This window comes from Phyllobates terribilis, unplaced genomic scaffold (assembly GCF_046119375.1).
Source record: "Phyllobates terribilis strain yellow unplaced genomic scaffold, ASM4611937v1 Scaffold_4__5_contigs__length_816908805, whole genome shotgun sequence".
NCBI classification, from domain to species: domain Eukaryota; kingdom Metazoa; phylum Chordata; class Amphibia; order Anura; family Dendrobatidae; genus Phyllobates; species Phyllobates terribilis.
Window position 1 is genome coordinate 113,199,676 of NW_027362764.1, and position 243,940 is coordinate 113,443,615.

Genomic DNA, 243,940 nt, shown 5'->3' on the forward strand with positions numbered 1-243,940 from the left:
ATGTCTACATTTCTGTGTTTTTTTCAGTCAAGATGGGGTGCAGAGTGTACTTTAATGTGAAAAAATGAACTTTTTAGAATTTACCAAATGGCTACAATAAAACAAAGATTGAAAAATGTAAAGGGGTCTGAATACTTTCCGTACCCACTGTATGTCTTTCAAGCCCTAATGTGTCAATGTTTAAATGGCAGTGATTAACCACAACAACCAGGAGAGGTGGTGAAACCTTCACGGTTAGGTGCTGGTTCTGATTCCTAGACATTTATCTACCTCCTGCTATACTTCCTCCATATCCTCCTCAATGGTAATCACCACATCACCAAAAGCAACATAGCAGAACAAATACACTACCCGCTCTCAGTGTTTTCGATCTTCTATGCTGAAGCACTGCAAAGTTGTTTAACAGCCTGTGATAATTGGTGACAAAAGCCATTCAGTAGACATGTTGCTCCACTCCATCAAGCAGCAAATCTCCCACTGGACGGCTCCCTGTCAACTTCAATGGTGGTCAAAAGTTTTGAGACTGATACAAATTTTGGTGTTCACCCAGTTTGGTGCCTCAGTGATTTTAGAACTTTTACCCATATGTTTCCATGGTTACCGAAGTACAATTATAAACATTTTATAAGTTTTTAAACTTTTATTTGACAAAGAAATTAAGATTATACAAAGACTCACTTCATACAGCATTTACCCTTATTTTGCATGAGCTCTGCAATTTTCTCTGGCATGCTGGATATCAGCTTCTGGGCCAAATCCTGACTGATGACAGCCCATTCTTGCCTAATCAGTGCATGGAGTTTATCACAATTTTTGTGTTTTTGAGGAGTGACCACGGGTTCTCTATTGGTTTAAGACCTGGGGAATTTCCCAGATCCAAAATTTCAAGGTTTTGTTCACCAAACCACTTAGCTATCAGTTTTTCCTTGTTACACGGTGCTCCATCATGCTGGAAAAAGCATTGTTCTTCAACAAATTGCTCCTGGATGGTTGGGAGATGTTGCTCTTGGTGGATGTTTAGATCCCATTCGTTATTTATCCCAGCATTTGTAGGCAACATTGTGAGTATGCTCACTGCCTTGGATTAAAAGCAACCTCACACATGAATGGATTCAGGACGCTTACTATAGCCAAAACACAGGACTCATGGTAGCACTCACCTTTTCTTCTCTGGACAATCATTCTTCCAGAGGTCCCAAACAGCCTGAAGTGGGTGGGGGAGGCTTTTTCAGAAAAAGTAACTTTACCCTAGTCCCCTACAGTCTACTCTTTGTATTTTCTCCATAATGTAAGTCTGTCTCTGATGTTTTTTGCTTGGAGACAAGTGGCTTCTTTGCTGCCCTTCTTGACACTAGGCTAGCCGTCAAAAGCCTCCGCCTCACTGTGTGTACAGATACACTGACTTCTGCCTGCTGCCAGTCCTGAGCAAGTTCTGCACTGATGTTGAACCAGTCCCATAACTGAATCCTTAATAGGAGACTGTAATGGCAATTGCTGGACTTTCGTGGGTGCCCTGAAGCCTTAGTCACAGCAATTGAACCTCTCTATGTGATGTTCTTGATAATCCGATTAAATGATTGATTTAGGGGCAATCTTACAAGAAGCAATGTTATTGTCTCTAAAGTCCTTTTGTTGCAATGAAACGATGACTACACGTGTTTCCTAGAAAGTAACTGTCACCACTCACGGTGTTCTAAGGATGCAGTGAGTGACAGCTCAGCCGTCCTATAGAATTAGGGGTGTGCTGGGCTGTCAGTATTGTTAGTGAAAGCCCAGTTGCCCAATCAGAGATAGAAACGTGCTGGGCTGTCAGTATTGTTAGTGACAACCCAGCCGCCCAATCTGGCTGGGCATGCTGGGTTTCCTCCAGGTGTCGTACTTTCTGGGTGACTGCCTGGCTAGTGGGTGTGCTTTGCTAGGTGGTTTGTGTTCCAAGTGCTCTGTGTTCAGCTATTCAGATCTTCAGCTATTCAGATCTTTGTTGCCTGACCATGGACTTTGCCTTTGGACTATTGTTTTGCATTACTCTTTTGCCTTTGACGTGCTCTCCTGGTATTTGACCCTGGACTCCTTGACTTCCTTGTCTCACAGCTTGTCCATGAGAAGTGACTCAGCATCACAGTATGGCTATGTGCACACAAAGCTATTTTAATGCGTATTTGCGGCATATTATCGCTGCGAAAATGCATTAAAATCGCTAGTAATAGGTCTGCCATTTACTGCAATGCAAATCCAAATGTGCTGTGCACATCATGCGGAAATTTCTGCTACGAATTCGCATTACGGTAAAATCCGCAGAAAGACCAATTCTAGTGCGATTTCACTGCGAAATCGCCGCCATTGTCTTGATTTGGATCGCATAAGATCCGCATGACTAAATGTAGTCATACGGATCTTATGCGATTAATGCGTGGATGGTACCCAGGTCTGGAGAAGAGGAGACTCTCATCCAGACCCGGGTACCATAGTACCTGTAAGTAAAAAAATAATTAAAATAAAAAATAACCTTATACTCACCTTCTGATGGGCCCCGCTCTGCTCCCGGCGTCGCTGCTGGCTCCATGGTGGGTACCGGTAATGTAAAAGGACCTTCCATGACGTCAGCGGTCATGTGACAGGTCACACGACCGCTGACGTTGGTGGTCGTGAGACCTGTCACATGACCGCTGACGTCATGGAAGGTCCTTTTACATTACCGGTACCTGCCACGGAGTCAGCAGTGACGCCGGGAGCAGACCGAGGCCACCGACGGAAAAGTGAGTATAAAGTTATTTTTTACGTTCAAATTCTTTTTTTTTACATTATGTTGGTTATACAATATAAATTCATGCCGGTTGCATGGATTTATATTGTGTGACCAACTTTCAAGCACTTTTCCAAGTGATGCTAAAATCACTTGGAAAAGCGCTTGATAAACGCATGCGAAAAACGCTTGACAAACGCTTGTCCCTGGCAGAAAAAACGCATGTAAAATCCGCATGTGTTTTTTCTGCCGGGGAGATGCAGAAACGCACAGGAAAAATCCGGAGCATTTCTGCATCATGGGCACTTAGCCTAACCATGGTTAACGAAAAAAGGCAATGAGTTCAAGCACTAGCTGTCTTTTAAAGCAATCAAGTCTGCACTTAAAATTCAATCAGCATGACAAGGTGATATCAGCTGCCTTGTCCTCATTAACACTTTCTCCTGAGCTAATGAGAAGATCACTGAAATTATATAAGCAGGTAATTTTGTGGCATGGCTGAATTTGAATGGAAACTTGTTTGTGTGATTCATTTTCATCACAAGAAATGACTTTGCAATTTTTTTGCAATTCATATGATCACTCTTTATAACAATCTAGCGTATTTGCAAATTTCCATTATAAGGCCACGGACGGGCCCACTATCAGTATTTGGTCAGTATTTTTTCTCAGGAGTGGGTGATAAATGCAGAATTGGTGACTTGTTTCTATTATACCTTTCTCTGGTTGTTCCTCAACTGGTTTTGGCTCCCACTCCTTTTTGTGAGTAAAATATTTCCCTGCCTGTTTTTAAACAATATTTTACTTCAAAGAAAGAATCAGCTGTGATCCCCTGCTGTCCTGTCTGTATACTCTTTTGCTTCCTCCCCTGCCCAGGAGATGTGGTATGATCAGACCATCTTCCTGCATGGTCAGACACGACCATTACACAGTATACAACAGGGGCACATTTATAAGATTATCTCAGCACAGGAACATTTTATTTAAACACATCCAATTGTGGAACTTATCATTATTCCAAGATCTATTTATTAAAATCAACTTTCGTTCGTGGGAAAACCCCTTTAAATATATTCACTTGAAGAAGGTGATGCCAATGGCCAGGAGAGTATCTGGGCATTTCAACTATTCTTTGTGATGAAGTATGCCCTCCAGACTTGCCTGAGCACAGTCTGTTATGCGGTGTTGCAAGGCAATGAAATTTAACATTGCATATGTTGGAGTGTCTCTTCGAGCAGCAAAAAAATGGTTACTGATTATACCATGGAGGCTACTAAATTTGTCAGAAAGTTCCACTGTGGCATCAACGATGTCATCTACCTCATAATTACATTAGAATTAAAAAGCACTCACTAGGATGCAAAAAAAGATGGAGGAAGCACAGCAACTTCTACATATTCATCGCCCACCTGGGGCTATTGGGAACATTCAAAGAGAGACAACGTCACATGCAGAAGCATGTGGATGAGGATGAGCAAAAGCAGATGCAGTAGGTGGATTTGGAGGGGGACATTTAGTTATCCCTGCACAGGTAAGGGACGAGACTGACAGTCAATGTGAAATTTATGATGGCAATGACGATGCTGTCTATAATGACCAACCGTCACAGCAGTAGGTGGAAAGTGAATCAACAGGGTCTTCGGTCATCCTACATGCTCAATTGTTTGTGGGCTGACAGGTGTATTGCTAGCATCATGTAAAGGGCTGACTATTGGATAGTCATGCTTTTAAATCAACGCTATACAAGCAAAATGGTGTTTTTTCTGGTTTCTCCTCCCTAGAGTGTACAGCCACAGAGAGTTTTCAGCATGTCAGTGGGATTTGGATTTGTCACACCCAATAGATCCAGATTGTCCTCCATAAGTGTGGAAAACCTTACATTTGTCAAATTGAGCCAGGTATGGATCGTTGAGGATTTTCATTCATTTATAACTGATGCCCAATGATTACATTGGCCATAGCATCTGCTCGACTGTCCATTTTGTTCTATACCATTCTGCTCTGCCTGTTTTCTCACCCTGCTCCTCACTCCTCCCCACCCTTCCCCATAGAATATAATAGGCTGTGTAACATGATACCTCACTGTGCTGGGAGTCCATCTTGTCTTTAGAACAAGGGATTTGAACTGTTTTTTTTTTTTTCAGAGAGGATAGGGAGTTCAAGATTCAGGATGGAGGGTAAAATGTATTTCACAAGTGGAGAAAGAAACAGATTTCTCTGATAAGATATAATACAACATTTCTTATATTTGCTTTTTCTATTTATTTATGTAAAGTTTGTTGAAACTTCAGTTCTTATTGTAATGGTCATTTATTGTGGCCAAATGTTCATTCTTTGGTCAGGTCATTAGCTAATCAAAATACTGGCTTTTTTGCCGACTTCACGCATCCGACATCCATGGTGGTCCAAGTATGGACTGTCCGCTGGTCTCCTGAAATGTACTTGACAGCCTCACATATGTCTATGAGGCTATTGAGTTTGGGTCAGGAGACCTCCAGATGTCACATACTCAGACTGTAAATGTTGCAAGTGTGAAGTCGGCCCACTGTTCACTTATTAATTTATTAGGAATTTAAAAAAAAATTATATTCTAGTATTCATTATCGGGGATCCATGGTCATCTTTCACTTTAGCATCATTGCTGAAAAAGCACTAGTAGGAAGAAAGAGAGAGAGAAATAATTCACCCAACTATCTCATATTCTTTGTATCACATTTAATCAATTCTTGTTGCAAGAATACATTTTATAGTTTGGATGACAGATGTTTCCATGCAGCATGCTTTATACCACTCCGTCCAATTTTTGGCATTGTCATTGGTGATGTAAGGCTGCATGTAGCTACTCGGTTATGGAAACCTATGCTAAGAAGCTCTCAGCGCGCAGTTTTTGTGCTGTTGATAATGCCATAAGAGGTTTGGACTCTCTCATAATGGAGTCAACAGAGTATTCGTAACTTTCATGCTCTTTGCTCCTAACTCTCACTCGGACACTGCGCAACTTTTTGTGGTCAGCCACTTTGTGTATCGTTGCTGTGGTTCCTAAATGCTTCAATTTTTTGATAACACCAATCCCAGTTGATCATGGAATATTTAGGAGGGAAGACATTTCATGAACTGACTTTTTAAAATGGTGGCATCCTAATACAGGAAAGCGCTGGTATCAGTGAAATCTTTAGAACAGCCAATTCTTCCACAAAGACAGATTGCACGTTGAGTGACTGGATTTTATACACCTTTGGCAATAGGACTGAATGAAAAAAAAAATTAATTCAATTATTAAAAGTATGTCCTTATAGGATGATAGCTAAAAATAAGAAAAAAAAAAAGTAGCACCTGTTATATATGAAAAAAGCAAATGAGGTGCAAAGTTTCGCAGGTATAAGCCTAACCAGAATATTAGAGCAAAAAAATGGAAGCAGCACTCTAAAAATAGTGCAAATTATAGGACCTTACTTACCCAATCGGCCATTGAAGTCCTATAATTTGCACTATTTTTGGAGTGTTGCTTTCTTTTCTTTGTTCTAGATAGATAGATAGATAACAGAGAGATAGATAGATAGATAGATAGATAGATAGATAGATAATAGAGTCACTACAAGTTACCATCGACATACGTCATTGTGTTTCAGGCAGTACCTTACTCTATGGACATGCTTGTATATTGCAATGATCTTCATACAATGTCTGTGTCTACTTCATTTTATTAAGGAAAAAAGCCACATATTAGATTTACACTAAGAATCTTGGCACTTTGTATAAAAAGTGCCATAAATGTCAGGTGCATAACGTTTGTCATTTACAAGAGGTTGGAAGGAAAACTGCAGGATCCACGTGATGATAGAAAAAACATTTGTTGAGCATTATTGGATAATGTCAACCGATAAAGGCTGAAATTTCATCTGTACACCCTAAAATAGGCAAACAGAGCCAGCTCAGACTTTATACTGGGGTAAGAATGATCTGACAATCCAGATGTTACTAAACTACAATGCCCCCTATGCATTACCAACCAGTATGTTGCACTTATTTAAAGTATCTTATTAAGCTTATATGCTAATTGTGTTAGTTGTTCATGTGATAAATATGAAAATGAGGTTTACTTATAATGAGATCTCTTAAAATGTCCCCAATGCATCCGTTTTATAGCCTTCACATTTTCAGTCACATTTCGATGAGAGCCGCTAAAGCCACATAAAGCGGGATAGGTGCTTTTACGGTATTCTTATATAAAGTGTGAATTTAAAGGTTATGTTTAAGAGGGGACAAAATCCCAATAGCAGATCTGTGGAACATGTTTGGCTGAAAGGGTTGATGAAAAGTATCCGGTTATCCACCATTAACATGAGCTAATGTGATCTCAGTCTAGGTACAGAGGCTTCTTCATTGATGGCTTGGTATAAAAAACCTTTTACCACCTTTATTTCTCAAAAACCTACCGATGTCCCAGCACTTTCGCGAAGCACTGCCCGTGTCCCCCATGAGTCTACTTGCTTCTTTGGATGGGTTTCAGTTAAACGGACATGTGAACGCTGCTATCAATCATACGTTGACCACTACTTTGGTCACTGATTACCAGAAGTGATTACATGCCAAGAGAGGAGGCAAGAAGACCAATGGGGGTTCTGGGTTGAGCGACAAGACAATAACGGGGAATCGGTAGGTGTGTATACATATTTTTTTAATTCTTAGATCATGCTGGGTGGTCATACCCTTTCATACTATGTATTTTCTTTATTTTCCTGGACGTTTGTAAGTATAACTTGAAGGAGAAGCAGAGATCATCAACAGAAAGAAGTCAAAATCTCATCCATAAATTGTGCCCCCCCTCAATGCTGCCATAGGGCAACCCATTAGGCTCTCCTTTAATTCTGGCCCACTAAGCAGCCCCCTCGATTAGTCAGAACCGGGGGGTTGTCCTCTACTGTAAAACCCCTACTTAATAAATTTGGGACCCCAGCTAATCTAAAAACAATGGACAAAAACTTTGCATAGCAGCGACGTTATGTGCCGCTTTTCCCAGAGGGTGACATGACATTGGCTGCAGTTGATGGAATATCGATGAGCTGCCGCTAATTTAGCGGCCACTCATTGGCAACGGGCACATGATACAACAGTGTCACCTTACCCTCCAGGAACAGGGTCACTGCAGGAGGTAAGCATCCACTGTTTTTATTTTAAATGGGGTCCTGATTTCATTAAGTTGGGGTTGTCCAGTCAATGACAAGGACTGGGGACTCCGACGGTCTATGAATGGATATATTATACATTTCTGCAATTGGTTTTCATTAAAGACTGTGCCCATTTTTCTTCTAATAAAAAAAAATAATCCAGCTCACCCTTTCCAAAATTAATCAAGTTAGTGGGGAAGCCCGGAAAGCACATCACTGCATGGCGTTTTGGGAAAATATGTCTAAGAAAGTAAAGGATCTAACTTCCAGTATATAGATATAAAAAATCACATTTTATTTACTCCATTAAAAGAGTGTAAAAGTATACATATTTTGCAAAAGGTTGAAGTGAATACCGTCCATAAAAACCAACGCGTTTCAATCTCTACAGCGTTCTTAGTCCCGGTATATCATATTTAGGTCTAAGAACCCTGTAGCATTTGAAATGTGTTGTTTTTTATGGAGGGTATTCACTTCAACCTTTTGCAAAATATGTATACTTTTACACTTTTCTAATGGATTAAATAAAATTTGATGTTTTTATATATATATACTGGAAGCTGGATCCTTTACCCTTATTAGACATATTTACCCGTTTTTCTTCTGCAGCTTTCATGTATTACAAAAGCTGGGGAACCATTGGCCACGCTGGCATTGTCTCAGGACTGTGTTAAAATCAATGAGGACTTATAAAACAGTAGTTAGTTTATTTTGTAATTTCATTTGCCTTTTCATTTTCTTCCAGACTCAACTTTGCTACTTACTTTTTACAATGAAAAATAATTTGCTATTAAAAACCACAAGTCACCAAAGTTGAGGAAAATCGATATTATCTTGTTCTTTCTGCTAAATAAAAAGTCGCCCACCCTCCCCCTCCTTATCCATTGAATATAAATGCAATATAAGATCTCTGGTTACTTGCTAGAAAGTGACTTTTGTCCCTGGTCATAACTGCAAGGATGTTTTTCAGATACAGAATTTTATGGTTGGATTAAACTTTATTTTCCATAATAGGCCACCTAATAAAAACTCTGAAGCCATGTCTTTCCTCCAGCTGGGGGCCACGGTTAACACTTTCACTTCATAAATCATTATAGAACGGCCAGATGTTCCAGAAGTAAAAGCAAAAAGGAAAAAAAAATGGAATATATTGGATTGTAGGTGATTGAAAGAAAATGTGCTACAAATTGCCGGCCATGCAGATGTATAAACAGATTAAAGAAAGGTGTTAGTCAAAGGAACGTGAAAATCCCACTGACAAGACTTCACTTGTATAGATGCATTGAGTGTAAGGCATAGAAATCACAATTGTCCATTTTATTCTAGTTAAGGCCTCATTCACACATCTCGGTTTTTTTTTCATGAGAAAAACGCACTGAGTTTCATAAGAGTTATTGATCAGAATTTCATTATAGTTTGATCCGAATTTCATCAGTTTTTATTGGATGAGGGAAAAAAAAAAGTTTCTCCAGCTACTCCTATCAACCATTCTATGAAAACCAGACAGCACATGCACGGCCTTTTCTCTATAACCTGCTTCCCCAGCCGACATCTTGTGCAAGCACCGTCATTCCCAGGGGGGCAGCACATTCGCAGATCGATAGTTGGTCAATGATGGCAGGCCTGCAGCAGATGGAGAAAGAGGGAAAGAGGCCGGAGAGCTGTAAGTGCAGGCCAAGATCCTTGTTCTTGCAACCTTATTTGCAAAAATGTTCATTGATGGTTTTGTAGAAAATGGAGAAATGGACTTGGAATGGTTAAAAGAGTATTAACACAGATAAATATGTACATGAACAATCATAATAAAGTGTTCAATGGTACCAGTCCCCGGAAGAAAGGTTTGATCTCACTCAATTCTTCCTAGTTGCGCACCGTCTTATGTTGGACCAGGAGAAAAAGGTCATAAAAGGAATAAACCATTAGCCTATAGTCTCTGCCCAGGATAGCTCCCACCCTTTCAAGGGCAGTACCCAAGTGTATAGCCTAATATATTATGGAATATACCCCTCCCGATGCGTTTCTGCCTCAGTCACGAGGTCTCATTAGGGGAGTGCAATTGCAAGAGGGGATAAAAAAGAATGAAAGGGGATTGCTAAAATCCACCTACAAAACAAAACCTTTGATTTGGGAAGTGATGAAGGTTTATATTGCTACTGCAGGCTTTGATGAGACCTCGTGACGGAGGCAGAAATGCGTCGGGAAGGATTTTTAGTTGGAGTATATTCCATAATATTATAGGCTATACACTTGGGTACTGCCCTTGTAAGGGTGAGAGCTACGCTGGGCACGTCAGGGGCTATAGGCTAATGATTTATTCTTTTTCTGGCCTTTTTCTCCTGGTCCAACATAGGACGGTGCGCAACTAAGAAGAATTAGGTGAGATCAAACCTTTCTTCGGGGCACTGGTGCCACTGAGCATTTTATGATTATTCATGTACAAATTTGTGTGTTAATATATGGTGTATGTCTTGAGCTCAGCTCTTTTAATCATTGCAAGATAGATTTTAACTATATATATATTAAAAGTTATATTTTATGAATATCGAAGAGACCAGTCTGCTGTATATTTGTTCCAATACACACAAAGGAAATAAACATGTGTATAACAAAACATGTGTAATTGCAATAATTTTCTGGGATAAATACTTCATCTTCTGGGACAATTTCAAGGGTGCCAACACTTTCTGCCATGACTGTACATATTATCATCATTTCAGATGCTTTACATAGATAATGATAGTATAGGGTCTAAAAACCTGCTGACAGCAGGGCTGTGGAGTCGGAATCGTGGAGTCGGAGTCGGTGTCCATTTTGGTGGAGTCGGAATCAGAGTCGTTATAAAATGGACCAACTCCAACTCCTAAAATATATAATAAATTGGGCACAGTAGTTCAATGCAGTTTATGGGGAATATTTTTTCATAAGAATTTGGGAAAGTTATGAAATGTCCTATAAATGTCTGTCCTATTCCTGATCTAAGGGTCTAGACCAGGGGTCTCAAACACGCGGCCCGCGGGCCGCATGCGGCCCCTGAGGCTGCTTTATGCGGCCCGCAGGCACAGACCCCTTGACGATCCCGACCTGGTCCAGGAGGAGCCGCCGACAGCAGCGCTGAATTGCCACACAGAGACTGTTTCCCAGCACTGCATTTCCAATGCCAGCCGCTGGCCAATCAGAGGCCAGCAGCTGATATCTGCGTGTCGGCGCAGCGAGTATGACGTCATTGCCATATGCAGATGTCAGCTGCTGGCCTCTGATTGGCCGGCGGCTGACATTGAAAATGCTGTGCTGGGAGACAGTCTCTGTGCGGCAATGCAGCGCTGCTGTCGGCGGCTCCTCCTGGACCAGGTCGGGATCGTCAAGGGGTCGGACTCTGTGGTGCCTGCGGGCCACATCTGCAGGAAGGCCGCCGAGGGAACGGAGGACAGGTGAGAATCATCTTTTTTTTTTTCTATTTTATATGTGTGAAGAACAGCACAGGGGGCACAGAGCCACAACATGGGGACCGGGATGGGGCACAGAGCCACAAGAGGGGACCTGGATGGGGCACATAGCCACAAGAGGGGACCTGGATGGGGCACATAGCCACAAGAGGGGACCTGGATGGGGCACATAGCCACAGGATGGGGACCTGGATGGGGCACAGAGCCACAAGATGTGGACCTGGATGGGGCACATAATGGGGACCTGGATGGGGCACAGAGCCACAAGATGGGGACCAGAGCCACAAGATGGGGACCAGAGCCACAAGATGGGGACCTGGATGGGGAACATTGCCACAGGATGGGGACCTGGATGGGGCACATAGCCCCAAGATGGGGACCTGGATGAGGCACATTAGTACAAGATGGGCGCCAGGATGGGGAACGTTGCCACAGGATGGGGACCTGGATGGGGCACATAGCCACAAGATGGGGACCTGGATGGGGCACAGAGCCACAAGATGGGGACCTGGATGGGGCACAGAGCCACAAGATGGGGACCAGAGCCACAAGATGGGGACCAGAGCCACAAGATGGGGACCTGGATGGGGAACATTGCCACAGGATGGGGACCTGGATGGGGCACATAGCCCCAAGATGGGGACCTGGATGAGGCACATTAGTACAAGATGGGCGCCAGGATGGGGAACGTTGCCACAGGATGGGGACCTGGATGGGGCACATAGCCACAGGATGGGGACCTGGATGGGGCACATAGCCCCAAGATGGGGACCTGGATGAGGCACATTAGTACAAGATGGGCACCAGGATGGGGAACGTTGCCACAGGATGGGGACCTGGATGGGGCACATAGCCACAAGATGGGGACCTGGATGGGGCACAGAGCCACAAGATGGGGACCTGGATGGGGCACAGAGCCACAAGATGGGGACCAGAGCCACAAGATGGGGACCAGAGCCACAAGATGGGGACCTGGATGGGGAACATTGCCACAGGATGGGGACCTGGATGGGGCACATAGCCCCAAGATGGGGACCTGGATGAGGCACATTAGTACAAGATGGGCGCCAGGATGGGGAACGTTGCCACAGGATGGGGACCTGGATGGGGCACATAGCCACAGGATGGGGACCTGGATGGGGCACATTAGTACAAGATGGGGACTTGGATGGGGAACATTACTACAAGATGTTTTCCATTATTACTATATGATGCTAATTGTAAGACAATATTACTGTATGTGGCCAATTGGGGGAAATAAAATTGTAAAAAAAATAAAAAATAAAATAAAGCATGAAAAAATATTGGGCACTAAAAATGCTGTTTTATATGTAAACTAAAGTAAACACAAAAAAGTGCACGTTTATTATCGCCACATCCATAACGACCCAAGCCATAAAAAAATAAACACGGCAAAAATGTTCAAAAGGTGTATACAAAAAAAATGGTATCACTAAAAATGTCACATTGAACAAAGAATGCGGCCCCCCAAATTCAAATTTTTTCCATGTGCGGCCCATATACCCAGCCGAGTTTGAGACCCCTGGTCTAGACTTTTAGCCGAGATGAATCTGCGCTACAGTAAATTTATCACTTAAACATGAGCCATGTATGAGGGAGTCGGAGTCGTGGAGACGGAGTCAGAGTTGGAGTCGGTGTCATGGAAATTGAGGAGTCGGGAGGTTTACAGGCTGACAGGTTTCCACTAAGCAATCTATTACCTATTTATGGGATAGGTGATAATGGTTAGATCACTGTGGATCCAACAGCACTCTTCTACTTCTCCTGGCCAAAGTCTTGTGGCTGGGCAAGGTGCTATGGGGTATATGAGACCCCTATTTTTGTAACCTGTGGGATCCTCAGCAGTCAGACTTAGGGCTCATGCAGACATGCGTGGATCTCGTTCCAATCACAGACCGCAATGCAGGGAGTTATTTCAGCTTTTGGATATGTTCTGGGATCATAAAAACAGAAACAAAACATTCCAGTACAAGACCCATACATTTGAACATGAACAGAAGTGTCAAAATGTCTTCCATGTGCCTCCTTTCCAGCTGCTAGCAATTTTTCACCTGCAACAAAAATTTAGTCCACAATATTTTTGGGGGTCTGGTCAAAAAAATAGCAAACAGATCAGTCCCAGTCTGTAGGAAATGTATCAACATGAAAATTGATCCGTTAAAGGATCCATTTTATAAGCGTTGTGCATTCCCAGAACACTAGAGGTGTCCCAAGACAAACGGAATAAAAATGGATGCACATTTTTAAACTAATGCTGTATTTTAAGACGGAGCCATTCAAAAATAGAAACTTTGGCTTCCATTTTGCATCCTTTTTTTTACTCAGTTTTTAATGGATCCCTCTTTTTTTAACTACTTGATCAGTTAGAAATTTATGACAACTGGACATATGAACAGAACTTAACCGTTATCACTTACCCACTAGCTTGCATTAAGGAGGTAATGCGCTATATGCCATGCCAATCAAATCTCATTAAGATTTTCTTAAACAATGCCTTGGCCTAAAGTTTTGTTTGGCAAAGGTTTTTCTGACTACAAAGACTAGGATCAAATTCCATCCTTGGTTCTCAATATACAGGTGCATCTCAATAATTAGAATATCATAAAAAAGTTAATTTATTTCAGTTCTTCAATACAAAAAGTGAAACTCATAAATTATATAGAGTCATTACAAACAGAGTGATCTATTTCAAGTGATTATTTCTGTTAATGTTGATGATTATGGCTTACAGCCAATGAAAACACAACAGTCATTATCTCAGTAAATTAGAATACTTTATAACAACAGCTAGAAAAATGTTTTCTAAAATCCAAAATGTTGGCCTACTGAAATGTATGTTCAGTAAATGCACTCAATACTTGGTTGGGGCTTCTTTTCCATCAATTACTGCATCAATGCGGTGTGGCATGGAGGCGATCAGCCTGTGGCACTGCTGAGGTGTTATGGAAGCCCAGGTTGCTTTGATAGCAGCCTTCAGCTCGTCTGCATTGTTGGGTCTGGTGTCTCTCATCTTCCTCTTGACAATACCCCATAGATTCTCTATAATAGATTCTCTATGGGGTTAAGGTCAGGCGAGTTTGCTGGCCAGTCAAGAACAGTGATACTGTTGTTTTTAAACCAGGTATTGGTACTTTTGGCAGTGTGGACAGGTGCCAAGTCCTGCTGGAGAATGACATTTCCATCTCCAAAAAGCTTGTCGGCAGAGGGAAGCATGAAGTGCTCTAAAATGTCCTGGCAGACGGCTGCGCTGACTTTGGTCTTGATAAAACACAGTGGACCTACACCAGCAGATGACATGGCTCCCCAAACCATCACTGATTGTGGAAACTTCACACTAGACCTCAAGCAGCTTGGATTGTGGCCTCTCCACTCTTCCTCCAGACACTGGGACCTTGATTTCCAAATGAAAATTGGAACCCTGGGACCTTGTGGAGTGTGTCAATGACTGCCTTCTGGACATCTGTCAAGTCAGCAGTCTTCCCTGTGATTGTGGAGCCTACTGAAACAGACTAAGGGACCTTTTTAAAAGCTTAGGAATCCTTTGCAGGTGTTTTTTGTTAATTATTGTAATTTACTGAGATAATGACTTTTGTGTTTTCATTGGCTGTAAGTCATAATCATCATTAACAGAAATAAACACTTGAAATAGATCACTCTGTTTGTAATGACTCTATATAATATATGAGTTTCAGTTTTTGTATTGCAGAAATGAAATAAATTAACTTTTTGATGATATTCTAATTTAGTGAGATGCACCTGTATATACTGTACTCCTACACAAGTATGACGATGTACATGAGCTCCAAAGTTTTTATTTCCACTACTAAAAAAAACAATCACCCTTTTTTTTTTTATTTGGGCTATAAGCAAACAACATGCAGGAAGATGGCAACATTCTGATGCCCTCGGTTCATTGACTCATTAGTAACATTTACTTGTTTGAATAGTTCAAACTATATAATAAATTGCATAAACCACGTCCAGTCTGTTATAATAATTTCCTTTATGATTATATTTCAATCTTTTACATTAACTTCAGAATGTGTTCATAGAGTCAACATTCAAATTCAGGAAATCAATATTCATCATAATCACCATAGTGAGTAAAGGACTCAAACTTCGATGCAAATAGTCCAATTGCTCCAAGAAACAGCAGGCATGTGGAAGCAGAGAGCTAGAGATGCTAAAAATCCGAGGTCTGCACCCGTGGCGACCTTTCTGGGGCAAGCCCCCTTCTTCAAGCACCAAGAGGAACGACTGCACTTTGACATAAGTCTTTATATGATAAAGTACAATTTGGTCAGTTTGCTGCAATGTTTGTCTTGTTTAGATACTTTACAGCCATATTTTGCTAGCTTGTAATATTATTATTATTTTTTTTAAATATTATACTTTGCATTTTTTGGGGGGATCTTACTGAAGGATAGATTTTCTCTACAAGTGTCCTTATAAATGTTCTGTTCTATTGAGGCAACAACACAAAAAAGACCAAGATATTGACTGCTGCCAGGTACGACGGCGACGAACTGGAATTTGTAAAGGGCTTCACCTACTCAGATCGATGATAACGCAAGATGCAGCCATTACACAGGAAGTCAATAGAAAAATAGCTATGGGTAAATCAACAATGAAGTCACTGAACAAGGTCTTCAAATTGAAGAACATTTCACTGGTGACAAAGACACGGCTCATACATAGTCTGGTCTTTCCTGTGTTAACATATGGATGCAAAACAAGACAGAAGAATTGACACCTTCGAAATGTGGTGGTGAAGATGGTTAAGAAGAACAAACAAATCAATTTTGGAACAAATCAAGCCAGATATGTCACTTAAAGCAAGGATCACCAAGCTATGACTTGCCTACTTTAGACACATCATAAGAAGAGAGCAATCAGTGGAGAAGAACATCATGGTCGGAAGAATAGAATACAATCTGAAGGCTGAAATGGGTATTCTGAACAAAAATGAAAATAATTCCTGGATGTATGCGCTTCCCTAATCCTTTGGCAACCACTGGAGCCAGTGTATAACTGTAGTGATTCAAGGTGCTAGAGTTCTATTCTCCATATTATGATGTTTCATGCTCTATGGAGCATGAGTTAGAGAAAGACCAGTTATGTTGCAGTAATGAGTACAGGATGGTCATGGTTTGGTAGTAGTATATGTAGCGTCAGCGTCCCTGCCTCCTGTTAGGCAGGGACGCTGTTCCCCTCACCTCTCTGCTCCGTGCCCGGCGGCTTCCTCCCGCTCTGCTTGCAGCGCCCGCTCTCCCCTGGTCACTGTGCTTAGGGCGCGCGCGCTCCCCCTCTCTTAAAGGGGCCGCGCGCGTCGCCCTAAGGAGTCCCCGGCCAATGGCCGGAGGATCCCTCCATATATAAGGCACCTCCTCCAAAATGGAGGTGCCCGAGCAATGTTGTTGCACTGTTCACTAGTCTGCTTCAGCCCTCAGGTCCCGTTGCCAGTTACCTGCCCGTTACCTGCCAGTCTCCTGCCAGTTTGCTGCCTGATTCCTGCCTGTCATCCGCTTTCCTGCTTGCTAGCCTGAGGTCCGACGGTCTGCCTTCCGACACCTGTCAGTCTGTCTATGGACCAGCTTGCCCGCTCACCTGGGAGCGCTCACCTGCTACCTGCCTGATAGCCTACCTGGAGGCTCCGCCGTCACGTGCTGTGACCACCTGCCAGTCCAGAGACTCTTGCCCGCTCACCTGGGAGCGCTCACCTGCTACCTGCCTGATAGCCTACCTGGAGGCTCCGCCGTCACGTGCTGTGACCACCTGCCAGTCCAGAGACTTTTGCCCGCTCACCTGGGAGCGCTCATCTGCTACCTGCCTGTTAGCCTACCTAGAGGCTCCGCCGTCACGTGCTGTGACCACCTGCCAGTCCAGAGACTCTTGCTCGCTCACCTGGGAGCGCTCATCTGCTACCTGCCTGTTAGCCTACCTAGAGGCTCCGCCGTCACGTGCTGTGACCACCTGCCAGTTCAGAGACTCTTGCCCGCTCACCTGGGAGCGCTCATCTGCTACCTGACTGTTAGCCTACCTGGAGGCTCCGCCGTCACATGCTGTGACCACCTGCTTATCCTGAGACTCTCGCCTGCTCACCTGGGAGCACTCATCTGCCATCTGCCTGCTAGCCTACCTGGAGGCTCAGCCGTCACAGGTCGTACCTGCCCGTTTACCCAGAGACTGCCCCGGTCACTTGCCGTGACCTCCTGCCCGTTTACCCAGAGACTGCCCCGGTCACTTGCCGTGACCTCTTGCCCGTTTACCCAGAGACTGCCCCGGTCACTTGCCGTGACCTCCTGCCCGTTTACCCAGAGACTGTCCCGGTCACTTGCTGTGACCTCCTGCCCGTTTACCCAGAGACTGTCCCGGTCACTTGCTGTGACCTCCTGCCCGTTTACCCAGAGACTGTCCCGGTCACCTGCTGTGACCGCCTGCCTGTCTTCCCTGGTCGCCACCCGCTTCCTTACAAGGACTGCCCCCTTGTATAAGTTGCTCAGAGGTTCTGCCTCCCAGACCCGTTACAGTTTGCTCGGGCCATGGAACCCGGTGGCACCCAAGCTCCCTCGCTCTCGGACCTTTGTCATGAACTGTCCCGACAGAGGTCCCAACAGGAGTCCATCCTGGGTCACCTGCGGAAAGTCAATACTCGCCTGGACACTTTGACTGCCCCACCAGCAACCACCAATACCATAGTATCCTGCTCTGGAATCCGGCTTTCTGCACCTCCTCGCTTCGGACGTGACTCCGCTCAAGCTCGGGGCTTCATTAACCAGTGCACCCTGCACTTTGAACACCAGTCCCACCAGTTTAATTCCGACCGGGCCAAAGTAGCCTTCATCATGTCCCATCTCACGGGAGAGGCACTGGCTTGGCTAAATCCTCTATGGGAGAGAGGAGACCCTCTGGTGTCCGACCTGCCAGCCTTTCTCACGGCTTTCCGGAAGGTCTTCGACGAACCTGGACGGAGGACCTCATCCGCCTCATCTCTGCTACGCCTCCGTCAAGGGAGTCTCACCGTGGGCCAATATGCCATACGGTTCCGTACCCTTGCTTCGGAGCTGGCCTGGGATAACGACGCCCTGGTGTCCGTCTTCTGGGAGGGTCTGTCCGGCCGTATTAAAGATGAACTCGCTGGTCGGGACATTCCTACCACTCTCGACGACTTGATTACACTTGCCACCTGGATTGACATCCGGTTCCAGGAGCGCGCTAGGGAGGTCACCCGTGAGAGGAGGATTCCACGTCTAGTCCCTACCTCTCAGAGACCCGTCACTCTCCAGTCACACTCACCTGGGCCTATACGGGTCGACCAGACCAAGATGGTCAAGACCCGTCAAGACTTACGTCATGCCGAGGGGAGCTGTTTCTAATGTGGCAGTAAGGAGCACCGGATTCGTTCCTGTCCTGAGAGGTCGGGAAACGCCTGTGTCTAGGATCGCTCGGAGAGGTCGCCCTAGACAAAAGTAAACCCTCTCCATCCCTGATGCTGTCTGTTTCTATCTTCTGCGGAGAGAACCGCTATTTTGAACTGGCTCAACTTGACTCTGGAGCTGCTGGAAATCTCATCTCTCAATCCCTGGTAGAAAAATACCACATTCCCACCAAACCTCTGGCGGTACCTTTATCTGTCGCCGCCGTGGATGGGGGCCTCTTACCACATCCCATCCAACTCATCACCGAATCTCTGACTCTACAGGTGGGAATGCTGCATTCTGAGAGCATCTCCTTTCATGTTCTGCCTGGACTCTCTCACGCACTATTGCTTGGCCTGCCTTGGCTCCAGAAACATGCACCCGTGCTTCATTGGCAGACCGGAGAGGTCCTTCGCTGGGGACAGGTCTGCCATAAGACTTGTCTAGTTCCCGTTCGTCCTGCCCGTCCTTCTCCTACCCCAGCCAATCTGCCCGGTCTTCCGGTTCCCTATTGGTCTTATGTGGATGTCTTCAATAAAAAAGAGGCAGAGACTTTACCTCCTCATAGACCATACGACTGCCCAATCGACCTGATGCCCGGCTCTACTCCTCCCTGTGGGCGAATCTACCCTTTGTCCGCTGCTGAAACCCGGTCCATGTCTGAATATATTGAGGAGAACCTGGCCCGGGGATTTATCCGGAAATCTACCTCCCCGGCGGGAGCAGGCTTCTTCTTTGTCAAAAAGAAGGACGGCTCACTCCGTCCATGTATAGACTATAGAGGCCTAAACCAGATTACTGTGAAGAATAAATACCCCCTTCCGCTTATTCCTGAATTATTTGACCGTCTGAGGGGGGCTAGAATCTTCACCAAACTGGATCTCCGTGGGGAGTATAACCTGGTCCGTATCCGTCAGGGGGATGAGTGGAAGACGGCATTCAATACCCGGGACGGCCACTATGAGTACCTTGTGATGCCCTTCGGTCTCTGTAACGCTCCTGCCGTCTTTCAAGAGTTGGTCAATGACATTTTCCGTGATCTTCTCTACTCCTGCGTGGTGATGTACCTGGATGATATCTTGGTCTTCTCTCCGGATCTTCCTACTCAACGGAGGGACGTTCGTCAGGTCCTGCTCAGGCTCAGGCAGAACCACCTCTACGCTAAATATGAGAAGTGCATCTTTGAGCAGACCTCTCTTCCATTTCTGGGCTACATAATCTCTCAGACAGGTCTACAAATGGATCCTGAGAAACTGTCTGCCATCCAGAAGTGGCCCCGACCAGAGGGGTTGAAGGCTATTCAGCGGTTCCTGGGCTTCGCCAACTATTACCGCCTGTTCATACCGCACTTCTCTTCCCGGACCGCCCCTATCTCTGCTCTCAACCGTAAAGGTACGAACCCCAGAGAATGGCCGCCCGAAGCAGAGGAGGCATTTCTTTCCTTAAAACAGGCCTTCCTCTCCGCCTCGGTGCTGCATCGTCCGGACGGCAACAAACAATTCTTCCTAGAAGTTGACGCTTCCTCCTCCGGAGCTGGGGCGGTACTTATCCAAAAATCTTCTTCCGGAAGAAAGGTAACCTGCGGCTTTTTCTCCAAACTTTTCTCCTCTTCTGAGCGCAATTATTCTATAGGAGACCGAGAATTGTTGGCCATTAAGATGGCACTGGAGGAGTGGCGTTACCTGCTCGAGGGGGCTCTCCACCCGGTAATAATTTACACTGACCACAAGAACTTGGCATATCTCCAGAGCGCCCAGAGACTTAACCTGCGCCAAGCCCGGTGGTCTTTGTTTTTTGCCCGCTTTGATTTCATTCTTCATTTTCGTCCGGCTGACAAGAACATCAAAGCTGACGCCCTGTCCCGATCCTTTCTGGTGTCTGATCTTGAGGAGGAGCCTAAACAAATCATCGATCCCGCCAGATTAATGCAGGTAGCCCCCGTGGGCCTAAATCGTCTCCCTCCCGGTAAGACGTTCGTAACGGAGTCCGATCGGGAGAAGATTCTACCCTGGGGTCACTCGTCTAAGCTAGCTGGGCACGCCGGTCAGAAAAAGACCCTCCAGCTTATTACCCGGCACTACTGGTGGCCTACCCTGCACAAGGATGTAATTGACTTTGTTTCTGCCTGTGTGTCCTGCGCCCGCAACAAAGTTCCGAGACACCTGCCTACCGTCCGCCTTCTTCCTCTGCCTGTGCCTGCTGCCCCGTGGCAACATATAGCTATGGACTTCATAACAGATCTCCCAGTCTCTGCCAGTTGTACGGTCATTTGGGTGGTCGCTGACCGCTTTTCTAAAATGGCTCATTTTATTCCCCTGCCAGGCCTCCCGTCTGCTACCGAGCTAGCTAAAGACTTTATCCGCCACATCTTCCGTCTCCATGGTCTGCCTCTCCACATCGTGTCGGATCGTGGGGTTCAGTTCACCTCACGCTTCTGGAGAGCCACATGTAAACTGCTCGACGTCACCCTGGACTTCTCCTCCGCTTACCACCCACAGTCCAATGGTCAAGTGGATCGGATCAATCAGAATTTGACCAGTTACCTCCGGCACTTCGTTAATGCCCACCATTCAGACTGGGTGGATCTCCTACCATGGGCCGAGTTCTCTTACAACAATCACGAGAGCGAATCTTCTTCTAAATCCCCGTTTTTTGTAGTCTTCAGTCAGCATCCTCGGATCCCTTTTCCTGTCTCCACCTCTGTGGACAACCCGGCTGCGGAATCTCTCGTTAGCAAATTTTCCTCCATTTGGGAGAGTACCCGATCCGCACTCCTTCAGTCGTCCGAGCGGATGAAGAGACACGCCGACAAAAAAAGCCTGGATTCTCCACAATTTCGTCCCGGAGATAAAGTCTGGCTCTCATCCAAATATGTCCGGCTCAAGATTCCTTCCTATAAGTTAGGGCCTCGGTTCATCGGCCCACTGGAGGTTATCAAACAGATCAACCCGGTGGCCTATAAATTGAAACTCCCGGCCAACTTAAGGATCCCTAACTCCTTCCATGTATCTCTTCTCAAACCCGTGGTACTTAACTCCTTTTCCAAGTCTACAGGTACGCCTCCTGCTCCGGTTTCTGCTGAAGACGAGTTTGAGGTAGAGAACATTCTGGCCACCAAAAGGGTAAGAGGAAAGACCTTTTTTCTAGTGGATTGGAAGGGGTTTGGTCCTGAGGAGAGAACATGGGAGCCCCGGGAGAACATCCATGCCCCTCTCATCCTTGCTAAATTTTTGTCTGGCCTAAAAAAGGGGGGGCCTAAAGGGGGGGGTACTGTAGCGTCGACGTCCCTGCCTCCTGCTAGGCAGGGACGCTGTTCCCCTCACCTCTCTGCTCCGTGCCCGGCGGCTTCCTCCCGCTCTGCTTGCAGCGCCCGCTCTCCCCCGGTCACTGTGCTTAGGGCGCGCGCGCGCTCCCCCTCTCTTAAAGGGGCCGCGCGCATCACCCTAAGGAGTCCCCGGCCAATGGCCAGAGGATCCCTCCATATATAAGGCACCTCCTCCAAAATGGAGGTGCCCGAGCAATGTTGTTGCACTGTTCACTACTCTGCTTCAGCCCTCAGGTCCCGTTGCCAGTTACCTGCCCGTTACCTGCCAGTTACCTGCCAGTCTCCTGCCAGTTTGCTGCCTGATTCCTGCCTGTCATCCGCTTTCCTGCTTGCTAGCCTGAGGTTCGACGGTCTGCCTTCCGACACCTGTCAGTCTGTCTATGGACCAGCTTGCCCGCTCACCTGGGAGCGCTCACCTGCTACCTGCCTGATAGCCTACCTGGAGGCTCCGCCGTCACGTGCTGTGACCACCTGCCAGTCCAGAGACTCTTGCCCGCTCACCTGGGAGCGCTCACCTGCTACCTGCCTGATAGCCTACCTGGAGGCTCCGCCGTCACGTGCTGTGACCACCTGCCAGTCCAGAGACTTTTGCCCGCTCACCTGGGAGCGCTCATCTGCTACCTGCCTGTTAGCCTACCTAGAGGCTCCGCCGTCACGTGCTGTGACCACCTGCCAGTCCAGAGACTCTTGCTCGCTCACCTGGGAGCGCTCATCTGCTACCTGCCTGTTAGCCTACCTAGAGGCTCCGCCGTCACGTGCTGTGACCACCTGCCAGTCCAGAGACTCTTGCCCGCTCACCTGGGAGCGCTCATCTGCTACCTGCCTGTTAGCCTACCTGGAGGCTCCGCCGTCACATGCTGTGACCACCTGCTTATCCTGAGACTCTCGCCTGCTCACCTGGGAGCACTCATCTGCCATCTGCCTGCTAGCCTACCTGGAGGCTCAGCCGTCACAGGTCGTACCTGCCCGTTTACCCAGAGACTGCCCCGGTCACTTGCCGTGACCTCCTGCCCGTTTACCCAGAGACTGCCCCGGTCACTTGCCGTGACCTCTTGCCCGTTTACCCAGAGACTGCCCCGGTCACTTGCCGTGACCTCCTGCCCGTTTACCCAGAGACTGTCCCGGTCACTTGCTGTGACCTCCTGCCCGTTTACCCAGAGACTGTCCCGGTCACTTGCTGTGACCTCCTGCCCGTTTACCCAGAGACTGTCCCGGTGACCTGCTGTGACCGCCTGCCTGTCTTCCCTGGTCGCCACCCGCTTCCTTACAAGGACTGCCCCCTTGTATAAGTTGCTCAGAGGTTCCGCCTCCCAGACCCGTTATAGTATACATAGTGAATCAGGTACTAGTCCACTTACTGTAGCAATCCAGAGCAATATTTCACAGTTAGGATCTATTCCTGCTGTCTGGATCTACTTGTTGCAGTCTTCATTCAAAGGCCACGGACCCACTATCAGTATTTGGTCAGTATTCGGTCAGAGTAGGTAATAAATGCAGAATTGGTGACTTGTTTCTATTATATCTTTTCTCTGATTGTTCCTCACCTGGTTTTGGCTCCCACTCCTGAGAAAAAATACTGACCGAATACTGACCAAATACTGATAGTGGGGCTGTGGCCTAATAGTAATGATGGCCTTAAAATTGCCTTTTTTTCTATGATTAAACTGAGTACCTCCTCCAACTGGTGCTGCTCCACTGACTCTGGAACAGTTTTTTTTTTTTTTTTACTGTGCCCCACTATAGCAAAGTTATTTTGACTGGTAATAATAGTACAATGTTTCCCTTCAATCAACAGGGCGTATACTGCAAAACTTCTCTGTGGGCGAAGACATGCTTTATTTGGCAAGCCTCAGAGGAGATAAAGCAAAGGTCCACAGAGGCGTTCTTACGTATACGCCCATTTGGTTGAAGGGGAATTTGCACTATTATTACCAGGACACAACTTTGGAACAGAGAGGCGCAGAAAAGAAAGAAAAACTGTTACAGAGTCAATGGAGCAGCAGCAACTGATGGAGCTTCAAAAGGGGCATGTTCTCCAGCACCAAAGGAAAGTAGTTAAAACTTAGCCTTTAAGCTTATAGGATAAAAAATTGGCAGAATGGGCACATATTAAAAAATAAATAATGCTTACACAAATTGGGTATAAAAATCCGTAATTATAACTATTAAGGGTTTTTCTACCAAGTTGTTTTTTTTTAATATGTGCATATTCTGCCAATTTTTCTATCCTATATGATTAAAGGCTAAGTTTTAACTACTTTCCTTTAGTGCTGGAGATCATCCCCTTTTTGGACCATTAAGAGCTATATGACCTGGAAGTCAGACCAGTTCATACTCCGTGCATCACACCCAGACCACAGATGGTCTATCCTGGAAGTTTTTGGGATACTTATCTCTAACACATAAGTGGTGAATTGACACTTTATTTTTTGTAATTGAAGGAGGTACTCAGTTTAAATTAAAAATCCAGTATAAGGTTCTCTTTAAACACTAGACTAAAGTCTAGGAAAATGGACAATTTCCATAATAACAAATGTTCGTAGGACAACCGTTTTAGCCGACCAATGACACACTCTCATTGACTGGAGTCAACCCCGTTTGAATTTTTCATCCAGTAGTCAGACAAAATATAGTTTTTAACCTTTTTAAAGCTCTTTGGCCCATGAACAATAATTCTTTGAAAGTACATTTCCAGAAAGATCTGTAGTCCTTCATTGTAAATTTATTGGCAATTTGATCTTTGCGAAGAGGAAGCAAAAGGGACATCCAAGGTACAGAATTCCAACACGACTTTTGTAGAGAACAGGTTTTTTTTTAGTCCAAAGTCTAAAACATGACGAGTTTCGGAACTGTATGCTCTTTTCTCAAATACTATGCTGAACGAGTGTAACCAATATGGACTAAAAGTGACATGATCATTCCAATAATTAGCTCAATGGGTGCTCAATCATTGATCTACTTCTGTTAATTGTGTGGCCACCATAACACTTGTTGACTGTGGACCTCCAAGTAGGTATTTTACATCTCAGTAGAAGAAAGGAATTGTTTCACTTTAGAGTCGGATTAAGAAATATCAATTATTGATTGGGGTTTAATTTGGCCAACTGCAGTTTACCCAGCTGTGCAGAAACAAAGGTCTCTTGGTATATTATCTACCCGGAAGACGGGGCTCATTTCAGAGCAAGTGAATTGCCTTTATGCCTCAATGAGGATTTGTCAACAAGACCCAAGTGTTAATCTAAGGATTCACCTGGTCTATTCTCCAGGATTACAAGGTCACCCTTCCTAGCAATGCTCTGTGGGAAACTTTCCGCTCCAAGGTCAGAGGAGCAGTCAATCAATTATAAAGACATCTCTTTATTTAAACAGGAATGTAATTGGAAGTGCAATACCAGAGGTATCAGGACCTACAGGATAAAGTGTCAGAGGGTGTACAATATACAACAATTACTTGTTAAACACCTCTGAGGTCGTCTAGAATTGCCAGGACTGTTTGAAGACATTGTTGCTCGACGTTGACACATTGATTTTACCCTGCCACTTTTTCTAATTTAAGTTCCAATGTGTGAATTCCTTTATCTCAGATCAACACAGATCAATGCGTCCCATTATCTACTGTACTGTAATCACTGATAGCCAAGCTGTCAAGTTACCACCAAGTTGGTAATGCCACTCAGGTGGTCAATAGTGTACTGCTCTTAAGCAAAAGACAGAAAGCTGGCTATTCACTAGTCATGGCACCGCAAGTTAGATCCCAGATTAATGTCTGCTATGATTTGTGCCATGGTCTAGACTTTTATTGATGGGACGGAGATCAGTTTGTTTAAGATAAGTGGTTTTCTAATGACGGCACAAGACGATGACTGGAAAGATGACAGATCGACTTTTCAGACTTCTCTACCTTGGTATGACGTCTATTCAAAAATTCAGATCACAAAGAGAAACAGGTCTAAATCTCTAGTCAAATTACTATGTTCCCTGTAATTTCAGCCAAAACTAAAATAAAAATATGGTCTTACTGCACTCAACGGCCACATTATGTTAAAACTGCTTTGGTTCACATTCCAATCTATGTTCAGAAAATGTCCCAATTCTCAAGCTCTTTAACGTGCCATCTACTTTTTTGGAGTGAGCGGTTTCTCTTCATCTTACATTCTGCCAGCACTATAGGGTGTTGGAACTTCCTTTCTCCTCACTGTCCAGCATGCATTACTCATGCCAGTATCTACTGGCTTTCCGGCTCACACTGAAAGTCTTTTATCTCTTATGGCTGCTTGTATTTTGATAAGACAGGTGAGCAAAAGAAGAGACATAATTACAAGCACCAACTTCTTAAAATTCACCTTGGCGCCTCTGCTGCTAGTCATCATAATAGATTATAAGACCGTTAGTAGAGTGGTAAAAAAAATACAGTATGCTCTTGTCAAGGGACTTGCTGTATCAGTAAAATTATTGTTTCTTTCTACATCCTAGAGGTCTCTCTTTGGCCTCATTAACACACAGGTAAAAAAAAGTAATAGCTTTTTTGTTTGTTTTGCTGCAAAAGACGTAGTTACTTACCGGTAACGGGATTTCTCAGAGCCCATGACAGCACCACGGAGAGAGAAGATCTGCCCTTCAAGGACATGAAACCTACAGATAAAAGGGCGGTACCTCTCTCCCGCATCAGTTGTTTACAGAGCATGAGAGGACCACCAGGTTAGTAACACAAAATTTTACAATTTAAGAACTCGTCAGAGACACCACGTGGCTACAACAAGTAACTAATAAGTGTGCGCACCCACACGTGAAGGGAGGGAAGGTACGGGTGCCGTCATGGGCTCTGAGAAATCCCGTTACCGGTAAGTAACTACGTCTTTCTCCTTCCCCCATGGCGGCACCACAGAGAGAATTACAGAGAAGTGACTCATTAAGGGGGGACCACAGCTTCCAGAACCCTTCTCCCGAAAGTAAGGTCTGCAGAAGAGGTTAAGTCTAGCCGGTAGTGATTGAAGAAGGTAGAGGGGGAAAACCAGGTTGCCGCTCTACATATCTGCTCTATCGTAGCACCAGCCTTCTCCGCCCAGGAGGCTGCCACCGTTCTTGTTGAGTGGGCCTTCAGTTTCTCCGGGGCAGCTTCCCCGCGTTAGGAGTACGATAGTGAGATGGCCTCCCTTATCCATCTGGCTAGCGTGCCCTTAGAAGCTTTCTTCCCCTTACGAGGGCCCTGAAAGCAAACAAAGAGAGAACTATCCTCCCTACACTCTTGTGTCACCTCTAGGTATTGGATAAGGCACCTTCTGACATCCATTGTATGCAAGACCTTCTCTTTCATGTTACTAGGGTTGGGGCAGAAAGAAGGGAGGGTAATTTCCTGGGACCTGTGAAATCTTGACGCCACTTTAGGCAGATAGGCTGGGTCGGTTTTCAGAGTAACCCTATCCTCCAAGATTTGTGTGAAGGGTGGGCCTGCCGATAGGGCCTGAATATCACTAACGCTACGTGCGGATGTGAAAGCTACTAAGAGTGCTCTTTTGAGGGACAGAATTTTTAGGGGCGCTTCTGACAGAGGTTCAAAAGAGGCCTCCGTTAAAGCTGAAAGGACCAAGTTTAAATCCAAGGGTGTAGTATTTCGGGATGGGATGGATCGGGATCTAGATGATGCTTTAATGAACCTAGATACCCATCTATCCCTAGCCAGATCAAAATTGTACAGCGCTCCCAGGGCCGCAACTTGAACTTTTAAGGTACTTGTGGCCAGACCCTGCTCCAAACTCTTCTGTAAGAATTCCAGGATAGCTGACAATGGAACCTCCCCACCCAGCCTGGAACCTGAGACTGAAAGGAATTTCTTCCAGGTTTTCCCATACAGTTTGGTGGTCACAGGTTTCCTACTTTGAAGTAGCGTGGTGATAAGATTTGGGGAGAAACCTTTGTCCTTCAGAAGAGCCCTTTCAAATTCTAGGCTGTCAAGTGTAAGTCTGAAGCCCGAGGATGGAGAACCGGACCCTGAGAAAGAAGGTCCGGAAGCTCCGGAAGAACCCATGGGTTGGAGATTGATAACATCCTCAGCCACGAAAACCACGCCCTCTTTGGCCAAAAGGGGGCTATCAAGATTACCCTCGCTTTCTCTTCCCTGATTTTCCTCAGAACAGCTGGAATCAGAGCGGTCGGAGGAAAAGCGTAAGCTAGAGGGTAACTCCACGGGATCATGAAGGCATCCACGGCTACGGGGTTCCCTTTGGGGTCTAGGGAGCAAAAAGAGTGTGTTTTCTTGTTCAGATTGTTGGCGAACAGATCTGTGGAGGGACGTCCCCACATTTGTACAATCTTCAAAAAAACTGACTGATTTAACTCCCATTCGCCCTGCTTTAGCTGTGTCCGACTCAAAGTCCGTGGTGCGATTTTCTATCCCTTTTATGTGTAGGGCTGACAGGGATTGTAAGTTTTCCTCGGCTAAGTGAAAGATGACCTCTGTCGCCTGCATTAGGGAATGGGACCGTGTACCCCCCTGGTGGTTCAGGTATGCCACTACTACCCGGTTGTCTGAAAAGACCCTCATGTGGTGTCCTTGTAGTGTGTGCATGAATTCCTGGGGTGCCCGCTCTACTGCTAGGAGCTCCTTCATGTTTGAGGATACTAGCTTTAGGCATTCTGTCCAGACCCCCTGAGCTACAAGGTTGTTGAGGTGAGCCCCCCAGCCCCCGGGACTTGCATCTGTGGTCAGGATTTGAGGTGTCGGGATTGTCCAAGGAATCCCCCGGGCTAGATTGTCTATGTTCCCCCACCACTCTAGGGAAAGTGTGGTTTCTGCAGATAGCGTTAGCTGCCCTTCTAAATGCCCTCTTAGGGATTTTTCTGCCTCTAAGATTTCCCACTGTAGGGTCCTGATATGTATTTGAGCCCATTGGACGGTCGGGAAACATGCTGTCAGGGAGCCTAGAAGGGACATGGCTTTCCGTAGGGACATGGCTTTCTGTAGGGACATAGACGGGTGGGACTTTGCCCGTGATAGCTGGCCTATGATTTTGTGAATTTTTTCTGTGGGGAGACGACACTCCTGTCTTTTTGAATCCAGCACGATGCCTAGGTATTCCTGTATCTGGCATGGTTCTATTTTGGATTTTTCTAGATTCAAAAGCCATCCTAAGCGAGTCAAAGAATCCATGACCTTTCCCAGATGGGATTTGCAGTTTAGGAAGGAGCTGCCTATTACCAGGAAGTCGTCTAGGTATGGGACGACCAGGGTGTTCTGTTCCCTTAGATGAGCCATTACCTCTGCAACAACTTTGGTGAAAACCCTTGGGGCTATGGCGATGCCGAATGGGAGGGCCGTATATTGATAGTGTTTGACCACTCCACCCATAGGAACTGCTACTCTGAGGAACTTCCGGTAGTCTTTGTGTATCGGGACGTGATAATAAGTGTCTTTTAAATCCAGGACGGCCATGAAACAATCGGGAAACAGCATTTTTACTGATGATTTTATTGTTTCTATTTTGAAGGCTTCCACCTTCAAAAGTTTGTTCAGCTTTTTTAGATTTACAATCGTCCTGTAAATCCCATCTGTTTTTTCCCTCAGAAATAACGGAGAATAGAAGCCCTTGCCTTCCTCCCCCCCGGGACCTCCTGAAGGACTGCCTTCTCTACCAGTCCCCGGATTTCCTGCTCCAAGGCCAGCTGCTCCTCGCTTGAGGACCTTTCGGGGGTCACGACAAAGTTTTGCTGAGGGAATGTGAGGAACTGGAGTTTCAGGCCCAATTGTATTAGGCTCAGAATCCATGAGCTGTTGGATATTAACTTCCAGGCCGGGAGAAAGCCTGATAGCCTTCCCCCCACCAGGGGCAAATCCTCATTGGGGAGGCTTTCTGCTATCGTTGGGGGATTTGTTAAATAGGAACCCTTTGGTCTTCCTTCTCCTGTCTTCCCACCTATTCTGTTCTTTAAGGGGTTTTCTACGGATAAACCTTTCACTCCGAAAAGGTTTTCTGTAAGCAGTGTTAGACAGGATAGGGAACCGCTTCTTATTGTCCTCTGCTTTTTCCAAGATGTCATCAAGGGCGGGCCCAAATAGAAACTCGTCCTCACAGGGGATGGAGCACAATCTTGATTTAGTCTGTAGATCCCCGGGCCAACATTTGAGCCAGAGGGCTCGTCTGGCCGCGTTAGCGAGCCCTGTCGCCCTGGCACCTAATTTGACGGAGTCCGCCGAGGCGTCAGCTAGAAAGGCCGCTGCCCCTTTCATTACAGGGATAGGTTCAAGAATTGTGTCTCTAGATATTTTCTGCCTCAGTTGTGTTTCAAGCTGATCCAGTAAGACCATTAATGACCTGGCCGTACATGTGGTTTTAACCCCCCCCCCCACCGGCTTCCCAGGAACCGTTTAGGAAGGTGTCTGCTTTTTTATCCATGGGGTCTTTTAAGACGCCCATGTCTTCAAATGGAAGGGAGTATTTCCTACTGACAGCGTGCCAGAGCTTTAAGAAGCAGCTTCTGGCATCCTCCGCTGTCTTTTAAGGCACTGGGAGTCCCTCCCATAGTGCCTATGAGGACGCCCACGCCTGCGCAGACTGGCTACTCAGTCATGCATTGCGGCGCTGCGTCATCTGGAAGTCCAAAAGAACGCCGCCGGGCCGTGCCGCGCTCCCACCTGCCGCAACCAGGGGGTCCAGCACAACATCTCGGCGGGCCTCGACAGGCCCTGTCCTCTTCGTCTGGACCACCCCCCCCCGCACACCCTAAAGGCCCACTGACCCCAGCGGTGGCGCATCAGGGCACCGCACCAGCCGAGGCAGGGAACCCCCGCTGCCTGGATCAGACTGGCTGGGCCTGGCATCCCACGACGCTGAACATTACGTCTTGGATAGATTTTTTGGGCCGGGGATCTGCCAATCCCGTGGTAGACGTCCATCTTCTGGCACCCCGCAGGTATGCCTCGGGAACTGTAGGATCCCGTCAAAGACAGGAAACCAACTGATGCGGGAGAGGTACCGCCCTTTTATCTGTAGGTTTCCTGTCCTTGAAGGGCAGATCCCCTCTCTCTCCATGGTGCCGTCATGGGGGAAGGAGAAAATGTGACACCAAACTCTAACATGTCCGTGTTTCCAGTACGTGTGGTGTCTGTTTTTTTTTTCATGGATACCATTATATATAACCAATGGTGATACCCACATGGCCATGATTTTTTACAGACCGTGTGTCCGTGTAAACCACATGGAGATGTGTCCGTTTTTTTCCGGCAGCATGCATGACAAGGGCCAATACAAGTCTATGGGAACGTGAAAAACACTACAGTACGCGGATGTCATCCATGTGCTGTCCATGTTTAACGTTGCAAAGTATAAGAGAAGCTTTGTAATTTCTCGCTCTTTTTCCATACCAGGAAAATACTGAGGACACACTGAGGGTAAAAATGGACACACGAATGACACACTGATTAAAATCACTGACACAGGTACCGATTCTTCAGATACATGCTTTATACATATGTGTGAAGGAGGCCTTTGACATAATATTTTCTCATATGCTCACAACCAGTATGAAGTCAAAAGGACTTTGAGATTTAAAGGAGATCTCTGGGTTTAGTATGGTGGTGATATAAAAACATGTAAAATCTAAAATGTTCAAAAAATTAAAAAAGTGTGTATACATTTGTGCTCAAAAGTTTACAGACCCGGGCAGAATTTTTCCTTTCTTGGCCTTGTTTCACAGAATATGAATGATAACAAAAAAACTTTTTCTCCACTCATGGTTATTGGTTGGGTGAAGCCATTTATTGACAAACTACTGTGTTTTCTCTTTTTAAATGGCTGCAATGAAACAAAGAGTGAAAAATTTAAAGGGGTCCGAATACTTTCCGTACCCACTGTATGTTCAAAGAAGTAAATTAGCATGTTGATTATTCATGCGGAGGCTAATTCTCCAGCAGGATCCACGGCACATCCATGTGAGGTGTGGATACACCCTTGTGTGGAAAAGTTGCAGAATTTAACCAGATTTCACCTTTTGCAATTTATAGGGTGAAATTAGCAGCACAAACTGGAATCACTATAGATTCTCTGTGGATTTGTGCGGACATTGTCTTGCCACAGTATCTGAACATTCCCTACACTTCTTCAGTTCTATGTGGAGCCGAGACCATAAAGTAGGTTCCCCTTTGAACATAGTAAAGTTGAGTAACTTTGTACATTGCAGTACTTATGAAGGACTGTATTCTTTTTCCTTGATTTGACTCCAAAAATCAGGGAAATGAGTCAAAACTTTAAGCAAAATTTTTTGTTAATTTTTCTAACTGGTTTCCCTAATTTTTTAATTGCTCATGTGCTATTACTATTAGAGTGATCTGGACTGTATTCTAATTAATCCATAACATACTTTATTGTATATATCTATTTATGATGTGAACCGTCCCTGCTTTGGAAGATATTCATAGGAATATATGATCATTTCACCACATGTTTCTTGACATGATTTAATCCTCTTATTCCTCCCTATAAAGGCTGTCTTACTTCCTCACAGAATGTGCAGCTGTGCCTTATAAAAGAGTCACCATATAAACAAAAACACGTCTTGTTCTTGAAATCGCCTTATAACTACAGATATACATTTCAGTAGCTGGGCGTCTGGAAGGTTTCGTCATTGTAATTACTCCATAATTTGTAATGGTCTCGTTATGTAGGGTGAAATGTAGAGAATTACTGAAAAAATGCACATGAGTTCTTCTCCTTTTCTTAGATTGTCTTCAGTTTTCTCTGAACATGTTCATAGAAATAAAAGTTCTCAGCTTCATAGGCATAAGTATACGGGTGTAGAGATTGTGGTCTGAAGACAAAGGGTTACTTGACCCCGTACGAGAAGGCCGGTAATATCTAGACCCTGTCACAAAGCCGGATATAGGTGGGGGTACAAGGGTATATACCCTTGCTAACCACGATGCCTACATCATCTCCTCTTTTTGCTCAGGTCATTTCTATCTTGTATATTCCCTTTAAATATTTACAATGAATGGCCACTTTATTAGAGACCCATCTCCTAGACCTAGGGCACTGGATCTCCACTGGCCTTCAAACTACAGCTATTCAACATTGATTCCGTGAGGTGTCAAAAAGGTTCTCCCAGAATATTGGCCCATTTGGATAGGACGCCTTTCATAAATCTTGAATTACAACCAAGGTTTGGGCACGCTGCTTTCCAACATGGCCAATATTTTTTGTTCTATTTCACCACCTACTGTATGCGCACAACATCTTTGGCAGGAGTATTCCACTCCAAAATCCACCTGAAAAAGCGCTAACCACTCAAAAGAATGACCATTTGGATTTTTATATAAAAACTACTCACTGTTCATATGCTCAGACTTTTGTGCATCTTTTAACAGCATCACGTTTCCCAAGATGCCAAGCAGTTAAAAGAAGTGAGTTGACCATTTTTCAGGCTTTTTCTGCTCTGAAGACATTCTATATTTTTTAACTGGGATCTAAGAGGTAACGTTTCTCCTTGTGGAGAGTGACAAGGCAAGCCTGGCATGTCAGAGTGAGGAGACTTATAAGCCCCACACATGCTCCTCTGGGAAATTAAATATGCAAAATTACCTCTTCATGGAGGACAAGGACTAGAACTCTAGTGCCACCTATTGGAAGCAAATGAGAAGGAACTGGAAAGCAAATAAAAGCGCAAATAGGGCTTCAACTGGTTAAAAACAAGTAGGAAATAGCAGATGCTCGCTCACCTTGAAAAGTTGCAATTGCAACAATCTTTAGGCATATATTACCTGCTGCAAACAGCAGGTCATCAGATCGGAAAGAATTGTTGTGCAGATTCAAAGCGGTTTTCTTTGCGCTGCTAGCAAACTCAGGTGGAAACTTTGGTTATGTCCTGAAGAAGTTAATTAACTTGAAACGAGGCAACTGTACAATCATTTAATAAAGATCCTTTCCTGGACTTCTTCATCTCGTGATTTCATCCTTCCACGTGAGGTTGCCAGCAGCGCAAAGAAAACCACTTTGAATCCGCACAACCTATTTTAAGTAGGTTTCCTAAAAATCTATTTTGTCCCTTTAACGAGCCTCGCCATATGACTTAGGATAAAAGCCAAACCAGAATATCAATGCAAGCTGAGATTCTGATTTGGCTTTTGTCCTAAGTCATACGGCAAGGCTCTTTAAAGGGTCGATATTGACTTTTAGGATTGCTACTTCCAATAGGTGGCACTAGAATTCTAGTCCTCTTCCTTTCAGAAAAGGCAATTTATATACACTGCTTAAAAAAATAAAGGGAACACTCAAATAACACATCCTACATCTGAATGAATGAAATAGTCTCATTGAATACTTTGTTCTGTACAAAGTTGAATGTGCTGACAACAAAATCACACAAAAATCAATGGAAATCAAATTTATTAACCAATGGAAGCCTGGATTTGGAGTCACCCCCAAAATTAAAGTGGAAAAACGCACTACAGGCTGATCCAACTTTGATGTAATGTCCTTAAAACAAGTCAAAATGAGGCTCAGTATTGTGTGTGGCCTCCACGTGCCTGTATGACCTCCCTACAATGCCTGGGCATGCTCCTGATGAGGTTGCGGATGGTCTCCTGTGTGATCTCCTCCCAGACCTGGACTAAAGCATCCGCCAACTCCTGGACAGTCTGTGGTGCAACGTGACGTTGGTGGATGGAGCGAGACATGATGTCCCAGATGTGCTCAATTGGATTCAGGTCGGGGGAATGGGCGGGCCAGTCCATAGCTTCAATGCCTTCATCTTGCAGGAACTGCTGACACACTCCAGCCACATGAGGTCTGGCATTGTCCTGCATTAGGAGGAACCCAAGGCCAACCGCACCAGCATATGGTCTCACAAGGGGTCTGAGGATCTCATCTCGGTACCTAATGGCAGTCAGTCTACCTTTGGCGATCACATGGAGGGCTGTGCGGCCCTCCAAATAAATGCCACCCCACACCATTACTGACCCACTGCCAAACCGGTCATGCTGAAGGATGTTGCAGGCAGCAGATCGCTCTCCACGGCGTCTCCAGACTGTGTCACGTCTGTCACATGTGATCAGTGTGAACCTGCTTTCATCTGTGAAGAGCACAGGGCGCCAGTGGCGACTTTGCCAATCCTGGTGTTCTGTGGCAAATACCAAGCGTCCTGCACGGTGTTTGGCTGTGAGCACAACCCCCATCTGTGGACGTAAGGCCCTCATACCACCCTCATGGAGTCGGTTTCTAACTGTTTGTGCAGACACATGCACATTTGTGGCCTGCTGGAGGTCATTTTGCAGGGCTCTGGCAGTGCTCCTCCTGTTTCTCCTTGCACAAAGGAGGAGGTAACGGTCCTGCTGCTGGGTTGTTGCCCTCCTATGGCTCCCTCCACATCTCCTGGTATCTGCTCCATGCTCTGGACACTGTGCTGACAGACAGTTACCCTTCTTGCCACAGTTCGTACTGATGTGCCATCCTGGATGAACTGCAATGCCTGAGCAACTTCTGTGGGTTGTACTGTAGACACCGCCTCATGCTACTGCACCTCTAGGGGTGAGAGCAATGGCAAAATGAAAAAGTGACCAAAACAACAGCCAAAAAGGATAACAGAGAAATGGTCTGTGGTCACCGCCTGCAGAACCACTCCTTTTTGGGTGTATCTTTCTAATTGACTATCATTTCTACCAGTTGTCTGTGCCATTTGCACAACAGCAGGAGAAATTGATTCACAATCAGTGTTGCTTCATAACTGGACAGGTAGATTTCACAGAAGTGTTATTGACTTGGAGTTACATTTAAGTGTTCCCTTTATTTTTTTGAGCAGTGTATTTTATAACAGAAGTCAATGGGAAAGCTGAAAAAAAGCCCGGGTGTCTTTTGGAGCCTTTTGAAAGCATATTTGCTTTAAAAAAAATGCTAGAGGTTTCTTCATTGTTGAAAGAACTTTAAAAAAAAATATATGGAAAATGCTAGCAAAAAAAATAGAAAAGAGAAACAAAACAGACCTTGAAAATCGATGAAGAAAAAAAAAAAAAAAGCTGAAAAAAAATCCACTGGCCAAAAATGTCAAAAAAGTGCTAAGAAAATGACAAAGAAAAAAAAATCTGGCTACTTTAAAGTCAAAGTAAAAACAATATTTAGTAAGATATGTAAATCTCACCCACTAGGGGAGTTTGTACTGTCATTATTGAGTTCAATGGAAGAACAGTGTGGAGCCAGCTGCCATTAGTGATGCCTGGAAATAACCAAGGCTTTATCATTTATCATAATGTCTATGCAGAGGGTTTGGAGCAGTGTATCAGAAAAATTATTTTTTCTCCTCTGCAATTCTAAAGATATATTGAGAAAAAATGTTACTAAAAATGATATGGTGTTAAAGTATAGCCATGATGGCCCTTTATTTTCGGCTATTCTCCATTCAGGGCACAAGATCCAAAGGCCCTTTATCCGCTTTCACATAGAGGACCGTTCCTAAACATTAATAATTTCCAGAAAGTAGAAAAGATGTCTTCCTTTTTTTTTTTTTTTTTTTTGGAAGTGTCCCACTGTAAAGTCTGGAAAAGTAATGCTTTCATTCTCCTAATCCAGGCATTTTACCGCATTCCTCCATCACTGGCTCGCTGTTTTACAAACTGAAAGAAAGCACACCTGACACTTGTGAGAGCGCTGAAGTGTCTGAGCGCAGAATCACGGGCAGTATTTACTAAGTGCTGCTAATCCATAAGGTGCCTGATGTCTCGGCAGAGTTTAATGAACGCAGATGGAAGACGATTCATTGCTCCCTGCTGGAAGGATATGTGCTGATATCGCTATAAACGTGGTCAGTAACGTTACGTGGAAGCCGATATTCTGTTATAAGGGGGAGACATCGCTTGTTCTGGGAGTGCAGGAAATTCTGCTGTGTCTGTGACACAATGCTACAAAATTTCCTACGTGACCATCAATCTTTCCTACAATACTTGGGAATATGCCTATATGAGTTTCTGAAACTTTCATGAAGCTGATGCAGACATGTTAAAGGGACTGTCAGCTCAGCACAGAATGACTGGTTAAACCAAGCACAAGCGCTCGGTGCACCACAGCGGGACCAAGTATTTAAGTGCACTTTCCCAATTACTTGTTTTCCATCTATCGCTGCCTTTCTCTAGTTTTTTAAAGCCGGAGCTGTCAATCAATAAAGGGGGGAGGGGGAGTGGAGATAGGTGGGAAAATGCACTTAAAAGATACATAGAATTCTGCACTAAATCTGATAATCTGTAATCTTACATTTCTGTTGTATATCTGTCCAGTAAAAAAATATATGCAACTAATGCAATGCAAAGGGTGATATTCACTGCTGCAAAGGCAAGCCTTATGGGTGAGTAACAACATGATTACTAAAGAGGACAGAACTGGTACTACTATCCTGGGCATCTGGAGCTTGCGCCCCAAATATTTACTTACAATGTTATCTGGGCACATTGCAGTAATATTATTTTAGCACTGTATGATTATATTATGTTGGCACTATGTGGTAAGGCACTATGGGAACATCAATAATAAAGTATTGCAAAGGGAGATAATGAACCTAGGTGAGACATTCACATGGCCGAAAGTGTTGGCACCCTTTAAATTGTTCCAGAAAATGAAGTTTTTCTCCCAGAAAATTATTGCAATTACACGTTTATTTCTTTTGTGTCTATTGGAACAACACAAAAAAAACACAGAGAAAAAAAAAAAAAAAAAAAAGCCAAATTGGGCATAATTTCACACAAAATCCCCAAAAATGGGCCGGACAAAATTGTTAGCATCTTTCCAAAATTGTGGGTAAACAATGTTGTTTCAAGCATGTGATGTTCGTTCAAACTCACCTGTGGTAAGTAACAGGTGTGGGCAATATGAAAATCACACCTGAAACCAGACAAAAAAGGGGAGAAGTTGACTCAATCTTTGCACTGTGAGTGCCACACTAAGCATGGAGAACAGAAAGATAAGAGAACTGTCTGAGGACTTGACAACCAAAATAGTTGGAAAATATCAACAATCTCAAGGTTACATGTCCATCTCCAGAGATCTTGATATTCCTTTATCCACAGTGCGCAACATAATCAGTGTCAGCGCAAACTATACGTCGACATTTGAATGAAATTAAACGCTAATGTAGAAGACCCAGGAGTACCCCACTGCTGACTCAGACATAAAAAGGCTAGACTGCAGTTTGCCAAAATTCTTCTGCGAAAGCGTCTTGTGGACAGAGGAGACCAGGACAGAGCTTTTTGTTAAAGCATATCATTCCACTATTTACTGAAAATGGAATGAAGCCTACAAAGAAAAGAACACAGTACCTACAGTCAAATATGGTGGAAGTTCAAAGATGTTTTGGGTTTGTTTTGCTGCTCTGGCAGTGTGTGCAAGGCATCATGAAATCTGGAGATTACCAAAAGACTTTGGGTCACACAGTAGTGCAATGACCCCAAATATACTTCAAGAAGCTCCCAGAAATGAATGGGAAAAAAAGTGCTGGAGAGTTCTGAAGTGGCAGCAATGAGCCGGATCTAAATCCCATTGAACACGTGTGGAGAGATCTTAAAATTGCTGTTGGTAGACGGCGCCTTTAATTATGAGAGACCTGGAGCAGTTTGCAAAAGAAGAGTGGTCCAAAATGCCAGTTGAGAGGTGTAAGAAGCTTATTGATGGATACAGGAAGAGATTGATTGCAGTTATTTATTCCAAAGGGTGTGCAACCAAATATTAACTTGAGGGTGCCAACAATTTTGTCCTACCCATTTTTGGGGTTTTGTGTGAAATTATGTCCAATATGCCTTTGTTGTTTTTGCGTTGTTCCAATGCACACATATCCAAATAAACATGTGTATAACAAAACATGTGTAATTGCAATAATTTTCTGGGAGAAATACTTCATTTTCTAGAACAATATCAAGGCTGCCAACACTTTCGGCCATGACTGTATCCTTTCTTGCTCCAATTTGCGTACACAACTCACCTAGTCAAGTGAGTGGTCCAGTGAAATAGACAGCACACTTATACCATCCAAATCCTGGTGCTGTCCATTTTTCACTGGCTGCTTGCTAGAGGTTTGTAAAACCTACATCAGATTTGTTTTGCATAGGAAAAATAAATGGATGATGCACAGATATCAAAACCTGGTAGCTGGTCCAATTTGCTGAAAATATTTTTTATTTTTTTTTTTTGCAGAAAAAAAAAAAAAGGATGTGTGAATGTGACCTAGTATGGTGCATAAAGCAGATAATACAAATTATCTGGCGTCACAGGTAGCAGGTTTGTAAGTGGATAACTTGGGAGATTTTGGTTTTCTTCGACTCTGGTGAATATGTGATTGTTAATACAGGCATAGAATGTGTTATTTATTTTTACATCATGCTTATTTATTCTGTTCTAGTGATTTTATTTCTTTGCTGTGCCATCTCCTGCACCCTGGGGACCTGGACATCTAAATCTCACAAAAATGACTATCTGCATCCTGGCGCTGTTTATGGTGCTTAAAGAATAGCAAAAGATGGACTTATGGCTATACCTGAGATTGCATCGTCAATTTCTATCTGGGATGAGTTTCCCCCTCGGTGCCATTTTTGTGACCAAGAAGGTCCGTGTGGGGATTGCCCCTTCATCTGGTTCTTCCTCTACCATCCCCCTCTGCACATCTGTCCTGGTAAGAGCTTTCCGTGTCCACACCTTTGTTATTGACCACTTGGTCCTTTTACGCTTGATACATTCTATTTGACTGGGCTTTGCTCTCTGTAGCCACAGACACATCGTTTGGTACCTAAGTGCTCTCCTTTTTGCTGCGGAGATATTTATCCTATATATGACTGTACTGTAGCACGTTAAGGATTATTCTCAAGCACTGAAGTCACTTTATTTTGGTGTGCAGAGCCAACATGCTTGTATCTCTTACTGTCCTAGTAACATTTTAGTATTATGTTTGTTAAGTTTAATTTTCAATAAATGTTCATACTTTTTTTTGCATAAATCATATACTCCCTTTTCTTTGTGTGCATTCAAATATTATGGAGTGATTCTTGATATACCTTGGGGCCTGACCGTGGCCCTAGAGGTATATCTTTAAGTTATGGGACTTGTGCATAATATAGAATGAACCCTGCAAATCTTGTACTTTTATCTTATTACTTTTTTTTTTTTTTTTGTTTTACAAAATGTTACTCTTTGCTGCAAAATTGTTTAAAGGGTATGAAATGCTGGGTAGCATTATCCTATCACTGTGTCATGTCTACCTTTAGAAAATATACAATGAAATTCCACATCTGAACATACCTTTACAATTTTGCATGGATTCCTGATGTACTACTCCTTCAAGATTGCCATGATATCACATGTAGCGATGTCACCTAGGACGACATGGCGGGGAGCCATGACTGACCAGCCGAAAAAGGGGCACTTACTAGCACAAGAGTGTGAACAGAACACAGAAGCAGGGAGGAAAAATTAGCAATTACAAATTTTTCTCTTTTTAGTTATAATCCTTATAACATCTCTGCTTGCAGCCATTCAATAGAAATCTATTTTATTTCCAGTAGATAAAAAGCTGTCCAGCTCATGTACTGATCCCCATAAGTACTCAGCTTCTTAAAAGACACAGCTCTGATAACTGGGCATTATATCACCACCTGACCAGGATAGATACTGACCTAACTTGTAAGGGCCATCATAAAAGGAAAAACTGTGACTGTTCTTTTTTTACTTTTAAGGAATAAGGACCCCCATTTCGCAGGGCTGTGGAGTCGGTAAGCCAAACCTCCGACTCCCTCATACATGGCTCATGTTTAAGTGATAGATTTACTGTAGCACAGATTCATCTCAGCTAAAAGTCTGGACCCTTAGATCAGGAATAGGACAGACATTTATAGGACATCTCATAACTTTACCAAATTATTATGAAAAAATATTCCCCACAAACTGCATTGAACTACTGTACCCAATTTATTATATATTTTAGGAGTCGGTCCATTTTATACCGACTCCACAGCCCTGCAATTTAGCACTGCCCCCCCCCCCCCCCCCTACCCGTCTCCTCTTTACCTCTTTACAGAAGACAAAACAAGTATATAGCAAATGTTTTATTGACAGATCACCATCTAGTGGTCAGTTGGAAAAATACATCAGCTTACCATATTATGGTAAAGTATACACGTTTCCTATCCAAGAGACAGAAAATGTTGCAATGGCCAAAAGATATTTTAGGGCAAGTAAATATTACGAGTGTGCTAATATCATACATTATTACAGGACAAATACGTCCAGATGATTTATCCCTGGAAACTTGTAGCGTGACAAATAAATGGCTGCAGTTTGGAATCTGCAATGTTTTAACAATCTTTTAAGTCATAGTGAAAATATTATGAGTATCAGGTCATGTTCACACCCGGTTTCAACTATGTCTAGAGTCCTAGACATGTCCATGGACTTCTATGGCCAGAATAGGCTTCTTTCAGGCTGGCTAATGTCATAGGGACGCTATTCCATCTCATGGAGTCCAGTTAAAAAAAAAAAAAAATTTAATGAAATGTCATAATAAGCTTATGGAGAATATCCAGCAGTCTCCAGTGTCACAGTCCATGTGCAGGCAATTATCACTGGAGCTTTCACCGGTGACCATACAGGAACACAAAGCCGTGGGATACTGAGGACAGAGAGGACCCAGGATTTAGCCGTAAGTCCTCCCAAATTTACTCTAGCTTGTTTGGACACTTTCGTCCGGTGACTCCCCATGCCTCATCCCTGGGATCGCCCTCTGATGTCCTGTACAACAGACAGGTCAAAGAATAAAGAAAACCCATGCGGGTACGCCCTGCTCTGTGTCAGCGAATTTTATGGGACGCTTCTCCTGTCATCTAGTGAAGGATGGGGGACTTGCGAGTGTCAGACGCTGGGTTATTCTGCACAATTTTTTGCTATTGTCGGAGTCCCCTGCACCAGGGCTGTAGAGTAGGTAAGCCGAACCTCCGACTCCTCAATTTCCATGACTCCGACTCCCTCATACATGGCTCATGTATAAGTTATAAATTTACTGTAGTACAGATTCATCTCAGCTAAAAGTCTAGACCCTTAGATCAGGAATAGGACAGACATTTATAGGACATTTCAGAACTTTCCCAAATTCTTATGAAAAAAACATTCCCCACAAACTGCATTGCACTACTGTACCCAATTTATTATATATTTTAGGAGTTGGAGTCCGTCCATTTTATACAGACTCCAATTCCACCAAAATATACACCGACTCCACAGCCCTGCCCTGCACACTTCCAGTAAAAGCAGGACTGTGTACCAACTGTGCAGAGAAGGAGGGTGGTGTATAAGCACACAACGCAGCCTTCCTCCGGAGGTGTGTGCTGGGAGTCCTCCTGACAAATGCCTCGGACACAGGCTACATAAAGTGATGTGACCTTGTCCTTATGTGTTCATCAAACCTTTACAGTATGAGCACAGCTACACTTGGCGTAACACCAAGGATGCGGACCAATGTGATGTCCTCATTGCCTCTTCACTTCTACAGACGCAGCTTGCCCTCCTTCGCCTGTAGGGCTTTGACTGCTAAGTCTGCTTTCTGAGCGAGCAGTTCAGCCTCTTGTGCTGTCCTCTTTGCATGGTCGTTCTTTAGCAGAAAATGTGAAATGAAGAGTTTCAGGCCCTCTCGGAGCATTCCCAGTTTAGGGTTGTCAGAGATCCTAATAAGAAAAACAGGACATGGACAGGTTATTAGTTGTTAAACCCACAGAACTTCTCCACCGCAAGATGTTTATAAAACCATGGACGCATGAAAGACCCGGAGTACGTTCAGACACCACAGACAATAGCAAACATGTCTGCTGTTGTGAATAAGCAACTAACACAAGCCAAATCCTACATATTACAGGCACTGCAAAATATCAAATCTGCAGTACAAATGCAACGTAAATCAGCAACTTTATAGGCTGCATATCTGTAAATCTGCCATGTGAGGATGGGGTTTTGTTATGATCTCACTCCCCATCACTGATCTATAAATTTACAATTTAATTTTGTCATTTGTCAGAGCAGATTTCGTTATCATAGCCGTACAGGTCATCCAAATACACACGACGAGGACGGGAGAGCCCGACAATGACAGATCCGCTCTCCTGTTAACCAAAACAGCACAAAAAAAACCTCATTTTGTGCCCTTTGTTTTCGCATAGGGATCACTTTCTTTGCTTCTCTCAGCTGTGACTGACTGGTGTAAAACACAGATACACAGCAGCCTGTCTGTCACTGGTGAGAGGGGCTGGGGATTACTGAGATTCCTAAATCATATTTGCCAATTTGTCAACATGCAAGCAATACTAGTCCTATTATGGACCAAAATCCCCCAAAATTCCAGTTTGATGTGAGACCACAGACAACTCCTATTGAAGGGATTAGTAGCTGATCTGTAGTACCCGGCAGCGACTGCTACACATGGCATAGAGTTGTGCAGGGCGGTTTGGTTAAACAGCTAATCGGTGGAGGTACCGGGTGTCTGATCCCTCCCGATCTGATATTGATGACCTACCCTGACAATGAATCATCAGTCTTACATGCCCCGGAGAACCCCCTGTAAGTTAGGTGTAACCAGATTATGACACCACTTACTTTCCAAATATGACAGCGAGATCATCAGCTTCAGTGTCCATCAGCAACTTGTTGAGAACTTGACGCAAGAAGGAAACTTTAATCTTATCCAATTCACTGAACTCCATCACCTGGATAAAGATTTATACAAGAGATTTCAGGAAGAAGCTAATTTTTATGCTCAGTCCTGTTGAGAAGTGACAGCCATTTTTGTACAGACATTTATAAAGAAAGCTGAGCGAGTCTGCCCACTGGACAAAATTAGCAAAAAATGCTGACTTATGGTGTTACTTATGTTCGGTATTACTGAATTTCTGTTCTCAGCCAGCTATGCCCAATACTTACTTTAAATATCGAGAGAGGTAGAGATTTGCTTTTTATCAGGTGACTCACAAAATGTGTGAGGTTTGAGAATGTGGTCGCCGACAAACTTCCCAAATCACGGAATTTATCCCACATACTGAACTGAAATGTCATCTGAAAAAAAAATAAGAAAAATATATTCAGATACCACATCTCTGTACAGAAGGCATACTGTCCTAATACTAACCGTACCGGCAAGCTACTGATGTAATACTGCCCTTCACGTTTTGCACTAAATTTGCATGAAAATATCTGAAAATGGGAATAAGCAGTGAACGGAAACCAGTCAGCGAGATCACGTTCCCTATTCATCTGCAACGTGACGTATATAAAATCTGTATATAAAAATTGTATAACTTTTCAGTTATAAAATTACGTCTCTATTTGCTGAAACTGGAATGCCCTTTGCAAAACTGAAAAGCATTTGAGAAAATCTAGCTTTAAAGCAAACCTGTCAACAGATTTCACAATAGAAAACATGCAGATTATTCAATCTTATATTCTTGTTGATGTTGCGGTCTTTACCATGGAGATTCATATATAAACGTTTGTATATTCCTAGTATTAAAATGGAGTCCAGCTAATGACTGACAGCTGCAGCTTGTACTTAGTGTGAGATCTCAGCAGGGAGGAGGTACACTAGTCAGCCTAGGTAGGTGGAAATAAACTTTCATATAGGATTTTACAGCCATTCTGACATGGATTTTCAAAGTAAACACAGCATCCTCATCAGGTCCAAGAGATCTATACAATAAGATGGGCACTTTGTATTGGGAAATCTGGTGACAGATTCACTTTAGTGTATGTGCACAAGTTAAGTACTTGCAGCAGAAATCTCTGCATCTCTTAGCAAGAAAAATGCTGTATAAAAGAGGCGTGTTTTTGTTGTAGATTTTTGCCCACTCCTTAGTATGGGTGAAATCTGCAGGAAAAACACAAAGAATTGACATGCTGCAGATTGAAATCTGCAAGAAAAAAAATAAGCAACGAGTTAATGAGACTCCAGCATTCTTATTCACTTTGCTTTTGTCAATAGGAAACCCTTCAGGTTTTGCGACAAATCTGCAGAGAAAAAATATGCGACAAAACTGCAACATGGAACAGAAGCTTGCAGCCAGCGTTATTATGTGCCGGGCTCAGGAAAGTGTATAATGGACATCTATTAAATTATTTTCACCCGGAATTGCTTAAAAAAACAAACACAAAGTTGGGCCGGTAAAACCACGTCATGCTATCCACTGTTAGGACAGCAAAACATTGCTGGAAAGTTTCCTTTAAAAGTTATGTACATATTTATAAGCAGTTATTCTGTAAGGTAATTTTGTATTTTGTGGTCCTGCTAGGTATTTTTTAGTATGTTACCATGGACTGACAAGAATAGAAGCTGTAGACACAAAATAGTCAACAAACTTTTACTTAAAAAACAATTAGAGCCGGTCGCTTCATCTTTTCCCTTTCGGGTGCATTTAAGCAGTAAGAAGTTGTACACGGTCCATATGGAAATGATATCGTGGTGGATTATTACCTGGAAGCGCCGATCATATTCGCAGAACTTGCTGGACAGGAAGGCATAGAAAGGGTTATAGGCTTTTTCCTGCACACAACAGTCAATGAGAACATGGACTATCTCTCGTTCTTGATGATCTTTCAGGCCCAACCTGACACAAACAATTAAAGAGAATACAGAAGCCATTAATCCCTGATAAATATAGAATACCAACACCCCGTGCAGAACAGAGGCCAAAAGGTAATCATCCACATCAGTCCCTATAAAACTCCTTTGTGGAAAGAGACATATACGTTATATATACAAGTCTCCACCATAGTGTGTATATGTGTCTGTTCTGAAGATAGGACCCATCCAGTACCATAAAACCTTACCGACATGTATGGTGCGGTAATATGGAGGGGGCTCAAGAGCTGAGCCTGCCCCATACCAAGCAGGCATCATGGTGTATTATAAAGGTAAAATACAGCCAGCATCAACCTCTAAGAGCAGTGATCAGAGCTTGCTCTGATTGCTGCTGTTAACCTTTTAAATGCTGCTGTCTTCAGCATTAAAAGCTCACAGTTCGGGGAAGGTGGGGGGACGCCATTGCACAATGATGGATTGACCAGCTAAACTTCATAAGCGACTATGATTTTATCTACCTAATGCAATACAGAGATTAGATGATCGCAGACTCAAATCCATAAGGGGTCTTAAAAGGAAATGAATAATATTAAATAATGTAAAAGCTTAAAAATCATCGCTATTTTCCCCCATTAAAAAGAAGTATATTTAATAAAATAAACATATTCAGTATCACTGTGTGAGTAAAAGTCAGATCAAAATATGAAATTAATTAACACAACAACAAAAAAAAATAGAATTGACAGAATTGTCATTTTTTGCCTTGGTTGCCACACTAAAATTGATCATTTACCCCAAACTGTATTAATAAAAACATCAGGTGGCGCTGTAAAAAGCAAGACCTAACATAAGGTCTATTGACAGAAAAAAAAAAAAAGTTATGGATCTCAGAAACCCAATTTTTGTTTTACAAATTTCAGAATTTTTTTCTGTTGCATAGAAATACATGCTGTCACGCTCGTGTCGGGAGAGACGACGGCCAGTCCGAGCATTGCGCTGCGATCCTTGTCAGAGTCTGACTATGCCCCAAGACTGCAAGGTGAGCAAACATACCCACAAGGGTAATTTTTTTTTTAACCAATCTTTGCTACCAATTGTAGAATAGCCGAGTTGCCCTATGAAACATGTTTTTTCCTCTTTTCTCTCCTGTCATACTGTAAAAGGAAATTATTAAAGAAAATCCTATGGGCATAATTAATCTAAGTGAGACCCTTATAGATCATTAGTGCATATAATATATAACTACATACTCCAACAGAGAAATATATGTCAAACAGGAGAAACAAAGGAGTATCTCTTTTTTATAAAAATATACACATTTTTATTAGAGAAAATAGATTAAAAATCACATAGAAATCACATAAAAATAGACATGATAGACAGAAATGGTAATAAACATTCCGGGTACAAGCCACAATGACCAAAAGTTTGACTGTCACATTAATAGTAAATCTAGGATAAGGAGCAGAGGTAACATATAGAAATTTATATGAAGAGTTTTTTATAGTATAGAAATTATGCCCCAAGTAATCCTAAGATCTACATGAATAAGTAACCTTACCCATTATTAGGAAACAAATCTGGCCCAGCCCAGAGTGCAAAAGGCTGAAAAATGCTGCGCCCCAACGCACGTTTTGCGTGCCACCCGCACGCTTTCTCAAGGGGAAGTCATAAGAAATTAATAGGCGTCTGCAGCGAGGGTTTCACAGTCTCTGATTGCTTTACTTACTTCACTAGCTTCTCAAAAGCATCCAAATAATCTTCACTGGTCATGATCACGCAGAAGATATTTCTCCTGATGTCGGTGTTCATCCGCTGCTTGCGAGCCAGATCCATGATCTTTGCACTGACCTTCAAAAATAAAAAAGGGAAAGGTACACAATCAAAGGTGTTCAATATTAAAACTGTATGTTACGGTGCATAGCTGGTTCTTCTAAAGGAGAAACTCAAGTTAATTTGCAGCACTTGGCTCATTTGGGTTTTATGGGGTAAATAACTTTGATAGTGGGGGGAAAAAAAAGAAAAACAAAAAGGGGAAAATTTAACAAGCACTTTACAACAGAAAACTGTTCTTAAAAATTTTTCTGCATTTAGCTAAAAAAATGATCAGAAACGTATTCCAGTGCATAACTGGAATACATCATCTGTCTCTGGCACCCAGCAGCTGAGTGATGCACCAAATTCATTAAGGGGCGAAAACCTCTTAATGAATTTGGCGCAAATTACTCTAGAGGACTCTATCTGTATAAAAAAAATATTTTTGATTAATTCAACCCAAAGTTCTCAAGCAGCAAATCAAACACGAGGGTGGGGTATTTGTTACCCTGCAAACTATTAGTGACCAATCCTGAGATCTGACATGTCATTATTCGGATGCGTTTCTCTATAGAATAAGTGGCACCACTCAGTGCCCATTGGTCATTACTGCAAGTCTGTAGGGTAGTATAAGTAATCCGCAATTTTTTTTTCTTTTGCAGCTTTTTTTTTTAACTGCGCTTTAACAAAATGATGAAAAAACCTGCAGTAGGAAAGCATCGGGTAAGCATGGTCTGAAAGGGATTTTCGGGGCTTCACAAATGTTCTCACCATCAGGATTCCACTCTTACGTCAGCTTGAGGAGTTGTCGTGTGACTATTTGGTTTGCAGACTTATGATCACCAACTCGATTCTTATCCGCTTTTCTGAACAGAATTATTGAGAGAAGCAGGAAAAGTTGCTAGTGGGCATGTATCAGGGTGCATGCTGCACACCGTCAAAACTCAGCAATCTGCAGTCATACAGTGACTGTAGAAATCTATGTGGAGCCTGGAAAATCGATTTAACAGGAACCATTCGGCACCTCACTGCTGGCTCTATCAGCTGGGCGCACTGTGCAAAACCTAGTAATGAGGCTTTCCGTGCTGGTGCCTTTCACACAGACATGAACTGTGGAAGAGGCGCCAGCAGTAACCAATGAGAACTCTCCTCAAAAGGGAAACAATCATCAGGTTCGCACTATAAAAGCCGTTGCCACCACATTCTCCTGCCTTTTAATAGTTCTAACAAATGACATCCGAAAAAACAAACAAACCAACCTTGATGTTGTTTAACGATGCATTCTAATGGGTCCGGACTGTGCTTGGCGCCCCCCCCCCACCTGCCTTGTAATGCCAAAATGAATGAAGTCTCCCTACTTAATCCACACAGATGGACAAGCCTCACATCGGAGAACATCAAGCCTCACATCATAAGTGGAGGGTGGCGTTGAAAGGCATAGAGGGGGGTTCGAGCATGGTCCGGAGATGCCCATCGGACAACTCCAGGCACATTAGAATGCAGCGCTGGACTTCAAAGTTTGTTTTTCTTTTAAAGTATATGGTGCTGCTTGGGGGGAATGTAGGGGGCTTGTTACAAATGTATTAAAAGGCTGGAGAACGTGGTGGCAACCGCTTTTATAGGGGAAACCTGATGAGAGGTTCCTTTTAAAATCAAATAGAAATGCTCATGGACAGAGTCTCATCAACAGGACTTGGACACATAATTGCCTTTTGTACTACACAAGGTTCAATCATAGGTTTGCTGTTCATTTAATTTGTTAGGGAGGTCTGGACTGGTAGAAGGGATCCTCCCCGTCCACACTACAAGCTTTGGAAACAGGATAAATCATCTGTTTTTAGGATTTTAGGAAAGAAGTTTAATCTGTCAACATCACATAGCAGGGATTACAAAGAATAAAAACATTTGTGAATTAAAATAAAAAAACTAAAACAATAGGTAAGAAAGACCTTTCCAACTGCTGGCGCCGATGTCTTTGCTGTCGACTGTCCTATCATTGGTGCTCCGCTCCAGGATGATCCAACGATCCACCAGCGGCCAATCTTGTCGGCTTCCAGAATATTCTCCAGAGATACACGGAGACGAGTGTCACTGCCGGACACGTTGTTGTGAACCTGCATAAAACACAACAAAACTTTACCGACAAACATATAGAAATCCTCAGTAATATTTTTAATACATTTCTTAAAATTATCATCAGCACTCTCTATTGCAACTAATTTTTATTGCTCAATAAATAAAATAAAGATATAAAATGATGCAACTGTATTTAATAAGAAAAAAATCAGACATATGTACACAGCTCCAAAGCAGGACTATGCGCTCCTGTAGTTACAGGCTAGGAACAAGCCCAATGTGTTTTAATTAAAAACTCTCCTACCAATGAGCGTTGAAGTTTTCGTAGTTTCTCCACTGGTTCTGGGTCGTAACCTGGGATTTTGCGCATATCATTGTTCTTTAGTGCTAACATGATCTCCAACATAAAGCGGACCTAGAATAAAGAAGAAGCAAATGTATTATGCTGGGTCTCTTGCTCCCGATGTGCGTTTTTGTTTGCACAGCACTGTAGCCAATAAATGAGCGCAGCAGCTCTGAGCAGTTCGTGCTGTGAACTCTGGTAGAGCCGCTGAACTGTTATTGGAAGAGCAGAGTAGACTCAGCGCTGGACGTAAGGAACATTATAAGCGTGCTTGTCAGGATTATACAGGCGTGCAATGCAATAACTAATTATTTTATTGCAATCATCAACTAGCCTTTAGAGATTCCGCTCTAGTGCCCTTCCAGTCAGTGCAGACAAGCAAATAAAGCGAGATAGAGAAAATCTCATTGTATTGGCTTGTGGGAATATTCAGGAAAAAGAGCGGCTGCTGGTCGGGTCTCTGGAGAGTGAGCTGCCATTGCTTTCATGCATTAAGGTCTTTAGCTGGCATAGTGTAATACGGTAAAATAAACAGCTTTTCACTATGACTGAGAGCAGACCCAACTATGGCACGTAGACATATATCCTGAGAATAAAAAAAATACATTGTGGATTGGTTCTCACACGAGATTGATCCTGGAGTTTCTTATCCACAGCGCCGGCTTTGTTCTGAGCCTCGCAGATCAGATCCTTTAGTGCCAGAGCATCGTCTTTTCGCAGAGAAAAGCCGACGTTTTTCAAAAGCAGCAGGACCAGCTCTATGTTCCGCTCTGTAAATGTGGACACCAGCTTCTTTAAAATATCAAACACCAGGCAGGAGTCGATGACGTGGAAGTTGTACAAGTGTCCGATGAAAGTGAGCAGGTTATCACACTCTTTACTGTCTGTGACGTCTCCATGTTGGTCATGGAACTGCTTCACCACCGTTTCCAAGATGTGCGCCCCCACCTGGAAAAAGAAATAAAAATAGAAATAAAAAATAGATTTTCCTAAGGATTCTTTACACATACATTTATAGCCCATTCACATGATGTGATTATCGCTTGGATCAAACCACTGGGACCCCACTGATCCCTACACGGAGGTCCTAAAGTCCCTTGTGAGTGAAGAGATACTGCATTGACTTCTATGGATCTTATGGAGAAAGCAGTTTTATCAATTTCAATGAAAGATGGAGTGGAGGTCAAGCTCCATTGTCACAGGACACTTAGGAACTTCCATTCTTGGTTGGATCCCTAGCAAATACTGTATATTTATCACCTCTCCTGTGAATAAGTGATAAATGTACTTATTAAAAAAATACCCACATTTAGCAAATAGAAGTGTGATTCAATTTGGCTTAGCAAATGCTGGACTACTGGAACTTCTCTGTCTATACCATACGTAGCAAGATGGGTCTTGTTACCTCGATCCCTACAGTATGGTGCAAGATACTGATGAGAAGTACGTGCTCCATCATAAGTCGGTCAGGCATTTTCGCTGAGGTGATACAGGCATTGAGGGTGATATCGGATAAGGTGTCGCTCATGTCTTTCCTGCTGTTGCTCATGTAGAGTTCTTCAAGTTGCCCGCTTATGGACGCCATATTGGGTTCACTCAATCTACGACAATACAGAAGACGTTAGCTGCTGCTACGAGCAGAAATTATTGTAGGTGTTATATTATGCACATTTCCTGTACTCTAATGAACGTCCACATTTGATCACAGGAGTTCTTACATCAACGTCTCTCTCCCCGTATCCCTCTCAATCAGAGGGCAGTAATAATATCACATGCCGCCTACTGGATTATGAAATACAATTACTAGTATGATGTAAGTATTAAAAGATTTAAAATATTTTTGGAATTGGGTTTCATTAAAAATTTTGCACTATTTGCTTTCTATAGACTCTGTGCTGCACTAACTATTGCTGGCTGTAGAATGGGTTAACCAAGAATCTATCAGTGAGCTCATTCTGTATAATGGGAGAGTTTCTAACCCTTTATCTGCCTTTTATTTTTATCTTAACCTTTTCTCAGCTGATTTATGACCACATCAATGTTAAATGTGCATGGAAACAAAGCCTGTAAAAGCCAAACAGTACAAAATTTGTAATGAAACTAAGTTGCAAAAAAGCATTTTGCTCTAAGTACATGCATTTAAGTAAAATTATATATATATATATATATATATATATATATATATATATATATATATATATATACACATACACACACACACACTGTGGGTATGGAAAGTATGCAGACCCCTTTCAATTTTTCACTTTGTTTCATTGCAGCCATTTGGTAAATTCTAAAAAGTTCATTTTTTTTCTCATTAAAGTTCACTCTGCACCCCATCTTGACTGAAAAAAACAGAAATGTAGAAATTTTTGCAAATTTATTAAAAAAGAAAAACTGAAATATTACATGGTCATAAGTATTCAGACCCTTTGCTCAGTATTGAGTAGAAGCACCCTTTTGAGCTAGTACAGCCTTGAGTCTTCTTGGGAATTATGCAACAAGTTTTTCACACCTGGATTTGGGGATCCTCTGCCATTCTTCCTTGCAGATCCTCTCCAGTTCCGTCAGGTTGGATTGTGAACGTTGGTGGACAGACATTTTCAGGTCTCTCTAGAGATGCTCAATTGGGTTTAGGTCAGGGCTCTGGCTGGGCCAGTCAAGAATGGTCACAGAGTTATTCTGAAGCCACTCCTTTGTTATTTTAGCTGTGTGCTTAGTGTCATTGTCTTGTTGGAAGGTGAACCTCCGGCCAAGTCTGAGGTCCAGAGCACTCTGGAAGAGGTTTTCATCCAGGATATCTCTGTACTTTGTATGCATTCATGTTTCCTTCAATTGCAACCAGTCGTCCTGTCCCTGCAGCTGAAAAACACCCCCATAGCATGATGCTGCCACCACCATGTTTCACTGTTGGGATTGTATTGGGCAGGTGATGAGCAGTGCCTGGTTTTCTCCACACATACCGCTTAGAATTATCACCAAAAAGTTTTATCTTCGTCTCATCAGACTAGAGAATGTTATTTCTCATAGTCTGGTAGTCCTTCATGTGTTTTTGGGCAAACTATATGCAGGCTTTCATATGTCTTGCACTGAGGAGAGGCTTCTGTCGGGACACTCGTCTATAAAGGCCCGACTGATGGATAGTGATAGTTGATTTTGTGGAACTTTCTCCCATCTCCCTACTGCATCTCTGGAGCTCAGCCACAGTGATCTTGGGGTTCTTCTTTACCTCTCTCACCAAGGCTCTTCTCCCACGATTGCTCGGTTTGGCTGGACGGCCAGGTCTAGGAAGACTTTTGGTGGTTCCAAACTTCTTCCATTGAAGGATTATGGAGGCCACGGTGCTCTTGGGAATCTTGAGTAATGCAGAAATTCTTTTGTAACCTTGGCCAGATCTGTGCCTTGCCACAATTCTGTCTCTGAGCTCCTTGGGCAGTTCCTTTGAGCTCATGATGCTCATTTGGTCGGACATGCACTGTGAGCTGTGAGGTCTTATATAGACAGGTGTGTGCCTTTCCAAATCAAGTCCTATCAGTTTAATTAAACACAGCTGGCCTCCAATGAAGGAGTAGAACCATCACAAGGAAATGGACAGCATGTGACTTAAATATGAGTGTCTGAGCAAAGGATCTGAATACTTATGACCATGTGATCTCAGTTTTTCTTTAATAAATTTGCAAAATTTCTACATTTCTGTTTTTTTCAGTCAAGATGGGGTGCAGAGTGTACTTTAATGAGAAAAAAAATGAACTTTTTAGAATTTACCAAATGGCTGCAATGAAACAGAGTGAAAAATATAAAGGGATCTGAATACTTTCCGTATCCACTGTATATATCAGAGGTGGACGACGCCTTTAAATCTATAATCTGAATTTCAAAGGATATTTCCATTCGATAAATTGACGTCATTTCACTCAGATCACTAGAGTTCGTATTCCCACAAAACCTGAAAAGGAAGGAAATATTGCACAGGCTTGGGGTGCCGTGGCCTCTTAATGTTGTTTTTCCAGCTCCGCAGACTCCTGACCACCAACTGTGCAGGAAACTGCAGGACACCGCCCATTCAATTTGGATTCTGCTATGCACTGTGGCTCCTTCATTGTCAAGACTGGTATGGTAAAGTGGTGACTTTATTTTACAAGACAACGTGCACTCGGCATTCAGCCAATCCTTCTGTCTGTTCCATTTTTAGGGACAGACAAATTGAATTATAGGGGTTATCCGGGACTCTTCTATTTCTTTCTTATGGGGCTAAGATCTTACAGGCAGGTAGCTGATAACTACCTTCCTGTTCTGCCCGGAACCGATCTCTGTTGGCTCACAGTGGTCACTGACTGCTCCTACAAGCGTTTTTATGGTTTCCTTTGACGTCACATCGACAGAATAGCTTCTCTCCCGCTCTGCTCTGATGATGGGGCGTCTCTGCTGATGTTAAAATGACTTGACAGCCGACTCTCCGCTGCCTAACTGCGGGGAGCCGGCTATCAATTAGCATGATGTCGGCAGTGACGCCCCGTCGACAGAAGAGGAAGAGCTACTCTGTTGACGTGAAGTCCAATAAAGCAGCAGGGGGGTGTTCAGCAATGCCAGGCTGAAGCAAGCTCCGGGCTGTCACAATTTTAATGTCAGCGGGGTCCCTGCACTTCGCATAGTTTTCACTGTGGGGGACTTCGGGGAAAATCGCCTCTGGAGGCGGCGCATGCGCAGATTGAGATCTCGGCACCGGAGATTTCAATCTGCACATGCACCACCTCTGACAACCATTTTCTCGAAGTCCACCGCAGTTAAAGTGATGGGAAGTGCAGGGACTCCCCTGGCATTTACTGAAAATTCGCTGCAGCTTCACAACGCCTCCTCCCAGCCCGGGGGCCCACAGCATCACCCCACTTCTGCCGCTGCCAGCTTCCTGCAGCAGCGACCCTGCCTCCTGGGACCCCACTCCATCGCAGTTGGCCACCCTTCTGCCCTGGTAAGCTACAGTAAAATCGGACTATAAGACGCACCACCATTTTATTAAAAAAAAAAAAGTGATTTTCATCCCCAGAATTTGGGGTACGTTTTATGGTCCAGTGTGTCTTATGATTCGCAAAATATGGGTATAAGCAGTATATAGGAAAGGCTAAAACAATTATGGGGAGTTACAGGTCATACGGCTTTCTTGGCCGCTCTGATGATAAATGGACCTGGGTATGCAATGATATATCCTATGAGATCTCATAATTTCACAGCTTTTCCATTCAGCAGTCTGGGAAAGTGTGGTAGCTCTAATGAGTATCATTCAGCTATCCCATATATGGACATAACTCATTTTTCCCGTGACTTTGTAGGAGTCTTCTGTAATTCTACATCTGCAGTCTGATGGGGAATATGAAGCTAATCAATCACTCCCCAATTAACATTCAATCCAAATCATAAATCGATGAACATTTGTGAAACTATAATTGAGAGGTCTCCGCTTTGAGGTGCGCTAATCAGGAAAATATCAACCAGCAGTGATAAAGGGTAAACTGCATCCATCACTGAGAGACCCGCCGCCTCCACTCACAACAAGGGAGTACATTAATTAGCTGAAGCTCATCAGTGATTTACAGATGACGGAGTTTCATCCTGTCAATTAAAAATATGAACTATAAAGCAGAAGATGCACTCCAGGCCCAGAGCCAAGAGCGAGCATCCGGCTCAGGATCAAGGACGCCATTATTTAGGCGGCTGCGGCATGTGATACCTGTTCATCAGTCCCTTCACGCTCTTCCTGAGCCGCTCCAGCTCTTCTCTCCTCTTAGCATCCGCAGCATCTGCCGATCGTCTCAGGTGGGGAGGAACGTATTTGTTGTCCAGGCCTGGGGCTGTCTAAGAGAAAAAAGAAAAGGGAAAATGTCATCATTGCTTCCCATTTGGTACAATAAACACCTGTTCCTAAATACAACCACTCTCACTTACGGCAAATATTGAGAGGATTCTCCAGGAAAAAATATAGACTTTTTTTTGCAATGCAAAAGGATTAAATCAACATGTCTGAATATACCTGAATCTATAGCAATGTAATGCAAATTTACGCTGACTGTAAATGGGCAACAGATAAGGTGCAAACGAGCAAAACAACCAAACAAAAAGGTAAGTATTTACTGGGTTTTTTGACACGTTTTTTCCATGCAGTTTTGTAACAAACACTGAAGGATTTCTTAATATTAGCAAAGTGAATGAGATTCATGAAGTCTCATGCACATGTTGCTTATTTTTTTTCTTGCACGTTGGAAGCAATTTTAGATCTGCAGCATGTCAATTCTTTCAGAATTTTTCACCAATTCAAATGAATAGAGAAAAATAAAGCATCAAAACGCGCTTATTTTATGTTGTACTTTTCTGGCAACACTTCAGTGTTTGCAACAGAAATGTCTGCAGCAAATAATTAATGTGATAAATATATAAATGGGATAATTGCAACAGCAATGACAAGTATGAATTAGGCTCCATTCACATTACTGTTCTCTTTTAACTACAGGAGTCAGCACTTTTTTTTCCCTGTTTTTGGGATTACCATATTCAACCTGTCAATCACAGACAGATGCCCACTGTGCATTCATCTTGACATAACTGTAGTGCTAGAGTCCATGCATAAAACAATTTGTTATAGATACTCATATTAGGTTGATTGAAGGGGTAAAAAAAAAAAAAAAAAAGCGCATCTCTAACTCAAAATGCCAAACTTTTAGTCAGTATGAAAAGCAATGACAGAATATAGTGAGATTTATAAAAGTGGTGCAAGGGAGTACAGATTTGTTGTCGCCTGTTTACTGACACACTGTATAACAATACTCCGCTCTTGATACATATGGCACTTACTATATATCTACACCACATTCCTGACCATTGTACGCTAGAAGCGAATCCACAATTAATTTACTTCTACACTAGCAAAGAAAAATGTAACGACTAAGTTAATTTAATTATTGAAACCCCTTAAGGATCGAGCAATTTTTTATTTTTGCGCTTCCGTTTTTCCATCCTCCCCCTTTTTTTTTTTCGGCCGACATAGCTGTATGAGGACTTGGCATCTTGCAGAGCAAATTGTACATTATTTTTCAATGATATCATTTAAGTTTACCATACAATGTGCTCAAAATGAGAATAAAACTCCAAGTGCTGAGAATTGGTGAAAACATTTTTACGATATTCAGTGTGCAGCAAAAGTGATCAACATGATTCTCCGGGTCAGTGTGATTACGGCAGTACAAAACATTTTTTTTTTGTTTTTCCGCCCACATTTTAGTAATTAAAAATAATCACCTCTCACCCCCGCTAATCAGCTATTACCTGACTGGCACTTCCAAACATAAAAAGACAAATGTGAACTGGTACATGCTAATTAAGCCACTCTATATACACTGCTCAAAAAAATAAAGGGAACACTCGAATAACACATCCTAGATCTGAATGAATGAAATATTCTCATTGAATACTTTGTTCTGTACAAAGTTGAATGTGCTGACAACAAAATCACACAAAAATCATCAATGGAAAACAAATTTATTAACCAATGGAGGCCTGGATTTGGAGTCACCCCCAAAATTAAAGTGGAAAAACACACTACAGGCTGATCCAACTTTGATGTAATGTCCTTAAAACAAGTCAAAATGAGGCTCAGTATTGTGTGTGGCCTCCACGTGCCTGTATGACCTCCCTACAACGCCTGGGCATGCTCCTGATGAGGTTGCGGATGGTCTCCTGTGGGATCTCCTCCCAGACCTGGACTAAAGCATCCGCCAACTCCTGGACAGTCTGTGATGCAACGTGACGTTGGTGGATGGAGCGAGACATGATGTCCCAGATGTGCTCAATCGGATTCAGGTCTAGGGAATGGGCGGGCCAGTCCATAGCTTCAATGCCTTTATCTTGCAGGAACTGCTGACACACTCCAGCCACATGAGGTCTGGCATTGTCCTGCATTAGGAGGAACCCAGGGCCAACCGCACCAGCATATGGTCTCACAAGGGGTCTGAGGATCTCATCTCGTTACCTAATGGCAGTCAGGCTACCTCTGGCGAGCACATGGAGGGCTGTGCGGCCCTCCAAAGAAATGCCACCCCACAACATTACTGACCCACTGCCAAACCGGTCATGCTGAAGGATGTTGCAGGCAGCAGATCGCTCTCCACGGCGTCTCCAGACTCTGTCACGTCGGTCACATGTGCTCAGTGTGAACCTGCTTTCATCTGTGAAGAGCACAGGGCGCCAGTGGCAACTTTGCCAATCCTGGTGTTCTGTGGCAAATGCCAAGCGTCCTGCACGGTGTTGGGCTGTGAGCACAATCCCCATCTGTGGAGGTCGGGCCCTCATACCACCTTTATGGAGTCGGTTTCTAACCATTTGTGCAGACACATGCACATTTGTGCCCTGTTGGAGGTCATTTTGCAGGGCTCCTCCTTGGTAGCGGTCCTGCTGCTGGGTTGTTGCCCTCCTACGGCCCCCCTCCACGTCTCCTGGTGTACTGGCCTGTCTCCTGGTAGCGCCTCCAGCCTCTGGACACTACGCTGACAGACACAGCAAACCTTCTTGCCACAGCTCGCATTGATGTGCCATCCTGGATGAGCTGCACTACCTGAGCAACTTCTGTGGATTGAGTCCATCTCATGCTACCACAAGTGTGAAAGCACAACCAACATTCAAAAGTGACCAAAACATCAGCCAGAAAGCATTGGTACTGAGATGTGGTCTGTGGTCCCCACCTGCAGAACGACTCCTTTATTGATGGTGTCTTGATAATTGCCAATAATTTCCATCTATTGTCTATTCCATTTGCACAACAGCATGTGAAATTGATTGTCAATCAGTGTTGCTTCCTAAGTGGACAGTTTGATTTCACAGAAGTTTGATTTACTTGGAGTTATATTCTGTTGTTTAAGTGTTCCCTTTATTTTTTTTTGAGCAGTGTATAACTAACAAATGACATAACTAATTTTTAAATAGAGCTGGATCCTACCTGCCCATATAATTGTAGGCTTTTAGCTCGGAAAAGGCGTCATGTTAGGTTTCGGGTCCGAACAAAGGGGTACGCCTTGTCGCTGGCAATTGGGCTCACACAAATTGCCCTATTTGTGCGCCTTTATTTTTTTAACATGTTTTCTATAGCAGTAATGCAATTTCATATATTCGATGTTTACACATTATAGCGTTACACAGTGCAGCTCTAGTTTGTTAATCAGCTGTTACTGAATGGACGTTCTCGGTTGCTGCCTCATTCTGCCGAGCGTTCCTGTGTTCTTTATTAGAAAGCCGCCGAATGACTGGAAAATAATGTGATCGGCAGTCAGAAACTGGACATGCCTGATTGACATCTTCCCCGACCATATGTTGGCTGGCGCCCCCATACACATTAGGTTGTCGGCCGTACCCATTGATATCGGCCGAAAATAATCTAATGTGTACGGAGCTTTTAGCATCATGGCAGCTTCCATGACAGCTGGGCCAGATGTGTTATTTTTAGAAAGTAATGTGGGATTTATTTTTTAAGTTGGCTAAGAGCTGGAAATATGGTATAATAAATATTACTTAATTATTCAACTCCCCGTCACTTCAGCAGCACTGATCCAGTGAGTGCAGCCGGCCTGTGTTTACCTGCTGTAGATCATTCATGTGACCACTGCAGCCAATCACTAGAATTACCACAGAGACCAGGGATAGACTGTAGCAGTCATGTGAAGTCACAGGAACAGAATCAACAGGGACCACCGAAGCAGCAAGTAACCCAGACAATCCCCGGGAAATCCCTAGGCGCACTCTACGACAAAGTGGTCCATCAGGTTTCCATTAAGGTTCTAGCAATTTTCAAATCAAGAATAATGTTACAGGCAATTTTATTGAACACAAGAGGAAACCATAAAAGCTATAATAGGACCAAAGCACCCTCCCCCTCCCCCCAAAAAAAAATACCTTGGTAATGACGACTGGTTCATCCACATCTTCAGCATTAGGAACCTCTTCTGGTTGATCATCATCCTCCTCTGCAATTTCTTCTTCGGAGTCCTCTGGTTCTCGCTCGACAGCCTCATCCTCTTCAGACAGTTCTTCCTCAGAATCCCCTCCTTTATCAACATAATTTTCCATAATTTCCCCTTCTCCATCAGTGTCATCACCCATCTCAGACCCTTCCTCATCACTCCCCTCGTCCTTCCCTGTCTCTTCCTCATCTACACCCTTATACAGTTTGTGCAGTTTTTCTGCGGTGTTGGCCTCCTCTTCCTCATCATCATAGAGGCCAAAGTTCGCCCCCCCGGGTTCCAGGACCCCCAGGATGTAGTCCAGGCCGTCTTGTGTGAAGGCCTGGGGCAGGGAGCTCTTGTTCCTCCTCCTGTTCATCCTCAGGCTCCTCTCCAGCCTCTTGATCTCCTTGTCCTCCTTCTCGTTGGCCTCCAGCAGATGCTTCTTCCTGGCCTCCTCTTTGCTGAGCTTCTTCTTTTTCTTCCTCTTCTTGGAGTCTGGCCTCTTGGCAGTGACTGTTGCTTTCTTCACGGGTGGCTCCTTTCTGCCCTCCTGCCTGGGTGCAGGTGGCTTCTTTGCAGTGGGGTGACTGGCTGTGGATGCCCCCTGCTCATTCTCAGCGACCCCCTGTTTTCCGGGGAACTTCCTCTCGTAGTAGGCTTTCCTCCTGATCTTCTTGGAGAGCCGCTTCTCCTTCCTCAGCTGCTTACGGCTCTTTGCTCTGCCGGGACGGGCCGGGAATCCCGCAGCACCTCGAGTCTCGGCATCCGGAGCCTCAGCTTTCTCCACAAACTGCTGCACGGAGAGCTGCAGCTTCTTTATCTGCTCGGGGCCGCCCCGGGCCGAGCTCTTACGCTTCATTCCCGTTACTCACACACACCGACACATCACCCACGTTGTAGCCTGGGCGCCGCCATACTGCCGGAAACCAGTCACTTCCGGTGGATAGAGCGAGTCGCCTCGTACAGGCGACTCTGTAGTGCACAGCGCCACCATGTGGACAAAAGTGGAGTTGCCTTCCTTCTCAAGTTTTGAAGGTTCACAAATCGCCCTTTCCTCTATCAATAATGGGAACAATTATTGGTCGGAAGCAGAAGGTAAATATAAAAAAAAAATCTCACTGTCCCAGGAAAGAAAAAAACCTCCCCCCAAAATTTTAAGACTAAATGCTCAATCAAGTTGCATATTAAAGGGGTTGACCACTGAAAAGAAGTAATCACATATTCTAAAAGTGATAACTTGTTGATTAGTGGGGGTCCGATCCCCATTAGAATGGACTTTTAGCCCCTTGAGAATGGACCGTCGCTCCATTCATTCTCTATGGGGATGCTGAGCTCTGCGCTAAGCCTTTTCCCATAGAGAATGAATGGAGCAGCGTTCCGACATCCAACCAGCTGCTTTATTCTGTATGGAGGATAAAGGTTTCCCGTCAGGGATAAACATTCCCTGTTCAGAGGTGAGACTCCCACTGATCGGTAAATTATCACTTGCTCTATGCACAGGCGATAACTTGTTTTAACCAGACAACCACTTTAACTATGGATTTGTCACATGAATTTCCCAGTGTCAAAGTGTCAAATTCACAGCACAATACAGTAACAACAAAGTAGGTTTAACAAATCTCATCTACACTGATATTTTCGGTATGTAAATTGACATGCGGTGCATCTTTTTAGAACTGCAGCATGGCAATTGTTTTTGCAGAATTAATTGCAAACTTTACTCTTATACATCCCTGGAAAAAGATGGGAGAGCCAAACCATGGTTTGGCCAACACTTCAGATATGCTACTAGACTATCTTTAAAGGGGTTATCCGGCCTTGGGGTACAAGTCTGCAGTTACTCTATATGACTGCAAACTTGTGAATCCTCACATTGCGTACACTGCGCACTGTGAGGATTCTCCGGTGTCGGGAGGGGGCGGTCATGTGACTGCACGTATGCAAATTGTATACTTCTGGCCACATTCTAACACTTGCATTGAGCGTAACCGCACAAGTCTAGTCAGCACATGATTGCATGTATGCAAATCATATACTTGTGGTCATGTACCTAACACAGGAGAATCTGCATAGTGAGCAGTGCACACGATATGAGGATTCACAAATCTGCAGTCACAGAGTGTCTGCAGACTTGTACCCCTAGGCCGGATAACCCTTTTAACATTTAAATATGGGATTGTTACCCCACTTTTCTTGTGAGTGAGATTACTATTTGTGGCAAAAAAGGGGCAAATTCTAGTTGTGTAAAATTTTGCGACTTTTGGAGTTTTTATGTCACTCTTGCCAACTTTTTGAAAAGCAGAGCTTAATGGGGAGTGGACATTGCTAACAAATTCATCATAATTTCTGCCAGTCTTGCGGAATCAGCCCCAAAGTGTTTTGTATGATTTCCATTTGCAAAGACAAATTGTACCAACTAAAGGGAACCTGACAACTGATACACGGTGTCTGAACCTCCGGCAGCACAAATCAGAGTCCACCTCCGTCATTTCGGCCAGGTATGTTTTACTTTCAGAGTTTTAGAGAAAAACATACATTTAAAAGTCATCCGTAACCATGCGGCTTGGGTGATTAGTCCAAGAGGCTGCTCCCCTGCAGATTCTCCATGCCCTCCTGCATTGAGTGAGAGTTCTCTCTTTACATGTGTTTATCCGGAGATAACTGTAAGTTAAGGGGAGCAGGTAGGAAAGAAACTGCTGTGGACCGGCCTCTAGGACCAGTGAGCCAAAACGCATAGTTCCTGAACAGCTTTTAAATATATGTTTACCTCTGAAACACAGCAGCACTTTAGAGTAAAATATTCCTGGCTGAATTGGTGGAGCTGTACTCTGATTTATGCTGCAGGCAGCATTGTAGTCAATTTCTAAGCAAATGCATTCATGCTTAAAGGAGTTTTCTAGTCTATACATACAGTTGAAACCATAAGTTTACATACACTATATAAAAAGACACATATGCATGTTTTTCTCAATATCTGACATCAAATCAGAATAAGCCTTTCCCGTTTTAGGTCAATTAGGATTACCATCATTTTTAATATTTGCCAAATGCCAGAATAATGACAGAGAGAGAATGTTTTAAGGCGTTTTTATTACTTACTGCAAAGTCAAAAGTTTACATACATTTCATTAGTATTTGGTACCATTGCCCTTAAACTGAATGACTTGGGTCAAAATTTAGGCCCATTCCTCCTGACAAAACTGGTGTAACTGATCTAGGTTTGTAGGTCGTCTTGCTCGCACCTGCTTTTTCAGCTTTGCCCATACATTTTCAATAAGATTGAGATCAGGGCTTTGTGATGGCCACTCCAAAACATTGACTTTGTTATCCTTAAGCCACTTTGTTACCATTTTGGCAGTATGCTTCGGGTCATTGTCCATTTGGAAGACCAATTTGCACCCAAGCTTTAACTTCCTGGCTGATGTCTTGAGATGTTGCTTCAGTATAGCCACATATTTTTCTTTTCTCATGATGCCATCTATTTTGTGAGGTTCACCAGTCCCTCCTGCAGAAAACAACCCCACAACATGATGCTGCCACCCCCGTGTTTCACAGTTGGGATGGTGTTCTTAGGCTTACAAGCTTCTCCTTTTTTCCTCCAAACGTAACGGTGGTCATTATGCCCAAAAAGTTCAATTTTTAGTTTCATCAGACCACAGGACATGTCTCCAAAAATTAAGGTCTTTGTTCCTGTGTGCATTTGCAAATATTAATCTGGCTTTTTTATGTTTCTTTTGGAGTAATGGCTTCTTCCTGGCAGAGTGGCCTTTCAGCCCATGTTTATACAGTACTCGTTTCACTGTAGTTATTGACACAATCTTACCAGCTTCCGCCATCATTTTCACAGGGTCTTTTGCTTTTGTCCTTGGGTTGATATGCACATGATGGGCCAAAGCACGTTCATCTCTGGGACACAGAACCCGTCTCCTTCCTGAGCGGTATGATGGCTAGACATTCCCATCTTGTTTGTACTTGCGTATAATTGTTTGTATAGATGAACGAGGCACCTTCAGGTATCTTGAAATTGTACCCAAGGATGAGCCAGACTAGTGCAAGTCCATAATTCTCTTCCTGATATCTTGGCTGATTTCTTTAGAATTTCCCATGATGTTACATAAAGCAGTGTGTTTCAGGTGTGCATTAAAATACATCCACAGGTGTGTCTCTAATTAACTCAGATGTTGTCAAAAAACCTATCACAAGCTTCCAAACACATGGCATCATCATATGGGCCATCCAGAATTATTCAAAGGCATAGTAATCTTAGTGTATGTAAACTTTTGACTTTGCAGTAAGTAATAAAATACCTTAAAACATTCTCTCTCTGTCTCATTATTCTGGCATTTAGCAAATATTAAAAATGATGGTAATCCTAAAACGGGAAAGGTTTATTCTGATTTCATGTCAGATATTGAGAAAAACATGCATATGTGTCTTTTTATATAGTGTATGTAAACTTCTGATTTCAACTGTATTATTGCTTTTAAATTGGTATAGGTACAACTGTAGGGACCCCTAACAATCACCAGGACGGGGGATGTTCTGTTCTTCCCTAGCCACAAGGACAGGGCCAGGAGCACCCATTCATAGTCTATGGCCCAGACAAAATGGCCGGGTGCATTGGACAGGTAATAATTTGTGAAGACTAGTATACACCTTTAAGGAGGACCTATCCTCTCTCCTGACATGCCTACTTTAGCAAACAAATGTATTTCATATGAAATAACAATTCTAAAGCATCCCTTCTTTCCACTTTTAGACCAAATTCAGATGTCCATATATCAGGATCCGATTACACACACAACTTCTGGCCTGACCGTGGGTCTCCTTATGCAGTAGCCTCACCTATGCCTATGAGGAACTTGAGTTCAAGTCAGAAGACCAATAACCAGTTTAGAAGGCATGGCCCATACTTGGACGTTGATATACGGACATCTGAATATAGCCTTACATTGCGTCTTTTCTCTATTCTTCTTCTTGGAAGTATATAAATATATTGACAAACATGTGCTAGTGTTGTCATTGAGATGTGTCACTACACAATTGTACTGTACGACGAGGACAGCAGTGTCAGTCAATCCAACGTTGAAAGGCTGAAATTTGTAGTTTTCCTGAACCTAAATGAAGAACATTTCACAAAACAATACAATATAGCAATGACTAAATCTAAAAGGTGGAAAGGGAGGACGTTAGCCGTTTAGCTGGATGGTATCATAAATAAGCCATGCAATGCGGATCTGACAGTGAGAATGTTAAAAAAGCCACAGGCAATGTCGAAAAAAGATCAGAAACTTTATTTTGCGTGTCCTTGATTAACATTGAGCCTTTCAGCTGATTCCGCACAGGGAGCCAATCCATTCATTATAGTTAATGAGACAGCATAAGAATGTATAGATTAAAAAATGCTGGTCATCAGACTTTATTAGTCACCCACTATAATTATTGACAGGGATCAAGGATATTAAGCTCCAAAGAGGATCACTTATTATATTAAGACTCCGATGAGGTATAAAATACATTTAAATTTAATTAGAACGGAGCATCCATAATTTAAGAATAAATCTTGGCATTTGTGTTTTTTTTTAATATTACCTTGATTTATGTCCTTTGGCATTTCTCACAATTCTGGTGAGAAGACCTTCACAAATCTCTATAATTGGGAGGTAAATGAAACATACATGCTCCCGGCAAGACAGATACATTACTTGTACTTGCATAGCAGACCCCACACATTCAGGCAAGTGCTAGGACCCACTGTGTATGACGGACCAACTCCACCCAGCTTTCCATTATAGTTTTTAATATAGGCCATGGGCTCTTCCTCTCACGATCATCACCTACCTGTCACTCAGCCTTAGGGCTCGTTCACAGAACAGCATTTTCGGTCCGATTGCTGTCCATAAAAAACACTTATTCAATGGCGCAGTGCAGATGAACGATTTTTTTAAAATTTTCACTAATCAAATCTGTGTATAAAGAATGTATGAGCCTCCTTTTTTAAATTCTACTGCAGGGCCACCTGTCAACGTGGCCCTGCAGCTGTTGCAAAACTACGATGGGAGCTGTAGTTTGGCAACAGCTGCAGAACCACACAGGTTGTGCAAAACTGCTGTCTCCATACAAGAGTGTTGTACAACCTGTGGCCCTCCAGCAGCAGATCTCCCCCATAATAGTGTCAGCAGACATGTTATTAAATATTTTACCACATTTTTTGCTTCAATTTTTTTTCCCTGTTTTCCTCCTCTAAAAGCTAGGTGTCTTATGGTCCGATGCGTCTTATTGTCTGAAAAATACGGTAAATCAAATCAATGTTTGATGTGACCGCCCTTTACCTTTAAAACAGCATCAATTCATCTAGCTACACTTGCACACAGTTTTGACAGAACTAAGGCAGGGAAGTTATTCCAACCTTCTTGGAGAAACAACCACAGATCTTCTTCTGTCTCTTCATGTAATTCAAGACCGACTCAATAATGTTGAGACCAGAACACTGTAGGGTTCAATTTCATCACTTCCAGGACTCCTTGTTCTTGCTTATGCTAAAGATCTTAAAATGGACTTTTTAAACAAATTTTCTAGTTTAAATGGACACAGCATGTAATAGTGGCTGCAGAGTGGAATAAAAGGTTTTTTTTTATTTCACTTCTCCATTGCAGAGATATTAGCAATCAAAATATTAGGGACCTAATGAGTTAAGTTTCAGTAAGTTTCAGTGGGTGTTATCAGATAGTTTTCACTGAGGGCTTGAACTTCTACCTGTATGAGTTGCCCAATCATAAGCAGCAACACACGAGAAAGAACACGCCCCCAACATAGCTTAGGTTTCTCAGTGTGTGAGATACAGCCCTGATGTGCCCTCCTGCCAGTATATTTTTGGCTATAGTGAAGGACCGCAATCTGTGCACTGCTATTTTCTTTAGCATTTTTCCTCTAACAGGCGAACACACCATCAGGGGTGATGCCACCACTGAAGAGATATATGGCGTTCCACAAAATTCTATAATAATACTCCCATATACAGTACAGACCAAAAGTTTGGACACACCTTCTCATTTAAAGATGTTTCTGTATTTTCATGACTATGAAAACTGTACATTGACACTGAAGGCATCAAAACTATGAATTAACATATGTGGAATTATATACTTAACAAAAAAGTGTGAAACAACTGAAAATATGTCTTATATTCTAGGTTCTTCAAAGTAGCCACCTTTTGCTTTGATGACTGCTTTGCACACTCTTGGCATTCTCTTGATGAGCTTCAAGAGGTAGTCACCGGAAATGGTCTTCCAACAATCTTGAAGGAGTTCCCAGAGATGCTTAGCACTTGTTGGTGCTCTTGCCTTCACTCTGCGGTCCAGCTCACCCCAAACCATCTAGATTGGGTTCAGGTCTGGTGACTGTGGAGGCCAGGTCATCTGGCGTAGCACCCCATCACTCTCCTTCTTGGTCAAATAGCCCTTACACAGCCTGGAGGTGTGTTTGGGGTCATTGTCCTGTTGAAAAATAAATGATGGTCCAACTAAGCGCAAACCGGATGGAATAGCATGCCGCTGCAAGAGGCTGTGGTAGCCATGCTGGTTCAGTATGCCTTCAATTTTGAATAAATCCCCAACAGTGTCACCAGCAACGCACCCCCACACCATCACACCTCCTCCTCCATGCTTCACGGTGGGAACCAGGCAAGTAGAGTCCATCCGTTCACCTTTTCTGCGTCGCACAAAGACATGGTGGTTGGAACCAAAGATCTCAAATTTGGACTCATCAGACCAAAGCACAGATTTCCACTGGTCTAATGTCCATTTCTTGTGTTCTTTATCCCAAACAAGTCTCTTCTGCTTGTTGCCTGTCCTTAGCAGTGGTTTCCTAGCAGTTATTTTACCATGAAGGCCTGCTGCACAAAGTCTCCTCTTAACAGTTGTTGTAGAGATGTGTCTGCTGCTAGTACTCTGTGTGGCATTGACCTGGTCTCTAATCTGAGCTGCTGTTAACCTGCGATTTCTGAGGCTGGTGACTCGAATAAACTTATCCTCAGAAGCAGAGGTGACTCTTGGTCTTCCTTTCTTGGGGTGGTCCTCATGTGAGCCAGTTTCTTTGTAGCGCTTGATGGTTTTTGCAACTGCACTTGGGGACACTTTCAAAGTTTTCCCAATTTTTCGGACTGACTGACCTTCATTTCTTAATTTCTTAACACTTAATGTGTTAGCAATAAAGATTATTGAATTTTAAACCACTGCGTGCTGGACTTCAACCTACCATTGGAATTTATCAGTTAATGTATGCTTCTTTTTCTCAACACATTTTTTTTGGCACATTTTCCTTGAGGAAAACAAGCTGCCTTATAATTCTGTACACCATAAAGGGGTTGTCCACTTCTAGGACAACCTCTTCTTGAACTAAATGTTTGCACCATGTAAAATAAAAAACTTCTGACGCCGCTGGAATGGCACAAGAACGGGAGGGGAGTATAGGCTTTTTTTTTTATTTTACAGGGTGCAAACATTTAGTTCAATAAGGGGTTGTCCAAGCATTTCTTGATTGAAATGTTTGGCGCCGATAAAATAAAAAAGCTTATACTCACCTCCCGTGTTGGCGCCGTTCCAGGGGTTTCAGCACTTGTGTGCCTGGGGCTCAAAAGTGGATATTATGACACGTGAGCCTGGCGCCCAATCAGCGCTGGCGTCACTGTCCCCACTTTGTACGGTTAAGTAATTAAGGGGAAGTGAGCGGTAGTGGCAGCCCTGACTTCCTGTTAGTCATTTAACCATACAAAGGTGGGGACAGTGACGCCAGCGCTGATTGGGCACCAGGCTCATGTGTCATAACAGCACCAGTGCCCCGGGAACGCAAGTGCCGACACCATGGGGCCAAGCATGGAGTATGAGAAGGGGTTGACCAAGTAGACAACTTCTTTAATAAAGGGTGTTGTATCCTTAGGTCTCACCCTCCTCGTTACACAAATTCACATTATCTGATCTGCTTCATCCAATCAGCATTCAAGTTTATAAAGCTTGGTGTTGGAAAATCTTGATAAAAATGATATGGTCAAAATACTCACTAGCCTAATAATTGTGCACACAGTGTATATATTCTGGCCCTTCTAGAACAGAACCTGTGTGGAGCAACACTCCAGACACTGCTCACATACACAACAACCATAAAGGCCCTATAAATGCAAAGAACTATAGATACATTATAAGGATGCAGATAAAATTATGTTAAACAGCAAACATCCATTGTATGATACATAACAATGCAAGAACACATTATGTCGTAAGGGGGTGGTCCAGTGCTCTGATGTTCTTCATCGGTGTGCCCACTAAGAGCATTGCTAATGTTTTGGCTATTTTGTTAACAATAAGGGCATTGGTTTAAACAAAATTAAGCATCATCCTTTAAGTCAGTGATCCCCAACCTTTCTTATCTTGAGAGCCACATTCAGCACTGAGAGGTGGTCGCGATCCACATCCAGAGCCATCATTCCCCAGCTGGGACACCCAGGGTCCCCCATTACTTGTATAATGACAACCAAAGCTTTCCCACAGAAGGCACATCAAAACCTCCTCCCTTACAGGAAGCATACTTACATCTAGGAATTCCTACTTGACCCTATATTTGGTACACGATGTACCACACTGTTGCATCCAGCTTCACGCACCTCTGTAACCGGCAGTATCATTCTTTCTGTGTAGGGATACTTGAAAAAAAGTCACCATTTGGAGACCTTCTTCTCCTTGCTGTTTGCTAGACCTGGTGTTAATGCAGCAAGTTGGCAGACAGCTGACAGGCACACATCAAGGGCCCGTAGTCCACATGTGGCTCCTGAGCTTCAGGTTGGGGGCTACTGCTCTAAGTAGTGAAGATGTGGAGTTGGCGGCTTACACTTGAGCGGAGCAACAGCACCAGGGTCAGAACCAAAGAGCTGGACACATGGCATCTTCTCCACTGAAGCGTCTCACTTGATACCAGTTCTGTGATGACTGCCAGGTCAGTGGGGATCCTACAGCTGAGAACCACGCCGATCAGAATAGGGGCCCCGAGTCCAATGTACACATGGAGCTGTAGTCACACACGTGCGCTGTGACACCTATCGCCAATTCATTATATGGCCGTAAATTTACCAGCAGTCCCGATTTTTCAGGAACAGTCCCACATACTTGACCCCAATGGCGCAGGGCGTATCAAAGCCATGCCCCAATGTGTGCATGCCCAGAGCAGGGCGTCCTTCATTCTGCATGGTAAATGGTAAGTACATTTATATGAAAAAGTTTGGGCACCCCTATTAATCTTAAGCTTATTGTTTTATAAAAATTGGTGTTTTTGCAACAGCTATTTCAGTTTGATATATGTAATAACTGTTGGACACAGTAATGTTTCTGCCTTGAAATGAGGTTTATTGTACTAACAGAAAATGTGCAATCTGCATTCAAACAAAATTTGACAGGTGCATAAGTATGGGCACCCTTATTATTTTCTTGTTTTAAATACTCCTACCTACTTTTTACTGACTTACTAAAGCACTTTTTTTGGTTTTGTAACCTCATTGAGCTTTGAACTTCATAGCCAGGTGTATGCAATCATGAGAAAAGCTACTTAAAGTGGCCACTTGGAAGTTGTTCTCCTGTTTGAATCTCCTCTGAAGAGTGGCATCATGGGCTCCTCAAAACAACTGTCAAATGATCTGAAAACAAAGATTATTCAACATAGTTGTTCAGGGGAAGGATACAAAAAGCTGTCTCAGAGATTTAACCTGTCAGTTTCCACTGTGAGGAACATAGTAAGGAAATGGAAGAACACAGGGACAGTTCTTGTTAAGGCCAGAAGTGGCAGGCCAAGAATAACATCAGAAAGGCAGAGAAGAAGAATGGTGAGATCAGTCAAGGACAATCCTCAGACCACCTCCAGAGAGCTGCAGCATCAACTTGCTGCAGATGGTGTCACTGTGCATCGGTCAACTATACAATGCACTTTGCACAAGGAGAAGCTGTATGGGAGAGTGATGCGAAAGAAGCCGTTTCTGCAAGCACGCCACAAACAGAGTCGGCTGAGGTATGCAAAAGCACATTTGGAGAAGCCAATTTCTTTTTGGAAGAAGGTCCTGTGGACTGATGAAACCAATATTGAGTTGTTTGGTCATACAAAAAGGCGTTATGCATGGCGGCAAAAAAACACAGCATTCCAAGAAAAACACTTGCTACCCACAGTAAAATTTGGTGGAGGTTCCATCATGCTTTGGGGCTGTGTGGCCAATGCCGGCACCGAGAATCTTGTTAAAGTTGAGGGACACATGGATTCCACTCAGTATCAGCAGATTCTTGACAATAATGTTCAAGAATCAGTGACAAAGTTGAAGTTACGCAGGGGATGGATCTTTCAGCAAGACAATGATCCAAAACACCGCTCCAAATCTACTCAGGCATTCATGCAGAGGAACAATTACAATGTTCTGGAATGGCCATCCCAGTCCCCAGACCTGAATATCATTGAACATCTGTGGGATAATTTGAAGAGGGCTGTCCATGCTCGGCGACCATCAAACTTAACTGAACTGGAATTGTTTTGTAAAGAGGAATGGTCAAAAATACCTTCATCCAGGATCCAGGAACTCATTAAAAGCTACAGGAAGCGACTAGAGGCTGTTATTTTTGCAAAAGGAGGATCTACTAAATATTAATGTCACTTTTCTGGTGAGGTGCCCATACTTATGCACCTGTCAAATTTTGTTTGAATGCAGATTGCACATTTTCTGTTAGTACAATAAACCTCATTTCAAGGCAGAAACATTACTGTGTCCAACAGTTATTACATATATCAAACTGAAATAGCTGTTGCAAAAACACCAATTTTTATAAAACAATAAGCTTAAGATTAATAGGGGTGCCCAAAATTTTTCATATAACTGTATATAGCACTGGCGGTGAGAGCGTGTAGTCTAGTGCTGGTAATCTACAGCTTTCCACCAGAGATGAGCGAATTGCTTTATAACAAATCAAATTCATTACGAAATTCTAGAAAAAATTGGATTTACCAGAATCCAAATATTGGAGATTAAATTGGCAAAAACTCAACAAAATGGCAGCCAGCTGGCCACCAATTTTGCTGGATTTGAGGGCGCTATGTAGGCCCCACGTCATGCCTCAGCAATATGGCTGAAGGACGGGTGAGGTACGAGGCCTAGGACCTGGGGGAATCTGATTATTTTTTAACCCCTTCCCATTAAGCTCTGTGTTATTTTGGGCGAGAGACGCAGAATAAATGTTTTTTTTTTTCGTTTAAATTTGATTTAACCATAATAGAATTTGCCGGCGAAAGCGAGCGAACCTGTGTGAAACGACATGTAAGGAGGCTGCTCGTCTCTAGTCATCACGTCCTCTACGGATGGTGGCGAAAAAAAAACCAAGGAGACGAAAAAATATAGCACTTTGTTAAAGCCAAAATGGCTGCCTCTCCAGAGAGCAGGGGGATTATTTATAGTATTTATTTTTAAAATTTTGGCTGAGTATCAGATTTATCATTTTTTAGATAATAAATATCCAAATATTTATTAGATAATTAGATAATAAACGTATATTCATTTAGTAGAGATGCACATGTACAAGAAGGAGGGAATAGCCGCGCACTGCGCCCGCCTCCAGTCCCTGTCATCCACCTGCCTCCACTAATAACACTGCAGCACTCCCTGACAGGAAGACAGGAGGCGGGAAAATAAGCACGCGGCTCCACCAATCAGAGGAGGCGATACGAGTGGCTTCTCGGGCTCTGCACCAATCACAGGGCGTGTTAGTTGGGAGCCGCGCGTGCTCCAGTGTTTTGGGGGCAGAGCGGCGGCTGTGGAGCAGGAGTGGGTTGTACCACGTCCTGAGCAGAGGGGGAGGCGGCGAGCTTTGTTATTGTTCTATAGGGGATGATTTTCCGGCTCAGCAGCGCTCCGTCCTGGGCTCCAGCAATATGAAGGATGGAAGAAGACGACGTGACCATCAGAGAGCAGAACTTTTACAGCCAAGTTAGAGAATGTATAGTAAGTTGTCTCCCGAGCACTTGTGCAGTGTTGTGATCACTGTCACGCCGTGATCCCTGTGCTGCGGTCACTGTCACGCCGTGATCCCTGTGCTGCTGCGGTCGCTGTCACGCCGTGATCCCTGTGCTGCTGCGGTCGCTGTCACGCCGTGATCCCTGTGCTGCTGCGGTCGCTGTCACGCCGTGATCCCTGTGCTGCTGCGGTCGCTGTCACGCCGTGATCCCTGTGCTGCTGCGGCCGCTGTCACGCCGTGATCCCTGTGCTGCTGCGGCCGCTGTCACGCCGTGATCCCTGTGCTGCGGTCACTGTCACGCCGTGATCCCTGTGCTGCGGTCACTGTCACGCCGTGATCCCTGTGCTGCTGCGGTCACTGTCACGCCGTGATCCCTGTGCTGCTGCGGTCGCTGTCACGCCGTGATCCCTGTGCTGCTGCGGTCGCTGTCACGCCGTGATCCCTGTGCTGCTGCGGCCGCTGTCACGCCGTGATCCCTGTGCTGCTGCGGTCGCTGTCACGCCGTGATCCCTGTGCTGCTGCGGTCGCTGTCACGCCGTGATCCCTGTGCTGCTGCGGCCGCTGTCACGCCGTGATCCCTGTGCTGCTGCGGCCGCTGTCACGCCGTGATCCCTGTGCTGCTGCGGCCGCTGTCACGCCGTGATCCCTGTGCTGCTGCGGCCGCTGTCACGCCGTGATCCCTGTGCTGCTGCGGCCGCTGTCACGCCGTGATCCCTGTGCTGCTGCGGCCGCTGTCACGCCGTGATCCCTGTGCTGCTGCGGCCGCTGTCACGCCGTGATCCCTGTGCTGCTGCGGCCGCTGTCACGCCGTGATCCCTGTGCTGCTGCGGCCGCTGTCACGCCGTGATCCCTGTGCTGCTGCGGCCGCTGTCACGCCGTGATCCCTGTGCTGCTGCGGCCGCTGTCACGCCGTGATCCCTGTGCTGCTGCGGCCGCTGTCACGCCGTGATCCCTGTGCTGCTGCGGCCGCTGTCCCCATGACCACACATTTATTACCTATTCTGAGGATGGTGGGACCATTGATTGCTTCTAAATGAATTTCTGGTGTGAGATACACCACTCTTGTGGCATAAATGACAATGAATTTGTCTGCTGCGTTTGGCCACGATCTCTCCCGGCTAAGCTGTACCCACTTTTTAAAAGTTGACAGAGCTGTCTGGAAAGTTTTGGCACACTGTTTAACGAATAAGGACCTAGATCTTTTGGCTTAGACAGAACGTCAAGGCGGTAGCCTACCAGTGGTCACTGATTGGCTGCAGTGGTCATGTGATGTACCTTTTAGGAAAAGAGGAAATCGGGGACACTGGAACAGGAGAGGTATGCAGAACCTGAGGGGTCCGGTAGGTGTGTGCTTGCAGTACAGTAATTGAAGATGTGTCTGGCAGGCTGGTATAGAGTGACTGCAAGCAGAGATCTTTACCAGCAGGAGAAATACTTCTGAGTATGTTTCAGGTGAGGAATATCCTTAGGTGCTCTCACCTCGGTGACCAATTCCGCTCTTCTGTCATAGAAGCAGAACAACGAAATTGTTGTAGTACCAGATAAATCACATGCAATGGAGCCCAGTGCAAGTGACCGAGTTCCTATATGATTACATCCTAGTGTTCTGCTTGTTGGTAAATGCGCCCCAGTGTGTCGGTAAAGATCTATCAAACCATAGCCATGCATCACCATAAACTTCCATGGGCCTATAGACTTTCTTGTTATACTTTTTTGTAGGTTTATACTCTGCGAGACCTATGCCGGCTTAACGTAGCCAATGGCTTATTTTTGAGGCCTGGGTCCAAGCCCTTTCCTTTCGTGGGAAAACGTGTGGCCTTACATGTAGGATCCAGTTCTCATCTGAGGTTTGATGCGACATTTTCCATCTCGCCACAGATTAAACCGCATATTATTTTTAGCGAATTCACAGACAACTTCACCTTCCGGATTCTCAATTGCCAAAACAAGTACCAGCCCGGACATGTCTCCTCTACGTTCTGTTTCCCGCTCTGTTTGGCAGATGAATGTTATATTAATTTGTAGGTTGTTTTCATGTTGAAAATTCTGTGTAAGGAGTTAAGCGGAAACCTTCATCAGGAAAAGGAGCCTGTGATTATTAGGGAAAAGGTGCGACTGTTTGCCCAGGTCAGGGCATGTCACAATGCCTGATATCAAGCTGCTCTTTCTTTTCTTCGATACACTTATTTCTATAGTTTGCTTCCTTTGTGGCTCCTGTGTGTATATGCGAGGCGCTGTCCTGGCAAACTAAACTGTATTTATGTAATACAATGTGCAACTATATAAAGGGACCTCCGCACCATGCTTACTTGACGCCGTGCAGTTACCTCTCTGTACTATGTGCAATTGACCAATAAAGTAACACTTTAAATGACTGCTACATTTCAGGCCACATTCAGTATTTGGAACAATCAGAGGAAAAATATAATAGAAACACGTCACCACGTCTGTATTTTTCGCCCGCTCCTGGTTGTGGCTTACAAATACTGATGTGAAATACTGAACGTGTGAACATGGCCTCTTAGATGATCTAATAGGCACAGAATGGTGCTTAAATAAATAACATACTCGCCTACCAGACTGTTGCCAGTCTTCCGTATGCCATACTTTTGTGCCCCTTTGGGTCTCTTGGCTTCCTCTTCAGCTAGGGCTTGTCAGGTGGCCACTGAGTGACAGCAGTCGTCACGTTTGGTCCGTGCCAAAGTTATAGCGAAATTTTGTCACCTGAACACCCCTGCCAGAAGAGTAAGCCAGGATATTGTCAGGGACATGGAATATGGAGGAGCAGCAACTGTATGGTAGGTGAGTATATGTTATGTGTTTTTTTTTTTTTTTTTTTTTTTTTTTTTTTATAAATAAATCTCCAGCACCCTGGGCCCACAGCTATAATCGAATGTGTCTGAGTGTAGCCCAGCAATCCTCCTAGAGCGGAGGTCAGATAGAAGAAAGAAAGGGCATGTTGGATTTTTCTTTATGATGACGGTGTTAGTTGCCCATGCTTAGTGCCCCTCTCCTCCTAAAATAGTGTCATCTGCATGGAGTTTGTATGTTCTCATTGTGTTAGTAAGGGTTTCCTCAAGGGGCTTCTGTTTCCTCCCACTGATGAGTGATACCGAAAACTGTTCAGCAGTGCACAGTACACAGTGTTACATAAGCACCGGAAACAAAGTCTTGTTACTTTTGTATTTGTTTATACAAATGCAGAAATAAATCTTAGGTTTTAGAGGATCAGTACATTTTTCAAAAAGTTCTAGCCACTTTTTAGTAGTTTTGATCTGTGGGGGTCAGTGTTCTGAGACCTCCACTGATCATTCAAAGAAAAAGGCAGAAGTGTTCATCTCATTACCAGAGCAAGATCAAAGAAGTGTACGGACACATACTTTCTATGGAGCTTGTACTCCTGTTGCTCACAAATATAAGGGGGGTGCTTTTGATCCTTCCTTTGAACTATCTTTGGGGGTCCCAGAAGTGGGACCCCAAAACTACTAAATTGTGACTTAAACAAATCAGAGCCTTTTTTTTTTTTTTACATATTTATTTACCCTTTAAATAGTGTAAATTTGCTAATTGTGCAAAAAGAAATAGTAGAGACATGTCAGCATCCACTGAATTTTCATGGCTCTGCGACCCCTGCCCCCTGCTAGAATTAAAGGGAATCTGTCAGCAGGTTTTTGCTACCTCGCCTGAAATCAGCATAATGTAGGAAAAGAGACCCTGAATCCAATGATGTATCACTTAGTTAACTGTGTGCAGAAGTTGTGACACAATTAGTTTTTATATGTAGCATGAGGCAAAGCTGAAAAAGCTGACTCCGCCCACACCACAGTTCTCTAGGTACATAGTGTATTGACAATGAGTGGCTTATCAAGGAGGGGACGGAGTCAGACTAGCAGTCATGTGCTCATCAGTCCTGGCTGTGACAATCTCCTAGTGATAAAACATTCAGTGTAAGTAAACAGCACACAGCTTAATAAATGACACATCCTTGAATTCAGTGTTTCAACCACAACCTCATTCTGTCCTCAGATTACATAGCAAAAACCTGCTCACAGATTCCCTTTAACCCCTTTACGACCTTTTGATACATGACTTTGATAAGTGACTTTTACAGCATAATTTACCAAAAAAAAAGTTCTTCTGCTCCTGGTATGTGAGCCTGAAAATTTACCATTCAGCCATAGGGCCAAGTGATAGTGACTGGTAGCTTTTTTTTTTTTTTTTTTGTCCTATGGGATCAACCATGAAAATGCTCAGGTTGGCTAAAAATCATTGTGATTCTGATGTTTGAAGAAAGTCACATATCAGTCTCACATGTCAGTCACACATCATTTGAATTTGACTTGGAGGAGGTATTTGAGAAAGTCCCAATAAGTTTCAGACAGGTTTGCACTGAAAAGCACTTAACCAAATAGTATGGCTAGATTGCTTCAACTGAGTTTATAGCTCAATGGTTAGTGCACTGCCTTCTAGACATACAGTCATGGCCAAAAGTTTTGAGAATGACACCAAAATTATATTTTCACATGATCTGCTGGCCTCTGGTTTTTATTAGTGTTTGTCTGATGTTTATATCACATACAGAAATATAATTGCAATCATATTATGAGTACCAATAGGTTATATTGACAGTTAGAATGAGTTAATGCAGCAAGTCAATATTTGCAGTGTTGCCCCTTCTTCTTCAAGACCTCTGTAATTCTCCCTGGCATGCTCTCAATCAACTTTTGGACCAAATCCTGACTGATAGCAGTCCATTCTTGCATAATCAATGCTTGCATTTTGCCAGAATTTGTTGGTTTTTGTTTGTCAACCCGTCTCTTGATGATTGACCACAAGTTCTCAATGGGATTAAGATCTGGGGAGTTTCCAGGCCATGGACCCAAAATCTCTGTTTTGTTCCATGAGCCATTTAGTTATCACCTTTGCTTTATGGCAAGGTGCTCCATCATGCTGGAAAAGGCATTGTTGGGCACCAAACTGCTCTTGGACGGTTGGGAGAAGTTGCTCTTGGAGGACATTCTGGTACCATTCTTTATTCATGGCTGTGTTTTTAGGCAAGACTGTGAGTGAGCCGATTCCCTTGGCTGAGAAGCAACCCCACACATGAATGGTTTCAGGATGCTTTACAGTTGGCATGAGACAAGACTGGTGGTAGCGCTCACCTCTTCTTCTCTGAATAAGCTGTTTTCCAGATGTCCCAAACAATCGAAAAGGGGATTCATCAGAGAAAATGACTTTGCCCCAGTCCTCAGCAGTCCACTCCCTGTACCTTTTGCAGAATATCAGTCGGTCCCTGATGTTTTTTCTGGAGAGAAGTGGCTTCTTTGCTGCCCTCCTTGAAACCAGCCCTTGCTCAAAGAGTCTCCGCCTCACAGTGCGTGCAGAAGGACTCACACCAGCCTGCTGCCATTCCTGAGCAAGCTCGGCACTGCTGGTAGTCCGATCCTGCAGCTGAAACAGTTTTAAGATACGGTCCTGGCGCTTGCTGGTCTTTCTTGGGCGCCCTGGAGCCTTTTTGACAACAATGGAAGCTCTCTCCTTGAAGTTCTTGATGATGCGATAGATTGTTGACTGAGGTGCAGTCTTTGTAGCTGCGATACTCTTCCCTGTTAGGCCATTTTTGTGCAGTGCAATGATGGCTGCACGTGTTTCTTTAGAGATAACCATGGTTAACTGAAGAGAAACAATGATACCAAGTACCAGCCTCCTTTTAAAGTGTCCAGTGATGTCATTCTTACTTAATCATGACTGATTGATCGCCAGCCCTGTGCTCAACACCCACACCTGTGTTAATGGATCAATCACTAAAACGATGTTAACTGCTCCTTTTAAGGTAGGACTGCAATGATGTTGAAATGTGTTTTGGGGGTTAAAGTTCATTTTCTGGGCAAATATTGACTTTGCAAGTACAGTAATTGCTGTTAAACTGATCAGTCTTTGACATTCAGGAGTATATGCAAATTGCCATTACAAAAAAAGAAGCAGTAAACTTGGGAAAAATTACTATTTGTCTCATTCTCAATACTTTTGGCCATGACTGTAGAGTTTTGGTTCAAGTCCCATCAGCGAACAGCGACTTTTTTTTGATTATTATTATCATCGTCAGATGTCAGTCACTTATCAAAATCAGTTCTCAGACGGTATTTAGCCTCAAACTGAGATCATTCTGATGTCTGACTTTGATATCTGATCATGTCCTAAAATGGACACTGTACTAAATACGTCGCATAGGCCGCGCGCCGAGAGGCTGCTCTGCAAACCAGCGTTGGACCTAATCCAGCCTTGTACGCACCGTGATGGTGATCAGTACTGAAGTCTGTGTGCATGCACGCGCTCTGTGCTTTTCTGCAGAGAAATTGGGTCCAACGGCAGGAAAAGTCAGTGCTGCAGCCCAGTATGCTGTTGAGCAAGCCCACTGGGAATCTACCTGGTCAGACAGATGGCCAGTCCAGACCTGTTTGAGGTTTTCCACGGCCCTCTCGGCCACTAATGTAGGGCGAGCCGGAGAGCCAATTGTAAAATACGGTGGTTGATGTGTGAGATGCCGCCAAGGAGTGGAAATGTCTGTAATAATCCTTTTAGAATGCTTACCTCACTTCTAATCAACATTAAACGCCTAACATTCCAATGGTAGGTTGAAATAATATTTAATTTGTGCTTTGCCAAGTCTCCACGAGCAGAGGTAATATTTGTTGTTAATTCCACTGTCTGTTCTTGGAAGATGACACGCTGGTTGCCGCACACTTCCATAAAACTGAAGCCATCCATGCATAGAAATAGTGAGTGCATGCATACGTTTTTATGTAACATTGCAACATGTTATCAAAAAATAAATCTCATGGCTTACGGTTTTGTTTTTGGCTGCATTTATAGCTGTCACAATATGCATGTTGGACACCCCTGCTGTAAAGGCATTGTCCAGTGTAGAAAATATATATACAGACACTTTCTGTAACCCCTATCCACTCTGACTAAGAAATGAGGATCTCGACAAAGAACCAGCTATTAACTCAAATTCCCTAATTTGGTATATAAAAAAAAAAAATTATATATATATTGTGAGGTAGCGCTATTCATCATGCTGGGGACACTCGCTTCACCGGATCAATTAAAGCACACATGCAACATCTTTCCGGTATTTCACAGTCCAGCAGTTTATTACAGATCATAAACTGCACATAACATAGTCCATCTCAGTGGCTCACTGACATGTTACACACATAATATCCAAGAGCCTTTCCAGTGACAGATACGCCCACTTGGCTCCTGATACAGCCTTCAGCAAGGTAACAATATCCATGTCCACATCCAGCAGCGTTTTTACCTTTGCCGGGTTTTAGCTGCTTCTCTCAGCTCAGTTCTGCCACAGCAGGGGCTTTAAGGCTTCCCAGATGTAGTCTCCAAGCCACATGCCTTCAAAAGGCTACTGGTATCCTAGATCCAGCCTCTGCCTTCCAGGCCTCACCAGGCCTCTCTCTTCCAGCCTCTCCAGGCTAATGGTGTCCCACACACAGGGATCAGGCCTCACGCCTTTCACCCTGTTTCCAAACCACCAGGATTTATATATCCTTTAGTGCACACAGGACCTGCGATGATGTCAGTCATGTGATCAGTCACCTGAGGGAGAGGTAAATGGTCAGCTAGAGCACACCCCCTGGACCATTACAGTAATGCCGCAAGCCGCTACAATAGAATATATACACTGTGTGCAGAATTATTAGGCAAGTTGTATTTTAGAGGATTATTTTTATTATTGATCAACAACTATGTTCTCAATCAACCCAAAAGACTCATAAATATCCGAGCTTAATATTCTTGGAAGTTGGAGTGTTTTTTTTTTTTAGATTTGGCTATCTTAGGAGGATATCTGTTTGTGCAGGTAACTATTACTGTGCAGAATTATTAGGCAACTTAATAAAAACCAAATATAATCCCATCTCACTTGTTTATTTTCACCAGGTAAACCAATATCAGTGCACAAAATTTAGAAATAAACATTTCTGACATGCAAAAACCAAAACCAAAAAAATTAGTGATCAGTATAGCCACCTTTCTTTATGATGACACTCAACAGCCTTCCATCCATAGATTCTGTCAGTTGCTTGATCTGTTTTCGATCAACATTGCGTGCAGCAGTCACCACAGCCTCCCAGACACTGTTCCGAGAGGTGTACTGTTTTCCCTCCCTGTAGATCTCACATTTTATGATGGACCACAGGTTCTATATGGGGTTCAGATCAGGTGAACAAGGGGGCCATGTAATTATTTTTTCTTCTTTTAGACCTTCACTGGCCAGCCACGCTGTGGAGTAGTTGGATGCATGTGATGGAGCCTTATCCTGCATGAAAATCATGTTTTTCTTGAACGATACCGACTTCTTCCTGTACCACTGCTTGAAGAAGCTGTCTTCTAGAAACTGGCAGTAGGTCTGGGAGTTGAGCTTCACTCCATCCTCAACCCGAAAAGGTCCCACAACTTCATCTTTGATGATACCAGCTCATACCAGTACCCCACCTCCACCTTGCTGGCGTCTGAGTCGGAGTGGAGCTCTCTGCCCTTTACTGATCCAGCCTCTGGCCCATGCATCTGGCCCATCAAGAGTCACGCTCATTTCATCAGTCCATAAAACCTTTGAAAAATCAGTCTTAAGATATTTCTTGGCCCATTCTTGACTTTTTATCTTTTGTTTCTTGTTCAAAGGTGGTCGTTTTTCAGCCTTCCTTACCTTGGCCATGTCCCTGAGTATCGCACACCTTGTGATTTTTGATACTCCAGTAACGTTGCAGCTCTGAAATATGGCAAAACTGGTGGCGAATGGCATCTTCGCAGCTTCACGCTTGATTTTCCTCAATTCATGGGCAGTTATTTTGTGCCTTTTTTGGCCAACACGCTTCTTGCGATCCTGTTGGCTATTTGCCATGAAACGCTTGATTGTTCGGTGATCACGCTTCAAAAGTTTTGAAATTTCAAGACTGCTGCATCCCTCTGCAAGACATCTCACAATTTTGGACTTTTCAGAGCCCGTCAAATCTCTCTTCTGACCCATTTTGCCAAAGGAAAGGAAGTTGCCTAATAATTAAGCACACCTTATACAGGGTGTTAATGTCATTAGACAACACCCCTCCTCATTACAGAGATGCACATCACCAGATTTACTTAATTGGTAGTTGTCCTACTCCAAGCTGCATAGGCTTGGGAGCCAACATGTATAAAAAGTATCAAAGTGATCAAAATACTCATTTGCCTAATAATTCTGCATGCGGTGTGTGTGTGTAAAATATATATATATATATATATATATATATATATATATATATATATATATATATAATATACCAAATTGGGGAATTTGAGTTAATAGCTCGTTCTTTGTCGAGATCCTCATTTCTTAGTCAGTGGATAGGGGTTACAGAAAGTGTCTCCCTCTTGTGACATGGCACTGTGTATTGCATAATGCGTCGTCAGATTGGCGAGGTGGCTGCGCCTTCTCATTACTGACCCGTTCTTTCTCTGGGGGTCTGCCAGACATTGCCGATAATGACACAGACGTCTATAACTAATTATCCATTCTGTCGTGGCATTTCAGAGCCCTGTTCTCAGGATCAGTGGTGCTCCTGGTGATAACTTTTAATATGGGAATAACCCTTTAAACATTTGTCAAAAGAATTTTCCTCAGGGTTTGTGTTATTTTAGACTGTTGGATGGAATGAGAGAGGGAATAAGATGAGAAAAGCCTTATATGTGAAAGTGATAGGAAGTTATTAGACCGATGGAGAGAACGTGGTGTGTGGGGTATTATCTGTAAATATGAGAGGTAGTCTAAGACTGCTCTAAAACTATCGTGCTTTGGATGTTGTGCGGAGTTTGGATAGCGCTCTGTGTGCTGGACAGACACCGGTCCTGGTTAGCCAAGTGGCCTCAGGAAAATAGTACAGGGGTGATGAGCCCTCAAATACCCCTCAGTTACATGGCTTTGGTAAGAAGTTGGTTGTATGTGGAGACAGGGGGTTAAGTATGCGTCCTGCCCCTCCATAAACATTTCTCACTGTTGTTTTGTGGGTCAGGGATGTGGAGTCAGAGCAGGTAGGAATGTCATGACTCCGGCCTCAATACATGTCTGTGTACAGTCCTTTAAAAATTAAGCAAGTTGATCCCTTTATTACCACAAAGTGATGCACCAGCGGCTAGAAATCACATTTTGAAGTTCTGTATATATGTATCTTGGAAGTGCACTGGGGCGTGACGATGCACTTACAGCTCCTCAGTCTGGCGCTGTGTTCCCTGCCTAGCACCGCCCTCCTCTGGTGGATGGACAAATCATTGACTCCAAATACACTAACTTTCCTTTATTCCCCTATATCCAATCACTCACTCGCTCTTGTCACCTGCATCTGCCATCCACCAGAGGAGAGCTGTGCTAGGCAGGGAACACAGCGCCAGGCTGAGAAGTTGTCACGCCCCAATGCACTTCTAAGATACATATATACAGAACTTCAAAATATGATTTCTCGCTGCTGGTGCATCACTGTGGTCATAAAGGGATCAACTTGCTTATCTTTTAAAGTGCTACACAGGCATATAAATGGTTTGGAGCTGTAGAAGTTTGACAAGTTTCCTTTTAATATACACTGCTCAAAAAAATAAAGGGAACACTTAAACAACAGAATATAACTCCAAGTAAATCAAACGTCTGTGAAATCAAACTGTCCACTTAGGAAGCAACACTGACAATCAATTTCACATGCTGTTGTGCAAATGGAATAGACAATAGATGGAAATTATTGGCAATTATCAAGACACACTTAATATAAAGGAGTGGTTCTGCAGGTGGGGACCACAGACCACATCTCAGTACCAATGCTTTCTGGCTGATGTTTTGGTCACTTTTGAATGTTGGTTGTGCTTTCACACTCGTGGTAGCATGAGATGGACTCTACAACCCACAGAAGTTGCTCAGGTAGTGCAGCTCATCCAGGATGGCGCATCAATGCGAGCTATGGCAAGAAGGTTTGCTGTGTCTGTCAGCGTAGTGTCCAGAGGCTGGAGGTGCTACCAGGAGACAGGCTAGTACACCAGGAGACATGGAGGGGGGCCGTAGGAGGGCAGCAACCCAGCAGCAGGACCTCTACCTCTGCCTTTGTGCAAGGAGGAACAGGAGGAGCACTGCCAGAGCCCTGCAAAATGACCTCCAGCAGGCCACAAATGTGCATGTGTCTGCACAAACAGTTAGAAACCGACTCCATGAGGGTGGTATGATGGCCCGACGTCCACAGATGGGGGTTGTGCTCACAGCCCAACACCGTGCATTTGCCACAGAACACCAGGATTGGCAAAGTCACCACTGGCGCCCTGTGCTCTTCACAGATGAAAGCAGGTTCACACTGAGCACATGTGACAGACGTGACAGAGTCTGGAGACGCTGTGGAGAGCGATCTGCTGCCTGCAACATCCTTCAGCATGACTGGTTTGGCAGTGGGTCAGTAATGGTGTGGGGTGGCATTTCTTTGGAGGGCCGCACAGCCCTCCATGTGCTCGCCAGAGGTAGCCTGACTGCCATTAGGTACCGAGATGAGATCCTCAGACTCCTTGTGAGACCATATGCTGGTGGGGTTGGCCTTGGGTTCCTCCTAATGCAGGACAATGCCAGACCTCATGTGGCTGGAGTGTGTCAGCAGTTCCTGCAAGATGAAGGCATCGAAGCTATGGACTTGCCCGTCTGTTCCCCAGACCTGAATCCGATTGAGCACATCTGGGACATCATTCTCCATCCACCAACATTACGTTGCACCACAGACTGTCCAGGAGTTGGCGGATGCTTTAGTCCAGGTCTGGGAGGAGATCCCACAGGAGACCATCCGCAACCTCATCAGAAGCATGCCCAGACGTTGTAGGGAGGTCATACAGGCACATGGAGGCCACACACAATACTGCGCCTCATTGTAACTTGTTTTAAGGATATTACCGTTTTTTTCGGGCTATAAGACGCACTTTTTTCCTCCAAAATTTTGGAGGAAAATGGGGGATGCGTTTTATAGTCCGAATGTTGGGGGGGTGTATATATATATATATATGTGTGTGTGTGTGGAGCCGTGGAGGTTGGGGCACAGGAGGCAGCAGCCGCCCGCTGCAGCCTACACTGTCCCCGCTGCTAAAGAAAATGAATATTCACTGCTCCCCACGCCCATGGAACGTGGGGAGCACTGAATATTCATGCTCCTTAATAGCAGCACACAGTGTAGCCACGCTGCGGCTCCTGCTGCTGCCGGCTATCTCGTGTGCCCGCTGTTAAAGGCTATGAATACTCAACCTCTCTCCACGCCCATGGGCGTGGAGAGGGGGTGAATATTCATGCCCTTTAATGAGCGAGCACACGAGATAGCTGGCAGCAGCAGGAGCCGCAGCGCAGCTACACTTTGTGCCGGCTATGAAGGAGAGTGAAGTCACTGCTCCCCACGCGCACAGTCCCGGCGTGGGGAGCAGTGACTTCCGGCAGCTGATCTGTCCTTGTGAGCCGCGCATGGCAGTGACGTCATGCGTGGCTCACATGGAGAGATAAGTGCAGGCAGACAGGACGCAGCGCTGGAGGAGAGAAGAAAGGTGAGTAGGAGTGTTTATTTTTTAATGTGCAGCATGATGGGGATTAGGGGGACCATGCATACCAGGACAGGGATGAGGGGTGCCATGCATACCAGGACAGGGATGAGGGGTGCCATGCATACCAGGACAGGGATGAGGGGTGCCATGCATACCAGGATAGGGATGAGGGATGCCATGCATACCAGGATGGAGGGGTTCCATGCATACCAGAATGGAGGGATGCCAGGCATATCAGGATAGGGACCATGTATAAAAGGAAGGGGGGGGGGGTGCATATATACCAGGATGGGGGATATTATCAGAATTGTCAGCAGAAGACCCCCCCCCCCCCCCTCCCCCTTTTTTTTTTTTTTCCTCCTCTAAAACCTATGTGCTTCTTATAGTCCGGTGCTTCTTATAGTCAGAAAAATACGGTACATCAAAGTTGGATCAGCCTGTAGTGTGTTTTTCCACTTTAATTTTGGGGGTGACTCCAAATCCAGGCCTCCATTGGTTAATAAATTTGATTTCCATTGATGATTTTTGTGTGATTTTGTTGTCAGCACATTCATCTTTGTACAGAACAAAGTATTCAATGAGAATATTTCATTCATTCAGATCTAGGATGTGTTATTTGAGTGTTCCCTTTATTTTTTTGAGCAGTGTATTTAACTAGTATAGAACTTTAGAATAGTTTTACATTAATATATGAATACCGTTGTTATTGTTTTACCTACCATTGTACTACAGTGTTTTTACATTTTACTATGTAACTAGCTGTACCCGGCCACGTGTTGCTGTGGCTCAGTCTGGTTAAATGAAAAGGAAAAAAAAGAGAGAATGCAGGTTTCTAAAATATTTAGTTTCACAATGCTTGTGGGTGTACAATATTTTTTTTTGCTGTTCCATTGTCTATGTAGATATAGAGATTGTCTGTCTGTTTTTCCGACTCTAGAACACGCAATCCGTGTTTAGATTTAAACTGCATAATTCTAAAGATTGGCCCTGAGCTGTGTTGATGGTGATACATATTATATAATCTTTGTATGTATGTATATACAGTGCCTACAAGTAGTATTCAACCCCCTGCAGATTTAGCTGGTTTGATAAGATGCAAATAAGTTAGAGCCTTCAAACTGCAAACGAGAGTAGGTTTTATGAACAGAAGCATAAATCTTACAAACCAAAAAGTTATGTTGCTCAGTTGAATTTTATTAAATTTTAAACCTAAAAGTGTGGGTCAATTATTATACAACCCCTATGTTTAATATTTTGTGGAATAACCCTTGTTTGCAATTACAGCTAATAATCGTCTTTTATAAGACCTGATCAGGCCGGCACAGGTCTGTGGAGTTATCTTGGCCCACTCCTCCATGCAGATCTTCTCCAAGTTATCTAGGTTCTTTGGGTGTCTCATGTGGACTTTATTCTTGAGCTCCTTCCACAAGTTTTCAATTGGGTTAAGGTCAGGAGACTGACTAGGCCACTCCAACACCTTGACTTTTTCCCTCTTGAACCAGGCCTTGGTTTTCTTGGCTGTGTGCTTTGGGTCGTTGTCTTGTTGGAAGATGAAATTACAACCCATCTTAAGATCCTTGATGGAGGAGCGGAGGTTCTTGGCCAAAATCTCCAGGTAGGCCGTGCTATCCATCTTCCCATGGATGCGGACCAGATAGCCAGGCCCCTTGGCTGAGAAACAGCCCCACAGCATGATGCTGACACCACCATGCTTGACTGTAGGGATGGTATTCTTGGGGCCGTATGCAGTGCCATCCAGTCTCCAAACGTCATGTGTGTGGTTGGCACCAAAGATCTCGATCTTGGTCTCATCAGACCATAGAACCTTGAACCAGTCTGTCTCAGAGTCCTCCAAGTGATCATGAGCAAACTGTAGACGAGCCTTGACATGACGCTTTGAAAGTAAAGGTACCTTACGGGCTCGTCTGGAACGGAGACCATTGCGGTGGAGTACGTTACTTACGGTATTGACTGAAACCAATGTCCCCACTGCCATGAGATCTTCCCGGAGCTCCTTCCTTGTTGTCCTTAGGTTAGCCTTGACTCTTCGGACAAGCCTGGCCTCGGCACGGGAGGACACTTTCAAAGGCTGTCCAGGCCGTGGAAGGCTAACAGTAGTTCCATAAGCCTTCCACTTACGGATGATGCTCCCAACAGTGGAGACAGGTAGGCCCAACTCCTTGGAAAGGGTTTTGTACCCCTTGCCAGCCTTGTGACCCTCCACAATCTTGTCTCTGATGGCCTTGGAATGCTCCTTTGTCTTTCCCATGTTGACCATGTCTGAGTGCTGTTCACAAGTTTGGGGAGGGTCTTAAATAGTCAGAAAAGGCTGGCAAAAGAGATCTTTAATCCACACATGTGAAGCTCATTATTCTTGGTGCCTGAACTACTTCTTAATACTTTAGGGGAACCAAACAGAATTCTTGTGGTTTGAGGGGTTGAATAATAAATGACACTCTGAATTAACTTTTAACGTTTAAAAAAAAAAAAAAAAAAAATTTGCTGCAGTGCATTTCCCACTTCCAGGCTGATCTACAGTACAAATGTCACAATGCCAAGTTAATTCCGCATGTGTCAACCAGCTAAATCTGCAGGGGGTTGAATACTACTTGTAGGCACTGTACATATTATCCAGAAATTATAGAAGCAGCACTCCAGTTCAGTGAAAAAAGTTGATTTTAATGGCCCATATGGCGACATTTCGGTCCACGGTGGGGAGTGTTGCTTCTATAATTTCTGCATATATTGTGGACTGGTATGTGCCTGGAGAGCTTTGCACCAAATCCTTTTGCTGGTGCTGTTCATGATTTTATATATATAATATACAGTACAGACCAAAAGTTTGGACACACCTTCTCATTTAAAGATTTTTCATGACTTTGAAAATTGTACATTCACACTGAAGGCATCAAAACTATGAATTAACACATGAGGAATTATATACTTAGCAAAAAAGTGTGAAACAACTGAAAATATGTCTTATATTCTAGGTTCTTCAAAGTAGCCACCTTTTGCTTTGACTGCTTTGCACACTCTTGGCATTCTCTTGATGAGCTTCAAGAGGTAGTCACCGGAAATGGTTTTCACTTCACAGGTGTGCCCTGTCAGGTTTAATAAGTGGGATTTCTTGCCTTATAAATGGGGTTGGGACCATCAGTTGTGTTGTGCAGAAGTCAGGTGGATACACAGCTGATAGTCCTACTGAATAGACTGTTAGCTGTTTTTTTTCATTGCCATAATACAAATTCTAAGTTAAGAAAAACGAGTGGCCATCATTACTTTAAGAAATGAAGGTCAGTCAGTGCGAAAAATTGGGAAAACTTTGAAAGTGTCCCCAAGTGCAGTTGCAAAAACCATCAAGCGCTACAAAGAAACTGGCTCACATGAGGACCGCCCCAGGAAAGGAAGATCAAGAGTCACCTCTGCTTCTGAGGATTAGTTTATCCGAGTCACCAGCCTCAGAAATCGCAGGTTAACAGCAGCTCAGATTAGAGACAAGGTCAATGCCACACAGAGTTCTAGCAGCAGACACATCTCTTCAACAACTGTTAAGAGGAGACTTTGTGCAGCAGGCGTTCATGGTAAAATAGCTGCTAGGAAACCACTGCTAAGGACAGGCAACAAGCAGAAGAGACTTGTTTGGGATAAAGAACACAAGGAATGGACATTAGACCAGTGGAAATCTGTGCTTTGGTCTGAGGAGTCCAAATTTGAGATCTGTGGTTCCAACCACCGTGTCTTTGTGCGACGCAGAAAAGGTGAACGGATGGACTCTACATGCCTGATTCCCACCGTGAAGCATGGAGGAGGAGGAGGTGTGATGGTGTGGGGGTGCTTTGCTGGTGACACTGTTGGGGATTTATTCAAAATTGAAGGCATACTGAACCAGCATGGCTACCACAGCATCTTGCAGCGGCATGCTATTCCATCCGGTTTGCGTTTTGTTGGACCATCATTTATTTTTCAACAGGACAATGACCCCAAACACACCTCCAGGCTGTGTAAGGGCTATTTGACCAAGAAGGAGAGTGATGGGGTGCTATGCCAGATGACCAGGCCTCCACAGTCACCAGACCTGAACCCAATCGAGATGGTTTGGGCTGAGCTGGACCGCAGAGTGAAAGCAAAAGGGCCAACAAGTGCTAAGCATCTCTGGGAACTCCTTCAAGATTGTTGGAAGACCATTTCCGGTGACTACCTCTTGAAGCTCATCAAGAGAATGCCAAGAGTGTGCAAAGCAGTCATCAAAGCAAAAGGTGGCTACTTTGAAGAACCTAGAATATAAGACATATTTTCAGTTGTTTCACACTTTTTTGTTAAGTATATAATTCCACATGTGTTAATTCATAGTTTTGATGCCTTCAGTGTGAATGTACAATTTTCATAGTCAAGAAAATACAGAAAAATCTTAAAATGAGAAGGTGTGTCCAAACTTTTGGTCTGTACTGTGTGTGTGTGTGTGTGTGTGTGTGTGTGTGTGTGTGTGTGTGTGTGTGTATCTCTATATCTCTACCAATTAAGTAAATCTGGTGATGTGCATCTCTGTAATGAGGAGGGGTGTTGACTAATGACATCAACACCCTATATAAGGTGTGCTTAATTATTAGGCAACTCCCTTTCCTTTGGCAAAATGGGTCAGAAGAGAGATATGACAGGCTCTGAAAAATCCAAAATTGTGAGATGTCTTGCAGAGGGATGCAGCAGTCTTGAAATTTCCAAACTTTTGAAGCGTGATCACCGAACAATCAAGCGTTTCATGGCAAATAGCCAACAGGGTCGCAAGAAGCGTGTTGGTCAAAAAAGGCGCAAAATAACTGTTTTGCCATATTTCAGACCTGCAACGTTACTCCAATATCAAAAAGCACAAGGTGTGCAATACTCAGGGACATGGCCAAGGTGAGGAAGGCTGAAATACGACCCCCTTTGAACAAGAAACATAAGATAAAACATCAAGAATGGGTCAAGAAATATCTTAAGACTGATTTTTCAAAGGTTTTATGGACTGATGAAATGAGAGTGACTCTGGATGGGCCAGATGCATTGGCCAGAGGCTGGATCAGTAAAGGGCAGAGAGCTCCACTCCGACTCAGACGCCAGCAAGGTGGAGGTGGGGTACTGGTATGGGCTGGTATCATCAAAGATGAACTTGTGGGACCTTTTCGGGTTGAGGATGGAGTGAAGCTCTACTGCCAGTTTCTGGAAGACAACTTCTTTAAGCAGTGGTACAGGAAGAAGTTGGTATTGTTCAAGAAAAACATGATTTTCATGCAGGACAATGCTCCATCACATGCATCCAACTACTCCACAGCGTGGCTGGCCAGTAAAGGTTTAAAAGAAGAAAAGATAGTGACATGGCCCCCTTGTTCACCTGATCTGAACCCCATAGAGAACCTGTGGTCCATCATAAAATGTGAGATCTACAGGGAGGGAAAACAGTACACCTCTCGGAACAGTGTCTGGGAGGCTGTGGTGGCTACTGCACGCAATGTTGATCGAAAACAGATCTAGCAACTGACAGAATCTATGGATGGAAGGCTGTTGAATGTCATCATAAAGAAAGGTGACTATATTGATCATTAATTTTTTTTGTTTTTGCATGTCAGAAATGTTTATTTCTAAATTTTGTGCACTTATATTGGTTTACCTGGTGAAAATAAACAAGTGAGATGGGATTATATTTGGTTTTTATTAAGTTGCCTAATAATTCTGCACAGTAATAGTTACCTGCACAAACAGATATCCTCCTAAGATAGCCAAATCTAAAAAAAAAAACCACTCCAACTTCCAAAAATATTAAGCTTGGATATTTGAGTCTTTTGGGTTGATTGAGAACATAGTTGTTGATTAAAAATAATCCTCTAAAATACTACTTGCCTAATAATTCTGCAGTGTGTGTGTGTGTGTATATATAATTATATTATATGCCGGGTGGCCGGGGAGAGTCAGCCTGGCACGGAGGTCGTAACATCCCCCTCTCGCTGTTGCTTTTATGTCCAACTGCTGGTATATAAAAACATGCGTGTATTCGAATGCAACGTTGTCAAAAGTTCAAAGCAATCAGTGAAGAACTTTCAGAGATTTAAGATTTTGAACAAACGAACATTTACATTTTTATTTATATAGATAGATTGCTATTATACCTGACCCATTTATGAAGTATTTTCAGCAGGAGAAGTTTGTACTCCTGACTTTACAGTCCTGGTGTGTGTGAGGAGCAATGGGGACTTGAAGACCCCGCTAATATTGGTTAGTAGGGTGCCAAGTGATCAAACCGTTATCCATCCATTGGAAAAACCCTTTAGTGTGTGGACTATCAAGCTTTATGCCAGGCAACAAATAATTTTTCTCAATGTTGCTTCTGATATTTCACTGGCAGCCCATTGATTCTGGAGGACCATATGTTTTATCTGACATAATTTGGTTTTCATGTGTAGTTTTTTTTTTTTTTCTGTCGTCTGCTCTTTGTTCCACTGTATATATCTTTTTTTTTTTTTTTTTTTTGTATTAATTATAAGTGGCCAGCTTGTTCTAGATTGGAAATTGATGGAGCTTGTAAGGCCTGTCAGAAACGTTATCTTTAGGGATTCATGTCGCTTGTCGTCGTAGCTCCATTATGGGGGGTAATACCCTGACAGCTGTCACCAGCAAAGTGCTGTCATGCCGGCGAGTAAAACCACATTATTATGTAGATGTAGCAATCGCTCACTTGCTTCCGTCAAATTAATCTCCACTTGTTCTTAGCAGCAGAAAAAAATTCTGTGTGATCTGTAAACGCTTTAATTGGCTTTTAAAGTGGATCTTCACTCATCTCTTATGCGGATATTTCATGTGTTAATTGATAACCTGAATGCATGCCCGGATTCTGAATTTATAGCCTGATCATCTCATTAGTGTTACGAGCATCACCTTCTCTCTTCTGCCTTTTTAATATTCTATTATTATAAAGGACAGTGATGGTGGCAGTCTGATCTCCGCTTTACTTCTTAACCTGATGACTTAGCATATTAATAATTTCTTATTAATAATGGCAGATGGATAAATCACCTCCTCTATGTAGATGGTCAACAGATCAGTAACTTATAATTTTAATGCGACCGAAAGTTACCACTCTGCCTCAATCCGGGACAATTTCCACATAAAAAGTTCGCACGCTAAAGTACAAAGTATTTAATGAGATTTTTTTTTTTTTTAATTGAATCTACTAAGCAGGAGCTGTATTACACTGTAGATCTTTTGTGTGGAAAATCATCTGCAATAAGGCAACAAGTAAATATATATTCACACAGGACCACTAGGTCATCTGCAGCCAAATTATCAGGCAGGAAAACTCATGTTCTTACTTCAGATATCTGGGGAATTATGCAGATTTGCCACAAATTTCACTCTTTGGATTGCAAACAGTAAAAATCCACAGTATCTGTCAAAAGTTTGCACACTTCTGTGGTTCTTATCAGAATGTGCTCATTGTAGGTTCAGACTAAAATCTCCAATCACTCTTGCCCAAGACCAGACCTACTGCAAGCACAGTGAGGTGTCTGGTTACATCACCTATGGAGTAGGGAAGGGACGGGACAGGTTAGTGAGAACACATGCATAGAAAGAAAGCTCAGCATTATATAACAAGTCTATTGCTTCCCCTCAGTGCTGGATTCGCATCTACACTGCTCAGCACAGATGTATAATCTCTTCCATGCTGCACATGAATCCTTTTCTGCGTTCTCTCTACGGGAGACTTCATAGCTGCTAGTCTCTTCCCAATCATTCAGTTAGATGCAAATTAAGTGACAGAGGCTGTAGAGGGGAAAACTGGTGAAAATGCAGGATACAACGGTCAGACATAGTGTTATTCTGCATGTACACGCACACAGGACAGCTTATTCTGAAAGGTTACTTAAAGGGACTCTGTCAGCACTGAACGACTGTTCAAACTAAGTCTTGTCGCTCACTGCACCATGGCGAGGCCAGTCATTTAAATGCACATTCCCACCTGATTGTTTTCCCTCTATCTCCTCCCTTCTTCTTCTTTGACAGCTCTGGCTTCATATGGCCAGAGAAGGGTGAAGATAGATGCAAGTTGGGATGGGAAGTTGTATATAAATGATTGGCCCCGCCATGAAGCACCGAGCCCTTGTGCTTGGTTTGAACAGTCATTCTGTGCTGTCAGAGTCCCTTTAAGGCTAGGTTCAAACAGCTGTACTAAAATTTGGGACAGTCATGTCTGCAGCTCTGTGGGCTCATTCTCATAGCGGACAGGTGCAGAAACTACCTGCCTTGGACAATATATATAAGCAGGTAGCCTTTGAGCACACGGACGGGCCACTGACCGAATTTACAATTTATCTGTAAAAGAGCCTTACTTGTTCTGTCTAGAGCAAAAAACGAACCAAATACAGAGTATATGGCAGAGTAAAAAAAACTTTATTGTACACAATATACAGAAAAGACATAATGATTAAAAAGGACGACACGCAAACAACCAAGCTGGGTGACACATACACAACATATTGATAATTGATTTTCTGTATCTATTTTTTACCAGCGAATAAATTACTTGAATACGAGCACTTTTTGCACTTTGTCCCAATAGATACTGAACGTCCATTATCAATATGGAAATGGTGTCTGCTCCAGAGGTTGTCACCTTTTTATCTATACTTCCGCTTGGTTTCACGTTTTTTTGTTTGTTTTTTTGCTTGCTTATTTAGCAGTACAGTACTTGTCAGTTTGCATTTTAGTAGCCTGATACAAATTAATGCTAACCCTAATAGGAGCTGCTGTGGCTTCATTTCTTGTCACTTTCAGAAAAAAAAGACTTCATGAGCTCTCTAAGCGCTCTTATCCAATATTCTATAAAAAAAAAAGTAATAAATTGGTAACTAAAAAAAGATAAAAAAAAAAATTGCAACAGAAGGTTGAATCTAAATTTGCAGTGAAATATTAATAAAAGGGCACATACTGTACATATAAATGTGTATAAAGAATAGCCTAAGTAGGCACCAGGTAACTCGTGATTTTCTGCTAATAACTCCATGCATCAATCCATCATCTCTTGTGTAGTGCAGTTATCGAGGCCTCGCAATAGTCTCATTATGGTGCCCTCTAGTGGAAGATTATAGGATTGTGGTTGTAGTAGTAGTAGGATACCTGACAACCTTATCTGTGTGCGTTTCACATAATGGTTAATAAAAAAGCAATACTTGGTCTAAGCGTTTTTGCTTCCACTGAATTTACCATTATATATGTTACAGCATTACACTAATCTCTTATTGAACCAAAGCATAAATCATTAATTTCTCCTGAAATATTTATTTTATTTACGGTATTTATTTTTATTAATACATACATACATACATACATACATACATACATACATACAGTGCTTGAAAGAGTATTTATACCCTGTGAACTTTTCCATGTTTTTTTCACGTTAGACCATCGAACTTGAATTTTATTGGGATTTAATGTAAGTTCTTTATCAGTCATAACGTTTTTTTTTTCTTCTTTTTTTATCCTTTAGATTTGCTTTCTTTTGTTCGCCATTTTATATATCGTGTCTTATTTCATCATCAAAAGATACAAAAGGAAAGCGGGTAAGAATTTGCTTAAAAGTTTAATATTGAACTTTTTACTAATATTTTACGTACGTCATCACCTTGCTATCTGTATAGAGCCCTGAAGTCAGTTTTCTATGTACTTGAACACAGTCCTGCCTGCAGAATTCTTCTGTAGGTGTCCGGATAGGCAGCATGTATGTACGCCCATAGCAGCCTTATCATGGCAGCATACAGAATGGAGCTGTGCATAGGCCCTTCAAAAAAAAGCTTTTATTTTTTTGTTTCTTTTAATAATATTTAGTGTGTTATTTGTTAAACGTAAAGTCAGACGATTGAATTGTCCTTTTAATCAGTAAGCTTAAAGGGATATTCCCATCTCCAATCCAAGTACTCCAATTAGAATGTAGTATATGGTATTTGGGTGAAGGAGGCGCTGTAAGGCTCGTCACTACCAGTGGCAGCGAATTTGTGAACAGGGAACCAGGGGTGTCCGAGGTTGTGTTAATCTGGTTTAGGAAGTGTAAATTCGCGCTGGTGGTAGTGAGCAGAGAGAAGGCACGAGAGAGTTAAAAGTAAAAGGAATAATTTTATTGGTACAAACAGGTGATTAGAATAGCTGATTAAAAATAGATAAAAGGGCTTCAACCCAGTGATGTCACTGGGTGGGATACGTAAATAAGTATTAAAATAGATTGGTACACACTAGATAAAAAGTACATAAAAAAATAGATTAATTGATAACAAATTGGTTGCTCCTCAGAGTCTTGTGATGTTCGGTTGGAGTTGATGGTTGAAGAGACAGAGGTTCGTGGACCTAGTGGGACAGATAGGGATGTGTTAAATTGGTATATTAGTAAACAATGGGGAGGGTGGGTAGGTTTTCGTCTGTAGTTACCTGTTAATGGGTCCTTGTAGTGGGTACGGTGGTTCGCTGGCGGCACGTGGTGGTACCTGTGGTGGAGGACAGGAGGTGCCTAGGATAGGGCACAAGAGGGTTGGATGAGTGGGGATAGTATTCAACGGTAAGTGTCTATGGCTAACTTGGAGGTGGGTCGTGAATTACCCGCTATTGGTATGACAATCAGCAGGCTGTGGACTTGGTTGTTGGCTGCTGCTCCCAAGTAGCTCTGTAGGGAGGGAGAAAAGATGTACACCTATTAGGGTGTAATGTAATCAGGTTAGGGTGCAAGACCCAGTCTTAATAGTGACAGACTTAGAATTACCTGCTATTTGTGTGACAATCAGCAGGCTGTGTAGACTGTTCTGGTTGCTGTTCCAGAGTAGCTCTATAGGGAGGGGAAGGAGCTAAAGATTGAGGATAGGGTATGGTACCCAGTCTTTATAGCGGTTTGAACTTTAGTTACCTGCTAGAGGGTTGCAGGGGGTGTCCAGACTTTGGGGTGACTAGGAGGTAGGGGTCCTTGTCCCCCTTAGATAGAGATTGGAGGTATGCAGCAGAGGGCTGCTTGCTGCTGGTCCAGAGTGTATTTGTAGGGAGGGAGAGGAGATAGAGATAGATGATTAATTCTAGTAGGGTATTTGCTGATTGTAGCTGTGGTGCACAATCTTAGTGGCAAGAGGTCTTGAGTTACCTGCTTGGTAAGTACAGGGGGTGTCCAGGGGTGTCTCAGGGTGAGTTGTAGGTAATAGTCCTGGTCTCCGTTGGGTGGAGGCAGCAGGAGGCTCTGGTTCTGTTAGAGATGACCAGAGGTAGGGTGCAGCAGGAGGCTCAGGCTGACAAGTGGTGTCTCTGTTAGCTGCTAGTAGATCTGTAGGGAGGGGGAGGAGGTAAGCATATATATATATCTACTAGGGTATTGCCTGGTTATGGCTGTGGTATACAGTCTCCGTGGCAGGAGGTCTTGATTTACCTGCTTGGTAGGGGCAGGGGGTGTCCAGGGGTGTCTCAGGGTGAGTAGTGGGTACTTGTTCTGGTCTCCGTTGTGTGGATGCAGCAGGAGGCTGTAGTAGGAGACTCTGGTTTGGTCAGAGGTGACCAGAGGTAGGGTGCAACAGGAGGCTCAGGCTGACAAGTCGTGTCTTTGTATGGTGCATCAGGAGGCTCTGGCTGGCTGTTTAGTTTTAGGTTACCAGATTCAGCGGTATGGGTGGCTATGGGTGCGGAGCCAGGTTGTGGATACTGGCTGCAAGTGCTGTGGGGATAAGGGGAATGAGGTCAGCTAGATCTAGTCAGCTGGATCTAGTGTGGAATCGGTGGGGCTGAGGCCCGTTCTTACTTACGGTCTGTTGACAGCTGTAACGTCGGGAGATAGTAGGGATCCGGAGCGAGTACGGAGTCTCGGCCGGTGACTGCCGCGTGCTCGCTTGCTTCCGGGTAGGGTGAGGGAGAGCGAGAGGATGCGCGTCTCCAGGGAAGCGCGCGAGAAGAGCAGAGTGACGCGAGGTCACGTGGTGTTCAGGGTGCACGAGGTATGGAGGCCTGTGGGCGCCTCCTCAGCTGGGTTAGGGGTCAATCCAACGCGTTTCGACAGCTGCGGCTGTCTTCATCAGGAATGTAGTATAGTTCTTCTGATTTGCTATGTCGCTTACCCCATGTGCAGGGCATTGCAGCAGCTTAGGTATCACAATTAAGTGGCATATGCTCTTCAACTAAAATTTTAAAGATTTTTTAAGACAAAAAAAAAACTCCTTTTAAGCAAATATAACCTGTTATAAGGATTTGCATCTAAATAGAGATTCAACATTTTATCTTACAGATGAACAAGAGGATGAAGATGTCACTGTCAATCGAGTTTCGTAAGTATTCTTCACCTTCTGTTAGTGCCAATTTGTTAATTAATCTTTTAATTTACTTTTTTTTAAATATACACACAGTTGAAACCAGAAGTTTACATACACTATATATAAAAGACACATATGCATGTTTTTCTCAATATCTGACATGAAATCAGAATAAACCTTTCCCGTTTTAGGTCAATTAGGATTACCATCATTTTTAATATTTGCCAAATGCCAGAATAATGAGAGAAAGTGAGAATGTTTTAAGGCATTTTTATTACTTACTGCAAAGTCAAAAAGTTTACATACATTTCATTAGTATTTGGTACCATTTCCCTTAAACTGAATGACTTGGGTCAGACGTTTAGGATATTCTTCCACAAGCTTCTCACAATAGTTGGTCGGAATTTGGGCCCATTCCTCCTGACAAAACTGGTGTAACTGATCCAGGTTTGTAGGTCGTCTTGCTCGCAGCCTTTTCAGCTTTGCCCATAAATTTTCAATAGGATTGAGATCAGGGCTTTGTGATGGCCACTCCAGAACATTGACTTTGTTATCCTTAAGCCACTTTGTTACCATTTTGGCAGTATGCTTCGGGTCATTGTCCATTTGGAAGACCCATTTCTGCACAAGCTTTAACTTCCTGGCTGATGTCTTGAGATGTTGCTTCAGTATTGCCGCATAATCTTCTTTTCTCATGATTCCATCTGTTTTGTGAAGTGCACCAGTCCCTCCTGCAGAAAACAACCCCAGAACATGATGCTGCTGTCACGCTGTCTCTGTATACTGGAGGTAGGGGGCCTAAGCTGACCCTAAGCTGGGGCCCTGACTAATCCTTCAACCTGGAGGTACTGTTAAAGGTACAGAGGTCCAGGCCGCCAGCGTAACCCCCTACCTCCTGAAGATCCCTGCACCTCAGTAATCTAGTCCTGAGAAGGACCCCGATCACAACCAAAGGGAACAAGAAATAATATGCCCAAACACAGTATTTAGACGAACGAGACAGTACAAGGGAAAAATCAAAACCACCTTGCATACAAACAACTTCTCAACTACAACAGAGGGAAAACCAACGGGAAAGGAGATAAATGATAAAGCGAGGAAAGGGAAAAAACACTTCCAAATACACTTATCTCAGCAACTCCAAACACCACGATCCGCTCTGTCAGTCTGAATGAAATGCTTTCACCGACACCTCCCAAACAGACCAGCAGGTATATGAAGGAGTCTCACTACAGAAGTATTGATTGCAGCTGGGCGAGGCTGGACCTCATCTAGCCCAGAGAGAGAGAGAGAATTAACTCCCTCACTGCCGAGAAACACAAAGCACCAACAAGTCAGCTGCGAGAAGTCAGGCTGTGTACTCGTGACGATCTTCGTGGCAACACACCCGTGACAGTACCCCCCCTTCTACGAGGGGCCTCCGGACCCTCAGGGCCAGGTTTATCCGGGTGAGTCGTGTGGAAGGCCCGAACTAATCGGTCTGCGTTAATATCCGACGCAGGAACCCACATCCTCTCCTCAGGACCATACCCCTTCCAATGAACCAGGTACTGAAGGGACCGGCGATTAAAGCGTGAATCAATGACCCTCGATACCTGGAACTCCAAGTTACCATTGACAACCACTGGAGGGGGAGGTAAAAGTGACGGTACCACCGGCGCCACATACCTCTTAAGCAATGATCTGTGAAACACGTTGTGAATTTTAAACGTAGGAGGGAGGTCAAGACGGAATGCCACCGGATTAATAATAGAACTGATTCTGTACGGCCCGATGAACCTGGGACCCAGTTTCCAGGAGGGAACCTTAAGTTTTATATTCCTGGTAGACAACCATACCCGATCGTTCACACTTAGGTCCGGACCAGACACTCTCCTCCTATCAGCCATACGTTTGTATCGGTTCCCCATAGTATTCAGATTCTTCAGCACCCCTCTCCATACTGAAGCGAGTGATGAGGAAAATCGTTCCTCCTCAGGAACCCCCGAAGAGCCCCCCCCACTGAAAGTACAAAACTGGGGGTGAAAACCATATGCCCCAAAAAACGGGGACTTACCAGTGGACTCGCTCCGCCTATTATTAAGAGCAAACTCTGCCAGAGGTAAGAAAGAAGCCCAGTCCTCCTGGTTCTCTGACACAAAACACCGGAGATATGTCTCCAAGCTCTGGTTCATACGTTCCGTCTGACCATTGGTCTGAGGATGAAAAGCCGATGAGAATGACAACTGCATCCCCCGCAGTGCACAAAACGCCTTCCAGAACTTAGACACAAACTGAGACCCCCGATCAGACACCACCTCGGAGGGTACCCCGTGAAGCCTCACAATCTCCCCAATGAACACCTGCGCAAGAGTTTTAGCATTAGGGAGAGCCGGAAGAGCGATAAAATGTGCCATCTTGCTGAACCTGTCCACTACAACGAGTATGACCGTTTTACCCGAAGACGGAGGGAGGTCCGTAATAAAGTCCATAGACAGATGAGTCCAAGGACGCTCCGGGATCTTCAAAGGTAAGAGGGCCCCAGACGGACGGGTATGTGAGGTCTTAGAGCGCGCACAAACCCCACAGGACGCGACAAAAGTTACCACCTCCTTATGTAAATTAGGCCACCAAAACCGACGCGAGAGGAGATCCACAGTTGCTTTACTCCCCGGGTGTCCTGCAAAAACTGAGTTATGGTGTGCCTCGATCACCTTTTGTCGCAACTGATCTGGAACAAACAATCTCCCTGGAGGTCCAACAGGGGCGTCCCCCTGAGCCTCCAATACCTCCTCCTCCAGCTCAGAGCATACTGCCGAAACCACCACCCCCTCCTGAAGGATAGGAATCGGGTCGTCCGTATTCCCGGCCCCCGGGAAACTACGAGATAAGGCATCCGCCTTTACATTTTTTGACCCAGGACGATATGTAACGACAAAATTAAACCTGGTAAAAAACAATGACCACCTAGCTTGTCTGGGATTCAGACGTTTCGCGGACTCCAGATATAGCAGGTTCTTGTGATCGGTGATGACGGTGACCGGATGAACTGCCCCCTCCAGAAAATGGCGCCACTCCTCAAAAGCTAACTTAATGGCCAAGAGTTCCCTATTGCCGACATCGTAATTCCTCTCAGCGGACGACAATTTTTTAGAGAAAAAGGCGCACGGATGCCACTTACCAGGGGATGAACCCTGTGACAATACTGCTCCCACCCCTACCTCGGAAGCGTCTACCTCTACAATGAATGGCTGAGACGCATCAGGTTGAATGAGTATGGGCGCCGAGGCAAAACATTTTTTCAAAGAGGAGAATGCTTGACAAGCCTTGTCAGACCACCTAGAAAAATCCGTCCCCTTTTTAGTCATGTCAGTGAGAGGCTTAACCATGGACGAGAAATTACGAATGAACTTCCGGTAATAATTAGCAAACCCCAGGAAACGTTGTAGTGCCTTAAGATTCTCTGGCCGATCCCACTCAAGAACTGCCCGCACTTTCCCAGGGTCCATACGAAAACCGGACGCTGAAACCAGGAAGCCTAAAAACTGGAGTTCCTGTACGGCGAACACACACTTTTCCCACTTGGCATACAGTTTATTATCCCGCAAGATCTGTAACACCTGCCTAACGTGCTCCTGATGAGACACCAGATCCGGCGAGTAAATTAGGATATCATCCAGATATATGACAACAAACTGTCCCACCAAGCGGCGAAAAATGTCATTAACAAAGTGTTGGAACACCGCCGGGGCATTAGTCAGACCGAATGGCATGACAAGGTTCTCATAATGCCCCTCCGGAGTGTTAAAAACGCCGTCTTCCACTCATCCCCCTCCTTCATCCTAATCAGATTGTACGCCCCCCTGAGATCCAACTTAGAAAACCATTTGGCGCCCACTATCTGATTAAAGAGATCGGGAATAAGTGGGAGCGGATACGGATCTCGGACCGTAATCCGATTAAGTTCACGGAAATCCAGGCAAGGGCGTAGGCCTCCATCTTTCTTCTTAACAAAGCAGAACCCCGCAGCCACCGGTGAAGATGAAGGTCTAATATGCCCCTTAGCCAGACTTTCTGAGATATAATCCTTCATGGCCTGCCTCTCAGGACCAGAAAGGTTATACAACCTAGCTTTAGGTAACTTGGCCTCAGGGAGCAGTTTTACAGAACAGTCATACACGCGATGAGGAGGTAGTTCCTGACACCCTTTCTCCGAGAATACATCCTCAAAGTCCGCCAGAAATGGAGGTAAGACCCAAGGAGTAACCGCACCAATGACCGTGTTCATGCAGTTTTTATTACAGAATTTACTCCATTGGCTTATCTCCCTGGTTTGCCAATTAATAACCGGGTTATGCTTAGCTAACCAAGGAAGGCCCAACACAATAGGAGTGGGAAGACCCTCCAACACGTAGCAAGACAACAGTTCTTTATGTATTGCCCCCACTTGAAGTTTTACGTCATGCACAACTTGCAAAAAACTTCCCTGCCCGAGAGGCCTGGCATCGATCGAGAATATGGGGATGGGTTTAGCCAACTCACTCAACCGCATACCTTGAACCCGGGCAAACCGAGCATCAACCAGATTAGCCCCGGCCCCACTATCCAGAAGAACAGATATCCTCTCAGTTCTCGTACCCACCACCACCTCCGCCGGTACGAGAAACTGAGACGAACCTAGGGACGAAATACCTACTCCCAGATTGCCGTCCACCACACAACCTGGGATCAACAGTTTTCCGACGACTCTTCACTCTGCAAGGGACGGGATGGACACCCCCCAATAAAATGTCCCTTTCTGCCGCAGAAGAAACACCTTCCTGCCTTATGGCGCACCACCGGTCCCCTCCCCCGAAATGATGTCCCTCCTAATTGCATAGGCTCCTCTGGACTGACCAGGGGAACCACCATATGAGGGGACCTTGTAGGAGGTGGAGTCATCACAGGGGGTAGAGTTATCCCGCACCTCTCCCGAAGCCGTCTGTCCACGCGAATAGCGAGGGCCATAGCGGCTTCCAGAGACACAGGAGAGTCATACTGTGCCAACACATCCTGTAATTTGTCGGATAAACCATGACAAAACTGGCTCCTAAGAGCCGGGTCATTCCACTGGGTGTCCGTGGCCCACCTACGGAACTCCGAACAGAGTTCCTCCGCCGGACGATCTCCCTGCTGGATCCTACGTAACTTAGACTCAGCAAGGGAGATCCGATCTGGGTCATCATATACGAGTCCCAGGGCAGCGAAAAACCTATCCACTGACTGGAGAGCCGGGGAACCCGGGGGAAGAGAGAACGCCCAAGATTGTGGGTCCCCTTGTAGGAGCGAGATGACAATTCCCACCCTTTGTTCTTCACTCCCCGATGACCGAGGCCGCAGCCGAAAGTACAATTTACATGCCTCCCGGAAAACAAAAAACTTGTCCCGCCCCCCAGTGAACCTATCAGGGAGAGCTACTTTAGGTTCTGGTCCGGCTTGCTCCTGAGGATGCCAAACCTTGGACCTAACGTCCGCCAGCTCCATGGACAAACTCTGCAATTGCCGAGCTAGACCGGCTACTGGATCCATAGTAGCTGGAGAAAAACTAAGTGGGTCGGTGAAAATGTCACGCTGTCTCTGTATACTGGAGGTAGGGGGCCTAAGCTGACCCTAAGCTGGGGCCCTGACTAATCCCTCAACCTGGAGGTACTGTTAAAGGTACAGAGGTCCAGGCCGCCAGCGTAACCCCTACCTCCTGAAGATCCCTGCACCTCAGTAATCTAGTCCTGAGAAGGACCCCGATCACAACCAAAGGGAACAAGAAATAATATGCCCAAACACAGTATTTAGACGAACGAGACAGTACAAGGGAAAAACCAAAACCACCTTGCATACAAACAACTTCTCAACTACAACAGAGGGAAAACCAACGGGAAAGGAGATAAATGATAAAGCGAGGAAAGGGAAAAAACACTTCCAAATACACTTATCTCAGCAACTCCAAACACCACGATCCGCTCTCAGTCTGAATGAAATGCTTTCACCGACACCTCCCAAACAGACCAGCAGGTATATGAAGGAGTCTCACTACAGAAGTATTGATTGCAGCTGGGCGAGGCTGGACCTCATCTAGCCCAGAGAGAGAGAGAGAATTAACTCCCTCACTGCCGAGAAACACAAAGCACCAACAAGTCAGCTGCGAGAAGTCAGGCTGTGTACTCGTGACGATCTTCGTGGCAACACACCCGTGACAGCTGCCACCCCAATGTTTCACAGTTGGGATGGTGTTCTTAGGCTTCCAAGCTTCTCCCTATTTTCTCCAAACATAACGATGGTCATTATCCCAAAAAGTAAAATTTTAGTTTCCAGACCACAGGACATGTCTCCAAAAATGAAGGTCTTTGATCCTGTGTCCATTTGCAAACATTAATCTGGCTTTTTTATGTTTCTTTTGGAGTAATGGTTTCTTCCTGGCTCACTCTTTTCTTTCTTTCCTTTCTTTTCTTTCTTTCCTTTCTTTCCTTTCTTTCCTTTCTTTCCTTTCTTCTTTCCTTTCTTTCCTTTCTTCTTTCCTTTCTTTCCTTTCTTCTTTCCTTTCTTTCCTTTCTTCTTTCCTTTCTTTCCTTTCTTCTTTCCTTTCTTCTTTCCTTTCTTTCCTTTCTTCTTTCCTTTCTTTCCTTTCTTCTTTCCTTTCTTTCCTTTCTTCTTTCCTTTCTTTCCTTTCTTTCCTTCTCCTAAAACGGGAAATGATATAGAGAGAGAGAGATTTTATATATATATATATATATATAATATATATTAGTACAGAGCAAAAGTTTGGACACACCTTCTCATTTAAAGATTTTTCTGTATTTACATGACTATGAAAATTGTACATTCACACTGAAGGCATCAAAACTATGAATTAACACATGTGGCATTATATACTTAACAAAAAAGTGTGAAACAACTGAAAATATGTCTTACATTCTAGGTTCTTCAAAGTAGCCCCCTTTTGCTTTGATGACTGCTTTACACACTCTTGGCATTCTCTTGATGAGCTTCAAGAGGTAGTCACCGGAAATGGTCTTCCAACAATCTTGAAGGAGTTCCCAGAGATGCTTAGCACTTGTTGGCCCTTTTGCCTTCACTCTGCCGTCCAGCTCACCCCAAACCATCTCGATTGGGTTGAGGTCTGGTGACTATGGAGGCCAGGTCATCTGGCGTAGCACCCAATCACTCCTCTTCTTGGTCAAATAGCCCTTACACAGCCTGGAGGTGTGTTTGGGGCCATTGTCCTGTTGAAAAATAAATGATGGTCCTACTAAATGCAAACCGGATGGAATAGCATGCCGCTGCAAGATGCTGTGGTAGCCATGCTGGTTCAGTATGCCTTCAATTTTGAATAAATCCCCAACAGTGTCACCAGCAAAGCACCCCCACACCATCACACCTCCTCCTCCATGCTTCACGGTGGGAACCAGGCATGTAGAGTCCATCCATTCACCTTTTCTGCGTCGCACAAAGACACGGTGGTTGGAACCAAAGATCTCAAATTTGGACTCATCAGACCAAAGCACAGATTTCCACTGGTCTAATGTCCATTCCTTGTGTTCTTTAGCCCAAACAAGTCTCTTCTGCTTGTTGCCTGTCCTTAGCAGTGGTTTCCTAGCAGCTATTTTACCATGAAGGCCTGCTGCACAAAGTCTCCTCTTAACAGTTGTTGTAGAGATGTGTCTGCAGCTAGAACTCTGTGTGGCATTGACCTGGTCTCTAATCTGAGCTGCTGTTAACCTGCGATTTCTGAGGCTGGTGACTCGGATAAACTTATCCTCAGAAGCATAGGTGACTCTTGGTCTTCCTTTCCTGGGGCGGTCCTCATGTGAGCCAGTTTCTTTGTAGCGCTTGATGGTTTTTGCAACTGCACTTGCGGACACTTTCAAAGTTTTCACAATTTTTTGAACTGACCTTCATTTCTTAAAGTAATGATGGCCACTCGTTTTTCTTTACTTAGCTGTTTTTTTCTTGCCATAATACAAATTCTAACAGTCTATTCAGTAGGACTATCAGCTGTGTATCCACCAGACTTCTGCACAACACAACTGATGGTCCCAACCCCATTTATAAGGCAAGAAATCCCACTTATTAAACCTGACAGGGCACACCTGTGAAGTGAAAACCATTTCCGGTGACTACCTCTTGAAGCTCATCAAGAGAATGCCAAGAGTGTGCAAAGCAGTCATCAAAGCAAAAGGTGGCTACTTTGAAGAACCTAAAATATAAGACATATTTTCAGTTGTTTCACACTTTTTTGTTAAGTATATAATTCCACATGTGTTAATTCATAGTTTTGATGCCTTCAGTGTGAATGTACAATTTTCATAGTCATGAAAATACAGAAAAATCTTTAAATGAGAAGGTGTGTCCAAACTTTTGGCCTGTACTGTATATACATGCAATATATGAACACTCATATATACATAAGCACTGAGGGCACAATACCACAGCATTTACTGATGTATGTTTGTTTGGACGGTCTGAATAATTTGACACTATAATAAGACATATTATTATTTATACCCACATGTTTTGTAATTTATGAATTTTCAAAGAACGCTGGAATCATATTTTTTTCCATAGGAAGGTTGAGTTTCTGCATTTTTACCATATTTATTGGGTTATTGCCTCTTGATGAAGCTGTTACCACTTACTTCTAATTTTGCAGTACAGATTTCTGCTGGCTAAAGCCACCACATTGTAGCCGGTGTTAACCATTTATTTCTCTTCCAGGCTGTTCCTGAGTACATTCACTCTGGCAGTTTCAGCTGGCGCTGTGCTGCTCCTTCCTTTTTCTATCATCAGCAATGAGATCCTATTATCATTCCCTAAAAGCTACTATATCCAGTGGCTGAACGGCTCTCTGATCCATGGTCAGTACTGGGCAGAAAATTTGCATTTCTACCTTCCACACTTGTAATAAATGCTTTACTTGCTGCACTCCTAAAATATAGTTGCTTGCGAAAGTATTCACCTCCCACCCCCTTTGTCATTTTTTGTGTTTTGCTGCCTCACAACCTGGAATTTCACTATTTTTTAGGGTTTGCATCAGTTCATGTAAAGATCATGCCTACAACTGTGAACATTTTGTTTTTCTTTTTATTGTGAAGCAAACAACAAATAGGACAAAATAACTGAAAACTTCAGTGTGCATAACTATTCACCCCCCTAAAGTCAGTACTTTGCAGAGCCTCCTTTTGTGTCAATTAGAGCTGCAGGTCGCTTTGGATAAGTCTCTATGAGCTTTCCACATCTGGCCACTTGGATTTGTGCCCATTCCTCACAGCAAAACTGCTCCAGCCCCTTCAAGTTAGTTGGTTTCCTCTGGTGAGCAGCAATCTTCAGGTCTTACCACAGATTCTCAATTGAATTAAGGTCGGGGCTGTGACTAGGCCACTCCAAAACATTTACACGTTTCCCCTTAAACCACTCGAGTGTTGCTTTAGCAGTATGCTTTGGGTCATTGTCTTGTTGGAAGGTGAACCTCCGTCACAGTCTCAAATCACTGACAGACTGAAACAGGTTTTCCTCAACAATATCCCTGTATTCCGCACCATACATCTTCACCTGGACACAAACCATTTTTGTTGTCCTTGCTGCCGAAAAACGTCCCCACAGCATGATGCTGCCACCACCATGCTTCACTGTGGAGAGGGTGTTCTTGGGGTGATGAGCTGTGTTGGTTTGGGGCCAGACATAGCGTTTACCGTAGTGCCCAAAAAGTTTAATATTGGTCTCATCTGACCATAGCTCCTTCCTCCATACATTTGGGGAGTCTCCCACGTGTTTTTTTGGCAAACTCAAAATGAGCCTTACGAATTTTGTGTGTAAGTAAAGGCTTTTTTCTGCCCACTGTTCCATAAAGGCCACCTCTGTGGAGTGTATGGCTGATTGTGGACGTATGAACAGATGCTTCAGTCTCTGCTTGGGAGCTCTGCAGCTCCTTCATGGTTACCTTCGGTCTCTGTGCTGCCTCTCTGATTAATGCCCTCCTTGCCCGGGCTGAGAGTTTTGGTGGGCAGCAATCTCTTGGTAGGTTTATTGTGGTACCATGTTCTTTCCATTTGATGATAATTGATTTGATGGTGCTCCATGGGTCTTCAGAGAGTGGGATATTTTTTTTATAACCCAGCCCTGACTTACACTTCTCAACAACTTTGCCCCGGATTTATTTGAAGATCTCCTTGGTCTTCATGGTGTTCTTTGGTTAGTGGTGCCTCTTGCTTAATGGTGTTACAGCCTCTGTGGCCTTTCAGAAAAGGTAAAGTGTATATACTGACAGATATGTGACACTTAGATTGCACACAGGTGGGCTTCCAGTCACTAAGCATGTGAATTATGAAGGTAATTACTTGCACCAGAAATTTTTAGGGGCTTCATCGCAAAAGGGGTGAATACATAGCCACATGCCAATTTTTAGTTATTTGATCCCATAAATTTAATTTATGTCTATATTTTTCTCACTTCACCAACTTAGACTATTTAGTGCTGATGCATCACACACAAATCTGATTACAAAAAAATATTTAACCCCTTTTTGATGTGGGGCGTATTAGTACGCCCCACGTCATAACCCCATGAGATATACAGCTGACATGTGCTTGCAACAGCCGGGGGTGGAATCGTGATCCACCTGCGGCTGTTAACTAGTTAAATGCCGCTGTTAATCTCTGACAGTGCCATTTAACTCGCGCTTACAGGAATCGCGTAATAAACCCCGCCCATCGGCGACCCCGTCACATGATCACGGGTCACCAATAGGTCGGCATGACAACCCCAGGTCTCCAGGAGACCCCTGTGGTTGTCACTGCCAGATTGCTATGAGCGCCACTCACCGGTCGGCTCTTGTAGACAGTGAGCAAATGACGCACCCCCTGGGCCATGTTCAAGGGATACCCGGAGCCGGATCTCGATGGGGGTAGTAGTCCTTGTGGCGGTGACCCGGTCCGTGCCCAGGGTGTCAAACTAAGTGGCAGTCTATGGCAGTAGATGTTAACTTGATCGACTACGCCACCCGTTGAGTGCGGCTTTGAAGCCGCCGCTGCAGAACAGTCCGCTGAGGCCGGTGGTATATGTGCAGCAGTGATGGTATAACCCCCAACGGGAGGGGTATGGCCTCAGGGCAGCAGGTGTGGATGATGGGTGTAGTTATGTTGTAGAAAGGAGAGTCAGAGACTTGAGGTGCAGTTTCAGGGTTTTTACTCACGGTTGTTCTCTCAGTCACTCTGGCCTTGAGTGACCACCCGAGCCGTGCTGCGTCCACCAGGTCCTGGACTCGGCTAACCCCCAGGCAGTTCTGGAGTGTGGTCCTGAGCTCCCTTCTCTCTCTCTGTCTCTGGCCGTTCCCACCAGGGATCCACCTTTGGCCGGCTCCCTCGGGTCTCTTAGTGGTCAAACCTCCTCTGGGTTCCCTGACCCTATGCTTGGTGTGCCTTTCTGGTGGATTTGGTGAGGGTCGTGGCAAATCTTGACCACGACCTCCGGTTCCTGGCTGAGGATAAGTGGCCTCCACCAGTTCGGGTTCCGGTACCCGTGTCCGCCAACCCTTCACCCTTTCTGGTCGGTTTCTGGGTTCTTAGGGTTCCCTCTGTCTTTCTCTCTGGGTCCTTCTTACTCCTCTCTCTGCAGGCCTTGCTCTGGAGCTGGGCCCAGCCGGAGCCACAGCTCCCTGTCAGCCCTCCTGGCTGAACTCTTCTCCTCTTCTCCTCCTGCCTGAACTGAACCCTGATCTAAGATGGTGCCCACCTTATATACCTCCCCCTATCTGCCCCTACACTACTGGGATGTTCCACCCCCCTCCCACTCCAGCCAGGAACAGACACTGTCGTACCTGCACATTTCTCTAGTGGGAGTACCATCGGTCTGTCCCTCGGAAATGGGATGTATGTAGTGCATGCAGACTACTGAGCTCAGTCCCACACTCCATCCTTACCCGGGAGTGGAATATCACACCTCTGGAGTGAGGTGCAATACCCCTGTAGCAGCCGAATCCTCAGGGTGCTACACAAATCTGCTAGATACATGCAATCTGCTGATCGCCTGTGTGTAACAGAGACAATGAGATAATTGCAGCTTCAACCATGAAGACTATTGAAGCATGCAAAAAAAATAATTTTTTTTATCCCCGAGGGTGTTTTGAATGTTAATGACCGGGCCAATTTTTACATTTCTGACCACTGTCACTTTATGAGGTAATTACTCTGGAACGCTTCAACGGATCCCCCTGATTCTGAGATTTTTTTCGTGACATATTGTACTTCATGACAGTGGTAACATTTCTTCGATATCACTTGCGTTTATTTGTGAAAAAAAAAAAATGGAAATTTGGCGAAAATTTAGCAATTTTCAAAATTTTAGTTTTTATGCCCTTAAATCAGAGAAATGTCACACAACATAGTTAATTAAAAACGTTTCCCACATGTCTACTTTACATCAGCACAATTTTGGAACCAAAGATTTTTTTTGATAGGGAGCTATAAGGGTTAAAAGTTAACCAGCAAAACCTTTTTTTAGGGACCACATCATATTTGAAGTGACTTTGAGGGGCCTTTATGACAGAAAATACCCAAAAGTGACACCATTCTAAAAACTGCACCCTTCAAGGTGCTCAAAACCACATTCAAGAAGTGTATTAACCCTTCAGGTGCTTCCCAGGAATTTTTGGAATGTGGAATTAAAAAATGAACATTTAATTTTTTTTCACAAAAATGTTACTTTAGACCCAATTTTTTTTATTTTTGCAAGGGTAAAAGGAAAAAATGGACCCCAAAATTGTTGCAATTTGTTGTGGAATTTCTCCTGAGCACGCAGATACCCCATAAGTGGGGAAAAAACACTGTTTGGGGACATGGCAGGGCTTGGAAGGGAAGGAGCGCCATTTGACTTTTTGAATGTAAAATTTGCTTGAATAATTAGCGGACGCCATGTTGTGTTTGGAGAACCCCTGATGTGCCTAAACAGTGGAAACCCCCCACAAGTGACCCCATTTTGGAAACTAGACCCCTGAAGGGGTATAGTGAACATTTTGAACCCAGAGGTATGACACAGAATTTGATAACTTATTCAATATGATGACCTAATGTTGTCATTAGTCTTGAGCTAAAGTGCTCGCTACTTGAGTTTGCATCGGGTACTCAGGTATGCACCAAGTATCGGGGGGTGCTCGAGTCACATGCTCGAGTCCCCGCCTGCATGTTTCACAGTTATTAGACTCCCCCCAAAAAATCAATATGCAGGGATCGCTCGTGCATGGCCGGCAATCCCCGCAAGGTTTTTTTGGCTGTATAACAGCTGCAAAACATATGGGGAGGAGACTCAAGCATGTCACTCCAGCTCCCGCTATACTCGCTGCATACCCGTGCACCTGATGCAAACTCATGTAGCGAGCACTTACGCTCACTAGTCGCCATATCGGCGTCATTTTTTTTTCTTTACTTTTAAAAAAATCCCAATCCTAACACTAGCACAACCCTAACCCTAGAGTTGATTTTTTACGCCGTTCCTCGTGCAGTATAAGTGATTAGACCGTTTTATTCTTCGGGTCAGTGCGATTACAGCGATACCAGAATCATATCGGGTATTTATGATTGACAGCTGTCACACACTAAAAGACGCTTTTTTTTGCAAAGACTAGTTTTTGCATCGCCATATTTTGAGAGCTATAATTTTTCCGTATTTTGGCCGACCGAGTCATGTGATGGCTTGTTATTTGCGGGACAAGTTGATGTTTTTATTGGTACCATTTTTGTGCATGTGACATTTTTTGATCTTTTTCTATTCAGATTTTTGGGAGGGAGAATAAACAAAAACCCAGGAATTATTTATTTAATACCGTTCCGTTTGTGGTAAAATTGATAAGCTAGCTTTATTCTTCGGGTCAGTATGATTACAGCGGTACCACATTTATATATTTTTTTATGTTTTGGCGCTTTTACACAATAAAAACTATTTTATAAAAAATATTTTTTTTGTATCGCTTTATTCTGAGAGGTATAACTTTTATTTTTCGGCCGATGGAGCTGTATGGCGTCTTGTTTTTTGTGGGACAAGATGACGTTTTTTTAGCGGTACCATTTTTATTTGCATTCATCTTTTTGATCGCGTTTTATTGCATTTTTTGTTTGGCGGTATGATGATAAAGCATTTTTTTTTTTTTTGCTTCGTTGTTTTTATTTTTTTTACCGTGTTCACTAAAGGGGTTAACTAGTGGGACAGTTTTATAGGACAGGGCGTTCTGGACGCGGCGATACCATATATGGGTACTTCCATTGTTTCTTTTTTTTTTCTTCCCACAATAATATTTATTTATAGGTACAATATATTTTTATTCTTTTGGATTATTTTTTTTTTACAATTTTTTAATTTATTTTTATTTAGTTTTTCCACATTCTGATTCTTTTTTTACTTTTACACCTTGTCCCACTATGGGACTTTCACATTTTATTTTCAGATCGCCTGTATAGCATAGAGAGCAGCAGCAGCTCCCTGTGCTATATACAGGCGGTCACTGCTGCAGAGGGAAAATATACTTTGGTCATGCACTGCACATGACCAAAGTATCTTCCTGCTGTCTTGTGCCCCGGATGTTGCCATGACGACACCGGGTCGTTATGGCAACATCCCGTACCCGCGGCAGACAGCTTTGGATGCCGGCAGGAGAGGGGAGTATCTGCGATCACCTCCCCTTGCCCCCGCAATGCTGCGATCGACTTCGATCTCAGCATAGAGGGGGTTAATGTGCAGGGAGCGGAGCAGAACCGCTCCCTGCACATAGTACAGGGTGTCAGCTGTGACTATCAGCTGACACCCGACGACGATCGCCCCGCACCGCTTGTGTGCGGGCGCGATGGCCATATGACTTAATAGTACGTCATTGGTCCAATCGGCCCAAGTCACCATGAAGTACTATTAGGTCACATGTCAGAAAGGGGTTAAAAATATAAAAGAATATATAAAAGTTTACATCACCCCCTTTCGCCCCATTCAAAATAAAACGGTAAAAAAAAAATCCCACATACCCATATTTGGTATCTCCACGTTCAGAATCGCCCGATCTATCAATATAAAAAAAAAAGTAATCCGATTGTTGTAACGAGAAAAAAATTCTAAACGCCAGAATTAAGTTTTTTTTGGTTGCCGCAACATTGCAATAAAATGCAATAACGGGCAATCAAAACATCGTATCTACCCCAAAATGGTATCAATAAAAACGTCCGCTCTGCGCAAAAAATAATCCCTCAACCAGCCCCAGGTCACCAAAAGAGGAGATGCTACGGATCTCGGAAGATGGCTCCATTTTTTTTTAATTTTATTTATTTTTTGTTTTTAGCAAACTTTGGATTTTTTTTTCACCACTTAAATAAAAGTGAACCTAATACATGTTTGGTGTCTACGAACTCATAATAACCTGGAGAATTATGACGGCAGGTCAGAGTTTGCATTCAATGAATGTGGTAAAAAAAAACAACCCACAAATCAACTGTGGAATTGCACTTTTATTGCAATTTCACCGCACTTGGAATTTTTTCTCCGTTTTCCAGTACACGATATGGTAAAACCAGTGATGTCGTTCAAAAGTACAACTCGTCCCGCAAAAAATAAGCCCTCACATGGCCATATTGACTGAAAAATAAAAAAGATGTGGCTCTGGGAAGAAGGGAAGCAAATTAAAAAAAGACAAAAAAAACAAACCTAAAACTGAAAATGCTCCGGTCATTAAGGGGTTAAACACAGGTTGTAATGTAGCAAAATAGGTAAAAAGCCAAGAGGGATAAGGGGAGGTGAGAACTTTTGCAAGCCACTGTACATGGGTTATCTGATTACTCATAGATTTATTATATCCGGGACATGGCAAAGCCCTGTGCGTGGAGCCTGTATGGCTCCCTAGTAATGGGTGCCGCATATACGGATGTATTCTCTGCTGGTGGCAGTGCGTCTAGTGGAGAATACCAATGAACTCGGTCATATGCAGCGTGTCGCCAGTTTTTTTTGTCTCAGTAGTATTGAGTATTGGATGTCCTTGGCTGCTCATTTACAGCTGCTAACAAAATTGAGCCTTTAAGCTGACCATGCACTTGCAAATTTTTTTTTGGGCAGATCTTGTAAATACCAGGCAAATTAGACAAAATTCCCAGGATGGATTTTAACCCATGAAATCCTTTTTTTTTTCAGTGGTGTCCGACAGCTGCTTATTCCATGATTTTTATTGAAATAGGCATGTAATGAGTTAATCGTAGCCTGCAAGTATATGGGAGTGTCTTAGTTAGAAGGAGCAACTTTGCTCCGCTTTCTTTAAGAAATTTTTCAGGACTAATACATTGGTGACCTTATTATTATTTATTTAGCTCACTTATATAGCGCCATTAATTCCACAGCGCTTTACAGATGTCATCACTGTCCCCATTGGGGCTCACAATCTAGATTCCCTATCAGTATGTCTTTGGAGTGTGGGAGGAAACCGGAGAACCCAGAGGAAACCCACACAAACACGGGGAGAACATAAAAACTCCTTACAGATGTTGTCCTTGGTGGGATTTGAACCCAGGACCCCAGCGCTGCAAGACTGCAATTTCTAACCACTGAGCCACCGTGCTGCTCAACATGTAGGATGGGTTATCCGTATGAAGTTTTGGGGGGAGGAAGTCCGAATCCTGGGACCCCCAGTGGTCAGCTGATAACTGCTCCAGCCGTACCTGGATGTACATATTTTAAGGTGCCAGAATACTGTTTAGCGGCTGCTGCCAAGTGAATGGAATATAAATTGCCGGACTCGCCAGCGACCATTACAATGAACAGAGCTGAGAATTTCTGCTTTGTACATTGCTTACATCCGACCACTGCTGGAGCAGATATCACCTGATTGGTGGAGCGGTGTTGTAAAGGTCTCATTTGTTTAAAGTGGTCGTACAGTCTATTGTCCATTAAAGTGTTAAACGACCACTCACTGATATGGAAATCTGTATTCCAAGCTAAGCAGATGGTATTCACCGCTGATTTTTAATAAAATGTAAAATTTTATTTGGTGTAAAAGTTACAATTTAAAGAGATTAAGATCTAAAAGATGTATACAGGACCCCTATGAATAGGAGAGGGGGATCTGCCATGGCTCAAAAGAGTGCAGTGTTTAAATCAAAATTCTGTCTCCCAGCCATGGAGCTTCTACACATGCCCGGACTGAATTATTAAGCAATTCAAGTAAGACCTCAATCATTATTAGTCCTTAAGGATAATTCTGGTGCAGGAGACCTTCAGGTGTCTCATTTATGTGAGAACATCTAATCTATAGTACAACGCCTTACAGACCGTTCTAACAATACTGCAGGCTCAGCCTTGGCTTCACTTAACTGCAACAACACAATGATTGTATAAAGTTGGCATAGAACAAGTAATATAACATTGGCAAATTATGGATTATAATAGCTGTATTAACTATTTTCTTTATCCCCGGCAATATGTTTGTCGGTTGTTTAGTTGCCTGATTACACAGGCCGACCTCTCTTCCGATCCGCACAGTTTGCTTGTTACTCGGGTGATGGCAGTGGGCACTTGTTTTGCCGGCACTTGAATGCCAACATCGTGATTGTCTTTTGCATTTACAATGCCCCCCGTAATATGCTTAAAAAATTATATTTTTGGCATTTTGACCAGTGACTGCTACTAACCACAAGACATTTATCCATTCTCCTCAAACCAAAACAATTAAGCAAGACCGACACAGAAAAGCAAAATAAATATGCCAGAAAGAAGATGATGGGGCACAAGTGGGGGTTTTGGGGTTGAAATCTGTTCTGGCAGTCACCTCCTCAGAGATAGGTCATGGCTTTTAAAAGATATGGACATCTTTGAGGTCCTGTAATGACCGACAGTCTGCTTTCCTGGCCTACATGTCTCACACTGGTAAAACCTCCTTTTATTTATAATAATCTCTGGAGGCAGATTCTCAGGGAGATTTAAGACCCGCCCATAGATCTTAAAAGCTCATTTACATATTATTATTATTATTAGATATTAAGAAAAATGTGGATTTCTCTGGAATAAGAAATCAGATCACAGATATGAAGGTATCATTTTATTCATCTTCCTATGACCTGCATGGCCATGTAGATGGCTTAGGAGGGTTGATCCTACTGACAGATTCCCTTTTAAGGATGGGTTCAAATGAGAATAGTTCAGCATCCATATACGGACTGTTATGCGGAGACTGATCGTGGGTTTCTCTACCAGAAATACAGCGTCACAGACACACATGAGGGTATAATAGTTCAGGTCGGGCATTGCTGAAAATAGTCCCAATTAAACCAGCTAAAATAAATAAATAATGCTCCAAAATGGCCTCATGGTTGATCACAGTATGTGCAAGTCCTGCCTGAGAATCAGAAGCTCTGTGCAACTTAGGATCTCTCTGCTTTGGCTTTTGTCATTTCTTTTTGTCAGTACAAGGCTTATATTATTTTTGTGGTTAAATTCCCTGTAATCCAAAATATGTCAATCTGGAAAGCCTTCTAGTTCAGCCTGATGGAAACCCGAGAGAGAACTGAAGAGGAATTTGAAACCAATTTTGAAATTTCCCTAGTTAAAAATTAGATATTTTGAGGTTTTATTTTGGGCACTATTCCTACTCTACTCTTAGATATTCAAGATTATGAGAAAGAAAGCTATAAAACATTTAAGGGTTTGTGGACACAGTTTTTTGTTCGAGGAGTAAAAAATGAAGAGTTTTTCTTCTCTTTCTATGTGTTGTTTAAAGTAAGAAAGATGCTAATGTGCTGAATGTGTTCTCCCTGTTTATCAAATGCTATAGCTAAGCAGGGCTGTGGAGTCGGTAAGCCAAACCTCCGACTCCTCAAATTCCATGACACCAACTCCAACTCCGACTCCCTCATACATGGCTCATGTGTAAGTGATAAATTTACTGTAGCACAGATTCATCTCAGCTAAAAGTCTAGACCCTTAGATCAGGAATAGGACAGACATTTATAGGACATTTCAGAACTTTCCCAAATTCTTATGAAAAAATATTCCCCACAAACTGTATTGAATTACTGTACCCAATTTTAGGAGTCGGAGTTGGTCCATTTTATTCCGACTCCACGACTCTGACTCCACAGCCCTCTAGCTAAGTGTGTGATACTCTGGGATTTGAGGCAGAACTGGCAAAATTCTGAAAACATCATTTCACTTACTGATTTTAGATAACCTTCAGCAGTATCTTTGAGGAATTTCTTTAAAGAGGACCTTTCAGAACATTTTTCATGTTGAAATGGACACACCATGTAATTGTGGCTGCAGAGTGGAATCATTTTATTTCTATTTTTTTAAATTTCGCCTCTCCATTGTGGTATTTTTTGGCACCTAATGAATTAACTTTAATTAAGATGAAGCGCGTGTTTATTACATAGTCTTCCCTGGGGGCGTGTTCTTCTGCCCCCTGTATGACGCTGGCCAATCAAAAGCCGGTAACAACATAGAAGTGTAGAAAAACTTTTGATGATGTCATCAGGATCAAATGACTCGAGTCCCTAGGTTCTACCAGCCATAGTTTGCGGCCTAAATAGGCGCTGAGGATATTTTACACAGCACAGAAGTTCTATAATATTAACTGGAGTCAGTGGATCCACACTTCTGTGCTGTGTAATAAATCTTCAGTGCTTATTTACGCTGCACAGTCCGACTGGCAGGAGTAAAATAAAATCCTTTTTATTCTGCTTTGCAGCCACTATTACTCTATATGTCCAGTTCAACGTGAAAAATGTGGTGAAATGTCCTCTTTAAGGCAGAATGTCCTAAGATAAGAGGTCTGGAGGACAGCTGTCAGTCTGTTTCACACAGTGCAAAGAACATATTTTGAACAGCTAATTGTCTTACTTCTTAGCCATGTAGAAATCTCCAAAAATAAAAATCATGGTCAAGCATATATAAAGTAGAGGCAGTCTTAAGATACTTTACGGTGTGATTTTTGAAGATCTATTTTTTTTATTGCATATGTTAAAATTCTATGATTGGAACAGGATCATGTCTATCCGGCTTAAAATGATGCCTTGTAGGTATAAGTAAATATGCCCTCTGGGTCAAAATACTAGAAATCTCTCAGCTGTCCATTTCATTAAACTTAAAAGATGAACTCTTAATCCAAGAAACTTTCAGTCACAGTGATTTTACACTCTGGTGTATATTCTTTCATGCAAGAGAATCAGGTCGATTATGCTAATGATACTCGGGTTAAACGAGTTTGTGCCGAGTGTCATCTTAGTGTGATCCGATTCTCTCGCAGAAGAGAATCGCAGCATAGCTGGAGAGAAAACTGAGAACTTACCGGTAATTTCTCCACTTTCTCCATTGTCTCTGTGAGCGTAAATCGGACTGCACTCGATTGACATCTGAGTGCAGTCCGATGTTTCACACACCGTTAGACTTGTATGGGTGCACGTGATCCAAATATCAGAGCCACTTGCAGCAAGCTGCAATTGTTTTTCTCATGCCGAATCCCATAGTATAACATTGGTCTGAGAGCTATCTGATAAAACATCAGACTACACTCGGCCGTGTTATTCGAGCCCTAAAATTGATGTTTTCTAGTGTTTTTTTTTTTTCCGTTGTAAAGCGTGTTTTGTTAAATTTTTCTAAAGTGGTTTTTTTTTTTTTTTTTTTAAGTCTCAATTCAAAAGACTCCTCCAAAAACAGTGTGTGCATGTCCTAAGGGTGTAGACACACAGCATATTTTTCAGAAGGATTCCACTTGTTAAGGTGGCCCATGAAATGAACATGGTGCACTGCAATGTCAAAACAGCATTGCTGCGCACGTGTGCCATCATCTATCACTTCTTTTTAACCACTTCAGAGTTCGGGAACCATGGAGAGGATAAAAGAAGTGACATGCTCATTCGGTGGGCGGCCTACGCTGGGAATCCACCCTCTTGCTGTGTTTCACAGTATAGAAGAAGAAACGTCGGCAGCGGAGCCTCCACAAGAATGGCAGCAAAGCCGCCTCAGGAAAATATCCGCCAGAGTTTTCCTGAAGTGGCTTCACCTGGGAAAACTTGCTTGCGTCTAAACACTATGTACTTACCCAGTCTGCCATTTCTTGAGGTTTTTCCTAATGATTCTTCACAAGAGGAGTTTCTCTGTAGTCGCCCATTCCTTCTGCTTTCATTTTCCAGATACTTAATATTCTAATGCAGCTTGTTAGTGCTAAACGCAGATTCGCACGTGCACTCAACACTTCTTAGCAGAAAAGCAAAGACTGATGCAGTTTTTCCCAGCAGTGGATACTAATGTGAGAATTAATATAAAAGCGCTGCATGTGAATCCAGCTTATCTCTAGATTCTATCCTTAGTTTCCAAATAAAAGCCTTTTCCGAATATTTTGGATTTTGAGTGTCTGAGTTCCAATAGTAGCCACAAGATGGCGATATAGCAGCAGGAATGATTTCTGCGGAATTTCGTAGGCACGCAGCAAAGTTGTTCATTAGCAGGGTCTATAAGGAGTCAGTGATAGGTCATCCATTCAAGCATTGTCAGCTTTCACCACAATGTGGGAGCGTATATTGGGAGCCTTGGGTTTCTCATGTCGGGGTTTCTTTCCTGTGGTTTCGTTACTCTCCCAGCCAGTGGCACCACAGCAGCAAGAATGGCCAATGTACCTCATAGGAAACATGGTATTTAGGGTTTTGATCCCATAGCCATTGTTACTGCGTGTTCAGAATTTGCTCCTAGGAGCCACTTCCTACTATGTGACCCATTGTACTAGTTGCAATATTTTATACCAATTATATGTTGCCTATCCTAGAGGTTTGTTCACATGGAGTTTTTGATTATTTTTTTGCTGGGTTTTCTCCATGCAGTTTTTTTTTGTGCGGAAAAAAATGCAGTGTTTTACTGTAGCAGCAAATTAAATGATATATTTCTAAAATCTGATTCACACAGTGCGTTTTTTATTTTTATTTTTTTTTTGAGCTGCGGTGCTTTTTTTTTTATTTTTAAACTGCAGTAAGTCAATTCTTCAGCTTAGCTGCTGTTTTTTTCCCCATTCTTCTATTGAATGTATAAAAAAAGCTGAAAAAATACACACAAAAAAATGCACTTAATGAGTGCTGTGCTCTTTTTCCATGGAGCCATCGGGATTTGTACAAACGTCACTTGTATTGAGGTAGCTTGTTTTTCCTATGAATTATGCCTATGACAGAGCAGTTTGCTAAGTCTTAGGGTATGTGAACACGTTCAGGATTTGAAGCAGAAATTTCCTGAGCGTTTTTGCCTCTCCCTGGCAGAAAAAAACGCATGCGGATTTACATTTTGTTTTTACATGAGTTTTTTTTTTATGTTTTGTTTTTTAAACGTTTTTGAGCATCAATGAATGCTTTTTTTTGGAGCTAAATAAATTTATTTGGTGGGACATTGCTTAAGTCCTTGGATTACCATAAGAATTGGGGTGAGTATATTGGTCATTTAAATGATTAAAGAATGTGTCTGGTGTATTTCAAATAAAATGTTTACACTGTGTCTGTGTGTTTCTTTACTTAGTTTGGTCATGAAAAGGTCTGATTGACACCTTGACATCACCAAGCAAAAGAGCTGGGTGTCAGCTAGTCCCAGTCACCCAATCTTCATTAGCATTTCTATTCATGTAATTTATGTGACTGCTGTGAGCTGTTTTTTTTTATCCTGGGAAGGTGCCATTAGGCAAAAATGGTCCCTGGCCATTAAATAACATCTCAGAGCTGGTTCGTTAGCCGCTATGTCCCCACGAACAGCAATCAGCAGCGCTTTGGACACAACATATTTACGTTACGTCCAAAATGCGGTGTTGTAATTGCGCACTTTTGTTGTCGGTACATGTGAATCCACCGCATATAATGACACTTAAATCGTTCAAAATCTGCAGCGGAGACTAGCGTGTCCGCTACAGAAATTGATACGCTGCTGTTGAGTTTGGGTACGTGGCCAAGATCAGGAGCTGCTGCAGGTTTGACGCTGCGTCTTTATACAGTGTCAAACCCGCAGCGCCCAGATGTTGCATTATAGTGGATGGGATCTCTAGAAATCCCATGTCCACTATGCGACACTGACATGCGGTGCGTCTTTCAGGACCACAGCATGTCAATTTCTTTGCCAGAGTTGCTAGTCTCCGCAACTGAAATTTGACCACTAGAATGTATTGTATGCGGTAAATCCACATGTTCAGTGAACACATGTGGATTTACCTGCATTCAATAGAATGCAACATTTTGGATGCAGCAAAAATTTGCATCCAAAGCGGTGCTACGTCTGAATTATGGGCACAGAGCCTAAAATAAAAAAATGGCGTGGGCTCCCACGTCATTTTTATAACCAGCAGAGGTAAAGCCGGCCACTGGGGACTGATATTAGTAGCCGCGGAAGGGGCCATTAGCCAACAATGTTCCCTGGCTATTAATATCAGCCCACAGCTGTTTGGTTGGCATTTACTGGCTACTAGTGTTGAGCATTCCGATACTGAAATATTGGGTATCGACCGATATTCGCGGTATCGGAGTTCCGATAGTTTTAGAATATCGAATACCGGAATCGGAAGTTCCCATAATGCCTGCGCTCTGCAGTGTCTCTGAAGGATGACAAGCTGGATGGCTAAGAATAATGTAGAATGTATTACATGAAAAGCCGGCAATTCAGCAGCGGCATACACCGGTACCCGACAATTTATAACAGAAAGAATAGAGCGTCACACATAGATTAGATACATAGAAACATGTCAGTCACATATATAAGAAGTACAGTGACAGTGTTGGTTACTGTACTTGTCATTTAGTGTTAAAGGATTTATTAAAAAAAAAAAATTGCCGTGGGGTTCCCCATAATTTTAGTCTCTAGCGGAGGTTAAGCAGACGGCTGGGGCAGATGTTTGAAGCCTGGGAAGGGAGTAATTGTTATGATCTGCTACAAGCACTAAGGAAAGAAAGGAGATCTGTCCCTACCATAGAACTAAGCTAGATCCCTACGATGTAACTGGGAACCTGATCCTGCGATCAGACCCGCTAAAGTCCTCGGCTAGTCTGTACGAAGACCTATAGATGCAAGGGAGGGATCCCTACAAGAACTAGGGACTGGCATAAAGTTGGACACCTCCTAGCAGAAATTGTAGCAGTAAAAGACAAACACACAACATAGAACATAAAGGTCCGAAGACCTAGCTAAACTGACTGAGAAAGGTAACTAAGCACCAGGCTAGCTTAAGAGTAGAAATTACAATGAAGTCCAGCAAGGCCAGGAGGGCGGAGCAGGACTAAATAGGCAAAAAAGGTCATGTGACCAGCAAGATAGTTTTTTTTTCTAACAGGAGAGTTCTAACAGTAATACCCACGGAGCTTCCCAGGCTACTAATATCAGCCCCCAGCTGAATACCTAGCCTTTACTAGCTATTAAAATGGGGGACCCCCAAAAAAATGACTTGGGGTCCCCCCTATTTTAATAGCTAGCAAAGGCTAGGCAGACAGCTGGGGGCTGATATCAATAGCCCAGGAAGAGTGCCATGAATATTGGCCCCCTCCCAGGCTAGAAACACCAGCAGTCAGCCACCCCAGATATGGCGCATCCATAGGATGCGCCAATTTTGGCACTTAGCCTCGCTCTTCCCACTGCCCTGTAGCAGTGGCAGGGGGTAATAGGGCTGGGGTTGATGTCAGCTTATAATGCCAGCTGACATCAAGCCCAGGTTAGTAATGGAGAGGCGTCTATAAGACACCCCCATTACTAACCCCATAGTCAAAGTTAAAAAAAAACACAAACACCCAGAATAAAGTCCTTTAATTGAAATAAACACACAATTCTTTATTGTTCTAAATTAAACCATACTTACCATCACGCCCATTCCAGCTGAAGCCAACGATCTCCTGCAATAAAAGAAAAATAATAAAGCAACCTCATCCTTACCTTTCCATGGTTCCCAGGACAGCTTCAGCTCTGCTACATTCACATGACAGGCTGGATCGCAGCAGAACGCTGCCATCCAGCTTGCCATGCCGCAGACACTGAGAAGCTCAGGCATGCTTGCGCTCCTCAGTGTCTGGCTGCGATGGCATAAAGATGAGCCGAGATCATGACCAATGAACTCCGCTCACCTCATGCACGTCACTGACAGCGTGGGAGAATTCTCCTGCGCATCCGGTGAGCATGAGAGAATTCTCCTGCGCTCACGGCAAGCTCAGGAGAATTTTCCCACGCTGTCAGTGACGTGCATGAGGTGAGCTGAGGTCATTGGACATGATCTCGGCTCATCTGGATACCGTCACAGCCAGACACTGAGGAGCGCAAGCATGCCTGAGCTTCTCAGTGTCTGCGGCATGGCAAGCAGGATGGCAGCTTTCAGCTGCTATCCAGCCTGTCATGTGAATGTAGCAGAGCTGGAGCCGTCCTGGGAACCATGGAAAGGTAAGGATGAGATTGGTTTATTATTTTACTTTTATTGCAGAAGATATTGGCTTCAGCTGGAATGGGCGTGATGGTAAGTATGGTTTATTTTAGAACATTAAAAAATTGTGTGTTTATTTCAATAAAAGGACTTTATTCTGGGTGTTGTGTTTTTTTAAATACTTTACTAGAAATTCATGGCGGTCATGTCTAATATAGGCGTGACCCCATGAATTTCGGGCTTAGGGCGAGCTGATAATGCCAAGCTGGCCCTAACCCCTTTATTATCCAGTGAGCCACCGCACCAGGGCCCTGGATGAGTTGGGTACAGCGCCAGAAGATGGCGCTTCTATGAACGCGCCATTTTCTGGGGTGGCTGCGGACTGCAATTTGCAGCGGGGGGGTGGGGGCCCAGAAAGCTTGGGTCTCCCTGCACTGCGGATTCCAGCCCCAGCTGCCTAGTTGTACCTGGCTGGACACAAAAATAGGGTGAAGCCCCACGTATTTTTTTTTTTTTTAATTATTTCATGAAATTCATGAAATAATTTAAAAAAAAAAAGGGCTTCCCTATATTGTTGTGTCCGGCCAGGTACAAATAGGCAGCTGGTGGTTGGGGGCAGCCAGTTCCTGGATGCTGTACCTGGCTGGACACAAAAATATGGCGAAGGCCACGTCAAATTTTTGCGAAAAATTAATTAAAAAATAATAAAAAAAGTAATAATTTAGGGACTGCATCTTTATTAACCCCTTACGTGGAGGGGTTAATAAAGATGCAGTCCCTAAATGTGTTTTTTTTTTTTAAAAAAAAAATTATTGAATTTTTCACCAAAAATTTGACGTGGCCTTCGCCCTATTTTTGTGTCCAGCCAGGTACAACTAGGCAGCTGGGGGCTGGAATCCGCAGCGCAGGGAGGCCCAAGCTTTCTGGGCCCCCCAACCCGCTGCAAATTGCTTTCTGCAGCCACCCCAGAAAATGGCGCGTTCATAGAAGCGCCATCTTCTGGCGCTGTACCCAACTCATCCAGGGCCCTGGTGCGGTGGCTCACTGGGTAATAAAGGGGTTAGGGCCAGCTTGGCATTATCAGCTCGCCCTGAGCCCGAAATTCATGGGGTCACGCCAATATTAGACATGACCGCCATGAATTTCTAGTAAAGTATTTAAAAAAAACACAACACCCAGAATAAAGTCCTTTAATTGAAATAAACACACAATTTTTTAATGTTCTAAATTAAACCATACTTACCGTCACGCCCATTCCAGCTGAAGCCAACGATCTCCTGCAATAAAAGTAAAATAATAAACCAATCTCATCCTTACCTTTCCATGGTTCCCAGGACCGCTCCAGCTCTGCTACATTCATATGACAGGCTGGATCGCAGCCGAAAGCTGCCATCCAGCTTGCCATGCCGCAGACACTGAGAAGCGCAGGCATGCTTCCGCTCCTCAGTGTCTGGCTGTGATGGCATCCAGATGAGCCGAGGTCATGTCCAATGATCTCGGCTCACCTCATGCACGTCACTGACAGCGTGGGAATATTCTCCTGCGCTTGCTATGAGCGCAGGAGAATTCTCTCATGCTCACGGGATGCGCAGGAGAATTCTCCCACGCTGTCAGTGACGTGCATGAGGTGAGCTGAGTTCATTGGACATGATCTCGGCTCATCTTTATGCCATCGCAGCCAGACACTGAGGAGCGCAAGCATGCCTGAGTTTCTCAGTGTCTGCGGCATGGCAAGCTGGATGGCAGCTTTCAGCTGGAATGGGCGTGATGGTAAGTATGGTTTAATTTAGAACAATAAAGAATTGTGTGTTTATTTCAATTAAAGGACTTTTATTCTGGGTGTTTGTGGTTTTTTTTAACTTTGACTATGGGGTTAGTAATGGGGGTGTCTTATAGACGCCTCTCCATTACTAACCTGGGCTTGATGTCAGCTGGCATTATAAGCTGACATCAACCCCAGCCCTATTACCCCACTGCCACCGCTACATGGCAGTGGGAAGACCGAGGCTAAGTGCCAAAATTGGCGCATCCTATGGATGCGCCATTTCTGGGGCGGCTGACGGCTGGTGTTTCTAGCCTGGGAGGGGGCCAATATTCATGGCACCCTTCCTGGGCTATTAATATCAGCCCCCAGCTGTCTGCCTAGCCTTTGCTAGGTATTAAAATAGGGGGAACCCCACGTCATTTTTTTTGGGGTCCCCCATTTTAATAGCTAGTAAAGGCTAGGTATTCAGCTGGGGGCTGATATTAGTAGCCTGGGAAGCTCCGTGGGTATTACCCGCTTCACAGGCTTCAAACATCTGCCCCAGCCATCTGCTTAACCTCCGCTAGAGACTAAAATTACGGGGAACCACACGCCAGTTTTGTTTTTTTTTTAAATAAATCCTTTATTTTAACACTAAATGACGACAAGTACAGTAATCAACACTATCACTGTACTTCTTATATATGTGACTGACATGTTTCTATCTATCTAATCTATGTGTGAAGCTCTATTCTTTCTGTTATAAATTGTCGGGTACCGGTGTATGCCGCCGCTGCTGAATTGCCGGCTTTTCATGTAATACATTCTACATTATTCTTAGTTGTTTTCCTTCATGTAGAATTAACCTACAAGGAAAGAAAGGGTTTATTTTCATTCCGATATTTGTGTCCCATTGACTTGCATTGGTTTCCAGTATCGGAATCGGCGATATCCGATATTTTTTGGGTATCGGTCCGATCCGATCCGATATTTCCTGATATCGGAAGGTATCGCTCAACATTACTGGCTACATTACAGGGGGACCCCAGAAAAAAATTGACGTGGGGTCCCCCTATAAAATCTAACCAGCAAAAGCTAAACTTGACAGCTGCGGGCTGATATTAATAGCCATGAAAGGGGCCATGGATACTAGCCCCCTCTGCAGCTATTAATATCACCCTCTCAGCAGTCCCAGAAGTGGTGCATCCATAAGATCTGGTGCTTAGCCTCGCTCTTCCCACTGCCCTGTAGCCGTGGCAGTGGGTAATGTGCTTGGGGTTCACGTCAGCCTTGTATTGGCGGCTGACATGAAGCCCAGGTTAGTAATGGAGGGCGTCTATAAGACACCCCCATTACTAACCGCGTAGTAAAATGGTCGTCGCTTTTTCAATAAAAACACGGCCAGAATAAAGTATTTTAATGAAATAAAAAACACAGGGTTTTAATTTTTTTATTTTTATTTATTTTTTTATTGCATGCCTCCACAAAGCCCTCGATCTCCTGAAAAAGAACGGAAAATAACAACAGTATCCCTCACCTGTGCGCCGTCAATGACGCAGTCCATGTAACGCCAAGTGTCCCATGACGATCCGGGTCAATTCTACAGCTGTGACATCAGAAATCACTGATGTCACAGCTGTAGAATACAGCACTGTATACTGACAGGGGTGTAACATCACCCCCTGTTAGTATACAGTATACAGGCTGCAGGAGGTCACTGGGGTGAGTTAGACACCGTGGGAACATTCTTGTGAATGTTCCCACTGTGAGCATCAGCTGATCAGTCATGAAACCAATCAGCTGATTACTGAAGTCAGCAATCAGCTGATGGTCACGTGACCATCAGCTCATTGCTGCCGGCTCTGATCACCTGATGGTCGCGTGACCATCAGGTGATCAGTGACGTCAACGCAGGTCCTGACAGTACACTGCGGTGCACAAGCCCGCGCCCTGCAGTGTACCGCTGGCTGCCGACAAGAGAGGATCGCCGCTGGGGACCAGGAGGACAACGGGGGCCATCAGACAGTTGAGTCTGAAGGTTTTTTCTTTTCTTTTTACTTTTTTTTTTTTTTATTTTTATTTTTTTTTTTTTTACTACCGCAGGCATGAGAGGAGTAGCAGTCTCCTCTCCCGACCCGGGTACCAACTGCAGCGCGATTCCGGCGCGACTTTGCGTCTATTGATTTTCATTGAAACGCAGCAAATCCGCATGTATAGATATTATACATGTGGGTTTGCTGCGATTCAGTGCAAGTCAATGAGTGCAAATTTGCAGCGGAATCACGCATGAATTGGTTATGCTGCCGTTTTTGCCGCAATGATAATCCGGAGTGGATATTTCCGCATCATGTGCACAGCACATGCGGATTATCATTGGTATACATGGCAGACCTATTACCAAGCGGTTTTAATGCGTTTCCGCGGCGAAAAAAAACGCAGTGGAAACGCATTAAAACCGCATCGTGTGCACTCTTATGCAGCCCCTTGTCATACTTCCTCATCTTTTTATTTTAACAGCTTTTGGTGAAGTCTTGCGCTTCACCATTCATAATTCTAAGTTGTGTGTCCTCAATGTCTCCATGCTCAAGCCGGACCTTTCTGCCCTAAAGTCTACCTACCCTTTCGGAGGTGTGCCTGCAAAGACCACCTGGTACCTATGCTATGATATACCTGCCCGTGGATTTCTCTTGTGTGTCTAACTTGACGCGTATTAATTTCCATGCTCTCCTTACTAGAGATCCCTGGGAAGCCTTGTGGCATCACAAGTCATCCATGCTCACCTGGTCTCAGTTCAGACTCCTCACTTTTCAATTTTTAGCAATAAAACAAACAATAGCCCCTGTCTGGAAAAAAAAATGTAAAAACCTCATCCCATTCCTGGAATTTTTAGCTTGTGTGTATAACTTTATGACCAATGAGTAAACTTACAAGTGTCCTTAAAGGGGCATTCCCATCTCCAAGATCCTATCCCAGTATGTAGTTTGTGTAACAATAATGATATTCGCAAATACCTCCAATTAGCAATCTAGTATAGTTCTTCTGATTCGCTATGTTGCTTACCTGATGCGCAAGGCATTGCAGTAGTTTAGGCATCCATGGTTATGGCCATTCATATAGTGACAGTTAGTTGTTAGTGGTCATAACCATGGATACCTAAGCTACAGCAATGTCCTGCGCATGGGTTAAGCAACATAGCAAATCAGAAGAACTGTACTACATTTCTAATTGGAGATATTTGCTAATATTATTATTATTACACTTACTACATATTGGAATGGGAGATTGGAGATGGAAATACCCCTTTTAATGCCGGAATGATGCTAAGTTCATCAAGGTCTGGGGGCTCGTGGATAACACGTGCACATCCACAATTGTCACATGCTGTTTTGTCTTTTGGCTAATTGTGTGACATACTACATCATGGAGCTATCAACCTCCATGATTGCTCCATATGGGATCCCTTTATTGTTTGTTCTGCTTCAACACTCATGTGTTGATGATAAATGCCTCGGTTTTCTCTGTATGCCCTGTAATAGGATTTTGTGTAAATTACTGTAGTAGTTTGCTAAATTTCTGTTTTGGGTATATAAATAAAGATAAATAAAAAAATGTGTGTATATATACACATATATATTTTTATAAAAAATAAAGGGAGCACTCAAATAACACATCCTAGATCTGAATGAATGAAATATTCTCATTGAATACTTTTGTTCTGTACAAAGATGAATGTGCTGACAACAAAATCACACACAAATCATCAATGGAAATCAAATTTATTAACCAATGGAGGCCTGGATTTGGAGTCACCCCCAAAATTAAAGTGGAAAAACACACTACAGGCTGATCCAGCTTTGATGTAATGTCCTTAAAACAAGACAAAATGAGGCTCAGTATTGTGTGTGGCCTCCACGTGCCTGTATGACCTCCCTACAATGCCTGGGCATGCTCCTGATGAGGTTGCGGATGGTCTCCTGTGGGATCTCCTCCCAGTCCTGGACTAAAGCATCCGCCAACTCCTGGACAGTCTGGTGTGCAACGTGACATTGGTGAACGGAGCGAGATATGATGTCCCAGATGTGCTCAATCGGATTCAGGTCTGGGGACCGGGCGGGCCAGTCCATAGCTTCAATGCCTTCATCTTGTAGGAACTGCTGACACACTCCAGCCACATGAGGTCTGGCATTGTCCTGCATTAGGAGGAACCCAGGACCAACCGCACCAGCATATGGTCTCACAAGGGGTTTGAGGATCTCATCTTGGTACCTTATGGCAGTCAGGCTACCTCTGGCGAGTACATGGAGGGCTGTGCGGCTCTCCAAAGAAATGCCACCCCACCCCATTACTGACCCACTGCCAAACCGGTCATGCTTAAGGATGTTGCAGGCAGCAGATCGCTCTCCATGGCATCTCCAGACTGTCACATCTGTCACATGTGCTCAGTGTGAACCTGCTTTCATCTGTGAAGAGCACAGGGTGCCAGTGGCGACTTTGCCAATCCTGGTGTTCTGTGGCAAATGCCAAGTGTCCTGCACGGTGTTGGGCTGTGAGCACAACCCCCATCTGTGGACGTCGGGCCCTCATACCACCCTCATGGAGTCGGTTTCTAACCGTTGGTGCAGACACATGCACTTATGTGGCCTGCTGGAGGTCATTTTGCAGGGCTCTGGCAGTGCTCCTCCTGTTCCTCCTTGCACAAAGGCGGAGGTAGCGGTCCTGCTGCTAGGTTGTTGCCCTCCTACGGCCCCCTCCACGTCTCCTGGTAGCGCCTCTGGACACTACGCTGACAGACACAGCAAACCTTCTTGCCACAGCTTGCATTGGTGTGCCATCCTGGATGAGCTGCACTACCTGAGCAACTTCTGTGGGTTGTAGAGTCCGTCTCATGCTACCACGATTGTGAAAGCCCAACCAACATTCAAAAGTGACCAAAACATCAGCCAGAAAGCATTGGTACTGAGATGTGGTCTGTGGTCCCCACCTGCAGAACCACTCCTTTATTGAGGGTGTCTTGATAATTGCCAATAATTCCCATCTATTGTCTATTCCATTTGCACAACAGCATGTGAAATTGATTGTCAATCAGTGTTGCTTCCTAAGTGGACAGTTTGATGTCACAGAAGTTTGATTTGCTTGGAGTTATATTCTATTGTTTAAGTGTTCCCTTTATTTTTTGAGCAGTGTGTATGTGTATGTATGTGTGTGTGTGTGTGTATGTATGTGTATATATATATATATATATATATATATATATATGTACAGTACAGACCAAAAGTTTGGACACACCTCACACATGTGGAATTATATACTTAACAAAAAAGTGTGAAACAAGTGAAAATATGTCTTATATTCTAGGTTCTTCAAAGTAGCCACCTTTTGCTTTGATGACTGCTTTGCACACTCTTGGCATTCTCTTGATGAGCTTCAAGAGGTAGTCACCGGAAATGGTCTTCCAACAATCTTGAAGGAGTTCCCAGAGATGCTTAGCACTTGTTGGCCCTTTTGCCTTCACTCTGCTGTCCAGCTCAGCCCAAACCATCTCGATTGGGTTCAGGTCTGGTGACTGTGGAGGCCAGGTCATCTGGCGTAGCACCCCATCACTCTCCTTCTTGGTCAAATAGCCCTTACACAGCCTGGAGGTGTGTTTGGGGTCATTGTCCTGTTGAAAAATAAATGATGGTCCAACTAAACACAAACCAGATGGAATAGCATGCCGCTGCAAGATGCTGTGACAGCCATGCTGGTTCAGTATGCCTTCAATTTTGAATAAATCCCCAACAGTGTCACCAGAAAAACACCCTCACACCTTCTCCTCCATGCTTCACGGTGGGAACCAGGCATGTAGAGTCTATCCGTTCACCTTTTCTGCGTCGCACAAAGACACGGTGGTTGGAACCAAAGTTCTCAAATTTGGACTCCTCAGACCAAAGCACAGATTTCCACTGGTCTAATGTCCATTCCTTGTGTTCTTTAGCCCAAACAAGTCTCTTCTGCTTGTTGCCTGTCCTTAGCAGTGGTTTCCTAGCAGCTATTTTACCATGAAGGCCTGCTGCACAAAGTCTCCTCTTAACAGTTGTTGAAGAGATGTGTCTGCTGCTAGAACTCTGTGTGCCATTGACCTGATCTCTAATCTGAGCTGCTGTTAACCTGCGATTTCTGAGGCTGGTGACTCTGATAAACTTATCCTCAGAAGCAGAGGTGACTCTTGGTCTTCCTTTCCTGGGGCGGTCCTCATGTGAGCCAGTTTCTTTGTAGCGCTTGATGGTTTTTGCAACTGCACTTGGGGACACATTCAATGTTTGCCCAATTTTTCTCACTGACTGTCCTTCATTTCTTAAAGTAATGATGGCCACTCGTTTTTCTTTACTTGGCTGCTTTTTTCTTGCCATAATACAAATTCTAACAGTCTATTCAGTAGGACTATCAGCTGTGTATCCAGCTGACTTCTGCACAACACAACTGATGGTCCCAACCCCATTTATAAGGCAAGAAATCCCACTTATTAAACCTGACAGGGCACACCTGTGAAGTGAAAACCATTTCCGGTGACTACCTCTTGAAGCTCATCAAGAGAATGCCAAGAGTGTGCAAAGCAGTCATCAAAGCAAAAGGTGGCTACTTTGAAGAACCTAGAATATGACATATTTTCAGTTGTTTCACACTTTTTTGTTAAGTATATAATTCCACATGTGTTAATTCATAGTTTTGATCCTTCAGTGTGAATGTACAATTTTCATAGTAATGAAAATACAGAAAAATCTTTAAATGAGAAGGTGTGTCCAAACTTTTGGTATATATACATTCACAGTGGGGAAAAAAAGTGTTTAGTCTGCCACCAATTGTGCGTGCGTGTATATGTGTGTGTGTGTATATATAATATAGATATACCTCTCTCTCGCTCTCTCTATATAGATATATATATATAGAGAGAGAGAGCTGTGAGGCTTCGATTTCTCAAACTAGAGACTCTAATGTACTTGTACTTGTCTTGTTGCTCAGTTGTGCAGCCGGGCCTCCCACTTTTCTTTCTACTCTGATTAGTTGTGTTTGTGCTCTCCTCTGAAGGGAGTAGTACACACCGTTGTAGGAAATCTTCAGTTTCTTGGCAATTTCTCACATGGAATAGCCTTCATTTCTAAGAACAAGAATAGACTGTCGAATTTCACTGTTCTCTTTTTCTGGCCATTTTGAGACAAACAAATGTAATGCTCCAGATTCTCCACTAGCTCAAAGGAAGGTCAATTTTATAGCTTATCAATATATATATTGAGATATAGAATATAATATTAGAATATAATATATTAGAAATAAATTATTGAAAAGGAAAATGTCCTTCTGCCTCATTCTAATGCCTTCTTCAGGCCAGCAGTGGAATACAATTGTCACCATGCACATGACAAACACTAGTGTGTAAATGAAGCTTTGGAAGATCCTCTCCCTAAATTAAGTGAAATAATGATTTTTGTTTACAATTTCAGGACTTTGGAATCTTGTTTCACTTTTCTCCAATCTGTGTCTCTTCGTGTTGATGCCATTTGCGTTCTTCTTTCTGGAATCTGAAGGCTTCGCCGGACTCAAAAAGGTAATTTTAATTTTTTTGTTGGTTGTAAAATGTCTGTTCTTTGGGTGTTTTTTTTTGTTTTTTTTGTCTCTACTTAAGGGCAATCAAAGGGCAAATTCAGACTGCATTTGCAACATTCATATGCTTTTAAAAACCTAAAGGGAATCTCAGTAGGATCAACCCTCCTAAGAAGTCTCTATGGACATGTAGGTTATAGGAAGCTGAATAAAATGATACCTTGATATCTGCCATCTGATGTCTTATTTCACAGAAATCCATATTATTCTTAATATGTAAATGAACTGTTAAGATCTCTGGGCCGGACACAGATCTCCTGAGACTCTGCATCCAGAGTTTATTATAAATGAAAGGAGTAGTTATCTGTGTAAGACATGTAGATCGGGAGAGCAGACTGTCAGTCATTACATGTCTCACACTTCTAGATGAGCCTTTTCAAATGTTTTATGTCAGAATTCTGGTGTGACATCTTTGACGAATCGGGACCATAGATTTTCTGAAAAATCTGTTAAGGTCAGTGCTCTCTGCCCTTGGGCAGGAGCTGCGCAAATTTTCTTATCCTCCGGGATCAGCCTCCGATTAGCCAGGCTGGCAAGTGACAAATAATAGCTGTCATCGACCCTAATACCATTACACCACTTGCCACTGCACCAGGGCAATCAGGATGAGCCGGGCAAAGCACCATCTCATGTGTTGCACCAATTCTGGGGTGCCTGCGGGCTTGTATTTTTAGGCTGGGAAGTGACCAATAACCAGTAACCAGGGCCCTTTCCTGCCTGATCATATAAGCCCCTTAGCTGTCTGCTTTATCTTGGCTGGTTATCAAAAATAGGGGGGACCCAACGTTGTTTTTTTTCTTTTTTTATTATTAATTTTCCTAGGTTAAATAAGGCTAAACACCCTTTAGCGCCACATGTAAGGCACTAAAGGGTGCAAGTTTATTATATGTAGGGGGTTTGTGAAATTATGTCTACAGGATATCCTATCGATCGATCTATCTGATTAGTAAACTAGCTTTAAATTAGATTAGAGAATTACAGTATGTAAAAAGATGATAAAAACACATAGCATACGGATGCTAGAGGAGAAAAATCGCATTGTACTTGCATAACACTCGTCCTACTTTTCTGGATCAACATTGGAGCAAATTTTTATTTTTTTTTTTATACGATGTTGTGAATCCAGCCTAATAGTAAGTTTGTCAGTTTTGATTTATTTCAACTTCTGCCTTAAATGAATGTTGCACTTTTATGACTACATTACATCCTGATTTTAGTACATTACATCCTGGTTTTCACACTTTTGGACGACATTGATGTGTGATTTTTGTATAGCACTGTAGGAGTCACTACGACACTGAAACATTGTTTTCCACAGCAATTTTTTTTTTTTTTTTGCAAATCATCATTTTATGTATTAATACTGGCTATTTTGTGTGCTTGTTTATGGCACTTTTATTTTGCTGTCACGCTTAGACATTCAAGATAAGCGATTCAATCCCTGTGAAAAATATGACTTTATTGTGCTCCAAGTTTATTAAACCAGTAAATTAGTGGTTTTCTGTACAATATTTCATTGAGTCATCTTTCCCTGACCTGCGCCGTAAGCATTTAATTTCTTCCTAACGTGCGCTGCTAATAACCTCTTGACTAATGGCCTTGATTATGAGCATTGGATTTGTGCCATACGACTGTACATAGCAAAACAGACCCAGCAAAATTCTCTGCTTAGTTTCTAATTAAGCGCGGGCATTAATGTAAATGGACATTTAGGCCTGGAGGGGTTGTCTGTGGGCTTTATTTTTCTGAAGGGGATTTTGTAAGCTCGCAGTGGCTGCTTTTTATAGTCTCTACCACCTTTTTATCCACTTTGTCTTTACAGTAACTATGAACCCTAGGAAGTGGTTGTAAAATCGAGGAATTATATTAGGAGATGTGGTAAATATCAGGGGCCCTTCAGACGCGGTGCGGTGCTGTCTGGCTATGTACGCTTTGTAAGGCCTTTCAGGTCTGCATCGATAAGTCTCTATTGTGCTCGTATTTAGGTTTAGGCTTTAGACTCTAGTATTATGACCCCCTTTATTCAGTAGTAATGAATGGCTCCAGCAATGCACAGCGTTCCTACAGTTGCACAATAAAGACCTGTAGATACTCCGTTTGGTACCTCTGCGAGGTATTTTTCTCCTAGAAGCAATGAGTTTTCAGAACCGCTGATTTCTTTCTGTGAGGCAAAACATTTTTTAAAAACAGGACGTGAAATGTTTTATCTCACAAAAAGAATCCGCTATGATCCCGTGCTGTCCTGTCTGTATACTCTTTTGCATTCTCTCTGCCCAGGAGCTGTGGTATGATCAGACCATCTTCCTGCACAGTCAGACACAGCCATTACACAGTACACAGCAGGGGCAGACACTGACATTACACAGTACACAGCAGGGACACATTTATAAGATTATCTCAGCACAGGAACATTTTATTTAAACATCCAATTGTGGAAATTATTATTATTCCAAGATCTATTGATTAAAATCAACTTTAAAATTAACTTTCTCTTTGTTAACCTTTTTGGAGATGTTATTTTTTTTCTTTCTTGTCACTTGCAGTCCCCCTTTTCCTTACAGTCACACAGAACAAGATAGGAAAACGTTCTATAATTCTCCTCAAAAGCTATTGCTGCTCCCTGAATCTCACTCCTAGGGTAACTTGCCTAAGATTCATAGACTTTAATATGATGCCTCAGCAAGTGTTTAAAGTGGTGACTTATTATTTTAGTCATTGGCAGTGAAAGGGATAAATGATGACGATGGTATCATGTTTTGTCAAAATGGTAAGAAGGAGAACAATCCTGCAGCTCTTGGAGACAGCGAGCAACAAAGTAACTATCCATCAGTAGGCTACAATGAAATGATTTGGCGAAGTGCATAATTGAAGATAAATGGGCTTCCATTTTGGGAAAACTTTTGATGATCTCTTGTTCCTATTTCTGTCTATAATGATGCTGGATTATGTGTTTTATTTTGCCGAATGTGTTTAAATTTTCCCATCAAAGCCTCATGCTTGTCCAAGAAATGCGGATTAAAGGGAATCTGTCACCAGGTTTTTCCCACTTAATATGAGAGCAGCATAACATAGGGGCATAGACCCTGATTCCACTGATGTGTCACTTACTGGGCTGCTTGCTGTAGGTTTGATTTGAATCCACTGGTTTATGAGCAGGAAATTATCACTAGAGGACAAGTAAACCTGCTGCCATGTAGTCCTCTACACTGTGTGCAGAATTATTAGGCAAGTTGTATTTTAGAGGATTATTTTTATTATTGATCAACAACTATGTTCTCAATCAACCCAAAAGACTCATAAATATCCGAGCTTAATATTTTTGGAAGTTGGAGTGTTTTTTTTTTTAGATTTGGCTATCTTAGGAGGATATCTGTTTGTGCAGGTAACTATTACTGTGCAGAATTATTAGGCAACTTAATAAAAACCAAATATAATCCCATCTCACTTGTTTATTTTCACCAGGTAAACCAATATCAGTGCACAAAATTTAGAAATAAACATTTCTGACATGCAAAAACAAAAAAAATAGGGATCAATACAGCCACCTTTCTTTATGATGACACTCAGCAGCCTTCCATCCATAGATTCTGTCAGTTGCTTGATCTGTTTTCGATCAACATTGCGTGCAGCAGCCACTACAGCCTCCCAGACACTGTTCCGAGAGGTGTACTGTTTTCCCTCCCTGTAGATCTCACATTTTATGATGGACCACAGGTTCTCTATGGGGTTCAGATCAGGTGAACAAGGGGGCCATGTCATTATTTTTTCTTCTTAAAGACCTTTACTGGACAGCCACGATGTGGAGTAGTTGGATGCATGTGATGGAACATTGTTCTGCATGAAAATCATGTTTTTCTTGAATGATACCAACTTCTTCCTGTACCACTGCTTAAAGAAGTTGTCTTCCAGAAACTGTCAGTAGGTCTGGGAGTTGAGCTTCACTCCATCCTCAACCCGAAAAGGTCCCACAAGTTCATCTTTGATGATACCAGCTCATACCAGTACCCCACCTCCACCTTGCTGGCGTCTGAGTCGGAGTGGAGCTCTCTGCCCTTTACTGATCCAGCCTCTGGCCCATCCATCTGGCCCATCAAGAGTCGCTCTCATTTCATCAGTCCATAAAACCTTTGAAAAATCAGTCTTAAGATATTTCTTGGCCCATTCTTGACTTTTTATCTTATGTTTCTTGTTCAAAGGTGGTCGTTTTTCAGCCTTCCTTACCTTGGCCATGTCCCTGAGTATCGCACACCTTGTGCTTTTTGATACTCCAGTAACGTTGCAGCTCTGAAATATGGCAAAACTGGTGGTGAATGGCATCTTGGCAGCTTCAAGCTTGATTTTCCTCAATTCATGGGCAGTTATTTTGCGCCTTTTTTGGCCAACACGCTTCTTGCGACCCTGTTGGCTTTTTGCCATGAAACGCTTGATTGTTCGGTGATTACGCTTCAAAAGTTTGGAAATTTCAAGACTGCTGCATCCCTCTGCAAGACATATGTCACAATTTTGGACTTTTCAGAGCCCGTCAAATCTCTCTTCTGACCCATTTTGCCAAAGGAAAGGAAGTTGCCTAATAATTAAGCACACCTTATATAGGGTGTTGATGTCATTAGTCAACACCCCTCCTCATTACAGAGATGCCCATCACCAGATTTACTTAATTGGTAGTTGGCTCTCAAGCCTATGCAGCTTGGAGTAGGACAACATGTATAAAAAGTATCATGTGATCAAAATACTCATTTGCCTAATAATTCTGCACACAGTGTATATTCCTGAGATCTGTATAACCCCGCCCCCACAAACTAATTGGCAGCTTTCTGCCTATGCACAGTGTACACAGAAAGCTGCCAGTGGTGTGGGCGGGGTTATACAGGGCTCAGCATTCAGAGGACTGAGAGATCTACAGCAATAACAATTATTTTATCAAAACTGCAGCAAGAAGCCCAGTAAGTGACACAACGCTCTCATATGGAGTATAAAAATCTTTGTGAGTAATTTATCCCACAACATTATCCAACATAAAATATGTACATTTATACGTTTAACATATCAGATGCATCGATGTGGCATTTGTTACTGACCTCTGTTTAATGTTCTGAATGTGTCTGGTAGTTCCAACGATATCACCGTCCACATCTAGTTGAGAGGTTGACGTGTAGCTGACCGCCCTGCTGTATACAAAAAGGAGTTCTGCACTTGTAGTTTTGGTCCAAGTAGTCTTTATTACGTGTTTCAGGTCCGTACTGAATTCTTTTCTCAAATAAAAGTAAAGCTACTACTTCAGTACTGTTGTTTTATTTGAGAGGGGGTTTAGTATGAACCTGAAACGCGTAATAAAGCACAACTACAAGTGTGGGACTCCTCTTTGTATACAGCAGCGCGGTCAGGTACCTGTCAACCTCTCAACTATACCTCAGCTTGTATGCAGAGGGAGGACGTCTTCTATTCAGATGTGACTGTTGCAGCTAAATTTATTACAGTCATTTATTGGTAAGCGTAAGCATCACTGTCACCCTCTACCCACTTATATCAAATACTGTTATCCCATGTGCGCTTGTCTCTTCTTTTCCACTGTCCCAGCACAGCTGTTTTGGGACTGTGGCTGCTGTCCCCTCATGTGTTCCTTCTGCACACATGTCAGTCTAGGGGTAGTTGCTGCACCGCTGAGTGCTGCACCGCTGAGTGCTGCACCGCTGAGTGCTGCACCGCTGAGTGCTGCACCGAGCTCTAAGTCTTCTAGAAGCGAATGGAAGTTACTGAAACAGCGAACCTCCTTTTCTGTAGTCCTCCCTTCTTGTGGCCATCACCATGAATGGGAATATGCTTTAAGGTTCAATATATTTTTATTATTTATATTGATGGTGTATAACAAATACATACAAACAGAATCATTTGAAATAAGAAAAAAGGCTGGAGGGATATCCTCCAAGCCTAATACAAATTTAAAATAACGGTATGTCTAGTGTTTATAATGAAACATTTGTTCACATTTATTGCATAAGACATTTTTCGGAACAAACCATAAATATTAAGTACAAAGAAAAGAAGTACCTTGAAATGAGACCTAGTTTGTAAGTTTACCTTGATTTGGCCAAGGAGATGAGAATGTTTTTAGATAACTTTTTCCATGACGCCCTCAGGCCGCTCTGTCTCTACGTGCATACAGTCCTGCTCATCGTTATTGGCACCCATGAAGATTAAATACATAATGTTGAATATCTCATTAAAAAAATTAATCAAATGAAACCGTTTTTTTTTTTTTGTATAGAGTACTTGTGTTAAATGTGTTTAAATACAAAAGAGCAAATGATAAGCAATAATTTAAAACCAAAAACAATGGGAGGGAAAAATAGAAAAACCTAAAGCTTGCGGTGACACTGGTATTACACGCTTTACATTAATTTAGTATGGAAATACATTTTGACTCGCCTTTGGTAAATCACAAGAGAGATTCACCTGTGATTGTCAGTGCCCCTGTGACATGAATTATTATTATTATAGCGCCATTTATTCCATGGCGCTTTACACATGAATTAGCCAATGAATTATGACCTCAGTGTTTTAAAAAGTCACATGGTAGGCCCTGTTCCTTTGTCACAATGGTGAAGACAAAGGAGCTTTCTGAGGACATCAGAACTGCTATTATTAGCAAACACAAGACTTCCAAAGGGTATAAAGCCATCTCCAAAGACCTTAGTATCCCAGTTTCAACAGTACGCAGGGTTATTAAGAAGTTTGCCAAGCATGGAACCATCAAGAACCTCTCTGGACATGGGGGAAAGTGGAAAATTGACAAGAGATGTCTTCTAAGCTTGGTTTGAATGGTGGAAAAAACACCACGTCAAACATCCAAAGACCTGAAGGCCAACCTGGAACAGTCTGGGGTTGGTTTCAACAAGTAGCTTATGCCTCACACTAAACCAAGCAGAGCTTAATGGGCAAAGGCCAAGGCAGAAACCATTGCTGAAGAAAAGACATAGAAAGGAACAACTGATCTTTGCCAAAGAGTACATTGACAAACCACAATCCTTCTGAGAAGATGTTCTGTGGACAGATGAAACAAAAATAGAGCTTTTTAGCAAAGCAACAGTTTGTTTACAGATGGAACAATGAAACTTATGAGGAAAAGAACACCTTACCAACAGTTAAGCATGGTGGAGGATCCATAATGCTGTGGGGTTGCTTTGCTGCATCTGGTACTGGAGGCCTTGACTGTATCACAGGTATGAAATCAGCATTATCAAGAGATTTTAGAGCGAACCCAGTGTAAGAAAATTTGGTTTGAGTCGAAGATCATGGGTCCTCCAGCGAGACAATGACCCAAAGCACACCTCCAAAAGTACACAGGAATGGTTGAAAAAGAAAAAATGACTGTTTTAAAATGGCCAGCAATGAGTCCTGACCTCAATCCCACTGAAAATCTTTGGGGTGAGCTGAAATCTGCCATTGGGAAAAAGAAATCTGCAAACATTAAAGAGCTTGAACAACCTGGAAAGGAAGAGTGGGAGAAAATTCCAGCTGAGAAGCGCAAGAAACTTATAGATGGCTACAAGAAACGTTTGGAGGCTGTCAGCAATGTCAAAGGGTGTGCAATCAAGTATTAATTAGGGGTGCCTTTATTGCTGCCCATGCTGTTTATTCTGTTTTTTTTCTTTTCTTTTGAAATTGCAACATGGAAATTGAAAACAATGTTTTATTGTTGTATTACTTTGGACCACTAATTAAAAAATCCTGAGGATATAACTTTGGTACATTTCCATTTATTTCTGAAGATATTGTACAGTCTATGAAAAAATGAAGGGGTGCCAATAATGGTGAGCAGCACGGTAGATATGAGCAGATCATGGCCTAGCCATGTTAGTATAAGGATACATATTATTTTCTGTAAACGAAGAATAAATCGATCTGAGACATTATCTAGTAATCCAAGATGACTTTGAATAAATGTAGCAGTCAGAAGAAGCATGGTGTTTTATTGACAATTTCATAGGAGAAAAGTATTCAAATTAACTTTTTGCAGAACAAAAGACAATGATCTTGCAAGTACCACCTGTGAGAAGTAGCTCTCTTATTGTTTTGTCACTTAGGTACTTGCAAGATGGTTTTCTTTAGATCTGCAGGAGACTTTATTTAGACAGTCAAGTGATGGTTGTATATTGTATGTGAGAGTTTTATTTTAAGTAGTATTTTTGCAACTCCTCTATCCTTTCAAGTGAATTTAAAGGGGTATGCCAATCACAAAATATTGATGACCTAGATAGATGATGGTCATCAGTATCACATTGGTAGTGGGTCTGATACCTTCCCAATTAGCTGAAATTAGATCTGACCACTGATCAGCAGTACTGGGCGGCAATGAATGGAGTTGCCATATTGTGTAGTTCTTCCATTGTGTTTACATCTGGCTGATAACATCTGATCGGTGGGGTTACCCGTTGTTGGACCCCTATAATCTGATATTGATGACCTATCCTATTGATAAACCATCAATGTCTTGTGACAGGGAAACCCTCATAAGGACAATATTGCATTCATAATCCTGCCCAAATTACAGCCTCAAATAGACTAGAAGTCTAAGCCCCCGAACTAAAAGTATTTTAAGGACCTATGATGTTGTTCGTTCAGGTTACCAGAATCGCGGTGTGGCGTCATTTTGCGTCCACAATACGGCTGTAGAAAGGCGCCCATATTTACGTTTTTGTCCAATTATGACCAGTGATTTAGAATACTTTAACAATGTGACATTGGATCCCGTTAATAACAGATGAAAGCTATTTTACTTATGTATTTTTATAGGTTTTATTTCAAAATATTATTTTTCTCTATTTTGCATATATTTTTTTTCCTTACTTAAAAATGATTGCTGAATACCGAGATGTCTGATTTCATGTGCTTCCAATAAAGATTCCACCTCGTCTCGTATGATTTATACCTTACAGCATGGCCTCTATACCCCACCGATCCGGTAAGGTGCCTCCGTCTTGGGTGTCATTTATTTATTTTATTTTTTCCTCTTTAATACTGCACATCATACCACAACTTGTTATATAAAATTGAACATGAGCGACAGAAACATCCTGACCAATTACCTAAATGATCCAGACATTCCCAAAATGTTCAGCGGGATTAAGAGGTTAACTTCTAAAACATCAAACAAGCGGACTGATAATAAAAAGCAAATAGGATAAAAAAAAATGTAAGGTAACTTCCTTGCTTAATTAATTAGGTGGGCCAGGTGGAAATCGAAGAGGTCGGGTCTCCAGTTTGCAAGGTCTATAAAGCTAAGTAACATGACAGCGCAATGGAGAAGAAAGCAAGATTTTTTTAATATGCTTCTATCCTGTGTCACAGTTTGAAATTGTCCTGGTTTTTGTCCCTTTTGGCAAACTTACATAAAAGTGACCCAGTACTGTATTTTATGGCCAGACGAGCCTTTATTTTCCAGCGCTTTAATTCGTGTCAGGCCTCCGCTTTAAAGAGTCGCAGCATTGGGTTTCGAAGCAAAGCCTGTTTCACTCAATTGATTTGCACTGAATTCTTTCATTTTTTTTTTTTTGCCACTGATCATCCATAAATTGTTGGAAATGAGTGATTAAGGAAGTGCTGCTAAATGTTACCAACACCATGCAGGTTCCCTCTATGACTTTTTGTGGGTGAGAGGAAATCGTACATTGCCCTAACAATAAGGAAGACCCCCGCTGGGGACCTTTCAGGAAAATTTCTCTTGCATACTGGTTTGATCATTGTGTTTTTCTTATTTTTTTTCACGGCTGCCGATATAAACCAGTCACCTAGCAAAGCGTAATTCCTCATATTTGTAAAGAATTTTTTTTGTTTGTTCCAGTTTTACTAATAATTCGCTTTGAATATGAAATATTTAACTATTGTAATTTTCTAGTCAAAGTGTCCCAGGAGAATTTCTTAAATTTTAAAGAAATAAATCTATCGCGCTAGGGTTGGTAGAATAATACAGGGAGGGAGGATAAGGTGGCGAAGGAAAGGGGAGTTGGGGATGTGTTTGGTATTTAACCACCAATATATGCTGAAGATATCAATAAAATGTACAGTAGTATTTTAATTTCAGAAATGAGAAAGTATAAATGTTGAAATAAGCAGGGGGTATACCCCGGAATAAATAAATTATAATGGATAATAAAAATAAAAAATTCAATGGTAAAATGACTTAATAGTCCTAATGAGTATAAAAATAGTCCAAAGTCAATGATGCCAAACTGATATCTCGTTGGCAAATGAAATGGAGTTTCTTGAGGAATCTAGTGGTTCTTGGTAAGACAAGTACCGATCCATATTAAAAAGTCAAGCCATTCAAGTTTCCCTTATAGGAGATGATGTTAAGGAACGCATACATAGGATAAGATAAAAAATCCCGTTACTATTGCGTGATAATAAATTTTGCTTACTTGAATTCGATGGTACAACTGGTGGGTAGGTAGATGCTAACTCCGCTTTAAGGCTTACCTACTTTTCCTTATTCCACGCCGGCGTCCTGATGTTGCCAGTGCAAACCGATGCTGACCATGGGGAAGCAGATGCGCGCACCAGCCGGAAGACGTCCACTCGCTTACTTGATGAACGCTTGCGTCTTGGAAGGAGGAAGTTGGCTTACCAGTGCCAGGGGCGCTCCGGATAGTAGTGTCCCTGGTTACGAACCTTGGCTGAATGGTGCGTGCTGGAGAGCGGGTGACGTCACACTGTACGGCAAGTCCAAAAGGCAGACCAACGCGTTTCGGGGAATCCGCAGTTCCCCTTTGTCAGGGTGTAAGTTACAGATGAACCAGGAGGCCCTTTATAGGCACATAGCTCCGCCCTTATTCCAGACCATTCAGTAGTTTTTCCCAAATTCTCCCAGATGGGTCAGCATCTTTTAGTAGTCAGTTATAAATGTGCAGATGTGCAGTTTGTTTATAGAAAAGGAATAACTATGTCCAATAAGCAGATGAATAGATGAGAACAAATATTGGTGGCCAGAGGTGAGCCTCCTCCTGTCAGCTCCTCACTGGGGGATATCCGAGCGCTCCTGCCTCTCCCCGGCCCTGTGCTGCTGACCTTCTGTATCCTGCTTAATGCTTACAGACTTGCAAATAATTCTTTCTTTGAGGTAAAGCATTTTTTAAAAGTAAGCAGGGAAATGCTTTCTCACAAAAAGAATCAGCTGTGATCCCCTGCTGTAATGTCTGTATATTCTTTTGCTTCCTCACCTGCCCAGGAGATGTGGTATGATCAGACCATGTTCCTACACGGTCAGTCAGGAACGCGGTCAGTGGGTGGATAAAATTGGGTACCGTATTTTTCGGACTATAAGACGCACCTAGGTTTTAGAGGAGGAAAATTAGAAAAAAAATGTAAGCAAAAAATGTGGTCATGATGCACTGTTTAGGGGGAGGGGGTCTACTTCTGACACTGTTATAGGGGTAATGCCCCCCTATTCTGTTAATATCCCTCATCCTGTTATACGTGGCCCTCACCCTTCCATCCTGGTATGCATGGCACCCCCTAATCCTCATCTTGGTATGCAAGGCACCCCTTGATCCTCATCCTGGTATGCATGACTCCCCTCATCCCTCATCCTGGTATGCATGGCACCCCTCACCCCGGTATGCATGGTCCCCCTCATCCCTCTTCCTGGTATGTATGGCACGCCTCATCCTGGTATGTATGGCAACCCTCATCCCTCATCCTGGTATGCATGGCACCCCTTATCCATCCTGCTGGTATGCATGGCACTCCAATCCCCCATCCTGGTATGCATAGTACTCAAATCCCCCATCCTGGTATGCAGGGCACCCCCTGATCCTCATCCTGGTATGCATGGCACCCCTCACCCCGGTATGCATGGCACCCCTCACCCCGGTATGCATGGCACCCCTCACCCCGGTATGCATTGCACCCCTCTTCCCTCTTCTTGGTATGTATAGCACCCTTCATCCCTCTTCTTGGTATGTATGGCACCCTTCATCCCTCTTCTTGGTATGTATGGCACCCTTCATCCCTCTTCCTGGTATGTATGGCAACCCTCTTCCTGGTATGCATGGCACCCTTCATTCCTCTTCCTGGTATGCTTAGCACCCTCTGAGCCCCATCACTCTGCACACAACAAAAATAAACAATTATACTCACCTCCTCTCTGCTCAAGCGCTGCGTCCCGCTCTGCTGCCGACACTGATGTCACTGTGTGAGCCGCATATGGTGTCCCTGCCATGCGCCCTCACACAGTGAAGTGCTGTGCCGGAATAGTCACTGCTCCCCACGCCGGGACTGTGTGCGTGGGGAGCAGTGACCATTCACTTCCCTTAATAGTGAGCACACTGTAGCCGCAGCGCGGCTCCTGCTGCGGCTCTGTGGTCTCGAGTGCCTGCTATTAAAGAGCATGAATATTCACTACAACCCATGGGAGTGGATTGTAGTGAATATTCATGGTCTTTAATAGCGGACACACATGACCGCTGAGCGCAGCAGGAGCCGCGCTGTGGATACAGAGTGCGCGCTATTAAGGAAAATGAATATTCACTGCTCCCCCCCCCCCCCATTGGCATTGGGAGCAGTGCATATTCATTTTCTTAAGCTGCGGGCACAGTGTAGGCTGCAGCAGGCATCCCCCACAACCACCACCACCCACACCTATAGTATACGTATATATTCGGACTAGAAGACGCACCCCCCACTTTCCTTCAAAATTTTGGAAGAAAAAAATGCGTCTCATAGTCTGAAAAATACAGTATGTAATACAAAGTACTATATCACACATTAGATTAGAATACGAAAAGTCATACAATGTGATTTTGTTTTTTATTTTTAGATTCTGTCTTTCACAGTTGAAGTGTACCTACGATAAAAATTACTGACCTCTACATTCTTTGTAGGTAGGAAAACTTGCAAAATTGGCAGAGTATCGAATACTGATTTTCCCCACTGTACATGTTTCTGAGATTGGAAAGAAACAATTCTCCATAAGAGAAGATTTAAAAAATGAGGATACGTCCATTCTTTGGTTTAGCTGACCATCCACATTAGATGGCCGTCGGCTGAACGATGCTTCAGCCAATCGTTCTGCTGATGGCCATCTGACTACTTTCCCGTACACCGGAATGCTCACTCAGCCAAGTGCTCCTGTGTTCTCTGAGAGAGCCCCCGACAGACACGTCAGCTGGCAGCTTATCTCCAGGAGGACCATGTGATCGGCAGTCTGAAATCAGACATGTCCAATCAGCATCTCTCCCAATGATCGGGTTTCCATACGCATTAGATAGTTGTTCGAACCTGTCGATATCGGCGGGTTCAACTGACCTCATCCTAATTTGTATTGGGGGGCTTATCTCCCCTTGCTACGAGTTTGCTTAACCAATCTGAAAAGGTAGATAAAATCAAGTGGAGACTCCTCCAGGTAATCTTATGGTGATGCTCTTAAGTAAACATTTCATAGGCATCGTCAGTAAAATTTTCTGGGAATTTAATGAAAAAGTCATTAATTTTCCATGGACTGGGAGTTTTGAGAAATGTTTACCAGTTCTGTAGTGATTTCTTTTACATTATATTACATCCCTTGCACCCATTCCATCAGATTACTATTTTTTTTTCCTTCTACAGACAAAAGATGTTTAATCAGTGACATCAAAGGCGATAGTTTGTTCCTTTCGTATTTTTGACATGAACTAACATTTCAGGAGTAAGAAATAAGGTCATTTTTCTCCTCCAGAACTCCCATCATTAAACAATCACCATCACTTAAAACATTTTTATTAGTTTTCACGTTGAGCTTCTGAGAATTCAGGGGCCCTTTCTACAGTGAGTCAGGTCATACAGCAATTATTTATTTTTTTTAATAGTTAAAAGCCATCACAGACAGCCATTATTATAGACAATTTTTATTACAATTTTTACCGTGAGGCCAATTTCAGACAAAACTTTTAGCTCTAGCTGTTAATGAAAATTTCATTCCTCTAGACTGTGGACTTTCCAGACTGCAGTGGTCTTTGGGCTTATACAACATGAACTAAGGCCTCATTCAGACGTCTGTGTCGTACTGGTGATTTTCACAGATAGAACATATACCTTCTATAGTCTTTTGTAGACCTCAAAAATTAAGGAGACGTGTTTTTTTTTTTTTTTTTTAACCACCATCTTGGATGAATAGTATCGGTGCAAGTCTCTGGGTCCGTGAATATTACGGATATCACACGGATGTGTACAGTCATTGTGCTCTCCATGATAAACGCATTTTTATTTTTTTTTGCGTATAGATGGACGTCTGAATGAGGCCTAAGGCTTGTTGTATTTTTTGAAGGTCTTCTGAGGGCTCATTCAGACGAGCATATTATGCCATACAGAAGTAAAAAAAAAAAAACAAACATACGGACCCAAAAATTCCTTTTTTTTTCTTTGATGAAAGACAAGTTAATTTATTATACTCTCACTTAAACTCTAGTTTACAGAAGGAATTTTCTAGGACTTAAAAATTGAAGGTCCGATATATATACTCACACTTTTTTTTTTTTTTTTTTTTTTTATAAATAAAGCACTGTTATAGAGCAAGGACTGCACAGGTTAATGTCTAATTTTGTTTTTCTTGACGTGAATTTCTCCATGCTTTGGAGTCCAGTTTGCAGTCTCACTAGATGATTGAAGGTCTTCCCCTTTATCGGTATGCATGCAAAGATATCAGTCAGTCACGGATTAGGACCGCCCACTGGACTAAGCATAGAAAAGGTTTAAAGGGAAGCTGTCTTGAAAGTCATGCTGCTTGAACCACACACAGCATGAAATACAGACTAGTTCCCTAGTCATAAACATCTGGGTTTTACTCTGAAACACTGCAGAGAACAAGACAAGGACAGGGATGAGTCCACTGGGCGTTTCCCTCCGGCTTCATTCTGTGCCCTTAGTCTTAATTGATTATTTTCTACCTATTTAGATTTAGCCAGACGCTTGAAAATCAAGTCAAGCGGGGAGAATCCACAAAAAGGTCAAAAAGATGTTGGGACTATGGCCATTAGCCAAGTCCCTAGAACTAGGGGCGCCCTAGTCTATCCTTGTCTCCCGGACTACTCCTGAAGGTGGAGACACTAGGTTCACGCGCCTTGCTATTCTTTTATATCAACCTTTTATCTGTTTCCTCCCCCACCCAGGGTAGTGGGAAGCTGAAGTGTATAGGAACACACGAACCAGACAAACAAGGGAAGAAGGACAGGGATAAATGAATATACCAACAATACAAAAATTCACACACCAAATAACAGAGTGGGACACGGAAGTTAAAGGAAGATAAACCAAATAGCAGAGGATCAGGATGTGCACACAGAAAAAACTCCAAGCAACAATCTCCTGACTAATCTCCAAAACGTCAACTCCAACCATGAACTACACCTCCAACTCCAGAACCAGGCAGTAAGAACTAACACTGAGAATCCCTAAGTGCCAGGAGTGGCCAACCCTGAACAGCTGAGACGATCCAGATAGGAAAGCTCCAGGAACTTAAACTGGAAAAGATTAACCTTTACATTGCTATCATGTCAAAAACCTGCCCTGTTTAATAAGATGGTGACATACTTCTAACCAGTGCAGGAGTTTGTGAAACCAGACACCGCGGTCTTCTGGCCCCTCTCTGTTGTGGTATCCTCGTGACAGAGAGTCCAAGAATCTGAGCAGATGCTTCTCCTCGTGCCCATCTTGTTTTTCAAGCTATGATTTTTTTCTCCTAAATGCTTCATTGTTCCAGAGTAGTCCTCATTGTTTGTAACCAGGGAGCCTGCCTATCTGTAGTTCGGGCAGCATGATTCTCCTGACCAGGTTCCCTTTATTAGAGTAAATCACAAATGATGCGTTTCCTTTTGAGCTCCAATCTTTTTGCACTCCTAAACTAATGGTCTGATAAACTGGTCCCAGTGCCATTAATGTCGTCCGTTTGATGGCATTGAAAGCTGCTGCTTGCCCTGACTTCAGGGAAAAGGTTCGACCCTGTATTGCTCTTGTAAAAATAGGCAGAAAAGTGTTCATATAGAGTAGTGCCTACGAGTACAGTTAGCCATACAAATAGAATAAAGGTAGGTTCGGCAGATGACTTTTTGTTTAGATTTTTTTTGTGTATGTGCCCCTCCTACCTCTGGGAGGAGGGGGAATTCCAATATGTCCCATCTTTCTTCCTGCAGTTGATGAGCCAAGTTCGGTCACAAACCTAAGACCCCACAAGATTCCCCAGTATCTACCTTGAATAGGTGGTAAAAGCCAATCCTCTTACTCCTAGAAGAGAGCGAATTTACATACCCTTTTCCTATGAAGTGTTACCTATAGCAGTCTCTGCGTCCAAAAACCATAACCCATAGAGCTCTATCAATGGCCCCTAACCCAGCGAAGCATTACCCCCAAAAAGGGCAAGAATCTCTCGGAATAGCTTTCCTATAACTATCTAAATTATCCAAGTTCAGGACTCTTTATCGCCTGTTGTAAGGATAGGCCAGCAATTATAACCTCTCATGCAACCACTGTAACAACTTGTTAAGCAATACACTAACCACTAGAGGGCGCATGGGGTCTGCCGTACATATGTAGTGATTGGAGTTTCTGGTCTACAGAAAAGATATTTCCTATGGTTTTTATGGTGTCTATATCACAGGCAGCATATTGTAACCTCTGGGGTCTATAGTTCCAGACCATAAAACCGGTGTGCTGGTAACTGGATGCCCAACCAAAGTAACATGACCACATTGCAGGTTTTATCTTATTATTTAATTGCTAACCAACATATAATGACCACGGTGGATTTCGTTGTGTTGGAATTGAGTCCTTTATAGCCAAGATGTTTTCCTACTTTTTTATTTTTAAATGCTGCAAAATTGCTGAAGGAATTGACACACAGCAGATTTGGGGGGAAAAAAAAAAAAAACACGTTTTGAAGGTACTGTAAGCTTTTTGCATCTTTCCTGCAGGGAAAAAAGTGTGAAGAAGCCTTACTAGAAAACTTTACAAACTTTGTTTTATTGTAAACAAACATGAACAATTTTATCTTTCTCAATACCACTAATATAATAAACGGTTTCTACGAATTGAGTTAAAAAAATCTGATTTATTTAATTTGCCCCGTTTTATGTTGAGTTTTTGATGTTTAGCGCCTTTTTTTCATCAAGTTGACCTTTCCATTTATGCCTTTTTGGTTTTGCCACTGATACCTTGGCTTCCTGGGTTTCCAGATGTTTTGCCCTGATTAATCATTTATGACTTTTCAAAAAGTTACAAAATTTGCTGTTGCAAATGTACTCCAGACTCCCACCCAATCCTCCCCCCACTGATTCTGTGCATGCAAAAAAAAAAAAAAAAAAATTGCACATTTTTTGCAAGCTTTTTCCAAATGTGTGGCTTTTTACTAGTGATGAGGGAATGTGCTCAGATAAGGGGTTATCCGAGCACGCTCTGGTGCTAACGTAGTATTTTCGGCGTGCTCAAAAAATTGGTTTGAATCGCCGCGGCTGCATGTTTTGAGGCGGTTTGACAGCTGTAACACATGCATGGATTGCCTGTTAGTGTCATGCTAGGTATGGGAAGAACCCAGCGTACGATAACGGGGAAAGGGGGAGTGGAGACCCCTAAGCAGATCTAACAACACACTGACCGCCCTATCATCCCTAAATAGGTTCCACACTTATCGCCAAGCAGGATACTTTAGCCCTGGCTGACCCTAGAGCTAGGCCCTAGATGGGGAGGGGGAGGGGGAGCACTAGGCTGCCACACTGCAACTAAAGACAAACCAGGGAATCAGACAAGGGGATGTGCTTAGCTTTGAGAAGACACCAGATAGATCACAACTACGATCCACAAAGGAACTCCAAGGAGAATCTAGTCGACTGCTAGAATTCCAGACCTGAACAGAGGAATTGCTGTATTTTTCAGACCATAAGACGCATCCCCCCCCCCCAAAATTTGGGAGGAAAATGGGGGGTGCGTCTTATGCTCCGAAATTAACTTACCAGTGGTGGTGGAGTGGGATTGCAGGGCCATCAGGAAGGTGGCGGCGGCAGCAGAAGAGGAGGGGGTGAGGTGGGCTGGTATCTGCCTGAGGGCCCGGGCCTTGCCGGGTACCGGGGCCAGTGTCTTGCTGTGAGCGACTTCCAGTGCGCGCGGCCATCTTTCTGAAGCTGGTATCTACAGGAAAATGGCCACCGGAGTTGGCGCATGCGCTCTGCCATGCCGGCAGCCATTTTCCTGTAGATCACAGCTTCAGAAAGATGGCTGCGTGCATCGGAAGCCACTCTGCCATGCCAGCAAGACACCGGCCCCGGTACCAGGCCCCCAGCCAATCAGCGCCAGGCCCCCAGCGCCAGCCACCAGTGCCAGGCACCCATGCCTCCAGCACCAGTGCACCATTGCCAGGCCCCCAGCGCCAGCCACCAGACCCTCAGCCCCAGGCCACCAGTGCCAGGCCCCAAGCCCCCAGCGCCAGGCACCCATGCCCCTAGCGCCAGCCACCAGGCCTCCAGCACCAGCCCACCATTGCCAGGTCACCAGACCCCCCAGGCCGCCAGGCCTGGCTTCCTGAAGGACCCTGCCTCCTGTGACCCCCGCTCCACCGCCCCCCCTCCCAGGTAAGATATCTATTCAGACTATAAGACGGACCCCCATCTTATAAAAAATATTTTTTTCCTATTTTCCACCCCAAAATTTGGGGTGCGTCTTATGGTTCGGTGCGTCTTATAGTCCGAAAAATACGGTAGCTCTATCACCAGCAAGTCTCTGGAGAAACTGAGTGTATTTAAAGATCCAGCAAGGGTGTGATAATTAGCAGCAGAAGGTGGAGATCACTGCTGGGTCCTAGAGAGAGAGAAAGATGATGAAAGGATCAAGAAGGTGTCTGCAAGGCCAAGCTCAGCGACCTTCTACAGCTAGATCCAGAATGACTGCCTGTCAAACCTGACCCACCCGTGACAGTTTGTCGGTCATTGCATGCATGTGTTATGACTGTCGAACAGCCACGAGATATGCAGCTGCAGCGTCTCGAACCTATTTTTCGAGCACGCCGAAGATACTCGGTTAGCACCTAAGCGTGCTCCGATAACTCCTCATCCGAGCATGTTTGCTCATCACTACTTTGTACACTAAAAATTGGCAAAAACAGTTAGATGGGGAAAAAAAGACCATCTACGGCTATGTTCACGTTTGCGTTTTTTTGCTGCGTTTCTTTATGCAAATTTTAACCTGTGCATTACAGTACCAGCAAAAGCTATGCGATTTCAGAAATCTTATGCGCATACACACTTTTTTTTTTTCCTTACTGATTTGGAAAACTTCTGTGTTTGTTTTTGCAAACTGCAGAATGTCACTTCTTTCAGCATTGTTTCAGCTTTTTTTCACCCATAGAAAGCAATGAGTAAGTGCAAAAACGCAGGTATCAGGTTTTGCTGCGTTTTTGGTGCAGACAACTCAGGAAGTTGCATAATGTTTTTTATTTGGGGCACTACACTTTATCAGCAAGCACAAGAGACAAATGTACATGACAAAAAGTAAGCAGCTTCTTTACTGCCAAGACAGAAGGATTTGCCTGCAGAAAAAAGCGCAGCAAAAAACGCAGCGTGTGAACATAGTCTTAGACTTTGCACATAATTCCTAAAGCATTTGCTCTATTTGGTGAATTTGGAGTAAAAATGTCAGCAAGTACCATAAGATGTAGGATACACTATATATATATATATATATATATATATATATATATATATATATATATATATATATATATATATATATATATATATATATATATATATATATATATATATATATATATATATTATAATATATTTTCCAAACTCACAAAACCTTTCACTGTTACATCAAGATCCAAGCTGTGTAATGACTACTGAACTCTTACTGCCTGCTTCTTCTTCAATTATTTTTCATCATTGTATTCGTTCGGTTTGATAAAAATTCTGCAGAATGCACAAATGTAGATCCGCTGGCTAAAAAGGCACCGACAACTCTTTAACATTGTGTCTTTGTGGAGCATAATCCTACATGGCAGGACGATGGCATCAATGAGACGCGAGTCCTTTTGACCTGACAGCTGAACATGCAGACTAATATTGCCCCGTCCTCGGAGCGATCATTTAATCGCCAGCTAAAGCAACAGAGACAGGTGATGAACATGTCTGTTTGCTCTCCGTTCTTGCCTTAGAATAACCAGCACCTGCCTTTTATTTTCATATTCCCATTCAGGGCTTACATTTATCTTCTCTGGATGACGGAAAATGTCTTGCAGTCCAAACGGCTCGCTAAGCAAACCTTAACCTAATGTTACGAAGAGACCTATTTTTTTTTTTTTTTTTTGAAGGAAGGGAACAATGGCCGAGATATTTATTTTCAGTTTGCCATGAATTCCGAGCTTTTTCCCAGGCTTTCTACATGGACGGAGGTATCATGTATAAAGTTCTGTTTACATGCCTTACAATGGGTCAAGATATTTCAGCTTTGTAGTATCCCTTTTGCTTATCACCATGGAAACACATGGCATTATTGGAGAGAAATTTGAATTTATTTTTCATTTTTATGAAGTTTAGATAATTTTTAGTTACACTTGGGGATACTGCTCTGTGATACTAAAAAAACAAACACTCTTTTTTTTTTTTGTACACTTTTTTTGTGCTCTTTTTTTTTTTTTGGCACCCTTTTTTGTTTCATGCTTATCCTCAGAATATAGTATCACACTCATGTAACGTATGATATAGTCTTTGCTGTCACTAGTAAGTAAAGCATGCACCGTTTGATTAAATCTTAGAGTGGATCTGCACCCAAAGCTTAAAACTTAAAGGGAACCTGTCCCTAAATTCATGCTACACGAACCACAGACAATCATGAATTGGAGCCTGGCAGCGAAATTGCGGTCAGTGCTTTAGAGAAAATCTACTTTGAAAAGCTGACCGGAGAGTTGACTAGTCTGGCACGGACCCCGGCTGCCTTCTTGACACCCTTCTCCAATTGATTGACAGGTCTGTCCCTATGTACAAATGCTTCAGAGTAAAATCGACCTAACTGCAGTCGCACCTGTAGTTCGGACTCTAATGGCACACTCCTTTTTTTAAGGTTTTGTCCAGGTTATCAATTTCCTAAGCCTGGACACCCCCTTTAAAACAGACTTGCAAAATAAATTCAGAATAGGTTCTTACCTATTGATTACAGATGGGCTTTTTGATTTCTTTTGCATAGAATATATCTTTGCTGATGTATGATTGTGTGTTGTTACAGGCCCAAAATCATTTAAGGCAACGGTCCCACTATCAGTATTCAGTCAGTATTTTTTCTCAGGAGTGGGAGCCAAAACCAGATGAGGAACAATCAGAGAAAAGGTATAATAGAAACAAGTCACCAATTCTGCATTTATCACCCACTCCTGGTTTTGGCTCCCACTCCTGAGAAAAAATACTGACCAAATACTGACCAAATACTGATAGTGGGGCCGTGGCCTAAAACTATGTCGCGCCCAGGGGATGGGGAGGACTCGGTGCCCGGGCCCTGTTGTTAGTTTTGGGGGATGTCGCGGTAGTCTGCTCCCGGGCCCGTACCCAGGGCCTCTCTTTAAAAGGGTGGATAATTATGTGAAAGTTCGTGACGCCACCTGTGGTGTCTGGTGAGGACCACCAGCGCTGCGGCAGCCCACTGAGGCCAGTGTTAAGGCAGCTTGAGTGGTATAGCTCCCCACAGGTGGAGCTAGGCCTCAGGGCAGCGTGGATGGAGGGATGCTGGACAGGGGGCACCCAGCCTGGTCTGACAAAGGATAGGCAAACACACAGTTCACTTCAGTACCTTTTACTGATGGAAGTTCAGGCACATTCCGGAGCACTGTAGGGTGAAGGGTGCATATCAGGATCCTCCCCAGTGAGCGGGTATAGGGCCTCCTGTTTCTTGCCTTTGTGTAGTAAGTTTCTGACCTGCCTGGAGCTAGGCCTAACTTTGTCTCTGTCCTGCACCGGCTGACTTTGTGGTAGGGCCTTCTCTTGGAGTACATGCTCCCAGCTTGCGGGGCCTCCGTGACTCCTGGCTCTGGTACATATCAGCTCTTGGGTGATCCTGGGACCTGAAGTCTTCCAGGGGTCTCCGGTTGTCTCTACGGGGGATATACGGCCCTGTAGACGCGGACCCGGTGTCCGGTATATGTTTTCTGGGGTGAGCTTCTACAGCTCCTCTGCCCCCAAAGCTCACTCCTCAAGCCTTCGGCCTCCCTCGAGGCCCTCACTGGGCTATACACACTAGCTGAAGCTTGCGACGCTTCACCTCTCTTATGGCGTCAGCACGCCTTAAGCTCACTATTCTGAGCTACAACTGAGTCTGACTAAACTGACTGAGCTCCACTGCAGTATCACTTCTGCAAGGGCTCTCCTCAGACTGAACTGCCTAGCTCCACCTTCCCTATTTATATCCCTAACGGGCTCCCTCTGGTGGTCTGAGGTGGAAGGTGGAGGTGTATGTGTGCTATGAGGGCCTCTTGTGTAGGAATCCGTCCATGCACCCCTCTAGGATCTGTGGCACTAATGCACAGCAGGGTGCCACAACTAAATTACTGAAAGATTCTGATGACTTGCAGTTGCTGTTCTCCATACCAAACCTCTATCTCCATGATTTCTTTTACACACCGGAGGACATTTACTGAACTGAAGTGCAACTGGTTCATTTACTCCCAAAAAAAAAAAAAAAGCTGTGGGACCTTCGGTGATCAAACATTTGTCACTTATCTGATGGATAAATTCTTTTAAACATTGACTTTTCCATATGATAGGCCATAAGTGTTTGACCAATGGGGGTCTGACATCTGCATCCACCTCGGACCAACACAATGAAGGAGCCATGTTCCTTTTATTGGTTGCACAAACACAGTTGCTTGTCCATACTGACAGGTGTACCTGGTATTGCAGCACGTTCTATTCATTCTATTAAGGGGCAACAAGGACGCGCCACTCTGGCTACGTAAATATTGAAGGTGTTGCTGTGCCTTAAGGGACTCTGTCAGCACCAAATGACTGTTCAGACCAAGTACAGGCGCTCGGTACATCATGGCGGGGCCAATCCTTTATATACACCTTCCCACCTGCTTGTTTTCCATCTATCTCTGCCCTTCTCTGGCTCTATGAAGCCAGAGCTGTCAATCAAAGACAAGGGGCGTGGAGATTAAGGGAAAACAAGCAGGTGGGCAGGTTTAGTTAAAGGATTGGCCCCGCCATGATGCACTGAGCATCTGTATGTGGTTTGAATACTCATTCTGTGTTGCCAGAGTTCCTTTACATGGATAGGGGTACTGTCACAGTCTCTAAAGGTTCAACTCCTGGGACCACAACCAATCATGAGATCAGGGCTTTGAAGTGCCCCATCTGAATGGAGCATAGATCGAGCATGTGCTCCATCGACAATTCATTCTCTATGGGATAATCTGAGTACAGCGCTCCTCTGTCTCCACCAGTCCTACAGAGAATGAGTGGATTGGGGATTACTTGAAAACTTGGCACAAATCCTTCAATCTGGTGATGCCAGTGAGGTATCTGGGGATGGGGGGGGTCTTCACATTACTTGAATAAAATGACATTACTGTTGCTGATTGTGTGCCTACAAGCAATGCTTCTTCTGCTGAGCACATGATCTCAAACTTATTTTTGAACATGACATTGAATTTCTTTGGAGTTTTGGTTTCTCTGGTATCTCCCTCTTACTGGCTCATCAAGAAATTAACGGCACCTTCCATCAATATGCGCCTTCCAGGATACTTGTACTGTATCGGGCACACATCCTATCCTGACTAGGACTGGTGCATGATACCTGCCCGTCCCGTCAGACACCGGTCAACTCAACGTCATCCAACCACCGAAGTGAGAGGTGCTCTGGGTGGCCTTCTCTCTGATCAAGCACCATCGCGAGGTGGTAGAAGAAGAGACTTGCAGCATGACGCTAGAGGGCTTAGCCCCTGTGAAGGAGCTGCTGAGTATGACACAAGAGGGCTTAGCCCCTGTGAAGGAGCCGCTGAGTATGACACAAGGGGTTAGCCCCTGTGAAGGAGCCGCTGAGTATGACACAAGAGGGGTTAGCCCCTGTGAAGGAGCCGCTGAGTATGACACAAGAGGGGTTAGCCCCTGTGAAGGAGCCGCTGAGTATGACACAAGAGGGGTTAGCCCCTGTGAAGGAGCCGCTGAGTATGACACAAGAGGGGTTAGCCCCTGTGAAGGAGCCGCTGAGTATGACACACGAGGGGTTAGCCCCTGTGAAGGAGCCGCTGAGTATGACACAAGAGGGGTTAGCCCCTGTGAAGGAGCCGCTAAGTATGACACAAGAGGGGTTAGCCCCTGTGAAGGAGCCGCTAAGTATGACACAAGAGGGGTTAGCCCCTGTGAAGGTGCCGCTGAGTCTATCTTTATTTGTATCTTTTTGGCATTTTGCCTTATTTGTATCCATTCTAGTATACTATATATTTTACAGTAATATCTTATGCCACATGTTCGAGTTCCTCTTGTAGGGTTACCATTCCTTTGTCACTGAAATGCAGTAGCTTTTTACCAGTGTTGTGTGATCATCCCGGCACATGTGTACTTGCATACCCAATACATCTTGAAGCTGCTGTGAGCAGTAAGTAAAATCAATTGCAGGCAGGTGTCTATAATAGGGTTGTTAACCTCATCAAGGATTTCCGCTGACTTCAAAACTTCCCGTCTGAAGGTCGAGCGCTTCAATATGTAACTGAAGACGGCGTTAACAGTCTAATTTATGGAAGCCTGTCCGAGTTTAATTTGCTCTTTTTCTTTACTTCGGATGCCACTCAGACCTGCATCCACATGATATGAACCTTTTGTCTGCACACCTCTATGCGGCTGAGACGTAAGGCTTTATTCTTCTCCTCTCTCAGTTCTGCGTCTGCCATATTACTGTTTGGATATGACGGATATCACACACATCGGCTTTGGAAAAAAAAATTTGATTTGTCATATTGCCAAATTCAGTGAGTTTTTCCATTCTTTTTTTATTTATGGTTTCTTCAGGCGTCTTATATGCTAGGCAGAGGTGGGCACCTTCGGTGGCTCATCTTTGCAGAATTGTCTTCTCTTTGTTGGAAAGAATAGGTTCCATTTCTTTTCAAAACGTAACGAAGTTTCTACAACTGATTGGGCTTGTAACTTTTGATGCACTCTTAAAGAGAATTTGTCACCAGTTTTTTGCTACCTACACACGTGGTCAAAATTGTTGGTACCCCTTGATTAATGAAAGAAAAACCCACAATGATCACAGAAATAACTTGAATCTGACAAAAGTAATAATAAATTAAACATGTATGAAAATGAACAAATGAAAGTCAGTCATTGCTTTTCATCCCTGCTTCCACAGAATTAAAAAAAAAAATTAAACTCATGAAATAGGTCTGGACAGAAATGATGGTACCCCTGAAAATAATGTGATAAAAGGGACATGTTAAATCAAGTTGTGTCCACTAATTAGCATCACAGGTGTCTACAATCTTGTAATCTGTCAGTGGGCCTGTATATAGGGCTACAGATACTCACTGTGCTGTTTGGTGACATGATGTATACCACACTCAACATGGACCAGAGGAAGCAAAGGAAAGAGTTGTCTCAGGAGATTAGAAAGAAAATTATTGACAAGCATGTTAAAGGTAAAGGTTATAAGACCATCTCCAAGCAGCTTGATGTTCCTGTGATTACAGTTGCACATATTATTCAGAAATTTAAGATCCATGGGACTGTAGCCAACCTCCCTGGACGTGGCCGCAGGAGGAAAATTGATGACAAATCAAAGAGACGGATAATACGAATGGTAACAAAAGAGCCCAGGAAAACTTCTAAAGAGATTAAAGGTGAACTTCAAGCTCAAGGAACGTCAGTGTCAGATCGTACCATCCATCTTTGTTTGATCCAAAGTGGACTTCATGGGAGACGACCAAGGAGAACACCATTGTTGAAACAAATCATAAAAAAGCCAGACTGAAATTTGCTAAACTACATGTTTACAAGCCACAAAGCTTCTTGGAGAATGTCCTATGTAGAGATGACACAAAAAATGGAAGTTTTTGGCAAGGCACATCAGCTCTATGTTCACAGAAAAATTAAGCATATAAAGAAAAGAACACTGTCCCTACTGTGAAACATGGTGGAGGCTCTGTTATGTTCTTGGGCTGCTTTGCTGCATCTGGCACAGGGTGTCTTGAATCTTTGCAGGGTACAATGAGATCTCAAGACTATCAAGGGATTCTAGAGAGAAATGTGCTGCTCAGTGTCAGAAAGCTTGGTCTCAGTCGCAGGTCATGGGTCTTGCAACAGGATAATGACCCAAAACACACAGCTAAAAACACCCAAGAATGGCTAAGACGAAAATATATTGAACTATTCTGATGTGGCCTTCTATGAGCCCAGACCTAAATCCTATTGAGCATCTTTGGAAAGAGCTGAAACTTGCTGTCTGGAAAAGGTAACCTTCAAACACGAGACAACTGGAGCAGTTTGCTCATGAGGAGTGGGCCAAAATACCTGTCGAGAGGTGCAGAAGTCTCATTGACAGTTACAGGAATCGTTTGATTACAGTGATTGCCTCAAAAGGTTGTTCAGCAAAATATTAAGTCAAGAGTACCATCATTTCTGTCTAGGCCTATTTCATGAGTTTATTTTTTTTAAAAATTCTGTGGAAGCAGGGTTGAAAAGCAATGTCTGACTTTCATTTGTTCGTTTTCATAGATTTTTAATTTATTATTACTTTTGTCAGATTCAAGTTATTTCTGTGACTATTATGGGTTTTTCTTTCATTTAAACGAGGGGTACCAACAATTTTGACCATGTGTATAATCTAAGAGCAGCATGATGTAGAGACAGAGACCCTGATTCCAGCGATGTATCATTTACCGGGCTGCTTGCTGTTGTTTTGATAATTTGCTGATAAAACAGTGATTTTATCACTAAACTCATAAACTTGCCATCATGTAGTCCTCCATATTCATGAGGTCTGTATAACCCTGCCCACACCACTGATTGGCAGTTACTGTGCACAGTGTGGGCGGGGTTATACAGAGCTCAACATTCAGAGAACTGCTAGATCCATTGCGGATAAAACAGTTTTTAATTAAAATATTAGCAAATGGCAAAGCAAGTAATAAATAGCTGGAATTGGGGTCTCTGCCCATGCGTCATTCTGCTCTCAGATGGGGTAGCAAAAATCTGGTGACAGATTCCCTTTCACCGAGCGGAAATGGCCACATCATTTCAGCACCAATTTCCACTGGGGGTGGGGGTGGTGAAATGTGTGATGGGAACAAACTCTTAATCAAAGGGGTGCAGTTAAGTTTAATTTCCTATAGAAATAAAATGTGGCACTCACTTGTTTTTTAATTCTGTCAGCGGCATTAGATCTGCAATTCCACATAGGACGGAAGGTGCAGCAAGGCGATGGCTGTTACTCTACGTAGCGCATCATTTGGCCTTTGACCATTCTGAGCATTTGGGTTATGCCACGGTCAGTAACTTCCGGTTTGCGCACCTTCGTTTAAAGGGGTATTCCCATCTCCAAGGTCCTATCGCAATATGTAGTAGGTGTAATAATAATAATAATAATAGCAAATACCTCCAATTAGAAATGTAGTATAGTTCTTCTGATTTGCTATGTCCCTTTCCTCATGTGTATGGTATTGCAATAGCTTTGGTATCCATGGTTACAGCCACTAGCAGCTAGATAACTGTCACTATATGAGTGGTTGTAACCATGGATACCTAAGCTACTGCAATGCCTGCACATGAGGAAAGAGACATAGCGAATCAGAAGAACTATACTACATTTCTAATTGTAGGTATTTGCTAATATTATTATTACACCTACTACATATTGGGATAGGATCATGGAGATGGGAATACCCCTTGAACACTGACTATGCTAGTCTGTATTTGTAAAATCTGACCACACACTTTTTAAACCTTTTCTTTTGCTTTTTTATTATTTCTGTTTTGTTTTCATAATAGGAAAAAAAAAAACATTACAGACCCATCAGCAAGTTACTATTCACAGATCTCCTCTAAGGAAAAATACGGAAATAAATTCCTCCATTTTATTAGAAAAATGACAGCTAACCCAGCAGTGTCTAGTTTATAAAAGGATGAAGGGGCATTTCCATATTTTAAAGTTACCATCTATCCATGGAATCAGTAGGGGTCCGGCTGCGAAAGATGAGAATAATCATTTCAGCTCTATCAGGTAGATTACTCCACCGAGCAAAAATTACATGTAAAATGGGAAAGAACAATATAGCAGCTTACTGGACTTCTGCTTGTCTGTGTGTTGCTTTTTATGCCCCGTCAGGTGGGTAGTTCATGGTTTGTTTTTTTTTAATACTTTTAAGACGCAGGGAATTTCCACACTATAGATCATTCCTCTCCATGACATATTGTACAGTCTATATAAAGAGAAAAATTATAATAGACAAGTTTGCAAAGGACGTGCAGTGTTGTTTCTGTCCACATGAGGGAGCTGCGGTCTTCAGGGCCTGATGTCCATTTGCTTATAGCAGCATTTATAAGGCATTACCTCACCGTACCTGCGCCGTGCCTGATTTCTGGCATCATGCCACTCCTTGGCAGTTTGCCAGTGTCGTCCATTCGCTTGATTGAAATCACAGATACAATTTGCTAATCTACTTTCTCTGGTATGAGAATCAGAAGTACAATCCATCTTTTTAAAAATGGTTTTGCACAATGATGACGTTATCTGGAGAACTTCATTTTTTTTCCATTTTTAAGAATATTGGTCAGTAAAGTCTGGTATCTTATTTTCATATTAGTCACCTAAAGGTCTGATGACGCCTAAAACAGGGAAGTCATATTGGAGCCACGAGTTTATAAAACTCTTATATAAGGGGTAATGTTTCTCCTTGTGTAGAGTGACATGCCAGGCCTGGCATATCAGAGTGAGGAGACTTGTAAGCCTTGCATGCTCCTTCTGGGAAATTAAATATGCAAATTGTCTCTTCAGAGAGGAAGAGGACTAGAACTCTAGCGCCACCTTTTGGAAGTAACAATCCTAAAAGTCAATATTACCCCTTTTATAAAGCTCCAAATTATTAGTCATGTGACTTTCAAGGAACAGTACCTACACGTGACCCATGAGGAGGAAAGTAAATTGTTCATTGACTTTGGGACCTCGGCTTGGCAATGATCAGCATTTATATTGTTCGTTCCGTCATTCATTCCATTATTTTTATTCTCGCTTGCTCATATATCTGAGTCTTATTGGCAAGCACATATGGGCGATCCAGTATTTGTTCTTTGTTCTCCTTTTCCTTCTCCCTTTTCCGTCTCCCTTTTCCGTCTCCCTTTTCCTTCCTCCCCCCCTTTCCTTCCTCCCCCCCTTTTCCTCCCTTCCCCCCCCTTTTCCTCCCTCCCCCCCCCTTTTCCTCCCTCCCCCCCCTTTTCCTCCCTCCCCCCCCTTTTCCCCCCTCCCCCCCCCTTCCCCCCCTTTCCCCCCCTTTCCCCCCCCCTTTTCCTCCCTCCCCCCCCTTTTCCTCCCTCCCCCCCCCCTTTTCCTCCCTCCCCCCCCTTTTCCTCCCCCCCTTTTCCTCCCTTCCCCCCTTTTCCTCCCTTCCCCCCCTTTTCTTCCCTCCCCCCCCCTTTTCCTCCATTCCCCCCCCCCTTTTCCTCCCTTCCCCCCTTTTCCTCCCCCCCCTTTTCCTCCCTTCCCCCCTTTTCCTCCCTTCCCCCCCCTTTTCCTCCCTCCCCCCCTTTTCCTCCCTCCCCCCCCTTTTCCTCCCTCCCCCCCCCTTTCCTCCCCCCCCCCCTTTTCCTCCCTCCCCCCCTTTTCCTCCCTCCCCCCCTTTTCCTCCCTCCCCCCCCTTTTCCTCCCTCCCCCCCCTTTCCCCCCCCTTTTCCTCCCTTCCCCCCCCCTTTTCCTCCCTTCCCCCCCTTTTCCTCCCTTCCCCCCCCTTTTCCTCCCTTCCCCCCCTTCCCCCCCCCCTTTTCCTCCCCCCCCCTTTTCCTCCCTCCCCCCCCTTTTCCTCCCTTCCCCCCCTTTTCCTCCCTCCCCCCCTTTTCCTCCCTCCCCCCCTTTTCCTCCCTCCCCCCCTTTTCCTCCCTCCCCCCCCTTTTCCTCCCCCCCCCCTTCCCCCCCCCCTTTTCCTCCCTCCCCCCCCCTTTTCCTCCCTCCCCCCCCCTTTTCCTCCCCTCCCCCCCCCTTTTCCTCCCCTCCCCCCCCCTTTTCCTCCCCCCCCCCTTTCCCCCCCCCCCCCTTTCCCCCCCCCTTTTCCTCCCTCCCCCCCCTTTTCCTCCCCCCCCCCTTTTCCTCCCTCCCCCCCCCCTTTTCCTCCCTCCCCCCCCCCTTTTCCTCCCTCCCCCCCCCTTTTCCTCCCTCCCCCCCCCTTTTCCTCCCTCCCCCCCTTTTCCTCCCCTCCCCCCCTTTTCTTTCCTCTTCCCTCTTCACCCTTCCTTCCTCCTCTTTCCTCTTCCCTCTTCACCCTTCCTTCCTCCTCTTTCCTCTTCCCTCTTCACCCTTCCTTCCTCCTCTTTCCTCTTCCCTCTTCACCCTTCCTTCCTCCTCTTTCCTCTTCCCTCTTCACCCTTCCTTCCTCCTCTTTCCTCTTCCCTCTTCACCCTTCCTTCCTCCTCTTTCCTCTTCTTTCCTCTTCCCTCTTCACCCTTCCTTCCTCCTCTTTCCTCTTCCCTCTTCACCCTTCCTTCCTCCTCTTTCCTCTTCCCTCTTCACCCTTCCTTCCTCCTCTTTCCTCTTCCCTCTTCACCCTTCCTTCCTCCTCTTTCCTCTTCCCTCTTCACCCTTCCTTCCTCCTCTTTCCTCTTCCTCCTCCTTTTTACAGTCTAATCAGTCAGTACGATTTTTCTAGTGAATTTTATCGTATGGATGTTAAGCTGCTAATGCAACAATAAACATGAGGCCTATCTTGTAGGAATCTGATGTGCCAGAGCTGAGAAACCAAGCTTTAAAGCCAAATGCAAATTAGCTTGAAAATGCATTGGGGGTGTGTCGATGCACTGAAAGTTCATCAGCACTCCCCCAGTGCACTTCCAGACTAATTTGTCTGTTACTTCAAAGCTTTATTTCTCAACCCTGAAACATCAAGACCGGTATTAATTTTATTTAAAATGTTACTGACAAGTTTCTGTGTTCAATAATTAAGCCTATTACTTAGTGTCAATTTTTTTTCTTCCACATAGGGCATCAAAGCTCGGATATTGGAGACAGTAGTGATGCTCATTCTTCTGGCTCTGCTCATTTTTGGCATTGTATGGGTGGCATCTGCCCTGATTGATAATAGCTCTGCAAGCATGGAATCATTATATGGTAAGTTTCTTCTCTACGGTCACACAGTATGTATATGCAACAGGACCTGTCGGATTTTCTAACATATTCTCTTCTTTTCTTAGAGATCTGTGTTGTGCCGTCCGTTCCTCTGTTGTTCCTCCTGGAAGTGTGCAAATATGTTGACAACTGACTGGTAACAGTCACCTTGTCAAATGGGCACACATTATTGGCGGAGAAGTGGCAATGTTCCATTTCTATTTATATTCTTATGGGTTTCCGGGAAGAATGATGGAGAAAGGTTACCATGCTCAGTTCTCCAGAATTGTTGTTTTTATAGGGATTCAGTTATTTTTTAAACCTACAAATCAGGAAATCCGACAGATTCCCTTTATTGCAGCTTTATGCATTAGATGGCTTTCCCTCAGCCAACAGCCCTGACATTCAGGTTTGGTCCCAACTAAAGCTGTTGTATATGACTGTTGTATATGAACCTCTGAGTTGTAAAGCGCTGCGGATAGTGTTGAGCATTCCGACACCGCGAATATCGGTCGATACCCGATATTTCAGTATCGGAGTTCCGATACTTTTAGAATATCGAATACCGGAATCGGAAGTTCCCATAATGCCTGCGCTCTGCGGTGTCTCTGAAGGATGACAAGCTGGATGGCTAAGAATAATGTAGAATGTATTTAATGAAAAGCCGGCAATTCAGCAGCGGCATACACCGGTACCTGACAATTTAGAACAGAAAGAATAGAGCATCACACATAGATTAGATAGATAGATAGATAGATAGATAGAAACATGTCAGTCACATATATAAGAAGTACATTGACAGTGTTGCTTACTGTACTTGTCATTTTAGTGTTAAAGGATTTATTAAAAAAAAATAATAGTGTTTTCATGCACGGTCTCTTTAAAAAAGCCGGCCGGCAATTCAGCATCTGTACCCGACAATTTATAACAGAAAGAATAGAGCATCACACATAGATTAGATAGATAGAAACATGTCAGTCACATATATAAGAAGTACAGTGACAGTGTTGCTTACTGTACTTGTCACTTAGTGTTAAAATAAAGGATTTATTAAAAAAAAAAATTGGCGTGGGGTTCCCCGTAATTTTAGTCTCTAGCGGAGGTTAAGCAGACGGCTGGGGCAGATGTTTGAAGCCTGGGAAGGGGGTAATACCCACGGAGCTTCCCAGGCTACTAATATCAGCCCCCAGATGAATACCTAGCCTTTACTAGCTGTTAAAATGGGGGATCCCCCCAAAAAATGACATGGGGTCCCCCCTATTTTAATAGCTAGCAAAGGCTAGGCAGACAGCTGAGGGCTGATATTAATAGCCCAGGAAGGGTGCCATGAATATTGGCCCCCTCCCAGGCTAGAAACATCAGCCGTCAGCCGCCCCAGAAATGGCGCATCCATAGGATGCGCCAATTCTGGCACTTAGCCTCGCTCTTCCCACTGCCCTGTGGCAGTGGGGTAATAGGGCTGGGGTTGATGTCAGCTTATAATGCCAGCTGACATCAAGCCCAGGTTAGTAATGGAGAGGCATCTATAAGACACCCCCATTACTAACCCCATAGTGAAAGTTAATAAAAACAAAACACAACACCCAGAATAAAGTCCTTTAATTGAAATAAACACACAATTCTTTATTGTTCTAAATTAAACCATACTTACCATCACGCCCATTCCAGCTGAAGCCAACGATCTCCTGCAATAAAAATAAAATAATAAACCAACCTCATCCTTACGTTTCCATGGTTCCCAGGACGGCTTTAGCTCTTCTACATTGACATGACAGGCTGGATGGCAGCTGAAAGCTGCCATCCAGCTTGCCATGCCGCAGACACTGAGAAGTACAGGCATGCTTGCGCTCCTCAGTGTCTGGCTGTGACGGCATCCAGATAAGCCGAGATCATGTCCAATGAACTCCGCTCACCTCATGCACGTCACTGACAGCGTGGGAGAATTCTCCCGCGCATGCGGTGAGCGTGAGAGAATTCTCCTGCGCTCACGGCAAGCGCAAGCGCAGGAGAATTTTCCCACGCTGTCAGTGACGTGCATGAGGTGAGCTGAGTTCATTGGACATGATCTCGGCTCATCTGGATGCCGTCACAGCCAGACACTGAGGAGCGCAAGCATGCCTGCACTTCTCAGTGTCTGCGGCATGGCAAGCTGGATGGCAGCTTTCTGCTGCGATCCAGCCTGTCATGTGAATGTAGCAGAGCTGGAGCCGTCCTGGGAACTATGGAAAGGTAAGGATGAGGTTGCTTTATTATTTTACTTTTATTGCAGAAGACATTGGCTTCAGCTGGAATGGGCGTGACGGTAAGTATGGTTTATTTTAGTACATTAAAAAATTGTGTGTTTATTTCAATTAAAGGATTTTATTCTGGGTGTTGTGTTTTTTTTAAATACTTTACTAGAAATTCATGGCGGTCATGTCTAATATTGGCGTGACCCCATGAATTTTGGGCTTAGGGACAGCTGATAATACCAAGCTGGCCCTAACCCCTTTATTACCCAGTGAGCCACCGCACCAGGGCCCTGGATGAGTTGGGTACAGCGCCAGAAGATGGCGCTTCTATGAACGCGCCATTTTCTGGGGTGGCTGCGGACTGCAATTTGCAGCGGGGCGGGGGGGCAGAAAGCTTGGGCCTCCCTGTGCTGCGGATTCCAGCCCCCAGCTGCCTAGTTGTACCTGGCTGGACACAAAAATAGGGTGAAGCCCCACGTATTTTTTTTTTTTAATTATTTCATGAAATTCATGGAATAATTTAAAAAAAGAAAGGGCTTCCCTATATTGTTGTGTCCGGCAAGGTACAAATAGGCAGCTGGTGGTTGGGGGCAGCCCGTTCCTGCCTGCTGTACCTGGCTGGACATAAAAATAGGGCGAAGCCCCACGGCAATTTTTTTTAAAATTATTTCATGAATTTCATGAAATAATTAAAAAAAAAAAATACGTGGGGCTTCGCCCTATTTTTGTGTCCAGCCAGGTACAAATAGGCAGCTGGGGGAATTGCCGGCTTTTCATGTAATACATTCTACATTATTCTTAGTTGTTTTCCTTCATGTAGAATTAACCTACAAGGAAAGAAAGGGTTTATTTTCATTCCGATATTTGTGTCCCATTGACTTGCATTGGTTTCCGGTATCGGAATCGGCGATATCCGATATTTTTTGGGTATCGGTCCGATCCGATCCAATATTTCCCGATATCGAAAAGTATCGCTCAACACTAGCTGCGGAATATGTTGGCGCTATATAAAGATTATTATTATTATTATGTGATTTTAATAGAAAGTGGAACATGAAGTGGCTTTTTTTTGGGGGTGGATGCTAGGATCAGGTCAGTTCACTACTGATAATAAAGTAATGACATGTCCTGACACCTTCTAGTTAAGGGGTGGGCAATTTAATTCTCCCACGGGGACACAGGTGAAACCGTGACTGTTGTGGAGAGCCGAACCAATAGGCTGAGATTAATTCTGCTCAATATGAATATTAACTTTATTTTCCTTCATTCTGCTCAATATTAAGAAATTAAATTATGTTGGTTAGCTGCTACTGCTAATAAATGTTACACTAAGCCTTATTGTAATCTGTTTTCTAATCAATAGCAGCTAATCAAAACCATATTATTTAAAGCAATAACTTGTACTGCTCCTCTTATTCAAACCTTGTACCTTGATCAGCAGCTCCGCATATACAATATGTCTCCAGAGCTCCCCAAACAGTAGGATGCCCCCACAATCCTCCCACACACGCAGTAGGATGCCCCCACAGCCCTCCCACATACGCAGTAGGATGCCCCCACAACCCTCCCACATACGAAGTAGGATGGATGGTACCCATAAGCCTCCCACACATGCATTATGATGGTACCCATAACCCTCCCACACACACACACAAGATGATGGTGCCCACAGCCCTCCTAGAGACAATGTAATGCCTCAACACAGTATGATGACCCCACATATTCCACCCTCCCCCCACAAGTGAATGACCTAAAAACAAAAAATACTACTTGCCTCGCCCCATTTTCCCCTGCGTGCTGTTCCGGTCTTTCCTGTATGCCGACTGAAGCTGTGTGCAGCCGGTATGACCTGGTGCAGTCGTCGCTCCTGCTCTGCTCAGTCATGGAGGACTGCATAGTAGATGAGAACGCCTATGGCTCCCTGTTCAGCCATTGTATTTACTGTTATCTGCATCTTGAGGATGCTGATACTGGTGAAATTGAGACGCTGGTAGGGGGTGGACGGCTGTGTGGTGCGGCCTGCGGGACAGCCAATGGGCTGGATGTGGCCCACATGCTGCAGTTTTCCCAGGTTGGTCTTCATTATATGCTAGCACTTTATGAGATGGGAGATGGTATAATGCCAAATGCCACCTCCCAATGTTTGATTTCACTGCACAGTCTAGATTCTGAGTGATTTACTGTCAATCATGTCGGAGTGATTTATTTCGTACTACTTGTATATCTGGAATATACTATGAACCAAATACAAATCTGCTGTCCTCAGTACCGGATTGGTAGGGGAACCATCCATTCTTCTACCAGTGTAGACTAGAAGTGTGTCACACCAGGTGTGGGAAAGATTTAGTGCAACACAAAGGAAAGAGGGAAAGGAAGCCCAGACTCTATGGAAGGGGGGGGGGGGGGAGTAGAGACCTCCTAGGTTGATCTAGCGTCACCCTGTCTCCACTAACGTCCCTGTATTGGCTCTTCACCAATCACCGCACGCGTACCTCGCCCTGTCTTTCCCTGGCGTGTGACTAAGGCTAGGGAAGGGAGGAGATGAGCACTAGTCGATCTCCACTAAACACTATACACAACAGGGGTAGACAAACAAGGGGAAATTGCATCGCTTTAGACGACTCCAGACAAATGCGCACACGGCCTCAAGCTCCAGAGAGGACCAAGTACTGCTCTTGCTAAAGCTTTCTCAAGTAGTAATGAATATCGCCGGCACCTCCCTCAGAAACACAGCAGGTATTTATACACCCAGGCAGGGTGTTAATTAGCCAGAGGGAGGTAGCCGCTGGTTCCTAGAGACAGCCTCTAAGAAGATGTCTTTAATTCCAAACGCAGAGATCTCCTGCAACCAACTGCAGGGCGACTGACTGTCACCTCAGTCACACCCGTGACAACGTGTACTAATGTCCTGATTATTGATAATGCTTGACAAGTAGATTACAACTCCTTTTACTTGTACTATTTTTTTTTTAATCCATTTAGATCTCTGGGAATTTTATCTCCCCTACTTGTATTCTTGTATTTCACTCATGGGATGCCTCCTCTTACTCTGTAAGTAGTGATCTTCTTTTTTGAGGATATTTCTAAATAACATTCGGTCTTACAGATGTTTGCAATATAAATGTAATATTTTGTCTTACTTTCTTACTATTACTTGGTTATTTCACTTTAGTGTGTACGCCCGTTGGCCTTTCTCGAATGTTTGCAGTAATGGGTCAACTTTTGGTGAAACCCACAGTAAGTGTTGTGAATTTACAAGTGTTATTTATTTTATTATTTTAAATTGATGAATAACTTATTACGTAGGACACTTATCTTTTGATACTGATTAAAAGGAATCTGTCACCAGGTTTTTGCTATGTAATCCGAGAGGCCTTGATTCCAGCGATATGTCACTTACTGGGCTGCTTGCTGCAGTTTTGATAAAAGTTTTCTTTTCTGCAGATCGAACAGTGCTCATAATGCTGAGCCCTGAATCACTCCGCCCACACCACTGATTAGTAGCTTTCTGTGTACACTGCATAGGCAGAAAGCTGCCAGTCAGTGGTGGGGGCGTGGTTATACATGACACGAGACAACTAGTCCTCTGGTGATAATCTCCTGCTGATAAAACACTGGGCTGCTTATTGTACTTCAATAAAATCAGTAAGTGACACATCCCTGGAATCAGGGTCTCTGCCCCTACATCATGCTACTCTCAAATTAAAAACCTACTGACAGATTTCCATTAACCCACTACTTACTGAGTATAGTTTTGAGGAATATTTATTACATTTGGAGAATCTCTTTTGGGCCTGTAATAGGAAGTTGATCACGTGGGTCCCTCTATTGGCCCTCGCCTCTCATGTTCAGCTAAATTGTTACAAACTGATGAAAAACCTTTGCTTTTAGTATTAGTATAATATGGCTACTATTCACGAGAAACCTTTTAGAACTTTCTACTCTGGCAGATACTCCAGAACTGGGACTCTGCTCATTAATTCTGCATAGTAATATATGCGGTAAGTAGCATCTCTTATGGCAAATTATATGATAGAATAGTGTATACCCACCAGTTGTCCATGACATAAATGTCCTCGTTCTGTCTCATTGAATTTGCCACACAATCTTCCTACTGGCCCCACCCCGGAGGAGTGAGGTACTGATTAGCAGCATTATATATAATATCTTTATGACAAAGGGCATTTGGAAAGTGATTGGTGTGTACCTGTGTAACTATGGGGCACTGTTCTATACATACCCAGTCTGTTCGTCTCTTGTTAACCATCTAAGGAACCACTGGGAGACCACCCCCAAACTGTGCCCGCGCCATTCCTCAAAGAGTTTATTTTCCGTTCCTTGCAAGAATATCATAAAAAGAGAGAAAAAAAAAAAGAGTATACATATAAGAAAGACTAATTTGTGAAAGAACATTTTAGTTGTTTGACAACAAGTGAAGAGGTCCTGCTGGAAAGAAGACATAAAGGTGGGAGGTGACAGGTTTAAGGTGCTCGTGTCACTGACCTATTACCTGCCTGTTATTTCTATCTATACATCTTCACTTCTACCATTTCTGTTCTTCATGATTACAAGCTTTGGTGTTGAGAAGACTTTGCGTTTGATTTTTTTTTACTGTAATTTAAATCCTTTTTAGTAATTTAGGGTCTTTCCTAAACTATGGGCGCCTTACTCCTTTTGAGTTAATTACTGTCATGAAGGCTAAAACACTGAGAATGACAGGTTCAATTAATTGACAAAAGTAAGATTATTTTTGTTTTGTTTTTCTAAGCTGCCCGAAAAAGTTTTTGCTTGTCCTGTTTCAACACTCTTAAGTCAAGTAGTAGCGCACCGTTCTTCTAATTCACTCCTCACTCTGAGGCTTCCCTTGTTCTGGTGGACAGCCGCCGAATTCCTCCGACATTCCTCCTGAGCTCTTTATACATCTCTTGCATCAATCCCAAGCCCTTAGTCCCATGAACCTGTGACCCCCAGTCCACAACTATACTTTTATTTGTCGCAGTCATTCCTTTCCTGGCATCTAACTGTTGAAGACTTTCTATCTTATTTTCTTGACTCTTCAGACATGTTTCTTAACTTCTGCTTTTTTGCTTTCTCCTTTATACCCATGGAGTAAAAGCGCTGTTTTCTATAATGTGTGCACAGTTTTATGCTCTTATACTTTTTTGGTTTTATTGTAATATTTAAATGGTTTAGTATATTGTTTTCTATTTGTTTTTTGTTTTTATTGTGACGTAGTTATTAATCAACAAAAACGAATGACAAAGTCCTACTTTAATATTTTTTAAATCTGTTGCTAATTATTAATCATGATGCGCTTTTAGATATTTTATATTATTATTCATACTGTTTAATTCATATTTATTCTGTTGATATTTTTTGTTGCTCATCCTCATCAGCTGATAGTTCTCCTCATCGTTGGGAAATTATTTATTTATGATTTAAAAATGGCTATTTGAATAAATCCACGGATCCACGAGCCATCTCCAGTAGGGATGAGCGGATCAGTGGAAGTTCGGGTGCGACCGAACTTTAGTCCAAAGTTCGGTTCTGGTACCAGAACTCTTCCCGAACCTCATAGAAGTAAGTGGAGACCCAGACTTTGGCTAGACAAAGCAGAGTTCTCTCTTCTCCCTCTGTCTGTCTCTCTTCTCCCTCTGTCTGTCTCTCTTCTCCCTCGGTCTGTCTCTCTTCTCCCTCGGTCTGTCTCTCTTCTCCCTCGGTCTGTCTCTCTTCTCCCTCGGTCTGTCTCTCTTCTCCCTCGGTCTGTCTCTCTTCTCCCTCGGTCTGTCTCTCTTCTCCCTCGGTCTGTCTCTCTTCTCCCTCGGTCTGTCTCTCTTCTCCCTCGGTCTGTCTCTCTTCTCCCTCGGTCTGTCTCTCTTCTCCCTCGGTCTGTCTCTCTTCTCCCTCGGTCTGTCTCTCTTCTCCCTCGGTCTGTCTCTCTTCTCCCTCGGTCTGTCTCTCTTCTCCCTCGGTCTGTCTCTCTTCTCCCTCGGTCTGTCTCTGTCCCCTCTCGCGCGGTCTGTCTCTGTCCCCTCTCGCGCGGTCTGTCTCTCTTCTCGCGCGGTCTGTCTCTGTCCCCTCTCGCGCGGTCTGTCTCTGTCCCCTCTCGCGCGGTCTGTCTCTGTCCCCTCTCGCGCGGTCTGTCTCTGTCCCCTCTCGCGCGGTCTGTCTCTGTCCCCTCTCGCGCGGTCTGTCTCTGTCCCCTCTCGCGCGATCTGTCTCTGTCCCCTCTCGCGCGATCTGTCTCTGTCCCCTCTCGCGCGATCTGTCTCTGTCCCCTCTCGCGCGATCTGTCTCTGTCCCCTCTCGCGCGATCTGTCTCTGTCCCCTCTCGCGCGATCTGTCTCTGTCCCCTCTCGCGCGATCTGTCTCTGTCCCCTCTCGCGCGATCTGTCTCTGTCCCCTCTCGCGCGATCTGTCTCTGTCCCCTCTCGCGCGATCTGTCTCTGTCCCCTCTCGCGCGATCTGTCTCTGTCCCCTCTCGCGCGATCTGTCTCTGTCCCCTCTCGCGCGATCTGTCTCTGTCCCCTCTCGCGCGATCTGTCTCTGTCCCCTCTCGCGCGATCTGTCTCTGTCCCCTCTCGCGCGATCTGTCTCTGTCCCCTCTCGCGCGATCTGTCTCTGTCCCCTCTCGCGCGATCTGTCTCTGTCCCCTCTCGCGCGATCTGTCTCTGTCCCCTCTCGCGCGATCTGTCTCTGTCCCCTCTCGCGCGATCTGTCTCTGTCCCCTCTCGCGCGATCTGTCTCTGTCCCCTCTCGCGCGATCTGTCTCTGTCCCCTCTCGCGCGATCTGTCTCTGTCCCCTCTCGCGCGATCTGTCTCTGTCCCCTCTCGCGCGATCTGTCTCTGTCCCCTCTCGCGCGATCTGTCTCTGTCCCCTCTCGCGCGATCTGTCTCTGTCCCCTCTCGCGCGATCTGTCTCTGTCCCCTCTCGCGCGATCTGTCTCTGTCCCCTCTCGCGCGATCTGTCTCTGTCCCCTCTCGCGCGATCTGTCTCTGTCCCCTCTCGCGCGATCTGTCTCTGTCCCCTCTCGCGCGATCTGTCTCTGTCCCCTCTCGCGCGATCTGTCTCTGTCCCCTCTCGCGCGATCTGTCTCCTCTCGCGCGATCTGTCTCTGTCCCCTCTCGCGCGATCTGTCTCTGTCCCCTCTCGCGCGATCTGTCTCTGTCCCCTCTCGCGCGATCTGTCTCTGTCCCCTCTCGCGCGATCTGTCTCTGTCCCCTCTCGCGCGATCTGTCTCTGTCCCCTCTCGCGCGATCTGTCTCTGTCCCCTCTCGCGCGATCTGTCTCTGTCCCCTCTCGCGCGATCTGTCTCTGTCCCCTCTCGCGCGATCTGTCTCTGTCCCCTCTCGCGCGATCTGTCTCTGTCCCCTCTCGCGCGATCTGTCTCTGTCCCCTCTCGCGCGATCTGTCTCTGTCCCCTCTCGCGCGATCTGTCTCTGTCCCCTCTCGCGCGATCTGTCTCTGTCCCCTCTCGCGCGATCTGTCTCTGTCCCCTCTCGCGCGATCTGTCTCTGTCCCCTCTCGCGCGATCTGTCTCTGTCCCCTCTCGCGCGATCTGTCTCTGTCCCCTCTCGCGCGATCTGTCTCTGTCCCCTCTCGCGCGATCTGTCTCTGTCCCCTCTCGCGCGATCTGTCTCTGTCCCCTCTCGCGCGATCTGTCTCTGTCCCCTCTCGCGCGATCTGTCTCTGTCCCCTCTCGCGCGATCTGTCTCTGTCCCCTCTCGCGCGATCTGTCTCTGTCCCCTCTCGCGCGATCTGTCTCTGTCCCCTCTCGCGCGATCTGTCTCTGTCCCCTCTCGCGCGATCTGTCTCTGTCCCCTCTCGCGCGATCTGTCTCTGTCCCCTCTCGCGCGATCTGTCTCTGTCCCCTCTCGCGCGATCTGTCTCTGTCCCCTCTCGCGCGATCTGTCTCTGTCCCCTCTCGCGCGATCTGTCTCTGTCCCCTCTCGCGCGATCTGTCTCTGTCCCCTCTCGCGCGATCTGTCTCTGTCCCCTCTCGCGCGATCTGTCTCTGTCCCCTCTCGCGCGATCTGTCTCTGTCCCCTCTCGCGCGATCTGTCTCTGTCCCCTCTCGCGCGATCTGTCTCTGTCCCCTCTCGCGCGATCTGTCTCTGTCCCCTCTCGCGCGATCTGTCTCTGTCCCCTCTCGCGCGATCTGTCTCTGTCCCCTCTCGCGCGATCTGTCTCTGTCCCCTCTCGCGCGATCTGTCTCTGTCCCCTCTCGCGCGATCTGTCTCTGTCCCCTCTCGCGCGATCTGTCTCTGTCCCCTCTCGCGCGATCTGTCTCTGTCCCCTCTCGCGCGATCTGTCTCTGTCCCCTCTCGCGCGATCTGTCTCTGTCCCCTCTCGCGCGATCTGTCTCTGTCCCCTCTCGCGCGATCTGTCTCTGTCCCCTCTCGCGCGATCTGTCTCTGTCCCCTCTCGCGCGATCTGTCTCTGTCCCCTCTCGCGCGATCTGTCTCTGTCCCCTCTCGCGCGATCTGTCTCTGTCCCCTCTCGCGCGATCTGTCTCTGTCCCCTCTCGCGCGATCTGTCTCTGTCCCCTCTCGCGCGATCTGTCTCTGTCCCCTCTCGCGCGATCTGTCTCTGTCCCCTCTCGCGCGATCTGTCTCTGTCCCCTCTCGCGCGATCTGTCTCTGTCCCCTCTCGCGCGATCTGTCTCTGTCCCCTCTCGCGCGATCTGTCTCTGTCCCCTCTCGCGCGATCTGTCTCTGTCCCCTCTCGCGCGATCTGTCTCTGTCCCCTCTCGCGCGATCTGTCTCTGTCCCCTCTCGCGCGATCTGTCTCTGTCCCCTCTCGCGCGATCTGTCTCTGTCCCCTCTCGCGCGATCTGTCTCTGTCCCCTCTCGCGCGATCTGTCTCTGTCCCCTCTCGCGCGATCTGTCTCTGTCCCCTCTCGCGCGATCTGTCTCTGTCCCCTCTCGCGCGATCTGTCTCTGTCCCCTCTCGCGCGATCTGTCTCTGTCCCCTCTCGCGCGATCTGTCTCTGTCCCCTCTCGCGCTGGCCGCCTGGCTGTCCCCTCTCGCGCGATCTGTCTCTGTCCCCTCTCGCGCTGGCCGCCTGGCTGTCCGCCCCCTCTCGCGCTGGCCGCCTGGCTGTCCGCCCCCTCTCCTCCCGGAGAGCACCAGACACTAAAATGGATTTCCAGGAGAAGTCAGTGTTTGGAGTTCTGTACTGGACACTGGCGCTGTCTGATACGAACCCCGAACTTTACAATTGGGGTTTGCTCATCTCTAATCTCCAGTAAATGACTTCATATAATTTGTGTATAAACTGTTTCAAGGAATTAAGTTCTGGCTTAGTAATGGGCAAAGTGTGGTCTCCAGGAAGCAGTTTTAACTTTCTTTGCATTATATAGTGTTCGAGAAAGGCACCATCCGCCAATGTCAGTGTTCTAGAATATCATGTCACACGTAGCGATAACTGAAGTAGAAGTGGAAGCAGTAAGGGTCCACACATGCTGCACATCCAATGCAAATGCACATGTTGCTGTGGATTCACATTTTATCTTTGCTTTATTGAAAATGTTGAACGTCGCACTGAAAATCGGCAACATTTCCATAACAGAATGAAGGATGCATTTTTTTTTTTCTATACGGAAAATATCCGAAGCTTGTGAATGAGAATAGTCAAAGCTGGTGATGTAACTTTCAATGAGTTTTAAATGTGCAAATCCGCAGATAAAATCAACAGCGGATCCACCGCATGAGAATTCAGTCTATGGGAGTCCTCTTCTCTGACAACATTGATCGCCATCTATACCGGCACAACTCTAGTGCCAAGTTTCAGCCTCTTTATCAAGCTCACATAGACAAGTTGATAATTGGTAAACGTAAGAATTCTCACTTCCCGGTAATTACCCAATGAATTTTATGTCGGTAAAAAAAAAAACAAACATTTTTACCCACCTTTACTTTACTCTAGCCTAAAAAGTCACGCAAAGACATACAATAATTTAAGTTTAAATTCTTGGATATTACATTCAGAGAAAGCTGTGCCTTAACAATGGATTTATCTGCCTATTTTAGATCCTTGAAGACCTTGATGAGCAGATGTACATCATAAGTCTGCAGGAAGAGACTCTACAAAGAAAGCTCAATGGTATTGCTCTACGTCACTTACCTTTTCTTTGTATGGATTTCTTTTCATGTCGGAATAGCCATTTTTTTACAATTACTGGAGTTTTCTGGGGTGCAAATTAATATTTATTAAAAATAATTACTAGTGGTGTTCAAAGTTTTGGGATATATGATGTTTAGCACTGTTGTCCACAAAGCTGTTTTCAAGAACCATCAGCAAGGTTGGCAAGAGCGGGATCATCGATTAATTCATTATTTGTGGTACTGTCAGAAATAATCAAACACTTGATTATTTCCAGCAGTCTCATAGAGAAAGAATAGAGATGGGGCTCATGATCGGCTGCTACTCTATTCAGTTGGACCTCTGTAGACCTCCGTTCTCTAGACTGGTGGGGGGGCCCAACAGTTTAAGCCCTCAGCAATAGGTTGATAGGTGACTGCTGTAAACCATGGTACAAACCGTTTAAATGGAACCTGACAGCTGATAAAATCCACAAGCAGCATGTGTCAGACACTGACTCTATCATTTCAGCCATATATGTTTGACTCTTAAGTACGCCAATTGCTTTTTCAGAGAGGAAGAGGACTTTGAACACTTGTGCCACCTATTGGAAGTAGCACTCCTAACAGTCAATATCAACCCTTATAACGATCCTTGCCATATGACTTAGGATAAAAGCCAAACCAGAATCTCAATTTGCAGACAGTGTTTTGGGGTGTTGCTCCTCTTCAGTGCAAAGTATAAGATCTAATTTGGCTAGGTGAGAGGCGTCAGACTGGGATCTCAGGAGTAACGTTTCTCCGTGTGGAGAGTGACAAGCCAGGTCTGGCATGTCAGAGTGAGGAGACTTATACGCCACGCATGCTACTCTGGGAAATTAAGTATGCAAATTGCGTACAAGTCTCCTCGCTCTGACATGCTAGGCCTGGCTTGTCACTCTCCACAAGGACAAACTTTACCCCTTAGATCCCAGTCTTAAACGTCTCAACCAGCCAAATTAGATCTCATACTTTGCACTGACGAGGGGCAATGCCTCGAAACACTGTGACTGCAAATGGAGATTTTGGTTTAGCTTTTATCCTAAGTCATATTGCTAGGTTCATTAAAGGGTCGATATTGACTTTTAGGATTGCTACCTCCAATAGAGTTCAAGTCCTCTTCCTCTTTGAAGAGGCAAATTGCTTGTTTGACTCGGAAACGCTGCGGAATTTCAGAGGAAAACATACTGTAAAAGCCCCCCGAGGACCAAGTCGCACAGGTGACGAAGTGAAAAGCTTCTCCCCTCCCGCTCCCAGTGACTCGCAGGTCTCTGCCTATACATGCATGCAGGGAGAGACTTGTCACTCCAGGGGTGAAGCTGCCGGGGACCTGCCTTTCTGACTAGTCACTTGTGCTTCTCAGTCACCGGCGGCTTTTAAAGTATGTTTTTCTGGGCGTTTCAGAGGAAAACTTACATGGCTTTATTCATGCCGCCAGTGTGTGATACATGCTGCCCGTGGATTGGGCATCATGTATCCGCTGTCAGGTTCACCTTAACTTTTCAATCTTGGGAAACCCAATTAATATGTTGTACAAAGTTCATCTGTAGGTGGAATAATTTCCCTTGTAACAGTAGTCCCCAAGTTCATAGTCCTATCTGCTGAGCGATCACCAGGATTGTTTGCCGGCATCTTGGAGACTAGCGATTGAATGACGTGGAAAGCACGCTCACATCCACTAATCTCTGTTGTAGTGTGTGTTGTTGATGTTTTTGGGCACATAGTTCACATATTTTGACTCCATTTGTGCAGCTGAAAGTGCTACATTTAGGAATGGACTAATGATGATTGATGGACAATGGCCGGCTGTTAATGTGTAGTCAGCCTAAGCCTTGTCTGTATGTTTATACCCTGCTAGATTAGAGTGCACCCCTCCATAGTACAAAGGGAGGTGCAAGTGACCTGCTGGACGGCTTCTCAAAGAATCACGGACAGACAACATTTTTAAAAAAATATATATAATTTTTTTTTTTACATTTTTAACCATAATAAATCATTATGCTTATCAGTGATCCATGTATACAGCACATAATTCAGATATCATTCATCTGATAATTACAGTCAAAATAGTCTGTATCAGTTTCTTCAGCTTAAAAAAAAAAAAAATCACGGACGTCTTAAATTGTTTTTACGGTCAGTGTAAAAAAAAGTGCCTTATTTTTACGGACTGTTCTGGAATTTCTGGAATCTTAAAAGTCAATATCGACTTTTTAACGAGCCTTGGAATATGACTTGGGATAAAAGCCAAAAAGAGTCATTATTGACTTTTAGGATCACTGCTTCCAATAGGTGGCGCTAGAGTTCTAGTCCTCTTCCTCTCTGAAGAGACAATTTGCATATTTAAAGGGATTTTCCCATGAACAAAGTTAACTTTAAATAACATTTTAATCAATAGATCTTGGAATAATAAGTTCCATAATTGGATGTGTTTAAAAAAAAAAAATGTCCCTGTGCTGAGATAATCTTATAAATGTGCCCCTGCTGTGTACTGTGTAATGGCTGTGTCTGACCGTACAGGAAGATGGTCTGATCATACCACAGCTCCTGGGCAGGGGAGGAAGCAAAAGAATATACAGACATTACAGCATGGGATCACAGCTGATTCTTTCTATTAGACAAACATTCCTTAAAAACCCTTGCAAAAAGAATCAGCTGAGATCCCTTGCCGTCCTGTCTGTATATTCTCTTTTGCTTCCTCTCCTGCCCAGGAGATGGGGTATGATCAGACCATGTTCCTGCACGGTCAGACACAGCCATTACACAGTACACAGCAGGGGAACATTTATAAGATTATCTCAGCACAGGAACATTTTATTTAAACACATCCAGTTGTGGAACTTTTTTTTATTCCAAGATCTGTTAATTAAAATGTATTTTGTTCGTGGGAAAAACCCTTTAATTTCCCAGAGGAGCATGCGTGGCATATAAGTCTCCTCGCTCTGACATGCCTGGCCTGGCTTGTCACTCTCCACCAGGAGAAATGTTACTCCTTAGACCCCACATATTTACAGTACAGACCAAAAGTTTGGACACACCTTCTCATTTAAAGATTTTTCTGTATTTTCATGACTATGAAAATTGTACATTCACACTGAAGGCATCACAACTATGAATTAACACATGTGGAATTACATACTTAACAAAAAAGTGTGAAACAACTGAAAATATGTCTTATATTCTAGGTTCTTCAAAGTAGCCACCTTTTGCTTTGATGACTGCTTTGCACACCCTTGGCATTCTCTTGATGAGCTTCAAGAGGTAGTCACCGGAAATGGTCTTCCAACAATCTTGAAGGAGTTCCCAGAGATGCTTAGCACTTGTTGGCCCTTTGCCTTCACTCTGCGGTCCAGCTAACCCCAAACCATCTTGATTGGGTTCAGGCCTGGTGACTGTGGAGGCCAGGTCATCTGGCGTAGCACCCCATCACTCTCCGTCTTGGTCAAATAGCCCTTACACAGCCTAGAGGTGTGTTTGGGGTCATTGTCCTATTGAAAAATAAATGATGGTCCAACTAAATGCAAACCGGATGGAATAGCATGCAGCTGCAAGATGCTGTGGTAGCCATGCTGGTTCAGTATGCCTTCAATTTTGAATAAATCCCCAACAGTGTCACCAGCAAAGCTCCCCCACACCATCACACCTCCTCCTCCATGCTTCACGGTGGGAACCAGGCATGTAGAGTCTATCCGTTCACCTTTTCTGCGTCGCACAAAGACACGGTGGTTGGAACCAAAGATCTCAAATTTGGACTCATCAGACCAAAGCACAGATTTCCACTGGTCTAATGTCTATTCCTTGTGTTCTTTAGCCCAACAAGTCTCTTCTGCTTGTTGCTTGTCCTTAGCAGTGGTTTCCTAGCAGCTATTTTACCATGAAGGCCTGCTGCACAAAGTCTCCTCTTAACAGTTGTTGAAGTCTGTTGTCTGCTGCTAGAACTCTGTGTGGCATTGACCTGGTCTCTAATCTGAGCTGCTGTTAACCTGCGATTTCTGAGGCTGGTGACTCGGATAAACTTATCCTCAGAAGCATAGGTGACTCTTGGTCTTCCTTTCCTGGGGCGGTCCTCATGTGAGCCAGTTTCTCTGTAGCGCTTGATGGTTTTTGTTATTGTACTTGGGGACACTTTCAAAGTTTTCCCAATTTTTCGCACTGACTGACCTTCATTTCTTAAAGTAATGATGGCCACTCATTTTTCTTTACTTAGCTGCTTTTTTCTTGCCATAATACAAATTCTAACAGTCTATTCAGTAGGACTATCAGCTGTGTATCCACCAGACTTCTGCACAACACAACTGATGGTCCCAACCCCATTTATAAGGAAAGAAATCCCACTTATTAAACCTGACAGGGCACACCTGTGAAGTGAAAACCATTTCCGGTGACTACCTCTTGAAGCTCATCAAGAGAATGCCAAGAGTGTGCAAAGCAGTCATCAAAGCAAAAGGTGGCTACTTTGAAGAACCTAGAATAGAAGACATATTTTCAGTTGTTTAACCCTTTTTTGTTAAGTATATAATTCCACATGTGTTAATTCATAGTTTTGATGCCTTCAGTCTGAATGTACAATTTTCATAGTCATGAAAATACAGAAAAATCTTTAAATGAGAAGGTGTGTCCAAACTTTTGGTCTGTACTGTATATATAAACATATTTACAGATTTAATTTAGAAAGCCATATGGCACATGTAGCGTCCTTGTGATTTGAATAGAACAGGAATAAATGTAAGAGACGTGTATATTAGATGTCCTGGACGTGCGTATTACAGGCAGAATTTAAGGGATAGGACCGAGACTGATGATAATAATTATGTAGTCCTAATATAGTATGTAATTATATAGTCATAATTCTAAACCTAGACAATACAGAGAAACTGGTTATAGGGGTGGGCTAGATATAATAGGGTCTGACGCATGGAAGGCATACTGTAAACGAAGGTATGATATGGCTATCATAAACGACAGTAAAAAGCATAGGGTATGTATGGTTATATACCACCTTTATGTACTTCTTTAAATTTGTCAAAACCATAGATGTCAATAATGAGCTTTCCTATAATGTCTTCTCACAAACTTAAACTGGTTTTCTGAACTTTAAAATAATGGCCTATCTAGTTGTATGATTGTTAGAGGGGGCGACGATTGGCAGTGGTTGACCAGCAGAAAGAGGTGGTGAGCCCTTTATTGCAGTACCTGATTCAGCGATATCCTTACATGTCTGTGTCCGGTACTGCCGCTCTGCCCTGCTCAGCGTTTTCACCTGAATGGTGCAGTACCTGACACGGCCAGACTCCTCTAGATGTGACGGTGTTGGGTCTTAAAGAAAAGGGTCCGTACTGCACCACTGAGTGGTGATATCCCTTTGTTCTGCTGATCAGTAGGGACCCCAGCAATCATACATCGCAATCTTTACGACTTGAAAGAATTCAGTTTAAGCTTTAGTTCAGATGACACAGTCCTGACACGGCCAAAATCTGTGTGCAGATTATTGCATGTGGTTTTTTGCGTAAACCATTACGGTTTGACAGAGCCTTTTTTACTGGTTGACCCCAATATTAACCCCTTAATGACCGGGGCATTTTGCGTTTTCATTTTTTGCTCCCCTTTCCAGAGCCAGAACTTTTTTATTTTTTGGGCAATATGGCCATGTGAGGGCTTATTTTTTGCGGGACGAGTTGTACTTTTAAACGCAATTACTAGTTTTACCATATTGTGTGCTGGAAAACAGGAAAACAATTCCAAGTGCGGTGAAATTGCAAAAAAAAAAAAAAAATGCAATTCCACAGTTTTGTTTTTTTTGTTTTTGTTTTTTTTACCACGTTCACTGAATGCTAAAACTAACCTGCCATTATTATTCTCCAGGTCATTACGAGTTCGTAGACGCCTAATATGTATATGCTCTTTTTTATTTAAGTGGTGAAAAAAAAATCCAAAGTTTGCTAAACAAACAAAAAAAAAATGGCGCCATTTTCCGAGACCCGTAGCGTCTCCATTTTTTGGGATCTAGGGTCAGGTGAGGGCTTATTTTCTGCTCGCCGGGCTGACGTTTTTATTGGTACCATTTTGGGGTAGATCCGATGTTTTGATCGCCCGTTATTGAATTTTATTGCAATCTTGCGGCGACCAAAAAAACGTAATTCTGGCGTTTGGAATTTTTTTTCTCATTACGCCTTTTATCAATCAGATTAATTCTTTGTTTATATTGATAGATCAGGCAATTCTGAACACGGCGATACCAAATATGTGTATGTGGGGTTTATTTTTTATTTTATTTTGAATGGGGCTAAGGGGGGGGGGGGAGGTGATTTAAACTTTTTATATTTTTTTTATTTTTTTTTTATATTTTTAAAAACATTTTTTTACACTTTTTGCAGCTGTCCGATCACCTCTGCTACATAGAGGCGATGAGCAGATCGCGTCTATGTAGTAGAAATGCTCACTTGCTATGAGCACTGACCACTGGGTGGCGCTCATAGCAAGCGAGACAAGACAACCCGGGGTCTGCTGCAGACCCCGGGTTGTCATGCCAACCCATCGGCGACCCGCGATCACGTGACGGGGTCACCAATGGGCGGGGCCTAGGACGCTCTTCCCATAAGTGCAAGTTAAATGCCGCTGTAAGAGATTGACAGCGGCATTTAACTGGTTAACAACCGTGGGTGGATTGCGATTCCACCCGTGGCTGTTGCGGGCACATGTCAGCTGTATAGATCAGCTGACATGTGCCAGGTTCAGTGCGGGCACAGCGCCGGAGCCCGCGCTGAACAGGGGGTGTCGCCGTGGTGCGTACTATTACGTACCACTTCGGAAAGGGGTAATAAATTTATTAAAAAAGGAACCCCATGAATTATGACCCTGCTAAATAACATGCAATCAAAAACACACTGACAAAGTATATTGGTTTATTTGAAAACAGTATGCAGTCTCTAACACAGTTTTAGGCCACATCATAACCTTTCCATCCTAATCTTCCCTATGTAATCAAGTGCAGAATTAAGATGTAGGCACCTATAATCAGGGCCGGGACAAAGTATTTTGGTGCCCTAGGCAGATGAAGCCAATGGTTCCCCCATCCCAAAGCAAAGGAATGGTTCAGAGACTAAGGTAGCAGGACCCCAATGCACCATCCCCTCTGATGGGTTAATTCGCAAACTCTGATGACCACTTCCACTAGAATTGTAACCTTTTTCACAGACTCATCAAAAGTAAAATAAAAAGTGGTGTACTTTAGGGATGTGACTTAACTGAGTGCAATTTCAAAGTTGGATACAGAATCAATAATTTTTTGGCGACCATTTACACAATAGAGGGGAAAATTGACGATATTCATCCCTGACGTCCTATATTTTAGGTGTAGAACCCAAGGATAGTTGTGGAAACTAATAAAGCATAACTATAATTGGGGCCATTTAGTTTCAGTTAAGCTGTCCAGCATTTGGCAGATGCCCTAATGGAATATAAACAGACCCCCATTATAAATAAAGGGATATGTATGATGGTTTTTGTGTCAGTCATACGACAAATACAGCTTGTACAAAACTGATGGTGGTTCTTGTGACACATTCATGTAGTGATGGTTGTTCTGGTGCTGTATTCTTGTAGTTATAATCATTTCTGGTGATATATTCATCACTAGAACCATCATCACTACATGAATACGAAGCCAAAATCATCATCAGTACATAATTAGAGCATCAGAGCCATCAATAGTACATGAATATGGCACCAGAAACACAATCAGTAAAAAAAATACGTGACCAGAACCACCATCAGTACATGAATGCATCAATAGATCCACCATCAGTACATGAATACATCAACAGACCCACCGTCAGTTCTTGACTACGTCACCAGAACCTCCATCGGTACATGAATACGTCACCAGAACCACCATAAGTACACGAATACATAGCCAGGACCAAGAGTACTTGAATACAAGAACCAAGTTTAGTACAACGATCGATGGTAATAGCAAGTCAGCCCCATAAACTCCATAAACTATTGTATTGCATGAACCTACAACCCTACAACTCCCAGTATGTCCTTTACAATGGTAAGGAGATACTGGGAGTTGTACAGTACTGATGAGAATTAGTCAATATCACAAATAAACATTTACATCCAGGTAACTTATAGATTACATCTTCTCTGGAGTTATCGCTTTCTTTTCATCTCCATCTTGTCTAGATTCCTAACTTTTCACATCCACAGACCATCTCTGCAGACCTCCCTCTCTTCTGGTCTTTTGCAGCACACCCCGACACTGTGCCCTTAAACCCTTTCCGACATGTGGCATACATGTACGGCACATGTCGTGTCTCTCCCTTTGGTGTGGGCTCAGGCGATGAGCCCGCACCTTTCTGGGGACATGACAGCTGATCTGAAAAGCTGTCATGTTCCCCTAACAGCTGCGGGTGGAATCGCGATCACACATCATAAGTCCCACCCATTGGCGCCCGCGTCACATGACCGCGGGTCGCCGATGGGTTGCCATGACAACCCGGGGTCTGTAGGAGACCCCTGCAATTGTCATTGCCAGAATACTATGAGCACCGCCCAGCGGTTGGCGCTCATAGCCAGGGAGCATTTCTGCTATACACAGGCGATCTGATGATCGCAGCTTCTAGTCTCCCATGGAGACTATTGAAGCCAGTGTAAAGTAAAAAAAAAAATGTTTTTAAAAATATATATATTTTTTAAATCACTCCCCTTTCGCCCCATTGAAAATAAAACAATAAAAAAAATCAAATATACACATATTTGGTATCACCGCATTCAGAATCGCCCGATCTATCAATATATAAAAAGGAGTAGTCCAATCGGTAAATATCGTAATGAGAAAAAAAATCAAAATGCCAGAATTACTTTTTTGTTGGTCGCCGCAACATTGCAATGAAAACATCATATCTGCCCCAAAATGGAATCAATAAAAACATCAGATCGGCGCGCAAAAAATAAGCCCTCACCCGGCCCCAGATTCCGAAAAATGAAGACGCTACAGGTCTCGGAAAATGGCGACTTTTTTTTTTTTTAACAAACTTTGGATTTTTTTTCACCACTTAAATAAAAATTAACCTATACATGTTTGGTCTCTATGAACTCGTAATGGCCTGGAGAATCATAATGGCAGGTCAGTTTTAGCATTTAGCAGTTTTAGAATTTAGTGTTAAAAAAATAAACAAACAACTAACTGTGGAATTTCACTTTTTTGGCAGTTTCACTGCAATGGAATTTATTTCTTCTTTTTCAGTAAACGATATGGTAAAACCAATGATGTTGTTCAAAAGTAAAACTTGTCCCGCAAAAAATAAGCCCTCACACGGCCATATTGACCGAAAAATAAAAAAGTCATGGCCCTGGGAAGAAGGGGAGCTAAAAACGAAAGCACAAAAATGGAAAGTAGCCCAGGGGTGAAGTGGTTAAAACTTAGAATGTTATTAAAATGCCCTCTGCTTAAAAATATCTGTTCATATTATGACCTAAATAAGCCTCCTATGGTATATGACCTCCACACTGTCTACCATTATCAGCTATAGTATTATGGCCCACAATCAGCACCTCAAACAGTATCTGCACAGCCCCTCAGTTTATTCCCCCCCACCATCGCACAAACCCTCATTTTATCCCCCCTCTGCACAGCCCCTCCACTCATTTTATTACCTCATCAGCACAGCCCCTCATTTTATTCCCCCCCATCTGCACATCCCCTCATTTTATTCCCCCCATCAGCACAGATCCTCATTTTATTCCCCCCATCTGCACAGCCCCTCCCCTCATTTTATTCCCCCCATCAGCACAGATCCTCATTTTATTCCCCCCATCTGCACAGCCCCTCATTTTATTCCACCATCTGCACAGCTCCTCATTTTATCCCCCCCATCTGCACAGCCCCTCATTTTATTCCCCCCCATCAGCACAGATCCTCATTTTATCCCCCCATCTGCACAGCCCCTTCCCTCATTTTATTTCCCCCTCTGCACAGCCCCTCATTTTATTTCCCCCATCAGCACAGATCCTCATTTTATTTCCCCCATCAGCACAGATCCTCATTTTATTCCCCCCATCAGCACAGATCCTCATTTTATTCCCCCCATCAGCACAGATCCTCATTTTATTCCCCCCATCAGCACAGATCCTCATTTTATTCCCCCCATCAGCACAGATCCTCATTTTATTCCCCCCATCAGCACAGATCCTCATTTTATCCCCCCATCTGCACAGCCCCTTATTTTATTCCCCCCCATCTGCACAGACCCTCATTTTATTCCCCCCCATCAGCACAGATCATTTTATCCCCCCCATCAGCACAGATCCTCATTTTATTCCCCCCATCTGCACAGCCCCTCCCCTCATTTTATTCCCCCCTCAGCACAGCCCCTCATTTTATTCCCCCCATCAGCACAGATCCTCATTTTATTCCCCCCATCAGCACAGATCCTCATTTTATTCCCCCCATCAGCACAGATCCTCATTTTATTCCCCCCATCAGCACAGATCCTCATTTTATTCCCCCCATCTGCACAGATCCTCATTTTATTCCCCCCATCTGCACAGCCCCTTATTTTATCATGTTTATTATGTCACTCCATCACGCCATCCCATGTCCCCCTGTGTGCGCCTTCTCCGACAAGGCGCAGGCCGGAAGTGGCCTGCGTCTTGCTGGAGATCCCGGCGGAGCAGGGGAGATTACAGCTCCTCTGCTCCTGTTCTGGGCGGCACACACAACAATTGTATTCGTGTCTGATAGATGTGAACACAATTGAGTGCAGGGAGGGAACGATGGCCCGGGCACAGGCAGAGAGAGGGGAGAGTGGTGTTAGTGACTGACATCGTTCACCTCCTGTGCCCGGGCCGTCACTGTGCGGAAGGTGTCGGGCAGCCGCAAACATTCAGCAGTTTTTTTTGTTTTTTTTTAAAAGGGCCCCCCTCGAGTAGGCAGGAGGTAGTGCCCTAGGCAGGTACCTACTCTGCCTACCCTTGGTCCGGCCCTGCCTGCAATGAACCATTTTCATGTAACAGAAACTAGCAAATGTCCAAATCTTAGCTTTTAATGGTCTCTCCTTGTGAAGACTGGCATGTCTTGTTTTTACAGGGTGATGTGCTGCCGATAACGATGATCTTTATGCCGGCAAAAATGCGTAGAGCGTGATACCATCATGTCTACACAGGCTGATAATCAGGAACAAGCATTCTTATACACACTTGTTCTCCATTTTTCAGCCCCTCTAAATGCACCTTTAAGACGTGGCTATTATGCTAAGGTCACCTCTAGCCTTCACAGGAACAGCCCGTTAGTGATTGAAGTGCACTTGTCAGATTCATAATACAGACGGCTTTTTACGGATTAAACTATTCTTGAAAATGTGAATGAAGCCAAGATGAAGGAATAAACTACATTTTCATCAAAATGTCTTCAGTATAATAACACCAACACCAAGAAGGCGACAATTCTAATAGAGGCTTCAATACTGCCAATGGACCTCCTATATTGAGGGGTTTCCCAGACATGGGGGTCACCTCTCAAAGTAGATTAACTTAAATGGACATTTATCCACCAACAACAAGATGGGATGTGTGATCATTGGGAGGACCCATGGCATGGGCCCAAGCATTACTCTGCTGGGGTTGTAGAGTATCCCATTCCGCCATACTGCCCGGTCTAAGTGAGGAGAACTTTAATAGGAGCGAGTATCCGCCATGCCTCTCCATTTAATGTCTGTGGGACAAATGGCTAAACACTGTGCTTGGTCCTCTAGACTTTAACTCATTCACTCAACATCAGGTGTGTGGCGCGGAACAGCAAAGAGAGCGCGGCCGAATTATGAGCATGCTACTTAAACAGCTTCAGGGTTTACAAATCTTGAATTTGTGACATAAGATGGAACATGTGCACAGCAATGTCATTTTGACACTGCTGTGCATTATGTTATTTTTATTTCTTCAGATGGGTTCTGGTCCGGATTTCAGTATTTTGATTAGATAATGTCTAATTTATTCCACCGTGTACTTTTCAAAACCGCTTCAGGAAAAAAATGCTAAAAAAAACCTCCTTATATGAACAGCAAAGTGGATTTCCCATCGACATGTATAGGATGAGTTTTCTAAGCAGTCTTTCTGAAGGATTTTATAGCGGGAAAAAAACTTCATATGAACATAGCCAAAAACTTACAGCCTGTCCTGTAAAAAAAAAAAAATCTCCATCAAGAAAAAAAAAACCTGACACTCAAAATATGGTGGCACAAAAATCATTTTTTACTAAAAAGTTCTTTCGTCGTCCAAAGGTGGTGCAACATTGAAATAAAAACAATTTAAAATTCTCTGTTATTATATCAGCCCATGGTATGAAGTTAGTCTATTATTTATTTTTTAGCAGTGAAAAAAATAGAAACATTTGTTTCTCTCTTAGAAAGAAAACAGTGTTTCAATACATAACATACCCCAAAATTGTGCATAGCTAAAAAGATAACAAAGGTGGGATAAAAGGGTTAATGGTGTTGGACTATTATAGGGCTAAAACCTCATCACAGTGTAAGTTAATAATTATAGAAAAAAAAACCTTGGTTGAGTTTCAATATGTGAATTAAATCTAATAAGTGGAAAAAAGGGAGTCAGAAGTGGAATTTGTGGTTAATGAGGATAACAAATTATGACTTACACCATCTAACTAATTAACAAGAAGCTAAAACATCAATTACATCAGCGCACAGGCAGGATTTAATACTCTGTCAATAGAGGATTGCTCAGCAGAAATGAATCCTGCCGAGACTGTGAAACTGGACAGGACTGAGGGAGAAACTAGTTTGGCTCGGATGAAATAGTTCACACACAAGTTGATTATCGTATGAAAGAACAGATTTGCGACTTCCACTTTCTACTTCAGTTCACCTGTTTCCCGGTGATGAAAGCTCTTCCGAATGGATCACCATTAGTTCCTTGACTTTAACCTTATGCACTAAATATCTTTAGTTGGTGAAAGGACAAGTTGCTTAGATGATATAAGAAGAGCACCTGTTGTCATCACACACTTGTTTTCGTATCCTGCAGACATTCACAATGAATTGTCACTCGAAAGAACAATATCCGGTGCACCAAGGAATAATGTGCCTGTAAGATGCTATGACAAATTGTTTCAAAGTCATAAAGGTATTCGAGGTTAAGAAGCGAGTAAAGGAATGGATGTAAAACCTTCTGGAGTTGGAAAGTTGTGCAGTAGAACTTGAAATATTCTCTTAATGGTGGAAAGGTCCCCAGTACGCCCTATAGGAGGTAGCAATCCTACATTTTATTTTCCAGGGGAACATTGCTTAGCCTAGAAGTCCCCCTGTTCTTATTTGGCTCTCCTTTTTAAATGGGTTTTTCGGGAATAGAAAAAAAATACATATCTAAAGAAAATGCCATGAGTATATTCCTAAATACACTTAGTTGTAAAATTACAATAGTTTTCTTTAGGGAGGTGGTCAATGTAGAATTAAAATGACCGCACTGTCCTGTTACCAGAATGTAATAAGCGCCACTGAAGTGACCTGGACATAATCTATACCATTTATTGTCATTTATAGAAAGACCATTTATAGAAAAAAAAACCCTGGTATCTCAAGTATAAGATCAGATAGACAGGGTGGTTGGCAGTGAGTGCAGCTTCTTCTCTTACCTCAGCACCTTGGTGTCTCCAGTATTAGATCAGATTGACAGGCTAGACAGTAGTGTGAGCAGCCTATACTTACCTCATCACCCTGGTATCTTCAGTATTAGATCAGGTTGAGATGGTGGACAGCAGTGTGAGCAGTCTCTTCTTACCTCAGCACCCTGATTTCTCCAGTATTAGATTAGATAGACATAGTGGACAGTAGTGTAAGCAGCCTCTTATTACCTGAGCACCCTGGTTTCTCCAGTATTAGATTAGATAGACTTGTTGGACAGCAGTGTGTGCAGCCTATTCTTACCTCATCACCCTGGTATCCCCAGTATTAGATCAGATTGAGATGAGGGACAGCAGTGTGAGCAGCCTCTTCTTACCTCAGCACCCTGGTATCTCCAGTATTAGGTCAGATACACTGGGTAGACAGCAGTGTGAGCGGCTGCCTCTTATCTCAGGACTCCAGTATTAGGCCACGGCCCTACTATCAGTGTTTGGTCAGTATTTTTTCTCAGGAGTGGGAGCCAAAACCAGGTGAGGAAAAATCAGTGAAAAAGTATAATAGAAACCAGTGCTCCAATTCTGCATTTATCACCCACTCTGGTTTTGGCTCCAACTCCTGAAAAAAAATTCTGACCAAATGCTGATAGTGAGGCTGTGGCCTTTAAGATGGGGCTACGCACTAGCCATTTTAATTCTATAACAATTACCTCTGTAAAAAAATGTAAAAAATATAGAAGTTCAAATCGCCCCCTTTTGCCCCATTCAAAATAAAATAATAAAAAAATCCACATTTGGTATTGCTGCGTTCATAAATGTCCGATCTATCAAAACGGCGTAACAAAAAATAAAATTAAATTGTCATAATTACATTTTTTTGGTCACTGCAACATTGCAATAACAGGCAATCAAAACATTGTATCTAGCCCAGAATAGTATCAATAAATATGTCAGGTCAGCGTGCAGAAAATAAGCCCTCACCCGGCCCCAGATCCCAAAAAATCGAGACTCTACAGATCTAGGAAAATGGCGCTTTTTTTTTTTTTAACTTTGGATTTTTTTTTCACCACTTAAATAAAAAAGAACCTATACATGTCTTCTATCTACGCACTCATACTGACCTGGGGAATCATAATGGCAGGTCAGTTTTAGCATTTAGTGAACATGGTAAAAAAAAAAAGAAAAGAAAAAACAATTGTGGATGTCACTTTTTTTTTTGCAATTTCACCGCCCTTGGAATTTTTTTCCCGGTCTCCACTACACTGTATGGCAACACGGCCATATTGACGGAAAAGTAAAAAAGTTATGTCTCTAGCAAGAAGGGGAGCAAAAAACGCAAACGGAAAATCGCAAGGTCGTGAAGGGGTTAAAAACACAACGCGTTTCGGCCATGAACAGGCTTCGTCAGGTGTCTACAAGTCAAATGTAAAGCCCAACCCTCTTATACTCTCCCCAACTGAAAAGGGGTGGAGTTAGTGACTGAGAAAATACATACTATTCTTTATCCAAATGCTCTTGATAATTAACCAACCTGAACATATACGGTAAATAAATACATCCTTATCAGAAAGTAAAAAAAGGGACACAGAAGTAAATACATAGTATAACATTGTGCGAAATGTAAACTGAAATGTAAAAAATGAAAATATAAATCTAAAATATATAAAGTAAAAGTATGAAAATAAACCTATGTGTAACAATTCTAATATCCTGTGCAAATGTAGTCATTATGGCACACACTTATCCCAACTGAAAGTAGTGAAAATAGAAAATAGACACAGAAGGCACTGGTGCCGTCACATTGATATGTGAGTTACGGAAGCTCAGACAGCTCTAAACGATGTATCTATTTCTGTTTACTACTTTCAATTGTTACTAATTTTAAATCTTCCCAGCTCAACGTTATAAAAATCTGTGACGCACCTGGGGGTTTAAGGTGCTCACCACACATTTAGATAAGTGCCTTGAGGGGTGTAGTTTCCAAAATGGGGTCACTTGTGGGGGATTTCCACTGTTTAGGAGCATCAGGGGCTCTCCAAACGCGATATGATGTCCGCTGTCTATTCCAGCCAATTTTTCACTCCAAAAGTCAAATGGCGCTCCTTCCCTTCTAAGCCCTGCCGTGGGCCCAAACAGTAGTTTCCCCCCACATATGGGATATCTGTGTACTTGGGAGAAATGCACAACAAATTGTATGGTCCATTTTCTCCTGTTACCCTTGTGAAAATTAAAAATGTGGGGCTTAAGCAACATTTTTGTGGGGAAAATGTTTTTTTTTTTCATGGCTCAACATTATAAAATTCTGTGAAGCATCTGCTCACCACACCTCTAGATAAATTTCTTGAGGGGTGCAGTTTCCAAAAGGGAGTCACTTGTTGGGGGTTTCCACTGTTTAGGCACATCAGGGGTCTCCAAACACGATGGTGTCTGTCTATTCCAGCCAATTTTGCACTCCTAAAGTTGAATGGTGCTCCTTCAGATCCCTGCCGTGTGCCCAAACACTACTTTTGCACCACATATTGGGTATCAGTGTGCTCAGGAGAAACTGCCCATTTTCTCCTGTTAGCCTTGTGAAAATGCAAAATTTGGAGCTAAAGCAATATTTTTGTGGGAAAAAGTAAAATTGTAATTTTTTCTTTCCATGTTACTTTAATTCTGGTGAAACCCTTCAAGGGTTAATAAACTTTTTGAATGTGGTTATGAGCACTTTGAGGGGTATAGTTTTTAAAATGTTGTCACTTTTTTGGTATTTTCTGTCATATAGGCCCCTCAAAGTCCTTTCAAATGGGAATGTGGTCCCTAAAAAATGCAATTGTTTTTTGGAAAAATGAGAAATTGCTGATAAACCTTTAACCCTTCTATCTTCCTAACAAAAAAACAACAAAAAAAATTGTTTAAAAAATGATGCCGATGTGAAGTAGACATGTGGGAAATGTTATTTATTAACTGTTTTGACACCCATCTGCAGACAGTTGTTAAAGGGAATCTTTCACCAGATTTTTTTCTTCTCGAGCAGCATGATGGCGGAGCACAGACCAATTCCGATATGTCACTTACTGGGCTGCTTGCTGCAGTTTTGATAAAATCCCCTGCTGCAGATGTACTAGTTCTCTGATTGCTGAGCCCTGTATAACCCCACTCACATCACTGATTGGCAGCTTTCTGTGTACAGTGTGCATAGGCAGAAAGCAGCCATTCATTGGTAGGAGCAGAGTTATACTGAGCTCATGCATATGGAGGACTGCCCAGTAATATGGGGGACTTCTTGAAAAAAAAAACAATCAATCAAACTGCTTTACTCCCATTCTCGGGGTCCAGCACTGAGTGTATGCTGCTGCTCCTGGTGTCTGTGATTGTCTGCAGCTCTGACGTCACGTGGAAAGCACTGGATCTGTGGTCTTGAGTGGTTCGTGCCATCAACACGATCTTTTCTGCTAACCTCTAGTACTGACTGCAGTTGCTGTCAATGTGACGTCAGCGCTGCAGACAATAATAGTCACCAAGAGCAGTGGTGGTGACTGGGCGCTGGATTCAGTGAAGGTGAGTGAATCAAAGCTGGGGACAGAGGTTTTTGGAGACTGAAATAGGTGCCTCCCAGGTAGCAGAACCTGCAGATATTGGACTTGTGTCCAGATCTGAGGAGTACGATAGGTGTATGATACCTGCCGGCCATTCAGGCGTCCTGCCAGACGTCTGTCGAGGGGTCGTCATCAGCACCACTCGTCACTCAATGCAAAAGTGATCTGTGGTGTGCCATTCTTCTCGGGTCACGCTTACGTGTGACACGTTGAGGAGCAGCAGAACTTCAGATGTTCCTTGTTGTAGCAGTCCTGAATATTAATGTTATAAGAAATCTGCTTTTACCGTTCCAGTAGGACAAGAACCTGCTAATCTGATGTTGTCACTGCAAAGCTGTAAGTTGTGAACGTCTGCACGGTCGTACTTTGTTCTGAATTCACTGAAGGATTAGTGTCTTTCTCTTACTTAGTGCTCAGCAAAGCCCAAAGTGTCTTTATCAGCAGACATATTAATCAGCAGAACATGCTGATAGGCCTCTGGCACTTGCATGCTAATGTAAAGATGAAGACCTTACTGTTACCAAAACTTTTACACTTTGCGTTATACTTGTTAATATGAGTATTGAAGAAAGCGAAGTATACAATGCAGGGCTGTGGAGTTGGAGTCAGTATAAAATAGACCGACTCCGACTCCTAAAATATATAATAAATTGGGTACAGTAGTACAATGCAGGATGTGCTGTAAATGTTTTCATAAGAATTTGGGAAAGTTATGAAATGTCCAATAAATGTCTGTTCTGTTCCTGATCTAAGGATCTCGGCTTTTAGTTGAGATGAATCTGTGCTGCACTTTATGTACACGCTCCGTAGTGAGGCAGCGCTGTGGAGGTGGAATCGTGGAGGTGGATTCGTGAAAGTAAGATTTTACTTTTGAAAGTAAGGTTTTACTCAATATCTGACTGAAGTAAAAAATTTGGAAATTGTTCTTGCAAAGACTTGAGTTCATAAAACATGTTATTAACCCTTAGCATAAAAGTAAACTTTATAATATAACTTTCATTACAAAATCTTCATTTTTTTTCAAATTGGTTGATGCAAAACTTAATATACTGTATATACTCGAGTATAAGCCGAGTTTTTCAGCACATTTTTTGTGCTAAAAAAAAACCCCCCTTTGCTTATACTCGGGTATATACTCGAGTATATAGAAATTCCGTTGGTGGATAGTGGGGGGGGGGGTTGCAGCGGTGGAGGAGCGGGGCACACGCAGTAGCCGCCGCTGCTGCAGCTACCATGTGTGCCCGCTGCTAAAGGGAAATGAATATTCCCTCTTCTCCACTCCCATGGGCGTGGAGAAGAATGAATATTCATTCTCTTTAGTAGCGGGCACAGAGCAGCGCTGAGCCGCAGCTCCTGCTGACGGTGCTCGCTACTAAAGAGTATGCATATTCGCTCCTCTCCATTCACATAGTCCCGGCGTGGAGAGGAGTGAATATGCCGGGCCGGCAGCTCACGTCAGCATCTGAGAGCGCATGGCAGTGACGCCATGCACTGCTCAGATGCTGACATGAGCTGCTGCAGCAGAACAGGACGCAGCGCTGGAGCAGAGGTGAGTAAGGAAGGTGAATATAAGTGTTTATTTTTTTATGTGTGCAGTGATGGGGCCACATATACCAGGATTGGGTGATGATGGATTGCCATATATACCAGGATTGGGGGATAAGGATGCCATACATACCAGGATTGGGGGATGATGGGGCCTTGCATACCAGGATTGGGGGATGAGGGGTGCCATATGTGCCGGGATTGGGGGATGAGGGGTGCCATACATACCAGGATTGGGGGTTGAGGGGTGCCATACATACCAGGATTGGGGATGATGGGGCCATGCATACCAGGATTGGGGGGATGAGGGGTGCCATACATACGAGGATTGGGGGATGAGGGGGCCATGCACACCAGGATTGGGGGATGAGGAGGCCATGCACACCAGGGATGAGGGGTGCCAGTCATACCAGGATTGGGGATGAAGAAGCCATGCATTCCAGGATTGGGGATGAGGGGTGCCATACATACCTAGATTGGGATGAAGGGGCCATACATACCAGAATTGGGGATGAGGGGTGCCATACATACCAGGATTGGTGATGAGGGGTGCCATACATACCAGGATTGGGGATGAGGGGTGCCATACATACCAGGATTGGGGATGAGGGGTGCCATACATACCAGGATTGGGGATGAAGAAGCCATGCATTCCAGGATTGGGGATGAGGGGTGCCATACATACCAGGATTGGGGATGAGGGGTGCCATACATACCAAGATTGGGGATGAGGGATGCCATACAGACCAGGATTGGGGATGAGGGGTGCCATACATACCAGGATTGGGGATGAAAGAGCCATGCATTCCAGGATTGGGGATGAGGGGTGCCATACATACCAAGATTGGGATGAGGGGGCCATACATACCAGGATTGGTGATGAGGGGTGCCATACATACCAGGATTGGGGATGAGGGGTGCCATACATACCAGGATTGGGGATGAGGGGTGCCATACATACCAGGATTGATGATGAGGGGCGCCATACATAACAGGATTGGTGATGAGGGGTGCCATACATACCAGGATTGGGGATGAGGGGCACCATACATACCAGAATTGGGGATGATGGGTGCCATACATATCAGGATTGGGGATGAGGGGGTCATGAATACTAGGATGGGGACATTTACCAGTAGTTGCTGCATTTCCACCTTAGGCTTATACTCGAGTCAATAAGTTTTCCCAGTTTTTTGTGGTTAAATTAGATGTTTCGGCTTATACTCGGGTCGGCTTATACTCGAGTATATATGGTACCCCACATAAAAATTATGGAGGTCATGCAGAATACTAGATGTGGTAGTTTTTTAAAGACAGCACTAAGTCTTCTAGGCATGGAATAAACAAGTTGGCGATATATTGCAACACCTATCTTTTACTATTCTTCAAGACTCTCCTTTTTAGGTGTTAACTTGTCTCTGGATGTCTCTGTAAGATGGTTGCGGTTCCATCTTTGTTAAATTTTTGTATCACTTTTGCTACAGTATTTTACTGATAAAGTATAGCTTTTCTGATCTTCTTTTAGCATTCACCTTTCTTGTGTAAAGAAATTATTTTTTTCCAGGTCTTGTTACTTTTCTCTTCCATGTGGTGCCTTTGCTGACAGCATGAAACATGAAGGGATTTTCATTAAGTATAGGACTTTTATAGTCAGCTGTCTGCTGGACACATTAGACTTCACTGTGGTTAATTTCTTGTTTTATAGTCTAAACTTTAGCTTTGCTCCCAAGACTTTCATTGGGATGTACTCCTTTTTGCAACATGGCCTTTAGCAAATTTGTTCAGAAAATTACTTTTTTGGGTGTGCAAAATAACATATCTGGTTTGCAATCAATGGCCCACATTTGTGGGAGTATATTGTGGTACGGTATCCCATACAACATCTGGATTTTGAAAGGAAGCTAAAGGTTTTCTAACATCTGTCGAGGTGTACTCATTTATACTGAGCACTGTATATTCATATGAGGCAGAAAAAAAAATTGAAATATAAATTCAAATGAGTAGACTCGTACTCATCCGTACTTTATGGTTCGCTGACAACCTAAATGGTTTGCCTCATGTATAATATTGGAAACAGAGCTTTATAATGTAAATAGCCTTAGGATAGCTCATTAATATCAGATCGGTCCGGGTCCAACACCCTTACCGAGTAGCTGTTTTCAGCTTTGGTGGCCACTGGGGTAAAAATGAACAGAGTTGGACTGTTACTGATTTCATAATTTGAAATTGATGACATATCCAAGGGATCCATCTACAGAGACCCACCAGCAATGCTAAAACGCAGATTTAAAAACCTTTATACAGGCAGTCCGAAGTAATCGATGCACGCTGAGCGCATGTAATAGATTGCTCAGTGTTAACAGGCTGGCATGGTTCTCAGCTGTGCGAGTCCTGTTTACACAGTGATGCACCGCCAAGAACGATGATCTTTTGCACTGCGCAAATTTCACCCGATTAATGAGTGTTTTGCTTGTTCATTGAGTGATTGGCAGCCTGTTTACACTGGAAGATGATTGTGAAATGAGCGTTATTAAAAATGCTTGTTCACGATTGTCTTTCAGTGTAAATGCAGCTTAAAGGGGTGGTCCGACACGAACATTTGTTTTAGTCTTAAATATCTGTCTATTTAATGTCATAATCTAATCTTTTTTTCTAATATACTTTAATAAAAAAAAATCCATCTTTCCCTCACTAATCTGCTTTTATTTTTTTAGCCTACTTCCTGTTTGATAATTGTTCATGTGAGAGCCCCCAGTGCAAGTTGAGCTACTTGAACAAGTCATCATCAGGAGGCAAAGGCTGCATTCCTTCTGCAGTTTCGCCCTCACTCTGAATCTGATCCTCATCAGTGACATCCATTTCATGTCCCGGCTGCATCGGTTATCAATTCTGGTGTATGCTCAGTAGGATCTTGTCACTGTACCATATTCTTTTTAATGCACAGTGACCGTGCGCTCTGTTGCTAGCTTGTCACTTCTCATCAGATCCGGCAAGCGAGTGCACTGTCACTCCGCTTTTTAAAAGAATATTGCGCTGTGACAAGATTCTACTGAGCATACGTCGGCATTGACAACTGCCGCATGCTCGGTAGAGCAGGGACAAGTCCAGCCCCTGAAACAGACATCACTGATGACTTTTCGTTTCAAGGTGGTACTAGAGGCTACGGCAGTGACCGCAGACTCTGTCTCCTGATGATGATGGCTCTCAAATGAAGTAATAAAAAAAATAAAGCAGTTAGAGTAGTGAGGGAATGATGGGACTTTTTAATTAGAGTATATTAGAAAAGAGATTAGATTTTGACATTAAATTAACAGACATATAGGATTAAAATAAATGTTACTTTCAGATCATTTGCCTATCTAATCCCTATATTTAAAAGTTCCTAGCCAAAGTAAAATGGGCTGCCCCAACATACGTCAGGGAATCGGATGCAACTAGAACTGTGTATGCGCACATTAAGAATTTCTTCATCTCTTGGCATAAAAAACGCAGCAGCAAAAACACACATTTTTGCTGCGTTTTTTACTTGCGTCTTTGGTACAGATTTTTCCCCACTCATTAATATGGATGACGTCTGCAGCAAAAACACTGAAAGAATTGACATTCTACAGATTTAAATCTGCACCAGATCTGCAAATCACAACTATGCAACGTGTGCATGAGACTTCAGGATTCTCATTCACTTTGCTGGCATCAGGAAACCCTTCGGGTTTTGTGCCAAATCTGCAAACTAAAAAAACGCAGCAAAAACGCAACATGTGGACACAGCCGTAAAAGAAGTTATTCACTACTTGGACAACTCCTTCTCATACCCCACGCTTGGCCCCGATAAAATAAAAAAAAAGCTTATACTCACCTCCTGTACTGGCGCCGTTCCCGCTGTGTCTGCACTCACTCTCCCTGGGGCTCCCGTACTGTTGTTGTGACCCGTGACCCCGGCGCCCAATCAGCACTGGTGTCCCTGTCTCCGCCTTCCTCCTTTCGAATTGAACATGAAAAGGAAGTCAGAGATCAGCCGCAGCCCGGACTTCATCTTCATGTTCAATTAGTACGAAGGTGGATAAAGTGAGCCGGCGCTGATTGGGCGCCAGGGTCATGTGTCAGAACAACCGCACGAAAGCCCCAGGACCGCGAGTGCCAACACCACGGGAACGGCGATATCACGGGAGGGGAGTATAAGCTTTATTTTATTTGGGCCAAACATTTAGATCAAGAAGACTTTTGAGTAAATCCATAAACTAACCTCCACCGTGTATTAACTAACCTGGGATGGACAAAGTCAAGGTGAACGCCGAAGCTTTGAGTATAACGTTACACTGACTCTGTGATCTGAGAACCATTAGAACCCAATGCTGTAAAACATCAGGAATGTCAGCACTCATCCTGTACACAAACAAATCCCTGACACTTTGCCTTTCGATTAACCCCAGCAAATTCCTTAATATCTAATTACACTCAAATTATACATAGGAAGTTTCAGAAGAGCGCTGTAGCAAAATGTATAATTATGTGCCATCTTGCTCCGCACCCAAGGGTTGGCTTTCATTTTGCTAACACAATCGAGAGTTGTGATTTGTTAATGTAACTCCCCCAAAAAAACAAGATTGGGGAAGGTGACTTTCTAACATCTTAAATTTCACATATAGCATCAGGTTTTTATTGAGAAGAATAAAGCAAGAAAAGATTTTTTTTTTTCTTCTATATTAAATTAAAAAAGAAAAAAAAAGAATGCCTTCGGCTATTGGTTTTCCAAAATCCACAGAGACGGGTGTGGCAGGATCAAAAATCTGTATTTGATCAAAGTTATTGGGTTAGACGGTATCTTTGCTAAGGTAAGAAAGATGAAAGGCGCTGTTTTTATTGCATGCTAGTAACAGTGTAATTTCAAACTAATTGGTGTAGAGATGCCAATCACCCGAAGGGAACGCAAATAGATACTCTTACGGCTTCCTTTGAGGTGCGAAAACCCGATGTTGGGACTGGAAGAAAAATAAAGTAATACAGTTAAATTGACCTTAAATGAGCTGCTTTGTGGTTTTGTATGGAGAATCCATCATTTTTTATGAACTAGTCCATGCAAGCCGTGTCTACCAATTTGATCTATTGGCTAGACTGTTATGACACAATATAATGGGCACTTCTCTAAAATGTTCTGGTGCCTTGATTTATATATTTGACTTAAAGGGGTTGTCCCATGAACAATGTTTATATAGGTGATGAATCTTTGATCGCTGATGGGTCCGAATCCCATGATCACGAGAAAGTGATCCCAAAGTTCCCCTTGTGAGTGGGAAAGTGGTGCGTATGCTTGACCTTGGATTAAAGGGCTTGTCCACTACTAGGACAACCCCATCTTGATCAAAATATTTGGCCCCCATAAAATAAAAAAGCTTATACTCTCCTCTCGTGCCCGCGGTGTTGGCAATCGCGGTGTCGGCACTCGCGGTCCCGGGGCTTTCGTGCTTTTGTTGTGACATGTGAGCCTGGCGCCCAATCAGCACTGGCGTCACTGTCTCCGCCTTCGGACAAATTGAACGTGAAGAGGAAGTCCGGGCTGTGGCTGATCTGACTTCCTCTTCATGTTCAATTGGACAGGAGGTGGGGACAGTGATGCCAGCGCTGATTGGGCGCCAGGGTCACATGTCACAACAAAAGCACGGGAGCCCCAGGGAGAGCGAGTGCCGACACCGCGGGAATAGCGCCAGCACGGGAGGGGGGAGTATAAGCTTTATTACTTTTTGAGAGTCAAGCGAGGGGTATGAACAGGGGAACAGGAACATGTCCAAGTAGTGGACAACTTCTTTAATTTCTATGGAATTCGCGAGTTAGCCAATCAGATAGGGGTGGTAGTAAGCATGCGTGACGTGACCATCTCCTGTGGGATTTTGGGACCTCTGGGTTTTTTTTTTTTTTTGGACTAGTGGGAATCCCAGCAGTTGGACACCAGGAATATTATTCAATTATCATGTATTGTTTATTTGAAGTCCGATAGTTGTAGATGGAGCCAAGCACGACTCACTTTCCATTTCACACTAATAGAGGGATTCCTGTTATATAGTTGCGGACCCAAAAAGTATCCAACAATTTTGACATATCCTTTTGGATGTGCTATGAACGATTTATGGAGTAAAACCCCTTTTTAAGAAGATTTACAAATTGTCTCATATTAGCAAATTGGTTGTAAAAGCGATAGCCAGAATTTGGTAAGAAATTTTTTTTTTCTTTGAAGAATTTTCCATTTTTTTTCAATGTGGCCATGTTCAGTAAAGAGCGGCCAGCTACTGCGGCCCTGTTAGTTGTGCATTATGAATTTGATTCTTAAAAAGGAATGAACGGCTATCTGATAGCTGTAATTTGCTTTTTGTTGGGGGTTTCAAAATATTTTAGGACAAGAATAGCATAGTCTTTAGTGTGATATTACAGCTATTAAAAATACTTTATAAGACTTATGCAAACTTTTTATCAATTTAACATTGAAGTTGAAATGAATGAAATCCGCTGCAAATTCTGATGCAAATCATAATGGTGAACGTTGTGTATTTAAAAGTGCACAACATCCTCGAAAATAAAATCCCTGCAGAGGTTTTCTGGTATGGATGACACTAGTCTTGTACTGTAGACCAACAATAAGGGCATGTGAACACACATGTAAATGATTAATGTTCTCAATAGTTATTGTAGGTACAGCTTTAGGTTTGAAATTGTCTTTTTTTTTTTTAGGAGGAATTTCTGCAGTAGACAACAATACAAAGAGAATTGAGAATGAGCTGATCAATGCCAAGGCTATGAAATCAAAACTTGGTAAGTAAATATATGATGGGTAATTACTTTCAGCTATTTTTCATTTTATAGAGTGATGGCTTTACCCATCCTGAGAATGTCCCCTGCGGACCTTGACCACCCGGATGTGCAGGGAACTTGGTGATGCGGGATGCAGCTGTGAAGAATAAAAACTTGAGGAGGAACGTAGTGCTACGCCAGTACCACATCCCACTTTATCAGGATTGGTGGGAGTTGCCGATGTCACACCCCCGTTATAGCAATATGTCATCAATTTATGAGTGAACGTTTAACAGATAACCTTTCCGTACCGGGGTCCATCTTGTGTCTATTGTGTTCTTTGCAGCTTTTATGGCTTTACGATGAGTTCACAGTAGCGGTAACTTTCCTAAAGGAATAACCGTACTAGGGATGAGTGAACATGTGGAAATGTACCTCAGACTGCGCATTTTGAGAACCTAAGAAAATGAAGGCTGAAATGGTGGGCTGATGCATATATCAGTTTCCATCCTTTAATTTTCACAAATGTTAACTCCAAGGTCAAGTTATCCTAGAGTTCATATCTTTGTAATTATGAATGATGTTTGTGAGTTCAGGGCTTCTGAGATATTGGTTAACTCGTATTCAATTATTGCTAGGATTTATACAGTTAGTTTTTGCTTTTTTCTGTTTTTTTTATAGAAAGACGCAAGAAAGCTTCAGCCTGGGAGAAGAATCTGGTGTATCCGGCTGTGATGATTCTGCTCCTCATTGCAACGGTAATGATAATACTGCATCGATAAGTACTTCAGTGCATTAACCTCATCACTGCCCAAACTATTTTTACAGTTTTGACAAACACAAATAATTCCAGGATCTAAGCTTTAGCTTCCATTTTCTGTCCTCAGTAATGGTTTAAAATCACAACATATTACATAGTCCCTTGACCATTAAAGTGTCAGTTTATCAGTCAGTAATGTGTATTCATTGCTTTGTATTTTACTTTTTAGTCTTTCTCTGTGATTCTCGTGTCCTTGAACATCCTTCGCCTGCTGGTTGATGAGACCGCGATGCCAAAGGGTTCAAAGGTAGAGAAATTGTGTCTGTGTGTGTCTGTCTATGTGCTAAAGCTCAGATTTTTAAAATTCCTATGTATGTGAAGAACCATATAAGTTCTCCTTTGAAAATAAACACAATCATCGTGACCCCCATGTTACTCATAAGGGAGCTGTAGTGGTTGAGTGAGGCACAAGCGGTTTACTTGTTGGTGAGTTTTATAGTTTCTGGTTCTGCTGATAACTGACAGGTCAAATAAGACAGCGGCATTACATGAATCTTCATGACTAAGAATGTCAACTTAAAGGGAATCTATCAGCAGGTTTTTGGTACCTCATCTGAGAGCAGCATGATGTAGGGAAAGAGAAGCTGAATCCAACGATGTATCACTTAGATTACTGGGTGCAGCGTTTTTAGATTTAGCAATACAGCAGAGCTGAGGAAGCTAACCCCGCCCACACCAGACTCTGTATATACAATGTCCATAGACTGTGAGGTGCTTAGTTGCTGGACTAGTCTGGCAATGTTAATCTCTTCTCAAAAAGAAAAACAGTACTTTTTCATAAGGTCATGTTCACACGATGCGTTCCCAATGCATGTTCCACCCCCCTCCCCCCACAGTGGTTTTCTGAAAAATGCTGTGAAATTTCTGCATTTTATTGTGGTTTTGGAATATGGCCTAAATACAACTTATTCTAGAGCGTCAGTCTATCATATTCTTACTACAAAGCTCAATAGAACATATTTATCAAACTAAAGGTGTGATTTGTGCCAAAAAACTTTAAAGGGATTCTGTCACCCCCTGGGAGTTATCAGACCTCTAATATGGGCATACAGGGTATAGAAAAGTAAATATATACCTACCTGTTTGTCCATATTAGCGGTCTGATTACAGAGAAATGTCTTTTTATGAAATCCTTTTTCATATGCTTGGCGCCTGGGGGACGCCAAGAAATCCCCGCCTATCTGCTTAATTTCCATATTCCTCCCCTCCCCTGCATGTCACAGGGCCCTGTGATGTGCCCTCTTCTCGTTCACATCCTGCGCATGCGCAATGCGCCTCTAACGTCAGAAGCGCTTTTTTTGCTCCCTGCCCTCCCGGCCAATTTTTACAATTCTGAACACTGTCACTTTATGAGGTAATTACTCTGGAACACTTCAACGGATCCCACTGATTCTGAGATAATTTTTTCGTGACATATTGTACTTCATGATATTGTTAAAATTTCTTCGATATGAAGCCTTTATTTGTGAAAAAAAACTGAAATTTGGCGAAAATGTTGAAAATTTTACAATTTTCAAAATTTTAATTTTTAGCCCCTTAAATCCGAGAGATATGTCGCACAAAATAGTTGATAAATAACATTTCGCACATGCCTACTTTACATCAGCACAATTTTGGAACCAAAATTTTTTTTTTGTTAGGAAGTTATAAGGGTTAAAAGTTGACCAGCGTTTGGGGAGCCCCTGATGTGCCTAAACAGTGGAACCCCCCCCCCCACAAGTGACACCATTTTGTAAACTAGACCCCTCAAGGAACTTATCTAGATGTGTGGTGAGCACCTTGAGCCCCCAGGTGCTTCACAGAAGTTTATAACGTAGAGCTGTGAAAATAAAAAAATAAAACTTTTTCTCCAAAAATGATCTTTTAGTCCCATTTTTTTTATTTTCACAAGGGTAAGAGGGGAAAATGGACCCCAAAAACTGTTATGCAATTTCCCCTGAGTATGCTGATACCCCATATGTGGGGAAAATACACAGTTTGGGCGCGCGGCAGGGTTCAGAAGGGAAGGTGCACTGTGTGTCTTTTTGAATGCAAAATTGCCTGGCATCAAGAGCGAACGCCATGTCACGTTTGGAGAGACCCTGATGCGCCTAAATAGTGGAAACCCCCCCACAAGTGACCCCATTTTGGAAACTGCACCCCTCAAGGATTTTATCAAGGCGTATAGTGAACATTTTGAACCCAAAGGTACAACACAGAATTTGATAACATTAGGTCATCATATTGAATAAGTTGTCATCAGTCTTGAGCGCAAGTGCTCGCTACTTGAGTTTGCATCGGGTACTCGGGTATGCACCAAGTATTGCAGGTTCTCAAGTGACATGCTTGAGTCCCCGCCCCTCATGTTTCACGGTTATTAGACACCCAAAAAAAACATGCAAGGATTGCTCGTGCATGGCAAGAAATCCCTGCAAAGTTTTTTGACTGTATAACAGCTGCAAAACATATGGGGAGGAGACTCGAGCATGTCACTCAATCACCCGCGATACTCTGTGCATACCCGAGCACCCGATGCAAACTCGAGTAGCGAGCACTTGCGCTCAACACTAGTTGCCATATCGTCGTTCTTTTTCTTTTTTTTTTTTTACTTTTGAAAAAACCTAACCCTAGAGTTTATTTTTTACTCCTTTCCTCGTGCAGTATAAGTGATTAGACTACTTTATTCTTCGGGTCGGTGTGATTACAGTGATACCAGATTCATATCGGGTTTTTATTCCATATTTCAGCCGACAGTCATGTGACTGCTTGTTTTTTGTGGGATAAGTTGACATTTTTATTGGTACCATTTTCGGGCACGTGACCTTTTTTGATCGCTTTCTATTCCGATTTTTAGGAGGCAGAATAAACAAAAACCAACAATTCAGGAATAGTTTTTTTTTTTTTTATGCCGTTCCATGTGTTGTAAAATTAATTAATTAAAAGGCAGCGCTACTCTTTGCGTCAGTACGATTGCAGCGATACTACATTTATATAGTTTTTTTATCTTTTGGTGCTTTTACACAATAAAAACTAGTTTATAGAAAAAATTATTTTTTGCATCGCTTTATTCTGAGAGCTATAACTTTTTTATTTTTTGGCTGATAGAGCTGTATGGCGGCTTGTTTTTTGCGGGACAAGATGACGTTTTCAGCGGTACCATTTATATTTAGATTTGTGTTTTTGATCGCGATATGATGATAAAGCATCGTTTTTTGCTTCGTTTTGTATTTATTTTTTTTACTGTGTTCACTAAAGGGGTTAACTAGTGCGACAGTTTTATAGGTCAGGTCGTTCCGGACACGGCGATACCAAATATGTGTCTTTCCGGACGCGGCGATACCAAATTATTGTTTTTGTTTTGTTTTTTTTCATTATATTTATTTATGAATACAGTATATTTATTTTTTTTGATTATTTTTTCATTTGTTTTACAATTATTATTTTTTTTTCACTTTTACACTTTGTCCCACTTCATTTTAGACTTCATTTTTTGCAGTCTAATCGCTTGCATAGCATAAGGATGAAGCATCATCCCCAATGCTGTGCAGGCTGTGAGCCCTTGCACACACAAGCTAGGTAGATTGTGCACTGAGCACTATCTACTTATCTTGCTGATGTCTGGTGACCCAGATGTCGTCTTGGGTCACCATGGTAAGTATCCGAACCCGGCACAGACATTGCGGGACGCTGGATAGGAGGTAAGAGCAGGTAATCTCACCATTGCTTGCCCCGGAAATGCTGCGATCGACTTCTATTGCAGCATTTCAGGGGTTAATGTGCTGGGAGCAGTGCAGCACCTCTCCTAGCACATAGTACCGGGTGCCAGCTGTGACGATCAGCTGATGACACCCAGCGGTGATCGCGCCCGCACAGCCTCTGTGATCAGCAGGGCATATTAATACGAATCTCGTCCAACAGGCCAAGGGCGCAGATACATATCAATACGCCCCATGTCAGAAAGTATAATTAAATATACAGTACAGACCAAAAGTTTGGACACACCTTCTCATTTAAAGATTTTTCTGTATTTTCATGACTATGAAAATTGTACATTCACACTGAAGGCATCAAAACTATGAATTAACAGATGTGGAATTATATACTTAACAAAAAAGTGTGAAACAACTGAAAATATGTCTTATATTCTAGGTTCTTCAAAGTAGCCATCTTTTGCTTTGATGACTGCTTTGCACACTCCTGGCATTCTCTTGATGAGCTTCAAGAGGTAGTCACCGGAAATGGTCTTCCAACAATCTTGAAGGAGTTCCCAGAGATGCTTAGCACTTGTTGGCCCTTTTGCCTTCACTCTGCGGTCCAGCTCACCCCAAACCATCTCGATTGGGTTCAGGTCTGGTGATTGTGGAGGCCAGGTCATCTGGCGTAGCACCCCATCACTCTCCTTCTTGGTCAAATAGCCCTTACACAGCCTGGAGGTGTGTTTGGGGTCATTGTCCTGTTGAAAAATAAATGATGGTCCAACTAAACGCAAACCAGATGGAATAGCATGCCACTGCAAGATGCTGTGGCAGCCATACTGGTTCAGTATGCCTTCAATTTTGAATAAATCCCGAACAGTGTCACCAGCAAAGCACCCCCACACCATCACACCTCCTCCTCTATGCTTCACGGTGGGAACCAGGCATGTAGAGTCCATCCGTTCACCTTTTCTGTGTCGCACAAACACACGGTGGTTGGAACCAAAGATCTCAAATTTGGACTCATCAGACCAAAGCACAGATTTCCACTGGTCTAATGTCCATTCCTTGTGTTCTTTAGCCCAAACAAGTTTCTTTTGCTTGTTGCCTGTCCTTAGCAGTGGTTTCCTAGCAGCTATTTTACCATGAAGGCCTGCTGCACAAAGTCTCCTCTTAACAGTTGTTGAAGAGATGTGTCTGCTGCTAGAACTCTGTCTGGCATTGACCTGGTCTCTAATCTGAGCTGCTGTTAACCTGCGATTTCTGAGGTTGGTGACTCGGATAAACTTATCCTCAGAAGCAGAGGTGACTCTTCGTCTTACTTTCCTGGGGCGGTCCTCATGTGAGCCAGTTTCTTTGTAGCGCTTGATGGTTTTTGCAACTGCAATTGGGGACTATTTCAAAGTTTTCCCAATTTTTCGCACTGACTGAACTTCATTTCTTAAAGTAATGACGGCCACTCGTTTTTCTTTACTTAGCTGCTTTTTTCTGCCATAATACAAATTCTAATAGTCTATTCAGTAGGACTATCAGCTGTGTATCCACCAGACTTCTGCACAACATAACTGATGGTCCCAACCCCATTTATAAGGCAAGAAATCCCACTAATTAAACCTGACAGGGCACACCTGTAAAGTGAAAACCATTTCCGGTGACTACCTCTTGAAGCTCATCAAGAGAATGCCAAGAGTGTGCAAAGCAGTCATCAAAGCAAAAAGGGGCTACTTTGAAGAACCTAGAATATAAGACATATTTTCAGCTGTTTCACACTTTTTTGTTAAGTATATAATTCCACATGTGTTAATTCATAGTTTTGATGCCTTCAGTGTCGATGTACAATTTTCATAGTCATGAAAATACAGAAAAATCTTTAAATGAGAAGGTGTATCCAAACTTTTGGTCTGTACTGTATATTTAATTATACTTTCTGACGTAGGGCGTATTGATACGTATCTGCGCCCTTGGCCTGTTGGACGAGATTCGTATTAATATGCCCAAAAGTTTGGGCACTCCTATTAATCTTAAGCTTAATGTTTTATAAAAATTGGTGTTTTTGCAACAGCTATTTCAGTTTGATATATGTAATAACTGTTGGACACCGTAATGTTTCTGCCTTGAGATGAAGTTTTTTTTACTAACAGAAAATGTGCGATCTGCATTCAAACAAAATTTGACAGGTGCATAAATATGGGCACCCTTATCATTTTCTTGTTTTAAATACTCCTACCTACTTTTTACTGACTTTCTAAAGCACTTTTTGTGGTTTTGTAACCTCATTGAGCTTTGAACTTCATAGCCAGGTGTATGCAATCATGAGAAAAGCTACTTAAAGTGGCCACTTGCAAGTTGTTCTCCTGTTTGAATCTCCTCTGAAGAGTGGCATCATGGGCTCCTCAAAACAACGGTCAAATTATCTGAAAACAAAGATTATTCAACATAGTTGTTCAGGGGAAGGATACAAAAAACTGTCTCAGAGATTTAACCTGTCAGTTTCCACTGTGCGGAACATAGTAAGGAAATGGAAGAAGACAGGGACAGTTCTTGTTAAGGCCAGAAGTGGCTGGCCAAGAAAAACATCAGAAAGGCTGAGAAGAAGAATGGTGAGATCAGTCAAGGACAATCCTCAGACCACCTCCAGAGAGCTGCAGGATCATCTTGCTGCAGATGGTGTCACTGTGCATCGGTCAACTATACAACGCACTTTGCACAAGGAGAAGAGTGAGAGAGTGATGCAAAAGAAGCCGTTTCTGCAAGCACGCCACAAACCGAGTCGGCTGAGGTATGCAAAAGCACATTTGGAGAAGCCAATTTCTTTTTGGAACAAGGTCCTGTGGACTGATGAAACCAAGATTGAGTTGTTTGGTCATACAAAAAGGCGTTATGCATGGCGGCAAAAAAACACAGCATTCCAAGAAAAACACTTGCTACCCACAGTAAAATTTGGTGGAGGTTCCATCATGCTTTGGGGCTGTGTGGCCAATGCCGGCACCGGGAATCTTGTTAAGGTTGAGGGACGCATGGATTCCACTCAGTATCAGCAGATTCTTGACAATAATGTTCAAGAATCAGTGACAAAGTTGAAGTTACGCAGGGGATGGATCTTTCAGCAAGACAATGATCCAAAACACCGCTCCAAATCTACTCAGGCATTCATGCAGAGGAACAATTACAATGTTCTGGAATGGCCATCCCAGTCCCCAGACCTGAATATCATTGAACATCTGTGGGATCATTTGAAGAGGGCTGTCCATGCTCGGCGACCATCAAACTTAACTGAACTGGAATTGTTTTGTAAAGAGGAATGGTCAAAAATACCTTCATCCAGGATCCAGGAACTCATTAAAAGCTACAGGAAGTGACTAGAGGCTGTTATTTTTGCAAAAAGAGGATCTACTAAATATTAATGTCCCTTTTCTGGTGAGGTGCCCATACTTATGCAGCTGTCAAATTTTGTTTGAATGCAGATTGCACATTTTCTGTTAGTACAATAAACCTCATTTCAAGGCAGAAACATTATTGTGTCCAACAGTTATTACATATATCAAACTGAAATAGCTGTTGCAAAAACACCAATTTTTATAAAACATTAAGCTTAACATTAATAGGGGTGCCCAAACTTTTTCATATAACTGTGTGTGTATGTATATATATATATATATATATATATATATATATATATATATATATATATATATATATAATAATATAGCGCTTTAGACACCTTCTGCATGTTAGCTGAAAAGGAGCATGGTCTAACACACAATAACTAGCTCCCCTGCCTCCCGTCTACATGAATGCTGCTACTGATAAGATTCTATCTCCTATCTCAGTGATGGGAAAGTCTGACTTCATTGAATACAGATTTTATCTCCGAGTTGAGAATTTTGATGACTGATCAATTTTAGCAGAGAAAGGAGCTGATTTCTCTGATAAGATATATTTCAAAGTTGCTTATTTTCATGTGCACTATTAATTTATGAAATAAATTAAAACGACCATTACTCTTTAAGGAACAGCTATTATAAATATACTGATCTGACTTTTTTTTTTTTTTACCATTCAATTTATTTTTTATTTTCCTTTAACCATGGAGACAAATTATGTTTTTTTTTTTTCATTTTCTACACTTCCCACACGGAAGGAATTAGATTTCTTCCCTTTGTAAATTAATCTGTAAGCTTTTCTGTGTCTACCTACATTTAGCAGTGAGCTTTTGCTTGTCGGTTTTGTATTTGTGTAGAAACCTGCACAGGTGTAAGAACAATTTCATGAAACAAGCTGTTGTCTGTGTTTTACATTTTTGGCATCAGTGGCGCATTCTTTTTTAGAACCTGCCCTAGATTTTCTCATGATACCTGCAAGACGGCTTTGGTGGATGTCTGCGAGTCAGAGAAAGCTGGATTCTGGCCATTTCTCTGATCTCATCGTATGGAGGAATTAATTCATGTTCCGCAAGAATCATTAAGCCATTCTTAAAGAAATTATCTTCCTTTAGTAGTTACACTTCATACTTTCAGATAATGTTTAATTGGTTCTACTATTGTGTGTGTGTGTGTGTGTGTCTCGATCTACCGTATATAGATATACACACACTCTCGTCAACATTGGAATTTCAACACCAACAAGAAAAAGTCATGGGATTATGGAAATCCCAGGATGGATAGACATGCTAATGGAAAGGAAAATTTTTTAAACCTCTCGATTTATTCAGTATTGAGTATGAGCGCCACGCACAGAAATCCCCACACTTACATGCCTTGGCTGCTATCAATGAGGTTATTAATGGTTGTCTGAGGAATGTTCTTCCACACTGAATGCACTTGGGCAGGTAAATTATCAAGATCCGCTGCTGGCAGCTCCTTTACAATTGCTGACCAGTGATGTTCCAGTTGTGCTCGATGGGAGGCAAGTCTAAAGACGTTGCAGGTCATGGTAGCACGGCGTCGAGTAAGCCCCTGAGCTGTGCTGAGCTCAGTAAGGGGTGTTGTCTCACTCACTGAGCTCAGCGCAAGTCGGGGGTCCTCTCGCTGAGTCATTCTGCCCTGCTCCTCAGCTTGTGCAGTCCTCTGTTGGTCAGATGGATTACAGCGTGGTACATTGGATTTTTTCAACTTCGGACAGGTGAGTATAAGAATTTTTTTATTTTATTCTTATTTTTACACTTGCTGGACATAGCTGGGGCACAAAACTTGCCTTCAGCACCCGGCGCTTGGGAACAGCGCTGACTGTACTGCTGATTACCAGGCGCCGGTACGTGTCACACTGATGACACTCATATGACATTGCAACCTCCATTCCAGCCTCCATTGCCATCTTACTCTGCACCATGATCGCTTTTGAGAGCGGTGGCATGAGGTCATTGGAACACGTGTATCCGGACGTCTGGCTTGTAGCCCAATGTCGTGCAAATGATTTTTGATGGTTTGTGTAGACATTGTTTGATGCCTTAGGCATAGTATGTGAGGGCTAATTTCACTTGAGGTCCAGAATGGATCACTACGGGCCATTCTTCTGAAATCCGTCCCTGCAGAGGTTCACTTCTGTACACCTCTTGCTTTCATCCCAGTTTGTCACTGTTCTCCCAACTAGTGGGGCACGCAACGTTGAACAGTGCTGAGATTTCGGCCAATGCCGGACTGATAAGCGAATGTCTCTCGGTTCAAGAATTCCATTCCTCTCAGTTGGCGATAAATAGCATGTCGACGAATAGGAGGCATCGCGCAATCATCCCACAAGATTTGATCCAATTTGAGGTTTCCGTTGGGTAAAAAGTTAACTTTCAATCTGCCTTTTATGCCCCTCCATCATGCCACTGGAGGACTAACGCTAGGAACTTGATAATTTGCAGATCTTAGTGACACCTGCTATTTCCGCCATCTGTATAACCTTACGGCTCATACGTCTTGATGTTGCAATTTCACTGTTTAGGTGTGTATGCTTATAAATATATAATATTTCAGTATCATGAGTTTAGGGCAGTAACACCCAAGGTGCATGCATAGTCTTTTGAGCATTTGACGCGCCCCCTGGGCCGTGGGGTACCCGGTGCCGGGCCGGTAGATGCTGGGGGTTGTAGTCACTGTGGCGTTGACCCGGTCCGTGACCCAGAGCGGTCAATCCAAGGGGAATTGTATATGGGTTTTTATAATGTCCGACTACGCCACCTGTGGAGTGCGGTTAATAGAGACCGCCGCTGTGGAGCACTCCTCTGAAGCCGGTGGTATAGCAGCAAAGGTGGTATAACTCCCCACAGGAAGAGTTAGCTTCAGGGCAGTGTGTGTGGATGATGGTGGTTGTGCAGGGTGTCGCGGTGCAGAAATAACCACAGAGTCCGTGCAGTGCAGTCCCAGGGTCTTTACTGGTAGCAATTAGACAGGCCTGGACTGGAGTCCTGGCTAGAGATAAGAGTCTGGTTAGTCTGGGAGCAAGCATAGAGTCCTCCTGGACAGGTGGAGTTGTATGCCTGCCGTTCTCACTATTCTCTTTGGCTATTCTGCTTGTAGCTGTGATGTAGCCCACGTCCCTGAGTGTAACGTGCGGTGCTCACCCGTATGGCTGGCAGCTCGGGCCTTGTGGATGCCTCGCTCCTCCTTGGCGGTGCTGGTCCCTCGGTGCCGCTGAGCCTCCGGGCGTCTGATGGGGCCAGGAGACCTGTAATCTCCTGCCCTGCGGTATCTGCTGCTGGGTCTGGAATCCCCCACAGCCTCGGACTCCGGTGTCCGGTTCTCTGTGTAGTCCAGCTAGGACTAGCTATCTCCAGCTCCAGTCCCTAGCTCCTCTCTCCTCGATGTCCTAATCTCAACTCCTCACACTAAGCTAAACTAACCCCGCCTCCAGATCCAGTTGCCAAGGGGAGGGTCCTCCCCTTGCTGGTCTAGAGCCAGGAAGTGTTGCATGTGTTATGTTCCTGACCGGGAAACCCCTGCTTGCCTCCAGACATGGCATTACTTCTTTTGAGGGAAGCAATACCACTGTGGCAACCAGACCCTCTGGGGTGCCACACATTTCTTAAGTGTAGGCATGTTTTCCTGCAATACTGCAGACACACGAGGTGGAGCCGGAAAGTTCTGAAGGAGAGATTGAAATCTCCTCCATGGAAAGATTGAAAGGCAACCGGTCCCCTAAACTGCCACCATGTCTGTATTGCACCCTTAAAGGCAGGTCCCCTTTAATAAATAACACAATGACTACCTGTAGCCCCCACTAGATGAAGCTCAGGAACTTGCTAGATACTGTTAGATATTGAACTCAGTAATTACACAGTATGCATTGTAGTCCCTCCACCGGTGTCTTCAGGGAGCATTGCAAAGAGTGAAATCTGCAGCGTAAATTGACATGCTGCAGGTGTAAAATTCACAGATCTTGTCAATCTCCACTCCAGATCCTTTTTTTATTTTTATTTGCAACCCTGGTACTGCAGTATGGAGTGGAATTTGTCCTGCTTCGTATTTGACTCATGTTGGCGTAGCTTTCTTATAGAAATTAAGTCGATATATTGCATTATATTTTGTGATGACATTTGTCTTTTTTTTTTTCCCAGGGCCCAGGTATTGGAAACGCATCACTATTCAGATTTGGATTTGCTGGTGCTACTTTGGAAATCATATTAATTTTGTATCCTTTGCTGATCACTTATACATGTGTACATTTTTTAGTCTGTTTTATTCAATCCCTATCAATAAATTGTGACCTTGTGCTGTCAAGGAAAGCATCACTATAGTGGTTACCATTCCCATGTACGTGCGTGGAAAACTAAAATCTTTTCCAAATGCTCAGATGGTTATTTTTGCAAGTCTTTTAGGGTTGGACAAGTTAAGAATTTATTGGCTTAGATAATTTACTATAATCTTAGACTAGATATCTGATGTACAACTATCACAGTAAGGCGCTGTTCACACGACGTTTCTGGCACACACTTGTACCTCCGCCCGAGGTTGCGGCTGAAGACGGAATCACTTTATATTCCGTCTGGCATCCATTTTGGCAGTGTGAGGCTTTTTCGGCAGAAAGGAGTAGAGTAAGGCCTGGTTCACATTGGCTGTACATTGCTGCTTCTGTTTTTTTTGCCAAAAAAAAAAAAACAAGATAATTAAATAGTGTAAATTATTTCTATTCCCCTTTTGTAAAACATATTGTCCCTGCGTCTAATGATCTTTTCTTAGGGGGAAAAAAAACTGCTTGTCCAATGTGCTAGTTTGGAGCTCAAGTTGAGTTATAAAACCTATTATTTAATCCTGCCGGTGTCACTGCCTTCATTGTTATGGAAGAACCTTTATCATGAGATAGTTATAGAGACATGGATAGCAGCCAGGTTATGGTTGGAGCCCTAAATACCGCTTCTTAAAGCTCAGCGAAAGGGCAGAAAAATCCATTTATCGAGTGTGAAAGGTAAAATAAATAAACTTTCTAATAGACTTTCTTATTTGACATCCGCACGGATCTTCCTCCACGTCGTTCTGACACAGGTAAGTGACTAGGAGTGGGCTGTCTGTTGGCAACGTTCACCAGCTAAACCAGCCCCATTTCTGTTTCGCCATCAGCTGTGATGAAGGGGGATGGCTTAATTAAAGAAATTGTCTGGTACTTTTTTTAAATTGCCCAATGTATTCAGCATGTGGGCATAAGCATATTTGTAAATACCTTGTAATAATGATAATGCCTGTGAGCGGCGCTATCGGTGGCCGCTCACAGGCATCACGTGACCCCGCGCTGACGTCACAACAAGTGAGGCATGACTCAGCACTGGGGTCCCCGCGGTGGCTGCTGTGTTGTGGGCGGGGTTATTCCCCTGCGTCACACCCAGCATCCACCGCGCGCTTTCCCAATGAATGAGGAGAGGGAGAGCGTGCGGTGGATGCTGGGTGTGACGCAGGGGAATAACCCCGCCCACAACACAGCAGCCACCGGTGGAACGTGGAAGAGGGACCCTCCCCTGCTGCCAGCACTTGTTGTGACGTCACCGGATGTCAGAGCCGGCTGCAGCCGGGGTCACGTGCTGCCTGTGAGCGGCCAGTGATAGCGCCACTCACAGGCATTATCTGCAACACAAGGTATTTACAGAGATACTTATGCCCACATGCTGAATACATTGGGCAACTTAAAAAAAAGTACCGGACAACCCCTTTAACTAAATGGTTAAAAAGTATATTAGGAAGTTTAAATATTTTGCATTTTGTGATGACAACCCTTCTGATCAATGTTTGTTTTTACACATATACAAATGTGAATATGGGTCTGATTTTCTGTTCAAGTACTGTCATGGGGGCGTACATTTATATACAGCCAACCATTGGAACAGGGAAGATCAGCATAAGATCTGCAGTGCAGGATATTGCTAGACCCCCTACCAGTGGCACCCTGGCCACCTGCTGCACCCTGGCCACCTGCTGCACCCTGGCCACCTGCTGCGCAGGGAGCTGGCACAGACTAGTCACTTCCCATGGGGCAACACTGATGTTTCCTGCACATTGGGGAGCTGGGGCTCCTCTGTACAGGGACAAATGGTGAATGGGGCGGATCACCTTCAGTCTTAGAATCTGTGGGGGTCCTGCAAACCCTTTTAAGCACATTGGCCACTAGAATACAGTATTTCATAGAGAGATGCCCCATTTGACACCATAGAGCAAACCTTGTAGCGTCATCATCATCATTGACACTGTTAAATGCTAAGTTATTGTTTGCTGTGCAATAAAATTAGCCTGATCAAAAATAAATAAATAAAAATATATATTACCTTTTAAATCTATAGTATCCTAAAATGGAATATATTTAAAGGTGGGGTGAATGTAACGCATAAAAAAAGAAATAAAATTAATGTTGGTCTTACTCAAGAAAAATAAGAAAGAAAACGTAAATCAGAAGTCACTTTGGCAAGTAAGAACAAATTTGATATAATTTTAATGGGGAAAGAATCTTGGACTATAGGGGGAGAAACACGTCGGACAGATAAGTGTGACATTTCTATTACATACTTTTAAAAGGGACCAGATGTTTCATACATTGTAAGTCGCCTATTTCCACTTTTTACTTTCTTCTGTAGGCCTCACTATTTTTGAGGGATTGACCTCTCAACCATTGGATCATTTGACTGGCTTTTTCTTGGTTGCTTGTGGTGGGTTCCTGATGGAGATAGTTGGATTAAGTGCAGCTAGGGTTAGGAACATGGAGGAGTGGGGTCACCAATGCCGATGTCTATGATATTTCAGGCTGCCTCTGAAGGTAGGGCGCCTATTCGACTCATTGAGATTTTATTAATTTTAGGTGTACACAAGTAGCCATGAGAGATGATGCTGTTATACTGACAGATTACAGCTGCACTTTTCTTCTGTTATTTGGCATTTGAAGAGGCAATGTCTTCTGTCTGATTCCCATCCATCTCCTGGAGTGACGGGAGGGTGTGAATCTGTCAGGTTAGCCAAACTACAGGCCCTTACGGTGTTTTGTGTTTCTATCAGAGCACTTCCCGGTCGGCTCTTCCATTATTCTTAACTGTCACCCAGCTATCTGATGGTTTCCTCTGTGGTCGGCTTCTACAGCCTGCGTTTTTTTGGAAGTTTTTCACCAAGGAAAGATGACACAACAATGACCAAGGTAAGAGAAGAAGCTGTATGAAGATGATGGTCATCCCCATCCTACTTTTCGCACCCACTCAATATCCACCAGCCAAGCTCCTTTCGCAGCGATCGTCATTTGTTTCTTACCTCCGTAAACAGAACAAACTGAAAGATTCTCTAAATGCGGAGTGAGTGGGAAAAGGGGATGTGCGCTCTGTTTAATTTGGATGCCATCCATTCATTCGATAAAAAGAGAGAGACTGCAATTACTGGGCTTGTTAACCAGCCATAGAAACGGTGAAAGGGAGTTTTCTTTCTTCCCAAAGGACCGTATTGCTAATGAGTAACTTTGTGCGAAACTGTACTTCACTCAGCCGGCTTGAAGTCTGAAGAACCTCGGCTACTGCGAGGAATACAGGCCGTCATTCACATTTAAATCATTAAAATAAGACTGGAGGGGCCCATTCAATTACGTCTTCCAAGTTAAGGCTAATTTGACAGCACAATCTGACACCAGGCTGAGAAGAATGGAACTGTTAAGTAACGCTTTGACACAGATGTATACATTTATTTTTGTTGGATATTCCCACAAGCTGGCTGAGGAGGTCAGTAACTAAGGAGCAAGCATTGTCCTGTTTAATTGCCCATATGACTTTTTTTTCCCCTTCTCTCTTCTCCTTTTTCTGGTGTCTGGAGCTCACTTAACGCTTCTGCTCTCGGCTACACTAGTTACATTACTACAATCTACTCCTTGAAAGTTAATGATTTGGAGAGTCCATTTTATTTTGTAGAACCCCTTTAAACAGTTACATGGACTTGCTTAAAAAATTGTTCCTATTGTGATTTAAAATTTCCCAAATTAACAGAATAAAGATTTAGTTCTGATCCAGATGTGGTGATTTCAAGACCGATTCCTAACCAAATGGCTCCATGGCAGCTTTAGCACAATTTTTTTTTTTTTAAAGTGACCTGTGGGCTCATCCCTAAGGCTATGGCACACGGCATCTTTTTCAGGTTGATTTCGCCCGATGCGCCGACGTTTGGTGACAGAGGAATATTTGCAGCGTTGAGCATGCGTACCTCTTTCCATTCATTCTGTCAGCCCTGTTCTTGAAATCAGTAAGACTTTCAATGGTCATCCCCCATTAATCAATTTATTATCCCCCATCTTATTGATACAGGATAACTTATTAAACCCGGTAGAAAATCAAAATTTTATCCCCATTAACTTACAATTTTTTAGTGCAGCAGGAAAAGTATTTGTGAATATTTGTGAAAGTGTCAGTCTGACCTGCTTGATAATTAGTTTAAGTTTTCTTCCTCTCTAAAAAAGCAATTTGCATATTTTAATTTCCCAGTGAAGCATTGATTGGCCAATAAGTCTCCTTACACTGGCAAGTCACTCTCCACAAGAAGAGACATTACCTCATAGAGTCCAATCAGAGGCCTCTCATACAGCCAAATCCAGTTTCATGCTTTGCTTTGATGAGGAGCAACACCCCAAAACACGTGCGTCTGCAAATTTAAGATTGTGGTCTGGCTTTTATCCTAAATCATGTTGCAAGGCTCATTAAATGGTCGATATTGACTTTTAAGATTGCTGCTTCCAATAGGTGGCGCTAGAGTTAAAGTTCTCTAACACTCTGAAGAGCAATTTGCATATTTAATTTCCCAGAGGAGCATTGGATGGCCAATAAGTCTCCTTACACTGACATGTCAGACATGTCACGCTCCAAGGAGATACGTAGACCATAATTATGTCTTAGAATCCTAACAATGTTAGACTGGACCTGTTTGTAATATGACTGATGGATACAATCAAGTTCATTCAGTAGGGAATTGTAATATGTGTTTCTTCTATCGCAGATTATTGGGAACTGTGTTTCTATCCTGGTGCTCAGTTCAGCTCTACCTGTCATGTCCAGAACATTAGGTAGGTCTGTTTTTTCATTTTAATGCTTTGATCAATTTTGGTAGATTTCTGTGAAATGTGGTCTGTAACATTACATATTTTAATTCTTCTGCTCTGGCTGCTGATTAAGGACGCTACCTGTTTATTCATGCTTTTAGACCCGTACGAACGCTTAATGGAAAAAACAACTATATAAAACACTTGTCAGAGACATGGTGGCATGTCCCTTTAATAGCCATATTGAGGTCTTTGACTCGATCACTTTATCTAGTTGATGATTATTACAATACAGTTACTCTTTACCAGGGGTCTCAAACTCGGCTGGGTATATGGGCCGCACACGGAAAAAAATTCAATTTGGGTGGCCGCATTCTTTGCAGTACAAAGTGACATTTTTAGTGATACCATTTTTTTTCTATACTCCTTTTGAACATTTTTGCTGTTTTATTTAATTTTTTATAGCTTGGGTCGTTACAGATGTGCCAATAACAAACGTGCACTTTTTTTGTTTACTTCAGTTTATATATAAAGCAGCATTTTTAGTGGTAAAATATTTTTTCATGCTTTATTTTGAAGTTTTTCTGGCAAACATCTTGTGGTAATGTGCCCCATCCTGGTATACGTCTTGTAATGTCCCCCATCTTTGTCCCTATCTTGTAATATTCCATACTGGTCCCCATCTTGTAATGTCTCCCATCCTGGGCCCCATATTGTCGTAATGTTCCATACTGGTCCCCATATTGTAGATATGTCCTCATCTTGTAATAATGCCCCATCCTGGTCCTCATCTTGTTGTAATGTCCCCATCTTGTAGGAATGTCCTCCATCCTGGTCCCCATCTTGTAGGAATGTCCTCCATCCTGGTCCCCATATTGTAGGAATGTTCCCATCCTGGTCTCCATATTGTAGGAATGTTCCCATCCTGGCCCCCATATTGTAGGAAGGTCCCCATCCTGGTCCTCATCTTGGAGGAAAGTCCCCATCCTGGTCCCCATATTGGAGAAATGTCCCCATTCTGGTCCCCATCTTGTAGGAAGGTCCCCATATTGGAGGAATGCCCCATCTTGTAGGAAGGTCCCCATATTGGAGGAAGGACCCATCCTGGTCCCCATCTTGTAGGAAGGTCCCCATCTTGTAGGAAGGTCCCCATGTTGGAGGAATGTCCCCATGTTCGAGGAATGTCCCTTGTGCTGTTCTTCACATACACATATAAGAGAAAAAAAAAAAAGATTCTTCTCACCATTCTTCCCTTGGCGTCCTTTCTGCACCTGTGGCCCGCAGGCACCATAGCCCCCTTGACGATTGCGGTTCAGGAGCCGCCGACAGCTACGCTTTAGTTCAGTGTATTGCCGCGCAGAGACTGGCTCTCTACACAGCAATACCAATGCCAGCCGCCGGCCTATCAGAGGCTAGCAGCTGACATCTTCGCTGGGACGCCGATGTCAGCTGCTGGCCTCTGATAGGCTGGCATTGGTATTGCTGTGCAGAGAGCCGGTCTCTGCGCGACAATACACTGAACTAAAGTGCAGCTGTCAGCGGCCCCTGTACCGGGCCGCGATCGGGGTCTATGGTGCCTGTGGGCCGCATGAAGCAGCCTGAAGGGCCGTATGTGGCCCGCGTGTTTGAGACCCCTGCTCTATACTGATATATAAGAAAACTTACATCTGTCCAAACAACAAAAGACAAATTGTGTAAAGTGTAATTGTGATACAAAAGTGTAATTGCCTAGTGAATGTGTTGGTTCCTATAAATGAAGATAATTGCAACCATTCACCTGATTTGCAAATTCATTTAGTTTCTGACGAGAGATGGTTGAGCCTGTTATAAATGATCAAGGTTTGCCTCAATTCATTATCCCGTTAAAAATTATTGATTGTCTATCAACACAATTAGTGAAGAATTTTGCTCGGTGGTGTCCTTCCAACAAGTAGTTCAGAGCTCCAAGCCTCTGTTTTGGATGAATTTGATGGAAACACATGCACATTATGGACTGGCAGAGATGATCAAATACAGCACGCGGCTACCTAAGTCAGTCTCATAAACCATTGAATAGAGAACTAATGCACATGTGTGATCACAGCGCCAGTAAAACTTCTCCAAGATGAGGGCTTGAGACCATTGTAATGATCAGTGTAGCCTCCAGCAATCATACAATTATCACTTATCCTCTGACCTTTTTCATTGGATAACCCCTTTTATTTCCAGTAGTCCTGCTATATATAGTTATATGAGAAACTAAGTTAGAAACCTATTGTTTACGTATCATGGCATAGAAAAAGCACCGGATCCTTAAGGAGCTCTTAAATGGAATCTGTCAGTGGGATCAACCCTTCTAAACAGTCTATAAGATCATGCAGATCATAGGGAGCTTAATAAAATGATACCTCGATATCTGCGATCCGATGTTTTATTCCAGAGAAACCCATGTTTTTCTTAATATGTAATGAGTTGATAAGATCTATGGGCCGGACATAGATCTCCCTGAGAATCTGCCTCCAGAGCTTATTTTAAATGACAGGGGACGTTACCAGTGTGAGACATGTAATGACTGACAGTCTGCTCTCCTGATCTAAATTTGTGATAAAAGTTGTGGAGGGAAAGAGTGCACAAAATTGTGTGACCCTATTAGGGGAGGATAGAAAGTAAATAATATGGTAAGCTTCTCTTAGGGTATAGCGTGGTAACAACTGGTTTAAAAGGTCAAACTGCTGCTGTTTTGTGGCTTAGGGAGACCCCCCAGGTAAAATTCACCAGAAGAAGAAAAAAACACTTTTAAATAGGCTGCACGGCTGGAAGAACTTATCCCCCTGACAGATTCCCTTTACTATTAGGAAAATCTAATCTCTGATGAGCGAGAAGACATGACAAATCACATTGACATTATTAATAAAAACTAGGCCAAAATGCAGAAGCAGTGTGTGAAAAATGAAGTCCACCCTTACTGCTTCCATAGGGAATGTAAGTAGCACCCAGGTGCCGCTAATCAAATGCCTTTGATAAATTCATCAGCAAGTGTGACCACCTCTGTAGGAGCAAACGTTTTGACAGTTTGCTTGTCTAGAGCCGGGTTCCCCAACTCCAGTCCTCAAGGCCCACCAACAGGTCATGTTTTCAGGATTTCCTTAGTATGGCCCAGGTGATAATTACAGTACCTGCACAGGCAATAATCCCATCACCTGTGCAATACTAAGGAAATCCTGAAAACATGGCCTGTTGGTGGGCCTTGAGGATGGGAGTTGGGGAGCATAGGTCTAGAGGAAAGACATCAGCATTGAAATTTTTGCCGACACATCAGATTGGTAAGGTTATAAGGCTATTACAAAAGCATTTGGAGTCCATCATTCTACAGTAAAAAAAAGATTATTAACTTTCTTTAATGTTTTCCAGTTGCAAATAATCTTTCCACGTTTTTGGACTTCCGAACAAATTCACCCCATGGGCAGACTGCGCAATACTCAGAGAAATTGCAAAAAAAAAACAAGAGCTATCGCTCAGACTCTAAAGTTAGCATGTTAAACAGTTTGTCTGATCACAACATATTCATGACCTGTCCGCAGGATCAATCATAAATATTAGATCTGTGGGGGTCCGACACGTGGCACTTCTACCAATCAGGTGTTTGTTTCAAGTGTCCACCATATATAACACTGCGCACAACCGAGCTGCAAAGCACAGCTCCATTCAGTGCGTAGACATTTGTTTTTTCCACTTGATAATGACGCCGGTATGGCATTGAAACGCGTTGTGAATAAAAAAACGTTATTGTCATCATCATTTCTGAAGAATTGATTTACTCCAGCAGCGCGGGCCCCCTACGTGTTCATCCGTCTGGATACAATTCTGTGTTTAGCGTCACATTGTATAGAGCTGTGCTTTGCTTATGCATTCAAAGCATTTACAGCAAATAACATCTGATCAATGGGGGGTGCTGGGTATCAAACCCCTGGATCTGATATTGGTGTTCTGACCTGTGAAAAGGTCATCAGTATGTTGTGACTGGACATCCCCTTTCAGTGCTAAAGTGCATGACCGTACAATTGAAATTAGACTAGCGTTGCCAGGAGAAAGCCTGCGTTGGTGCTGATAGAGTACGCTGTGTTTGGTTGTCGCATCATACCCACTGTCAAGCACGGTAGAGGAGGGGTAATTTAGGCTTGTTTTGCAGCCACAGGACCTGGTTATCTTGGGGGTATGTCAAAAGCAAAAGAAAAGTCAAAGATGCTATAGGATTTTTACAGGAAGAAAACAGTAAAGTGGTCAAAAATGATGTTGAGAAAGCTGAACTTTTAAATTCCTATTTTGCATCTGTGTTCTCTAAGAAAGCAATCGTAACATCAACTGATCTTCATGGTGCTATCGAAGGATTAAAAGAATCTACACTATCTATAAACAGAGAGATGGTGGAGGAACTCTTAGCTAATTTTAAATGAATTTAAATCCCCTGGTCCAGGTGAATTACATCCTAGGGGGGTACTGAAAGAGACAGCAGAGGAAATTGTAGAACCACTAGCCAGAATCTTTGAAAAATCCTAGAGAACAGGAGAAGTCCCAGAAGATTGAATAATGGCAAATGTTGTCCCCATCTTCAAAAAAGGAAAGAAGATGGAGCCAGGAAAAATTACAGGCCAGTGAGCCTTGCTTCTATACCAGGAAAGATCTTTGAACAAATTATTAAACAGCATGTATCTAAGTATTTGGATAAGAATACAGTAATTAACAAGAGCCAGCATGGGTTTGTAGCAAACAAGTCATGCCAGACTAATCTAATTTCCTTCTATGATAGAATCACTGACTGGGTGGATCAGGGAAATGCGGTAGATACAGTATATCTTGACTTCAGCAAAGCATTTCATAAAGTATCTAATACTATCTTTATTGAAAAAATGACCAAGTATGGGAATGACAAGGCAACATTAGGTGGATTCATAACTGGCTCAGTGATCGTACTCAGAGTGGTAATAAATGATTGCACATCTAGTTGGAAAAGTATTTCAAGTGGGGTATCACAAGGCTCTGTCCTGGCCCCAGTGTTGTTCAAGATTTTTATAAATGATCTAGATAAGGAAACTGAAGGTAAACTAATCAAATTAGCAGACGATGCAAAGCTAGGAGGGATAGCTAACACTAAAGAAGACCGAGCAAAGATTCAGAAGGAACAATAGGCAGCGACTAATAGAATGGTATTTAACAGAGGGAAAAGCAAGATTCTACATTTCAGCGAGAAAAATGAAAAATTACATCTACAGAATGGGAGGAATAGAACGAAGCAACAGCATGTGTGAAAAAGACGGGTGTAATAATAGATCACTGACTGCACATGAGTCAACAGTGTGATGCAGCAGCAAAAAAGGAAAACCGAGTTCTGGGATGTATTAAGAGAAGCTTAGAGTCTAGATCACGTGAAGTAATTATCCCCCTCTACTCCTCCTTCGTCAGACCTCATCTGGAATACTGTGTCCAGCTCTGGGCACCACTTTTTAAAAAAAGACATTGAAAAACTGGGGAAAGTTCAGAGAAGAGCGACCAGAATGATGAACGGACTGCAAACTGTCCTACGATGAACGGTTAAAGGATATGGGAATGTTTAGCTTGCAAAAAAGAAGGCGAAAAGGAGACTTAATAGCTGTCTACAAATATCTGAAGCAATGTCACAGTGTAGAAAAGGGGTCTCAAACACGCGGCCCTCGGGCCACATGCAGTCCCTTAGGCTCCGTTTTGCAGCCCTTAGGCCCCTGAGACAATCGCGTCCAGTGAGCCAGGGACCGCTGACATCAGCGCTTCTTTTCAACTAAATGTGTGTCCTCGCCAAGGGAGTGAGGTCGGGTGAGAAGAATTTTTCTTATGTGCATGTAAAGAGCAGCACAATGGGGGATATTGTTACAAGAGGGGACAAGGATGGGGATATTTCTCTTAGATGGGACCATAATAGGGACATTACTATAAGATGGGACCAGGATGGGGACATTATTACAGGACATGGGCCATTATTGCAGGATGAGGGATATTATTACAAGCTTGGGGATATTACTACAAGACAGGGGACATTATTACATGACGGGGACATTATTACAGGACAAGCAACATTATTACAGGGTGGTGGACATTATTACAGGCTTGGGAATATTATTACAGGACAGTGGACATTATTACAGGTTTGGGGACATTTTTATAGTACAGGGAACATTATTACAGGATGGGTGCCAGAATTACAATATGGGGCCGATTGGGGGTGAAAAAAAGGAAAACATTTAAAAGAAAATGTAAAATAAAGAATGAAAAAATAATGGAATAATATTTGGCCATCAAAAACACTGTTTTATGTAAAAATTGAAGTAAAAAGGGAAGACCTGTATCATAACCCACACTTAAAACTTAATTGTCTTCCGCAAAGAACACGACCCTTCATATTAAAAATTTTTCTATGTGTGGCCCTTTACCCGGCTCAGTTTGGCTGGTGTAGAGGGATCATCCTTATTCTCATTTGCACATGGAAACACTAGAAGCAATGGAATGAAACGGAAAGGGAGAAGATATAGATTAGATATTTGACACTGAGGGTGATCAATAAGTGGAACAGGCGGCCAGGAGAGGTGGTGAGTTCTCCTTCAATGGAAGTCTTCAAGCAGAGACTGGACAGACATCTGTCTGAGATGGTTTAGTGAATCCTGCATTGAGCAGGGGGTTGGACACGACGACCCTGGAGGCCCCTTCCAACTCTAACACTCTATGATTCTATGAACTTGCAGTCATTGAGTCAACCATGAACTCCTCTGCTTACTTACCTAAGTAAGAGTCAAATGTGAAGCCATGTATCCAAAAGCTAAAGCTTGGCCCAAACTGGTTCATGCAAAACTCAATGATCCCAAGTGCACTAATCTACATCAGAATGGCTGAAAAATAAAAGAAGTCCAAAAAGATCCAGACCTCAATCCAATAGAATTGTTGTGGTGGGGTTTCAGTAGAGCTGTGCATAAACAAATGCCCTCAGACCTCATTGAATGTTAGCAATGTTATAAAGAAGAGTGGGCCAAAATTCCTCCAGAACGATGTGAGAGACTGATAGTCCTACAGAAAATGATTAATTCATGTTATTGCTGCCAAAGGTGGTTCAAAAAGTTATTGATTCATGGGGTGTACTTAATTTTTCACACCATTTTGACCAAGTTTTGGTAAATAAATGGCATAGTGTAATTTTCCATGTGCTTTTGTTCATCTGAGGTTGCACTTACCTAATTTTAAGACAGTCTGTTTTTTACTATTATGTCATGGTTCATAAAACAATACAGTTCAAGCAGGGTGTATTTCGTTTTTCTCATGACTGTACGTATGTACTATTTTTATTACAGGAATATAAAAATTGGGGCCGCACCCAAGGAGAAGGTCATGTTTTTACCCTGGTCACTTTTTGGACGTGCCATTTCCTTTTTTTTTCCCCCGCAGATCGGATTAATTCTTCTGTCTTTAACCAGAGAAAAAAAAAGTATTAATCTGTGTGTGTAAACAGATATAAAAATACTGTGGGAACTAACAAATAGCCTTTGTGTGGCCGTTCCCTCTTTGCGCCTTTCTAAAGCTGATTTTGCGTGCAGAATAATACAAGATTGTCGGTAACAGTTGGTAGTAATGTACACTGGTTATTGAGAGGAAGGGCGCTTGCTGGGCACAATTGTTGTTACAAAGAAAACAAATTAATAGCGAAAGCCACTTTTTTCTTCTTCCCTGCCTCACAAACCACATTCCTGAAGAGTTTGCCATAGAGATAAATAAAAGAATAAGATAGAAGGATGGTACAATTAGAAGACGGCTAACAAATGCACAGACACAGCTGTCCAAACAGGATTAATAGACTGCATTAGGGTACAGTGAGTCATGTGGTGCTTTGCAAAATATCAACCTGCATCGCACTCCGTGTTCTGCCTGCTGCTCCTCAATAGATGAAAGGGAAGAAATACGCTAAACACATTCAGCGTCTTCTCACAGTGCTATATCTTCTTTTTTTTTTTTTCTTCCAATTTCAAGAAGTAACAGGACTGACCATGATGGGAAAGGCAAACTGAAAGAAGGACAAGTGATAAAGTAATTCAGCATTAAATAAAGACCCTTTAGTGCAGGAGTCTCAAACTCGGGTGGGTAGATGGGCCGCACATGGAAAAAATTTTAATTTGGGGGGCCGCATTCTTTGCAGGTCAAAGTGACAATTTTAGCGATGCCATTTTCTTTTGTATACACCGTCTGAACATTTTTGCTGTGTTTATTTTATTTATAGCTTGGGTCGTTACGGATGTGGCGATAATAAACGTGCACTTTTTGTGTTTAGTTTATATATAAAACAGCATTTTTAGTGGCAAAATATTTTTTCATGCTTTATTTTTTTTTTATTTTTACAATTTTTTGTTTCCTCCAATTGGCCACTTACAGTAATATTGTTTTACAATTAGCACCATGTAGTAATTCTGGCAAACATCTAGTAATATGCCCCATCCTGGTGGTTCCCATCTTGCAGTAATGTGCCCCATCCTGGTGGTCCCCATCTTGTAGTAATGATCCCCATCCTGGTCCCCATCTTGCAGTAATGTGCCCTATCCTGGTGGTCCCCATCTTGCAGTAATGTGCCCCATCCTGGTGGTCCCCATCTTGTAGTAATGAGCCCCATCCTGGTCCCCATCTTGCAGTAATGTGCCCTATGCTGGTGGTCCCCATCTTGCAGTAATGTGCCCCATCCTGGTGGTCCCCGTCTTGCAGTAATGTGCCCCATCCTGGTGGTCCCCATCTTGCAGTAATGTGCCCCATCCTGGTGGTCCCCATCTTGTAGTAATATGCCCATCCTGGTGGTCCCCATCTTGTAGTAATGTGCCCCATCATGATGGTCCCCGTCTTGTAGTAATGTGCCCCATCCTGGTGGTCCCCTTCTTGCAGTAATGTGCCCCATCCTGGTGGTCCCCGTTTTGCAGTAATGTGCCCCATCCTGGTGGTCCCGGTTTTGCAGTAATGTGCCCCATCCTGATGGTCCCAGTCTTCCAGTAATGTGCCCCATCCTGGTGGTCCCCGTCTTGCAGTAATGTGCCCCATCCTGGTGGTCCCCGTCTTGCAGTAATGTGTCCCATCCTGGTGGTCCCCGTCTTGTAGTAATGATCCCCATCCTGGTCCCCATCTTGCAGTAATGTGCCCTATCCTGGTGGTCCCCATCTTGCAGTAATGTGCCCCATCCTGGTCCCCATCTTGCAGTAATGTGCCCCATCCTGGTCCCCATCTTGCAGTAATGTGCCCTATGCTGGTGGTCGCCATCTTGCAGTAATGTGCCCCATCCTGGTGGTCCCCATCTTGTAGTAATATGCCCATCCTGGTGGTCCCCATCTTGTAGTAATGTGCCCCATCATGATGGTCCCCGTCTTGTAGTAATGTGCCCCATCCTGATGGTCCCCGTCTTGTAGTAATGTGCCCCATCCTGGTGGTCCCCGTCTTGCAGTAATGTGCCCCATCCTGGTGGTCCCCGTTTTGCAGTAATGTGCCCCATCCTGATGGTCCCCGTCTTGCAGTAATGTGCCCCATCCTGATGGTCCCCGTCTTGCAGTAATGTGCCCCATCCTGGTGGTCCCCATCTTGTAGTAATGTGCCCCATCCTGGTGGTCCTCATCTTGGAGTAATGTGCCCCATCCTGGTCCTCATCTTGGAGTAATGTCCCCCACCCAGCAGTAATGCCCCATCCAGGTCCCCATCTGGTAGAATTGTACCTTGCGCTGTTCTTCACACACATAAAAAAGAAAAAAAAAAAAAGATTCCCCTCACCTGTCCTCCGTTCCCTCGGAGTCCTTTGTGCACATGCGGCCCGCAGGCACAGACCCCTTGACGATCCCGACCTGGTCCAGGAGGAGCCGCCGACAGCAGCGCTGCATTACTGCGCAGAGACCGGCTCTCTGCACAGCATTTCCAATGCCAGCCGCCGGCCAATCAGAAGCCAGCAGCTGATATCTGCGCATGGCAGTGACGTCAATTGCTCTTGATTTGCTTTTTTTAATTTTTTTATTTAAGAGTGTTCAATTGCAGATGGTTATCTTTTAATTTCTTTTTTTTTGTATGATTCTCATATTCTTATTACTTCTGTGTTAAAGAGGCATAATAATAAACCAGGCCAACAGAAAATGCACCACTTGAGCAGCAAAACATCATTAGCCCCTTAACAACTATGCCTGTTTAGGACTTAAAGGGGTATTCACATCTCCAAGATCCTATCCCAACATGTAGTAGGTGTAATAATAATATTAGCAAATACCTCCAATTAGAAGTGTAGTATAGTTTTGCATTTTAATGTGCAGGCATTGCAAGACCTTAGGTATCCATGGTCACGACCACTAGCAACTAGCTAACTGTCACTATATCGGTGGTCGTAACCATGGATACCTAAGGTCCTGCAATACCTGCACATGAGGAAAGAGACATAGCGAGTCAGAAGAACTATACTACATTTCTAATTGGAGGTATTTGTTAATATAATTATTATACCTACTACATAATTGGGATAGGATCTTGGAGATGGGAATACCCCTTGAAGGACTAGAGCTTTTTTTTATGTTGTCTCTTTCCAAGATGAATAACTTTTTTTCCCCCGACACTGCAGCTATATGAGCGCTTGTTTTTGCATAGTTCGTTTTGCACAAGAAAAAAAAAAACACTTGTTTTTAAAAATACTGTAAGATAGCAAATTTCTTGCCTATGGCACAAAGACTGTGTGACCTGTGAAGAAGTGATGGCTTATAACAAGACATTTTAAAAATTATCCCTTTTTTGGGATCAGCAATAGATTTGTTGTTTGGAAAGTGAATAAGCAATGGCTTTTTAACAAGGTTTCCAGAAATTATCCTTTTCTACTTGGAGCCGTTTTAATTTTTTTTATGTTTACCTTGTGCAAGGTAGGGTTCCCAGCAGTAGTATAAAATACAATGGAGGGGCAGGTGATGTGTGGTTGTGTGGTGGCAGGAGTACAGTATAGAACATGATGGACAGGCAGGAGATGTATAGGGCAGCACTGGCAGAAAATAGACCAGACTATTGCTTGCTTTTGTGTCTGGTAACACAGGGCTGGTGTGTGATATAACCTCTCATTCTCTGTTCTGTACATGCAGGAATCACTAGATTCGATCTTTTGGGTGACTTCGGGAGATTTAACTGGCTGGGGAATCTCTACATTGTTCTTACATACAATTTCATATTTGCCATTGTGACGACGCTGTGTTTAGTGCGCAAATTCACCTCCGCCGTCCGAGAAGAGCTGTTAAAAGCAATAGGTAATGTATAATTTTCATTTCATTAATGCATTATGGCGGTGTTCTCCAAATAGTAGCTCTAGAGCTGCATATGTAGATCCTAATAAAGACCAGTACCAGTAAAGTCTACAAGAGCTGCCTACAAATACTTGCTTTTAATTGTACTAATTTTAGGTTGCATCATGTATCCTTCACCACTCACATCCAGTTCTGCTGCTTTCCTGTTAGCTCTCAGGCTGTATAGCCTCCCTTCTTCCTGCTGCCATTTGAACATGCATCTGCTCAGTGTAATGTAGGAAGCTATGCAGCAAAACTGTCTTTAGTACATCTTTGAAAATGATTGAAGAGCTAGAATTGGCTGATGTGGGCAAAATGGTCCCACGTCCTAATCCTCCTTGACTATCGGATTACAGCATAGTAGTCCAGGTCTAGGTGCATGTTGACATGGCAATTTTGGGCCCGTCAGTGCATCTTATTGAGCCCAGACTGACTGTATAGCAAGTCATTCTCCGGACTGTTAACATGGGTAATAAAATAAACTGTCAAGGCAGACTGATTGCTAATAATATCGTTTTGTCGCCATAAGTTTGTTATTGGCAGCCCCTTCTCTGTTTACAGTGGGTGACGAGATGAACGAGTGTTTGGGGTCATGCACATAACCATAAAAATCGGACGAGTGCGATCTGTCGTTTTGACTGGTAGCTCTCATCCCCATGTTATTCTGTACAGCCCTGCACATGTCCTATATTTTCCTTGGACCGAGCAGCATGCACAAGTTGCATCCAATTATCAGATCGCGCTCGGCCATTAGTTTATGGGTCCATGGGAAAAATCAGACCGTACGTGGGTAACATGCTTTATGTGCAGTGTCTCTTTATGCTCCACCTTTGTGTGGTCACGTTTTGCCTATAAAATTGGTGATAAAATGGTGATCTTTCATGTCTTCTCCTAACAACACCTTATTTCTTTGCAGGTTTAGATAAACTTCAGCTGTCCAGTGATTCCAGCAACTCACCGTCCCCAAATGGGCATCAGAAAACACTGTGAATTCCCCCAATCCTGCTGCGAGTGACACTCCTCAGAGCTCAGGAGGTGGCCGGTGGCTCAACACATCACTATTCTCGTTCACACAGATCTAGAAGTAGAGGTCGTTGTGGCCACTTTCTTTACTTCTGTGAAGGGGACTTTGATAATCCTTTCTTATTTTTTTTTTTTTTGCAGAGGTTAAATGTAACTTGCTGGACTTCTACATAGAAAGAACACGAGCCTTGGCAAATTGAGCCTCATGCATTAAAGGGAACCTGTGAGCAGCATTTTACTAAGTAAAGTACAGACAGAGCCAGAGTCCTCATACTGATTTAAAATGATACCTCATGTGAAGAAATCCATTTTGTAGATTTTCTTTAATCTCCATTTTAAAGTTTCCTTGTATTAATATCTTAGTGCATCTGGACGGGACTGTGGGCAGGATCTTCAGCTTTTTTCCACCCCCTCCGCTGTGTCTGGATGTCTTTTTTTTTTTCTTTATGGTGCCGGCGGCTGCACATGCGTAGATTGCTCAGTGCCACCGGTGCCATTTTACTGAAGCCCACAGTTAGTTCTAGCCGCGGGCGGTGCTTGCGCAGATTGATCTAATAGTGGACTTCAGTACAATGGCACCGGTGGCACTGAGCAATCTACGCATGTGCAGCTGCCGGCGCCATTTTCCTGAAGAATTCAAAGAGCCCAATCTGCGCAAGCACCGCCTGCAGCTCGGTCAGGCACCAGCACAAAATTTTAAATAAAGAATAAAAGACATCCAGACACAACAGAGGGGATGGAACAAAGCTGAAGACGCCCCACAGTCCCGCCCCACAGTCCCGCCCCACAGTCCCGCCCCACAGTCCCGCCCCACAGTCCCGCCCCACAGTCCCGCCCCACAGTCCCGCCCCACAGTCCCGCCCCACAGTCCCGCCCCGAATCACGAAGATATGAATACAAGGAAACTTCAAACTAAGGTTAAAGAAAATCTACAAAATGGATTTCTTCACCTGAGGTATCATTTTAATCAGTATGACAGCACCAATATGGCTCTGTCTGTACTTTACTTAGTAAAATGCTGCTGACAGGTTCCCTTTAAATGTCCTTCAAATAAACTGTGTATGCTAACAGTGACCGGAGCTCAGCTTTTAATAAACTGAACTGAAGACAGGTGAAGTCTGGACTCAGGTTTCCGGGGATAACACGTCTACATCTTCTCAGACCGTTTTCATGTATGAAGCTCATTTTGCCACATGACCATCGTATGGTAAAGAATTGGGGTCAACCTTGCCTGTTTCAGAAGTTCTGTCTTATTGCATTGTTTGTTCCCCCACTCCTCAGGATGTCATTAAATACTACTTTTGAGAAATGTATAACATTGAAAAAAAACACAGGCCCAACTTATAGAAATGGTATAAAAAAAGCTGCAAGGAGGTGGCAGGATTCATTGACTTTTCTGGAGCCCCATATCAGTAGAGGTGAGTGTGTGATGGAGGCTGATATTACAGCCGCCACATACTATGACCACTGATATTATGTGACCCAGAGTAGAGGAACTGTCTATGATTTTACACAGGGATTGGCTGGGCCAGGCCTTATCAAGCTTTAATGTGTCACTTTACTCTCAATCTCCTTTTCTTATAATGCTACTTGCATTTCATCAGGCAGTGCCCCTATATTTTAGAGGTCGGCTGACCACTAACTCTTCCTCCCCCTATACACATGCATGCTCAGTACAGCTGAACGTACATTTGTTTTAATGGGAGGAGTTGAGGAAGCTGCTGCCGCTCCCTTCCTTCAGGAAAAATATTCGAAACGGAAATAAAAGGATCGGATGTTGTAATTCAAAATGCAGGAGTGTCCTCTCATGTTGTGCGAGGAGGCCTCCGGACTCTCCCCCATTAGAGGACGGGCAAGTCCTACCAAAATTAGCAGTTTCAGAAACCTGTGTATAAAGGGCATTTAGGGTTCATGCAAACAGCATTACATCCTCAGAAGTAACTGCATGTGTCGTCCTATGGGGCTTCTGTGAGCATAGGTGCAGTACCGCCATCGTCCTATGGGGCTTCTGTGAGCCTAGGTGCAGTACCGCCATCATCCTGTGGGGCTAGGTGCAGTACCGCCCTCGTCCTGTGGGGCTAGGTGCAGCACCACCCTCGTCCTATGGGGCTTCTGTGAGCCTAGGTGCAGTACCGCCCTCGTCCTGTGGGCCTTCTGTTAGCCTAGGTGCAGCACCGCCCTCGTCCTGTGGGCCTTCTGTGAGCATAGGTGCAGCACCGCCCTCGTCCTGTGGGCCTTCTGTGAGCATAGGTGCAGTACCGCCCTCGTCCTATGGGGCTTCTGTGAGCATAGGTGCAGCACCGCCCTCGTCCTGTGGGCCTTCTGTGAGCCTAGGTGCAGTACCGCCCTCGTCCTATGGGGCTTCTGTGAGCCTAGGTGCAGTACCACCGATAGCCCATAGAGCACAACACTGATCCATGAAATGTCCATGTGCCTGGGGTCTCAAGGCTTCCATCATTATTTCCTTTATCAAAAATTGACATTCTAAAATCCTAGTTTTGCTATTCCGTGGCCAGATACCCATTTTTGTAGACTAATATTGGAAGAGCCAACCTTCTGCGTTACCATTAGTACCACACCACATGCTGCGGTTGTCTTATAATTGACCAGACAATGACTTGAAGATTGGTTATGGGATGTCGCACATCCGAGTCCATGGATTATATGCCAGAAGGTCTGCACTTATGTAACTATGATCAGAAAAGCAATACTCACAATCATATAGAAAATATTAATGTTCCTATATGTAGTGTTCCTATTGGTGCTACATATACATACGGATAAATGCAATACTACTCCATCTGGTTCCATTGCTCTGAGGGAAATACTTCTTTACACATCAGACTGCAGCCTTAGTGTGCTGACATTGTAAGACATGTCTTTTTGCCTCCTACAGCAGAAGTTGTGTTTGTTCACAGCCATATCTGCGTATACGTCCAAAGACTCTGCAGTAAATATGTATCAGGGGCTTTGATGCAATTATACAGTCTTTGTAAATACAGATTTCCCTTTTTAACTTTTTGCACTTCAACATGTTGAGTTGTTAGTAAATTAGTGAATGTTCTTCCTTGGATTGATTTTCTATCTAAATGGATAAATAATTTTGTGCGCATTAAAACTTTTGTTTTTAGCGGTCGGGCCTTTGTATTATACAGGGCTCCCCTAATCCTCTGCATAGACATAGATTTAGAAGCTGGATACCCACAACAGCCACTAGGGGGAGCTCCCTGCATACTGTTTGAACATTGAAGACAATATTGCTATCAGAATTTTATGTTTGTCCAAGGGGATTTGGCGCTTTTGATCAGAAAAACGGAGCGCTATAGAAAGCCTGAGAAATTGAGTAATGATCTACGGGTTATATATAACCTGTTAATATAAACACAATGTATGCGGCGTCTTATGGCTAAATGACAAGGATGTGTAGTGTTAATAATGAAAATGCAGCTCGCACTGACGACCTATGTCGATATAAAGCTTCCTCCGTATATGCGGAGACCTTCCACAAAATGGTAAAGAAAGTACTACATTTCCGTTTCTTGGAAAGCACAATGCTAATCTCAGTAAGTGTAGTAGTAGGTTTATGAGCACAAAGAACGGCGCACCTTCTGGAGTACCTGCGTCCTATCGAAAGGAGACAGAACCAGTCGTGAGCTACATACTGAATGCTGAGGTTATAGATTTGTGATGTTACTATAGGGGGATATCACAATCCATGGCATGGCAGATGCCACTTGTGACCTTGCTCTGTTTTTTTTTTTTTTCCCTTTACTCTCATTCTCATCAGCGCATAACATGTTACAACAGCCGCTGTGTGCCGCCGAGAGTTGTACAAACATTGAATGTATCAAATGTAAACTGCGTTACCGCAATGTAGGCTTTACTTATAAAACTGAAGTACTTAGCGCACAAATTGTCCAATTGGTGTGTGCCCACCAGCCACGACAAGGCGCACTTTTCTCTGACCATTTCTATCAGAAATGCCTCTCTGGGCCAAATTCCTCCAAATTTAAAGGGCCGAAACTATCCAGCTCTGATTATCAACTACCTCATTCAGTCAATTTCAGTCCAATTTTCATCAGTGTTTGGTCACTATTTCTGTTTTTAATATCAGTTTGTCATGAACTGCAAAGCTTCTCTTATCCATAGCAATGTTAATCACGGAGATCACGCAGATGGCAATGTCTGCTATCCATGATTTTCATGGCTCCATTGTCTGGGTAATTTTGATTCGTGACATAGTTGAAAAACAGACGTCTCCTTGATTCTCCCCTCCCCCAGACACATGGTCCAAAAAACACCAACATATGAAGTGCACCATAGACTATAAAGCTATGTGTTTTTTCTGTGGAAAAACTGGATAGAACATGTATGTCTGAATGAGGCCTTAGACTGATTAGGGAGGGGTACTCCCATTATTGAGGCCGTGCTGTTTTTTCTTGTAGATGGTGACTACCACCATAGTCGGCTCAGCATTCCTACCTACCCTTTAAATTTCTAGGCTTTTGGCCTGGGGGAGGTATGTCTGATAGAAAAGGTTAGGGTCCCGTCAAGGAATGGTGCACCCTGTTGTGGCTTGCGGGAACACACAAATAGGCCAATTATTATTATTAATCTATATAGCAGTAGTTCAGTTCATATATTCAATGTTTGCATAACTCTTGGCGCCCACAGTGGCTGCTGCACTTTTTGATATGTATATATGGCAGTCACACCAGCTTGCACCTGTTCACGCTTCATTCATTCTGTTGGGAGGTGCTGGTCAGATTTGTTTTTTGTAGGACATAGCATGTTATACACAATCTAGAATTTACCAGCGCAGAACTTAGTCACAGTTGGATTTTAGCAGATGAAACCAGGCCTAAAACCAAAGTCCTAATGCAATATTTCTGCTTTGCGCAGCTGGAGCAGACCTCACTGCATTAAACGTTTTACTTCTGCTCAGAACTTCAAAACTGTTTTATGATCAACTTTAATATTTTCTTTTATATTTTCTACTATGCATGGCTAAAATCTGTACATTACATGGATGGCATGTCCTCTGTCTGCTCCATAATATAAAATGTTAGAACGTCCCGTCAACCCATTGTGCTGAAGGGGCTCCAATCATGAGTCTTGGGCATGGACACACAGACTATTGGTGCTAGTTATTATATCACCATCGCATTCAAGAATTGTTCTTTCTTCTAGGATCCCTTATATGTGAATCTTTCATTGTTTGTACAGAATATATACGTGTCATGTTTCAGACTGCACCCAAGTACCTTAGAGCCCCCAGTCCCATTGAGGACCCTAGATATGTCCCACTGTGCAGTCACCGGAAACCATCCACCTGTGCAGATAGGTATATAATAAGCATTGTTAGAGAGAATAGGTATCTAATAGGCACTGTAGAATATTTTATGGCTGATTTTTGTATTGGGAAGTATGCATTGAAGTTGATATCTGCTGACTATCGGGGCAGGTGTAGGGCCGCTTAGTCCAGAACTGCGTATCTCACAATGTATACAGATGTGCAGTATTACTTTTACATAAGATTTTCTAGATTCCCTATTATTATTTGTTTTGTTGTGATGCTTTTTACCTAAAAAAATTATTGACATTTTGACAAGTAAAAGGAGTCTGTCAGCAGAAAATGACTGTTCTAACAAAGCACAGACGCTCTGTGTACCATTCAAACAATTCAATGCACCATCCCACCTACTTGTTTTCCGCTTATCTCCGCCTTTCTTTTCCGTGATTGACAGCTCTGACTTTACAGGAGCCAGAGCAGAGTGGAGATAGAAAGCAAGTAAGTGGGAAGATGCAAACAGCTTGAGCATTTGTGCTTGGTTTGAATAGTTATTTATGCTGACAGAGTCCCTTTAAAGGAGCACTCCAAGTAAAACTCCGTAATTCAAAAGGTGACAGAGAGGCCTCAGGCCATCAGCTTTACACGTACATCTACTACTCCTTTAATATCAATAGCTGTTGAGGCTCCGGTCATATCTGTTTTTTGCTCCAGTTGCAGGTATATTGTGGGAGTAGTCATCTGACACGGTACTGTAACATATGTCAGCCATTGGAAAAAAAATAAGTGTACATCTTGATGGGTTTTTTTTTCCGCAGAGTCCCTCTTTATACAGGAAGCCAGAGGTGGTCTGGGCTCACGAGTTCCATCAATGTTGTGACCTGGTTTCCTTTAAAAGGGGAGTTGTTTGGGATTAGAAAAAACATGGCTACTGCTTTACAGAAACATTGACACTCCTGTCCATGGACTATTCTTGCAGCTTTGACCCATTCAAGTGAACTAAATTAGACCCGACCCATAAATGTGAGTGCTGCTGCTGCTTCTGGAAGAAAGTGAGCGAGTGAAAAGACGTTGTCTGGGGCATCCTAAATAATAATGATTGAGGAGCGCACTGTATGCATCTAATGATGGAGGAGTGCACTGTATGTATCTACACTTAAAGGGAACCTGTCAGCAGATTCTTTTTGCCCGAACCGAGGAAATCAGGTAGCCGGAGACTGGATCCTGCATTCTCAACATTCATGTTTTACTCTAAAGCATTGCCGCGTTTCACAGTAAAACCCAGATGAGCATGGCCAGAGACGAAGGACTAGCCCAAGAGTCAGGTCACCACCCCTTCAGTGAGACCTTTGCGTTTAGCTATGTGTGTAAAAGGAGACGCCGGTAAATCTAGCTCAGCTGGTGAGGAGAAGCCATAAGGGATATGGATTAGTTATCTTCTCCCCAGCTGTGCTTTTAACAATGTTTTTCTCTGAAATTGTGTATCATTTCAGAGTAATACATAGTTGTTTGTAATGCAGGAGCCGAGATCTGATTCATGAGTGAGCTATGGGGTTCAGTTTATGTGCAAAAATGCTATTTACCTGCAGAGACGGGGTTAATCTGCAGGTAAATGGCGTTAAAATGCTGCCTGGCTGCCTTACTGATAAGTGTAGCACTAGCAAAGGAACTTGTTTGCTCCCGGGAGCCACATGCTTTCCGTTATAGGGGCGTTCATGGAGCAGTTATTCGTCGCTCACTATTCTGTGAGCAGTGGTTGTAATCATTCCGCAAAACTTAGATTATCCGCTCCCGTGCTGCATATACACGTTGCAGTGCAGGCTGTCAATCAAAATGCCTGGAGTGACTATAGCTGCCACCTACAGTATAGTGAGTGATGACCGTAGCTGATCTGTGCACGCCCCTATGACTGAAAGCAACCAACTTCCAGGAGAATATAAGCTAATTTCCTCCCGGTAGTCATCCTTTCAGCCAGGCAGCATTCTAATGCTATATACCTGCAGATATACCTATATCTGCAGATAAATATTTTTGCATATGACAATTTCTCATCCTGGATGAGGATTGCTTACAAGAAGGTGTTATGTACACATTCCTCATTTATTGATGAAAAGCACACAGTCTCCTCTAAAGATTTTAGGAACCAAATTGCTACATATATACAGTTATATGAAAAAGTTTGGGCACCCCTATTAATCTTAAGCTTAATGTTTTATTAAAATTGGTGTTTTTGCAACAGCTATTTCAGTTTGATATATGTAATAACTGTTGGACACAGTAATGTTTCTGCCTTGAAATGAGGTTTATTGTACTAACAGAAAATGTGCAATCTGCATTCAAACAAAATTTGACAGGTGCATAAGTATGGGCACCTCACCAGAAAAGTGACATTAATATTTAGTAGATCCTCCTTTTGCAAAAATAACAGCCTCTAGTCGCTTCCTGTAGCTTTTAATGAGTTCCTGGATGAAGGTATTTTTGACCATTCCTCTTTACAAAACAATTCCAGTTCAGTTAAGTTTGATGGTCGCCGAGCATGGACAGCCCTCTTCAAATGATCCCACAGATGTTCAATGATATTCAGGTCTGGGGACTGGGATGGCCATTCCAGAACATTGTAATTGTTCCTCTGCATGAATGCCTGAGTAGATTTGGAGCGGTGTTTTGGATCATTGTCTTGCTGAAAGATCCATCCCCTGTGTAACTTCAACTTTATCACTGATTCTTGAACATTATTGTCAAGAATCTGCTGATACTGAGTGGAATCCATGCGTCCCTCAACTTTAACAAGATTCCCGATGCCGGCATTGGCCACACAGCCCCAAAGCATGATGGAACCTCCACCAAATTTTACTGTGGGTAGCAAGTGTTTTTCTTGGAATGCTGTGTTTTTTTGCCGCCATGCATAACGCCTTTTTGTATGACCAAACAACTCAATCTTGGTTTCATCAGTCCACAGGACCTTCTTCCAAAAAGAAATTGGCTTCTCCAAATGTGCTTTTGCATACCTCAGCCGACTCTGTTTGTGGCGTGCTTGCAGAAACGGCTTCTTTCACATCACTCTCCCATACAGCTTCTCCTTGTGCAAAGTGCGTTGTATAGTTGACCGATGCACAGTGACACCATCTGCAGCAAGTTGATGCTGCTGCTCTCTGGAGGTGGTCTGAGGATTGTCCTTGACTGATCTCACCATTCTTCTTCTCTGCCTTTCTGATGTTTTTCTTGGCCTGCCACTTCTGGCCTTAACAAGAACTGTCCCTGTGTTCTTCCATTTCCTTACTATGTTCCTCACAGTGGAAACTGACAGGTTAAATCTCTGAGACAGCTTTTTGTATCCTTCCCCTGAACAACTATGTTGAATAATCTTTGTTTTCAGATCATTTGACAGTTGTTTTGAGGAGCCCATGATGCCACTCTTCAGAGGAGATTCAAACAGGAGAACAACTTGCAAGTGGCCACTTTAAGTAGCTTTTCTCATGATTGCATACACCTGGCTATGAAGTTCAACGCTCAATGAAGTTACAAAACCAAAAAAAGTGCGTTAGTAAGTCAGTAAAAAGTAGGTAGGAGTATTTAAAACAAGAAAATGATAAGGGTGCCCATACTTATGCACCTGTCAAATTTTGTTTGAATGCAGATTGCACATTTTCTGTTAGTAAAAAAAACTTCATCTCAAGGCAGAAACATTACGGTGTCCAACAGTTATTACATATATCAAACTGAAATAGCTGTTGCAAAAACACCAATTTTAAGAAAACATTAAGATTAATAGGGGTGCCCAAACTTTTTCATATAACTGTATATACAGCGCTCTCTTCAGTCGTCTTTTTCCATTCATTTCTATTACAGAGAATCTGTCACCACTCACCAGGTGTTTTTTTTTTTTTCAGAGAGTAGCATTTACTTTTTAATTTTATGACCATTTTGACTGCTGCAGTTTTTCTAGTTTTCTGATTGATAGTCCTCAGTAATCAGGGGCACCGGCTGTCTTTACCCTGCAGTACTGATCTGATTTGCCATCTTTCTGCCTATGTACTGTGTAGGCCAAAAGCTGTCAATCACTAGTGTATGGGTTGGGTTAGACAGAGCTCATCATTGTGAGGACTAGCAGAGCTGCAGCAGATAACACAGTAATAGTATCAAAGCTACAGCAAATAGTTGGAATCATGGTCCCAGTTCCATTTTATGCTGAGCACAGATCTTAAAGTATAAACTTGCTCCTGGATTCTCTCTAAGAACTTACTAGTGCATGTGTGCCTGTACTCGTGCAAAGGGAGTTATCCATGCAAAATGTGGCGAGTCTGTCGGCATGGTACTTGTTGGTTATTTGTTATGCAAGCTAGGGTTTATGCCGCACACTGCTGATTTGCAAGTGCAACAAAACTTCTTCATTTTTTGCTGAGTCCTAAATAATTCAAACGCTCACATTTATTCTGTATAACAAGACTTTCACCATAAGGGCTCGTCCGCAATCATACGTGCTAATATCGAGTTATAACCTTGGAATGAAATGGTATGGTCTAAACGAGTTGATCTTGTGTTTAACCCGCAATCATCAGTCTGATCTCGGATCACAATGCACGGACTGGCCGAGTGTCTCTCTAACCGAGCATGACCGCTTCATATATTTCTATGAGGTTGTCACGCTCAGTCTAGGAGATGTGCGGTCAGTCCGTGCATTGTGATCCAATATCAAACTGATGACTGCGGACGTCTGTAACAGACCTAATCGTATCTGCATTTGTCAACTTGAAAATTTGTAATCATTCTACCAGAATTCACCTAAAAATTATCTGCCTTGTATAAAACAAGACTGCAACTTTTCCATTTTCACAAGGCAGAATCACAATGCTGACCTCCATGTAGCTCCACATTTAGGGGACAACTAGTCTATGGCCTCGGTGCAAATACACAGATCAGTGCGCATAGACCGATATGTGAGCAATAAAACGTGATACCATACAGCTACTAATCCCAAGATCTCAGTTCAACATATGATGGAAATAGCACATTCTATAACATGGTCAACTGTATAAATCCATCTAAAGTCAATCAGCAGTTCCCCGATCCGCCTTTTACATTTCAAGATTTTTATCTTTTGTCTTTTTTTACAGCAGATTTCCACCATAGCTTCATGTCGTGTTGATTGCAATGTTTGCCCACCCTTAAGTAGAAGCTTGCACCTATCGTCCTGTACGTCCGGCTTCACTCACTTTTATGTTCACCTTATAAGTTTCAAGTCCAAATTTTGTGTTTACCAACTTCTCTTCTCCTTAGTTGTTAATGGAGAATACACGAAGTATGAAATGTGAATAAGATCACTTCAGAGCGTTTTTAGTTGTGGTCTGTGCTTTTTCTTATTTGCATTCTGTGTGTATTTTACTGGATTTTTTCTAAATGTTTATATGTTCAATAAACTTTTCTGTGTTTCCTAATTCTCTAGTTTGTCTTTTCTTTTCTGTCCCTCCAAAAGGAAGGTTAAATCTGAATGACCGCTGGCTTAAAGGTAACAAAGCAGCTAAGATTTTCCAATCTTCATGTCGTGAGGTTAACGTATATATATATATTTGTCACATTGTTGCACAACTTAATGCAATGAAAGAAAATGAGAAAGAATTAGATTTTTTTTTTTTTTTTTAAACATTTCTCAAGATAATTTAGAATGTTTCAAAGAAACTAATCTTTGTTATTCTTGATCTCTGAGTGACAGCTCTACCATTTCACTCAACTATCATAATTCAGAGGTTGTCACAGCTTGAGACACTATAAAAACAGGAATCTAGGATTACAATGTCACCATGTGTAGAGATGGGCCATATAGCCACATAATAATATATTTTCCCTGGTGCTGTACGTGTGAAAAGGGGTTTACATACAAAATGCAAATTATAAACCACAATGCACAGACTAATAATGACAGACTGGAGCAGAGGGAGAGGACCCTGTCCATCCGGGCTTACAGTCTACAGAGTAATATGGAAGAGACAGTAGGTTGGGGGGTTGCGGCAGCTCCGGTGGTGGTGAGGTGACAGTGGGGTCAGTGCAGGTTGTAAGCTTTCTTGAAGAGACGGGTTTTCAAGTTCCATCTGAAAGTTCCGAGTGTGGTGGATAATTGGACATGTTGGGGCACAGAAATCCAGAGGATGGGGAATACTTGAGAGAAGTGTTAGAGGCAATTGGGTGAGGAACGTACAAGTGTGGAAGAGAGAGGAAGGTCTTGTGAGGACCAGAGATTACGTGTGGGAAGATACCAGAGGATTAGCTCAGAGATATATGGAGGAGACAAAACATTGACCTACAAAGCCGTCCATAATCTAAGTTTGAACTGGATATGTTGGGGATTTGAGAGCCATTGAAGGGATTTGCGAAGCAGTAGTGAGGAGAGTGGTGTATTAGTCGGGCAGCAGAGTTAAGGATGGACTGGAGAGGTGCGAGAGTGTTAACAGAGAGGCCGCAGAGGAGGACGTTGCAGCAGTCGAAGTGGGAGATGATGAGGGCATACACTAACATTATAGTAGATTCACTGTTGAGGAAGTGACAGATTCTGGAAAGATTTTCGAGTTTGAGGTGGCAGGAGGTGGCGAGAGCTTGGATGTTGGGTTTGAAGGACAGGGCAAAGTCGAGGGTTACTCCGAGGCAGCAGACTTCTGGTACAGAGGAAAGCGTGATGTCATTTATTATGATAGATCAGGTAGGTGGGTTGTGTGGGATGGAGGAAAGATGAGTTTGTTTTTGTCCACATTGAGCTTTAGGAGGTGTGAAGAGAAGGAGGATATGGCTGATAGACACTCTGGGATTCTGGACAGAACAGAATGACTGTTCCCTCTGCTCAGTGCTTCATGGTGGGGCTAAACATTTAAATACACCTTTCCACCAGCTTGGTTTCCGTCTATCTCTGCCCTTCTCTGCTTCTATGAAGCCACAACAGTCAAAGAAGAGATGGTGGATGGAGATAGAGGGAAAACAAGTAGGTGGGAAGGTGTTATTAAATGTTTGGCCACACCGTGAAGCACCGAGCGCCTGTACTTGGTTTGAACAGTCATTCTGTGCTGACAGTCCCTTTCTACCGCCACCAGAAGTGTCATTCGGCCATCAGTTTCCCTGTCTGCTGTATCTGGAAATCCCATGGAAGTCTATAGAGGGAACCACGCCTGCACAGCCACCTGTCCACTGACTGTATAATCAGAATTTTGGGCCCTCTGCTTTCAATATAGATGTGGAGCAAGCATCTATCCTACATTGATGCCATATCCTTTTTTTTCCTGAAGTTTTGTAAACCTGAAACATCTATTGCTAGTGTGTGTATTTTTGGGGGGTGGGTGCGGGGAGGGAGTGGGAAGTTTCCTGAGCATTTTTTGTGGCTTTTTTTTTCTTTGTTTTCAAAGCGTTTTTTGCAGGGTTTCCTGCTAAAAAAAAATAAATAAAAATAAGTGGAAAAAAAGATGTAATGTGAATGTACCATTAAGATGAGGCAACCTCTTAGTTTGGTGTGGACTATTCTATCATGTTTTTATATTCAGGTTTTTTCTCTTTTCCTTTGTTGTTTCCTCTCAACTGAATTCAGTAGGAATAAAATCTAACAA

At 43.4% G+C, this 243,940-nt stretch overlaps 2 protein-coding genes across 3 annotated transcripts; one reads left to right on the forward strand and one right to left on the reverse strand.

Annotated features, from left to right (window-relative positions):
• Window positions 1-41,160: 41,160 nt before the first annotated feature.
• NOM1 (nucleolar protein with MIF4G domain 1) lies at window positions 41,161-60,861 on the reverse strand. Its single transcript, XM_073677689.1, has 11 exons — window positions 59,848-60,861; window positions 55,643-55,767; window positions 51,323-51,518; window positions 50,542-50,865; window positions 49,879-49,989; window positions 49,448-49,612; window positions 47,413-47,534; window positions 45,576-45,708; window positions 44,033-44,164; window positions 43,709-43,818; window positions 41,161-42,786 (listed from the first exon to the last, which is right to left on the reverse strand). Exons 1-11 carry the CDS (start codon window positions 60,754-60,756, stop codon window positions 42,609-42,611), a joined length of 2,505 nt encoding a protein of 834 aa, XP_073533790.1. The 5' UTR covers window positions 60,757-60,861; the 3' UTR covers window positions 41,161-42,608.
• Window positions 60,862-72,645: 11,784 nt separating this feature from the next.
• Window positions 72,646-231,357, forward strand: LMBR1 (limb development membrane protein 1). Of its 2 annotated transcripts, XM_073677691.1 has the most exons (17): window positions 72,646-72,915; window positions 95,040-95,112; window positions 97,794-97,833; window positions 106,546-106,685; window positions 132,416-132,519; window positions 163,754-163,880; window positions 169,091-169,159; window positions 169,281-169,345; window positions 176,142-176,214; window positions 201,708-201,788; window positions 202,449-202,525; window positions 202,757-202,834; window positions 213,802-213,875; window positions 216,761-216,851; window positions 218,681-218,747; window positions 229,847-230,008; window positions 230,961-231,357. In XM_073677691.1, the coding sequence occupies exons 1-17, from the start codon at window positions 72,853-72,855 to the stop codon at window positions 231,032-231,034; spliced, it is 1,458 nt and encodes a 485-aa protein (XP_073533792.1). In that variant the 5' UTR covers window positions 72,646-72,852; the 3' UTR covers window positions 231,035-231,357. The 2 variants fall into 2 exon arrangements, with proteins under 2 accessions (XP_073533792.1, XP_073533793.1); XM_073677692.1 differs by lacking the exons at window positions 229,847-230,008; window positions 230,961-231,357 and adding an exon at window positions 226,073-226,284.
• The last annotated feature ends 12,583 nt before the right edge of the window (window positions 231,358-243,940 follow it).

Excerpts from the sequence above, each read along its gene's own strand:
- NOM1 (XM_073677689.1), bottom strand. The coding sequence starts at position 60,756 with ATGAAGCGTAAGAGCTCGGCCCGGGGCGGCCCCGAGCAGATAAAGAAG. Across the intron at positions 50,866-51,322 it reads ACCATACTGTAGGGATCGAG|GTGGGGGCGCACATCTTGGA; the intron begins GTAACAAGACCC and ends TTCTTTTTCCAG. Across the intron at positions 45,709-47,412 it reads GCTTTTGAGAAGCTAGTGAA|GTTGGGCCTGAAAGATCATC; the intron begins GTAAGTAAAGCA and ends TGTTTGTGTCAG.
- LMBR1 (XM_073677691.1), top strand. The coding sequence starts at position 72,853 with ATGGAAGAAGACGACGTGACCATCAGAGAGCAGAACTTTTACAGCCAA. Across the intron at positions 132,520-163,753 it reads GCTTCGCCGGACTCAAAAAG|GGCATCAAAGCTCGGATATT; the intron begins GTAATTTTAATT and ends TCTTCCACATAG. Across the intron at positions 230,009-230,960 it reads AGAGCTGTTAAAAGCAATAG|GTTTAGATAAACTTCAGCTG; the intron begins GTAATGTATAAT and ends ATTTCTTTGCAG.